Source organism: Sciurus vulgaris (genome assembly GCF_902686455.1).
Source record: "Sciurus vulgaris genome assembly, chromosome: 7".
Taxonomy (NCBI): domain Eukaryota; kingdom Metazoa; phylum Chordata; class Mammalia; order Rodentia; family Sciuridae; genus Sciurus; species Sciurus vulgaris.
This window is the reverse complement of record NC_136467.1, coordinates 105,068,970-105,299,125: the sequence shown is the minus strand read 5'-3', so window position 1 is coordinate 105,299,125 and position 230,156 is coordinate 105,068,970. Positions and strand designations below refer to the sequence as shown.

Genomic DNA, 230,156 nt, shown 5'->3' with positions numbered 1-230,156 from the left:
ATAAGTAGCAATTCAATTTAAATGAATGAATAGTAACTTCATTTCATCTGGGAAACCTGAACTTTTTCTTGATTTCTTTCCACCATGGCAAGAGTTTTGTCTTTTTTTTTTTCTTTACATAATGGACTAATATTTAAGGAGGTTAAATGACCTTTGTGTGAGAGTCCAGAAATTTTCCTTATATCTGTCAATTCCATTTGCCCACAAGTAGAAAGCACTTTCTTTAAGAGGATCTTGTCTGCAATGTCAAGGACAAGAGCAATAGAAATCTCAAAATTCAATTTTTGGAAGCTTCAAGACTATCTATTTGTCCTTGGGGGGAATGTCTAAAACTACAAATATTTTCAGAAGTCAATACAATGAAACAAGAAAACAGAAATGGTATCCTCATTTGGCTGAAAAGTTTTAACATGAAAATTATTTGTAATGAGAGGCTCTGTCTTGGATGCAATGACTGTTCACTCCATAATGCTGGATAGTTAATCACAATCCATAAAAGGAAAATTGATAAATTGAATGTGTCAAAACGTAAAACTTTTGCTCTGCAAGACTTTCTGAGAGCATGCAAATAAAAGTTACAGACTGGGAGAAAACATTTGCACATCACAGATATTCCAAAAGACTAGCATCTAGCATAAAGAACTCTCAGAACTCAAGGATAAGAAAATAAATAATCCAGTTAGGAAAATGATCAAAAGATTAAATAATTCCATGAAAATATGTTCAACACCATTAACCATTACAAAAATGCATATTAAAAGCATGATGCAATATCACTACATACCTATCAGAAGAACCAAGGTATAAAACAGTAACAACATCAAACACTGGTAAGGACGCAGAGCAACTGAATCACTTGTGTTGCTGGTCAGTATGTAAAACAGTATATCTACTCAGGAAAATAGTTTCTCAGTTTCTAAACAAAGCAAAACAAAAACAACCCCCTGAAAAAAAAAACAATGAAATATGCTCTTACCATACAACCCAATTTTTCTACTTCAGAGTATTTATTCTAGAAAAATGAAAATGCATGTTTATACAAAAATATATACTCAAATATTTATAGAAGGCTTATTCCTAATAGTCAAACCTTGAAGCAATACAAATGGTTAAACTAACTGTGATACATTTAAACCATGGAAAAGTAACAACAAAAAGGAGCTAACGATATAGCACCCATCTGGATGATTCTCCAGAGAATTAGATTGAGGGAAAAGTTGATCCTCAAAGGTCACATGCGGCATTACATTTATGTAATGTTCTTAAATGTCCAATTATAGAAATGGAGAATAGATTAGTGGTTGCTGGAGGTTAAGGAGGGATGGAGTGGGTGGGGAAGTGGGTGCGGTTATAAAAGGACCACAGGAAATGTTTTGTGTCAAGAATGCATCAGTGTCAAAAGGACTTAAAATCAGCATACTACAGAGATACAGTCACATCAATGTTCATTGCTGTTCAATTCACCATAGCCAGATTGTGGAACCAACCTAGATGTCCTTCAATTGATGAATGGATAAAGAAACTGTGGTATATATATACAATGGAATATTACTCCACCATAAAGAATGATAAAATTATGGCATTTGCAGGCAAATGGATGAAATTGGAGAATATCATGCTAAGTGAGATAAGCCAATCTCAAAAAAACTAAAGGACGAATGATCTCTCTGATAAGTGGATGATGACATATAATGGGGTGTGGGAGGGGTTAGAGTTAGGGTTAGGGTTAGGTTTGGGGTTAGGGTTAAGGAGGGGGGCAAGAATGGAGGAAGGAAGGACTGTATAGAGGGAAAAGAGGGGTGGGAGGGGTGGAGGGGAAGGGAAAAAAATAACAGAATGAATCAAACAACATTACCCTATGTAAATTTATGATTACACAAATGGTATGCCTTGACTCCATGTACAAACAGAGAAACAACATGTATCCCATTTGTTTACAATAAAAAAAAAGTAAAAAAAAAAAAAAAGCATCAGTGTCAATACCCTGTCTGTGATATTGTATTATAGTTTTAGACCATGTTACCATCGGGGGAAACTGGATAAAGAGTACAAGAAATCTCTGTGTAATTTCTTACAACTACATGTGAGTCTGCAATTATCTCAATATAAAAAGAGTAATTTAATAAAAATCACACCTCATGACTGTGTTGCAGCCCATGCTCATTAAATTACCATGTGTATGGGTGGAGAACCAGGCACCAGTATTTTTCCTAGGTATGTCAATTGTGAGCAAATTTGGGAACCACTGAATTAGGCATCTCCGAAGCCTCCATTGGAGATTGTTAGAGTGAGAATGTGTGTGTGTGTGTGTGTGTGTGTGTGTGTGTGTGTGTGTGTGAGAGAGAGAGAGAGAGAGAGAGAGAGAGAGAGAGAGAGAGAGAGAGATTCTCTAAATTCTATCTATGAAGATATTTTTGTAAATGAGAGCAACAAAGAAGCACTCTAAGGCACCCTATCATGTTCTGACTATAACCCCAGTCAATATGAGGGAGAGACCTTGGGCACTTCTTATTTATCCAAGAGGCTCCTAACCTTAAAAAGCTTCACTAGCTGAAAACTTGAGCCTAAAAGCTCATTAGTAATCACTTCATTACTGGAATTAATTACCAAAGATATTTTTAAAAGTCATTTCATATATACTGCACTTTCTCTCTCTTTGTCTCTATTCTGATACTTTTTTTGTTTTGTTTTTTGGTATTGGGGATTGAACTCACAGGTACTTAACCACTGAAACTACATCCCCAGCCCTTTTTATTTTATATTTTGAGACAGGGTCTCACCAAGTTGCTTGGGGACTTGTTAAATTTTTAAGGCTGGTCTTGAACTTGCCATCCTCAGCCTCCCGAGTTGCTGGAATTACTGACCTATGCCACCACACCCAGCTCTAATACTCTTTATTAAATCTAGTCTGAGCTGAGTTATTTAACTGCTATTAGGTGTTCCTTAGTCTGCCTAACGCATCACAGGTATGTTGCTCTGTTTTAAAAGTAACATTCCATTTGCACCTGGTGGTGTTTAAGATTTACTCTCCTTCCTTCCAAGAAATTTCTTAGAGATCCCACTTAAACTTGTTACAACAAGCGGCCTCTAAGACCAAGCTGTAAAAATAAAGAAGAGAAAAAGGGATTGAATCTTTCCTCTCATTAAACTTGTACCCAATTTGACCTTTACAGTGAATCCTATTGCATCATTGAAAGGATTTTTAGAATGTTGCCTAATTGGATGTTTTCAAGTACTATCATGCTCTATTTTTTGGCACAAGCCATCTCTTGGAATTTTCTTTTAAATTATAAGCATTGTTAAATGTATTGGTAGAATAACACTAATGAAATGAGAAGAGGTAGCCTTCTCAGATGAGATAATCTGCTTTTCTGTTTTTATTGCCTTAAAGTTTCTTTGCTCAAAGAGAAATGAGGAAGGCACCTGGATTAACCCTGGACATCAAGTCTGCTTTCTCACCAAGCCCATTTTCTGTTGGATTTTTACACCCCAAGAGTCACAAGTACTAATGGAATAGGAAAGAGTGAACTATCTTTCCTATTTCCAAGAACTCTCTTTTGGGTAAGATGAAGTTGTGTTGTTCATGGATGCCAGTGAATGCAGGAAGTACATCTGCCATAGAGAAGAGCAAAATTGTTTTATTGTTAAGCAAAACAGAAGTGAAGAGTCATTTCATTCAAGACTGAGGCTCTTCTGAACTTAAATACACAGAGACACATAGCATTAAATTTAGTTAATGACAACCAATGAAAAATAGGCTGCATACTTTCACCCCATGATGTAAAGTTTCCACTCAGCAACATCTGGAGGTCGCATAGTCCAGATGATTTAAATAGGCGACTCTGAGGCAGGAAACCATACTTAGCCCTGGTTCTTTGTGAACGCAGCTTGTTGCTGAACCCATTTACTCTTCCTCTAATTCACAATTTTCCAGCCCCAAGTACCCTCATTTTGTTCTCACAAGTCACAGAGCCCTTTCCCCACCGAGGGCCTTTGCTCAAGCCATTCCTGTTGCCCAAAATGTGGTTCCCCTGGCTCTATGCCCATTGGCTGACTCTCAAACTTCAGGTTTCAATTAAAATAATATCCCTGCCCATCCCCCTTGCTCCAGAGTTAGTCTTTTGAGTTGGCACCCTGTTTAATTTCCAAGTCCTTTTCCAGACTTGATGTCTAATAGAAAAATCTGTGAAATTAATGCTTCCTCCAAAAACTTAATAAATCAATAAATGCTCTCCTTAACTAAAAATAAAACACTACCCCACCAGATATCACACCATTCCTTAACTGAATTTTAGTGACAATATAGTTAGTTAAACACACACATGTATATGATGATAAAAACAAAGAATATAGTGATTATCTCAGTCATTTGGGATCAGAGGCTGCCTTCCAATCTTGGCTTAGAGGTGGCTCATGCAGAATTTTAAGCAGGTGCCACATTGAGCAACCTGTGAGCCAGATTTGACCCTTCCACTTCACATCTGGTCCCTCTTCAGAATGCTTATGTGCATCTGTTACGAATCCTATTCATCCATTCAGTAGGCTTCTCTAATGCTTATGAATTTTGTTGGCCTCTTCCACAAGATATTAATCTCTTGGAGAACAGACAGCAGTCTTTTAAGAGTAATGGCAAATGCTATTGTGTATCTCCTAGGAGACAGTCATAATGCTATGTGCTTTCCAGGAATAATAATCTATACACTTAAGCCATAGCTCAAACCCAGGCCAAATGACCCAGAATGACCACATGACCTGCATACATGCTTTTCTTAATCCTTGGGCCTGTTACTTTGCATGGCCTCAGAAAAGTTGCCTCAGTTTTCTCCTCTCTAATATGGGAGGACGGTAGTGTCTACCTCAGAGGGTGGTTATAAAGCTTATTGGGGCTGATCTATGTCAAATGCTTAGAATGGTGCCTGGCACAGAGTAGATACTAATGGTAGGAGATGTTGTTGTTGTTGTTTATAGGAAAGACCAGTGTCCCAGGAAACCCCTCAGTCTCGTTTTAGCATGCAACATCCTTGGCAAAAGTTTATCCTGGATCCAGATGACTGGTCTAGAACTGGGAGTCTGCCAGTGTTCTGGTGGGCACTCTCCTCTGCCCTGCATCTCCTTCAGAGCCCACCTCAAAAAATAGCCCAGATATCTCCTGTGATTGCCTTTTTTTTTTCTTGACACAGTATTTCAGTAAGTTGTACTCCTTAGTCCGCAAAATGTAGTGCAGAAATAGTGTACCATTTTCGCACATTCTTCCACATAGGTCAGCGCCCTGTTTTCAGAATTTACTAAGAGCAAACTACTAGACACCTGACAGTAACTCTGGCAGGGCTAAAGCGCCTTGCCCGAATGCAGCCCTAGCATCTAGTGCCCCCTGCTGCCTTTCCACAGGAAAGGCAAGCGAACGACAGAAGCTTCACTTACTCCTTGTTTACTTACTGAAGCCGAAAAGAAAGCTGTATAAATGTGCTAAATTTGAAGTTGGAATCATGCTTATCTTTCCTAGGCTCACCCCTTGACTTTTAGATTTTTTTTTTTTTTGCCTTTTCGAAAAATTGATTTTGATTTATTATTTTTTTCTCATTTATATTTGATTTCCTTGATTTGGGGGCTCTTTTGCTATTTTTCACTTGGGCAAGGCCCTGAGTCCAGTGCGCGGCGGAGAGAAGCTGCAGCCTCAGGGGGCGGAAGGCGCGTCCTGGGCTTCTAGACCTCGGGCGAGGACAGGTAGTCCTCCTGTGCATCTCGGGGATCCTCCTTAGGGTCCGGGCTTGGCTGCGTATTAGGTAACAGGCTGACAAACCCACACGAATTTAGAGGGCGCGTTGTTGCAGCCAATGAGACACTGGTGCACGGCTGATTGTCAGACAGAATTAACCAGTGAGAATGCGCTTTGGGTGACGTGCACCCGCCCCCCGAATTGGGTTTTAAAACTTCGGTCCCGGGCTCCCCAGAACCTAACTGGTCCGGGCCAGGCGTGGTGTCTGTTGATACTGGAAGACTCCGACGAGGAGGGCTGCCCCCGCCACCCACTATGTCAGAGGCAGATGAAAGCGAGCAGCAGGTGGAGAGGACAAGCGCCAGCGAGCACCCACACCAAGCCACCCACGAAGGCGAGTCTCCGGTTAGGACCAGGGCGCTCCCGACACGGGTCAGAACGGCGCCCAGGCTGACCAGGCGAAGGGCGGCAGAGGCCAGAAGGACACCGGGCAGGTGCTGTGGCGGTGTGACAGTTGTCGATGGACTTCGGCGCAATCCCAGAGTCAACCGGGGGAGAGGATGCGCGTCCCGAGGAGCGTGTGCGCTCGCCCCGGGCCCAGCAAGGACTCCATCCCTCCTCCGGTCCCTTCCCCTAGCGCCTTCCCTCCGTCCTCCCCTCCTTCACTCCTGCTGGGTACCGAGTTAATGTCAGATCGCGTCTCCGCCCCTGGAAGGCAGACCTCTGGGTACCAAGGAAAAAAGGGATAGACAGATGACGAGATGAACGTTTTATAAGAGGGATTTTAGACAAATTAATTTCCAGTGTGCACAGTGCCCAGGGATGATGCCAAGGCGGGGTAACTTTGCTTTCCCTCTCCCCAGCCTGGGGACGCTGTGATCTTGTTCAGCTTTGTTTCTGTCAAGGAGTTGAGATCTCAGAAAGAAGGTTAGTGCAGATCTGTGAACATATTTAAGGTAGAATGTGCCAGACTTGGGGTAGACCTTTGCTTTGGATAGTGGCTCTGCTTGTTATCCTTCCTGTGAGAATTTTGGGAGCTGCGTCTCTTCCTAAACTCCATCTAATTTCTAAGCTCACTTCTTCCTTGTAAAACTTGTCCCCATGATTCTCACAAGACTTTTTCAGAAAATTGGTCATTGGTGACCTAAACTGGGATACAGGCAGAAAGTACCCCAAAAGACTCTTTTACCAAATTTGGAGAGATTGTTTACTATGTTGTAGAAATGGATTCCAACACTAGAAATCAAGAGGGTTGGGGCTAAAGAGGAAGCCAGTGTGGAGAAGGTAAGCTGTGTACTCTATCAGGGGCCCCTGTGTATGGGATGTGATTCTAATGGAACATTTCTGGATCATGTTTAGCTTGTCTGAACTACATATAGCCAAGTACACTGGGGAAAGCAGAATTTAGGGACTTGCTCCTGTACAAATTAAATGAGGGAGTGAGAGGTATACAAACTGCAGTGGTCCAGGAAGGGGACACTTGACATTTAATACCTATTTATGTCTCTGTTTGGAGGGACTGTGCTAAATGCTTCACATATGAGGATTAGAAAAGCATCCAGGTATGCTATGAAATAGATATTGACATGCTATTTAAAGAGGAAGAAACAAAGACTCAGAGAAGAGTGTAAGGAACTAGAAGAGATCACACAGAGGGTATGGGGGGGGTGGAACAACCAGAATGCCAACCCCAGCAGCCCAGCTCCAGGCAGTGCTCTTAATCCCTGCCACCTCACTCATGGAGGAAACAAGCCTTAGATGGGACTTCCATGACAGGAAGAAGGCTCACAGATAACAGATTTATATGTGTTTGGGTAAACTGATTTCAGGTTTAGAGAAAATTGGGAGGACAGACTTGGATAGAATATGGTGTGTTTGGAGGGGATGGAATATTTATGTACCTATGGTAGAATCTTGTGACTCAAAGTGAAGGTAGAACTCCTGGGCAATACTATTAAGAAATACCAATGTGAATTAGAATGAGAGTCTGCTGGTTAGAACTTTAGAAATGCCAATGAGAATGAGAACCAGTTTCTTCTTTCTCCAAAATAACTGAGCTGACTTTAGCACTGAAAATCCCAAATCCCAGGAAACCCCATTGTCCCAGTTTTAGTGCCACAAGTCTCTTGTCCTGGGAAATCTTTTATTTGTGGTTTTAGCACTGAAAGCCCCCTTAATCCTGAACAAATCTCCCTTTCTGTTGGAAGACACACAGGCTGAGTGGCCATAGATTGATCTAAGAAAGGACATAGCCATGACAAAGAAACCTTCCTATTAAGAAAATCTTGGTGGGGTAGTCTGAACCCTAAAGCCACTAAAGAGAAGACAAAGGAGTACTTTGGCAAGTTTGGGGAGGTCTCTCCCCAGGGCGTGGTTTATGCTCTACACCAGTCACCCAGAGACTGCTTTTTTCCTCCCTTCCTTCCTTGGCTGGTTGGCTGGCATTCTCCTCAGTGGGCTTCTTTTCTCCCCCTTCTGATCTTTAGGGGGACTGTCCTTCCTATGAGTTCTTTTTAGGATCTCTACCAGGAGGGGCATTGACCTTGAGCTCTACCTGTGTTTCTGGATCAAGGATATTGAACTTTAAATGACTCCAAAGCCAAATAAAAGATGAGATTCTGTTTTCATTGTCTTCTTTAAAGAGGGGGAAACTACAATATTCTGGAGGAGTGAAATAGCATCCGTGGAAGCAAGGTGAGGTGTCCCCATCTCTCACCTTTAGAGAATCAGCCCTTGGGTTAATGGGGCTCCTGCAGGGTAACCAATCATCCCAAGTTTAGCACTGAAAATACAGTGACCTGGGAAGCCCTTTCCTGGGATTGAAAGGTCCTGGTTTTGGCAATGAATATGCAAGGTTGGAGGAAGAGTGAAAAAACCAACCATTATAGAGGGGCTGACAGCAACACTGTTTTTGATGTTCAGTGAATATGGCATAGATTATACACCTTCTGGGATAGCTATTGCCTAATTTTTCCTTGACCATAGATATTGACAACAGTGGTTTGCAGTTCATAATGGTTTTTCATCCATTATTGAATCACTCAGAATAATGGGCTTAAATATATTGTAATCATTAAAGTTGACAGTACATCTTTGACTTTACTTGTGGATTAACTATTGTGTTCTGATGTTTTTATCATTAGGGAACAGTTGACCATGTTTTCTAAGAAATCAGATAATGAAAATGAAAACAATTATAGTATCAACAAAAGTATGATCCCATCACAGAAACAGAAGACTAAAAAACTGTGACATTTTAATAATATATGAAAGGACACATTTGGCTGTATTAGGGAAGTCTAACCAAAACAGAGCGTGCTGCATGGTAGGCAGAAACAAATTTGAAATCAGGCATGGGGGAGAAGTGAGTGTGACAGCACATATGGAGACTGAATCTCACAAGCCAAGGATGAGAAAGGCAATTTTCTCATTTCTAACCCAATCAAAAATACTTTTGGTTCCAGAAAGACACCAATGTTCAAAATTAACAGCTGCTGAATTAGCATGGGTGTACCACACAAACGGACATGCATAATTGTATTGCTCCTTGATTGGTCTAAAAAACTGAATAAAGTTACATTTCCTTATTCAGGAGGGGTTGCAACAAAAATGTCCTGTGAGTGAACAACAGGGCAAATTGATAATAGATGTATTGGCTCCTTATTGTGTAGAGCTGATTTTGTCACACCTCACCATCGATCATGCTTTATACAGTATATCCATTTCAAGTGCTACATGCATTATGGTAATTTAAAATGTTCCTTCTAACTTTTGGTATTTTGATTAGAAAAGTGAAATTTCAGATTGTCTTCTTGATTTCTATGAGGATTTTAATGAAACCACTGAAGTCATAAAATAAAATACTATTGATATTTTTAATACATACTATGCTTAGCTCATCTATTTGCATGTTTATCAGAGAGTGCTGGCATCAATTTTGGGAAATTGCATTCAAATCTGTAAAGTTCTTACCAAAGGAAATGGAAAGATCTTACCTGTTTAATGTCCTATAAATCTCGTATACAGCACTGTTAAAAAGGTGTGAAATTTCACTTACATGTGATATTGACTTTTTAATGAAAATTTTTGATTAATTTTCAATTTCCTCAAAAATGTATGGAAGTGCTTGATGAGATTTCTGACCTTATAGAAATAGATGTACCTACATGATGGCTATCATTGCTGCCCATCATGGAAAAGATGCTACAATGTTGGCCTAACATAAAGACCAAAGTATGGGAAAAGATGAATGTCCTTTGATTTGGAAACATATTGAGAATGAGAATTGAGGGAAGAATGATAGTAAAACATAAATTTACATGTTGTTTCTGCAAAACATTTTGGTGATCTTTGAAGAAGTCAGAAGGAGCCTAGAAAAGGATGGACTAACCTGAGTTGCTCATTGTCACAGATGGGTTGAGACAGACGCTCATACAATAGAAAATGATTCCTCCTTTAAGACTGCTTTGGAACTAAACAGCCCAGACAAAACAGGACTTTCTCAATTTCCTCACTAAGGCTATAATTTATTTGGAATACAACTCTGATTTTACCAGTTCAAATTACCTCTGGGCTTTGAAACCACTCTCCCTAAAAAAAAAAAATGTTTAATTTATGATGACATTCACTGTGCTTTAGAGTGTTTAAAAATAATGGGAATGATAAAGACATGGATGGGTTTGTAATTGCAAAGGACCTGATTGACAGACAGCTGTCTGTTGAAGCAAGCCTGTGGATACAAAGTGGGTGGACATATTTACAGAAATGGAAACTTAATCCCAGTGTAAAACTTGCTGATGCTAGTAAGTAAAATCATAGGTCTTCCATGCTCGAACACTTTTGTTGAGGAAATATTTAGTCTTCCATAATGTCATGTTGAACCGACACTAGGAATCAGTGAAATGTGGTCTTGAGAAGAGCTGTAGGTCAGAGTGAACTTCACATTTGACTGTATTCAGTTTTACCACAACATGAGAAAAGACAGACATTTTAAGGGCTGTGATCAGTTCAGAGAAATTTTATTGGAAAAGGGGAAAGGCTAAAAATATTCTTCTGTATCATGGGACAGAAAAAATATTGTTATTTGTATTAAATATAGAAAATATCTGTTTAACTAGTCCTATTATATTTATGTTCTTAGATGTTACTTTGATGTGTATATTTGTATTCATAATATCCATAGATATTAGTATACCAATTATGTATCAAAACTAGAAATAAATTGTACATACAATGTGTATATGTATGTATATATATTATATATATATGCATAATACAGGAGATTTTAGGAGGACACTCATATCCAAACTACAACAGATAGAGCTCAGACTAGATGTATGTGTGTGTGTGTGTGTGTGTATATATATATATATATATATATATATATATATATATATATATATATATATATTCAGACCTCTGAAACTGAGCCAAAATAAACTTTTCCTCCTCTAAGTTGTTCTTGTTGGATATTTTTGTCACAATGATGCAACATCTGACTAAAACACCATCTTGGTACTGAGATCCAGGGAAGTTATTTATCTAGATTACATTGTTGGAATAATGAGAGATTTCAAGAGGGTTTTATTTATTTTTAAAAAAATTATGTATTTATAGATCAACCAGGGGTGATCTATTACCTTTTTAAGTTTTCATTTTGAGACAGGGTCTTGCTAAGTCACCAGGTTGGGCTCCCACTTGTGATCTTCCTGCCCAGCCTCCTGAGTAGCTGGGATTGTAGGTAAGGGCCAATGGGCTTGGGGAGGATTTTATTTTTATTCTGAAAAGAGAAAGGGAGTCTGAGGAGAGGGGGTAGGGGAATGAGATAAGGATGGGCATAAAGGCAACGGCAAGGACATTGGGACAACTCAGAACCAAACTTGAGAATACCACTTCCTCCACACTCTAGGGTCTTGCCATCAACTCTCCCATGAATCTCCGGGGATCCCATTAGTTCCCTAGGACCAATAGACTTCTCATGAGTTAGATACAGTCACATTACTTTCCTGAAATACTTTGATGTGCAAGGACAGATTCAGTAAATTTTGCAAGATTTAATATGTATCTTAGCCTCTCTTCTTTCCTTCCTCAAATTCTGCTGTTATTCCAGCCCCACATAATCCTAGAGCTGCTTGGGCTCCTAAAGGAAAAACCTTCTTCAAATCCCTGAAGGGCTGTGGATAAGGAAGAGGGTAGGAGTTACTGCATTCATTCTAGAAGGCTAAATGGTGGAGTGAGATGAGTATTTACTGAGAGGCACAATTTCAAATCAATTTAAGGTTTTTTCCTGGGAACGGATTATTCTGAACTAGAAAAGTTTTAAAGTGCTTTCTGGTTCTGGGATTCTTACTATTCCTCCTACATATTTAAACCCAGCAATTCCCGATCTGAAGTGTAAAACCAGACTCTTGATCTCCCAAACACATTTTATGACCCAATAGATGATGTAATGAAATCAAATTTGGGTTCTTATTTTAGACATCTTAATCACTTCATCTCTTGAGCTTTAGCTTCTTCCACTGAAAAATGGGGGCGATCTGCTAGACAGTGTGTAAAATGCTTGGGTTTCATAAAGGTCCCTCGAATGACCCTCGAAAGATGAATGACCTTCTCTGTTAATCGTTTCGCCCTCCGGGATCCTTGGGGCACCCAGGCAGGTTTCCTGCGAGTGCCTGCCAGTCCGGCAGGAGACAGCGGACTTCAACTGGAGACTCCAGGCGGGGGATTTAAGCCTGGAAGACGTAGCAAATGACCGGGACCGGCCGCCGTCTGGGGTGTTACCGGAGCTCCGGGGCTGGGCTGCAACGGGCTCAGGCCAGAGAGGGAGGGGCGCAGCGCGTGCGCGCGGCAGGGAAGGCGGCGCCCGGAAGGAGCAGCTTTGGCTCGGAGTGAAGGCAGCTCGGAGGGTAGGAAGGTGCTGGCGAAGAGGCTGCTTCCGGATCCCAGGTATGGCTCTTGCCAGCGTCTGGTCTTCTGCTTCTCTCTTTTCATCTACCGGGAGGGTTCAGGGCTGCAGCTCCACTGTGCATCCCACAGTGGAGATTTACCTGCCCTGGATTTTCTTGCAAAGGCACAGAAATAAAAGGGCCTTTGCTGATCGCTGCCCACATTTCCAATCCCTGCAGCAAACAAGGATGCGGAGGAGGTGGGGCGGGGCGGGGAGACTGGGAGGATTGTGTGGAGGGCGGAGTCTGCCCTCTTTGCGATGTTTTCTTTTCTCCTGGGAATTTCCTGAATTTCTGTTTTCTGGAGGCATTAAATCTCCTACCCATTCTGCCTTCTACCCTTCTGGAGCTGGCCTATTGGTTAGGGTGGTGGGATGAATTCATTGTCTCTTTCTGAATCGCTTGATAGGTCTTAACCTTCCCAGCACCACCCAGATTTCACTGGAAAATGTCATGTCCAAAGAGCCTAAGGAAAGGTCATTGTTATATTATTAGCATGTGAAAATGCTTTGTATATAATAGTTTACAGAAAACCTCTTAGTTTTCCAAATTTTGGAGGACTTGGCGCCGGGAGGAAGGCATGGCCTTGTTACCTGGTTCTGTACGGCAGTGCAGTAAACCGTTTTGCTGCATTGCAGCATCCAAGATGCTTTCTGGCCTTTTACAAGTATTGAGGATGTCCTTTAAAACGGGAGCATGGGAGCATGTGATGGGCTGCCCCGGGCCATGCCTCGTCCTTTCTATGTTAACACAGCCTCTGGCTTTAATGTATGCTTGGCTCTGCCATGGAAAAGGAGCAAGAGGGGGTGCTTATTGTTTGTCCAATTTTTTTCCTTAAGAACAAACTTTTTGCAAGGATTAGGAATTGATTTATTTTGCCTCTTTAGAATAACACTGAGTTCACTAAGGAGATTAAGGAGCAGTTTGATTCCTGGCAATGTAGCTAAATGTGAGGGTAGGGGGCAGATCAATTACAGGTTATCAGACAGAAGCTGATCATTTGACCCATTCATTCATTCTTTACTTAGCACCTACCTTATGCAGGGCGGTGTGCTTGGTGCTGTAAAAACAAAGAAGTGAACCTGGGTTTGCCCTCAAGGAAAGAACAGAATAGTGGCTTCCAGTGCTTGGAGAGGGTATGCGGGCAGGGAAGAGGGGGGACATGGAAAGAGGAAGAGGATCCCAACCTAAGGAACTCTACACCAGGTAAATATGAATGTGTCCCCAAGAGAGGGTCACAGGAGCAGCTAGGGGATGAAGCCTTTTACATTGCTGCTTGGCTTTAGGAGAAAATTAAATCCTCAAATTACTTCTACCTGATGATGAATGATCTCTCTCATGAGCTTCTGATCTGAAGTAGGAATATTTTCCTGACTCAGAATATAAAAACAGGTTCCATTATTCCTGGCTACCTCCCTCCTTCCCCTCCCCACCAGCTGCTACTCTAGCGTTCTTTGTCTCAGGGAAGAGCATCAAGGCCTATCACCCCTACTTCTCCCAGTAGTTTAAGCCAGAGACCTAGGGGCTGAGTCATTCTGACTCATCCCTGCCTCTCCCACCCCACATCCAGGCCTGTTGATTCTACCTCCTTCACCTCTCAAGTTCTTCTGGCTTACTCCATCTAAGCCACTTTTTTAGGCCAGGTTACCATCATCAACTAAGTTCTTGCTTAGTTTACTGCGGCCATGTCTCAGCCTTACTTTATCTTCCATTGCCATTGCTGGAGTTTAAATCTGATTGTGAGACTCACTTCATTAATCACTCACTGCCCTTAGGACAGAAGGCAGACTCCCTTTGAGAGTTCCGTATTTCTTGTCAGGCCCTCTCTTTTCACAGATCATATTCATTTCTTTTTATTTTGAGATCTTGTCATGCTGTTCTCACACCAGGAAACTTTTTTAAAAATTATTTATTTTTAAACTTTTTACAGACTGCATTTTGATTCATTGTACACAAATGAGGTACATCATTTAGTCTCTATGGTTGTACACGATGTAGATTCATACCATTCGTGTAATCATACATGTACACAGGGTAATGATGTCTGTCTCATTCCACCATTTTTCATACCCCCCTCTCTCTCATTTCCCTCTCTGTAATCTAAAATTCCTCCATTCTTCTCTCATCCTCCAACTCCCCACCCCCATTATATATCATCATCCACTTCTCAGAGAAAACATTTGGCCTTTGGTTTTTTGGAATTGGCTTATTTCACTTAGCATGATAATCTTCAATTCCATCCATTTATCTGAAAATACCATAATATTATTCTTTATGACTGAATAATATTCCATTGTGTGTATATGCCATGGTTTCTTTATCCATTTTTCTGTTGAAGGGCATCTAGGTTGGTTCCACAATCTAGCTATTGTGAATTGAGCTTCTGTAAACATTGATGTGACTACATTACTGTAGTATGCTAATTTCAAGTCCTTTGTGTATAAACCGAGGCGTGGGATAACAGAGTCAAAAGGTGGTTCCATTCCAGGTTTTCTGAGGATTCTCCACACTGCTTATCAGAGTGGCTACACCAATTTGCAGCTCCACCAGCAATGTAAAAGTGTGCCTTTTCCCCCACATCCACGCTAACATCTATTATTGTTTGTGTTCTTGATAATAGCCATTCTAATTAGAGTAATAATTAGTAATAATTAGTAATAGTAATAGTAAGATGAAATCTTAGAGTTGTTTTAATTTGCATTTCTCTAATTAGTAGAGATGTTGAACACTTTTTCATTTATTTATTAATTGCCTGTGTGTCTTCTGTAAAATGTCTGTCCAGTTCCTTGGCCCATTTATTGATTGGATTCTTTGTATTTTTGGTGTAAAGTTTTGTAAGTTTGTTATAAATTTTGGAGATTAGTGCTCTACCTGAAGTGCATGTAGAAAAGATTTCTCCCACTCTCTAGGCTCTCTCTTTACATTCTTGATTGTGTCCCTTTGCTGAGAAAAAGCTTTTTAGTTTGAGTTCATTTCATTTATTGATTCTTGCTTTGATTTCTTGTGCTTTGGGAGTCTTGTTGAGGAAGTGTGGTCCTAAGCCAACATGATGAAGAGTCAGGCCTACTTTGTATTCTATTTGGTACAGGGTCTGTGGTCTGATTCCTGTGTCCTTGATCCATTTTGAGTTGAGTTTTGTGCAGGGTGAGAGATAGAGGTTTAATTTCACTTTACTGCATGGATTTCCAGTTTTCTCAGCACCATTTGTTGAACAGGCTATCTTTTCCCCATTGTATGTTTTTGTCTCCTTTGCCTAGTATCAGGTGACTGTATTTATGTGGTTTTGTCTCTATTTCTTCTATTCTGTACCATTGGTCTGCCTGTGTATTTTGGTGCCAATACCATGCCATTTTTGTTACTGTTGCTCTGTAGTATAGTTTTAATGTCTCATGTTGTGATACCTCCTGTTTCACTTTTTCTACTCAGGATTGTTTTGGCTATTCGAGGTCTCATGTTCTTCCAGATGAAGTTCATGATTGCTTTCTCAGTTTCTATGAGGAATGTCATTGAGATTTTAATTGGATTTGCATTGAATCTGTATAGTGCCTTTAGTAGAATGACCATTTTGACAATGTTAATTCTTCCTATCCAAGAACATGGGAGATCTTTCCATCTTCTAAGGTTTTCTTCAATTTCTTTCTTTAATGTTCTGCAGTTTTCATTGTAGAGGTCTTTCACCTCTTTTGTCAGATTAATTCCCAAGTATTTTATTTATTTATTTATTTTTTGAGGCTATTGTGAATGGAGTAGTTTTCCTAATTTCTCTTTCAGAGGATTCATCACTTATGAATAGAAATGCATTAGATTTACATGTATTGATTTTATACCTGCTACTTTGCTGAATTCATTTGTTCTAGAAGTTTTCTAGTGGAGTTTCTTTGATCTTCTAAATATAGGATCATGTCATCAGCAAATAGAGACAACTTATGTTCTTCTTTTCCTATTTGTATCCCTTTAATTTCTTTGATCTGTCTAATTGCTCTGGCAAGTGTTTCAAGGACGATGTTGAATAGAAGTGGTGAAAGAGGGCATCCCTATCTTTTTCCAGTTTTTAGAGGGAATGCTTTCAGTTTTTCTCCATTAAGAATGGTGTTGGCTGTGGGTTTAGCATAGGTAGCCTTTACAATATTGAGGTATGTTCCTATTATTCCTATTTTTTCTAGTGTTTTAAGCATGAAGGGGTGTGTATTTTATACACCAGGAAACTTTTGCACATGTTCCTTCTTCTGCCTGGAGCACCTCTTCATCCTACTCTCCCCAAGGTACCATGTGGTACCTTGCATCCTCTGGGCATCTTTCTCTAGGCCCCCTAGCCATGTCAGATGCCTGCCCTCTTAAGGTTCATTTAGCATCTCCTTCTTTTTGCTGTGCTATACTCTGGGTCCTGGAGGACTAAGACCCTGCCTGTGGGCTTCTTATTGCTCCCAACTGCTTTGCACAAAGAAGATACTCAATAGATAGTTGTCAACTGGAAATGAGTTAAGATAGTAGTTGTGATATGGCATAAGTCATATGAAAAATGCACCCTACCTCAGTTTTCTTAGCATGCTGAAGTAGTAATGGACTTACGTACATCAAACGGAAAATAGGTGTAAGAGTGAAAGAGAAGAATAATTATTATTAGAGCAGCTAATATTTGTTTTTAGATGTATTTTTAATTTTAATCAACACATAGTAATTGTGCATATTTATGGGTCACAATGGAATTTCAATACATGTATAAACATAATAATTGTATATATTATGGGTGTGGCCTTTCAGTACATGTATGAATTAATCAGGATATTTGTCAATCCATCACCTCAGATTATTTATTACTTTGTGCTTTGAATATTCAGAATCCTTTCTTGTAGCTATTTTGAAATATTCAAACTATGGTTGCCAACCATAGCTGTCCTAGTCTGCTACAGAATGTAAGGAGTTGTTCTTCACATCCAGCTGTCCTCCTACCCATCCTCCTTCCACCCCCTGCCCACACACCCTCTCCAGGTTCTAGGAGCCACTATCCTCTATTTCTATGAGATCAACTCTGTAGCTCCTCATATAAGGGAGAAGATGCAGTCTTGTCTTTCTGAGCCTTGAGCTGCTAATATTCGTTGAGTGCTCAATATGTGCTAGGCACCGTTCTGTGTTTTCAAATGAATTTGTTTAATTCTCACAGTAACCCTGTGAGTTAGGTATTTTTATTATCCTTATTTTAAAGATGGAGAAACTGAGTCACAGAGCGATTAAGGAACATATCCAGTTTTACACAGCTAACATGTAATGGTATAAATTTAAAGCCAGATGTGCATTGTAATATGTAATATGATTGGCTCCTATCACCGTAGTAAATAGGATTGGTTGTGAGATGCTCATAGGGATGAAACTGAGTCACTAGAGGGAAGACAGTGTACTCTGGTCATGACTTTAAGATAGTAGGCCAAGCACGAGATTGATCCATAATCAAAAATTCTGAAGAGCATCAGCTTTGCTTGCACACTCATCCAGCTAACTTAGTACTCAAAGGTATTGTTGCATAGTGGTTAGAAGTGAGACTTTCTTGAATCTGAAATCTTGGCTCTGCTCTGTGACCTTCAGGCATTGCTTGCCTTTTCTGTGCTTCAGTTTCCTCATCTGGAAAATGGGATAATAGTGTACCATTCAACCATAGGGTTGTGGTGTTAATTACATGACATGATATATGTGAGACCTTAGGTGCAATCACATGTTAATTGCTCACAACATTATTGTTATTATTGCTAGTTTATCCATCATTCAGTCAGCAAAGGTTTTTGAACCCAGGGCCTTCCTACCTGTCACATCCCAGTGTGCCACCTCCTGGGCACTTCTTGTAGGTGCTGAGGGCTTTTCATTGCCATCTTCTGCTCTCACGTCCCTCCGCAGACCCTCCCTCGCAGTAAGTTCTGAATGACTCTTTGAGATAAGCTCAACACTTCTTTTCTGTTCTTCGAAGTCAGTTTATTGTCAGTTAGTATAGGGAATAAAAGACTCGCAGTGAGAAACTTTGAAAAAACACATAAGAAATCCCGCATATCATTCCTCCTGTTTACAGAGATAATTATTTTCCCCATGGAAGAAATGTAGATGTAAGAAAGTTAAGATATAAAAGCACCACCAGGATTCTTAGAATTTAAAAAAGCGCAAGAACTTCAGAGCTCCTCTCGTTTGTTTCTCACACTTGGAGGACTTGGGGGAAGGAAAGAGCGTGGTCTCAGGACCAACAGCCAGCAAGCGACCAGACCCACATCTCCACCCTGTGACCAGTGCACTTTCTACAGCATCTTAAAGAATGGAGAAACCAGGCACCAGCGTTCATGCCTGTATTCCCAGTGACTCAGGAGACTGAGGCAGGAGGATAACAAGTTTGAGCCAGCCTCAGCAACTTAGCAAGACCCTGTCTCAAAATAAAACATAGAAAGGTGCTGGGAAGGGACTCAGTAGGTTAAGCACTCCTGGGGTTCAATTCCCAGTACCAAGAAAAAGGGTGTGGAGGGTCTCCAGGGGACTTCTCACCCCTGGATATGCTTGATGCTGCTGTGATGCATGGTAGGATGTCATTGTCATTCAGTTAACTTTGTGCCCAGCCTTCACTTTCATTTATTGTTTAGTGATTTGTTATCACTGAAGTGTGGATGTCTTTGCCACCACAGAACTGTCTAGTGACACAGCACATGTTTAAAGTGAATCTCTGGTTCAGTCACTAAGCAAACACCCATGTGCTATGCATGGGTGTCCCCCTTTTCTGTTCTGCAGTGTGGGAAGCATGGAAGGATGAATGTCTGCACAAAAATATGAAAGAATTGTATGATGGAGTTTCAGAAGCATTTAGAGGAAGAAGAAGCTAGAATGGTTAAGGAGTTCCAGGGTAGTTAAGGGCAGAGGTCAGGGAGAAGGTTCAGAGTGTGTTTGAGGTCCTGTAGGTGGAGGAGAGAGAGGACATTGTAGACATGGAGGTAGAAAGTGTAGATTATAGTGTTTCCCTGCAGTCAGGAGACCCATCTTGCAGAGTAGAAGCCTTATAACAAGTAGAAAGACCAAAATAGCTGAGGGTATAACTTGAAGACAGGCAGAGGAGAGTCAACCTCTGGTGTCCCCCAAGTATGCCAGAGAGAGAGGATAGCAGGACAGTGGTGAGTGTTGGTAATAGGCTTGACCCTTTAGGGACCATAGAAATTAATTTCTATGATTCTGTGGGATGCCTTCCATTTTACTATGTATTTGTTCCCCAGAACTCTTTATTTTGCATCATTTGTCCCTTCTTCCTTGCTTTAGAATCACAGCCTCACCAATGGACCTGATTGGTTTTGGTTACGCAGCCCTTGTGACATTTGGAAGCATTTTAGGATATAAGCGGAGAGGTAAGACTAAAACAAATTTTTCATCAAAGGTTCTTACTGGGGAAATGCTGATTTTGCTAGGCTCATCTGATGGTCTGCTAGCAGGACAAGAAATTCATGATATCTGAGAAGGAGCTGAGGACCAGGATGTCATGGAAGGGATTCACAGAGGGAAGGGGTTACGTGGGACTGAGCATGCAGAGCATGCCAACATGGGGCTCTCACCTGCCCTTATGAATTGCATAGTTAATTGATTTTAACCTTCAGAGCTTACTTATAAAATAAAGAAAATAAAGTTTCTTGTGTTTTACATAATTGTGTCAAAAACTGAGTTATATTGCTATAAGTTGCAAAGGAAAAGATTTGTTCAGAACTAAGATATAATATCCAAAGTCACCTCTTCATCTGTATCTAAAAGAGGAAGAAGAGCCCAGTTGATTACATAAAGGGTTTTCATGAAAAGTGAAAGGTCAAGATTTTATATTTTACTTTGTTCTAAGTAGATGCATGTACAGTCATGGTGTCTCGTGTTTCTGTTTTTTATATTTTAGTGAATTTTTAAGAATAAAGTTGTATTTCAAAGGGTGTTACACTTGTGACATTGGTATATTTGAATTTGAGTGAAAAAGCTAGATCTACACAGTTGGAAGTTAGGAACTTCCTCCCTTAGAGGTGTCTCAGAAACCATAGTCGGAAGAACAATTCTGTTTCATAGCAGAGCAGCTAGCAGATTAGAATAGATTCCCTTCTAAGATTCCTTACAGATTGTAATTCACCTTACATTTTTGTTTGTTTTTTTTCTCTCTGAATATGTGTATTGTAGATATTTTTGGAAGGACAAACAATAATGCTACTAAAGTGATACCTGCCAATAACTACTCGAGAGTTGATGTTTTATTAATTACTTCAGAGGAGTCAGTGTGAAACCCTGATAGTATTGTTATTGAAGAAACATTTTTTTTTTTTTTTTTTGGTCAAAGACATATCTGAAGAACTTCTATTATAGAACAGAAAAGAACATCTAAACATTTTAAATTATTTATTTATTTTTGCTATCAGGAATTGAACCCAGGGGTACTTAACCACTGAACTACATCTCAGCCCTTTTTTTATTTTGAGATAGGGTCTTCTAAGTTGCTTAAGGCCTCACTAAGTTACTGAGGCTGGCATTGAACTTGCAATCCTCCTGCTTCAGCCTCCCAAGTTGCTGGGATTACAGGTGTGCACCACTGTGCCAGGCTTAAATATTTTTGCTTGCCTTTTTTAGGGATGTGAAGAATTATTTGTGTGTGTGTGTGTGTGTGTGTGTGTGTGTGTGTGTGTATGCAAGCACGTGTGCACAAATGTGCATTTCCTGCAGTGGTTCTTATGCCTGGCTAAACATCTGAATTCCCTATGAATATTTAAAAAATAAAAATACCTCAGCTCTACCCCCATGGATTCTAATCCAATAGATTCTAAATGAAAGCAAGTTCTGTGAAGCAAGGATTGTGTGTGCCTTGATCACAGTGTCACCAGCATATACCTCCCTGTCCAATGCACAGGAATTGTTTAGTATTTATCATGGTGTCCTGGGCTGGAGACTAGCTGGCTGGGTCAGTGCCCTGCATCTTCCCCTTTCTTGGTGTAGTCTCCTCTAATCTGAATTCTGACATCTTAGGGCTTAATGATTTGTTAATTATTCAGGACAAAACCATTGCCTGGTTTGCATAGCACTTCTCTCTTTACCTCTGTGAGCTAAAAATATCTTTGGACCTCATTTTCCATCATCACAACTTCATAGTAAAAATGTGGATCCAAGAGGAAAAAAGCAGGGGTAGGGAGAAGAGGACATCAAAGTGAAGTGACTGCCCAAGATCATGCAATCAGGTCAACACCAGTACTACAGTGCAGGCTTTCTTTATTCCTTCCAGGGAACCCTGACCCCTGCATTACCCTGTGTGCAGAGTTCCTCTGCCTTGTGTTTTGGGGTTCAGCATCACTGTCTCTGAAGAGGCCCATACTTAATTTGACTCTGCTCAGTTAAGATGCTCAAGTAGGAACACGTTTGAAGGTACCTGTGTTGCACCTGAGCTGACAAATGAATTCCTTTCACTTTGAGATTCTCTTTGTGAGCCCATACTTTTCTTCCTAGGTGGTGTTCCATCTTTGATTGCTGGTCTTTTTGTTGGATTTTTGGCGGGCTATGGAGCTTACCGTGTCTCCATGGACAAACGAGATGTTAAACTATCGCTGTGTAAGTATGGCACTTTCCCCCCATTCACAGAGCATCAAACCTTGGAGTGGCCTGCTTGATACCCTGTGCTAGGTTTACTAGAAAATATATTGTCAGATGTTGAGTGGCCCCACGCTGTGTCGAGACTGAACATAACCCTTGTTCCCTTCTAGACAGACCTGATCAAAAATAATGGTACTGTACCTTGCCTTCTGACTCAGTTTTCTGTAAAACTTGTTACTAGAAATACTAGAAAAATTAAATTAGAAAAAGAAAGGAAGTGTTCCTAGGTTTTCTGCTAATTCTCCTAAATACATATTAAGAATGGTTTTTTATGTTGCTGTGAAAATGTCTAAAAAGAGACAGCCTTGTATTATTTTATTTAATTCACAAACAGTTTTGATCCTGTTCTTCCTTAGGAAAGTAAGACTGACCCCTTCTTAGCTTCTTTGTTTATTGGCCTTAGTGAAAGAATGTCCACAGAAAAAATGGAAACCTGAATGTTTAAGCCCCTGGGATACTTGACTTTCTTTTGTCTAGCTGGAAAGAGAAATACAGCAAAGGTCTAGAAAACTTCACCAAGAAAATTGTCTTTATTTGATTTATTCATATTGCCATGGCGAGTATGGAGGAAAATATAAATAAAAACAAAATTTTATTTTGTTTATATTTGAAAAAGAAAAAAGACATTAATTGGGTTTTTCTTCCCTTATTTTATTTCCTTTATTTTTTTCTTCCATTATTTTAAATACAGAGTGGGGATATTTCTAATAATGAAGATTGTGTCAGAAGCTGACTCTGTATTAGCAGGGTATAGATATATTGGGCCTTTTTTTCATATACACTTAAGTAATTTTCATGTTTACTCTCAATCATATTTTATATGAATATGTGATTTTTCTTTGAAAGCTGTTCTTAAGTTGTTTTATTGACATCCTGAAGTCTCACACAGAAACATCCTTCCCTCCCATTGGTTCAGCTCCTGACCCGATGCTTCTGCACATAATTTTGTAACTTAGTCTCCAGGCATTTAATGTCTCAAATGGAATGCTACAAAGAAAACAGTCCACCTTCTAGTATTAATTTACAATCAGATCTTTTAAAAGAAACACTGGTTATTTTCCTTACGTTTAATTAACCAGCATTTATTCAGTAGCTCCTGTGGGTTCAAGTATGTCTGTTGCCTTGTGTTTTTGAGGAAAGTTGAATAAGACATAGTCCTAGCCTTTGAGGAGTGTTCTTGAATGGAAATTTAGGTTATAAAAAAAATTTGAAGATATTTCAGGAATGGATCTTAACATGTTTATTTACTCAAATTTTTGATGGACTGTTTTATAAAGCATTTTAATAGAGGCCTTTATTTTTTCAAGAAATAGTAACTCAGTGCTTATACATAATAGTTGTTATATTGAAAACTTTGAAACAATATTGTTTTCCTTTTTTTTTTTTTATTTTTTTAATTTTTTGTCCACAAGCAAGTACCGATAATATGTTTGAAACTAGTTCATGGATTGGTTTGATTTTCAGTTACAGCTTTCTTCCTGGCCACCATAATGGGTGTGAGATTTAAGCGTTCTAAGAAAGTAATGCCTGCTGGACTGGTTGCAGGTTTAAGGTAAGAAGAACTATTTTGAACTATACTTTCCTCTGCCATCATTTTGAAGGGCTGATTTTTGTTCAAAATCAATTTTAATTTGAAAAGTCAAAGTAGTTTCTATTACAGTGAGCAAGACTGGAAAAACCTTAAACCATGGTGAAATCAGTTACTTTTTGGCACTGATGTTCACATGGTCATTCTTCCCAGCAGCACTTAGTGTCACTGTGATTTGATCACAACATACACAGTTACCTTTTCTGTAATTCAGAGCTAAATTCAGCCTTATTTCCCCACAAGATTCACCTACCTAAAGCAGTAAGTTTTTTCATTCTCTTTTAAAGAATCGGACAGTGATAGTGTGATGCAGTTTATTTTGAATTTTTAAAGGGTGATTAATTTTAGTATTTTTTAAAAAGACAGGTTGAGGAGTCCCAAATTTTTTATTTGATCTGGTAATTCTGTCCATGAGTTGAAGCATATTACCAAATAAAAATTTAGAGGTAATATTTTTTCATTCCTCCTAGAAGCTGCCTAGGAGTGTGAAAAGCCATAAACATGTCCATTCCCTTCAATATGCATTTTCGCTGTTGAGAATTTATTTCAAAGAAGTGAGATGTACACAAAGATTGATTGTTCATTGAAACTTTATTTCTAATGAAAAATATGTTAAACTCAGAAATTAGAAACAGCCTAAAAATTCATAGGTAAGGAAATATTTTAATAAATATTTTGTGCATTTAATGGAGTATTGAGTAGGCATTTGTACATCATGTTTTCAAAACCTATTTATTGGCATTAAAAAATCTTGATGACATAATAAGATTTAAAAATAGGATCAAAATCCACGGAGCATAATGTGACCTATTCTTTAAAATGCCTGTGTGTAAAAAAAAACAAGATAAGAAGGAAACACCTCTGACTATTAGTAGTGTTTTTCTCTGGGTCATAGCATAGTGAATAACTTCCATATTATTCTTTCCACTTTTCTGTAGAATTTTCTAGTGTAGCAATGTGTTATGTTTCTAGGGAGGGGAAAATTTGATTACAAAGGACTGCTTTCCAGTTATAAAAATGATGCTTGGTGTTAGAAAGAGTCAGTAGTAGGGCTTACTAACAAGAGGACAAGACCCAGAGAGTGGAAAGTAGCTGAAATTGTCACAGTTGCCCCCCTCCAGTTGCTCCTTGATTATTTTTCCAAGTTGCTTTACTTGACTAGCTGTTGAAGGTTTTTGTTTCTTCCCAGATCTTTCTTTCATAAACCCTCATGACAGACTTTTGGAACAGCAAGTTCTTATTTTTCTCATTCATTCAGTGAACATTTTTATATCCTGTCTGGGAAGTTAGAACCCAGGATGATGTGTTCACCCTGTTCCAAGGAGAGGAGCTGGGAGAAAGCCCTAGAAGCCAAGGCTTAGTAATGTGTCTGCACATAGCATATGACCTTTCTATCTTTGCCAGGTAAAAATGACCTCCCTTTGTCTCTATTTTATTTTAATTCAGCCTCATGATGATCCTGAGACTTGTCTTACTGTTGCTGTGAGCATCCAGAAGACTGAAAACTAAATTCCTATCATTCTACTGTAATGGGCAGAGTCTATACTTTATACTTAAAAGAAAAATTTCAATATAGAATGTCAAGTATCTTATTTTATGTCAGAAGCAAAAGTAATACTGTCTCCTCTAAGGTGAACAACAGTTTGACATTTTTTTTTTTTTTAACAGCAAAAGCTTAAACTGTTTCTAATTATCAAGCAATGTTTTCATTAAAGTTGTTCAATGAATCCTGATATACTCTTTTCATATGCTGTGGCTATTTTTATATATGTGGTATTGTTTTTGACAGTTCCAAATACTGATGACTCAAGTAAGTTTAAATTAAACTATAACTTATCCAATAAAGGAATTCCTTATGTAGACTTCACAGAATACTAACATAGCTCTTTGTTACTTGTGTTATATCAGAAATTTTATTTTTTTCCATTTTAATTGCTTTGCTGCCAATGTTATTTTTCCTTTAAAAGAATTCCTTTTTCAACATTCTCAAACAGAATGTATCAGTATTCAAATGAAAAAATAAAAATGTCTTAAATGAGTTTCTTTCGTTTTGGTGTCTTGATAGATTCAAATCATCTTTGACATTTAAATGTTCATTTATTAGTGAAAGGGATTGGGAAAGGGGGTTATTTAAGCCAACATTCTGTACTTCCTTAGGAACAGAGCTGCTTTCTCCCTCAAACAATAATAACACTGAAAAAAAAAGTGGTATTTATTTCCCCCTCAAATCACCACCTCAAATTTGGACATAGTTATAACTTTTAATGTCCAAGGCACTTTAGGGAGACCTAAATCCCAGCCCAGACCTACTGCCGGATAATGTGCTCTGTGGGAGGTCACTCCCTGTCTCTGGGAATCAATACCTCATTCTCAAAGAGGACTTTTGTTTAATAGTCAACAAGACCCCTCAGAGGCCTAAAAGCCTGCAATTTTAGTCCTATAGGTTTCCATACCCTTTTTTTAAGTGAGGGTGTGCAGAGTCCACAGTCCATAGCAGCAGAATAGATCTGGTTGTGTTAGGTTGGTTTCCTTTGACAGTTGACTTTCATGTAGGTTGTTAAACTTTCAGTGACAAGGAATTCAATTAAGGGGGAAAAAACAAACCCTATTGGTTGAACCAAAAAGAAAACCTAAACAAAAGTCCTTGATATACTTTAAAAAAGACCCCCCCCCAAAATAAAATCTCATCCATTCTTATGGTGCTGAGGAGATGATTAAACACAAGCAAGGCTGGAACTCACTGTCATAACTGAGCTACTTCTCTTTACTTCTACCTGTCAAAGATGAAGGAAAGAGCCTGCAGGTTCAGATTGAAAACAGCTTCTACTCAGACTTTGATTATGACACTGATATAGAAACTAGCGTGAAATTGATCAGAGAAATGTGTACGATAGCCATGAGGTACTCAAGTGATTCAAAGTTTTAGGAACTAGTTGAAACTATGCAGAGTCCGGGATTGTTCCCAAAAGATGGTAGAAGTGAATGATGTTGTTATATGTGCTTCTTGTATTCTGGGTTTTTTTTGTTTGTTTGTTTGTTTGTTTTTGTTTTTAAAAGAAATCCTTGACATCCATTTTCTTCCTTGTGATTTTACGTGTTTGCACATGGAGAATCCAGGAGAATTCTTTTTTTTTTTTTTTTTTTTTTTTTTTTTTTTTTTTTAAGAATTCTTATTTGGATCATTCTAAGTGGTGCCAGAATATTTTAGGAAAAATAGAAAAGGAGTTTTCTAATTTTCAGGCAAGTCTTAGGGAGTTTATTTCTTTATGCATTTCTTTATTAACATATCTTTTTAGAATATTTTACTGGGCCTTGCTATAAATGTACTGTACAGTACTTATTGCATTGCTTAGACCTCTTTAATTATTAATACTCAGCTACTATAGTGCTCATGTTTTTGAGAAACATGCCACGTTCAAATTTGAATATGTTCTTCACCTTTCTAATGGATTCTTCATCCAGCGGAGGCTTCCTCTGGCTTCCAGGCTGGAGAAATTTGTTAATTGTGGGGATGCAGCTGATTCTGACCTTGAATTCCTAAAATGTAAAATGTCAAAATTCATGAGAGAAGAGTACAATAAAATAAACAAAGTAAAATACTGCTGATCTGTAAGGAGAAGTCCTCATTTTTCCTATGCCATAAACATTTCTCATGTTCTTACATAATCTTTGAAAACATTTTAAGTGGTTGCATAAAATTCTATGCAGCAGATGTATCCTCATTTATGTAGACATTTTTTCAGGTATTAGACATTTGGGTTTTGATTTTCATTAAGCACAATAAATGGAATATTATGCATTGGAAATTTCAAAAAGCATTCAACAGATAACATTGTGTAAAAATGAGGTAGACTAAATAGCAAAACATAGTGTAATATGAAGTGGAAAATTGAGGCTGCAGAATTGTCATAATTCATGTTACAAATATTTTAATTGTTTTGCATGATTTGGTGCTAGGAATTGAACCCAGGGCCTTGCATATGCTAGAAAAGTACTCCACCAACTGAGCTACACCCCCAGCCTTCATGTTACCTGTTTTAAATATTTTAAAGTTTATCAAGGAAGCCACTAATGTAGCAAATTTAGAACTTGGGCAACTTGGGAACTTCCTCTGTCTGTGGAATCAGACAGAGGTTTGAGTCAGGGTCCTGTCTCACACTAAATGTATGAAAATGAGTCTCATTTTCTGTCTACCTTGAGGATGGAATAAAATAAGGTAAAGTACATTTGATTCTTAATTCATTGCGTGACATAAACAAGCTTAACCAATGGTTGTGGTTATTGTTGAGTAATGGCCATGCTGGAATGATATTAAATTTTTCCCCCTACTTCTTCTAGAAAATGAAACAACTTTTTTTGAGATTCTACTACATCCCAGGCAAATCCTCTGAGGTTCAATTCTGCAAGAAGCCTGCGTCAGATTCTCTATGCTGGTGCAGGTGACCCTCATCTGCTTTCCCATGTTTTGTTTTTAAATTTATCACACTGTATTGAAGGTACCCATGTTTTTGTCTCCCTGACTAGGTATATTTCTGGAGGGCATCTTTATATTTCTAGTACAGGTCTTGGCATAAAGAAGTTAGAAGGTTCTTAAGTGAATGACTGAATGAAAGAAAAAAGGAGTGATACATATTCTTTCTCTGCAATTCTTGGGGACTGTGGATAGCATTACCTGTAGCAGAGGGAAGCCCAAGAGGACACTGGGTTTGCACTCTTCAGCCATTAAGATGACTTCAAGGAGCTGTATGTCAGCCCAGCTCAGCTGACTGCCCACAAGAAAGTCTTGTCCATGGTCTCTTAGTGCCTGCATGATAGTTGAGAAGGAGAAGGTAAAGGACTAAGGGCATACCTCACACATAAAGTAGTGATCTTGATTTGGTGAAAAGTCTTCTAGAAGTTGAGACCTGGTTTCTAATCTATTCTCTGCCCCTAGGTAGCTCTATGAGCTTGAGCCAACCCCATCTGTCTTGGTGCTTCAGTTCACCTGAAAGAGGTCAGCAGCTCAAATCCTCCTGACCTGACCTTAGGAAACGGCTTGCTTCCACGCTCTTTGTCTTCTTTCATCTTATTTCCCTGCATCTGCCCTGTGAACCTATATATAAGGATTTTAGCACAGCACCCTGGCCTGGTGGCTCTTCCAGAACTATCTTTGCAGGACCTCTGGGCAGTTTCCTTAGTTAGGCTGTTTTTGAAGGGAACTTTGTTTGCAGGGAGTTTTTACAAGCCTCATTTTTATAAGCGGGTTTCCTTGTAATAAGGCTGTCATTTATTAGCCACTTTGAGTTAAAATTGATCGAATACAAAATGAAAGATTAGATAGTCACCAAAGTATATTCTAGCCCCCAAACTTTATGATCTTCTGGTACTTGGACATGCGCTCAGAAGTCAGAGAGACTCGAGTACAAAGGTCAGCTTTGTTGTATGACATTGGGCAAGTCACTTCCAGCTGTTGTGGCCTCAGCTGTAAATGGGACAATCATTGTACCTCTTTTCATGGACATATAAAGATGAAACGGGTAAAGTATGTCAAATACACAGCACAGTACTTGTCTCAGTGGAGGTGAGCCATCATCATGATTAGTGATATTGTCATTGTCACTATTTTGAGCCATGAGAAAAGTATCTATGCTTTATGACACTGTATGACAAAAACTTCAGTCATGAGGAAGAATGGTGTCAGACATCCCTTCCATTGCCAATATTTATAAAATTGTAAGATAAAAATCTCTTAAATTATGTGCTGATTACAAATTAATATATTGTCTTTATATATTTCTGAAGGAAATGATACAGAGAAAGTATAGGGTATAGAATATTTAGTTTGATCCAACTTGGAGCAAAGAGACTGAGAATTCACTAAATGTGATTAAGAGAAAAGTATGGTTTGGGAAGTTAGGGTACTTGTAATCTATGCTGAATTCTTCAGTATTAATTAAATAATCCAATCACATGATTTGATTGTGATAAATACATTTAAATATATGTATTAAATCATTCTTTTAAAACTATTATTATTGAACCCAGAAAGGGTGGACTAAACCAGCATTGCCAGCAGGTTTGGAAAACTCTTTTTTTCTTTCTTTTTTTTTGTTTTTGTTTTTGTTTTTATCCAAACCCTGACATTTTTAATCTTTCTCTCCTGCACTTACAAATATAATGAGTGTGCCTAGAGGTGAAGAGTGTGGATAGCTAAAGAAGGTGTTAGAGATGCAGTCCAAATGTTTGCTTAAGGTATAAACTTTTCAGGCATTATTTTACAGATGCTAAAAGTAGAGACACAAGAAACAGTGTTATCTGAAAACAATTTTTTAAAGTTTTGGACTGTTACATAGAATTCTGCTAACCTGATAAATTGCCTTGAGCCCTACTATTAGCCGATGCATATTAGAAATAATATTATCCTCCCTCACAACTCTTTAAGTAGTGTGAGACCACAAATCCTGTTTTAAAGTTTTATTTTACTCTAGAATTAAATCAGGTAACTGAAATTCTGTCAGCATCAGAACCATAAATAGTGCTGGAGTTATGTGTGAAATCCTTAAAAAATAAAATTTAGAAAACCCAAGTGAGAGGAAAGCAGATTTGTTTAATGACTGCAAGTAAGGGAAGAATTTTGAGTTTTCACAAAGGATTTGGCCACCCTTCATCCAACAATAAATTTTTAGTTTAGTTAATTTTTCCTCTCCTGAACCGTCATAAAGCAAGACAGAAGTCTGTCATTTACCTTCTCATAGACAGGGAAGAATCTCATGGTGGCTCGCTGGAGAATGTACTCAAGATTCATCTCTTTCTCTTCAGGCAGAGAGAGTGGAAAGTACATAATCATGTCACTCAGGTCCCTCAAGCCTTCTACATACATGTCAATCCTAGAGGAGGATGATAGTTCAAAAAATGATTTAATACACACATTTAAATATATTTATCACAGTTGAATCATGTAATATATATTATTTAATCAATATTTAGGTATTTAGCATAGATTACAGATACCCTAACTTGCCAGGTCATATTTTTCCAGAAAAAGGGAATATCATGTTATGGACCAAAAAAATATTTCAAGTAGTGCCTCAGTTTCATCTGCCTGACTCCCAGGGATCCTCCTGGAATATCATTCCATGAGCTAATGCCAACTGTGATACTGGAATGCTGTTCCTTTGGGATATTAAGAAAGACCAATCTTGGAGATAGGAATAACTATAGAAACAAAATGTGTAGGTAGTTTGTGTGTGTGTGTGTGTGTGTGTGTGTGTGTGTGTGTGTGTGTGTGATGTCAATTATATAACACTAATATTTATCACACACACACACACATACATACACAAAATATTAAAATGATACCATAGTAGTAAATTGGGCAAAGATTATATTTGGTATTTGAATGTAATAATAGTGTGATCAGCATGTTAGTACACGTGATGCATGTGGAGGAAGAGGTACCTACAGACCTCTATCCTGCCCCAAACCTCTCCATCTGGATCAGAGGTTCTCAAACATAGACAGTAGGGCAATTTAATAGAGCACAAAACTTGCCCGGCAAGTTCCCACTTTCCTCCACTTTCATCTTCATGCCTGAATGAATGGAAAGCTGGCCTTTCCATTGGAAAAGGAACCAAGGCATAGTGAGAAGACTCCTGGTATGGGTAAAATCTCTGTCTCGGTCCAAGGAGACACTCTCTCTCTCTCTCTCTCTCCTCTCTCTCTCTCTCTCTCTGGTACCTTTGTGCAACTATGATTTTAATATTATTTTTAAAAATTTTTAAATGCTTAAAATTTGTTTTAATTAGTTACACCTGATAGTAAAATGCACTTTGATATATATATTGGAGTATAATTTCTCATTCTTCTGGTTATACATGATGTAGAATCCCACTGGTCATATATATGTACACAGGGTAATAATGTCTGATTCACTTTACTACCCTTCCTAGCCCCATACCTCCTCCCCTTCCTTCAATTCCCTTTACCTAGTCTAAAGTAACTGTATTCTTCCCTAGCCCCCCACCACACCACTGGTAATTAGCATCCACATATCAGAGAAAACATTTGGCTTTTGTTTTTTTGGGATTGGTTTATTTCGCTTAGTATGATATTCTCCAGCTCCATCTATTTACTGGCAAATACCATAGTTTCATTCTTCTTTTAAGACTGAGTAATATTCCATCATATATACATATACATTTTTTTATCCTTTCATCTGTTGAAGGTTGGTTCCATAGTTTAGCTATTGTGAATTGAGCTGCTATAAACATTGATGTGGCTGCATCTCTGTAATATGCTGATTTGTCTCTTAATCTTTGTGAAACATAGGCCTTTAGCTTTAACCTAGAATAGTAATGGGTGTCTTGAAGATGGTCTCAAATTCTTTGCTCCTCCTTCCATTGGTTTAAGTCTCATTCTCCCCTTGGATACGACTGGCCCTTGGGCACATTCTGGACCAGTGTAGAGAAGTAATGTTCTTGGATTTCCATGGGTAGGTCATAAGAATCCTTCTGAATCCTATCTGGTTCTCTTTTATCATTTGCACTAAGGACATCCAGTTCTCTATTTAAGAAGTCCAACCACACTGAGGACCTCCTTCTGTACATGTGAGCTAGCCACAAGGGGGAGGCATGTGGGGGGAGAGAGAGACTTCAACCTGCTCTCCCAACCCAGGTGCTAGACAGGAGTGAAGTGCTGCATGAGAGACTCAGAGGACCAATCTGCTGAGCCCTGTCTACTCAGAACTGTGAGAGAGTATGCTGCAGCCATGGATTACCAGTAGGATTCCATTCTAAGCATTAGGGTTGTTGTGGGACTATGCAGTTGATTAAAGGAGTTTTAAAATGTAAACACAAGGCTTTATCATACTGATATACCAATGAAAGCGTGTATAAGTAAATTATTAATTCATTTTCAATTTACAAACATTAGTTCTCTAAAATAACTACTTTGAAACTATTTTACATTAAAAAGAACCATAGCTCCTTAGAGAAATGACTGAGTCTAGCCCTGAAGCAAGAGATATATAGGATTGATCTGAATCAACACATTTCACCAGAGAATAAAGAAGTTACCAGAGCCACTAGGGTAGGGTAAAAAATTCCTAGGAGCCACTTGGCTCCCATTGACCAAGGGTAAAAACCACTTGAGCATGAATAAGAATAACAACTGAAATCCATTGAAACACATTAAAGATGTGTAAATTGATGAGTTCATATGCATAAAAGAATAACCACAAACAATAGGTCACTTTTGGAGGATGCATGTAAACCAGTTCATTATTTGGAAATCTGGTCAGTAAGGAGAAAGAACCAAGCATGAACTCTGTCTTCTCTATGGGAAACAGTACCTCCAAGCAACCAGGTAGTAGGTGAAGGGAGGTTTTTCTTTATGAAAGTATTCCAGATAATAAATGCAGAAGGAATACTAGCACTGAATGCTCAGAGCTATTAATATCATAAAAGATAAGTAGACATTTTGTTTGTTAGTAGAGGAACACAACAAAAACCCATGAAGTAGTCTTGCAAAACCCACTGGAACCTGCATCTAAATAACCTGAGTCTGATAAACCCTCTAAATCCGACTAGCATTTTATAATAATAGAGACAGAGGAACATGTTTAACTACACTGCAGCAATGCAGCCAGCAGAAATTTAGCAGGAACTACTAGAAAGCAAGAGACTGCTTATGGTTAAGACTTAACACAAGGTCGATCTAAACATTTGTATTGCATTAACATTTTAAACTAAGTTTCTAAAAATATATTTTTGAAATGAAATAATGGCTTAATAGATGAGAAAACACATCTTAGTAAAAATGAACTCTTTGTTATTTATGAAACAATGGTTTTCTAATTCTGTGCAATACTTTACAATTTAGGGTTGTTTTAAATTCCAGGTAAGATAAGACTATTTTGCTAGTTCGTAGATTGGTCTGCCATCACCAACTGACTGGTTTGTGCATGTGAAAATTATCTAGAGTCTGGGGGGATATCTGGTGTATTCAGAGACTGACAAGGTAGCTTCCAGGACTGTGTCCAGATTCAGTTTCACAGGGTTAGATGGCTCCCCCACAAAATTTTCAGTATTCTTTGGATTTACTCTTGAGTGCTACTCCCACATAGTGGAGGCAAACAAATTCATGAGAAATGACTGATTACCTCCAGTAATGACAGCTAAATATGGCATCTGAACGTTAAAGAAACTGTGTAGGGTTTGGCCATGAATTAGTAACTATGAAGGTAAATGTTATGTAATAGGGGCTTTTATATTCTCTCTTCTGATATGTTAGATTTTTCCATGATAAAGTATTAAAAAACAAGAAGAAGAGTTTTCTATCAAGAATTACACTAAACGTGGAAGCTAATAAGCCTCAATGTTAGCTTTTCATTCTATTTTAGAGTCAGAAGTGATTTCTGGGGGCTGGGATTGTGGATTGGTGGCAGAGCACTTGCCTTGTGCATGTGAGGCGCTGGGTTTGATCCTCAGCACCACACATAAATAAATAAATAAAACAAAAGTATTGTGTTCATCTACAACTAGAAATGTTAAAAAAAAAAAAAAAAAAAAAAAGAAGAAGAAGAAGAAGAAAAAGTGACTTCTGTACCAGGCTTGTTCCTTCAGGTTCCTTCCATACAAGCCATATTTTGCAGCGATGTATCTTAGAATGGCCCTGGTTTCCACCAAATTCATTCCATCAATTTCCACCATGGGGACTTGTTCATACATCAGGGCTCCACCTTGAAAAACACAAGAGAAAGCTGAATTATGTATTGTTCTTGATAGTGGTAACTATGTTTTTCTTCTCTAAAGATGCTGCAAAATGGGATTATTATAATCAAATAATATTTATCAAAATATCTTTAGAGACTAAGTAAAAAGAAAAATATTTATGCTGTCACTTATACAAAAAAAAATATGTGGAGGGCCAGACACAATGTTTAATATCCTGGAAGACATTACACACACACACACACACACACACACACACACACACACACACACATATAAGCATGCTTTCTTTCCAAAGACTCCTCTTTCTAATTCCTTCGTCTCCTCTTTATGGCCACTCCACTCTTTTTACCTTTGAACTGCCACAATAATACTCTGAGTGTTAACTCAGCCTCCACATGGGCCATTCTTGTCTACCCCTCCTTCTCTGCCTGGTTGTTTTCCTGAAGTCATGAGACTGTTGAACATATTTCCATCACTCCCTATCACTTATCAGTGAATAAGCACAGCACAACAATTTAACCCCTGTATTGCTCTCCGTAATAAAACAAACTAACAAACTAATAATAACTAGGGAGGGCAATGGTTTGATTAAAAATGGATATTCTCTCTCTCTCTCTCTCTCTCTCTCTCTCTCTCTCTCTCTCTCTCTCTCTCTCTCTCTCTCTCTCTCTCAACTCTGTGTGTCCATCTATCTGCCCCTGTTCCTCAGATGGGCAACAGTAAGTCTTTCCCTGCACTCTCCCCATTTAACACCTGAAGCTGGGCCAGTTCTCCTCACCATTGTCTCAGGGTGTAACTGGGAGACTGAGCCACACCAGTTACTGTTGCAGAGAGAATTTAATATAAAGAAGTTAACTAGGTCCTGGAAAACTGAAAAGAAACAAAGGAGCAGTGTAGTATGGTGAAGCTGGAAACTGCAAAAAGTAGATATCCTCCCAAGAACAGGGGCATCAAAGGGAGAGAGCTGGAACATACAGTTTTCACTCCTCTTATTCAGCATAGTAAACAGAGGGGTGTGAGGTGGGGAGAAAGAGGGAGAAAGAGAGAGAGATAGATTCATAGTAATGGAGATACCATCTCATCCCTTTGATCTAATGTGACATCAGAAGTAATAAGATTTTCATCTCACCTTGGATTAATTTTTCAAATTCTTCATGCGTTTCAAAAAGTTTTTCTTCAAACTAAAGAACAAAAGGAAGAATGTAAGAATACATTGTTATTAACACTTTTATTATTATTGCTGTTGATACCATGGAAAAGAGTTACATGGAAGTCAGAGGACTGAGTATGAAGCGACCCCAAAGACTCATGTGTTGAAGCCTTTTCCCAGTGGGCAACATTCAGAGGTAGGGCTTTTGGGAAGTGACAAGCCCTTTCTCTCTCTCTCTCTCTCTCTCTCTCTCTCTCTCTCTCTCTCTCTCACCTTTCCAGCTGCCACAACCCCTGCCATGCCCTTTTGCCGTGAGGTTTCTGCCTTGGATTCAGTTGACTATAGACTGAAACTTCTGAAACCTTGAGCCTAAATAAATCTTTCCACCTTTACATTGTTTATGCAGATGTTTTGATCACAGGGATGAAAAGCTAACTAACACAAGGCCTAATTACTGAGTAAAGCAATGTTTTGAGTATACCAATATATAGTTATTTTGTTGTCATTCCCAAATCCTTAAACCATAGGTAATTGAAGTGTCAGTTTACCTCATTCCTACATCTCAAATACCAGCATTAACTTGAACTCAAATTCAAAAGCAGGAAACACTGCACTCTCCAGGGAATTCTACCGTTTTTGTAAGACAACAAAGACTATAATCCCGTAGATGGGGAGGCTGAGGCAGTAGGATCTCAAGTTCAAAGCCAGCCTCAGCAACTTAGAGAGGCCCTGTCTCAGAATAAAAAATCTAAAGGATTAAGGATGCGGCTCCATGGTTAGTGCCCCTGGGTTCAATCTCTAGTGCCAAAAAAGATACAAAAAGTCCTTATTTACTTAAAATATTATCAATATTATTATACAAATTACAGAACCCTTCCTAGAAGAATTAAAAAATATAGGTATGCTAAAATATTGTAAGTCATCCTTATTAGTCTTTCCTCTGGAAATGAGTAGACATGTTCTTCAGTAGACATGTTCTTTTCCTATGACTATGTCAGCACAAATAAGGCATTCAGAAGGTAGAATTCGGACACTTGCTACATTTAAAAAGAATCTTTGTGCAAGGGTAGAATGTGTACATATGTATGTGTGGGGGGGTCTCTGTTCTCGTAGTTCTTTGATTTTACAAAATAAATTCTCTCTGGTTCTGCTTGATGATCCCTAGCACTAAGTACTAAGTACCTACTCTCTCTATCAGCTTCTATTCTTGGTTCAGATAGAGTTTGTGGTGTTCTCTCTTTTGTATTTTCATCAGTAAAAAGAACCAAGAACCAAAATCCAAAAGAAACACAAAACAAAAATAAACAAAAAACAAGAAAGTAAACACTGCTGACAGCTGATATAATATTGGAACTCTTCTCCAAGTTTTCATTTGATGCTCACGAAGCCCTGAGAGGACAAGTGACTTGCGTGAAGTCCCGTGGCTAAAGAATGGAAGAACCAGGGCTAGCTTCCCTTCTTTCTAAGCCTACTGCATTTCAGATATTGCCAGCTTGGTGACTCTGTAATTTTTATTTAAATAATCATTTCAATTTGAAGCCATATTCCACACTTGATACCAACTCTGAGCATACAGAGAAGGACAGTCAAGGTATAAAGCAAAACTCTCTTCCTTTTATTTATGTATTTATTTATGATTTATATTGGGGGAATGTTTACTGGGAATTGAACCCAGGGGTGCTTTACCACTGTGCTACATCCCTGTTCCTTTTTATTTTTTGTTTTTCCACCTGAACTTTTTTTTTTAAATGATGTATTTTCCATTTTGTGTTTTGCATAAAGTCTCTCTGGGTGGAGTGAGGGTCTGTGTTAGGTACTGTGGGGTTTCCAAAGATAAGCAAGGCACAGTCATTTTAGCAAACTGGTGTATCCAAGAGTATACTTATTAAGCTTTTGAAAGTTTGCTATGACTCATATTGCAAGGAAAAGTTGGGCACAGAAGATTGATACTGACTGTAGAATTGTCTTCTAATTCTGACAAATTGCGATGGTGTCAACATGAATCTAAAAATCTGTGAGGAATCAGAAGGCCAAAGATAGAGATTCTTATGGTTCAGAGAGAAGGACTGAACCATTACTGTTTTATAAAAATTGATCTTTAGAAGGAAAAATGACAAGTTCAAGTTTTTTTAAAAACTTTACTAAAAGTACTAAAAAATATTTAGTATCCCCAAAGAAGTCAGAGTGTTTTTTATAGGTAACCCTTGGCTTCACCTTGTTTCCTGTGCATGTTTTATCACGTCATATCCTTTCTTCTTGAATGTTAAAAAGCTTTATTGACTGTATCCTTTGCTATTAAAAATATCATGTAGTATTATAAAGCAACAATATGTAAAATTGAAATTAAAAAAAGTTATAAAAGAATGACCTCATCTTTCTTTTTCATCTTCATTATCCATCTGTCATCTATCCAACTGAGTTTAAAGAGAAAAATAAAGAATGATACACAAATGGAGCTGCTTAGGTAAACTTTTCCCAAAGTACACAAGTCAAAGTTTGGCAAAAACAGATATAAATGCAAAAACTTAAAAGCTAGACTTACTAGATAGAGGTTGTTCAAGCAGAATTGAAGATGATGGTCCAACTGAATTTTAGCTTTATCTGTTAATGTTTTATTTTTAACAAAAGACTACCTGAATATATTACTTGTATTTTTTTAAAGACCGAAGGCCAATTATGACTAAATATTAACAATTGTTCATCCCAGGTAGCAGGGTCATGTTCATTTATAATATTCTTTGTATTTTGCTTAATCTTCTAAATCTTGATTTAAAATACAAAAAAAAATTCCAGACAATACTTTTAGGGCTGGTGATATAGCCCAGTTGGTAGAGTGCTTGCCTTGCATGCACAAGGCCCTGGTTCAATCCCCAGCACCAAATAAAATAAATAAATAAACAAACAAACAAACAAACAAATAAATAAATGTATTATCTATTTAAAAAAAAGACTTCTAGAAAAAAATTAAACTTCTACAGATTTTTTTTTGCTTTATTCAAACACTACTGGATTACATGAAGTGGTACATTTCACAAAATATTCCAATTTAAACCATGTTCTGAGATGCATTCATATAAGGTGTTTTCATTTCTGGAGAACAGATGAACTCGAAACCTCTGTTAGGTCTCAGACAGAATATAGAATATCCTAATGAAGGTGAAGTCACCAGTATTGCTTGCTAATTTTCCACTAAGTCACTGTGGGACAGGCCATAAGTTCAAAGAAAACTTGTGCCATAGTTCAAAGAAAATTTGTTCCTTCATCTGAGACCATTTAAGAGTAAATGAAAAATACTTTTTGTATGGATTCCAGAAAGGCTAATTGCTTTATATACACAATGTGCATTCAGACACAAAGATATATTTTGAAAGGGCTTTGTAAACTTTAGTAAGCTACTTTTAAATCTGTTGAGAAATTTTTAATAATTGAAAAATTCATTGAAGTGTAGGACAGTTATAATTTTAGTAGTAAATGATAATGTTATGTCAGTACTGTTCTGTGCTTTTAAGAAAAGTACCATTTTCTTAAAATTCTTGATACAAATGTAGTTAAATGAATGCTACACTTGGCAGGTAATAATGGAATAAAAAGCTGTGAAGTAAAATGAGTCTCTTCCCTTTCTCCCTTTGTGCCTCCCTCCTTCATTCCTTCCTCTCACATCCTTCCTTCTTTTCTTTGTTAATTATTATAGAACACTGTAACATGTGTTTAGTATCAATAATCAATTACTACAGTATTTAGGCACTTAAAAGACTAATTAATTTTTTCACAGCTCAACATTTAAAAAGGATGTGACAAAAACTGCTTTTTGTTTTCTAGGTGGGTGCAGTGGCTCAGGCCTGTAATCCTGGCAACTCAGGAGGCTGAGACAGGAGGATTGAAATTTTGAGGCCAGTTTCAGTCATTATTTAGGACCCAAGTAACTTAGCAAGACTGTCTCAAAATAAAAAATGCTGGGGATGTACTCAGTGGTGAAGCACTTCTGAGTTCAATCACGAGTACAAAAAATATATAAAATAGTTTTCTATAACTTTCCCCTAAGTAAGTGCTCAATGACCGAGAGACAAAAACAATAGCAATCAACCCAGTTATCTTACCTCCACTCCAGCTGCAGCCAACAGCCATCGGATGGACTCCATTCTACCCCTTCCATTGAAATAGTGAAGCATAGGCTTCCCCGACATGCTGAAGGATTCCTGAAAATCAAGAGGGAGAGACTGAGATTCGTGTGCAAAGAGAAACAGGAACATGCACAGCAGCACAAAGTTCATCAGCAAGACGTGGGTTTTACAATTTATGTTCCAGATCCAAGCTGCTCCTTAGCTCCAAGACTGCCTGTAATCTCGGTTCTTTCCTCACAAATGGAGTTTACTTTCTCAAACTGGTGTTCTAGAGTTTTTATTGGGGGGGGGAAAAAAAAAAAACCTAATTAAATAATTGATTTAAAAAATAGAAAGAAGAAGATAAGTGTAATCAAGTCAGATGGATCAAAGCCATTCAGGACTAGACTGACCAGTTTTTCTTCTTGTGCATTCTAATCTTTTCTCACTCTATTTTATACAGAGCCTCCTCCCTCCTCCTGCCCCGACAAGCCTAGGCTGGAGAAACTGAGTGAAAATGGAGGCCTGAGGAGGAAGCTGGCATTTTTCATTTTCTAAATTCATTTTATCATTTTAGTCACAGCACACTCGGAAGCCCAGAGCAGCATGCAAGAGGATTTTTGGTAATTGGGATTTTAAGTAAAAGAGCAGTTAGGCAAAGGATGTTTTTTCACAACTTTGCATCTTTTTCCTTTGGAAAAATATTTTTAAGCAACACATTCATTCTCATTTGAAGAAATTTGACTAATGCAGAAGTATAGAAATTAAATGACCATCGCTACCACCCCAAGAAAACCTATGTGATTTGAGGGATGTGAGGGTTTGGCTTGATGGGGTGACAGGTTATTGACATTCAAAGGTTGCTGGAGGTATCTTTGCAAAGGGGGTTCTGTGGGGAGGAAGAGAGTGGCTTTAGGAGTAGCAGGGTCTTCGTGGTATAAGGGGTAGCTGATTTATTTTGCAGCATATCAACTGGCTCACATTCAAGACTGGCCCTTCTCCACTTGAAGAACTCAGCCAAATAAATGAGGAAAGTTTAGATGATAACTATTTTCAAATGCAGAATGAAAAAAGTTGATCTACCAAATTACATTGCTATATTATGTGCATGTACAGACATGCAACAACAAATCCCACCATCATGTACAACTAAAATGCACTAATAAAAATATGGGAAAAAGCAAAATTCTGTATTCTATTTATTAAAAAGAAAGTTGGTCTAGACCAATGGATTTTCAGTCCTACCAGCTGTCTTAGAGGCCTAAAACATGCCACAATTTCCTTCTCCAGTCTTGCTGGTTTAATTTTGAGTCTCTCCTTCCTTAAAGAGAAGGTTCTTCACGATGAGAGGTTTTGGGGTGCATCTCTCTCCTCTGTATAGTTGGTAGTCTGAGTGGTGAAGAGATGACTGACAGTGTCAAACCTTTTCTCTGGACCTTGGCAGGGGAATCAAAGGCTCCATCTGGCTTATTTGTACCATCTCAATGCTAGATGCTTGAATTCAGAAAAAGAGAGAGGAGCAGTGTTGAAGAAGGGAGAGCAGTGTTCTGGGACAGAGGATAGAGTGGAACCAGAGTGAGCCATGATTGTTAGTAGAATTTTCCAGTGCTGTGCTCAGAATGGTAGAGAATCCTGTTTCAGTCTCCTTTTGTTTTATCAAGTGTTTGTCCCTGTGCTTGTCAGTAGTAGCCTGGATTATTGGTGAGCCATTACTACATGGAGATGTTTGGTCACAGCTGCAGTTCATCCTCACGTCAGTTCCAAGTGCTCTTGTGATGAGTTGACATATTTAACTCCATGGAAATGTTATAGGCCAGACTATATGGGCAATGACTAAATAGACTCCATTGTACCTTGAGATTCCATGTTATGTAGGAAAGGCTTCTCCCATGGGAGCGTCCCACCTCTGTACCTATCAACAGTTGCTTAGCATGACTCGTTTGCAATACAAAATGACAAAATGACAATTCTTGTATAATGAAAAATTGTTCTCTTTTTGATTCCTAATTTCCTAAACAATGTACCATGTTAATGGTGATGTCAACAGTGTTTGTTTAGATGTTAGTTCCCATTCTATAGTTTGTACCTAAGTAAGGTCATTTTGATCCACTTCCCCCTCTGCTAATGATTTCAGATCCCATGATGTTAGTTTGTAATTTTGAATCGTAGCAACAGACACTTATGATTGATGTACTGATTTATGGTATAAAAACCCCTGCAACCCTATGGTCAGGGCTGTTCTCCCAGTAGCCATTCTTGGGGCATTGTGCGAGACAGTCAGTCGGCCAGCTTAATAAAGACTATCAAATTTGGACTTCTCAGTGGTGATCGATCTGTTCTTAAGTTGCACCCCATAACAATCTTTGGGTGTTGCCCTGTTCATGCTTGGCCAAGTCATTAATGCCATTTGGCTTCAAGACAGAGCTGGCCTACCATTTGTGCTATCAGGGAAGATGCCTCAACCATTCCCATGTGTCAGCAAAATAATTGCTGACATGCTCTTTTCAACCTTTTGCTGCAGGCTCTTTGCCTTATCTAGGGAATATTTGTAAGTTTCTTTCCCATGCCTCATGTTGGTTAGCTGGTTAGTTTGCTGCATAAGTCCCTTTTCTGCTTACCATACTGATTTGAGTACTGTTGGTTTAGTAAAGGAACTTAAATGCACCAGCGATTTTCAACATAAAAGAATTAGCCTTTCTACTTTGCAACTGCCTTGGCCTGGGCTTTTCTCAGCAAAGCAAACTTTTCCAGTTGCCACCTCTTCTCCTTGGTGATCGTCTTAAGCAATAAACTCTTCCACAAGACAGTTCACCTACAGTCTGCCCTGAGAAGTTCAACCTCTACAGAGAGGACCCCTTCATGTCATCCATCTTCTGCACATCTTAAGGCTATGCAGGTCACTGAGCCACCTGCCATGCAAAGGGGAAGGTGAACTGGACGGAAACAGAAGCAACTCTTTTCTCTGACCTCCCAGGCTAGGGAAGGCAGGATTCACTCTGCCAAGGGTCCTCTCGATACTCCCTTTCTTTTGAGGAATTGAAATTTTTGTCTCTGGTACACATAAAGCAGAACCTTCCTCACACCAGTATATGAATTTTTAACACAACCATTAGTCTGAAAGGACTTTTTCTGCAGTTATTTTCTAGACTTTCCCTGCCCTGTGCCTGGACTGATTTGAATACTTCATTTTTCTCCCTGTGCTATTCAGTGTCCCACCTTCCTGCCCCCCAGCATCTTTGGATGAATGGATCTTGTGATTCTAGCTGTCATAGTTTATTGGATTGTTGGTTTTGTTGTTTTTCTGTGGAGCACATACATTGGCTGTGGGAGGTGCAGAGTGTCTCAGGTGCTCCTGGCCATAACCTTTACAGTCATACTGTCTTTAGGTTTTGGTCTCATTTGCTCTTCCACAGAGAGAGAGGGAAGGAAGGAAGGAAGGTAGCAAGGAAGGAAGGAAGAGAGGGAGGGAGGGAGGGAGGAAGGCAGGCATATACTGGCTGCTCTGCAAAGCCATCTTTGCATTGTCCCAGGTCCAGCTTCCCCACCACAGACTCTAACAGCTTTATCACCAGAGTCCCTGAATTCTAGTTTTCTTTTTAACTGGCTGCACGGGATCACCGACATGCCCCACCATGTCAGACATGGTGGACACCAGCTCGGAGATCACCACATAGGGCTTAAAGGAGGAGGCAGAGAATGGAAGAGACACCCCCCCCCCCAGTGGAAATGCTAATGAAAAAATGGGGAACAACAGGCTGACAGTGAGGTGGAGCAAGAGGGTGGTGAGGGAGAGAAGGAGTGGGAGGGTGATGAAGATGAGGAGGCAGCGACGGGCAAACGGGCAGCTGAAGATGATGATATTGGTTGGTACCAAGAAGGAGAAGACACACAAGGGTGACTAGACAGTGAGAGAATGAAGCAGGAATGTCGACCTCCCGTAGGCAGAGAGGGTAATGGCCTCAGAGAAGGGAAAGAGGGAGTGAGACCATGCCGTCCTGGAAGGAGACTTCAGGCCTGGAGAATGTCCCGTCCCATAACTGCGGCTGACAGCTTCAACCACAGTGGCTCTTCCTTGGCTACCACTACTCCTCCCTAGCAATGGACTACCAATCTAACCTTGTCTGAAGCACTCCCTCTCCAGACTTGGACCCTCCTCTTAATTATGCACTTCTGATTGGCTTATTAAGCTGGGAGCTTAAGGAGCTTGATTGGTCCATGCCAGAATCCTCACCCCACCAATCACCTGTGCTGGGCCATCAGATATGCCTTTAAAAACCTCTAGACAACAGATGCCTGTTGGCATCCCTCTCTTGGAACTCATCCCTCTTCAGGATCTCTGCTTTCCTTTTCTGCCTCTAATAAATCATGTTACTTTGCTTTCACTCTTATGTTCAGGGATTTCATCTTCGAATTCCTGAGACAAACAACCCACCCATCCATGCTCTGTGTTAAAACAGCAAAAAAAAAAAAAAAAAAAAAAAAGGACTGTCATGACCTATTTACCCTCCACTTCTGGTCTCAGAATGAGTGGTCACCTTGGAGTACAGAGGTCCACCTGCCTACCCTCCAGGTGCCACCCACAAATGACATGTGCTGTTCACTGCCCCACCAAAACTGCAGCAGGAATTTGCAACAGGGGAGGAAAAAAAGACCAAAACTTCCAGGGCCCTGCTCTTTTTCCTCAAAAGTTCTTTAAAAAGGAAAATGTTCACAGTTTAATTTACATTTTATATTTTTGTACCTATTGTGAGGGGTCTGCCATTTTTAATGATCTCAGATGACCAAACCAGCCTTCAGAGCATTCTTTGTCCTACTTTTGATTTTACTTGTAACATGTCCATGTTGATTACAATCTCAAAAGAAAAGAAATAATCTTATAACAAAAAACAATAACAACAACAAAAAACTTACTCCAAACATTCCACTAACTTTTTTGTGTATATGTACTTTAGCTGTACTATAAGTAGTTGGTTTGTATGAGGTCATTAAAAAGGCCAAAGATGAAAGGTTTCTCTTTTTTCTCCTTTTTGACTATGAAGTTGTTGTTTGTTTTATTTTATTTTATTTTGGGCCTGTTTGACATATGTGGAAAATAAAGTTGTCCAACAATAAACCGAAATTTTATTTTGCTGAGTTGTTCTTTTTTATTTTTTATTTTTATTTTTTTATTATTTTTAAATTTTTCTAATTAGTTGTACACGACAGTAGAATGCATTTATGTATTTTGATAGATTCATAAATGGAATGTAATTTCTCATTTTTCTGATTGTACATGTAAGGTCAGATATGGGTGACCAGATAGGAATCGACTGAACAAGGTTTTATTGGGTTTGGCTCTCGGCAAGATTCACCAGTCCTCCATGGTGAAGGCCAGGGTAGAGCGCCAGGGAATCCGCTCTGTGGCCTGATGGGGCGGTGTTTTGTAGTCCGGAATTGGTGGGGGAAGGCTTGAGGGTTCAGTGTCTCCCTGGGGTTGGCTGGGGACTCCATTGATTGATGGGTGGTTGAAAGACCCCACTAGCATTTATCTGCTGGTGTCTGATTGGTTGTTCTTTGGCATGTTCAAGCTGCCTGATCCCCACCCCAATCCAGTTGCTCAGATCTCCCTAATAGTACATATTGTAGGATCACATTGGTCATATGGAAAGCCCTATGGAGATTCCTCAGAAAACGTGGAATGGACCCACCATTTAACTCAGCTATCCCACTCCTCATTTTATACCCAAAGAACTTAAAATCAGCATAATATAGTGATGCAGCCACACTAATGTTTACAGCAACTCCACTCACAATAGTTAAACTATGGAATCAACCCAGGTACTGAGTTGTTCTAAAAAAAAAAAAGAAAGAAAGAAAGGAAGAAAGGAAGGAAGGAAGGAAAGAAAGGAGAGAGAGAGAAAAGAACTCAAAAGGAAAAATCTTCAAAATCACCTGGGTTTTGTGGAGTAGTTTTCTTCTTCCCCTTGAAGATGAAATAGGTTTTTCCACTGGTACATTTAAAGCTCCCAGCTCTGAGAGGTACCAACTCAAACCTGAACTTTTTGACTCTGGAGGGTGGGAATTTACTGTCTGCCTCTGCTGTGTCTGACTGGTATTCGAAAGAATATTGGGTTATACAAAGAGGAACTAAAGGGGTCAACTTATTAACTCCATTAAACCTGTGATTGGTGATGTTTTCCTGTCATTTTATGAGACAAATATGAGTTGGGAGAGGATGTTGAAACACTTGTACAATTTTAAAATGTCACAAATGCAAGCTGATTTCCCACAAATAAAACATATGCCACCGTTTATTCATCTGTTAAATGGGAATGGTAGTACCAATCTTGTAACTACTGAGATTTTATAATGAGATAAAGCATATAATGTGTTTGGCCCTCAGTGAATGATGAGCATTGGTAAATGGTTCATATCTATGGGTGGAGGGGAGGGAAGGAGACCCTGGGAGAGGGAGAAAGCTGAAAACAGCAGGCACCATCATCTTAGCAGTGGAATAGCTAGAGACTGGGAAGGACTCAATAAAAAAGAGATGAGAATTCTTCGGGATCTCCAGGGATCCAAGGAATATGCAGGTGATTCACTGCCAGGCTAGGGAAGAAAGATGCCTGAAGATGGTCTTGATAGAGAAGAACTAGATGCCTGAGTTTGGTACCTGTCTTTTCTGGTTGAGGTTAGGCAAAGCAGCCAAGTCATGGCAGCTAATCTTATGTATCCACTTGACTGGGCTAAGGGATGCCCAGTAGCTGGTAAGAAAACATTTTTGGGGTTCAGAAGATAGTGGATTAGAGGAAGGATGAAATTCCCAGCATGTCCTTAGCAACAGGCTTATAAAGCAGGAACATTGCTCCTCAGCAAGGTGGGTAATTAAGGGAACTCATGAAATTTGATTTTTAACTGAATGGTAAAAGAAACCACAGAGACATAGAAAGTCAGAAACTTTGATCATAATAGAAGAAATAACACATTAGAGATGCACCGTCTTGGCTGGTGGCAGTAGTGTCAGCAGTGGCTGCTGAGGGGAGAGAGAAGTGCAAGCAGATAGAGAGGACAGTATGGTGGATAAAAACAAAAAAATTAAATTGGCTTGAGAGAACCTGTGAAATAGAGAGGGAGACTGCGGACCCACAGTCAGTGGGGGAAGTGGTTCAGAGAAATCCAAACAAAAATTGCTCAGTCCCCCAGGGCAGATAGTTCAGCTGGAACCGAGATTACTGGCGTATGAAACAACCATGGATGCAGCCCGGGAACTATCGGTAAACACAGGACAGCTGCAAGCAGTGAAAGATCAGGAACACATAAGCAAAGATGGAGCAGTTACACATCATGACCCCCAGATTCTGCCTGAAACACAGAGACGGAATAGGAAAAAAAAAAAAATTATACCTGGCCTAAACAGGCTCCAAACCAAGTGGGGAGAGCTCCCTTTGTTGCAGGTGCCCCATAATAGCTGTTGGGAAGACACCTATATCAGTCACACAGGATGGTCCGCACTCTAGGGTGGATACCTGGTCATTCACATTCATGGTGGTGAAGGTGAAATATGTGGAGGGCTAGAACCTATGCCCTACACTGGATTCTACCACAGGACCCGGAGCTCCAAATGTTCAGCAGAATCCTGCATCTCCCCAGCAACAGGGCGCAACATGGTTCAAATCTTAAACACCTACCGATAGAGTTCCAAAAGTCAGTCAAGGCTAAACTCCAACTACTGTAACTTCAAATTCAGAACTCTGTGTCACCCGCAATTCAGGGTTTTGTCAGCATTTCTCAGTCTATCCCATTCTATACTGGAAGACTGGGAGCTGAGGCTTACTATACACAGCTTCAGCTCCTACCTACAACAGCGGGCAGGTAGGTGAGGAATTTGAAGACTTTGGACTTAAAAACCCCCAGTCCATGACCCAAGAGTTACAGAGCTACAGATAAATATAAAGAAAGAAAATCCAGCCCTGCCAACAGTTTTGACCATCACAGCAGAAACATGTCCTTCATTTCTCATTAAGATTTTTTGCTCTCTTTTCTCTTTTTTCCTTCTTTTTTCCTCTCCATTTATAAAAAATTCTTAATTCTTTTTAAATTTTAACTTAAATTTTTTTTTAATCAAACATCATTTCATTTTTTTTTTTTTACATTTTTCCATTCTGCAAGATTTCGTGGGTGTGTATGTAGGTGTGTGTGTGTGATTGTGTGTGTTCTCATTGTGTGGATAGTTTATATATATACATATATAATTTTTGTATAAATTATTCATATAATTTTACTTTCATATTAATTGCTTTCTTCTGCCATTATTATTGGGTCTAGATTTACTTAGGTGAGGTATTATATGAGAGTTTGAGTTGTTTTATCTTACATTTGCTGGTTTGTCTGTGCCTTGCTTTTTGTCCCTCTTATGGCCCCCTCTTCATTCTCTTCTCCCACTAACAGCCAATTTTTCATATTCCCTCTTCCTCTCTTATTTATTACTTTCAGTTAATTTTTTGTTTTTTCTTCTTTATAGCCAACATCAGCTACTTATCTCCTGCCCTTCCTCTGTTTGCTTTTTAATATATTTCAGACCTTCTCTCAAGTACCTTACCCTATTTTCTCTTCAGTTAAGATAATGTAACCCATTAAACAATAGAATTATGTACTTTATGAAGTTCCTACCCCATTCATGTTGTGATTATTAATACAGTGGATAATGTAGTAGATACCTGCTGTCTACTGCCTGATCTAGTTCATAGTTTTTTATTTATTATTGGTACTGATGTTAAATGCTGACTCCACCATTCCTATATAGATTTCAATTAGTGACATAAATGTCAATGTAGACACTCTGTGTTTATCTTATGGATGTAAATCTGTTGCTCACATCAGAGTTATTCCTGGCTCCCGCTTCCTTTAGAAGAGGCTGGAAAGTGATTGGGACCCTTCAAGTTCACAGAGTAGAGCTCCTGCTGCCAAGCAATACTCACAACTCAGGCAAGTAACAGCGAATCTCACCCCACACATAGATCTAGCTCCTCCTAAACCTAAACTAAAATTTAGGCTAAAATTCTACTCCAACTCATAGAATTGGGGAGAGAAAACCCCCAAACCAACAATCAGGTCTCAAGGATGAACAACGAGAGGGGGACCTCAGATTCTAGCCCTGGACATCTACTCATATATATATATATATATATAAAGGAGTCCCAGAACAAAAAGAAAGTTTACACATGAAAGGACATATATATATAAAAGAGGAAGGGTAATCCATCTCAATTGATGAGCAAGTCCAAAAATCTCAGAAAATATGAGGAAACGGGCATATAAATTCCCCCCATAATTCAAAATCCTCCAATAAAGAATCCCACAGATATGGAAGTAGATAAAATTCAGAGAAAGATTATGAAAAAATGAATTATTAAAATGTTCAATGAACTAAAAGATCTAAGTAATGAATTAAGAGAATAGATTCAATTACCTCAATAAAGAAGTAATGACACTGAAAAAAAAAAAAAACAATCAGAACTCCTGGAAATGAGACACAATGAATCAAATTAAAAACTCTCTTGAAAGAATCACCAACAGATTAGATTATATAGAAAACAGAACTTCAGTCTTTGAAGATATCATTTCAGATCTTGAAGACAGGATACATAAACTTGACTACTCAGTATGCAATAAAGGGGAACAAATAGAAGAACATTACCAGTATATATAAGAACTCTGGGACAACATCAGTCATTGGGATAGAAGAGAACATGGAGATATAAGGTAAAATCATTAAGAACATTTTTCAATGAGATAGTAACAGAAAACTTTCCCCATATCAGAAATGAGATAGAGATCCATATATAGAAGGTATACAAGACACCAAATAGACCATATCAGAAGATAAGCAGTTCAAGACATGTCATAATCAAAATGCTTAACATAGAATATAAGGAAAGAATACTCAAAGCTGCAAGAGAGAAACATTATGTCACATTTAGAGGCAAACTGACCTCATCTTAAAATCAAGGAGAACCTGGAATAAGATATTCCAAGTTCTAAAAGAAAACAATTGCCAGCCAAGATTGCTATGTCCAGCAATGTCTATTTCCATGACAAGGATAAACTAAAAGAATTCATGTACACCAGGCTGGCACTACAACAACTATTCAAAGATAAACTGCACAAGAGGAAAACAGACCCAAATGCTCCCAGATAGATGAAGATCACTAGAAGAACAACTAACTAAGTGAGAATCAAGACAGATCATATAGCAAGCAAAAAAACCAAAATGGCAGGAAACAAAATACACATATCCGTAATAAGGCTGAATGTAAATAGTTTCAACATTCCAATGAAAAGCATAGATTAGCAGAATGGATCAAAAAATAAGCTCCAACCCTATGCTGTTTGCAAGTTATGCATTTCATATGCAAAAGTGCCCACAGGCTGAAGGCACAAGGATGGGGAGAAAACATTCCTTGTAAATGGAGTCTGAAAATAAGCATGTATAGCTAGCTATTCTCATACCTGACAAAGCAGATTTCAAACAAAAATTAATCAGATGAGACAAAGAAGGACACTATATCCTGCTAAAGGAAATAATCCAATGAGAAGATACAATGGTAGTAAATATATATGCCCCAAATGTCAGAATACCTAATTACATAAAAAATACTTCTTCACATTAAATCTAAGATAGGTCCCAATACAACAATAATGGGTGATTTCAATACACCCAAATCACCAATAGACATGTTGTCCAAACATAAAATCAATGAAAATATTTCTGACTTAAATAATACTATAAATCAAATGTAACAAATAGACATCTACAGAATATTTTACCCCAAAACAACTTAATTCATCTACTTCTCAGCAGCTTATGGAACGTTTTCCATAAGGAAAAGGCTATCATTTATAAAATGGACTATAGTCTAGTTCACAATGTAAGTCTTAGCAAGTATAAAAAGTCAATATAATCCTGTGAATCCTATCAGATCACAATAGAACAAAATTAGAAATCAACAGTAAGAAAAATGGTAGAAACCACATAAACATATGGAGATTGAAAAAATACTTTCAAATAAAGAATGAATTGGAAAATATGAGAGAAAAAAATCAAGAAATTCTTAGAAAAAATGAGAACAGAGGCACAACATCAAAATTTCTGTGACAGTATAAAAATAGTTCTAAAAGGAAAATTTCTTTTTTTTAAGTTAATGTGTTTTTATTTTTATTTGTCCTTTTACATATACATTACAGAAGAATGTATTTTGACATATACAAATGGATTTAACTTCCCATTCTTGTGGTTGTACAAGATGTGGAGTTACACTGGTTGTGCATTCATATATAAATTTAGGAAAATTATGTCTGTTTTCATTCTACTGCCTTTCTTATTTCCATCCCCCTCCATTTCCTTCATTCCCCTTTGTCTAATCCCATGAACTTCTATTCCCCCCTCCTTATTATGTGATAGCATCCACATATCAGACAGAACATTTGGCCTTTGGATTTTTGGGATTGGTTTATTTCAGTTAACATGATAGTCTCCAGTTCTATCCATTTACCAGCCAATGCCATAATTTCCTTCTTCTTTATGGATGAGTAATATTCCATTGTATATACACACAATATTTTCTTCATCCATTTTTCTGTTGAAGGTAACCTAGGTTGGTGCCTTAGTTTAGCCATTGTGAATTGAGCTGCTAAAAACTTTGATGTGGTTGCATCACTGTAGGGTCCTTTGAGTATACAATGAGGAGTGAGATAAGGGGGTAGAATGGTGGTTCCATTCCAAATTTTCTGAGGAATCTCCATACTGCTTTCCATAGTGGTACATCAATTGCAGTCCCACCAGCAATGTATGAGCATACATTTTTCCCCACATCCTCACCAACAATTATTGTTGCTTGTATTCTTTTTAAAAATATTTTTAGTTGTCAACGGACCTTTAATTTTATTTATATGTGGTGGTGAGGATTGAACCAAGTGCCTCACACTTGCTAGGCAAGTGCTCTTCCACTGAGCCACAACCTCAGCCCTACTGCTTGTATTCTTGATAAATGCCATTCTGACTGGAGTGAGATGAAATCTCAGTGTAGTTTTAATTTGCATTTCTCTAATCACTAGAGATGTTGAACATTTTTACATTTATTTGTTGATCAATCATATTTCTTCTGTGAAGTGTCTTTTCAATTCCTTTGCCCATTTATTGATTGTTGTTGGTTTTTTTTAGTGGTTTTTTGAGTTCTTTATATATTCTGGGGATTAATGCTTTATCTGAGGTGCATGTGGTAAAGATTCTCCAATTCTGGAGGTTCTCTCTTCACATCCTTGATTGTTTCCTTTGCTGTGAAGAAGCTTTTTAGTTTGATATCATCCCATTTATTGATTTTTTATTTTACTTCTTTCACTTTAGAAAGTTGAGAAAGTTGATTCCTAAGCTAACATGATGGAGAGTTGAGACTACTTTTTCTCCTAGTTGGTCAATGCTCTCTGGTACAATGCCTAGGTCCTTTATCCACTATGAGTTGAGCTTTGTGCAGGTTGAGGGATAGGGATTTAATTTCATTCTGCTACATATGGATTTTCAGTTTTTCTATCACCTTTGTTGAAGCAGATATATTTTCTCCAATGTATGTTTATGGTGCCTTTTTAAAATGAGATAACTGTATTTATGTGGGTTTGTCTCTGTGTCTTCTATTCTGTTTCATTGGTCTTCATGTCTGTTTTAGTGCCAATAAAATATATGCCATTTTTGTTACTATAGATCTGTAGTATAATTTAAGGTCTGGTATTGTGATGCCTCCTGCATTACTTTTCTCGCTAAGGATTGCTTTGGCTATTCTCTGTCTCTTATTTTTCCAAATAATGAATTTCATCACTGACTTTTCTACTTCTCTGAAGAATATAATAGGAATTGCATTGATCCGTTTAGTGCTTTTGGTAGTATGGTCATTTTGACAATATTAATTCTGCCTATCCAAGAACACGGAGATCTTTCCATCTTCTAAGGTCTTCTTCAGTTTATTTCTTTAGTGTTCAGTAGTTTTCATTGAAGAGGTCCTTCACCTCGTTTGTTAGATTGATTCCCAAATATTTTATTTTTTTCAAGGCTATTGTGAATGGAATAGTTTTTCTAATTTCTCTTTCAACTGATTCATCATTGATGTATAGGAATGCAGTTGATTTATGGGTGTTAATTGGTCCTTTACAGTTGGTCCTGTAAGCAGCAGGATGGTGGGGAGGAGCAGAGCCAGGTGCGTTTCCACAACCAATATTCCCTTGCATAAACCTCTCTCCAGATTTGATTTTCTCCAGGTCACTTAGGCACACTCTATGTCATGCAGTGTTGGTTTGCCAGGTCTATATTTCAGGCCAAATTCGGGTTTGCCAGGAAGTGGCTTCCCCAGCTGCTGACCTCTGCACCATGGCTGCACAATGGTTCCTTCCTCTGTCCTCCACAGCCAGGAGAGAAGGGGCTTCTTTCCTGCACTAGGATATTGTGCAGCATGTCTCTCAGTTTAGTGGGCAGTGTCTTTATTACTAAACTCTCCATACGCAGACATACCTCAGACCTCCTAAAAATTTGGGTTCCTTTAATTCCCTCCACTTTGCTCACGGAGGGACCGCTCTGGCTGGTGCCTCTTGCCTTGGAAGCAGCTATGGCACTTGAGATTTCTACCTTATTTTATTATACCCCAAAAGAGTCCTTGATCTGCTTTGAATGTCTAGTATTAAATTTGAGTATACACCCCTCACAGTGTTTTTTTGTTGTTGTTCACTCACCTTGCTGAGAAACAGCCTATCTGCTTTCTTGGTTTCACGCTGTGGAGCAGCCAAGAAAGCAAACTTCTCTGTTCCACCATCTTCCTAAAAGGAAAATTTTTATAACTGAGTTCTTACATTAAAAAGAGAGAGAGAGATCTCAAATAAGAAGTGCTAATGAATTACCTCAAGGCCTTAGAAAAGGAAAAGCAAATTAATTAAAAAATCAATGGAAGACCAGAAATACTAAAAATTGGGGTAAAATTAAAGAAATTGAGAATAAAAAATACAAGACGCAGGTTCAACACAACAAAGGGTTGGTTCTTTAAAAAGATAAATTAGATTGATAAGCCCTTAGCCAAGTTAACCAAAAGAAAGAGAGTGAGGACTGAAGTAAGCAAAATTAGTGCTGAGAAAGAGATATCACCTCAGTCACTTCTGAAATCCAGACGATTATTAGAAACTATTTTGAACAGTTATACTCCAACAAACTAGAAAATCTGCAAGACAGTCACAAATTTCAAGACACATAGGACATGCCCAAATTGAACCAGAAGATATAGAAAACTTAAACAGACCAATATCAAATAATGAATTTGAAACAGCAATTAAAAGCCTTCCAAGTAAGAAAAGTCCAAGATCTGATGGATTCTGAGCTGAGTTCTACTATGCCTTCAAAGAATATCTAGCATCTTAAATTATTTTATGAAACTTAAAGGAAGGGAAAACTCCCAAATACATTCTATGAAGCTAGTATAACTCTGATAGCAAAACCAAAGACACATCTAAGAAAAAAACTACAATCTCCCTGATAAACACAGATGCAAAAATATTTAATAAAATATTAGCAAACTGCATTTAAAAAGTATGTCAGCAAGATGATACACTATGATCAAGTTTCATCCCAGGGATGCAAGGTTGGTTCAACATACAGAAATCAATAAATGTGACTCACCACTTAAGAAGAATTAAGGACAAGAATCACATGATCATCTCAATAGTTGCAGAAAAGGTTTTTGATAAAATCCAATACCAATACATGTCTAAAATGATAGAGAAGCCAGGGATAGAAGGAACCTACCTCAACATTATAAAAGCTATTTGTGACAAATCCAAAGGCAACATCATACTGAAAGGAGAAAAACTGAAAGCATTTTCTCTAAAATGAGAAACAAGATGAAGATTGCCGCTCTCACCGCTTCTATTTAATATAGTTCTTGAAATACTAACCAGAGCAATTAGGCAAGAGAAGAAAATTAAAGGGATAGAAAGAGGAAAAGAAGAAGTCAAACTATCTCTATTTGCTGATGACATGATCCTCTATCTGAAAGATCCCAAAAACTCCACCAGAAGACTTGTAGATCTGATAAATGAATTCAGCAAAGTAGCAGGATACAAGATCAACACTCATAAGAATCAATAGATTCACTACATTCTAATAGTGATTGAGCTGATAAAGATCAGGAAAGCCATTTCATTCACATTAAAACTAAACAAAGAAAACCTGGGAATTAATCTAAACAAGGAAGTGAAAGATTTCTACATTAAAAAAATGTAAAACATTGAAGAAAGAAATTGAAAAAGACCTTGAAGATGGAAAAACCTCCTATGTCCTTGGATATTAATATTTTCAAAATGTCCATACTACCAAAAGCAATATACAGATTCAATGCAGCATCCACAAAATACCAACAACATTCTTCACAGAATTAGATAAAACAGTCCTTAAATTCATTTGGAAGAATAAGAGACCCAGAATAACTAAAGCAATCTTGAACAGGAAGAGCAATGCAGGAGGCATCACAACACCTGATTTCAGATCACACTACAGAGCTATACTATCAAAAACAGCATGATACTAGTCATTCTTACTGGATCGAAATGATATCTTCATTTTGATTTACAGTTCCCTGCTGATTAATGACATTGAAGCATTTTTTTTTCATATATCTATTGACCATTTGTAGGTCCTCTTTTCAAAAGACAGAATTCTCAGATGCATATGTATGCCTAGTCACATATATTTAGGGTGTCAACTATATTATTTAGGTTATTGCTATAACCTAAATAATAGTTATTTATTTAACCAGTTACAAAGTAATAATTTAAGACTTTAAAACAGATACAAACCCTAATTCCTTTAAGACTTAGTTTCCCTAAGTAATAAAACCAAAAAATGCGAGAAAATTATCTCAATAGATAAGAGCAGATCAGTCTCAGACTTTGCTTCATATCAGTACCTTAAAGTTCAAATAACTTTGTGCTAATTATAGCTGATTTAATTACAAACATAAACTTCTTGAGATTTACCTTCCACAAATCTGTGACTTAACTAAACATTCACAACTTTACATCCTTAGTTTTATCCTCTTTCATCTTGGACTTTAGACCAAGAATATTACTTTACCAGACAAAATGCTTTCTCATTCAGAAACATTTTTTTACCTTCTGATTTTCCATACTAAAATATATTTGCATACCTATAACTTTTTTTTAACCTTTTCTAGTTTTGGACCCTTTCTTTTCTTTTCTTTTTTTCTTTCTTTTTTTTTTTTTTTTTTGTGGTACTGGGGATCGAACTCAGGGCCTTGTGCTTGTGAGGCAAGCACTCTACCAGCTGAGCTATCTCCCCAGCCCTGGACCCTTTCTTAAATTCATATTCTGAAATATTCCTTATGAATATTTTCTGTGCATTTAATTTACACAAAAACCTTCACCCCAGGAGAGGGTTGGACAATCCAACATATATAAAATCTGTGCCATAATCTTTTTTCTCCCAGGTGGAATTCAAGGGGTTGGAGCATAGGATATTTTTGAACCTGACTTGTCTTCATTATCATTATCACAATGCCAATCAACTTGAAGTGAGTTCCCCACTGTCAATTGTACACAGAAGCTCCTTTTGGGCCCTTTTCTTAAACTAAGTTTATTGATGAAGGAGACCCTTTCTAGCCTTTTCTTTAAGCTTCCTTAAGATCCCTTTGCAGAGGCTGCCAATAAAACACAGGTTTGCATTCGTTTCTGTCTTTTCTTTTCTGGGTGCAGTTATTTATTCTGCCAGTCTCCCCAAGCATTTAGATGGATGGAATTCTATATATTATAGCAAGAATTGCTTTGCCCCAGTGATGAATAGTCCCTGGCCTAATGGGGTTCCCTGTTAGATCATAAAAGGAGAGACCATTCCTGCCCCTAGGTCTTGAACTGACAGTGCTGAAAAGTACTACCACATCATTTGAGGCCAGCAGCCTCCACCTCCCAGGGGTGAAAGGGGCTGAAAGGCAGGGGAGAGACCAGGTTCTCTTTGCCCATTTTTCTACACCTCAGGCAGCTTTTCTGGGATTATTTTCCCCTTGGTTTAGGTCTAATGTCCTTGACCACAGTGAAATGATCTGTAGCTGCCTGGGGCCAGGTTAAGAAACCCTGCGGGGAATACCAGCTCTGGGTTTAAAAGATTGAAATCCTTTTTTTTTTTTTTTAACCCTTTATTCTGGTGTCCTGCTGTCCTTGCACACCAGAGGCAGTGCCTTTTGGCACCTTCAACTTAGTTCCTGACAGTTCAGACCCCTTATCATGCAACTGCATAAATGCCTATGTACAGAATCTCTTTCATGTACTTTACCCCTGACAGAACAACATCAATGTCAAGGTTGTATAATAATGCAGGAAAACCTTTTAAGGTGCAGATTGTGTTACAGCAAATACTCTTTCTCTTAGACAGGTTTATCCCTATAAGTAGGCCATGCAGCCAAGATCTCTCTGCTCAAGAGAATACTAGTAAGACCAATGCAGCATGGCCCATGCCTTTTTTAAAATTAAGTTTAAAAAAATTTTTTTAGTTGTTAATGGACTTTTATTTTATTTATTTATATGCCATGCTGAGAATTGAACCCAGTGCCTCACACATGCTGGGCAATTGCTCTACCACTGAGCCACAGCCCCAGCCCTTGGCCCATGTCTTAAAAAGCCAGTAACAGATTAAAAGTAAAATTTAAAAAAGCACAAAGGAGAGAGTGTTAGCACAAAAAGACCAGGCAGGATGCAAACCTCACGAATCATTTCAGCTGTTTATTCAGAAATGAAGCTTCACACAGGAACAGGGGATGTAGGGATGAAATGGCATCTGTGGGCCCAATTCCTAGTGGAAAATGAGCCACTGAACAAAGAAAGGGACTGGATTTATATAGGTTATTTTGAGGGGTGGTCTAGTGAGCACATCAGTTTTCTTTGGCAATCAGAAGTTTGGGGTCAGGGAACGTGTCAGTATGAGGATTTAGGATTTCAACCCTTTGGGTTGAGAGTCTGTGGGTCTATCTTTGAAGTGAGTTAATGCCCTCTAGGGATTGTCACCTTGGGGGGTGACAGAACACATATTCACTGTCTATAGTTGGCATCTGAACATCCTTTGTCTTGGGAGATGAAATCCATAGGCATATGGTCTTCGTTTTCACTCCCTTTTCCCAAGCCATATTATCTTGGGGATTTTTCATTTTCCATATCTAATAGAGAGGATCACTAAAATCAGGACTGACAGATGGGAACTTTTAAAACAGACAGACCTGCATGTACAAATTTCTTCCATTTACTTTACCTTTGACATACCAACTCCAACTGCAAGATTGTACAGTAATCTAGAAAGCGATTTGAAAAAGAGATCATTACAGTAAAACATTATCTTAGACAGACTTATAGTGGTCTTTTCTTCAATTCACTTTACCCCTTACAAACCAACTCCAATTGCAAGATTGTACAAAAAAGAAACACAGAGAGAGACAACCAAAGAGGAGACCCAAAACCATGACTGACAGATGGAAACCTTTAAATTGACCAGCCAAGATCTTTCCCAAGAGAAAGATCTACCTATAGAATAAAGGAAGTACTGGCCATTTCTTAAAAGGGGCAGTAGCAGATACAAACAAAACAACCAGAGGGAATTCCCAGGCCCAAGGCCTAGGGATATGTACTCCCTAAGTTTTCAAGTCCTGTTTAACTGTGACTCCTACATCAGTAGCACCGCAGATGTCCTGAGAAATAGGGACCAGATGTTCCCACAAAGAGGAACCAAGTGTGTGGAATCAAGGGTATCAGTGTGCACACCGGAGAACTTACCAAATGACCAAATTTGTTGCAACTTTCCTGAATTCAGTTTCCTTTTTCTCAAAGTAGATCATAATGGAGAATCTTTATCATTTAGGGAGGAAAAGTAGGAGTTTCCTGAAGCAAAAGGAGCTTCAGCATCTGCTGGGATGCTCCCTCAGTCCTTCCCTTTACTCATAGAAATAGCTCCTCTAGTTCGGCCTGAAGCAAACTCACCATCTCCAAATTCTCCTGCAGTTGATTCTCAACAATTTCAACAGCACCATGAATCCTCAGCATGGAAGTGGGGTTCTGTGGGAAGCCATTCTTATTTAGCAGAATTAGACTAGGTTGAGCCATGTGATGCACTGTCCTGACTTGTAGGAACTGCTGGGAGGCAAGTACCACTGCGAGGGAGTGGTTCTCTGTCTCCTTCTAGAATTATCCCTTAAGAGAATGGCTCCCCTAACTCCACCTTACCCTGTCCATCACAGAAGATGCTCCTCCCAGTCCTTGCCCCCTTTACCTGCATGTCTATAAATAAAAGAGAGTTGGGTTACTCTGGGTAGAATGTTGTAAAGAGGCCAGAACTGATATGGTCAGATCCGTCAAACCCCTTCTCTCATAAAAAAGAGTATTGGCTCTCATGTGTTTACTGAGTAGGTAAGTTTCTTGGGTAATACATAGAAAAACTGCCAACATCCTCCTCCAGCAGTCAATCCTTTCCTCCTCCAAGGGGTTCATGGCAGAGAGGACCCCTAGAGGGTTCCTTGAAGAACCAGGCCTGCCTATTGCCAAAAGCTTGGTCCTCTTCCCCAATGCCAATCCAATAATGAGGATTTGAGAAAAAGAAAAAAGGTTTATTGCTTTGCTAGCAAATGAGAAACAGAGGACTCCTGTTCTAAAAGCTATAATTCTGCCCATCAGCAGGAACAGGGGGCTTTAAAAGAGATGACTTAAAGGTTACATTCCTAGGGTTCTCTGTAGGAGTTGTACCTCACTTGTTAATTTGGGAGATAGTCATTTCCAAGATCTACTGGTATCATCCCCAAATCTGGATTACTTCATTCCTATGATAGGTGTGTACTCAGGGATAGATAACTCTGCCTGGGATGGGGAAAAAAGGTAATACTGTTTCCCCTGAGATTAGGTTCCCTTAAGCAGTATGAAATGTCCTTCTTTATTCCTTCTGACTAACTTTGACTTGAAGTTCACTTTATCTGATATAAGGACGGAAACCCCCGCTTTTTTCCTGAGTCCATGTGCGTGGTAGGGTTTTTCCCATCCTTTCATAGTCTGTGGATGTCTTTTTCTATGAGATGAGTCTCTTGCAGGCAGCATATTGTTGGGTCTTTCTTTTTAATCCATTCTGCCAGTCTATGTCTTTTGATTGATGAGTTTAGGCCATTAACATTGAGGGTTATTATTGAGATATGATTTGTATTCCCAGCCATTTGGCTTATTTTTGGTTTTTAAGTTGGCTTGGTTTCTCCTTTGAGTGGTTTTTCTCTAAGGTAGTTCCTCCCTTTGCTGACCTACATTGTTGTTTTTTATTTCCTCCTTATGGAATATTTTGTTGAGAACATTCTGTAGTGCAGGCTTTCTATTTGTAAATTCTTTTAACTTTTGTTTATCATGGAAGGATTTTATTTCATCTTCAGAACTGAAGGTTAGTTTTGCTGGGTATAGGATTCTTGGTTGGGAACCATGTTCTTTCAGAACTTGAAATATGTTGGTCCAGGCCCTTCTAGCTTTTAGAGTCTGGGTTGAGAAGTCGGCTACTATCCGTATTGCTCTCCCCCTATATGTAATCTGATGCTTTTCTCTCATGGCCTTCAAAATCCTATCTTTATTTTGAATGTTAGGCATTTTCATTATAATGTGCCTTGGTGTGGATCTGTTGTGATTCTGTGCATTTGGTGTTCTGTAAGCCTCTTGTATTTGATTTTCCATTTCATTCTTCAGATTTGGGAAATTTTCTGATATTATTTCATTGAATAGGTTGTTCATTCCTTTGGTTTGTATCTCTGTGCCTTCCTCAATCCCAATAATTCTTAAATTTGGTCTTTTCATGATGTCCCATAGTTCTTGGAGATTCTGTTCATGATTTCTTACCATCTTCTCTGTTTGGGCAACTTTATTTTCAATATTAAATATTTTGTCTTTATTGTCTGAGGTTCTGTCTTCCAAGTGGTCTAGTCTGCGGGTGATGCTTTCCACTGAGCTTTTTATTTGGTTTATTGTTTCCTTCATTTCAGGGATTTCCATTTGGTTTTTTTTTTTTTTTTTTTTTAGAATCTCTATCTCTTTGTTGAAATGATCTTTTGCTTCCTGCAGTTGTTCTGTCAGCTTATTGGTATTATCATTCATTACCTGCATTTGCTCTCTTATCTCATCCTTTGCTTCATGAATCATCTTAATCATGTATAATCTGAAATCCTTTTCTGACATTTCTTCCAACTTTCTATCATTGGATTCTATTAATATAGAATCTAGATTTGTTTGGATCATTTCCTTCCCTTGTTTTTTCATGTTGTTCATGTATCTTCCCCTCTAGCAGTGCAGATCTGGGATATTGCAGATTTCCCCCTATAGGCTTATAGTGGCTCTATAGGTTTCCAAAACCCTTTCTTTGAGGGGAGATCAATATTAGCAGTGCCCAATTCAGACACTATACAATCCTAGACCAAATAGCCCCTATGAGGACAATAACAAAATTGTCATAATAAACAGAATGAGTTCACATATTATCTTCGGTAAAACAAACAGATTTGCAATAAGGTCTGCAGTTTCAAATGGAGGACAAAGAGGATGCAGAGGGATGTAGGATGTAGCTGTTAATGGGATAAGAAAAGAATATACAGAAGTTCTAGATAATAGAAAGGGTGAGAGTGTAATCAAAAGAAATTGGATTTTAGCATGCAAAAAAGGGAGAAAGAGACTGAGGGAACAGGTAAACAAAAGGAAAAGAGAGCAAGAAAAGTAAAGAAATAAAAACTTAATTTTTTTCTATAAGGAGAAAAAAGAAAATCTATAGTATAACAGTCATATAGTAATGAAACCTCCCAGTGTTCAGTAGCCTGATGCATGAGAGGTACCTGACAATGAGCTTCAAGCCTCCAGCAGGCGTCTCAGGATGGGTTTTGCCCCATCTAAAGATCAGAGCTGCGGCTTCCAGGATTATCCAAGATGGGCACTCTGGATTTGAAATGTGTTGGCAAATGGGGAGCTGCAGCTCAGGGTGTGGACGAGGTCAGCTGGAGGTCCTGGAGGTGGGATGCGGTTGGTCCGGCAGGGGTCCTGGAGGTCGGGTGTGTTTGGTGTGGTTGTGGGATCCTGGAGGCCGGGTGCAATCAGTCGGTCTGGGGTCCCGGTGATAGAGCGCAGTCAGTTGGTCTGGGGGTCCTGGCGGCAGGGAGTAGTCAGTCGATGTGAGAGCCCCAGAGGCAGGGAGTGATCGGTCAGGCTGAGGGAACCTGGAGACGGGGCTCAGTCGTCCGGCCAGGGGTCCTACAGGACCTGGCTGTTGTCTCAAAATGGCGGCACTCAAAAAAAAGGTGTCGATATGCTGGCAGACTGCAGGTAGTCACAGCAGACAAATGGGGTAAACAGCAGGGGATCGATAAGCAGCAAAAACTGCCTCACCAAGAAACAGATATCCTCTGCTTGAAACCAGAGTTATGGAGCGACAAGGAACGCAGCCTCCCTCTAGTCCGCCATCTTGGATCCCCCCGAAAACATGGTTTTGAGAAGAAGGAAAAAGTTGTTTTATTGCTTTGCTAGCAAAGGAAAAACAGGGAACTCCTGTTCCTTGATTCTGCCCATCAGGGGAAACAGGGGATTTTTTAATGAGGTGACTCAAAGGCTACATTCCACGTGTTCTTCCCCTGAGATTAGGGATGGGGAGAGATTAAGGAGAAGCAGGGAGAGAGGAAGAGAAAGAAACATGTCCATTTTAAAAATAAGTTACAGTGGCAGAGCAGAAAGGGCTATATTCAAAGCATAAAGTGAACCACAGTTACATTTTCCATTGTTACAGGAGGAGAAGAGGAAGAGTTATGCAGAGAAGCCAAGACGGCAGGAGGCTGAAGTGAGGGAGATCAGATGGAAAGAGACCTGATGGACTGACAGGCTCTGATGGACTCACTGTGCAAAGACAAGGGCACACCTGGGATAAAGGGACTCCCAGAGGAATCATAAACAGAGCCCACGTGGAATAGGAGCTGAGGGGAGAGATGCAGGCACTGTGTCCTTCTTATTATGAATGGTGATTTACCCTTCTTAGAATGCCATCCACCTCTAAGTTCTATGGCATAAGAGATTCTTCTCATGCTTCAGAACCAGGAAATCAGCTTGGAGAAGGTCAGAGGTCAGACATCATCAGACCAAGAGTCAAAATATTAGATTCATAATGGGAGATGTAGGACCTCTCTGAGGGCTGGCGGTAGATCGTCTTCAGCAGAGGGAATTTGACCATAATGCTGGAGTCGAGCTGTTCAGCATAGTAGAGAAATTCAGTGAGCTGAATGTCAGCTCTACTCAGCCTGTCTCCCACAAGGTAGTCTTGGCTGTGGCTCTTCAATACCTGCGTAATTTGAGAGATGAGATTGTGAACATACACACAGCCAGGCTGGGTCCTCAGGTTCTACCCTATTCTCTCATTCCAACTCTCCCCCTCTGCTGCCTCCTGGACAGGTGTGGAGCTGCAGACCTTTCTCCAGGGTCCTGACTCATGAGAGACAGTGAGAGGTGGGCTCTGCTCCCTCTTCTCTAAAACCCAGGGGACCTGATTCTCATTCCCACATTCCTGTGTTGTCCACACCACCCAGCCTGACAAGGTTCATGCCAAAGGCTGAACCTCTGGGGTGCCATGTTTCCATCTCCCCCACACTCTGAAGGGTGCAGTGGGAAAATCTGAGGAAGTGCTTCTCTCCTCGGCCTTCTCTCCCTAATCTCCAATGGGCAGTGGCTCCACCTTCATGGCAACCCCTTTCACCTAGGACTGGAAGATCTCAGTGTCTACATTTCTCTTCTTGTTTGTTTTCCTATTTTCCTACTCTCTCTCTTTGGGATTTGAAGTGAACTTGAATTCATCATCTCCTTTGCTGCACTGGCTCTGGCTCCCTACTAATAGTATGCCATAATCTGCTACTGAAATGTCTGTGGGTGAACTGCATCAATGCTTGAAACTTTTAAATGCATAAAATAATAGTTTGATTCAATCTGGGCATGTAGCTCAGTGGTAGAGTGCTTGCCTACCAAGCATGAGGCCCTGGGTTCAATTCCCAGTAACACACACATATGAAAAAGAAATTGTGACTGATAGAAAGAAGGATGGCTTAGACCACCACATAATAAGACATTAATTATGGTATCTATGTGGTGGGTATCTATAAATTTGTTAAGCATTTATTTCAACTTCTTTGGATGTATGAATTTTGTTTGTTTGTTTGTTTGGTGGGGGGAGGTACCTGGGATTGAACTCTGAAGAATATGGAAATTAGTGCCCAGGATATTTTCCCTATCTACAGCTCTTCTCCCACCCACTTTGTCCCTGGTAAATTGGAACTTCTGTCATTTAAAGGCCTAGGCCTCAGCCAGAAGGAAGACAGGAAGGGAAAACAGGACACAAAAGAACTGGCACCTGACTGGCACTTGACTCCCCACCCTAATGGATCTGCTGACCGCATAGAGTAAACCCCAGGAACTTTCCTCCTACCCCACCCTAATGAATCAGCTGACCCTAATAAACCCCAGGAACTACCTTCCTGCACCACCCAAAATGATACCTATAAAACTCAGACCCTTGACTTAGCCCTAGATCATTTTCTGTCCAGAAGATGAGCTTCTCCGGTGTTTGATGAACTCCTCCGCTGAATAAAGAAGAGCCTTCTGATCGCAGGTCACTTCCTGCCCTCTTTCTTTGTGCTTGCATTTTTGGTTCTCTGACTGGGAACCCACTTAAAGCTCCTTTGTGCTTAGAATCTCAGGGGCACTCAACCACCGAGCCATATCCCCAGTACTATTTTGTATTTTATTTAGAGACAGAGTCTCACTGAGTTGCTTAGACCTCCCGGTTGCTGAGGTTGGCTTTGAACTCGAGATTCTTCTATCACAGCCTCCCCAGCTGCTGGGATTACAGGAATGAACCACTGTGCCCAGAGAGCTTTTTAAGTAAAGTATTACTAGTTACTAGTATTATTTAGTAAAATATCCCAGTGATATTGAAACAAAGAATAAGAAAAGTCACACATGGATACAATATCTTTTATTGAACTGATTAAAAATAATATTTTTTGGATAATACCCTTTCAGATGTAGACAGATAAAAGTATGGATGACTACTTGGTACAATAACAAAATGAGGCATCAAATACTATATTGTAATACACGCTGTTCATTTAAGTATGGGGCATTTTGATTTCTCAGTACTGATGAGTTGAACTGTAATGGCTGGAGAGCTTATCATCAGTGATGTGCCTTAAACTGTCAGCACCACGAGTGCCAGAGCGTGAACTTGAGGATCTTATTACTCTTAAAATCTTCATTCTTTACATTGGACCTCATGCACAAGCAATGATTAACATTTGTTCATAGACGAATGAAAAAATGATACATTGCTCTGTAAGACAGGACTTTAGCAATTAGTCTTTTATTTTTAAGTCTTTGGTCTTGAAATCTTTGCTTTGTTCTGTGATTTTCATTCAGCATGACTTCATATGGTTTTGATTTTGAAATATTCTTTTATCCTCAATGAGAAACCTTAGTTAAGTACTGTGTTTTTGACTTTGGAAATTATTTCTTTATTTTTGAATAATTTTCCTGAAATATCTGAGAACAACATCCCTAAATTCTATAGATTATTTTCTCTTATGGTCCCTTCATCTCCTCTTCCTCTCCATTGCTCTGCCACCTTCTCAGTGTGGATACTTCTCATCCATCCCTGAAACACTACAGTACCCTCCTGATGGGCGGCTGGTCTCATGTCTCCTTTATACATGGCAACAGAAGATTTCCTGATGTGTTGTTTTCATCATATTGCTATTGAGTCAGAATACTGTGGTGCTCTACATGACCTATTTCAGCTTCCAATATGCTCAGAACTTCCCATAGCCCAAGTGCTGACTATGACCATGAAATTCTGTCACTTAGAGAATTTTAATTTGAGTTTCAGTAAACTAAGATTTTATTAAACTAAAATTTTTAACTTTGGTATAACTAGTACAATCTTCTTCATAGTCTATATTTACACAATGCCTTGAGTGCCAGGGAGCTAAATTAATATGGAAGATCTTTTGGAAGTGAAGGTCAATGCCTCAGGATTGCTAGGCATGTTTTTCTGTTCCTGCACTTTATAGACTGAATGTTTGTGTTGACAAAGTTGACATGTTGAGATACCAGTCCTCCCTGTGTTGGTATTAGGAGAGGGGCCTTTGGGTGGTTATTAAGTCCTGTGGGGGGAGCTCTCATGAACAGCACAAAGTTTCTCATGAAGGGGGCTTCAGTGAACTCTCTTGGCCCTCCACCTTTGTTCTTTTGTTGTTAAGTCTTTTGAGTTCTTATAAATTCTGGATTTGAATCCTCTGTCAGAATAGCTGGTAAAACTTTTCACCCATTCTGTAGTTTGTTTCATCACTCTGTTGTTTCCTTTGCTGTGCAGAAGCTTTTTAATTTGATATAATCCCACTTTTCAATTATCATTTTTGTTTCCTGGGCTATTAGAGTCCTATTCAGGGAATCCTTGCCTGTGCCAATATCATAAATCTGCTGTTATTCTCATGGATTTGCCTTTAAATGTGACTTGGTCCTTCTCTCTTGCAGGCTTTAAGGTTCTTTATTTGTTCTGTTTTTGGCAGTTTAACTATTGTACATCTTAAAGAGGTTCTTTCCTAGTCATGTCCATTTGTCTAAATGTCTCCCGTACCTGGATACCTTTGTCTTTCCCAAGATTTGGGAAATGTTCTGCTATTATTTTGCTGAATTGGTTTTCTAGGCCTTCTACCTGTAGCTCCTGTCTTCTTATTTCTGATTATGCATACATTAGCTATTTTAATGATGTTCCAAAGATCTTATATATTTTGTTCATTTTTTCTTCTTCTTTTTTCCATCTGACCTTGTCTATTGATAAGGATTTCAACTGAGTTTTCCATTTCCATTTTTAGTTTCTTGAGCTTCCCATTCCTAAGATATCTGTTTAGTTCTCTTTCAAAATTTCTCTTTATCAAATTGATGCCCTACATTGCTTTCTTTAATTCATTCAACTCTTCCTTTGTGTTCTCTTGGAATTCATTGAGCTGTTTAAAAATCATTCCTGTTCAGCATCAGAGGGCAGAGTCAGTAAATTGCTGATTTTAGAGAGAAGTGCACTGGGCTCTACTCCATGTCTCAGTCTATATTTCCCACTGAACAGATATCTTAGTGGATTTGTATCAAAGTTGTCCCCCTCAATTCAAGACTCTCACAAGCTGGCCACCTCCAGTGGCAGAGCAGCGGAATGGCTGTGGAGTCCCATAAATGGGAAAGTGCATATATTTTTAACTCCCTGAGCAGTACAAACTCAAACAAAAGGAATCTTCTCGAGTGCTCCCAATATAGCATCCTGAGAATTCACTGGAAAACTCAGCAAACTCTTGTTAAGCTAGCTCACTGTACAGATTCCAGATGTCTTATCTGTTTAGATTGTGCCTGAAAGATGCCAGATTTTGGGCTGATGGAGCTTCCTCAATTCTCTCTGTTTTAGTTATCCCCTTGCTGAGAGGATACTTCCCGTCTCTTGACAATATTGTCATGTGGTAGATGCTCAGACACTGTTTCTCTTGCTATTCTCTTATCCAGATTCTCTGGAATTGACCAAAGCTGTCTCTTTGCTATCAGGTTATAGCTCCCTCTCACAGTCCACCACCTCAACACACAGCTATACATCTGCTGTTGGGTTCTATCTTGTGGAGAAGCAGTTGTGTGCCCTGCGACACCATCCTATCTCTCTGAAATTTTAATGTATCAGAGTTTATCTTTCAACACAGAGATTCCCAGGAAGAAAATTGTTTTTATTATATTGAGAAGGATGCTTGGGTTACTTAAAGGAATTTTAAAAATGTGATTTTATATATTTTGTCATTCTAACAAGGTAAAGTGTGTGGTTGTACTTTATGACTTTCTGTTTTCCTCAAGACAAAATCTAAACTTGTTTCCAAGGACTTTAAAGCCTTTACTCCAAACCCTGAGCCCTGTTCCCTGATCTCCCCTCAGGGTCACTCTTCCCTGTCTCAAGCTTTAATGCTCCACTGAGAGCAGCTGTGTTCTCTTTCCTCAAATACTCGATGCTTGGCTTCTCTCCTTGACCATCAATTGACCTCTGTCTGGATCCACCCTGCTGCCCAGTGGTGGTGCCACCCCCTCACTAATTGTCCCCCCTGCACATCTCACCTCAGATATGATTCCTCTCCTTGAGAAACCGTGTCTCACCCACAGATCCCAGAAGAGGTCTCCTGATGGTGCACTCCCAGCATTTACTCATGGTGAGCAGGTGAAGTTCTGTCCACACAGAAGACTGCTTTTAAGTCCTAACTCTGACTACCTTTCAATGTGACCTTAACTGGAAAAAGGGTTCCTGCAGAAATAATACACGTGAGGTCATACTGTATTAGGGTGGTCCCTAATCCAACTGCTGGTGTGCTCATAAGATGGGGGTGATTTGGACAGGCAACACACAGAGGGAGAATGTCCTGTGACTGTGGAGACAGAGATTAGAGGGTTGCAACAAAAAATCAAAAACTCTAAGAATGGCCAGTACCTATCAGATACTAGGAAGAGGCTAACAAGGATCCTTTCCTAAAGCCTTCAGAGAGACCATAGAATAGCCCATACCTTAAATTCAGACTTAGCTCCAGAACTGTGAGGGAATTAATTTTCATTATTTTAAACCTACAAGTTTGAAGGATTTCCCTGTAGCAGATTTAGGAATGTGATACACATGGTATGTATGAGTTCATATTAGAATTCTCTTTTTTGTTTCTCTCACTTGAGTAACCTCCATGGGGACAGTGTATCTGGCTTATTCATCATTATTTACTAGCTCCCAGAGCACAGAATGTTCCATATTAGATATAAATACGTAGACTGCATAATTGAACAAAAGATTGATAACTTGAAGGAAAATGATTATTTACAAAAATTTATTGATTTTGTTGAGAAAGGAAGCAAAACACAAAAGAGAAAGACCATTTTTGCATAGATCAGAATATGAGATGAAAATTTCTACTTAATTTTCTTTGACATAGTATATGACAGATGTTATATGACAATTTTTTAATATATCCTCTTTTTTATTTAAATTCAAGGAGATGTCCTAGGAAGTCATCATGATTTTGGACTTGACCAAAACCAAATAGACTACATTGCAAAGAAGTCTGCATAGCTCATTTCTAACTGAATTAGTACATAAACTTTGGAAAATCTTTTTAGATTCACAATAATCTGTATCAACATTTTGGCAAAACATTTCATTTTTGCAAAAATATAGACTATTTGTCTTGAATGTCCAGCCTTATTTAACCAAAACTCTTCTTTAATTCTTCAACAAATTTCTCATCTTCAAAAGGCTTTCTCTGACTGCCAGGCTGCAGAAACTTCTTCACTGTGGGCAGGTTGCTGATTCTGGTTTTCAGGGCCTGCAATGCACAAGAACACAGCCTCAGGGTGGAGCCCAAACCAACTCCCATTAATTCAACCAGGAAATCTGCACCCCTCCTTGATAAAGACCAACTGAATCCCTTCATCAGCACAGTATGCTGTCTGGGAAATAGACAACCAATGAGAATAAAGATAAGAGTTAGAAAATAAAGCTCTATAGCAATTTCCTCAACTTCTCTTTAAAAACTGTATTCAGTTCCAGCCATCCTCTCTTCTGCCTTACACTTTAACTCTGTAGATTCGTTGCTATTGTATGATATAAAGAAAAACATCATGCCTGTCACATGTGGGTACAAAGAAGCACTCAAACAGGGGAGCTGAAGATACAGGGAAACTGAGTTAGAAATGATGATAGAAATAGACTGGTAAATGCAGGTGGCAGTCACTACAAATGGTCACACTGAGAGATAAAGATGGGACTTGGGGAGTGGGTGGGGTGTGAGGGAGGGAGGTGTGCAGAGAGAAATATGATGTCTGTGGGTAGGAACCCAAACTGAGGGAAGGAGATCAGATAGAAAGAGATTTGTATAGATAGACTCAGTGTGCAAAGACAAGGGCATACATGGGATACAGGGGATTCCAGAGAAACCATGATCAGAACCCAAAAGGAATAGGGGCCTGTGAGAAAGCTGGGCCCTGGGTTTTTCTCATTAGACAAAGAAAAATTTACTTCTTGGGATAGCATCCACCTCACATTTCCTTGTATAAGATCCTTTTCATTATTCAGAAGCAGAGCTTAGAAAATCTTTTTTAGAGATCAGGTGAGAGAGGGTAAAGTCTGGGATGACAGGAAGTCAGAACACCACCAGTCCTGGTGTTCAAATATTAGATTCAAGATGGGAGGTGTAGGCCTCTCTGATGGCTTGAGAGAGATCACCTTCAGCAGAGGGAAGTTGGCCAGAACGCTGGGGTCAAGCTCTTCTGTGTGGTAGAGAAGTTCAGTGAGGTGAATGTCAGCCTTGCTCAGCCTGTTCCCAACAAGGTAGTCTTGTCCGTGGCTCTTTAGCACCTGCAGAGTGGGAGGAGTCAGATCATGACCACATATAGCCAGGCCAGGGCCCCAGGTTGTCCCTGAGCCTCTCAGCCCAACTATCCCTATGTACTGCCCTCGGGGAAGGCATGGAGCTGCCCAGATGATCTTTCTCAAGGTCCCTGACTCATGAGGGAGGGTAAAAAGTGGGGCTCTGTTCCTTCTTCTGCTCAAGCCCAGGGACCTTCCCACCCTGACCTGCATCTTCCTCACGCACCAAGGACTGTACCATGTTTCTCTCTGCCCCACACCCTACAAGGGAAGAGCCCTGAAATTTGAGGATGTTCCTCTCTGCTTTGTTCTATCTGTAACCTCCCAGGGGTAACTCTTCTATCTACAGGACAACACTTTCACACAGAAGCGCATGATCTCCGTTTCTCCTTTCGTCTACTTTTCTGATGTTCTTCTGGTTCTATCTCTGGGATTTAATTACACTTCAATTTGTCACCTATCTTCTGACATTGGATCTGATCCTTAACATTATGGTATAACCTGTGTGTGGAATTATCTAAGGATGAACTGAACTGATGTCCAGAACTTATTTTGAAATACACGAAAAATGATATTTTATTTGTAGAGAAAGAAATAGAGAAATGGATACATACGATAAAGCCAGCATCCGAGGGTATAAATTCTTCTCTGTGGAGTTTAATGAATCTTTGTCTTTTTTACCTATCAGTGTTTATGGATATATAAGAGTTTGATAGAAATTTTCTGGGTAATATATGATTTGTTAAAATATCCCAGTAATACTGAGATCATGATGAATTAAGAGAAAATAACATAGGGCACTTACTAATAAAAGATAGTATTTTGCCAAACATGCTATCAGACTATGGGCACAAAAAGTACAAATCATTGATTGGTTCAACAACAAAACAATAACAAAAAAATAAGATCAAATTCATAATGTCATTTGCACAATTCATTTATGTTCAAGGGACTCTTGGGTTTCATGGTATGGATGACTTTAAGTTATAATGGCTGGAAAGCTTGTCATGAGGTGATGTGCCCTAAACCATCAGCTCCACAAGAACCAGGAGGGTAAATTTGGAGGGTTTTATCACACTTAAATTCTTACCTCCTTGCCTGGGATCTACATGCAAGAAATGATTTAACATTTATTGAATGAATGAATGACAGAATGATATAGTACTCTGAAAGTGGGAATTAAGCAGTTAGTCTTTGTTTATAAGTTTACTGTATCAACTATGATCAATTTTGTTCATAATTTTTGTTCAATATTTGTTCATAATTTGTTATAATTTTTGTTCAGCATGATTTCAGGTAATTTTTATCTTGAAATAGTATTTTTTCTTTTTTATAATAACTTTATTTTATTTATTCTGTGGTACTGAGGAATGAAACCAATGCCTCACACTTATTAGGCAAGTATTCTACCACTGAACCAGAACCCCAGCCCACTAGGTTATTTTTATTCTCCTTACCACATATTGCATCTGGATTTTATTATTTTGCATTCTCATGAGCAAGATACAAGAATGGGTATTACTGAAAGCCTTGCCAAAACAATATACTGTCATAGTTTTAAATGTTTGCCCATTAATAGGTGAATGGTAGCATATAAGTTAGTGATAATTGGTGTATCTCTTATTCTGAGTGAGGTTAAAAATCTTTTGTTATATTTAATTATCAATTTTTAAAAATTATTTATTTTTACAGAGAGAATTTTGATTCATTCTACTCAAGTGGGGTATAACTTTTCATTTCTATGATTGCATGCGATATAGATTCATACCATTTGTGTAATCATATGTTTACATAGGGTAATGATGTTTCATTCCACCATTTTTCATACCCTCCTCCCTCTCATTTCCCTCTATGTAATCTAAAATTCCTCCATTCTTCCCTCATCCTCCAGCCCCCCACCCCCATTATATATCATCATCCACTTATCAGGGAAAACATTTGGCCTTTGTTTTTTTGGAATTGGCTTATTTCACTTAGCATGATACTCTCCAATTCCATCCATTTATCTGAAAATGCCATAATATTATTCTTCTTTATGACTGAATAATATCCCATTGTGTATATATACCATGGTTTCTTTATTCCATTTATCTGTTGAGGGGCATCTAGGTTGGTTCCACAATCTAGCTATTGTGATTTGAGCTGCTATAAACATTGATGTGACTACATTACTGTAGTACGCTAATTTTAAGTCTGTGTATAAACCGAGGAGTGAGATAACAGGGTCAAAAGGTGGTTCCATTCCAGGTTTTCTGAGGATTCTCCACACTGCTTACCAGAGTGGCTACACCAATTTGCAACTCCACCAGCAATGTAAAAGTGTGCCTTTTCCCCCACATCCACGCCAACATCTATTATTGTTTGTGTTCTTGATAATAGCCATTCTAATTGGAGTAAGATGAAATCTTAGAATTGTTTTAATTTGCATTTCTCTAATTACTGGAGATGTTGAACACTTTTTCATTTATTTATTAATCGCCTGTATATCTTCTTCTGTAAAGTGTCTGCCCAGTTCCTTGGTCCATTTATTGATTGGGTTCTTTGTATTTTTTGGTATAAAGTTTGTAAGTTCTTTATAAATTTTGGAGATGAGTGCTCTATCTGAAGTACATGTGGAAAAGATTTTCTCCCACTCTGTAGGCTCTCTTTTCAAATTCTTGATTGAATCCATTGCTGAGAAAAGGCTTTTAGTTTGAATCCATCCCATTTATTGATTCTTGCTTTAATTTATTGTGCTTTGGGAGTCGTGTTAAGGAAGTCTGGTCCTAAGCCAACATGATGAAGATTTGGACCTACTTTGTCTTCTATTTGGTGCAGGATCTCTGGTCTAATTCTTAAGTCCTTGATCCATTTTGTTATTTTCACAATCCCAGAGGGCTGGGGACTCGAACCCGGGCCTCCAGCATGAGAGTCAGGCACTCGACGAGACGGGCTATATAGCCCGCACCTTGATCCATTTTGAATTGACTTTTGTGCAGGGTGAGAGATAGAGATTTAATTTCATTTTACTGTGTATGGATTTCTAGTTTTTCCAGCACCATTTGTTGAAGAGGCTCTTTACTCCATTGTATGTTTTTGGCTCCTTTGCCTAGTATGAGGTAAGTGTATTTATGTGGTTTTGTCTCTTTGTCTTCTATTCTGTACCATTGGTCTGCCTGTCTATTTTGGTGCCAATACCACGCCATTTTTGTTACTATTGCTCTGTAGTATAGTAGAAGGCCTGGTATTGAGATACCTCCTGCTTCACTTTTTCTGCTCAGGATTGTTTTGCTTATTCGAGGTCTCTTGTTCTTCCAGATGAAGTTCATGATTGCTTTTTCTAGTTCTATGAGGAATGTCATTGAGATTTTAATTGGAATTGCATTGAATCTGTATAGTGCCTTTGATAGAATGGCCATTTTGACAATATTATTTTTGCTTATCCAAAAATACGGGAGATCTTTTCATCTTTGAAGGTTTTCTTCAATTTCTTTCTTTAGCATTCTATAGTTTTCATTATAGAGGTCTTTCACTTCTTTTGTTAGATTGATTCCCAAGGTTTTTTTTTTTTTTTTTGAGGCTACTGTGAATGGAGTGGTTTTCCTAATTTCTCTTTCAGTGTATTCATCACTTATGAATAGAAATACATTAGATTTATGTATATTGATTTTATATCCTGTTACTTTGCTGACTTCATTTATTAGTTTTAGAAGTTTTCTAGTGGAGTTTTTTGGATCCTCTAAATATAGAATCATGTTATTGGCAAATAGTGATAACTTGAGTTCTTCTTTTCTCATTCATATCCCTTTAATTATTTGGTCTGTCTAATTGCTCTGGCTAGTGTTTCAAGGGCTATGTTGAATAGAAATGGTGAAAGAGGGCATCCCTGTCTTGTTCCAGTTTTTAGGGGAATGCTTTTAGTTTTTCTCCATTTAGAATGATGTTGGCCATGGGCTTAGCATAGCTAGCCTTTAGAGTGTTGAGGTATGTTCTTACTATTCCTTTTTTTTTTTTTTTTTTAGTGTTTTAAGCATGAAGGGGTGCTGTATTTTATCAAATGCTTCCTCAGCATCTATTGAAATAATCATATAGACTTTAAGTCTATTGATGTGATTAATTACATTTATTGATTTCCAGATATTGAACCAAACTTGCATCCCTGGGATGAACCCCACTTCACTTAATCATGGTGCACTACTTTTTAATGTTTTTGTATGCAATTTGCCAGAATTTTGTTAAGTATTTTTGCATCTATGTTCATCAGGGATATTAGTCTAAAGTTTTCTTTCCTTGATGTATCTTTATCTGGGTTTGGTATCAGAGTGATATTAGCTTCATAGAATGAGTTTGAAAGAGTTCCCTTCTTTTCTATTTCCTGGAATACTGGAATACTTTGTGGAGTATTGGTATTAGTTCTTCTTTAAAGGTCTTGTCAAATTCGGCTGAGAACCCATCTGGTCCTGGACTTTTCTTGGTTGGTAGGCTTTTGATAGCTTCTTCTATTTCGGTGCTTGAAATTGATTTGTTGAAATTGTGTATGTCTTTCTGGTTCAGTTTGGGAGGATCATATGTCTAAAAATTTGTCAATGTCTTTGAAATTTTCTATTTTGTTGGAGTATAGATTTTCAAAGTAGCTTCTCATTACATTGTGTAGTCAATGGTGTCTGTTGTGATCTTTCCCTTTTCATCACGAATTCTATTCTGTACTATTAGTTTACCTGTCTATTTTGGTGCCAATACCCATGCTGTTTTCATTAGAATGGCTCTGTACTATAGTTTAAGTCTGGTATTGTGATGCCTCCTATTTCACTCTTCTTGATAGAGATGGCTTTGGCTATTGGGTCTGTTATTTTTCCAAATGAATTTCATGATTGATTTCTGTAGTTTTCATTGTAGAAGTCAGTCCTTCACCTCTTTTATTAGGTTGATTCTCAAGTTTATTTATTTATTTTTTGAGGCTATTGTGAATGGGGTAGGTTTCTTAATTTCTCAGAGGATTCATCACTGATGTATTGAAATGCATTAAATTTATGGGTGTTGATTTTATTTTCTGCTATTTTGCTGAAATCATTTATTAGTTTTAGAAATTTTCTAGTGGAATTTTTTGGATCCTCTAAATATAGAATCATGTTGTTGGTAAATAGTTTGAGTTCTTCTTTTCCATTTTCCTTTGTTTAATTGCTCTGGCTAGAGTTTCAAGGACTATGTTGAATAGAAGTGGTGAAAGAGGGCATCTCTGTCTTATTCCAGTTTTTCAAGGGAATGCTTTCAATTTTTCTCCTTTTAGAATGATGTTGGCCTTGGTTTAGCATATATGGCTTTTATGATGTTGAGGTATGTTCCTACTATCCCTAGTTTTTCTAGTGTTTTGAACATGAAGGGGACTATATTTTGTCACATTCTTTTTCTGCTTATATTGAGAAAATCATGTGATTATTGACTTTAAGTCTACTGATGTGATGGATTATGTTTATTAATTTTTGTATGGTGAACCAACCCTTCACCCTGAGATGAACCCTACTTGATCATGGTGCACTATCTTTTTAACATGTTTTTGTATTTGATTTTCCAGTATTTTATTAAGAATTTTTTGTCTATGTTCATAAGGGATATTGGTCTGAAGTTTTCTTTGTATCTTTGTTTTCTTTGTATGATGTATCTTTGTCTGGTTTTGGTATCAGGGTAATAGTAGCCTCATATAATGAGTTTGGAGGGGTTCCTTCCTTTTCTATTTCATGGAATACTTTGAGGAGTATTGGTTTTAGTTCTTCTTTGAAGGTCTTGTAGAACTCAGTTGAAAATCTGTCTGGTCCTAGGCTTTTCTTGGTTGGTAGACTTTTGATGGTGTCTTCTATTTCATTACTGGAAATTGATTTGTTTAAATTGTGTATGTCCTTTTGATTCAGTTTGGATAGATCATATGTCTCTAGAAATTTCTTTGAGATTTTCTATTTTGTTGGATTACAAATTTACAAAATAGTTTCTGATTATCTTCTGTATTTTAATAGTGTCTGTTGTGATATTTCCTTTTTCAGCACGAATTTTAGTTATTTGAGTTTTCTCTCTCCTCTTCATTAGTGTGGCTAAGGGTTTATCAATTTTATTTCTTTTTCAAAGAAGCAACTTTTTGTTTTGACAATTTTTCAATTGTTTCTTTTGTTTCAGTTTCATTGATTTCGGCTCTGATTTTAATTATTTCCTGTCTTCTACTACTTTTAGTACTGATTTATTCTTCTTTTTCTAGAGCTTTAAGATGTAATGTTAGGACATTTATTTGTTGAGTTTTTATTTTCTTAAAAAATGAGCTCAATGCAATGAACTTTCCATTTAGCACTGCCTTCATAATGTCCCGGAGATTTTGATATGTTGTAATGGTATTCTCATTTATCTCTAAGAATTTTTTTATCTCCTCCCTGATGTCTTCTGCTATCTGTTCATCATTTTACAGCATATTATTTAGTTTTCAGGTGTTGGAGTAGTTCCTATTTTTTATTTTATTGTTGACTTCTAATTTCATTCCATTAAGATCTGTTAGAATGCAGGGTAGTATCTCTATTTTTTTGTATTTGCTAAGAGTTGCTTTGTGGCATAACATATGGTCTATTTTAGAGAAGGATCCATGTGCTGCTGAGAAAAAAGTGTATTTGCTCATTGATGGATGGAATATTCTATATATGTCTGTTAAGCTGAAGTTATTGATTGTGTTATTGGGTTCTATAGTTTCTTTATTTAGTTTTTGTTTGGAAGATCTTCAGTGGTGATAGCAGTGTGTTAAAGTCACTCAGTATTATTGTGTTGTTGTCTATTTGATTCCTAAAATTGAGAAGGGTTTGTTTGATGTACACAGATGCTCCATTGTTTGGGGCATAAATATTTATGATAGTTATATATTGTCGATGTATTTTTGCCTTAAGCAGTATGAAATATCCTTCTTCATCCCTTATAACTCTGGCTTGAAGTCCACTTTATCTGATATAAGGATGGAAACCCCTGCTTTTTTATGCAGTCCATGAGAGTGATATTTTTTTTCCCATCCTTTCACTTTTAGTCTGTGGATGTCTTTTCCTATGAGATGGGTCTCTTGAAGGCAGCATATTGTTGGGTCTTTTTTATAAATCCAATCTTCCATTCTTTGTCTTTTGATTAATGAGTGTAGATCATTAACATTCAGGGTTATTACTGAGATATTATTTGTATTCCAGGTCATTTTGTTTTATTTTTGGTTTTTAAATTGACTTAGTTTCTCCTTTGATTGGCTTTTCCCTTAGTGTAGATCCTCCCTTTTCTCTCTTTCATTGTTGTTTTTCATTTTCTCCTCATGGGACATTTTGCTGAGAATGTTTGTTAGTGCAGACTTTCTAGTTGTAAATTCTTTTAACTTTATTTTTCATGGAAGGTTTTTATTTCATCATTAGATCTGATGCTTAATTTTGCTGGATATAAGATTCTTGGTTGGCATCCATTTTCTTTCAGAGCTTGGTATATGTTGTTCCAGGACCTTCTTAGCTTTGAGGGGCTGGGATAAGAAATCTGCTGATATCCAAACTAGTTTCTCTGCGGCCTTTAAAATTCCATCCTTATTTTGTATGCTAGGCATTTTCGTTATAATGTGCCTTGGTATGGATCTGTTGTAGTTTTGTACATTTGGTGTCCCATAAACGTCTTGTATTTGATTTTCCATTTCATTCTTCAGGTTAGGGAAATTTTCTGGTATTATTTCATTGAAAAGATTGTGCATTCCTTTGGTTTGTATCTCTGTGCCTTCCTCTATCCTGATAATTCTTAAATTTGGTCTTTTCATGTTATCCCATAATTCTTGGAGATTCTGTTCATGGTTTCTTACCTTTGTCACTGTGTGGCCTGCTTTATTTTCAAGATTATATATTTTGTCTTCATTGCCTGAGGTTCTATCTTCCAAGTGATCTAGTCTGTTGGTGATGCTTTCCATTGATTTTTTTTAATTTGGTTTATTGTTTCCTTCATTTCAAGGATTTCTGGTTTTTTTTTTTTTTCAGATTCTCTCATATCTCTTTATTAAAGTGATCTTTTGTTGCCTGTATTTGCTCTCTTATATCATCCTTTACTTTGGAGATCATTTTAACTATGTATATCTGAACTCTTTCTCTGACATTTCTTCTGTGCTATCAATGGATTCTATTATTGTGGCATCTTGATTTGTTTGAGGAGCTTTCTTCCCTTATTTTTTCATGTTGTTTGCATGTCTTCCCCTCTAGCACTGAAGATCTGAGATATTACAGCTTCTACACTAAAGATTTAGAGTGTCCCTGCAGGTTTCCATTATCTTGCCTTTAAGGGGGAGATCAATATTAAAAGCACCCAATGCAAACAATATGCAGCCTTAAACCAAATAGCCCCTATTAAGACATTTAGAGTTTGTCACAATAAACAGAAATTATGTGTTTGATGATTATCTATAATATAAACAGTAGGTTTGCAATAGGGTCTTCAGTTTCTAAAGGACAAAGAGAGAGGCTGGAGGGGGAAGTGTAGGATGTGATGGTTATGAGGTAGGAGGTGAGAATATAGAGGTATTAGATTATAGGAAGTGTGAAAGAAGAATCAACAGAAGTTGGCTGTTAGTAGGAAAAAAGAGAAAAAGAGACTCTCAGGTGTAGTTAAGCCTGCAGGGACCTGGTGATGTTCTTCCAGGTCCTGGCTGTTGTCCCCAGAAGGAAGTGGCCATCTCTAGTTAGTGGCAGTGGCAGCATCAAACCTGTAGGTATCTTGATGTTGGGCTTCCAGGCCCTGGGCAGTGGTCCATGACAGAAGCTGCCCCAGTTAATGATGGTGGTGGTGGCAGCTGAAGTAACCCAAGATGGCAGCAGAGATGTCCCAGGATAGAGGCAAACTCTTTCAGAGATGGGGCTGCGAGGGCGAGCTGTGTGGAGGCATTGGGCAGCCTGTTTGGAGATGCAGCACTGCGGCAGGTGTTGTGGCAGGTAGTTGCCTCCAGGCCCTGTTCCATGTCTAATGTGGGGGCTACCATGTGGAGGGGTCTGCTGAGTCCCAAGATGGAGGCGAGCCTAGGGAGCCATGAGTTGGTAGATGGGGAGCTGCTGCAGCATGTCCCTTCCTGTTGGCATGGTTGGTTCCTCTGTGCAGCATGGTGGGGTGGGACCAAAAAGAATTCTTAGATAGGTATATACGATGGAACTCAATTTCCCCCTTTTGTGCAACTTTCCTCAAAAATTTGAGAGTCACAGTCCTAAATTTTGTAGATTATTTTCTGTTACAGTCCCTTCATCTCCTCTTCCTCTCCATCCCTCTGCCACCATGCCTATGTGAATACCTCCCATCCATCCCTGAAACACTACAGTACCCTCCTGATGGGCAGCTGGTCTCATGTCTCCTTACACATGGCAACAGATTTTCTGATGTGTTGCTCTCATCATGTTGCTATTGAGTCAGAAGACTTTAGTGCTTTGCACTACGTAGTCCAACCTCCAATGTGCTAAGATCTTCCCATAGCCCAAGCACTAACTCTGACCATGAAATTCTGTCACATAAAAAATTCTAGATTGGATTATAAACAAACAAAACTTTCTGAAAAATTTAACCTTAGTATAACTAGTGCAATGTCTGTTCAGAGTCTATGTTTGCACAATGTCTTGAGTGGCAAAGTGCTAAAGCAGCATGAAAGCAGGATTTTTGGAAGTTAAGGTCAATGACCAAGGAATCCCAGGCACTGTTTTTCTCCTGCTTCTGTTATGGAATGAACGTCTGTGTCCCCAAATTCATACATTGAGATCCCAACACTCAATATGATACTTTTAGTAACTGAGGATTTCGAAATGTAATAAAGTCGTATACGAAGAGTTCTCAGGAATGGCATTGGTGCTTTTATAATGGGACCTTGAGAGCTCCCTTGATCCATCTTCCATGTGAGGACGTAGCCAGGAGTCAGTCAGTCATGAACTAAGAGGCAGAGCTTGCCAGGTACCAATCATCCAGGGCCTTGATCTGGTACTTCTCAACCTCCAGAACTATGAGAAATAAACATTTTTTTTTTTCCTTTTGGGGGTTTTATTGTATATTTGTTTGTTTTGAGACAAGGTCTCATTATGTTGGTCAAACTGAACTCTAACTTGAGATGCTCCAGTTTCAGCCTCCCAAGGAGATGGGACTACAGTCATGAACCTTCACACCTAGCAAAGATCTGTTGCATAAACCACCATTCACCTTATGTGCCACATTCACACAGCAGCTCTAAGTGATAAGACATCCTGTTAGGATTAAGACGCCCGCTAAACTCTTAGTGCCCTCCGAAGGAAAACAGCTTCCATTTACCTTTTCAAAGGCAGGAAAATAACGGTTTCTTGATTTCTCTTTGATCTGAGTAAGGCTTCCATCTTTGTCCCCAGGTGGAAGGAACGGGTAATGAAGAATTATTTCATTCAAATCTGCCACACCTTCTGAATACATATCAATTCTGAAAACAAAACACAATAAAGCACTTTGTCAAGTACCTCTTGCCCCATATTTTATACTTTAAAAATCTAAGAGAATATAGCATCAGGTGGAAGCAAAATAATTCACCTCCAGTGGATACCTTCCATCAGCCAGTTACTTAAAGAACAAACTAAGGGTGAACATTTGTCTAAAATATGTTATACACATGATCAAATGTAGTTAGAAATATCACTATTGACTTCTCAGACACAGTCTTGAGAGGACTTAGTGACTGTAACCACTGGTACTATAAACAAGGGTTCTTCCTCTGCTGTGGTATGTTCTGCAAAACTTAGTGTGATTCCAGTAGCTAAACCCCTGCCTCCTGTGTAAGCTAAAGACAGTCCCTGGCCCAGCCTCTCAAAAAAGTCCCTCCCTCTCTCTCATCCTATTATATAGTTCAGACTCACTTTTGTGTTCAATGTCATAAGTCTCTCAATTATTTCCCATATGTCATGTTCCCTATCCCTTTCCATGTACTGTTGCCTAATGCTAATCATGTTTGCATTTCTTGGGACCCCACCCAAGATATACCCTGGCTTGGTGCAATTCTTTATATGGTTATAGTAAGTGCACATAATAAGAGAGTTTTATTTCTTTTGCTTCAAACAGGCTTGCCAAAATTATTTTTTAAATAGCAGCTTTATTGACAAATGTTCACACCATAATTGTCATCCAATTAAAGTCTACTATTCTGTGATTTTTTTTAAGTACATTCACAGAATTCCACAAATATCAACACTCTCCAGTTCCAGAACATTTTTACCAGGCTGAGTGAATTACAAAAACATGCATTCCACCTCTCCCTCCAGCTCCAGAAAACCACTAATCTACTTTCTGTCCCTCTGCACATGAGTGTTCTGCACATTCATACTAAAGAAACCACACAATATGTGGCCTCCTGCATCTGGTTTCTTTTATGTGACATGATGCTGTCAAGGTTCATCCACATTGCCACATGCATCAGTACTTCATCTCCTTGCCCAGCAAAAGTATTCCGTTGTATGACTGGAGAACCTTCCTTCATTCCTTCATTGTTGCATGTTTAGTTTATTTCCACTTGTTGGGTATTATGAATAATGCAGCTATGAACATTTGTGCACAAATACTACTCAGGATGCATTTGTATTCCTCTTGGGTATAGCTCTAGTACTAGAATTGCTGGGTTATTGGTAACTCTTTTTAACTCTTTGAGGAACTTTCCAGAGTCCATACAAGATTTTATTTTCAATAAAGCAGTTCCAGTTCAGGAGGGAGGAGACCTAACCCCAGTGCTGAATCAGTTGTGCTTCTTCAAGTCTACATGAAATGTTTTGGGTCACCCTCATGTCTCGACACCAGACTCTGCTAACCCTCATCAAGTTGACCCTTGTGTAGAAGAAGAGGGGAGCTTCGGTTCCTGGCCATCAGTCTTATACTTTCTGGAACTGGAAAATCAGGTGCTTCAGATCCTTCTTTTACCAGGCCTTCGAGTCTCGCCACTCAAACCCTTCCCTGTCCCAAGCTACTGCATAGAATTTACCCTCTAAAGCCTAAGCAAATGGAATCAGGATTCCACCATGTTCCTGATTTCATAGTTCCTCAGGATCTGCAAGCCTCCATGAACTGCATCCTGTTCTACATGACACTGCCCTGAATCCAGGCCAAGCTAGTACTCTTCTGCATCTCCACAATTCTCGCCCATTTTGACTCAGTGTTAATGCCCAGGTTCAGCCTGGTGCTTGTCCTAATTTGCCTGCCATAGTTTATCTCACTCAAGGAAGGACATCAATCCTTCCTGTGTTATCTGTTGATGTAAGGATAGAAAATATACCGTACAGGGCTCTCTCCTTTACATCCTTCCCGTAGAGGTTGTATTTGGTGGCAATGTAGTTGAGAATGGCTCTGGTCTGCACCAGCTTCATGCCGTCAATCTCCACCATGGGCACCTGCTGGAACATCAAACTTCCATCTTGTGGAAGGAGACAATGAACAGAATGAAACCTCTATGGATCACATGTGTTCACAGTGTAAAAGAGTTGTGAAAATGACTGAAGATACAAAAGGAAAAAAATTATCCGTTGGTAAATTTTCCAGTAAGATACCACTTTATTTTTAGTTTTTTGTTTCTTTTTTATCCATCTTCTCTTCTTTTAATCTATTATTTCACTGATGTTTTAATTTCCCATTCATCTAGGTACACTGTGTTTCCCTGAATATTTGTGTGGTTAGCTCATGTATGTGGATATTTTAGGAAAAAATGGGACCCTGTGATAGGGCAGAAGCCATTTCCATTCAAAATAGGAATTTCCCAGAGTCTCATGGTGTTCATGACATCAAGGCCAGTTCAGAGAGATTTCTAAGTAGGCCCCTCTGTGTGCTTTCCAATGATGCATTGGACAGTGTGTGCAGGCTATCCCTGTGTTCTTCACCCCACAGCCGGCAGCCCTTCCTGTTCTTCTCCCTCCTCATTGTCTCACCTGGACTTCCACATGATTCAGCACAGTCACATTATCAACCCTACAAAAAAGCTGAAGGAATTGCCTTATCAAACCCCTTAAAAGAAAGATCTGAAGTTAATCGCTGGAATATTTTCTGCTCCTGTCATCTAGTGAATGCCCCCGAGTATTCTTGGATGGGGAGGGAGTGTGGACTCCTGAGCTGATTGAAGCTCAATCATGGTGCAGAAAGCAGGAGAAAACACGGAGAGGAATTTACAGGACCCTGGGAGTCATTCCTTAGCAAATACTCACACAATGGGTCTCACCCTTTTTAACACTGAGAGTTGCCAGCTCTTACATTTTTACCACTTTCTGCCCCTGCACCATCAGCACTACCATCCTTACAAACACATAGAAATGGTCTAGTATTTAAATCATCTTCTTGAAACCCTCTTAAGAGGCATTCACACATTTGTTCTTACCTTTTATTAACTTTTTCATGTCTTTTTGGGTTTTCACTAAGTTTTCTTCAAACTGGAAAGCAGAAACAGTAAATGAGTCTTTATTAGCATTCCACAGTATTGTATGCTTTGCAAATAGGATGGCTTCTTTCTCTACATAATATGAAGGGGGTAAGAGTTTTTAGCTTAGCAGCTGTACCAACCACCTGACGATTGCTATTTGTAATTTGTTTTAGATCCATAAAAAAGGCATAGAAAAGAAAAAAGTAAAAAAGAAATGGAATCAGTCACAAAAACAGCTATTCTTTCTTGTAGCTCACTTCACTTCCATTCTATGTCCATGAATAGGTCATAATTTGGAAGGAATCTCACTGGAAAAAAAGACACTGAAAATCTTTTCATGTTATAGAGTTGTAAAATCTCAAGAAACCTGTCTCCAAGATCAGAACAGGGTCTTGTGCTTCTGCAGCATTAGATATGCCATAGACCAATAACCACCTGACATCCTGCCTCTGTCAAGTCTCTGCTATAATTAACATCACCACAGTCCCAGGAACCCTGTCATTGGTGAAATGGGTTCTAGTGTTTATATAGCTTCAAAATTGCCTCTTCTGGAAAATGTGGGGCACATTAGGATAAAAATCCCAATTTTAGGAAACAATTAGAATCCCCAAACTAATTTTTTTTTCTCTAAAAATTTTGGTTTCTCAACATTTATCCCATTTGTTTACAAAAAAAAAAATAATAAAATAAAATAAAAATTTTGGTTTCTGATATGACTGTGTATGTTGAATATCGCTTCGTTAATGTCCCGCCATCTTGATCTTGGATGATCTTGGACACTTTACTGACTCCTTGTGCTTCAGTATCCTAGTTTATAAAATGGGCTTACTATTTTTTTTTTGTTTGTTTTGGTTTTTAATAAACTGGGTTTACTTATGATGCCTATGTTTTGGTTGATTTGTGGAGTAAGTCACTAAGGACTACAAAGGACTTAAAAAAGTACCAAGTGTCTATTAAATGCTTAATAAATCTAAGTCATCATTTGGATTTTGAAAGAGCTGCTATTTTACCATATGATCCTTTTAAAAAACTTTTAGTTATTCTAATATAGATGAAAATGTACTTTATTTGTGATCCGCACCCTGTAATTTAAACCTTATCTTGAGATAAGTCACTTAGGCTTGATACTTTTATTTTATCAGAAGCTCTGAGTGGTAGCTAATATGTAATACAAATATGACAATGAGTTTTTTTAATACAGTGAAATTAGCTTAATAGGCAGAATCTGTCAACTTACAGTCCATGGAAGCAGTCATCATGATATCTGGATTTTGATGTTAACATGACTTGGTTCCAATAGTGGCTCCATCTTATATTAGCTGTGTGATCTGGGGATAATCACTTAACATTTTTAGGCCTCATTTAGCTCATCTGTAAAATGATGTTGGAGTACTGTCTTAAACAGAATATTGTAGTGTTTTCAAAACACATAATATAGACCTAACCCATATAAACCAAATAATAAAGAGTACTGGTGTTTGCAGTGGCTAATGTACTTTAATAGACTTTTCGATGGTGAAAGTCCAAATTTGGGGGTTTTCTAAAATGCTTTGTGGCATACTTTCATGTGGATCTATATAATCATATAGGATCATATTACAGAGACAGTGAGGAGGTGTGGGACAGCAATTTATCATCCAGTTCAAGGAAAACATAGAGGTGATGGGTAGTCATGGCAGGTGAACAAGGTGGACTGGGGTGGGGAGTGTGATGTTGACTATGAGGCTGATAGGAATGGATGGGGCTGCAATGAACAGCTTCTGGGTACAGAGAGCCCAGAAGGCCTGAAAGGATCTCCAGCCAGCCCTGGCCCACTACTCTCTTCAGTCAGCTGGGACAGAGAAAAGGAAGCTGTGCACTGTTGGCATCACCCCTTCCTCCCCTCCTGTACTGCCTCCTCCCCAGAGGATTGGAACACATCTCTGGGACCAAAAGGTGGTACCTGGAAGATGGTGAAACCAGAGGGCTCCTTTACAGGAAGATATAACCTAGGATGGCATTCAGTTTTTATTTCTTGTATCCTTGTTTCTTCAAGAAATTGAGAAAGGATAAGGTTAAAGTCCATGTGCTCTTAGAAGAATGGAGAAAGTGTCATCCCAAGACTTTGGTAACATATTGCTATGAAGTTGAAGGAATGCACTAGAAATTCCTCTAAAGGGACATGACTGCACCCTGAAACCCTTGCTATCTGCTGCCACTTAAAGACAAGATTTCCTGATTTTATCCAGGACTTTCTTCCCAGGAAATCCCTGGTGCAGTTAGTTTCCTCTACTCTGGACTACATATTCTCAGTGTTGCCTCTAGAGGTCAGCACTTAGCTGAGTCACAGAGAAACCTACCAGGGTTCTGCTTAAAAACTAGGAAAAATGGTCTTTTAATCCTTCAAGATGCTTGATCTTGTCCCTTATGGATACACAGGTTGCCAGAAGGCAGGGCCTTGTCTTCTGTATTCATTGTGTATCCCTGGAACCTAACGCAGGACCTGGTTCTTAATAAGTACTCCACAAAATTATTGCTGAGTGAATGTGTTCCATGGTTAACTGGCAGTTTGTTACTGTCTCCTGTCCATCCTTCATTTGTGGTATGTATTTTCACTTTAAATGCATTCCTTTTTCTTATATTGTACATTTAAATTCTATTATTATAGAAATTTCTGACATGCATAAAATAAACAGAAAATTTTAACATTGCTCCTTATATCTTTCAACATTTACCAGTTCAAGCCAACAAGTTTTCATCTATTCACCCACCTACTGTCCTTCTATTAAATAATTTGGGAAAAAATTCAAGCTATCATACACAGTCAAGTACCACATAACAGTGTTTTGTTCAACCATGGACTGCTTATAGAAAGTAGTGTGATAGGATTATAACAGAACTGAACATTTCCTGTAATTTAGTGAATGCACAGTGAAATAATAAAAAATTATGGAAGAAAAAGAAATTAACAGGGAAGGGTTTAGTAGAAGTTTTGAGGCCTCAACAAACTCCTTTAAAAATTGAAAAGATGAACTCCCAATATGGGAAAGTTTTCATTAATAGAGAATAATTTTCTTGGTGCATCTGTTTCAAGCAAAATTGTATGATGGAAAAAAAGAAGGTAACCAAGCAAGGCACCATGAATATATTTCTGCACAGTGATACCTCCTTAGGAAGAGCATCAGGCAGGTCCTTAATGGCTAGTCACTGTGATTATAGGAGGTAAGATCTCTGCACCTGCATGTTACTGCCCCTGAAACCTTCCAATGGGACAAGATGTGGAGGTGGAAGACACTGATATTGATGATCCTGAACCTGGGTATATCTTGGCTAATGTGTGCATCTGTCTTAGTTTTTAACAACAACAACAAAAAAATTTTAAGTTAAAATAAAAATATTAAAATTTAAAAGGGAAAAAGCTTATAAAGATATAAAAAAAATTAGAGCTGTACAATGTGTTTTAAACTTATTACAAGACTCAAAAGTTTGAAAAATTAAAATTTATAAGTAAAAATTACAGTACACTAAAGTTAATTTATTATTGAGGAAGGAAAAAATTAATACATATTATGCACTCTGTATGTACAGCAGTGATAAAGTCTATAGTAGTGTACATTATGGGGAAGCTCTGGGTGGAAATGGGAACTGTGGCAGTCTTCAAGCCAAAATTAATCAGAAGAGATAAAGTTACTTCATAATGGTAAAGGGAAAAATCAAACAAGAAGATATAACAACAGTAAATATTTATGCCCCAAACATGGGTGCACCTAGTTACATAAAACAAACACTACTCAACAAAAAGGCTGATAGGCCCCAATGCGATAATAGCGGGTGACCTCAAAAAGCCTTTCCCACTAGTAGATAGGTCATTCAGATATAATTTTTTTTAAATGCTACAGACTTAAACTCTACTATTAATCAAATGAACTTGAGACATCCACAGAATATTTCATCCAATAATGGATGAATACATTTTCTTTTCAGTTAGTCATGGAACTTTCTCCAAAATAAATCATATTTTAGACTACAAAGCAAGTATAAAAGTGCTGAATTAATTTCTTGCATTTTATCAAAACATAATGAATTGAAATTAGAAATCAACAACGAGAAGAACTACAGAGTACAAACAGATTGAACAGTACACTTTTGAATGATGAGTGGGTCATTTAAGATATCAGAAGAGAAATTTTAAAGTTCTTAGAATTGAGCATAATAAAATACAACATATCAAAGTCTCTGGACACACTGAAGGCAGATCTAAGAGAAAAATTTACAACTATGAGTGCCTACAAAAAAATCAGAAAGATCCCAAATAAATAACTTAATGACATCTCTCAAGGTCTTAAAAAATAAGACCAAACCATTCTCAAAACCAGTAGAAGGAAAGAAATAATAAAGATCAGATCTGAAATTCCTGTAAGAGAGAATAAAACAATAGAAGGATCAATGAAGCAAATAGTTGGTTCTTTGAGAAGATAAACTAGATTGATAAACCCTTAGCCAAACTAACCAAAAGAAAGACTCAAATTAATTCAATTAGATATAAAAAGGAGATATTAAAGTGGACACCACTGAAATCCAGAGGATCTTTAGATACTAATTTATTGGAATATGTTTTCATCTAAAGATTAAATAAATTAGAAAATCTAGAAGAAATGGATAAATTTCTAGACAAATATGATTTACCAAAATTGAACTAAGAGTATATAGAAAACCTAAACATACCAAATAACAAGCAATGAAATTGAAACCATAATAAAAAAAATCCTTCCAACAAATGAAAGTCCATAGCTGAATTTTAAAAAGAAACTTTCAAAAAGAACTAACACCAATGCTCCTAATAATACTACATAAAATGAAAGTAAGGGAATACATCCAAACTCTCATCTACAAAGCCAGTATAGCCCTCATACCAAATCCAGATAGACACTCCAAAGAAAAAAAACAACACACCAATAACCTTGATGAACACAGATGCAAAAATACTTGATATTATCAAATCATATTCAACAATACATTAAAAAGATTTTACATCATAAGCAAGTTGGTTCCATTCCAATGATTCAAGGATGGCTCAGTATAATCAAATTAATAAACATAATACAGCACATAAATAGAATCAAGGACAAAAACCACATGATAATCTCAATAGATACAGAAAAAACTTCCAACAAAATTAAATATCCACTCCTTATAAAAGTCCTGAAGTAATTAGGGACAGAGGGAATATACCTTAACATCATAAAGGCTACATAAAATGAAAACAAAGCCAACATCATACTGAATGGGAAAAAGTTGAAAGTATTTCCTCTTTAAAGCAGGGACAAGACAAGGATGTCCACTCTGACCATTCCTATTCAACATAATACTGGAAACTTTAGACACAGCAAATAATAAAGAGAAAAAAATTAAAGGGATACAAATGGGAAAGGAGGAAGTCAAATTATCTCTTTTGCAGATGCTACAATTCCATACTTAGAAAATTCTAAAAGCTTCACCAAAAGACTTCTATACCTGATAAATAAATTAAGTAAAGATGGCAGATACAAAATCAATAGCTTTTTGTACACCAATAATGAATCTGCTTAGAAAGAAATCAGGAAGACAATTACATAAACAGTAGCTCAAAAAATATAAAATTTTTAGAAATAAATCCAACCAAAAAGGTGAAACACCTCTATAAGGAAAATTATAGAACACTGACAAAAGAAATGAAAGAAGACAAAAGAAGATGGAAAGACATCCCATATTTATGGATAGGCAGAATTACTATTGTTAAAATGGCCATGCCACCAAAAGCAATGTAATCTACAGGTTCAAGACTATCCCTATCAAGATGCCAATGATATTCTTCTCAGAACTAGGAAAAGCAATACTAAAATTGGATGGAAGAACAAAAGGCCCAGAATAGCCAAAGCAATTCTGAGCAAAAAAAGTAAGGCTGGGATATCACAATACCCAACTTCAAATTATACTAGGGTCATAGTAATAAAAGTATTTTGGTATTGATATGAAATAGACACATAGACCGATGGAACAGATAGAAGACACAGACAAAGTTACAGTCATCAGGTTATTGACAAAGGTGCCAAAAATTTACATGGGAAAAAACAACCTTTTAAACAAATAGAGCTGGGAAAACTGAATATCCATATGTAAAAATGAATAACAATATCTTGTACCTTTCAAAAAAGTCAATCACAAATGAATCAAAGACCTAGGAATAAGAAAATTTGCCTAGAAGTGAACATAAGGACAACACTTCAACATATAGGCATAGGCAGCTACTTCCTCATTAGCAATCCTATAGCTCAAAAAATAATACCAATAATCAATAAATGGGATAACATCAAACTAAAAATTTTCTGTGCAGAAAATTAACAGTGTAAAGAAAGAATCTATAGAACAGGAGAGAATCTTTGCCAGCTACTCTTCTGATAGAGGATTAATATCTGGAATACATAAAGAACTACAACAACAAAGACCTCAGCGCGCGCACACACACACACACACACACACACGCTATATGTGTGTGTGTATACATATATATATATACATACATACATATGTAATACATAGTACATATTTAATAAATAGGCAAATGAATTAAATAGACACTTCTTAAGAGAAGAACAAATGACCAACAATTATGTGAAAAAAATGTTCAACATTTCTAGCCATGGGGAAAAACGCAAATCAAAATTACACTGGTATTTCATCTCACACCAGTTAGAATGGCAATCATCAAGAGTACAAATAATAAATGTTGGCAAGTTTCCAGAGAAAAAGACTCCTATACACTCTTGGTGGGAATGTAAATTAGTGAAGTCACTATAGAAATCAGAATGGGACCAGAACCAGCTCCAAGTCCCGGAGCCAGCAGCGAGCTCCGGCCCGCAGGCAGCCTCTGGGACCAGGGCAGGGCAGCCAGAGACCTCTCCAGGCAGACCTTCTCCCTCCAGCAGCTGGCTCTTTCCACCGGGCGATACAAGATGGCAGACTAGAGGGTGACTGCATCTCCCCACGCTCCAGAACCCAGGATTCAGGAAGGGGAGGCATTGAGAGACTCGGACTAAAATAGAGCCACGGGGTGAGTCTCCCCCACCCGGTGAAGCTCGGCCTGGGCGGCAGGCCCAGATAGGGGCGGCTTCTCAGAGCAGGGCAGGGCAGCTAGAGTCTTCCCCAGGTAGCCCTGCTCCCTCTGGCAGTGGGCTTCTCCCACACGGCCAGCTTCTCGGAGCAGGCCCCCCAGTGAGAGCCTTTCCACATAGAACCAGCTCCAAGCCCTGGAACCAGTAGCAGGCTAGGGGCAGCTTTCTTCTGAAGCACTGCATTACCAAGTTCCTCCAAGACTTCAGACTACTGAAGGCTGGGAGGTGATATCCTGGAAATCTACAGGGACACTATAAGCCAATAGAGGAAATCTGCAATATCTCAGAATCCCACTGATATCTGACCAATATGAGAAAACAAGGGAAGAAAATGTCCCAAACAAACCTAGATACTATATCAATAAAACCCAATGACAGCACAGCAGAAGAAATGTCAGAAAGGGGAGTTCAGAATGTACATATTTAAAATAATCAGGGAAGCAAACGAGGAGATGAAAGAGCAAATGCAGGCATTGAAGGAGGAGATGAAAGAGCAAATGCAGGCATTAAATGATCATACCAATCAACAGTTAAAAGAGCAAATACGGGAAGCAAGAGATAATTTCACTAAAGAGTTAGAGATACTGAAAAACAAACAAACAAACAGAAATCCTTGAAATGAAGGAAACAATAAACCAAGTTAAAAACTCCATAGAAAGCATAACCAATAGGATAGAACACCTGGAAGACAGAACCTCAGACATTGAAGACAAAATATTTAACCTTGAAAACAAAGTTGAACAAACAGAGAAGATGGTAAGAAATCATGAACAGAATCTACAAGAATTATGGGATATCATGAAAAGGCCAAATTTGAGAATTATTGGGATTGAGGAAGGTTTAGAGAAACAAACCAAAGGAATGAACAATCTATTCAATGAAATAATATCAGAAAATTTCCCAAATCTGAAGAATGAAATGGAAAACCAAGTACAAGAGGCTTATAGGACTCCAAATATACAAAATTACAACAGACCCACACCAAGGCACATTATTATGAAAATACCTAACATATAAAATAAAGACAGAATTTTAATGGCTGTGAGAGAAAAGAATCAAATTACATTCAGGGGGAAACCAATAAGAATATCAGCAGATTTTTCAATCCAGACCCTAAAAGCTAGAAGGGCCTGGAACAACATTTACCAAGCCCTGAAAGAAAACAGATGCCAACCAAGAATCTTATACCCAGCAAAACTTACTTTCAGATTTGACAATGAAATAAGATCCTTCCATGATAAACAAAAGCTAAAGGAATTTACAAAAAGAAAGCCGGCATTACAGAACATTCTCAGCAAAATATTCCATGAGGAAGAGATGAAAAACAATGATGCAAATCAGCAACGGGAGGAACTAGCCTAAAGGAATAGCCAAATAAAGGAGAAACCAAATCATGTCAAAAAACAAAAATGAGTCAAATGACTGGGAATACAAATCATATCACGATAATAACCCTGAATGTTAATGGCCTGAACTCATCAATCAAAAGACATAGACTGGCAGATTGGATTAAAAAGAAAAATCCAACAATATACTGCCTGCAAGAGACTCATCTCATAGAAAGAGATACCCATAGACTAAAGGTGAAAGGATGGGAAAAAACATACCATGCACATGGACACAGCAAAAAAGCTGCAGTATCCATCCTCATTTCAGATAATGTGTACTTCAAGCCAAAACTAGTCAGAAGGGATAAAGAAGGACATTACATACTGCTTAAGCATAAATCAGCAAGACATAACAGTCATAAATATCTATGCCCCGAACATTGGCTCATCCATGTACGTCAAACAGATCCTTCTTAATTCCAGAAATCAAATAGACCACAACACAATAATACTAGGTGATTTTAACACGCCTCTCTCACCATTGGATAGATCCTCCAAACAAAAATTGAACAAAGAAACCATAGATCTCAATAACACAATCAACAATTTAGACTTAACTGACTTATATAGAATATACCATCCAACAAAGAATGAATACACTTTCTTCTCAGCAGCACATGGATCCTTCTCTAAAATAGACCATATTTTATGCCACAAAGCTACTGTTAGCAAATACAAGAAGATAGACATATTACCTTGTATTCTATCAGATCATAATGCACTGAAATTAGAAATAAATGACAGAATAAAAAACAGAAACTTCTCCAATACCTGGAGATTAAATAATATGCTATTATATGATGAATGGATAACAGAAGACATCAGGAGGGAAATAAAAAAATTCTTAGAAGTAAACGAGAACAAAGACACATCATATCAAAATCTCTGGAACACTATGAAAGCAGTACTTAGAGGAAGATTTATTTCATGGGGTGCATTCAACAAAAGAAGTAAATATCAACAAACAAACAACTTAACACTACAGCTCAAAGTCCTAGAAAAAGAAGAGCAGACCATCACCAAAAGAAGTAGAAGACAGGAAACAGTTAAAATCAGAGCCGAAATCAACGAAATTGAAACAAAAGAAACAATCGGAAAAATTAACAAAATAAATAGTTGGTTCTTTGAAAAAATAAACAAAATTGATAAACCCTTAGCCACACTAACAAAGAGAAAGAGGGAGAAAACTCAAATTACTAAAATTCGGAATGAACAAAGAAATATCACAACAGACACGAGTGAAATACAAAACATAATTAGAAGCTATTTTGAAAATCTATACTCCAACAAAACAGAAAACCTTGAAGACATCAACAAGTTTCTAGGGACATATGAATTACCTAAACTGAACGAGGAGGACATACACAACTTAAATAAATCAATTTCAAGCAATGAAATAGAAGAGGTCATCAAAAGCCTACCAACAAAGAAATGTCTGGGACCAGATGGGTTCTCAGCCGAGTTCTACAAAACCTTTAAAGAAGAGCTCATTCCAATACTCCTCAAAGTATTCCATGAAATAGAAGAGGAGGGAACCCTCCCAAACTCATTCTATGAAGCCAATATCACCCTGATACCTAAACCAGACAGAGACACATAGAGGAAAGAAAATTTCAGACCAATATCCTTAATGAACATCAACACAAAAATTCTCAACAAAATTTTAGCAAATCACATACAAAAATATATTAAAAAGATAGTGCACCATGATCAAGTGGGTTTTATCCCAGGGATGCAAGGTTGGTTCAACATCCGGAAATCAATAAATGTCATTCACCATATCAACAGACTTAAAGTTAAGAATCACATGATTATTTCAATAGATGCAGAAAAAGCATTCGATAAAATACAGCACCCCTTCATGCTCAAAACACTAGAAAAAATTGGGGTAGTGGGAACATTCCTTAACATTGTAAAGGCCATCTATGCTAAGCCCATGGCCAATATCATTCTAAATGGTGAAAAACTGAAAGCATTCCCCCTAAAAACTGGAACAAGGCAGGGATGCCCTCTTTCACCACTTCTATTCAACATCGTCCTTGAAACTCTAGCCAGAGCAATTAGACAAACCAAAGAAATTAAGGAGATACAAATTGGAAAAGAAGAACTCAAACTCCCTGCTCACTGATGACATGATTATATATTTAGAGGAACCTGGAAATTCCACCAGAAAACTATTAGAACTCATAAGTGAATTCAGTAAAGTAGCAGGTTACAAGATCAATGCTTAAAAATAAATGCATAAATCCAATGCATTTTTATACATAAGTGATGAATCTTCAGAAAGAGAAATTAGGAAAACTACCCCATTCACAATAGCCTCAAAAAAAATAAAATACTTGGGAATCAATCTCACAAAAGACGTGAAAGACCTCTCAATGAGAACTACAGAACACTAAAGAAAGAAATTAAAGAAAACCTTAGAAGATGGAAAGATCTCCCATGTTCTTGGATAGGCAGAATTAATATTGTCAAAATGGCCATATTACCTAAAGTGCTATACAGATTCAATGCAATTCCAATTAAAAACCCAATGATGTACCTTACAGAAATAGAGCAAGCAATTATGAAATTCATCTGGAAGAATAAAAAATCCAGAATAGCTAAAGCAATCCTCAGTAGAAAGAGCAAAGCAGGGGGTATCTCAATACCAGATCTTCAACTCTATTACAAAGCAATAGTAACAAAAACGGCATGGTATTGGTACCAAAATAGACAGGTAAATCAATGGTACAGAATAGAGGACGTGGACACAAACCCAAATAAATACAATTTTCTCATACTAGACAAAGGTGCCAAAACTATGCAATGGAGAAAAGATAGCCTCTTCAACAAATGGTGCTGGGAAAACTGGAAAACCATATGCACCAGAATGAAATTAAATCCCTATCTCTCACCCTGCACAAAACTCAACTGAAAATGGATCAAGGACCTTGGAATCAGACCAGAGTCCCTGCATCTTATAGAAGAAAAAGTAGGTCCAAATCTTCAACTTGTTGGCTTAGGATCAGACTTCTTTAACAGGACTCTCATAGCACAAGAAATAAAAGCAAGAATCAACAACTAGGATAGATTCAAACTAAAAAGCTTTCTCTCAGCAAAGGAAACTATCAGTAATGTAAAGAGAGAGCCTACAGAGTGGGAGAATATCTTTGCCACTCATACTTCAGATACAGTGCTAATTTCCAGAATCTAATAAAGAACTCAAAAAACTCTACACCAAGAATACAAATAATCCAATCAACAAATGGGCTAAGGAAATGAACAGACACTTCACAGAAGAAGGTGTACAAGCAATCAACAGATATATGAAAAAATGTTCAACATCTCTAGTAATAAGAGAAATGCAAATCAAAACTACATTAAGATTTCATCTCACCCCAATTAGAATGGCGATTATCAAGAATACGAGCAACAACAGGTGTTGGCGAGGATGTGGGGAAAAAAGTACACTCATACATTGCTGGTGGGGCTGCAAATTAGTGCAGCCACTCTGGAAAGCAGTGTGGAGATTCCTTAGAAAACTTGGAATGGACCCTCCATTTGACCCAGCTATCCCACTCCTTGGCCTATACCCAAAGGACTTAAAATCAGCATACTACAGAGATACAGCCACAACAATGTTCATTGCTGCTCAATTCACAATAGCCAGATTATGGAACCAACCTAATGTCCTTCAATTGATGAATGGATAAAGAAACTGGCATATATATGCAATGGAATATTACTCAGCCATAAAGAATGATAAAATTATGGCATTTGCAGGCAAATGGATGAAATTGGAGAATATCATGCTAAATGAGATAAGCCAATCTCAAAAAACTAAAGGACAAATGATCTTGCTGATAAGTGGACGATGACAGATAATGGGGGGTGGGGGGAGTTAGTGTTAGGGTTAGGTTTAGGATAGGGTTAAGGAGGGTGGCAAGAATGGAGGAAGGAATCACTGTATATAGGGAAAAGAGGGGTGGGAGGAGTGGGGGGGGAAGGGAAAAAAATAACAGAATGAATCAAACAGTATTACCCTATGTAAATTTATGATTACACAAATGGTATGCCTTGACTCCATGTACAAATAGAGAAACAACATGTATCGGATTTGTTTACAATAAAAAAAAAAGAAATCAGAATGGAGGTTCCTCAAAACACTAACAATGGAAGCACCATATGACCCAACTATACAATTTCTTTGTATTTAATCACAAGATCTTTATTGTTTCTGTCATTAGATCTTTTGATGCTTCATTCCAACAACCCCCTTCATGGGCACACCCTCAGTGACATAACTCCTCCCACTAGGCCCCACCTCTAAACAATTCCATTACCTCCCAATAGCACCATGGGTTAGAGACCAACCTTTAAAAAATGGGCCTCTGGGAACATTACACATACAAATTATAGCAGTAGGTAGTGTCCTGGGCCTTCACTTTCACTCACCACTCACTCACTGACTCACTCAGGGCAATTACCAGACTTGCAAATTCTAGGCCCAGTAGAGTGCTACATATAGATGTCTCATAGTTCATCTTTTGTACCATGTTTACTGTGCCTCTTTTATGTTTAGATACACAGATGCTTATCATTGTGTTACAATCGCCTACAGTATTCAGTACAGTATCAAGCCACACAGGCATGTGGCTGAGCAACAACACAATATAGATGAGGGATGTAGTAGGCTACAGCCCCTGGTTCTGTGTTGGTATACTCTATAATGTTTGTACAACAAAACTGCCTAAAGACACGTTTCTCAGTCTGTGTCCCCCTTGTTAAGGACACATGACTATGTTTCCTTCTTAAACAGTTTGATTAGTTTCTCTAAAATATAGGAACAATGTTTAAAATAACTACATTATCCCACCAAAAACATTAATAATAATTTAATGCCATCAAATAATCAATATTTATGGTTCTAATTGTGAATATATACATAATTGTTTTACAGTTTTTTAAACCCAAGTCAAAAAAACCATCACAAATTGTGATGTTTCTTAAATTATTTTTAATGTTTATGCTTTTTGATGAGAGGAAATATTAACAACTAGATCAAGTCTGTGAAGCTCTTAATAATTGGCAATTTTTATTTAAGGCACAATTCTGGATAGTTCATTCAGTAAGAAACATATGTAGCTTATATGAGAAAACTTTCTGATTCAGAAAATTTTCGGTCCAAATTAATATGTCCTAATTGAGAACCTACCTCTACTCCAGCTGCAGCCAAGAGCCACCGGATAGACTCCATTCTGCCCCGTGAATTGAAGTAGTAAAGCACAGGTTTGGCCATCACAATGGCTGTGTCTTGATTTCTCTAAACATGAATGAAATCATAATATCTTAGAGTACTCTAAGATGTATGATAGAATAGTACCAGTTATCCTGAAGAAGTGTCTGCTTTCTTTACGGCAGGACTGGAGAAGTTCCTGGAATGTATTCCTTGATCCAGTGTGTTACCCCTCAGATTGCACCAAACCAGGCTGTGACTGTTCTTGGCAGGTTCAAAGATCACAGTGGATAGCAGTAATTCCAGAATCTTAGTGGGTGAGGAAGAGCTAGAGAACTAAAACCGAATGAAGAATGAAATCTATCAAATTATGCTATGTCTAGATATGAATATACCTCAATGAATTTCTTATAAAAATATACAACTATAATGCACTAATTAAAATGATAATAATAATAATAATAATAGAGGGGAGAGTAGAGTGGGGCAGGAGGAGCATAGGGAAAGGGGAGTTAATGGAGAATGAGATTGATCAAATTATGTAATGCACATGTATAATTATGGCACAATGAATCTGTTAGATATAACTATAATGCACCAATAAATATTATTGAAAATCTAATTATCTCACCACAATACTAATCTCTTTTGATACATTGTATTGCGAATATTCACAATAGCTTTAGGCACCAGTTGGTTTTATTCTCATTTTTCAGTTAATGAAACTAAACATTATGGAATTGAAATGCAATGTCACAGTCACACCAAAGTCACCAGGGGCCACGGAAAATCACAACGTGAAACAAAAACAAGGAGGGACTAGAACCGCACAGGTCAAGGCCTTGAGAACTTGTCAGGGCTCTGAAATCAGAGGACGCCACCAACAGCTAGGACCAGGAGGAGCAAAGTCACTGTTCAGTCCTTGGGCAGTTAGGCTGCATTGCATCAAAAGTAGAAATCGGGCCTCAGGATTTGTGCACTGGGAGCTCACAAGGTTCAGGTTCCTCCCACGGACACAGGTTGCTGATTCCTTACTTCTTTGGAACTCCATGCTCTACTCTACAGCTTGTATTTTGCTGTGTGGTCTAGCAGAAGGGATGGCACTACATTCACTTGACAGTAAATGGAGCGGAGCTGACATTCCTTCAATGCCAGCCATACACTGGGCACTCCATACATTATCTTCAGTTTAACCTAAAAAGAGTAAATACTCAGAGAGCTTACTGTGCATATTTTGAAAATCACTAACAGAAAATCAAACCTAGACTTTGGATTTGAACAGAGATGAGTTTGACCTCCTGGTCCATCACTTCAACTGGACAAGTTCCTCTAGAAACCACACTATCCCCAACTGTAAAATGATCATATTCTATGAAGTCCCCTGAGGATGTACTAAAGTTATTTTTAGGCTGTTAGCATAAACATTTTTAATTTCAGGCCCTACAGCAGAGTCAGAACTGGGGAAAAATAATATACTTTAGGAGCCAACTAGAGTTGAGGGAGTCATGCTTAAATGCATATTGTAAAACAGGAAAAGCCAAAGTTCAGAAGATGGTTGAAAAGTTTTCAAAAAGCAGATTTTAGAATTAAAAACCAAACCTCTTGCAAGTTCTTACTAAGAACAGATCACTATTTCAAGAAAACCCTATTGCTTTAGACATAGAGAACTTAATTTTATTTTCAGGGTAGTATATGAATGCCTAACTTTTAGACAAACCTATAAAAATTTCCTTTTAATTATAGCCAACTTCATCTCATACAACTTTTCTTTAATAAGATTTGTCCTTTACAAACCTCCCACGACTTGCTTAAATCTTTAGTTTTATATTTTATGTATATTTTTCATCCTGGAGTACTCCAGCCATTCCATTTTCAGAAAAAATTTTACTCTATCACAAAGTTCTTTCACGGACAAAAACAACAAAAAATTCTTTCTCTATTTTGAAGTTTCTATACCAGAAATATATCCTCATATTTTTAACATTCTTTGCATCTTTCCCCACTACTTTCTAGTTTCTGTTTTTTATTCCTTTTATTAAATTTACTTAAAATCTCTGAATTTAGACAAACTTTGCTTTTCAATGAAAGAAAGTATTCTATGCCTTTTTATCACACAACTTATTTTTTATTCTTTGCACAGAGAATTGCATATTTATTAGACTTTTTAATTTTTAGTAACCTTAAATTTTAGTGAAAACGAGTAAGCATTGAGAGTTGTCCTATATCAGCATTTACCATTTTTATAACTTCTAGAAAGACATGTTTTCTCAATTTCTTATGATTATTAATAGATTTATATATTTAACTTTTCTACACCATGTAGAAACCAGATGTCAAAATAAATGAACTGAGCTTTATAATTAGTTATCAATGTTTCTGTATTTTAACTTATTTAGAGTGACTCAGACATTCTATAAATATCTGTAAAATAGTATAAGATTTTAACTCACTAAAAGATTTTGATACATATTATATAATTATTATTTTGAAATAGTTGGTTTTTAAACTTCTATTCCTTTTATATCATATTTAATTTACTTAATTTTAATAATAGTTTGAATTGTTTATAAAGAACAAGGCTAGTTATTGTCTTAGATCTTAGTCGTTATTTTATTTATTTATTGTTTTAAAGCAAAACTGAGTTAAATTTGACTCAGTCAGTCTTGTCTTTTTTTTTCGGGGGGGGGGGGGGGGGCGGGTACAGGGAGTAAAACCCAGGGCTGCTTAACCACTGAGACACAACTTCAGCCCTTTTTATTTTGAGACAGAGTCTCGATAAGTTGCTTAGGGCTGTGCTAAGTTGCTGAGACTGGTCTCAAACTTTTAATCCTCTTGCCTCAGCCTCCTGAGTCACGAGGATTATAGGTATACACCACCTTACCTGGCTTTAGCCAACCTTGTCCTAACCAAGGCCTCTGAGACATCAGACATAGTATCTTTCCCAATCCCTCCTTCCTCAAAGTCATGCTGTGTCCCAAGCACCCATATGGCTCTCAGGACAGCAATGTAACAGGGCCCACCCAATCTGGTTCTTCAATTTATACACTGGGTACAGAAGCTAGGACAGAAAACAGGCAGCTGAGAATACCCCTCTGACCCCTTCCACAATGGCCAGCAGGTAGAACCAGAACTTTGCCTTGTAACTGGTGGCCCAGGAGTTTTAGACACACACACACATTTTTACCATGGCCACCTGCCTAGACCTTAGAATCCAGAGGCTTAAAACTGAAGACACAGTTCACAATAAGAAATGGACAAGACTTTGGGGAGCCAGTAGCTGGCCCTTATAGCTTTAACTCACAAGTCAAGCAAGCATCAGAAATGCCAAAGAAGCAACTGTTTTAAGGTCTTACCTAGCAGAGACAATGTAACCTGTCTTACTGGTAGATTCAAGCAAAAATATCCATTATATTTAAATGCTGACAATTTTGAACATATTTTTATTTTATTTTATTAAATATTTAAAAGCTAGCTTTATTTACCAAAGATTATTAACTCTTACGACCAAAAGTTATTTGGATTAATTGCTACATATGAATTTTAAGAGGATAATTTTTTGTATTATAAGTGCTGAATTAATTTTCTTAGATTAATTAAAATACAGCTTTTATAACTCAGTGGTTGAAAAAAGTCATTTATAAAATATGCATATATAGACACAAATACATGGACAGAAATGGATTTTATAGTTTTTGTCTGTGAAGCTTATGGTCATGTCTAGGTCCCACAATTTAAAATGTGTAAATTGGGTTTGGCAAATGAAACACATTAAGGTTAAGAAAGGACTTTTAAGACTTTATTTGCTCAAATTTTAAATAGTGAAAGGAGTGTCAAGGGATCTTTTAGAAGCATGTTTTAGTTTCTCTTTTGTTTTGTTTTTGAGCACCCAGAATGTTTTAGCTCAGTTGAGAAAGCAGGAAGCAAAACAACCAGAACAAGTTTCTTACCTTCCTTTCTTGAGCCAAAGGAATCTTCTGAGAAAGGGAATTTAGAGAATGTCTGGCTAAATTTTCTGGTGTTTATATGTGAAGGACAGGAGAGGAAGGCAGCTGCCAGAAGTAGAAGCGAGAAAGCAAGAAGGAGAGAGTGTCCTGGTGTGGGTGAGAGCGCCCCAGTGTGGCGAGAGAGCTGTCACAGAAATTTTTTTTTTTACTTGAGATGTTTGCTAGGCAACCTGAGAATTACTTCCCCTAAGGGAAGCCATAGCTGATTTGCTATTTCATTTTCTTTTTTTAAATACCAGTTTATTTTATTTGGTTTTACTTTGCTTTACCAATGGAAAGCACACGTAGATCAATTCGGAGGTGTCAAAAGATCCCCAAGTTGTTTCAAATCATGCAGTCCGTAGTCATCTGTGATAGGAGCCACATGAAACTGATACACTTCCCCACCTACTCCCCCGCTAGCATGGGATTATTTCAAAACAAATGACAGACACCACATCACTTTGCATATGCTAGCATTCATGTCTAACTCGACAGGATTCTTTCTAAACATAATCACACTATTCTCCTACCATGCCAAAATTTTATAATTCCTTAAGTTCCTTAAGCAACTATTTAGCATTCAAAATTTTCCAGTTGTTCCATAAGGATTTCTTTACAATTGGATTATTTGCATTAGGATCCAAGCAAGGTCCACATAAGGCATTTGGGTGACAAGAATAAATATATTTAGTAGATGTGACCAAATGAACACAGAGAGTCAGGCAGAAGGTGTGGGGATGTGTGAGGAGTTCTCCAAGCCCAGCATGAGGAGGCACCAGGTGTGCAGGCACTGGAAGGAACAAAGGTGACCTAGAACAGAGGATGGCTCTGTTCTGTTCTTCATTATTTCCCCATCTCTTAAAAATAACTCTGAAGAATCCATAGTAGACCTATAGCTCTTCAAAAACACAGAATAAAAAACATTTTTATTATCATGAGTAAAATGGTTCTAAATGAAAAAAATTTCATTATCCCATTACTCAGTAAAGTATCAAAAACCATGAAGAACTATTTTTTCCTGTGCGTACCTGAAACTATCACACTTGACTCTGTGACAGACTAAATCACAGATAAAATAGGACAGTTGCTAGACAAGATCAAACAGGCCACATAATCCACTTTCTTCTCTTGTATTTAATTTTTTGGGGGTACTAGGGATTTACCCCAGGGACAGTTTACCACTGAGCCACATCCCCAGTCCTTTTTTAATTTTTTTATTTTGAAACAGGATCTCACTAACTTGCTTTGGGCTGCACCATGTCTCCATCTGCCCCACACTTTTAAAAGGAGCACTCTGGAAATTTCAGAATGTTCTTCTGTCTTCTTCTTCTTCTTCTCCCCCTCCTCCTCCCCTCCACCCTCCTCTTTCTTCTTCCTCACCCTGTCTGGTCTCCTTTGGGCAGTGACTACCTTCATGGCAGCACACTTCTCCCATGAGTATACATTTCAGTGTCTGTTTCTCTTCTTTTCTGCTCTCCTCATTTTCTAGGATATCTTTGTGGGGTCTGAAGTAAATCTGACTGAACTTGAACTCATCATCCGATTTATAACGTTGGCTTTGGCTCCAAACCTAAATGGTGGTATATTCTTCATATTGAAGTACCCAGGGAGAATCTGCACTGTTGTCTACAATTTATTTTGGAAAGTATAAAAAAATATTTGATTGAGGGAGAAAGTGGTAGAAAGATGGACACATAAGGTAAAACTGACATAATTAGTGATCAATTTTGCCACCTCTGTTTTGGATAGCTATAGGTTAAACATTTCTTTCAATTTTTATGAATGTGTGAAATTTGCATAATGAAATTTTGGGAAAATGTGTAATATTTATTACAACTTTTACCTTTTAATATATTATGGAAATCATAAAGAGTAAAAGGAAAAACTCACGTGGAATCACCTCCTAAAGATAAACTACTGTTACAACATTTTGGCAAACACCCTTTCATGCTATACATAGGAAACCATGGAGAGCCATTTGGCACAAAGATAGAATACCATATCGAATGCTACTTTTAATTTGCACTGTTCATTTATGTTATCATGAGGCTCTGACTGTCTAGAGAGCTTGTTATCATGTGACATGACCTAACACTCAGCACAAGGAGAGTGAATCTAAGGATCTGGTTAGCCTCACACTCTTCAGTCCTTTCATAGGGCAGAGTAAGCAGTGAATTAGCAGTTGCTTAATGAATGAAGGAAAAATCTAATGTTTCATAAAGATGGGTGTAGAGGTGTTAATCCTTTAATTTGTTAGTTTCCAATAAATCTTAAAATAATTTTTGGGTCATGATTTTTATAAGCATAAGTTCAGGAAGCTTTGATCTTGAAATGTTCTTCTTTCCCACAAAGCAAATCTGTTTAGAAAGTCCTAAGTATGTAATGAAAGAACTTTATATCCTTATTTTTCATGGCTTTTCTCCAAAGTCTGGGAGCCATGTCCCCAATACTTGTAGATTATTTTTTCTTAGCATCTCTTCATCCATCTCTCCCTCTGTCTCCCACTAGCACCATCCCTGATGAGACACTTCCCATCCATCCCTGACACTCTGCAATCCCTGATGGTCCACTGCTCTCTTATCTCTACACAGATGGTGTTAGAACATTTCGTGATGTATTGATTTCATCACTTCCCACTAGAATCAAAATGGTGCTTTGAAATATCTGGTTTAATGTCTAGTGTAGCTCTCAAAGATTTCCATATCCCATGTTCTTATTGTGACCATGAAATTCAGTCAAACACAGAATTCTAGATTGGAGTCTGGTTTCTGATTTAACTTCTTTGATATGTTTGCAGTGATGTTGTCTATGCTACTGGGTTGCTGTGAGGATTAAATAAGATGAAATAAATAATCGAAATAATTCGAATGAATTAGTTTGTTTTCTTCTCATTTTTTATGTCTCCTTTTACAGTTCCCTCCTCAGAGGGGTCGGCTCACCATCCATGTCGAGCTCTCACTTGCCTTTTGCCCTCCGCTACTCTGTCATAGTCCTTGTTTAAATTCCTTCACATGCTGATCAAAGCTGTAATTATTGTGATATTTAATCACCCTTTCTTTCCTTCTTCCTTCTTTTTCTGTCTCTTCTTACTAAAACGTGTATCCCATGAGGTTAAAGGAATATACATAGTCCATCTTTTTGATCATTGTACCCTGCACCAATGCACCTACACATAGATTAAGATTCAAATACGAAATAGTCAATGCATCAATGAATAAATAGAAAGGTCTTGGCCTCCAATTCAGAGGAACTGACTCTACACTGACTAAACCCTTGATCACCTATGTGACCCCAGAATAAATCTTCACCTCTCTGGACCCCAGTGCATTGATCTGTAAAGTGAGATCACTGGATATATTGAGGTGAAGATGGCCCCCAAATTTTGATGCTTGCTTCTTCAATTTTTTGTTTCCTTACAATAATGCTGGAACAACCACCATTAAGGGCAACCTCAGAAGGAAGTTTGGATGGGTCATGAGAAAGAACAGCAGAATAGTGCAGAACAGAGCATGTGCATCCCAGATGCATGGGGCCTGGCCTCCTCCTATAATTCATAATAGCCTCCCTCCTGTGGTGTGGGGGTTTCTCCATGAAATTTTCCCACTCTGTTCAACAGCTTCCAGTATTAGACTGGCAAAAGGATCACTGGGCGACAGGAAAACAGAATGGGAAGAAGCACCATGTCTGGAAGGGACCCTTGCTGGAATGTGCAGGGTTGGTAGAGTTGACCAGTGAAGGTGTCATGAGGGAAGAGACTGACAGACCACCAGAGGTCTATAGGGAATTTAACTCAAGAAAAGAAGGAAAGGAATGTCACAAGTGTGGAATACTGGTGGTGCCATCCTGGAGGATGATCCAAGCTCCCTGCCAGATGGTGCCTTTGCTTCTCAGTGTCAGATTCTGGAAACTTTTCACAGCTTTTGTCACAAGGCTGCGCCCTGGAGAGGGGAGGACCATTGTTGGTAACTTGTTATTTATTTTGTGAAAGTTCTGACTTTTTGAAATGAAGCAGGATTGAGTGGATTAGTGTGGCATCATGTTGACAAAGAAGGTAGATGAATCACTAAATTAAGAAGGAAGTCACAAGAAGATAGGAGCCCTGAAATGACAGAGGGTGGGAGGCTCTGTGAGAAAGTTGCTAATGGAAAGGGAGATTGGCTGGAATTCACAGGGAAGAGGTCAGAGAATTTAGACTTAGAAAGTTCTAGAACTAACACAGCAATTAGTTTCTTGTGGTTTGGATCTGGAATACCCTCCAAAGTCTCATGTGTTCAGAGGTGGGGCTTTGAGAAATTATTCAGTCATGAAGGCTGTAACCTCATCAGGGGATTAATCCATCCATGGCTGCCTGGACTGCTGACTGGGAAGTGGTACCTAGTTGGAGGGAGCAGGTTACCAACAGTGTGCCTGGAAAGTTATATCTTCTCTTTAGTTCCATTCACTTTCTCTGCTTCTCAGCTGCTATGGGCTGAGCAGCTTTCCTCCACCATTCCCTTCCACTGGCAATGAAGCCAGCTGAACATGAACTGAATCCTCTGAAACCATGAGCCAAAATAAATCTTTCCTTCTCTAAGTTGTTTTTGTCAGATATCTTGGTCATAGCCATGAAAAGCTGACTAACACGTAGTTCGTTGGTTAAGAAATAAAAGTTCAAAACTTAAGACAGAGAAAGTAGAGCTAGAGTGTAGACTACTTGAATTTTGGAACTAAAATTAGAGAAAAAAAATAGCCAAAGGAAAAACCAACCCAACCAGAGATAGAGATTTTTTTCCCCCCTGATTGGTTTTATAGCGGTTGTTAGTTTATTCTGAGGCAAGGGGATGAATGTGGCCAAAAGGGTTAGGACAGTACAGACCTAACCCTATCTGTAAATAAAAGTAAGCATGTCAGAGAAGACAGAGGCAGTCAAAGCAGGATGGAGAACAGAGGAATGCACTGAAGAATAACTGTATACTTTTAAAATCTGCAGTTAAATTTGCCTCTATTAGTTTTATTACAAGATTTGGGAATATAATTGACTTACAATAAAGTACACATAATTTAAGAGTAAAATTGGATCATACCTATGAATTCATCACCACAATCAAGATGGTGAACATATCCAAGTCCTTATGCCCTTTTGGAATCAATTCCTCCTGCACTGCCCTATACCACTGATCTGATTTTTGTCACAAAAGACTAGTTTGCATTTTCTAGAATTTTAAATAAGTTTTAAGTACTGCTAGCACGTACTCTTTTTTTGTCTGATTCAAACAAGGATTTGAGTTTTAGTCACAGCAGTTGAGCTTCAACCAATTACAGTCAAAAATTAAGACCATGAACCTATAAGGCAAACTTATCATTATGTGGTGCCTTATAAGGCAAAGGCCAACTGCAGCCAATCAGGTTATGTCTATATGTCACTTTTCTGTTTATATGGGGGAGGGCATTCTACTCATCTTTGTTATGGGATGCTGCCAGGTTCTAGATCCCTTCTGTTGCTCAAACTAACTAACTGTTTAATGTAACAGGTCTCAGGTTTTCTGTTAACAGCTTCCTGTGGATACTGTAACGGATTGTCACAAACTGGGTGGCCTAAACTATAGAAAAAATTTTCTCTCATGTTCTGGAGGTCAGAAGTCTGAAACAAAGGTGTCGGCAATTTTACTCCCCTCTGCAGACTCTGAGGGAGAAGCCACTCTGTGCCTCTCTCCCACCTTCTCATGGCAGTCCTTGGTGTTCCCGGGCTTGTGGCTGCATCAGACAGTGGAAAAGGAAGCAAAGAGGAATCAAAGGGATGAGGGGAAGAGAATGAGGAATAAGAAAAGGAGGTGGGATAAACCAGAAAGTGTTATGGCAAGTGAGGAGGATTTTCCACCTCAGCCTCTACTGATGCAATTTTTAGTTGCTTTTTGGCAGTTTATTCCAACACAAATTTAAGTTTGATAAGAAAAATGGTCTCTGTTGCAGAAAACTGCCCAGGCTACTCCAAGTCCGGGTAACTGTCACTCCACCTCTGAGCACCAGAGGACGCACTATCCAGTACAGAGTGACCTCCCTGGGGCTGGAAGGACTGCAGTTCTAGGTACACCGCCTCCGCAGTCCTCAGGAGACTTTCCCCAGATGAAACTGAGCCCAGCCTTCTTAACCTTCCTCCTGGCCACATCACAGGTAGAGCCCAATGTCCCATACCTCTGCCCTCTTTGGGAGCAGAACTTCTGGAAAAGGTGCTCAGTAGCTTCGGTCTTCATTTCCTCACTTCTCATTTCTCCTCAACCCACTCTAGTCAGGCTTCTGTCCCTGCAACTCCACTGCTGCTGACCTGTCCCAGTCACCAGCGGCCTCCAAGTTCCCAATTTAGTCTTCCCTCTTCAGTGCTCACACTCGTCTATTGAATTCATGAGGCCGTGCTGTCCTGAGTACCGTGGACTCCACTGTGGCCGCCTCCTCAGTCTCCTTGGCTGGCCCGGCTCAGCTTCCCCTCCCCCACTGCCCTCCCCGCTCCCCCAGGTCATCGCCGCAGTCTGTCGCCATCTTTGGGAGTTTGGCCTCCAATGTTAGGTTTCAGAAGACCTTTTAGTTTCTGTCTTGCTCTTAATTATTCTGGGGGAAATTAGCTGATGTGTCTGTCACAAGGACACTCCGGAGCCCTAAAGAAGAGCAGCCTTGGCAAGGAACTGAGATCTGCTGCCACCTTCCAGAAGGAACTGAGGACTCAGTCAACAGCTGAGTGAGTGGGCCATGTCTGAACTGGATCCCCCCACCCCAACAGTTAGCCCTTCAGATGAGGACTGCCCCTGTCCATAACTATAACCTGACTGCAACCTCCTGAGACATCCTGATTCCCCCATTAAGTTGCTCCCAGATTCCTGCTTTCCATTCACAAATTGTGAGCATAATAAATGTTTGTAGCTTTAAGCCACTAAACTTGGTGGTAATCTGTGCAACAATAGATAGCTCGCACACCCTTGCCCGCCTCTCTGATCTCATCTTTAAGTGCTTCTTCTCCATGCTCCCACAACACTGACCTACCTTCCTCCTGTGCCTGAAACACACCAGACTTGTTCCTGACCAAGTGCCCTGCCTTCATCTTCCTTCTGGCTGAGGTTGTCTTACCCTGGATCTTCACATGTTAGCTTCTTCCTCTCATTCAGGACTTGTTTTTATATGGCAGCCTCTAGGCCTAAAGCAATTTAAGGAACAAAATGGGTGATCAGTAAACATTGATTAAGTAAAATAATGAATGAAATCAGGTAGATAACATTTAATAGAAACATAATCTTTGAGAAAGTTCTACCAATTTCTGTGGTTAAAGTCTGAACATTTTTCTATGAGGTATCCTTTGTTGGCTTGTTGACTTAGAATGTTGCAACTGGATTGAAAGTTCCCAAGGACAGATATAGTCAAACATAGTTATGGAATTCAGACGAAAGGTGAACAAAGACTGTGAGCTAGTTTAAAGGTCCAATGGATCAAAGTCAACACAAATTAAAATTGTGCCAATTCTTCCTGACCCATCTAAGTTGCTCTAGTTGGCAGAACATTGCTAGGCAGAACATTGCTAATACCCAGTTGTTCTTCAAGAGTATTTTGGAAAACTGACAGGTTAACATATATAATTCCTCAAATCTTGAACTAAACCCCTAGTTTAGTTAGATAAGTTAATATCCACTTTCACCTCAAATAATCATACATATAGTCTCTCCTTGAAAATGGTAGATGGGGGCTGAGATTGTGGCTCAGTGGCAGAGGACTTGCCTAGCATGTGTGAGGTGCTGGTTTGATTCTTGGCACCACATATGAATGAGTAAAATAAAGGTCTATCAATATCTAAAAAAGTATTACAAACAAAGGAAAATGGTGGATGATATAAAGACGAAAAACCAAATGTTAATTTCTTAATATTTCTATATCACAGACTATCAGGAGAAAATTAAAAATATTTAACATTTGTTATGATAAATACAATATATAAATCTGCATATGTACCATACATTAAAAATATATTTCTTCTTATTTTCTAATTAATGTAAATGATGTGTCAGATAAAGATGGATAAAGATGTGGAGCAAATCAGTCATAAATCATTGTCAAATTTCCAGTCAATTTGTGATTTTATAAACTGTCCCTGTGATCTGGGCTGTTTGGGTTGATAGTGGTACCTTCCTCTCCCAAGGCCATCAGGCCCTGTGGGTGTGGCCCTCCCTGAAGGTGTGATTCTCAGTGTGTTCCTGGATTCCTCTACTGATTTCTGCACTTGGCATTGAGGAATGAGGAGGTAGAGTCTTCTCACTGTTGCCAGCTTCCGAGTTCTGCAGTCCCCTCTGGATGTGTCTTAATCCTACCCCTATTTTTATAAACAGGCATTTCATTCAACTTTCTTCAGCACCAACCCCTTCTATTCTTTTTTTTTTTAAATTTACTTATTTATTTTTATTTTTTGTTACTGAGCATTGAACACAGTTTTGCCCTATCACAAGGCTATACCCACCCCGTCACTTTTAACTTTTTATTTTGAGACAGGGTCTCACTACGTTGCCCAGTCTGAACTCACACTTGTGATCCTCCTGCTTCAACCTCCCAAGTAGCTGGGATTACAATTGTGTACCACCATATCTGATGTCAGCCACTCTTTTTGATTGTTTCTTTGACTTTTTGCAGGGATGCTCCTTGGCCCCATCTGACATGCTGATTTGTAATTCCTTTTATGCAAATTTTTTCCCTGGTGATTTATTATGTACCCATCAATCAAAACTCAAATAAGAGCAATTAGGTAAATCTTAGGAAATTCATTCCAAGGTAAAAAGAAATTCTAAATATATGGTATAAGCTAGGAAGTGCTGGATCTGATGAGTTTAAAAATCATTGTTCTAGAGCGAGTTAGTCAGTTTCCTTTTCTATAACAAAAGTACCTGAGATTATCAACTTAAAAGAGGAAAGGTTTATTTTGGCTCATAGCTTTAGGTGTTTCAGTCAATATTCATTTGACCTTGTTGCTTTTGATCCTGTGGTGGCTAAGTATATCATGGCTGGCTGGAACATGTGTCAGAGGAAAACTGCTCACCTTATATTGGCCAGGGAGAAGAGAGCTAAGGTAGGTAGTGGGAGGGGGATGAGACTAGCTTCCCACAATCCCCTTCAAAGTCACACCTCCAGGGAAGTCAAATCTTCCTCTTAAAGATTTCCACTACCTTTTAGTAGTGCTGATCTGAGGAATAGACCTTAAGACACAGTTTTGAGGGACATTTCAGACTTAAAATGTAGAATTTTGCCTCAGACCTCCAAAAGCTCATGTACGTCACAAATGCAAAATACATTTGTTCTATCCCAAGGCAGATTGAGAAGCATTTAAAAAAGGCCTCCCTTAATTCCCTGAGGAGTCTCCAGGTGAGAGGAAGCAGGTAAATGTGCAGAGGGAACTGGGAACCCTTTAGGAAGCTGTCTTGGAACAGCTTGGTTGGTCTCAGTTGACCTAACATTGAATAGACATTAAAAAAGGAGTTCCAGGTCACTCTCTGCCCTACCACAACCATCTGTGGGGAAGCTCACACTATGAAAATGGCTAGCTGGAACTAAGCCCCAAATTCAATTCCCTAGATCCTATGGGCTTGCCAGAGGACAAATAATTATATATCTCAGTCTATAGTTTGAAATTCTAGACCTGAAAAGGAAATCTCCTCTTCCTTCCCCTTGTGGAGGGCATGTGAATGCTTCTGCTTAGGTGGACAAATGGTGGCCAGCATTTTGACCAAAACTCAGGTCACGGAGTCTGTGAGACAACAGGGACAGTGTGTGTGGATGGCAGCAGAAGACCATTGAGATTTTCAGATATTAATCTCTGAATGGAGTAAGCCCCTAGGCTATTGCATTTAATGTGGTATTTAAAATAGTTAATTGGGAGGTCACTAGGTTGAGAGAACTCCAAGGGTCTGAGTCTTATGTAGGTAAACTGAAACCCAACTTACCAGGAAGCCCATGTGCCAGGGAAATATTAACTTGAAATTATCTGATAAGAAACTGCCTTCTGACATCTAATATGTGATTTCCACTTTAACCAACCAAATGTTTTCCTTCTTTTGCTTCCATAATTGCCTTAAAAAGATTTTCTCTCACATCTCCTGGGTGGTGGTCTAATCATTTCTGGTTTGTTAATGCCAAATTCATGAATTTCTGTCTACTGAAATAAACCTGTTAAAATTTTAATGGGCCTAAACTTATCTTTAAACATGAGTAAGAGACTCCCAGTGGGGGAAGAATGTCTTTGTTCTGAGTTACTTTAAAGAACATTTTTTTAAATGTGATTTTATGTCACTTTGGCAAGATAAGGCATGTGGTTGTACTCTATGACTTTCTATTTTTCTCAAGACAAAATCTAAACTTGTTTCTATGGTCTTCAAAGTCTTTACTCCAAACCCTGAGCCCTGTTCCCTGATCTCCCCTCAGGGTCAATCTTCCCTGTCTTATGTTTTAATGCTCCACTGAGAGCAGCTATGTTCTCTTTCCTTAAATACTTGATGTTTGGCCTCTCTTCTTTGCTATTGATTGTACTGATCTCGGTCTGGATCCACCCTGCTGCCCAGTGGTGGTGCCACCCCCTCACTAATTGTCCCTCCTGCACATCTCACCTCAGATATGACTCCTCTCCTTGAGAAACCTTGTCTCACCCACAGACCCCAGCAGAGGTCTCCTGATGGTGCACTCCCAGCACTAAATCATGGTGAGCAGGTGACGTTCTGTCCACATAGAAGGCTGTGTTTAAGTCCTAACCCTGACTACCTTTCAGTGTGACCTTATCTGGAAAAAGGGTTTCTGCAGAAATAATCCAGGTGAGGTCATACCGGATTAGGGTGGCTCCTAATTTAATTGCTGGTGTGCTCATCAGATGGGGGTGATTTGGACAGGCAACACACACTGGGAGAATGTCCTGTGACCATGCAGGCAGACATAAGAGTGTTGTGACAAAAAAAAGGAGAAACTCCAAGAATGTCCGGCACCTGTCAGATACTAGGAAGAGGCTAAGAAAGATCCGTCCCTGACTTAGCTACAGAATTGTGAAAGAATGAATTTCCATTATTTAAAAACCACCAAGCTTGTAGGAATTTATTTTTTTAATAACACTACACTCCTTCACTTGTAATGGAAGTACCTTAAAACAAAAGTATTCCCAATTCCTCCTTCCTATAACATTAACCCCATTCTTTTCACTTATTAGTAAGCTATAATGAAATACATTGGTGCTCTTATTATTTTGAACAGTTATCATTTAGACCAAATAAGAAACATTTTTATTGTATCTTTTTTTAAATTTACTTTTATTGTAAACAAATGGGATACATGTTGTTTCTGTTTGTACATGGAGTAACAGCATACCATTTGTGTAATCATGTATTCACACAAGGTAATGATGTTTGATTCATTCTCTTATTTTTTTTGTGTGATGCATTTTAAACTTTTTATTTTTTTATTTATTTTTTTAATTTATTTTTATTGTAAACATATGGGATACATGTTGTTTCAGTTTGTACATGGAGTAACAGCATACCATTTGCATATTCATGTATTTACATAGAGTAATGATGTTTGATTCATTCTGTTATTTTTTCCTTCCCCCCCACCCCTCCCACCTCTCTTTTCCCTCTATACAGTCCCTCCTTCCTCCATTCTTGTCCTGCTCCTACACGCCATTAAGTGTCATCATCCACTTATCAATGAGATCATTCCTCTTTTGGATTTTTGAGATTGGCTTATCTCACTTAACATGATATTCTCCAATTTCATCCATTTGCCTGCAAATGCCATAATTTTATCATTCTTTATGGCTGAGTAATATTCCATTGTATATATATACCACAGTTTCTTTATCCATTCACCAATTGAAGGGCATCTAGGTTGGTTCCATAGTCTGGCTATTGTGAATTGAGCAGCTATGAACATTGATGTGGCTGTATCTCTGTAGTGTGCTGATTTTAAGTCCTTTGGGTATAGGCCGAGAAATGGGATAGCTGGGTCAAATGGTGGGTCCATTCCAAGTTTTCTAAGGAATCTCCACACTGCTTTCCAGAGTGGCTGCACTAATTTGCAGTCCCACCAGCAATATATGAGTATACCTTTTTCCCCACATCCTCTCCAACACCTATTGTTGCTTGTATTCTTGATAATCGCCATTCAAATTGGGGTGAGATGAAACCTTAATGTAGTTTTGATTTGCATTTCTCTTATTACTAAAGATGTTGAACATTTTTTCATATATCTGTTGATGTTGTACATCTTCTTCTGTGAAGTGTCTGTTCATTTCCTTAGCCCATTTGTTGATTGGATTATTTGTATTCTTGGAGTAGAGTTTTTTGAGTTCTTTATAGATTCTGGAAATTAGTGCTCTATCTGAAGTATGAGTGGCAAAGATATTCTCCCACATTGTAGGCTCTCTCTTCGCATTGCTGATAGTTTCCTTTGCTGAAAGAAAGCTTTTTAGTTTGAATCTATCCCAGTTATTGATTCTTGCTTTTATTTCTTGTGCTATGGGAGTCTTGTTAAGGAAGTCTGATCCTAAGCCAACAAGGTGAAGATTTGGACCTACTTTTTCTTCTATAAGATGCAGGGTCTCTGGTCTGATTCCAAGGTCCTTGATCCATTGTGAGTTGAGTTTTGTGCAGGGTGAGAGATATGGGTTTAGTTTCATCCTGTTGCATATGGATTTCCAGTTTTCCCAGCACCATTTGTTGAAGAGGCTATCTTTTCTCCATTGCATAGTTTTGGCACCTTTGTCTAGTATGAGAAAATTGTATTTATTTGGGTTTGTGTCCATGTCCTCTATTCTGTACCATTGATCTACCTGTCTATTTTGGTGCCAATACCATGCTGTTTTTGTTACTATTGCTTTGTAGTATAGTTGAAGTTCTGATATTGCGATACCCCCTGTTTCATTCTTCCTGCTAAGGATTGCTTTAGCTATTCTGGGTTTCTCATCCTTCCAAATGAATTTAATGATTGCTTGCTCTATTTCTGTAAGGTACGTCATTGGGATTTTAATTGGAATTGCATTGAATCTGTATAGCACTTTTGGTAGTATGGCCATTTTGACAATATTAATTCTGCCTATCCAAGAACATGGGAGATCTTTCCATCTTCTAAGGTCTTCCTTAATTTCTTTCTTCAGTGTTTTGTATTTTTCATTGTAGAGATCTTTTACCTCGTTAGTTAGATTAATACCCAAGTATTTAATTTTTTTTGAGGCTATTGCAAACAGAGTTGTTTTCCTCATTTCCCTTTCAGCTGTTTCATCGCTTGCGTATAAAAATGCTGTAGATTTATGCGTGTTGATTTTATAGCCTGCTATTTTGCTGAATTCATTGATGAGGTCTAGAAGTTTTCTGGAGGAGATTTTTGGATCCTCTAAATATAGAATCATGTCATCAGCAAATAGTGACAGCTTAAGTTCCTCTTTTCCTATTCGTATCCCTTTATTGTAAACAAATGGGATACATGTTGTTTCTCTGTTTGTACATGGCGTAAAGGCATGCCATTTGTGTAATCATAAATTTACATAAAGTAATGTAATGTTGTTTGATTCATTCTGCTATTTTTTCCCTTCCCCCACCCCTCCCACCCCTCTTTTCCCTCTATACAGTGCTTCCTTCCTCCATACTTGCCCCCCTCCCTAACCCTAACTCTAACCCTAACACTAACCATTTTGTGTCATTGTCCACTTATTAGCGATATCATTAGTCCTTTGGCTTTTTGAGATTGGCTTATCTCACTTAGCATGATGTTCTCTAATTTCATCCATTTGCCTGCAAATGCCATAATTTCATCATTCTTTATGGCTGAGTAATATTCCATAGTGTTTATATACCACAGTTTCTTTATCCATTCATCAATTGAACGACATCTAGGTTGGTTCCACAGTCTGGCTAATGTGAATTGAGCAGCTATGAACATTGATGTGGCTGTATCTCTGTAGTGTACTGATTTTAAGTCCTTTGGGTATAGGCCAAGGAGTGGGATAGCTGGGTCAAATGGTGGATCCATACCAAGCTTTCTGAGGAATCTCCATACTGCTTTCCAGAGTGGCTGCACTAATCTGCAGCCCCACCAGCAATGTATGAGTGTACCTTTCTCCCCACGTCCACGCCAACACCTGTTGTTGCTTGTATTCTTGATAATCACCATTCTAACTGGGGTGAGATGGAATCTTAGGGTGGTTTTGATTTGCATTTCTCTTATTACTAGAGATGTTGAACATTTTTCCATATGTTTGTTGATTGCTTGTAGATCTTCTTCTGTGAAGTGTCTGTTCATTTCCTTAGCCCATTTGTCGACTGGATTATTTGTATTCTTGGAGTAGAGTTTTTTGAGTTCTTTATAGATTCTGGAGATTAGTGCTCTATCTGAAGTATGATTGGCAAAGATATTCTCCCACTCTGTAGGCTCTTTCTTCGCATTGCTGATAGTTTCCTTTGCTGAGAGAAAGCTTTTTAGTTTGCATCTATCCCAGTTATTGATTCTTGCTTTTATTTCTTGTGCTATGAGAGTCCTGTTGAGGAAGTCTGGTACTAAGCCGACATGTTGAAGATTTGGACCTACTTTTTCTTCTATAAGATGCAAGGTCTCTGGTCTGATTCCGAGGTCCTTGATCCATTGTGAGTTGAGTTTTGTGCATGGTGAGAGATATGGGTTTAGTTTCATTCTGTTGCATATGGATTTCCAATTCTCCCAGCACCATTTGTTGAAGAGGCTATCTTTTCTCCATTGCATATTTTTGGCCCCTTTGTCTAGTATGAGAAAATTGTATTTATTTGGGTTTGTGTCCGTGTCCTCTATTCTGTACCATTGATCGACCTTTCTATTTTGGTACCAATACCATGCCGTTTTTGTTACTATTGCTTTGTAGTAGAGTTGAAGATCTGGTATTGCAATACCCCTGTTTCACTCTCCCTGCTAAGGATTGCTTTAGCTATTCTGGGTTTCTTATTCTTCCAGATGAATTTCATAATTGCTTGCTCTATTTCTGTAAGGTACATCATTGGGATTTTAATTGGAATTGCATTGAATTTGTATAGCACTTTAGGTAGTATGGCCATTTTGACAATATTAATTCTTCCTATCCAAGAACATGGAAGATCTTTCCATCTTCTAAGGTGTTCTTTAATTTCTTTCTTTAGTGTTCTGTAGTTCTCATTGTAGAGCTCTTTCACCTCTTTTGTGAGATTGATCCCCAAGTATTTTATTTTTTTCGAGGCTATTGTGAATGGGGTAGTTTTCCTAATTTCTCTTTCTGAAGATTCATCACTTATGTATAAAAATGCGTTGGATTTATGAGCATTGATCTTGTAACCTGCTACTTTACTGAATTCACTTATGAGTTCTAAGAGTTTTCTGGTGGAATTTCCAGGTTCCTCTAAATATATAATCATGTCATCAGCGAACAGGGATAGTTTGAGTTCTTCTTTTCCAATTCGTATCCCTTTAATTTCTTTGGTTTGTCCAATTGCTCTGGCTAGAGTCTCAAGAAAGATGTTGAATAGAAGTAGTGAAAGAGGGCATCCCTGCCTTGTTCCAGTTTTTAGGGGGAAAGCTTTCAGTTTTTCACCATTTAGAATGATATTAGCCATGGGCTTAGCATAAATAGCTTTTACAATTTTAAGGAATGTTCCCACTATCCCTATTTTTTCTAGTGTTTTGAGCATGAAGGGGTGCTGTATTTTATCAAATGCTTTTTCTGCATCTATTGAAATAATCATGTGATTCTTGACTTTAAGTCTATTGATATGGGGAATTACGTTTATTGAATTCCTGATGTTGAACCAACCTTGCATCGCTGGGATGAAACCCACTTGATCATGGTACACTATCTTTTTAATATGTTTTTGTATGCGATTTGCTAAAATTTTGTTGAGAATTTTTGCATCGATGTTCATTAAGGATATTGGTCTGAAATTTTCTTTCCTCGATGTGTCTCTGTCTGGTTTAGGTATCAGTGTGATATTGGCTTCATAGAATGAGATTGGGAGGGTTCCCTCCTCTTCTATTTTATGGAATACTTTGAGAAGTATTGGAATGAGCTCTTCTTTAAAGGTTTTGTAGAACTCAGCTGAGAACCCATCTGGTCCCGGACTTTTCTTTGTTGGTAGCCTTTTGATGACTTCTTCTATTTCAGTACTTGAAATTGGTTTATTTACATTGTGTATGTCCTCCTCGTTCAGTTTAGGCAATTCATATGTCTCTAGAAACCTGTTGATGTCTTCAAGGTTTTCTATTTTGATGGAGTATAGATTTTCAAAATAGCTTCTAATTATGTTTTGTATTTCAATCCTGTCTGTTGTGATATTTCCTTGTTCATTCCGAATTTTAGTGATTTGGGTTTTCTCTCGTCTTCTCTTTGTTAGTGTGGCTAAAAGTTTATCAATTTTGTTTATTTTTTCGAAGAACCAACTACTTATTTTGTCAATTTTTTGTATTGTTTCTTTTGTTTCAATTTCATTGATTTCAGCTCTGGGTTTAACTATTTCCTGTCTTCTACTACTTTTGGTGCTGGTCTGTTCTTCTTTTTCTAGGGCTTTGAGCTGTAATGTTAGGTCGTTTATTTGTTGAGTTTTACTTCTTTTTAAAATGCACTTCATGAAATAAATTTCCCTCTAAGTACTGCCTTCATAGTGTCCCAGAGATTTTGATATGATGTTTCTTTGTTCTCATTTACCTCTAAGAATTTTTTAATTTCCTTCCTAATATCTTCTGTTATCCATTCATCATATAATAGCATATTGTTTAATCTCCAGGTGTTGGAGTAGTTTCTGTGTTTTACTCTTTCATTTATTTCTAACTTCAATCCATTATGATCTGAATACAAGGTAGGGTCTCTATCTTCTTGTATTTGCTAACATTAGCTTTGTGGCATAATATATGGTCTATTTTAGAGAAGGATCCATGTGCTGCTGAGAAGAAAGTGTATTCACTCTTGGTTGGATGGTATATTCTATAAATGTCTGTTAAGTCTAAATTATTGATTGTGTTATTGAGATCTATGGTTTCTTTGTTCAATTTTTGTCTGGAGGTTCTGTCCAGTGGAGAGAGAGGCGTGTTAAAATCACCTAGTATTATTGTGTTATGGTCTATTTGGTTTCTGAAATTGAGAAGGATTTGTTTGACATACATGGATGAGCCACTGTTTGGGGCATAGATGTTTATGATTGTTATATCTTGCTGATTTATGCTTCCCTTAAGCAGTATGAAATGACCTTCTTTATCCCTTCTGACTAACTTTGGTTTGAAGTCCATATTATCTGAAATGAGGATGGATACTCCAGCTTTTTTGCTGAGTCCATATGCATGGTATGTTTTTTCCCCATCCTTTCACCTTTAGTCTATGGGTATCTTTTTCTATGAGGTGAGTCTCTTGTAGGCAACATATTGTTGGATCTTTCTTTTTAATCCAATCTGCCAGTCTATGTCTTTTGATTGATGAGTTCAGGCCATTAACATTCAGGGTTATTATTGAGATATGATTTGGTTTCCCGGTCATTTTGTTCATTGTTTAAATTTTATTTATTTATTTGTTTGACACAACTTGTTTCCTCCTTTATTTGACAATTCCTTTAGGATAATTCCTCCCTTTGCTGAATTGTTTCTTTGTTTTTCATCTCTTCCTCATGGAATATTTTGCTGAGAATGTTCTGTAATGCTGGCTTTCTTCTTGTAAATTCTTTAGCTTTTGATTTCATGGAAGGATTTCATTTCATCGTCAAATTTGAAGGTAAGTTTTGCTGGGTATAAGATTCTTGGTTGGCATCCATTGTCTTTCAGGGCTTGAAAAATGTTGTTCCAGGCCCTTCTAGCTTTTAGGGTCTGGATTGAAAAATCTGCTGATATGCGTATTGGTTTCCCCCTGAATGTAATTTGGTTCTTTTCTCTCACAGCCTTTAAAATTCTGTCTTTATTTTGTATGTTAGGTATTTTCATTATAATGTGCCTTGGTGTGGGTCTGTTGTAATTTTGTGTATTTGGAGTCCTATAAGCCTCTTGAACTTGATTTTCCATTTCATTCTTCAGATTTGGGAAATTTTCTGATATTAGTTCATTGAATAGATTGTTCATTCCTTTGGTTTGTTTCTCTAGGCCTTCCTCAATCCCAATAATTCTTAAATTTGGCCTTTTCATGATATCCCATAGTTCTTGTAGATTCTGTTCATGATTTCTTACCATCTTCTCTGTTTGTTCAACTTTGTTTTCAAGGTTAAATATTTTGTCTTCAATGTCTGAGGTTCTGTCTTCCAGGTGTTCTATCCTACTGGATATTCTTTCTATGGAGTTCTTAATTTGGTTTATTGTTTCCTTCATGTCAAGGATTTCTGTTTGTTTTTTTTCAATATCTCTAACTCTTTATTGAAATGGTCTTTTGCTTCCTGTATTTGCTCTTTTAACTGTCAATTGGTGCGATCATTCAATGCTTGCATTTGCTCTTTCATCTCATCATTTGCTTCTCTGATCATTTTAATTATGTACATTCTGAACTCCTTTTCTGTCATTTCTTCTGCCATGCTGTCATTGGGTTTTATTGATGTAACATCTAGATTTGTTTGCAGCATTTTCTTTCCTTCTTTTCTCATATTGTTCAGGTATCATTGGACCGCTGAGATATTGCAGATATCCTCTATTGACTTGCAATGTCCCTGAAGATTTCTATATATATCCCCTCTTAGCCTTCAGTAGGCTGAAGTGTTGGAGGAAGTCGATAATGCGGTGCTCCACAAGGAAGCTGCCTCTCTAGGAGTGGTGGCCTTCAGGTGGGGTATATTCCCTGCTAGTGAGCAGAGGTGCCTCCACTTGTTGACCAATGGTCATCGAAAGGGGAACTAGGCTGTGGGCTGAGGCAAGGCCTGTTTGGGCCTGTGTCTCTGGTTTTACCGTCCTTGTGGGGAAACCTCACCCAGCAGGGAAGACTCACCCGGTGGGGAGGTCTCGCTGGTCAGTTTCCTCCTAGAGGTTCCCCTCAATTTACAGCTACCGCCAGGGCTGGGCTGCCTTCCTCTGCAAAGTTCCCAGGGGCCTGGCTCTACCTCCTGGGGCTGGGAGCCTCACCCTTCGCAGATGAATCTCCTTAGGCTGCCCCTCCTCAGAGAATCTGCCCGCAGTCCTGGAACCTTCGCTCCGCCCCTAAGCATGTCTGTATGTGGCTCTTCCACCAAGAAGCCTCCTAGATCCTGGGACCCTGCTCTGCACCTAATCGCCTGGCTATGCGGCCCTTCCTCTGAACAGCCACCTGGGGCCCCCTACAATCACTCTGAGTCCCAGAGACCCGCCACAGGCCTCTTCCTCCAGACAGCCGCCCAGTATTCCGGTGTGGTCACTAGGAGTCCAAGAAAGTCACTGCGTGCCTCCTCCTCCCACCAACCACCCCTAGCCCTGGGCAATCAATCACTCCGAGTCGACGTGACCCGCCCCTTTCCTCCTCCTCCTCCAGGTAACCCCCCGGGTGTTCAGGAGCAGTCGCTCTGAGGGGCTCTGAATCCATGTGACCCGCTGCATGCTTCCTCTGGGCAACCGCCCAGAGCTCTGGTGCGGCCACTCGAGACCAAGCAACCCACCGTGCTCCTCCTCCAGGCAGCCCTCCTGTGTTCAGGAGCTGTCACTTTAAGTCCAAACAACTCACCAATCGCCTTCTCCTCTGAGCAGCCACCTGGAGCTCTAATGCAGTCACTGAGAGTCCACACGACCCGCAGCACTCCTCCTCCTCCTCCTCCTACTCCTCTGGGAAGGCCCCGGTATTCAGAAGCAGTTGCTCTTAGTCCAAACAGCTCACCGCAGCCACTCCTCCTCTGGCAACCGCATGTTGCTCTGGTGCAGTCACTCCGAATCCAAAAGGCCACGCTCCTCCTCCTCCTCCTCCTCAGGGCAGGCCCCGGTGTTCTGAGTCCACACAGCTCTCCTCGCCGCTCCCCCCTGGGCAGCCACCGGAGCCCCAGTGGTTACTCCGAGTCCCAGCGCTGTGCTGAGCGGCCTCCTCTACGACGCTCCCAGTTGTCCACGTTCACTGCTCCAGCGGGGGGAGGGGTGTCTCGCCAGCATCTCTACTTCACAAAGTTCCCTGTGTTCCAGGACTACTGCCCCATCCGGGATGCCTCCGCAACGGGAGAGAGTCACCCAGCTGCTTTGAGTTGGTCCCAAGTCTCTCAGTTTCTCCTCTTTTGAATCCTGAGTCCTGGAGCAACATGAAATGCAGCCACCCTCTAGGCTGCCATCTTGAAACCTCCAGGGTTATTATTGAGAAATGATTTGTATTCCCAGTCATTTGGCTTATTTTTGGTTTTTAAGTTGGCTTGGTTTCTCCTTTGAGTGGTTTTTCTCTAAGGTAGTTCCTCCCTTTGCTGACCTACATTGTTGTTTTTCATTTCCTACTCATGGAATATTTTGTTAAGAACATTCTGTAGTGCAGGCTTTCTATTTGTAAATTCTTTTAACTTTTGTTTTTCATGGAAGGATTTTATTTCATCTTCAAATCTGAAGGTTAGTTTTGCTGGGTATAGGATTCTTGGTTGGCAGCCATGTTCTTTCAGAGCTTGAAATATGTTGGTCCAGGCCCTTCTAGCTTTTAGAGTCTGGGTTGAGAAGTCTGCTGCTATCCGTATTGGTCTCCCCCTATATGTAATCTGATGCTTTTCTCTCACGGCCTTCAAAATCCTATCTTTATTTTGAATGTTAGGTATTTTCATTATAATGTGCCTTGGTGTGGATCAGTTGTGATTTTGTGCATTTGGTGTTCTGTAAGCCTCTTGCATTTGATTTTCCATTTCATTTTTCAGGTTTGGGAAATTTTCTGATATTTTTTCATTGAATAGGTTGTCCATTCCTTTGGTTTTTATCTCTGTGCCTTCCTCAATCCCAATAATTCTTAAATTTGGTCTTTTCATGATGTCCCATAGTTCTTGGAGATTCTGTTCATGATTTCTTACCATCTTCTCTGTTTGGACAACTTTATTTTCAATATTAAATATTTTGTCTTCATTGTCTGAGGTTCTGTCTTCCAAGTGGTCTAGTCTGTGGGTGATGCTTTCCACTGAGCTTTTTATTTGGTTTATTGTTTCCTTCATTTCAGGGATTTCCATTTGGTTTTTTTTTTTAGAATCTCTATCTCTTTGTTGAAATGATCTTTTGCTTCCTGCAGTTGTTCTGTCAGCTTATTGGTATTATCATTCATTGCCTGCATTTGCTCTCTTATCTCATCCTTTGCTTCGCGAATCATCTTAATCATGTATAATCTGAAGTCCTCTTCTGACATTTCTTCTAACATTCTATCATTGGATTCTATTAATATAGAATCTAGATTTGTTTGGATCATTTTCTTCCCTTGTTTTTTCATGTTGTTCATGTATCTTCCCCTCTAGCGGTGCAAATCTGGGGTATTGCAGATTTCCCCCTATAGGCTTATAGTGGCCCTATAGGTTTCCAAAACCCTTTAAGGAGAGATCAATATTAGCAGTGCCCTATTCAGACACTATGCAATCCTAGACCAAATAGCCCCTGACAATGAGCTTCAATCCTCCAGCAGGTGTCTCAGGATGGGATTTGCCCCACCCGAAGATGGGAGCTACAGCTTCCAGGATTATCCAAGATGGCTGCTCTGTCTTCCAAAGGTGTTGGCAAATGGGGAGCTGCAGCTCAGGGGTGGACGTGGTCAGCTGGAGTCCTGGAGACAGGATGCAGTTGGTCTGGCAGGGGTCCTGGAGGTCAGGTGTGTTTGGTGTGGTTGTAGGATCCAGGAGGCCGGGTGCAATCAGTGGGTCTGGGGTCCCGGTGATAGGCGCAGTCAGTTGGTCTGGGGTCCTGGTGGCAGGGAGCAGTCAGTTGATGTGAGGGCTCCAGAAGCAGGGAGTGATCGGTCGGGCTGAGGGATCCTGGAGACGGGACTCAGTCAGTCCGGCTTGGGGTCCTACAGGGCCTGGCTGTTGTCTCAAAATGGCGGCAGCCACGTGTAATCAAACCTGCAGGTACTGTAACATTGAACTTCCAGGCAGCAGCAGGCAGCTGGTTCTCCACTGGAGGTCTGGGGTCAGTCTGCTGGCAGCTGTCGGATGATCGGGAGGTGAACCTGGAGCGTTGGGTGATGGATAGGGGTAAGGCAGGCGATGGACAGGTGAGAGGCAGGCAAATGGCGGATGATAGACGCCTGACAGTGAGCCCTGTTATTTTTTCCTTCCCCCCACCCCTCCCACCCCTCTTTCCCCTCTATACAGTCCCTCCTTCCTCCATTCTTGCCCCCCTCCCACCCCCCATTATGTGTCATCATCTGCTTATCAGTGAGATCATTCGTCCTTTGGTTTTTTGAGATTGGCTTATCTCACTTAGCATGAAATTCTCCAATTTCATCCATTTGCCTGCAAATGCCATAATTTTATTATTCTTTATAGCTGAGTAATATTCCATTGTACATATATACCACAGTTTTGTAGGAATTTCTTGTAGCAGCCTTAGGAATGTGATACACTTGGTATGTATGATTTTAGATTAGGTTTATCTATTTTTTGTTTGTTTCTCTCACTAAAACCATTGTCATGAGTGTAGAGAATGTATCAGATTTTTTCATCATTGATTATCCAGCTCCAAGAACATGGAATATTTCATACTAGACATAAATATATAGGTTGAATAACTGAACAGGGGAGAAGTCAAAAGAAAATGATTCATTATAGGTTTGTTTTTGTGTGTTTTGGTGAGAAAGGTAGCAATACATAAAAGGAAAAAATATTTTTGCACAAGCCTGATCATCAGATGAAAATTTCAACTTTTCTTTGAGATAGTATATAACAGATGTTATAAGGCAATTTTTTTTTATAGTTCAGAGACTAAGAAACTTTCTCTGTTCTGCTTAAATTTAAAGAGATATCTCAGGAGATGATCATGATTATAAAGTTGATCAATACCAAATAGACTACATTGCAAAGAAATTTGCATAGCTCATTTCTAACTGAATAATGCATACATTTTGGAAAACTATGTTAGCCTCATATTAATCACAATCAACATTTGGATAAAGCATAATATTGTATGTGCTCTATCTCCAGGTCTGCCTTATTTAACTGAAAATCTTCTTTACTGATTCCAAGCATTTTTTATCCTCTAAAGGCTTCCTCTGGCTGCCAGGCTGCAGAAACTTCTTCACTGTGGGCAGGTTGCTGACTCTGGTTCTCAGGGCCTGCAATGAACAAGAACACAACCTCAGAGTGGAGCCCAAACCAACTCCCTTTAACACAACCAGGAAGTCTGCACCCCTCCTTAATGAAGAACAACTGAATCCCTCCATCAGCACAGCATGCTGTGTGGGAAGCAGACAACCAATGAGAATAAAGATAAGAGCTAGAGAAAAAAGCTCAATAACAATTTCCCCAACTTCTCTTTAAAACTGTATTCAGATCCAGCCATCCTCTCTTCTGCCTTACACTTTAATCCTGTAGCTGTGTTGCTATTGTATGATATAAGGAAAAACACCGTGCCTGTCACATGTGGGTACAGAGAAGCACTCAAACAGGTGAGCTGAAGATATGGGGAAACTGAGTTAGAAACGATGAAAGAAATAAAACTGCAAATGCAGGTGGCAGTCACTACAAATGGTCACACTGAGAGATTAAGATGGGACCTGTGGAGTGGGGAGGGGGTAAGGAAGGGAGGTTTGCAGAGAGAAATGTAATATCTGAAGCGGGGAACCTGAGGAAATCATGATCAGAACCCAAATGGGAGAGGGGGCTGTGAAGAGAAAGCTGGGCCCTGGGTTTTACTTATTATACAAAGCCATATATACTTCTTAGAGTAGCATCCACCTCACATTTCCTTGCATAACAAGATTCTTTTCATTCCTCAGAACCAGGGCCTTAGAAATCTTTTTGGAGGCCAGGGGTAGGGGTAAAGCCTGGAGATGGCAAGAAGTCAGAACACCATCAGCCCCATGTTTAAATAGGAGATTCATGATGTGAGGTGTAGGTCTCTGACAGCTTGAGAGAGATCACCTTCAGCAGAGGGAAGTTGGCCAGAACGCTGGGGTCAAGCTCTTCTGTGCGGTAGAGAAGTTCAGTGAGGTGAATGTCGGCCTTGCTCAGCCTGTTCCCAACAAGGTAGTCTTGTCCGTGGCTCTTTAGCACCTGCAGAGTGGGAGGAGTCAGATCATGACCACACATAGCCAGGCCAGGGCCCCAGGTTGTCCCTGAGCCTCTCAGCCCAACTCTGTTGGTCTGCTGCCTCCTGGGCAGTGTGGAGCTGCAGACCTTTCTCCAGGCCCCTGACTCATGAATGAGAGTGAGAAGTGGGGCTCTGCTCCCTCCTCTGTTAAATCCTGGGTGACTCTTTCATTCTCACCCTCACAATCCTGCATCACTCACACCACCCACCATAACCAGCATTTTCTGCCTGTGCCAAGGGCATAACATTTGCTGTGCCATGTTTCCACCTGCCCTACACTCTAAATGGCACAGCAGGTAATTTCAGGAGGTTCCTCTCTTGTCTGCTCTCTCTTTCTCTGCAATCTCTTGTAGACAGTGTCTCATTTAATAAGCACCGCTTTCTCTGTGAATGTATCATTTTAGTGCCTCTGTTTTTCCTCAAGTCTGATTTCTTACTTTCCTGGTTATGTGTCTAGGATCTAAAGTGAACTTGAATCATTACAGCTTTTGTGACATTGGCTTTAACCATGATGGTCTAATTGGCATACTGAACTGCACTCATGTTTGAATCTTACTACGAAATGGGAAAAGTAAAATGTTTTGTGGAGACAGGAGTGGAAAGATGAATGCATGATAAAGTGACATCATAAGATGTAAATTCTGTTAACTCAGAGATGGGTATCTATGGGTTCTTCACACTTTCTTTCAATTTATATGCATGTATGAGAGTTTTCACAAAAGAATTTTGGGGTAATATGTGATATTTGTTTAAATATCTCAACAATATTGAAATAATGAAGAAAATAGAAAAAAATCATGGCACTACCAATTAAAGAAAATATTTTGTCAACCACTTTATCAGATTAAGTATAGATAGAGAAGTATGAATGATTGCCTGGTATAAGAACAAAACACAGCATCAAATTTATGCTACAATTTACAGCATTCTTTTATCTTTACCTCCAATGTGCTTAGAACTTCCCACAGCCCAAGTGCTACTTCTGCACCATGAAATTCTGTACATAAAGAATTCTGGTTTGAGTCCCAGCAAATTTACACTTTTAACTTTGGTATCACTAGTCTAAGCCTTCATCACAGTCTATCTTCACACAATGCCTCGAGTGCCAGAGTACTAAATGAGCATGAAAGAAGGCCCTCTGGAAGTGAAAGTCAATGTCCAAGAATACCAGGCACTGATTTTCTCCTGTTTCTGTTATAGGAAAACTGTCTTTGTCCCCCCAGACTCATATGTGGTGATCCCAACACTCAATATGATGCTGTTAGGTGGGGCTTTTGGGTCATAATTAGGTCCTGTGGGAAGAGCTCTCAAGAATGGCACTAGTGCTGTTATAATGAGACCTTAGACCCATTTGCCATAGGAAGACATAGTCAAAAGTCAGCCATTCATGAATCAAGAAGCGAGGCTTGCCAGATACCAATCCACCAGGTCCTTGATCTGGTACTTCTCAGTCTCCAGAACTATGAGATATGCATGTCTGTTGTTTAAACCTTCCAGACAATGGCATTATTCATATAGCAGTCCTAAGTGCTAAGATAACCTGTTGGGACTAAGATGTCCTCTAAACTCCAAGACACCCTCTAAACTCTGTCACTGTGCTGTATTCATGAACTGCATCCTGTTCTATGACTCTTCCCTCATTTCCATGGGACTTTCCCATCAATAGGTAAGCCTTACCCAGATAAAGAGAAAGTCAATGTTTGTGCCAGGCCAGGCTGATGCTGGTCATGATCCCCTTGCCATGGTCCATCTTACTCAAGGTATAACCTGAACTCTTCCCATGTTAATATAAGAATAGAAACACACTATACAGTGTTCTTTCCTTTATGTCCTTCCCATAGAGGTTGTATCTGGTGGCAGTACAGATGAGAATGGCTCTGGGCTGCCCCAGCTTCATCCCATCAATCTTCAGTTTAGAGGGCACCCTAAAGGTGAAATAGCTTCCACTTACCTTCTCAAAGGCAGGAAAATAACGGTTTCTCGATTTATCTTTGATCTGGGTAAGGCTTCCATCTTTGTCCCCACGTGGAAGGTACGGGTAATAAAGAACTATTTCATTCAAATCTGCCACACCTTCTGAATACATATCAATTCTGAAAGCAAAATACAAATGCTCTGTCAAATGCCTTCTGTCCCAGATTTTATAGTCTTGAAACCCACGAAAATAGAGCACCAGATAGTAGTCAACGTAATTCGCCTTCAGTAGGGACCCTTCAAAATCCAGTTACAATTTTCTGAGTTTTATTTATAGATTAACAATTATTTCTTAGAGCAACCTACAGGGAAGACAGGTCTAAATTTTTGTTATACACATGACCACATACAGTTCCAAAGAGTATCACTGGGCCATCACAAGTTATTGTCTTTAGAGAACTTGATGTCTGTAAACACTGAGAGTACAATAGGGTTTGCTGTCTCTGCTGTGCTTTGTTCTGGACACAAACACATAATGATTTCTATTGCTAAACTCCTGTTTCCTAGGTAAAATCAAAACAGAGTCCCTGCTCCAGCTTCTCAGACAAGTCCCTCTCTCTTGCTCTTCTTATTATACAGCTCAGGATAGTTTTCATGTTCAATTTTAGAAATAGAGTTCTCCTAATTATTTCCCATAAATCATGTTCCTTAACCCTTTCCATGTACTGTTGCCCAATGCTAATCATGATGGCATTTCTTGGGGTCCTCACCCAAGACTCGGAAATTCCTTGTATGGTTATAGTAAGTGCACAATATAAGAGAACTTCATTTCTTTTGTTTCAAACAGGCTTGCCAAAGTTATTTTTTTAAATAGCAACTTTATTGACAAATGTTCACACCATAATTGTCATCCAATTAAAGTCTACTATTCTGTGATTTTTTTAGTACATTCACAGAATTCTGCAAATATCAACACTCTCCAGTTCCAGAACATTTTTACCAGGCTGAGTGAATTACAAAAACATGTATACCACCCCTCCCTCCAGCTCCAGAAAACCACTAATCTACTTTCTGTCCCTCTGCACATGAGTGTTCTGCACATTCATACTAAAGAAACCACACAATATGTGGCCTCCTGCATCTGGTTTCTTTTATGTGACAAGATGCTGTCAAGGTTCATCCACATTGCCACATGCATCAATACTTCATCTCCTTGCCCAGCAAAAGTATTCCGTTGTATGACTGGAGAACCTTCCTTCATTCCTTCATTGTTGCATGTTTAGTTTATTTCCACTTGTTGGGTATTATGAATAATGCAGCTGTGAACATTTGTGCACAAATACTACTCAGGATACATTTGTATTCCTCTTGGGTATAGCTCTAGTACTAGAATTGCTGGGTTATTGGTAATTCTTTTTAACTTTTTGAGGAACTTTCCAGAGTCCATACAAGATTTTATTTTCAATAAAGCAGTTTCAGTTCAGGAGGGAGGAGACCTAACCCCAGTGCTGAATCAGTTGTGCTTCTTCAAGTCTACATGAAATGTTTTGGGTCACCCTCGTGTCTCGACCAGACTCTGCTAACCCTCATCAAGCTGACCCATGTGTAGAAGAAGAGGGGAGCTTTGGTTCCTGGCCATCAGTCTTATACTTTCTGGAACTGGAAAATCAGGTGCTTCAGATCCTTCTTTTACCAGGCTTTCGAGTCTCGCCACTCAAACCTTTCCCTGTCCCAAGCTACTGCATAGATTTACCCTCTAAAGCCTAAGCAAATGGAATCAGGATTCCACCATGTTCCTGATTTCATAGTTCCTCAGGATCTGCAAGCCTCCATGAACTGCATCCTGTTCTACATGACACTGCCCTGAATCCAGGCCAAGCTTACTCTTCTGCATCTCCACAATACTCGCCCATTTTGACTCAGTGTTAATGCCCAGGTTCAGCCTGGTGCTCGTCATAATTTGCCTGCCATAGTTTATCTCACTCAAGGAAGGACATCAATCCTTCCCGTGTTATCTGTTGATGTAAGGATAGAAAATATACCATACAGGGCTCTCTCCTTTACATCCTTCCCGTAGAGGTTGTATTTGGTGGCAATGTAGTTGAGAATGGCTCTGGTCTGCACCAGCTTCATGCCGTCAATCTCCACCATGGGCACCTGCTGGAACATCAGACTTCCATCTTGTGGAAGGAGACAATGAACAGAATGAAACCTCTATGGATCACATGTGTTCACAGTGTAAAAGAGTTGTGAAAATGACTGAAAATACAAAAGGAAAAAAATTATCCGTTGGTAAATTTTCCAGTAAGATACCACTTTATTTTTAGTTTTTTTGTTTCTTCTTTTTCTTATCAACTTCTTTACTTTCAGCCTACTGTTTCACAGGTGTTTTAATTTCCCATCCATCCATATACATTGTGTGTCCCTGAATATTTGTGTGTTTCATAGATATTTTAGGAAGAAGGTAGAGAGCCTGCAATAGGGCAGGAGCCGATTGCATTCAACATCTGAAGAAGGCAAGAAGAGGGCCCTGGAGATTGTTCCTTAGCAAGTACTCACAAAGATCTCACCCTTTTTAGCCCCCAGAGTTGACAGATCTTACATTTTAACCACTCTCTACCTCTCTTCCATCAGCACTACCATCCTTACAAATACACAAGTATTATCTGATGTTCAGTCTTCTCCTAGGAACACCTTAAGAGGTATTAAGATATTTCTTACCTTTTCTTAACTTTTCCAAGTCTTCTCGTGTTTTCAGAAATTTCTCTTCAAACTGGAGAGAAGAAACAGTAAATGAGTCCTGATTAGTTCACTCAATAGTCTTGCATGCTTTTCAGTTTGAATCACTCCTATCTATGTTTAATATAAAGCAGGTCAGATTTTTGAGATTGAACATAGACACCAAAGAATCTGGTCATGGCTATCTGGAAATTTATATTACATCTATCATGAAAAATGCATGGGTCACAAGCCTGAAAAGTGCTTGATCCCATCCATCATAGATATCATAGATGTGTTGGCTGCTTGAGGAGAGGGACCTCATCTGTCTAGTTCACGTGTATCTCCACGTGTACAAAACCTGGCTCTTTATAGGTGCCCCACAACATTATTGCTGAATGAATATGTTCCATGGTTAACAGGCTGTTACTATCTCCTCCAGTCTACGTCACAATCATGGTGTGTATTTTCAGTATAATTGCATTTATTTTCTTTTAGGATAGAATTTAGATCTTTTTTAATGGAAATTTCTGACATGCATAAAAATAAACTGAGTATTTTGTTGCTCCTTTAGCCCTACCAATTTCAGCAATTGTCTACTGATGCCAACAGGCTTTCATCTATGTACCACCCACTCTTCTTCTCTGGTAATAATTTAAAGGAAATCCCATCCGATTTCATGCACAGTCATGTGCTGCATAACAATGTTTCAGTCAATCACTGACTATGTACACAAAGGTGGCGCCATAAGACAAGAAAAGAACTGACAATTTCCTATTGATTAGTGAATATGTAGCTCAAGAAAAGGCAAGGAAATAGAAAACTACAGAAGAAGAAAAGGAAGAATCCCTAAGAAAATTCACAGTGAAGCAGTTAGTAGAAGCCTTTGTAGACTTCCATAAGCTCCTTCAAAATGTCAAAAACATGAAGGCTGCAGATGTAGCTTGGGATCAAGAGCATTTGCCTATCACACTCATGGCCCTGGGTTCAATACCCAGCACTGTAAAAACAATGTTATGACCACTGAGAAGAGCTTGTATTAAAAATAATTATTTTTAAAAAGTTGAAAATATAAACTCCAAATAACAAGGTTTTCATTAATAGAGAGGAATTTTCATGGTACATTATCTACTTCCAAGCAAATCTATCTATATATATATATAATGAGAAAAAGCAAACCAAGCAAGTCGCCATGCACTTATTTCTGCACAGTGATGTCTCCTCAGGACAATTACCAGGTAGGTCCTTAGTAGTTAGTCCAGAAGAAGGCACTGTGATCATAGGAGGTGACAGATCCATGCATGTTACTGCCTCTAAAACTCTCCAGTGGGACATGATGGGGAGGTAAAAGACAGTGATATTGATGATTCTGAACCTGTGTTTGCTTCTTAACTTGTTAACAAAAGAATTTTAAAAATAAAATTAAATAAAAATAAAAAATGGAAAAAGCTTAGAGGACAAGGAATAAAAATATTTTACACAGCTGTATAATATGTTTGCATTTTAAGTATTATTAGGAAATAGTCAAAAAGTTGAAAAATTAGAAGTTTGTAAAGTAAAAACTTTACCGTAAACTGAAATTAATTTATTTTTGAGAAAGGGAAACATTTCAATAAATGAGTGCCGCCTATGTGTACAGATTTCTCAAGTCTACAGTAGTGTGCACTGTGCTAAATCAGCTTTTCATTATTCTAAGAAATACCTAAGAGAATCAACATATAAAGAGGGACAGGTTAATTTGGGTTGTCACAATTTCAGAGGTTTGGGTCTATGGTTGTTTGGCACTGTGACAAGGAAGAACATCATGGTAGGCAGCATGTGGTGGAGCAAACTGCTGGCTTCACGGCTGTCAGGAAGTGAAAAGACACAGGGGCTGCGTTCCACAATCCCCTTCAAAAGCGCACCCTCAGCAACATAACTCCTCCCACTAGGCCCCACCTCGAAATAATTCCACTATATTCTAAGGGTGCCTCAGCCTAGGGATACACTTTTAAAACATGGGCATTTGTCAACTTTTCACATACAAATTATAGCATTCAGTAGTGCACTCGGCCTTCACTTTCACTCACCACTCACTTACTGACTCACTCGGAGAAATTACCAGACTTGCAAACTCTAGGCCTGGTAGAGTGCTACATATAGATGTCTCATAGTTCATCTTCTGTACCATGTTTACTGTACCTCTTTTATGTTTAGATACACAGATGCTTATCATTGTGTTACAATCACCTACAGTATTCAGTACAGTATCATGTGACACAGGTGTGTAGCTGAGCAACAACAGGTCACACAATATTGCCGAGGGATGTAGTAGGCTACAGCCCCTGGTTTTGTTGGAACACTCTACAATGTTTGCACAACAAAACTGCCTAAAGACACGTTTCTCAGACTGTGTCCCCATTGTTAAGGACACATGATTGTGTTTCATTCTTAAATAGTTCAATTAGTTTTTCTAAAATACAGGAACTATGTTTAAAAATAACTATGTTATCCCACCAAAAACATTAATAATAATTTACTATCACCAATATTCAATCAATAATCATGTTTCTAATTCTTATAAATTTCATAAATTATGTTCTATAGTTTGTTTAAACCCAAATCCAAATAAGGTCCACAAATTGTGATATATTTCTTACATTAATGTCTATTCTCTTTGATGAAAATACTGACAATTTATTTGCTTAAGTCTGTGAGTCTCTTAATAACTGGTAGTTTTGTTTAAGGCAAAACTCTTGACTTGGTATCCAGTCAGAAACATCACCTAGCCTATGTGAGAAAAGTATCTATTACAGTAAATATTAGATCCAACTTAAAATGATCTAACTCAGAACATACCTCTACTCCAGCTGCAGCCAAGAGCCACCGGATGGACTCCATTCTTCCCCGTCCATCAAAGTAGTGAAGAATAGGTGTCCTGGCCATGACAGCAGTGTCTGGGCTTTCCTAAATGTGAGTGAGTGGATGAAACCGTTACTATGGCAAACCTTAAACAAACCCTAGCTTCAATTGTTCTTAGTTGGCTTAAAAAAAAATCACTAATTTTGGAATTCACACAGGCTGTACATTATTAGTCTCATATTATTTTTGCTAGTAGAAGACACCTCTGACTGAGGCCATCTAAGGGGTTTGAAAACTGTTCTCCAGAGAATGTTATCACCCCCTGTCCTCCAGGGGAAAGATGCTTTTCTCTATCTCCCCCATTCTCTAGGGGAAAGTAGCTGTGTGTAGCCTAGTAATGAATTGCAGAATTACCTATTCCTGGGAAAAGTAACTAAAAAGATAAGAAATAAGACTTTCTAATCAGCAAATTTTCTTTAGATTTATAGAACCCAGAACATCCTGCGACCTATGCTAACAGCAACCCTGCATCAGAAAAACAGGCCACCGCAAGTCTGTAACTACCCTGGCACTCACCTCTGGGCTACACTCCCCACAATTCCCAGTACAAGCCTCACACTTGTAATCCTATGCAAGATGGTCTTTGTTGGCGGTAGCCTCTGCCTTCTTTGATTTGCTGCCTTTCCAATAAATCTTTTTCTTTTCCCCAGCAACTTTTCCTTGAGTCGTTGGCCTTTTCCCGTGGATTCAAGGTTTTAAGACCATCATATCAAAAAGAGGTACTTTAAGATGTTTGGTAGAAAAGCACCAGTTATACTCAAGAAGGATCTGCCCTCTTTGTGGCAGGGTCAGAGAAGTTCTTGGACTGTATTCCTCAGTCCAACGTATTACCCATCAGCAGCCAACCTCAGACTGCACTAAACCTGTCTCAGGTCCCCATTGGTTAAAATATAACTGTTCTTGGCAGGCTCATTGGTCACAATGCATGGTAGTGAATGGTAATGGGAAGAGAAAGAACTAGAAAACTAAAATTTATTGAAAACTGCCTATGTCTCACCCCACTACAAATCTCTTTTGATACATTATGTTTTGAATATTCAAATAGCTTTGGGCGCCAATTGTTTTTAATCTCTACTTTTCAGTTAGTGAAACTGAACATCATGGAAGTGAAATATAATGTCCACGGTCACACCAGAGTCACCAGGGGCCATGGAAAATCATAATGTGAAACAAAAACAAGGAGGGTCTAGAACCACACAGATAAAGGCCTTGAGAACTTGTCAGGGCTCTGAAATCAGAGGACGCCACCAACAGCTAGGACCAGGAGTGAAGCCACTGTTCAGTCCTTGGGCAGTTAGGCTGCATTGCATCAAAAGTAGAAGTCAGGCCTCAGGATTTGTACACTGGTAGCTCACAAGGCCCAGGTTCCTCCCATGGACATGTAGGACCCCCCTAAAGGAAGACCCTTACTCGAGTCTCAGGTTGGCGCGCTCCAGGAAACACGAGAGACCGGCTTGATGCAAAAGCACGAGGCACTTTAATAACGGAGCTCCGGGCCAACACGTATCTCACGCAGGAGATAGAGGAGTTGACCCCGAGGCTCAGAAATCAGGGGTTTATATAGGAAAAGTTAGGGAGTTTGGCGCGGGTACACATAATTGGCTGATTCAAACATAAGCGGGCACATGACTACATTGATTACATCAGCAAGTAGTACGTGCAAATTGACATTCCAGCAATGTGGTAGGGCAGTTTATTTTGGTTAGCAGGGGTCAAGTTAACCTTAAAGAAAAGGGAAGAAGGGGGAAAGTGGGTGACATCAGATGGTCCACGGCCCTGTGGAGATTGTTTATCCTCCATGGCCAGTTAGTTTTTGATGATTTGGCAGTCTTATTTTAGGCTTGTTTAGGTATGTTCAGGCCTCAGGCCTGTCCCTCTTTGTTTCTTTTCCTAAGTTCATTTGCTAGACTACAGATTCTGTGCTTTAATTATGGGCACTTAAATTTTAACTCCTTCAGACACAGGTTGCTGATTCCTTAATTCTCTGGAACTCCATGCTCTACTCTACAGCTTGTATTTTGCTGTGTGGTCTAGCAGGAGGGATGGTGCCGCATTCACTTGACAGTAAATGGAGTGGAGCTGACATTCCTTCAGTGCCAGCCATACACTGGGTACTCCATACATTATTTTCAGTTTAAACTAAAAGTAACAAATCCTCAGGGAACTTCATAGAATATGATCATTTTACAGTTGGGGATAGTGTGAACTTGCCCAAATGAAGAGATGAACCAGGAGGTCAAACTCATCTCTGTTTAAAACCAAAATCTAGGTTTGATTTTCTGTTAATGATTTTCAAAATATGCATAGTAATCCCTCTATAGATTGTAAAGTCTACTAATTTTATAAACGAGATAGAAAGGAACAGCAAATATCAGAGTACAGAAGTGTTTGGAAAGTGTTTCACTTCAGTTATGTGGGTGCAGTGTGCAGAGGAGCGTGCACACATGAGTGCTCAGGTGGCCATTGCAAGTGGTACGATACACACCAATGGCATCCAATGAAGGACCTCTGATGGCCCTTGTTATATCTCAGGCTGCCTTGAAGGTAGAGGGCACAGTGAAAAATCAGAGAATGAAAATCAGTGGCTCCTGGGACTGAGGTGACATCAGTATTATGAGTGTGAATACAATCACACAATACTCACTAAGCACAGGAGTCCCAATGAGAGGGGAAAATGGTTACATTTAATCTGAAGTTCTACTACAAAACATTCTGTCTTCTTGCAAAGTTTTGTCTTTGAGTTTAATGCAAAAATGTCTTTGTCTTTGCCATTAGATGTATTTCTGAAAAATTATGTGTGATTGAATTTTAGGCATCAAAATGTTTTAAAAATCCACATTTTAAAATGAGTCATGCGTGCGCACACACACGTGCACATCTCTCACTCAATCTGTTAGGAAGTCCACTGTACTTTCTTATGAGGGAAATGAAGGAGGCATGTTCAGCAGATGGGAAGGGAGAGTGAAACTCACACCAGGTGCCAGGTGTGTTCAGGTGCTCAGGATGAGAGTTCAGAGTCACAATTCAAATCCTCACATTGGGCTTTCCTCAGCTCTTGACTAAGGATCCTGTTACACAGGGAAATGAGTTTTACCTTACATAAGGCTCTATCATGATGCTCTTTGTTGTAAGTGACTTTCTCCAGCTTCTGAATGTGAGGCTTCCAAAGACCAGGGCAAGGCTGGGACAAAGGTTACCATGAGGCTTTGCTAGGATCACAGAAAGTGGGACCAAGAAACACTGGATGACTTGCTGGGTTCACATCCAATTTCATCACTCATGATCAATGCTGAGTTGTGAGTGTCCCCTCTACAACCACTCCCGGACAGATCCTGGTGTCCTACTGCAGAGGAGCATGCTGAAGCCACTCTCCTGCTCACACACTAAGTGTTGGGTTGTTTGAACTCCTCTGGTTCCTGATCAGGGTTTCTCCACTCTAACATGGAACCCTCCCCTCTCTCTATGCTTCTATCTGAGGGCCTTTCCATATCTTTCCAACCAGAATCCTATAGCCACCTGAAAGTGAGCAGGGGAGGAATCTAGAGGACACAGAATTCATGCGCAACTTTTCAGAGGCTTTGTGGCAACAACAACAACAACAACAACAACAACAAAGATAAAAGTATCCCTTGCTTTCTCTTAACAATCCAAAACTGAGTGAATTGAATACTGAAATAAGTATATTTGCCCCATGAAGAAAATGGGTTTTGAAAGAAATATAATCTACACCAATTCCAGTAGTAAGTTAAAGGAGTTATATCTGTGAGGTGGTTCTAGAATCATGGGGACACAAGTAATATTAGCTATTTCTCTAGAAGCTAAAGGAAAGGCTTGCAGAGAAATTACAACTCCTTCCATTTAGAAGTATGTGGACTTGGTGGACTGGTTAGTCTTTAATTCTCAAGTTTCTCTACTGAAAACAGAGATGGTTATATCTACCTTTGAGGGCTATTGAGAAATTGCAATGAAATAGCATATACACACTCAAAATAAGGATTCAGTAAATGGATGTTCACCATTGCTCCAGTTCCTGAGAGATGAGTGTGCACCGAACACATGGGGTAGCCCGTGAATCTTTTGTCTTTCCATCCATCCAACCACTCATCATCCATCATGTATTATCCATCTTCTATCCATCTCTCTATCTCTGTTTTGTCCATAGAACTCTAGAGCAGTTTCCACATATCAAGAGATGATGATGGCTATAGGGAGCAAGTTACCAGTCTGACTTGGTCTCTGTCCTGAAGGGTTTTAAATTAGTCAGGCACACAGCATTGTAAACACCTGACAGATTGGAATGAGTCTACTTAACGAGTTTCTGGTAATTCCAACCTAAGAATCGTGACTTCTGCTAGCCCAGCAAGTCAGAACAAGGGGAAAATCTTACCAGTCTCTGAGAACTGAATACCCTGCCCTTTCTACTTATGCAGGTGGTTGGGTACAGGTTAGCATCTCTACCTCCCTACTGAATGGATTTTGCATCCCAAATGTCTGCTTCCTACCCTTTAAACTAGGGTCACATCTTGTTTTCCTCCAGTCCTTCTCTCTGCAGCCCATGCAACATGTTTTTCTTCATTGTCATTTCAGTATCTTCTCCCAGAGGTGCTGCACTATGTCCTGTGAATTCTAGTAGACCCTGGTTTCTCTGACACCAGATTTCTAGAGACTTTCCCTGAAACTCAGTCTCTCCTTTATAGAAACTTTCCTTCTTCTCAATATTAACATTATTGCAGGGCATAGCTGAATTTTAAATTCCAATTCTAAAGACTCATACATTCCAGCTAAGTGTTCATGTGCTTTTAAAAACTAGTTACACGCTCCAGTGATTGTCTGGGTTTTGCATGGACACTTCTGAGTGTTAGCACTTGGGAAGTCATGTCTCCCAGTGATCCTCAGCTGGGGGGGTGCTGCTTCCCCCGTACTGAGGATGGTGGGCAATGTCTGGAGAGGTTTTATTTTTTTGTTTGGTTTGTTTGGCTGTCACAACCTGGGAGTTTGGAAAGTGCTACAGCATCAGTTGGGGTGTGGCCAGGAGGCCTCTAAATATTCTATAATGAAAAGGACAGTCCCACACAGAAAGATTGACATGGGCCTAACAGGAAGTCCTGCCAAAGATGAGAAAACCTGCCTTAGCCATTCTCCTTTTTTGTCATGAGATGGCGAACCCCAGAGAAAAACTGAGACTTTCCATCTGGTTAATTAATAGCAAGTCCAAAATGGCATCTCATTTTCCCAACCATACAAACTTTTTTTAAATTTTAGATGTGAATAGACCTTTATTTTATTCATTTATTTTTATTTGGTGCTGGGAATCAAACCCAGTGCCTCACACATGCTAGGCAAGTACTCTACCACTGAATCACAACCCCAGCCCCCAAACTATTTTTATGATAGAATATCTCAATGCTGAATTTTCAGTCTACATAGTATTACAGTATCACAATTCCAATAATTGTGTGTTAACTATCTCTAGAGAAAAAAAACTTTAGCATAAATTCCACAGTCCCTCCTCTTCACTGGTCATAGCCTCAGTTTGTCTAAACTACTGCCTTTTCTCTTTTCTCCTCCTCATGAATTTTTCTCATACCAGGAAACTCTCCTGCTCTGGTTTCCCAAATTCTAGCTTTACATTTCTGTAAAGATGTATCCAACAAAAGCTGAATTAATAATTCTTGAACTATCATCTAAGCACATCAAGGATACATAATGTGAGTGTAAAACAGGATTTTGTTTGTATTAAGGACACATTTTGAAGTATTTTTTTGTGGTATCTAAAGGGGAGGATGTGAGGAAATGTAGGAAAATTGATTAGATCATAACTTAACCTTGTTAAAGGCTGCTCCCTCTCAGCTCCACTACAGAGTTCCTGATATATTTATTTATTTATTTATTTCATTTGAATAACTCCTTCTTATTGAAGGGAGAAGAGACCGATGGCAAAAGTCACTCCCACTATGTTCAAGAGCCATGGGAGATTGGGGGAAAAAAATGCCCAGTCATTCTGATATCACAAAACAACTGGTTAATATGTTCCTTTTCAAGGCTGCAGGCAGAAATGTGAAGAAAACATTTCAGACAGATATTTTTTTCTCACTCTCTCTCCCTCCCTACCTCCCTGCCTGCTTCCCTTACTCCCCGGGACTGGCTTTTTCAAGAAACTTTGTGCAGGGCTTTCTTGAATGGAATGCGTGTATTAAGGCAGATGAAAAACCTCTATTTTGAGCTTTGCTAGGATGTGGCTGTGTGGGTTGAATGGCACCTTTTAAAAATGTGCATTCATTTTCTAATATTTTACATTTTAATCTCTTTATTATGAAAATTTCTGACATGCATGAAAATAAAGAGCAGAATATCATATTGTTCTTTGTACCCTTCACTTAGCTTCAAGAATCTTTGATACATATGCCCATCCACTCTCCTCTTGTAATAATTTAAAGGAAATTCCACATGTCATATATATTTCATTCTTAACTACTTTAATGTGTTTCTCTAAAGCACAGAAACTATTTTTTTTAATTACAAAACATTGTCATATCATTACAACCTAAAATACTAATAGTAAGTCTTTAATGTCATCAATTATTCAATATTCATTTTATTTTCTCCTTTTCTTCTTTTTTAATGTTACCAGAGATTGAACCCAGAGGTGCTCTAACTGATCTACATCTCTAGCCCCACCTTCCCATTTTTTTTTTTTTTTTTTAAATCTTTGAGACAGGGTCTTGCTGAATTGCCAGACTGGGCTCAAACTTGCGATCCTCCTGCCTCAGGCTCTGGAGTCTCTGGAATTACAGAAGTGTACTACCATACCCAGCTTCATATTTCTAATTATTATATGAATGCTACAAATTTGTTTTTACAGTTTGTTTAAATCAAAATCCAAATGAAGTCCACAAATTGTGATTAGTTTTTTAAATTTATTTTAATGTTTATGCTATTTCATGAGACGAAATCTTAATTTTTAGATCTGATCTGTTAATCTCTTTCTTCAAACAGGCAATTTTTTTAAGGTAACAAATTTTAAGAGGTCACTCAGTAAGAAACATCTTCTGACTGATGCAAGAACAGCATTTAATACAGGTTCATTGTAAGATTGCCTAACTCAAAACTTGACCTCTACTCCAATTGCTTCCTAGAGAGCCACCAGATGGATTCCATTCTGCCCACTGGATTGCAGTAGTGAAACTTGGGCTTCCCTGTTGTAATGTACAAAGCTGCTCCCCCAGCCCTTTCTGTTGCAGCCATTTCCCCGCCTCCCAACTACTGTCAGTCTGTGAACATCCTAGCTTGCTATTGGTTCATCAGTCAGCTTGCAAGTATCCTTCTCCGTTATTGGTCCCCTGTTAGCCTGGTGGAATTCAACTGCTTAAGGGTAGATACCTGCCATCTTTTCTCATGCTTCTCTCTCTCCTACTCACTTTCTCTATCCTCTTCCCTTTCCCACTCTCTCTAGTGTGCACCCTTTCTCGTTCCCTTTCTTTCCCTCTCACTTTCTCTCTTATCCTGCAGGGAGACACTTTGTTTGTTTAATAAACTCCCTTATGTGATTTCCCATGCCAGCGTGGTTTTTGTGGGATTCCTTACACCTGTCATGATAGCAGTCACTGTAAGCGTGAATGAACAAATGAAGCCATGATAGCAAAAATGGACTTTATAACGTTGACCAGCACCATCTGCCTTCTGCACCTGTTGTGACTAATGACACATTAACCAACTCAGGCTGGCTCCTTACTCCCTGGCGAGTGAGCAAGATCAAGGCCTCAAAGGTGGTTTCAAAAGTTAATGATGATAAATTGGACCACCGTCAGGACTGGTTAACAACAGTTCCTAGAACATGATCAGCTCGTGCTTGCCATGTAGTCCTATGGGACTCTCGCCTGCGTGAACTAACCCCCCCTTACTGACCTTTAAGCTAATTGGTTCCCGCCTAGCCCCCACCCTACATAAAAGCTGTGTGACTTCCTCAATAAACGAGTTCCTGCTGTGACTGGTCTCCCAGACACGTCTGATTGTCCTCCACCTGGAGGCTGGGTGTGGGGGTCAGTCGGCCCTACCTTTCCTGGTCTGGCCTTGTTGGGGAGTGCTCCCTTCCCTTGTCGCTGGTTGAGAAGAGCAAGGGGGCTTAAAACCCCGGTATGCATCTACTGAAGAGCCATCTACCTTCTTCACGGCAGTGTTGGAGGACTTCCTGGACTGTCTCTCTTTGTCCAAATTGTTACTCATTAGTAGCACCCTCACACTGCAGCAATCCCGTCTCATTGTTAGGGGCTGACTTCAAATATCCTGATCAAACTTAGGCCATTTTGTTCAGATACCCCACCTTATGTGAAGTTGGCCCCCTCCCGAATGGTGCCCACATCTGCCCCCCTTGCCTCCTAGCCACAGTGCCTGCTTTAACAGTACCAGTGTATAAAGACATGTCTCTTCTTCCTCCCTTTTGAAAATGTAATTTCTGAAAACATAACTGTTTTTGATATACAACCTGGTAATTTTCCACTTTTATGAAATGCATCTTGTGATTATGATTATGATTCTTCTGTGCCCACCTTTTTGTGGTTTTGAGCTTTATAAGACTGTCCTTACCTTCATTTGGGGTCAAGATGTGACAAAAGATTTAGATCTCTGTGTCTTGGCTGCTGGCGATAAAGATTCCACGTTCTGTTTTTACATTGACCTGGTGAAGTATTTAGAACACGCCACAACATCATCTCCCCAAGCGTGACTGTTTTGAGCTAGTTAATAGTTGAGAAACTGTGGGAGTTAGTGGGAAAAGGAAGAATTAGAAAAATAATATTTGTTTAAAATGATCCTACTGCAATACTATCCCTTTTTATTTATTTATTTTTTCCTTTTTTTTAAATCGGTCTAAATAATTTGTACATAATGGTACATTTTATTGTGATATATTCATATATATGTAAAAATGTAATCTGATCCATTTCACTCCTCAATGCCTCCCCCTCCTCATTCTCCCCCCACCCTCCACCCGCCACTGGTTCCCTTCCTGTACCCAAAATGCTTCCCTTCTATTTTCGATCCTTGTACTGATGCCAATTCAATAAGGAGGACATAGTTTTGAAAAAAAGGAAAAAGAAGTTTTATTGCTTTGCTAACAAAGGAGAAACACAGGAAACTCCTGTCCCAAAGGCTGTGATTCTCTCCATCAGGAGGAACAGGGGGCTTTTAAAGGAGCTCTTCAAAGGCTATAATCCAGGGGTGCCCCAGATGGTGTGTTAACTTTCACTTGTTAATTTGGGAGATACTTCCTAGATCCTCAGGCAGATATCTCCTTGCTGTGGAGAACAGATAACTCAGGTAATCTTGTTTTTTACTTCCAGGTTAGGGAGGTGGGGAGGGAGAAGAGGAAAAGGAAACATGTCCCTTTAAAAAATAAGCCTCAGAGCTATATTCAAAAGGTGAAGTGGGCCACAGTTACAGCAAGCCTTTTTCCTCTCTAGCTTCTACATATCAGAGAAAATATGGTACTCTTCTCTTTGAATCTGACTTACTTCACCCAAAATTATGGTGTCTGGTTCCACCAATTTTCCTGCAGATGGCACAATTTCATTCTTTCTTATGGATGAATGAAACTCCATTGTGTGTGTGTGTGTGTGTGTATTTTTTTCTTTATTCATCTGTTGATGTACACCTAGGCTGATTCCATAACTTGGCTATTGTCAATTATGCTGCAATAAACATGGGTATGCATGTATCTCTAAAGTATGCTGACTTTTTGGATAATTCTTTTGTATAAATATCTAGGAGTGGTATAACTGGATCATATAGACGTTCTACCTTTAACTTTTTAAAAAAAAGATTTATTTATTTATTTATTTTTAGGAAACTCCTTACTAATTTCCATAGTGGCTGTACCAATTTATATTCTCACCAACAATGTCAACAGTGTGTAAGAATTCTTTTTGCCCACATAGTTGCCAGCATTTATTACTATTTGCATTCTTGATGGTCATCAAGTTTAGATTTCAGTCAGTCTGAGCTTTGTCCACTAGTCTTAATGCCATTCTCCCCACCAGGGAAAAATCATTCAGGGACAACATAAAGTATCTCTAAGACTTGGAGGTACCAACAAAGTAGTCAATGTGGCATAAGGGCAAAGTCAAGAAGCTATTGAAACCACGATGTATAATTGCAATGGATTGGTTCATTTTGTAGATTGGTATTCTGAGCTTCCTGAGGATCCCTTACTAAAATGAATTCTGAGAGTAACTAATTTAGGAGCAGTATCTTGAATTTAAATACCATCATGTCCAAGAGTATGTCTCAGCCAATGCAGGACCAACAGCTCACAGGGAGCAATCACAGAAGGCTGTTATTCCTCAAAGAACAGTCAGCCTAGTGTTAGACATAAGCTACTATGAAGTCTTTTCACCCTGGGAACAGGGACTCTCTCTACAATGCCAAGTAAAACATTCTAAGTGAGGCAGCTGAGATGTTTTGTGTGCAAGCCTGTGGGTTGCATTTCTCCAGGGAGTTTAGTGAAAGGGTCACTGGTAAAGACAGTCAGCAGAGTTTAAACAATAGTGACTCAGGAGACTGCAGGTTGGCCCAAGTCCCAAATCGATACTACTCCATTTTTATTTTTTTCACCTTGACACTAACAGTCGCTTAGAGCAATAATCATTTGATCCATCAAGAAAAGAGCAAAGGTGTCCTTACTCAACCTCTTGCTGGAATGTGAAAAAAGTTTACAGGTGACTTTATTATGACAAGAATATTAACCTAATAAATATACCTGTTACAATACAGAGCACTGTAAAAGTTGTTTTTACATTAGCACCCTATATGACTTTATTGCTACAAATTCCAGCTAGTCAACAAAACTTCTAGAATTTTCTGTCTCAGCTTTGGGTCTTGCAGACACTAATAAAAGCCTTAAGTTAATTAACAAAATAAGGAAAATGGAAAGACAAAGGACAACCCAGGAAGGTAAAAAAAAAAAAATCATTATTAAAAAATAAGGTCAATGGAAATTAGGAAAACTATCCCATTCAAAATAACCTCAAAAACAAAAACAAAAAACCTTGGGAATCAATCTAACAAAAGAGGTGAAAGATCTCTACAATAAAAACTACAGAATACTAAAAAAAGATATCAAAGAAGACCTTAGAAGATGGAAAGTTCTCCTATGCTCTTAGATAGGCAAAATTAATTTTGTCAAAATGGTCATACTATCAAAAGTATTATACATATTTAATGCAATTCCTATTAAATCTCATTGACTTTCATAGAACTAGAAAAAGCAATCATGAAATTCATTTGGAAAAATAAGAGACCCAGAATAGCCAATACAATCCTTAGCAACAAGAGTGAAGCAGGAGGCATCACAATACCAGATCTTAAACTATACTACAGAGCAATAATAACAAAATGGCATGGTATTGGCACCAAAATAGACATGTAGACCAATGGTACAAAATAGAAGACACAGAGACAAACCCTCATAAATATGGTTATCTCATTCTCGACAAAGGCAACAAAAGCATACATTGGAGAAAAGATAGCCTATTCAACAAGTGGTGCTGGGAAAACGGGAAATTCATATGTATCAAAATGAAACTAAACATCTTTCTCTCACCCTGCACAAAAATCAACTCAAAGTGGCTCCAAGACTTAGGCACTAGAAGAGAGACATAATAGAAGAAAAAGTAGACCTGAATCTTCATCATGATGTCTTAGAACCTGACGTCCTTAACAAGACTCCTAAACCACAGAGGTAAAATTAAGAATCAATAAATGAAATGGATTCAAACTAAAAAAGCTTCTTCTCAGCAAAGGAAACAATCAATAACATGAAGAGAGAATCTACAGAATGGGAGAAAATTTTCACCACACACACCTCAGATAGAGCACTAATCTCTAGGACACATAAAGGACTCAAAAAACACCAAAAAACAAAATGAAAACAAAAACAAATAAATGGGCTAAAAAACCTAACAGACACTTTACAGAAGAAACACAATCAACAAACATATGAAAAAATGTTCGTCATCTCTAGCATTTATAGAAATACAAATCAAAACTAAGATTTCATCTCACTCCTTTCAGAATAGCAATTTATCATGAATACAAGCAATAAGAAGTGTTGGTAAGGATGTGGAGGAAAAGGTACACTCATACATTGCTGGTGGGACTCCAAATCAGTGCAACCACTTTGGAAAGTAGTATGAAGATTCCTTAGAAAATCTGGAATGGAACCACCATTTGATCCAGCTATCTTACTCCTCAGCATATACCCAAAGGACTTAAAATCAGCATATTACAGTGACACAGTCACATCAATGTTTATAGCAGCTGAAGTCACAATTGCTAAACTATGAAACCAACCTAGATGTCCTTCAACAGATGAATGGATAAAGAAAATGTGGTCCATATACACAATGGACTATTATTCAGCCTTAAAGAAGAATGAAATTATGGCATTTGCAGGTAAATGGATGGAATTAGAGAATATCATGCTAAGTGAAATAAGCCAATCCCCAAAATCCAAAGGCTGAATGCTTTCTCTGATAAACAGATGCTGATCCATAGTGGGGGGAGTAGGAAAAAATGAAGGAACTTTGGATTGGGCAGAGAGGAGTGAGGCAAGGGGTGGGGCACTGGGGATGGGAAGGAAAGTAGAATGAGATAGACATTTTTACCCTTTACACATGTATGATTACACTACTGGTGTGACTCAGCACCGTGTACAGCCAGAGGAATGAGAAGTTATGTTTCATTTGTGTACAAAGCATCAAAATGCATTCTACTCTCATGTGTAACCAATTAGAACAAATAAAAAATTAATAAAAGAAAGAAGGCAAATTAAGAAGACATTGATGGACTTGAAACATAGGTCTTAATATAATGCTATCAAAGAGAGCGTCAGCTGACCTCCAACATTAAAGGCTTTCACCCAAGTTTGTTCTATTTATTCCAGTTCAGATAAATTTTAAGTCAGGAAGCAGAAATTGTAAGGAAGTAACCTAGAGTGGACTGAGAATAAAATCCACCTAGTCTAGAACAGAGAGATGACATTTATGTGGGGCTAATTAGGATTGCAAGCCAGGAAGATACAGACCGAGTCTTGAAAATATGCTCTGAGTTTTACAAAATGGTGTCTGTATTTACTTGTTCATGAAGAATTGTGACTGGGGCTGGCAAAATTAAACTGTTTTGTAAGGAAGGGATTAGTTGCATTCTCCATCTCTGAGTAGTTTAGGGGAAGAGGTCACTTGTGCAGAAGGTCAGCAGAGTTTAACAACAATTACTGGGGAAACTGTGAGTTGGCCCAGTCCAAAGATCAGATTGTATCAAGAGGGCGGCACAGTTCCAAGTTCCAGCAGGGGACATGTCTGAGAGGTGATTAACAATGGCCTCTCAACTCCATGGAGAGCCCAAACCAGACTACTTTTTTTGTTTTTTCACCTTGACAATAACAATTGCTTAGAGCAATAATCAGTCAGGTCCATCAAGAAAAGAGCAAGGGTGTCTTTACTCAATCTCTTGCTGGAAAGTGATAAAAGTTTGTAGGTAACCTTGTCACAGTTACAAAATTTCTTTTCAATAACTTAAAATCTTAAACTCATATTTATAATTAAGTAAAAGATACTTATTAAATGTTTGAGTCATTTCTAAGTAAATTAAAAGTATGGAACATTTACTTGGTTTATTATCTGGCAGGGGTGGGGGTTGTGGCTACTGCAGGATTGAACCCAGGAGCAGTTTTACCACTGAGCTATATCCTTAGGTATATCCTCACTTATTTTTTTATTTTTTATTTTGAGACAGGATCTCTCTATGTTGCAGAGGCCGGGCACAAATTTGTGATATTCTTGCCTCAGCCTCCCAAGTGGCTGGAATGCACTCTGGTGCCCCAGGGTTGGGGGAGGGCATTTTGTTTTTATACAGAATACAGAAAACTGAATGTACTTAGGTGTGTTGATAAACATGAAATAAATCTTGTTAGGAGGAAGCACATATTTCTAGAAATTATAAAATGCTGCTAGTCTTCAGAATGCTGCTTCACAACTGCAAAGGATTAAAATTCAAATTAATATATGTAATTATAGCTAGAGAGAATAAGAGAAATAAGGAAAATAAGATGAATTTTTGGTAAGGAAAGGTTTGGGGACGGCACAAGGATGTGGGTTGTTGTTAGGATAAAGAGCAATTCCGTCTTGTTTGAAAGTTGTTTCAGAATGAATGAAGCAAAGAAGGACTGATTGGATAGTACTGGAATTGTTAAGACATGCATTGTGAATGAACTCCATAAGGGCTACCCGAGTCAGACTGCCTACGACAACTTATTTCATAAACAATTTTTGCAACTTCACTGTAGAAACAAAATTCATGCAAAAGTGAAGGTAGATCCAGTGTTAAGCAGGGGCATGTGGAGAGCCTGCGTGGCTACCTGGTCTTTCCTGAGTTTTTAAATCTTCCATTATAGAAAGTTCTGCACTTCCCAGTACATTATGGAGTAGACATAATGATACAAACTATGGAAAAATATCATCGTGGCAACTCTTCTAAAATTGCTGTGTAGAGAATGATTTTGGTCAATTGCCATATTCAATGCATGTTCTGTGGTTATATGAAAACTTACCTATGAAGGAAGGGAAATGTTATCATAGCAGCACAAGATTATTAGAAAAATGTTCTCTTCTTGAGGCATTCCTGGAGAAACCTCCAGTGATAGAGGAGTTCCTGTCACTGGACAAGTTATAAAACAGTTGAGTAAGGTATTCCAAACACAACAGCATTGGGCAATACTAAGTGAATCAACTGGATTGCTTTGGTCAAAGGTAATGCGGACTGTTGGCCATCAGATTCCTTTCCAGTGGAAGACATACATTGTCCCTTAATGAAAGAATCACTAGGAGACCTGTACCCCTAATAACAGAACTTCATATATCTTCTCCTTTCCTAAACTCTTGATTTGACTAAATGCTGCAAGTTTTTGACGCATTACACCAAAGTATATTTACAGCAAGTAAAATAAATTTTCCTGATCAAAAACCAAGAACAATAAAACCATTCACACTCTCGAACCTGGAGCCTGGGTCTTTTTTTCTTTTCAATGTTTTTACTTGTTATTTTTAGATATACAGGACTGTAGAGTGTATTTTGACATATAATATATACATGGAATATAACATTCTAATGAGGATCTCATTCTTGTGGTCATATACAATGTGGAATTTCATTGGTGGTTTATTCATATATGAATGAAGGAAAGTTATGTCTGACTCATTCTACTGTCTTTCCTTTATTCATCCTCTCTCCCTTCCCTTCCTTGCCCTTTGTCTAATTCACTGAACTTCTATTCTTCCTTCCTCCCCCTTATTGTGTGTTAACATCTGCTATATTGGAGAGAACATTCTACTTTTGTTTTTTTGAAATTGTCTTGTTTCACTTAGCATGGTAGTCTCTAGATTCATTCATTTACTGGCAAAAGTCATAAAGTTGGTTCCATAACTTAGCTATTGTGAACTGAGCTGCTATAAATACTGATGTGACTGCCTCACTGACGTATGCTGATTTTAAGTCCTTTGGGTACATATCAGAGGCTGGGTCTTCTGAAGATGACTTCAGAGAAAGATAACCCATGAACCCATTAGGAAGGACCTGACTAAGTTCTCACCACCCATATTGCAGTAAAGCTTCAAGGTTTGGAACGGAGGTGCCATATCTCACAACTCAAAGGCTCCTTGCCAACCTCTTAATCTGTACACTTGTTGAAGATTATAAGATAAAGCCAACTAGGGAAGTTTCACTTCAGGAGCAGAGAGCATCCTAGATGTGGACAACTCTCCCGAGATCAAGGATCAAAGATTTCACTGCCACCATGAAACTCTTTCCTCTCTTACTTGCTTATGACTACCTCTTAACCCCATAGGATAATGTTGTAATTAGAATTTCACTATTAATAGCTTCTGTGGGTAACTTGATGAAATACTGGTTCTGTCATGCCAAACCTAGACCTTTATGTGACCTAAGGGCTCCTTTAGTTCACTCAGTGGTTAACTTAACAATATCCCCAGTGCAACTCTTCTTCCAGTTACGCTAGAGGTGCAGTTTCTAGAACCACTTGTTCTCACTTCCTGTTTTAATCTAACTCGCTCACAGGATGTAAGAACCTGAACCAGTGAGTACTTACTCAACACAGGTTGACAGCAGAAACCTAAGTGCGGTTTCTTGCAAACTGACTTTGGTGTCGGGCTACTATAGCTCTTTTAACCTGTCATGACTTATTTGTGGAGGATTTTGTGACCGACCTTATGTATGGGCAAATTTCTGCCTCGATGAAGAGAAAATGAAGGGCCAATGAAGACTAGAAATTTTAAAGATAACTTGTTTCATAATTGGTCAAAAATAGAATATTGGTCCGTGCTTCTTAATCCACATCATAAGTTAGAGAGAACATGGCCAGGAAGTGTTAGCCCTTTTGGAGGTGCACCATTGGTTAGGTTCTTTTGAAACATGGGTTGGAATAAATAAAATGAGGCAATTATTAGAAATTTATCACTCATTCTAAACTCTGTAGCACATCTTAGCAGACTACCTCGAAGACAATGGTTACACATAGACATCTTTAAATTTTCTTGCTAGGTTGTACTAGATAATTGCTCTAGATTACATACTGGCTAAATAGCAAGAAATCTGTATAGTTGCTAAGACTTTTTGTAGCATAAGGAGATATATATATCAGGTATTATAGGGACTCAATTGTAAAAATTAGTAACAGGCTGCTTGGTGAAAGTGAGTGGATTCCTTATTGGATCACTCTCTGTTCTATTCACTTTAGTTGGTTTGCTTAGTAGGGAGTCTGGCTAGGGGGATTCTCCTAACTCTCAGCATTACCCTGTGGTAGTTGTGATAACAATCTCCCTGGTGAACTGTGTTCTCTCAAAAGTTTTAAATGTTTCCATACAGTCACTCAAAGAATGTCAAATGGTCTCTCTTGAACTAAAATAATGAAAATTCAAAGAAATGTGAGATTATGAGGAGCTTATAACCTGTGAAAGACATGTTAAGACTTAGTTACCAAAATGATGGTAACTAAGAGTAACACTAATGCCCTAAATCTTAACTAGGTGATAGCCTGACCCAAAAGGGGGTACTATTAAATAAAATTATGGGAAGCCATTGATTTGGACTAAACTCTTTCCCTGGTCCCAACAGAACAGACCAAACCAAAATTGAGTCCATCATGCTAAAGTTCATATATTTTAAAAAACAAAACTTTAAGAAAGCAAATATATCTCAGATAGTTTTTCCAGAAAACAGGATATTCTAGTTTGACTGAGTCTGCATAATAATGAAGTGTCCTCTGCTTTAACCTTATTATAACCTAAAGACACTCAGTTTTTTAGTGTCGGCCTCCTTGTTCTCATCTGTTATTGACCAGGGGGCGCTAAGACTAAACAAGACTTGTGAATTCCATACTTAGACCAAGTAAGTTCATTTACTGTGGTGATAGAGAATGACATACAACTCCAAAGTTACTAAGAGATATATTGGTAAGAGTCCAGTCCTTGATAAACACTGCTTCATCTACCAACATAGCAAAGAACCACAGAATGAAAATTAACTCTAATACTGAATGTGACTAATTGTAGCTTGAGTGTAATTAAAACCACATAGGACCTGTTACCAATAACTTCCCCAAATCTTGGGTTCTCTTTCCCCACAGCAGAGCCAAAAATGACACTGGAGACCAATCAGACAAAGTGACTAGCCTTAATTCAAAGGACAATGAATGGTACAGGCAGGAGTGGGGCAAAACTGGGAGTCTCTACTTTCAAAGCAAGTCTCCTCCTTCTTCAGAGCAAACAAAAGGAGTAAGATTATATAGATCCATAGGTTGGGGAGGTATGTTGGCTAATTTTTAATCACTGTGACTAAAATGCCTGAAAAGAACAACTTAGAGGAAGAAGTTTGTTTTGTGCTCATGGTTTCAAAGGTCTCAGTTCATGGTTGACTGACTCCATTGCTCTGGGACTGAGGTGAGATCAAACATCATAGTGAATCTCTCTCACAGAGGGAAATGCTCAGCTTGTGGAAACCTTGAAGAGGAAGGAAAATGAAGGAACTTTGGATGGTGTAGAGGAAAATGGGGAGAGACGGGGTGGAGGAAGGAAAGACAGTGGACTGAGACAGACATCATTACTCAGTGTACATGTATGATTACACGCATGGTGTGAATCTACATCATGCGCAACCATAGAGATGAAAAGTTGTACCCCATTTGTGTACAATGAATCAAAACGCAGTCTGTAAAAATAAAAATTTAAATAAAAAAAGAAGGAAAAAGAGGAGGAGAAGAAGAGAGAAGTCAGAAATAAGGTACAGTTTCCAGGGGCACACTTCTAGTGACCTACCTCCTTCAGCCACACCTTCCTGCTTACAATTCCCACCTAGTGGGCCATTCAAATTAATTTTTTTAATTTGTTCTAATTACTTATACATGACAGCAGCATACATTTTGACACACTGTACACAAATGGAGCACAACTTCTCATTCCTTTGGTTGTACACAATGTACCGTCACACCAGTTGTGCCATCGTACCTGTACATAGGGTAATAATAATGTTCATCTCATTTCACCATCCTGCCCCCCTCCCCCCTCACTCCCCTCTGCCCAACCCAAAGCTCCTCCATTCTTCCATAGCAACCCCATTCAAATTATTAATCCATAAAATGGATTAATCCACTAATGGTGTTATAGCTCCTATGATATAAGCACTACCTAAAACACCACATCTGAACCCCACTTCTGCATTGGGGTCCTGCTTTGATAACATGGGATTTTTGAGAAAACATTCCAGACCCAAACTATCACAGGGGAGACCAGAAGGCAGACAAGTAGGTAGAATACTCATGACTTCTCCAGGAAGATGCCACTTTTGTCTCCGAGTCTCTTTCTTCCCTCCTTCCTTGACCAGATGTGTTTCTTCATGGGGTTGTCATAGAAATTGTGAACTGTCATGGCATTAGCCCGTAGGAGTTTACGGTGGAGGTGCATCAACATGAAGGTTTGAGAGCAAACATCAGTCAGGGTGGAGTCAAACAAGCTTAGCCTGGTTTATCTTCCCAAAGCCCAACCTCCTACTTGTAGACTCCCTGTTCATATTTCTTGCTTTTCTCTAATATCCAGATGAGTCCCATATCTCCTACACAGATTAGTCATCCTCAGTACATGTGATGATCACTCAGGAGTGCTTGAGGTAGGAATAAGGGAAACAGATGTCAAGGCCAGAAGAAGGGAAACTGGAGGGATGTGGAAGTGGCTGGTAACATACTCCCTGGTTTATTTCCACTCCTCATTCTTGAGGATTGCTGAAAGATGATGACCAGTCTCATGAGTCTGCTTCAATCTGATCACAGTAGCAACAGAATCAAGGGACCCTACAGAGGAGGCTTTGCAAGCCCAAAGTCAGGTCAGCAACCTAGCAAGGCACTAAGCAACTCAATGAGACCCTGTCTCTAAATAAAATATAAAAAGGGCTGGGAATGTGGCTCAGTGGTTAAGTGCTCCTGGGTTCAATCCCTGGTACCAAAAAAAAAAAAAAAAAAAAAAAAAAAAAAAGATTACCAATTATCCAACTATTGTACATGTAAAATTCTCCAATTTATTCATGATTCTAATACTAATATATTCTCCTATGGAATTTCACAAGAGTTGATCCTCGGGACCAAACTGTAACTGGTCTCCCTAACACATGGCTTACATAAAGTCATTCAAACTTAATCCACTTTTATATCTAAACCATCCCCAAAAGATCTATTCTGCCAAAGAGAACACAAAGGAGGAATGCGAGCATTTGGAGTTGGCTACTACTACTTACCAAGTTCTTTTATGCCTTATTTCTGTTTTTCCTCAAGATTTTATTTAACACCCAAATGACTAGAACTCCTGTCTTTTCAGATATCAACTGGGTTATTTTGTGCAAAAGGAAGTTTTTAACAAATCTTCCCAATATGAAGCCATTTTAGAGCCTCAGTCGGTCTTCAGTTGATTAAAGAGAAACGAGCAATTCTATCTTATTATTAAACATCACAAAAGACAAGCCCTAGCTAAGAAAGTATCTTATTTTGGTTAAGTTTTAACAATCAGAGTTCAGGTGACTCTCATAAGTGGTTAATTATTGAAATTACTTCTACAAATGAGAAAGCCTTTTTTTCCCCCTTAGTGGAAGGGAAACGAGAAGGAAGAGACAATGGAAAGAAGTCACAAGCTGGTGGACAGGGCACGTAAAGCTATGCATTCAGGAAATGATTTCGGTCACTTTTTCACAACATGGTTTTTATTTTCTTGTGTATTTTACTAAGCCTATATATCAAAACAAATTTGATTAAACATTCATCTTCAAGTCTCATAAATACATGCAGTTATAATTATAAAGTCTTTAAATTTGCACATGTTCATAAACTAACATAATACACAAACTCATGGAAGTCTCTTGTTATACAGCTAATTGTGCCTAAATCTGCCATTATCTACCTAAACATTCCATGAAGCCACAAAGGTACTGTAACTTTTGAAATTTTTCTAAGTTTTAAAGGGGAGGAAAAAAGATCAGCAACAATTTCATAAAACAGAAGGAGAATCAGTCCCTTACTTTCTTTTACTTTTTGTGTCAGTTGTTTCAAAAACATAAAAGCAGACATTGTAAACTCATGGCCCACAAACAATGGAAGCAAACCTCTGATCAGGGAGCTTTCCTTTATTCTATAGCAAAGTCAATCAATCAGGCACAGGAGAGCCCATTTTCTGGGTATGGAGATGGCCCCCGGATTACAGAAGGAGTGTGAGTTTTGTAGTTTCATTGGAGACTGTAAACGTGCAGTTTGACAAGTAGGGGCTAGTTGTACAGGCTAAAACTTTAACTTAAGAAGGTAGTTGTAAAAAGGTTGAAACTCATCGTTATCTGGAGAGATAAGAGTCCAGATCCCAAGGAATGAGTACTCGAATCTTGCCCATTGCTTTTCTTTCTCTGGAATCCATTGTTTCCCAGAGTTTGAATATTTGCTGTGCCTCCATTTAGGACTAATTTGCAGTGGGGGAAAGTCAAAGTCCAGGGCCCAGCATTCAGTATCTGCCCCTTTCCTTCAGGGCCTATTGTTATTAGGGAAGGATTTACTAGGAGGTTTAATGTTTGGCTAATTTCCCTTCCTCCTCCCAGGCCACACTGTCCCTCCGTTTTTTGGGGGGAACTGTCTTGTAGCAATATTATTTTCCATAACCCTTCAGACATGAGGTTTTCTATGTATTGCCCAAGAACTTGGTTTTCTAATTTTAACCTCAGATTTTCTTCTTTAACTGTGTCTACTCTTGCAGAGAGATCTCCAAGTGTGTGTTGGAATTCCAACACATGGTTAATAATACCCCATGATTTTTCCTCCAGTCCCACCTGATTTGCAACATCAGCTCTATGCAGGACAGCACTCATCATAATGGGCAATAAACTTTTTAGGTTTTAGGTGCAAAATTCTTGGTGAATGATCTTCTATGTGAGGCACCAGGAGCAGGTGGAATTGGCAGGACGCCTCAGGTTGGAAAACCTGGACCAAAGGACCCAGTTTTGTCTTTTCTTTTTCCATTTTTTTTTTTAATTATATTAAAAAAAAAAATACCAATTCTACATGGGAAAAGTTCATTTCGACTTACAGTTTCAAAGGTTTTAGTTGATGTCTGGCCCCATTGCTTTGTGGCCTGTGGCAAGGCAATACATCATGGTGTGTGTGTGTGTGACAGAGACAACTCATTCACCTTATGACTAGGATGCAAAGAGAGAAGAGAAGACCAGAGTCCTGCAATTCCCTTTAAGTGCACACTCCCGGATGACCTAAGACCTTTCACCTCTTAATGATTCTTTCAACTCCTAATCACATCACAGGCTGGGGACCAAACTTTTAACACATGAACCTTTGGAGGACATTCCAAATCCAAAGCACAGCATTATTCTAGTGGGTGCAAAATGGTACCTCATTGTGGTTTTGCTTTGTATTTCTTTTTCCATTTTGAAAAAAACAATCAATCATTTAAATATCGAACAAGAATCTCATTTTACCCCACAAAATTACTTTTATCCAAAAACATTCTCCAACATATATCTTCAACTTTTTATATCTCTTTTTCCTACTAGCTGGTTCTTTTTCTTTTTTTTTTTTTTTTTTTTTTTCCTCACTTTTTAAAAGTTTTTGAAACAATTCTTACAAAACTTTTGAGTTTAGACAAATAACTTCTTCTTAAACTAAGACACAGTACTTGGTTTTGTATAGTCTTCTTCATCAAAGCATTACTTAACTCTATATGCATTCTTTGCATATAGAATTACAAGTTAGTTAGAATGTTAGCTTTTAGTAAACCTGTATTTTAATTAAGACCAAGGAAGAACACAATCATCCATCAACTGTTTTGTTATATACCAACAATTTATGAAAAAAATATTTACTAGGCATTTCATCAAGAATTAGAAAACTGTGTTTGTCATCTAATTTATGTGGATTTGTCTCTGTGTTTTCTATTCTGTGTGGGGTTTTCTCTGTGTTTTCTATTTTATTCCATTCGTCTATGTGTTTGTTTTTATGCCAGTACCATGAACAGCTATTGTTGGCATGAAAGTTAACATATCAGACAAGCGTAATTAACATTTTAAGGTCTTTCTTTGTTGTTGTTAAAAAATTCCTAAAAGTTATTGTACTTACTATCAAAAAGACAGCAAGATGCAAACCTCACCACATCTCAGCTCTGTATTCAGGGGTTACCCGTGGACCCACTCTCCTGGTGGAAAATGAACCACTGAACAAAGAAAGGGACTGAGTTTATATAGATTATTTGGAGGGGTGGTCTAGTGAACATTCAGGAATGTGAGCTTTTTTGGTCAAGGTCTGTGGGAAGGTTCTGAAGAGGATTTACTTTGGAGGCGATAATGCCTCCTAGAGACTGTTTCTTTTGAGGATGATAAAACCTAGTAACAGAAATTGTAACATAAACATTTAACAGAGATAAATATAATCTCGATTGGCTAGCAACCTATGCAAAAACATATTAATGATTTTAAAGACATCTTTACTTTTATCTTACCAAACTTAACTGATTTGTCAAAGTTATATGAACTAAAGACATTCAGGCTAATGTAACAGCTTAAATTTATGTGAATGTTCACCAATTCTTAGGTTTCTTAAGTCTATTTAAATAGCATTTCTTGGATTTTATCATGTAAACACATGTACCTAAAGGTAGCACATGTAAACATACACACATATAACCTTTATACTAAAAAGTTTACTCCTAACGCAGAATATTATAACAAAACAAATTCAGTTTATAAAAAGAAATTTGAATCCAATTACATTTATGACAAATGAAGCAATTTAAGAACTCCTAAATTTTAAGATTCTTATTAACAAGTCTTATGTAAGCCTTAGAACCAAATTTTTAGTCAAAGCCATTTGGATTTTTAAGGCTATGTTGTTGTTCTAAAAAGGGTCCTTGTTTTGGTGAATTGCCATAAAATTGAACATAGGAGATACCTTCCCATCTTTTCAACCTTAGGGTCTAGCCATCATATGGTTCTATAACTTGTAGAATCATATTCTGGCCACTAAAGAGGTGCTAAGTAATTTGCACAGAGACAATAGGAATAACGACTTGAGGACATCTTAGGGATTTGCAGAACCACACCTTTGCAGACTCAAGGATATAGAAGAGAAAATCCCTTTGAGAAAGATCCTGGAGGCCCCTTGCTTGCAAGGGAGAACTAGGAAGTTGTTTCACTGTGTTCAGCTGCCCAGGCATTTAGAAGCTGCTGCAGCCTTGATCCAAGGAGCCCGGCTAATGCACTGACTGTAGCAGACCTTGGCATTATCCCCACAGTGCTGAATCAGCTGGAATTCAGGATGCAGAAGTTAAGAGGTCATGGAGGCTTCCACAAAGATTTCAAAGGAAGGCTTAGGAGGCCAGTATAGCAGAGTTAGAGTCCCTGTGGGCTGCTCCTGAGAGAGTGATGTGTGAAGGTGAAGTCATAGTTAGAATGGAGACCCCAGGAATTCAGAGATGTCCATAACATGGACTGTCTGCTGAGGAAAGCTGCTGGCTTCAAAGAAAACCAGGAAAAGAGAGAGGCCATGAAGGCTGCAACTGACAAGGCCAAAGGAGTAGGGCTGTTCAAGCCCTTTGGAGAGCCCATCTCATCACCATGTGTTCTAAATGCTGTTTGTGGAGTTACCATTTGCCTGACTGCATTTTCATCATGTTTTGATTCCATTTCTTCTTTCTGTGCCCCTTTTCCTCCATCTGGGAATGGGAATGTTTACTCTGTGCCATTGTATATTGAATATATACAACTTGCTTTTGGCCCTCACAGGGACTTAGAGCCATGAATTTGCCTAGAGTCTAAGATGAAATACTAGGCTTGAACTTTTGAGCAATGCTGAAATTGGTAAGACTACAGAGATTCTTGGAAACGAACTGAGTGCATTTTGTATTGTGAGATGGACAAGAGCTTTGGGGAGCCAGGAGCAAAGTATTTTGGTTTGGACATGAAGTGTCTCCCAAAACTACTCAAAGGTAAAATGATTGAACTGTGAAAAGTGTAATCTAATCAGTCCATCCTAGTTTACAGGTACCGACTCAGTGGTAACTGTAGGCAGGTGGGGCATGTTTGGAGAATGTAGGTCACTAGGGGCATGTCATAGAAGGGTTCAGCTTCCTTGTGGCCCCTTTTCCCACCCCCTCTGTTTTCTCACCACATTGAATGAATTAATACTCCTTCATTCCACCATGATATTCTACCTCATTTTGGACCCAGAGCAATGGAGTTGGCCCACCATGAACTAAATCTGTAAAACTCTGAACTCTAATAAACTTCCTCCTCTCAGTTGTACTTGTCAGATATTTTGGTCACAGCAATGAAAGGCTGACTAACACAATGGCATTCCACACACTTATCTTCAGTTTATCCTACAATAATGGCCTAAGGTAAATTTTATTATTATTTTACAGCTGAGGATATTGAAGTTTTTAGAGTAACTTTAAGGGGTGGGCCAGTCATTCAAATTCACGTTTATTCCAAACAAAAGTCTTTATTTTATTTTCCATGTTATTGGTTTTCAAAATATATGTAGCAATTTTTCAGTGAATCATAAAATACAATAATTTTTAAAGGAAGAGAACAAAGATATCAGAGTGCATTATATGTGGAAGTGTAGGTACATGTTCTGTGCATGAATATGTGTATATGTGTACACTCATTTAGGCATTGAAGATTAAAAGAAATTTATTCTCTGGTCCAGGTAAGAAAATTTGATAACCTTGTTCTGTTCCAAGAGACATGGGATGCGGATCATAGCATTGCACCAAAAAATGTAGCCCAGTGGCTCTATCAAAGACCTAACTAGTTTAGCCACGGGTGCAAATAGAAAGACACAAGACTCATTGAAAGTAGGAGTCCCAAAGCTAGGACTCAGGGAGGCCTGGTTAGATTTCTTCCCCAAATTGTATGCTATTTAGACAACATTCAATTTTTTCTTGCAAATGTTTGATCATGTGAACAAAAACATATTTCTACTCAGTTAATGAAGTTACTTCTGAAAAAAATATGTATGATTGAATTTTAGACATAAAAATGTTTTAAATACACACATTTTAAAATGTGGAACTCAAAATCTAACTTAAAAGTTAAGATTTTTAACTTAAAGTTCATTCAAAAGTTAGATTTTTGGGAAATCCTTTGAAAGATACTGAACCAACTCTCATTCTGTTAGGAAGTCCACTGTACTTTCTTATGAGGAAAATGGAGGAGGCATGTTCAGCAGATGGGAAGAGAGAGTGAAACTCACACCAGATGCCAAGTGTGTTCAGGTGCTCAGGATGAGAGTTCAGAGTCACAATTCAAATCCTCACATTGGGCTTTCCTCAGCTGTTGACTAAGGATCCTGTTACATAGGGAAATGAGTTTTACCTTACATAAGGCTCTATCATGATGCTCTTTGTTGTAAGTGGCTTTCTCCAGCTTCTGAATGTGAGGCTTCCATAGACCAGGCCAAGGCTGGGACAAAGGTCACCATGAGGCTTTGCTAGGATCACAGAAAGTGAGACCAAGAAACACTGGATGACTTGCTGGAGTCACACCCAGGTTCCTCATTCATAATCAGTGCCGAGTTGTGAGTGTCCCCTGTGCAAGCACCTGGGGACAGCGCCTGGTGTCCTACTGCAGAGGAGCACCCTGAAGTTGAAGCAGGATGTCCACTTTCCTGCTCACACACTGTGAGTGTTGTGTTGTTTGAACTCCGTGGTGCCTGGTCAGGGCTTCTCCACTCCAGCGTGAAACCCTCCCCATCCTCTATGCTTCTTTCTGAGGATGTGTTTCATATTTCCCCAGAGTCCTATAACCACCTAAAGGACCACCTAGGAGGGGAAGGAGACAGGAAACATCAGGTTCATGAGTTCCTTTCTGTGAGCAGCTTTTCATGTTTTCATAGGAAGAAAAAATTAATAAAAGTGTCCCTGACTTTACATTGACAATAAAAAAACTGAGTGCATTTAGGACTAGGAAAAAATACATATATACAAGATACACAGGTGTGTATGTGTGTGTGTGTGTGTGTGTGTGTGTTTACCTCTGTGAGAAAATGGACTGGGGGCTGGTGTTGTGGCTCAGTGGTAGAGTGCTCGCCTAGCAGGTGTGAGGCACTGGGTTTGATCCTCAGCACCATGTAAAAATAAATAAATAAATAAATAAATAAATAAATGTACTGTGTCCATCAACAACTAAATCTATATCTAAAAAAGAATAGAAAATAAAATGGGCTGGTCTTGAAAGGAATTTAATCTGTGATAATTCCAGTGTAAATTAAAGCAGTAATGAGTCCAAGCTTGTTTCATCAGGAGAAAGAAGACTTAGACATAATCTTCAACTCCTTCTGTTAGGAAAGATGCAAATTTGAGAAGGTTGTTCAAATTCTGAGCTCAAACCCTCTTCTGAAAATAAAGAGAAACAGATAGCCCTTCTTTGAAGGGCTATCTATTGAGAAAAGATTTAAATAAGATAATGGACTTAAAATTCCTAAAAGTGTTTCAGCAAATGGGAGTTCCCTCCTATCCCAAGGTCTGAGCATGGATTAGAGGCCACACACTTGGGTAACACATGAGTCCTCTCTCTTCCATATGTGTCTCTGTCCAACTTTCTATCTGTAAATACATCTCTAATCTCATCTAGCTCTGGTAGGAATGAGATTCATATGTATTTGGACTTTTCTCCAATAGGCCAAATAATGCCTCTTTTTAAAATAAGCTCCTGTGCAGATAGGCCAATGACATTCACTAATCATTCAACCTGTATTAAGAGAAAATCATCAGTGAAGGTACAGGAAGGCCTGTCTCATCACGAACACTGCCTTGGTTGGCACCAGAACTGCATCAGATTCCTGGTTCCCAACCCTTACACTGTGCTCCCAAAGGGCCTTCACCTTCAGTCAAGATCTCCATTGCTGCTCACCCCTGCGTCAGGTGCTCTGAACCATTCCCACTCCAAGTCCTGTTGTATGGGTTGCATCCCTGAGTTGGGAGACCCACTGTCTCTCTCTAATTAAAGTCTAGGTCATGGTCTCCTTGAACACTCAATGAAAGTGATCACTTGTCTCCATTGTTCCTTACCTGGAAACACAGACATTTTGCTGGTCCTTCTATAAGTCCTTATTTATGATTTATGTGTAAATATGTTTCATTTTTTAGAGAGTTTCATTAAACTTCCTAACATTCATTGAGCAGTTTCTACCTGTCAACCAATAATGAAGGCTGGTAGGGACATTAGCCTGATTTGGGGACCTAAAAGGGGCTTAAAACTAATCATAGCCACAGGTTGATGGACACCTGGCACAGCAGAATGTGCTCTGCAATGATTTTCCTTTATGGGTTCCTAGGATTTCTGACCAAGGGTCATGATTCTCCTAACCAAGCTAGTCAGAGCCTGAAAAAGGCTGCCAGGCTTAGAGAACCAAGGACCTGTCCCCTTCTGCCCACAGGTGGATCCTACCTGCTAAGATAGCATCTCAATTTCCAGACACAGTGGATATTGTACCCCTCAAACATCTGCCCCTTCCCCTTCAAATTAGGATTACATCTTATCCTCATTCTCAGTATCATCTTGCAATGTGATTTTTTGACAGCTCCAAAATCTGGATCCAGAAAAGAGCATCTCACTGAAACTGTTGGTCTCTTATTTTTAATAACTTTTCCACCAATATTAACTTTATTCCAGGGCACTGTTAATGCTTATATTCTAATTTACAATGATGAGTGATTTTAGATTTTTTTTTTAAACTGCGTATATGCTCCAGTGATTATCTAGTTTTCTGATCCAGACTTCTGAGTTTTAGTGCTCAAGAAGTCCTATCATCCATTGAGTCTTGACCAAGGCTGATTTTGGCCTCTACCCCAGATGTCATGCAGCAATGACACTGACACAATGGTGACAGTTTGGGTTGTCACCACTTGGGGATCACGAAGTACTACAGCATCAGGGTGGGTAGAGGTTTGGGTTGGATCTAAATATACTGCAATGAACAGGACAGACCCACAAAGAATTACCCAGTCCATAAGGATAGTTTTGTCAAGGCTGAGAATCCCTGCCTTAGTCATTTTCTAAGTTTGCCATAAATGATTGAACACCAGAGAGAAAATGTAACTTGTCACCTACCTAATTAGTGGCAAAGAATGAACCAGAATCTACCTTTCCTGACATTCAGACTACTTCATTCTTATTCAAATAAATATTAATTTTGAATGCATATGTATATGCATATTTGTGTCCTTAATGAATTGTGAAGTCCCAGATGCAGAAAATACCAGTTGTCTGGTATTTGTAGCAAGCATTTTCACATAGTTGCATTATAGTGTCACTGGATTTTGAATGCTTCAATAGGGGTGCAAGATATTTTTAAAAATGTTTGTAAGCCCAGATTTCTGTAATTTCTCCCTTAGATCTTTCTTCATGAAAAGGAGTACTACAGAGGCATTAAATAATAGAATTGTGATATGGAATCAACGAGTTTGGATTATCAGACACAATTTTCTGCAGATTAAACAGATTTAATGAAGAAGTGAGCTGTCCCACTGAGGGTACACAGGACTGAGGAAGAGAACTTTGAACAAACAGGCCTCTGTTGAACTTGGCCAAGGGCAGGGATTAACAAATACTTGTTAACCTGAGACTATGACAATTCACAAGGAGATAATTACTGTGCTTCATTTTGTGAAGTCATAAATCCAGGTCATTCTTCAGTATAAATCCAAATGTCCTACAGATTTAGATTCACCTGCAAGTTCAGAGCTATTGCATGTCATATCATGCAGTGGTTAGATTGTGTTTAGTAGGCCTAGGCAGCTTCTTTCTCAACAGGAGGCATAGGTTTGTGAAGCAATTGAGTTCCTGGAACTATGCAGATGTATGTCACTTTCACGGGTCCACTGAGGATTCCAAGTCTGTGATCTTGACAAATTTCAATTCACAGCAATGTTGTCACTACTTCTACAGAGAGCAACTTAGGCATGAGCTCCTCTACTCCCTTTGGCACTGGTCATATGCTCAGAATGCCTCAGTGCAAGTCATTGGGAACTGCCCTTTGAAGAAACTTCCTGTGGGGTTTCCATGAATTAGATGAAGGTCTATGGCAGATGAAAAACTTTTGTGAACCCAGCAGGTAAGGACATCAGGGTACAGCAAGCAGATGGCTTGCTGGAAAACTTTTCATACCATGTTGCTGAGTAAAATAGAGGACACCTAGTTAAAAGTGAATCTGGGGCAAATAACTAATTAGAAACTAAACATTTTATTATTAGAAATAAAATTGCTTTCCAAAAGAAGAAGAAAAATTTGTTATGCTATTACCCAAAATGATAGCCATATTCCTGTTTATACTTGAGAATGTCAAATGTAAATTTCTAAACTTGACTCCGATAGACTATATGACAGATGTTATGGAACAATTCTTAAAAAAGTATAACAATCCACATAATCTGTATTTTTCTTTTTTATTAAGATTTTAACTCCAAGAAAGAGATACGTTAGAAGAAGATTAGAAATCTGATTTCCTGAGCCCCGGTGTGGGGATCCGTGCGCCGACGTCCCGGCGAGGCGAGTCCCGGGCTGAAGGAGGCGGCTCTGGGCCGCGCGGAGTGCTGTGGCGGGTCCGGGCTGCGGCGTGTGCACGCCCGCCAGCTGCGCTAGAGATACGATCCTATCAAAAATTTCAGCTATAGCCCTTGGACAAGAAACTGAAATAATAGAAGCTGTGTACGATGCATTAGGGTATCGAAGAAAATTAATTTTTAATTAAATATTTGGAATATAAGAAAAGGTGTCTGAAAATGGGGCGGAAGAAAATACAAATCACACGTATAATGGATGAAAGGAACCGACAGGTCACTTTTACAAAGAGAAAGTTTGGGTTGATGAAGAAAGCCTATGAACTTAGTGTGCTCTGTGACTGTGAAATAGCACTCATCATTTTCAACAGCTCTAACAAACTGTTTCAGTATGCCAGCACTGATAAGGACAAAGTTCTTCTCAAGTATACAGAATATAACGAGCCTCATGAAAGCAGAACCAACTCGGATATTGTTGAGGCTCTGAACAAGAAGGAACACAGAGGGTGCGACAGCCCAGACCCTGATACTTCATATGTGCTAACTCCACATACAGAAGAAAAATATAAAAAAATTAATGAGGAATTTGATAATATGATGCGGAATCATAAAATCGCACCTGGTTTGCCACCTCAGAACTTCTCAATGTCTGTCACAGTCCCTGTGACCAGTCCTAATGCTTTATCGTACACTAACCCAGGGAGTTCATTTGTGTCGCCATCTTTGGCAGCCAGCTCATCATTAGCAGATTCAAGCATGCTTTCTCCACCTCCAGCTACATTACATAGAAATGTATCCCCAGGAGCTCCTCAGAGACCACCAAGTACTGGCAATGCAAGTGGGATGTTGAGCACTACAGACCTCACAGTGCCAAATGGAGCTGGGAGCAGCCCAGTGGGGAATGGATTTGTAAACTCAAGAGCTTCTCCAAATATGATTGGAAATACTGGTGCAAATAGTTTAGGCAAAGTCATGCCTACAAAGTCTCCCCCTCCACCAGGTGGTGGCAATCTTGGAATGAACAGTCGGAAACCAGATCTTCGAGTTGTCATCCCCCCTTCAAGCAAGGGCATGATGCCTCCACTTAATACCCAGAGGATAAGCAGTTCTCAAGCCACTCAACCTCTTGCTACCCCAGTAGTGTCTGTGACAACCCCAAGCTTGCCTCCACAGGGACTTGTGTACTCAGCAATGCCGACAGCCTACAACACTGGGTCTGTCAGCATAAAAAGACATAAGGCAAGCAGCTGTAAGAAAGATCTATTCCAGTTGTGTCAGGGGCCACCTTTCAGCTAGAACCTGAAAATGTGTGCAGGACTCAGCCATGCAGCTCAGGGAGAATGATCTGAGGAGAGGGAGCACAGAGTTGGCTGACAGAATGGAGACTGGAGAGATTACTCACTGACCAGCGCAGACCTGTCAGCCCTGCAAGGCTTCAACTCCCCAGGAATGCTGTCTCTGGGGCAGGTGTCAGCCTGGCAGCAGCACCATCTAGGACAAGCAGCCCTCAGCTCTCTTGTCGCTGGAGGGCAGTTATCTCAGGGTTCAATTTATCCATTAACACCAACCAAAACATCAACATTAAATCAGAACCGATTTCACCTCCCCCGGACCGAATGACTCCATCAGGCTTCCAGCAGCAGCAGCCACCACAGCAGCAGCCGCCACAACCCCCACAGCCCCAGCCCCGGCAGGAAATGGGGCGCTCCCCTGTGGACAATCTGAGCAGTTCCAGCAGCTCCTATGATGGCAGTGACCGGGAGGATCCACGGGGTGACTTCCATTCTCCAATTGTGCTTGGCCGACCTCCAAACACTGAGGACAGAGAAAGCCCTTCTGTAAAGCGCATGAGAATGGATGCTTGGGTGACCTAAGGTTTCCAGGCTCATGCTTATACTTTATGTTACTGCAGTGAACTGCCCTACATATCTAAATCGGTAAATAAGGACATGAGTTAAATATATTTATATGTACATACATACATATATATTCCTTTGCATATATATGTATGTGGGTGTGAGTGTGTGTATGTGTGGGTGTGTGTTGCATACACAAAATCAGGCACTTAACCTGCAAACTCCTTGTAGGTCTGCAGATGTGTGTCCCATGGCAGACAAAGCACCCTATATAGGCACAGACCAGTCTGGCACTTCCTTGGACTACTTGTTTCATAAGATAACCAGTTTTTGCAAAGAAACGTGTACCCATATATAATTCTCCCACACTAGCTTGCAGAAACCTAGAGGGCCCCCTACTTGTTTTATTTAACTGTGTGGTGACTGTAGTTATTTCAGAAAAAAATTGCTTTGTAGAACAGAGCAGTAGAAAAGCAGGAACCAAGAAAGCAATACTGTACATAAAATGTCATTTATATTAATTACCCAACCTGGCATGGGTCTCTATTGCAAAGGGGTGCATGGGAAAGGGCTGTTGATATTAAAAAACAAACAAAAAACAAAAAAGCCCCACACATAACTGTTTTGCACGTGCAAAAATGTATCGGGTCAAAGAAGTGATCTTTAGCTAATAAAAAAGAGAAGGTAGAAAATACGCATGAGATATTCAGAAAATACTAGCCTAGAAATATAGAACATTAACAAAATAAAATTAATATATTAAGTTATAATTGGAATACATCAGAAGTTTCTTTTTACATTCATATCTTAAACTGATTTTAGCTCATGTATATTTTATATGAAAGAAACACCCTTATGAATTGATGACTATATATAAAATTATATTCACTACTTTTGAACACATTCTGCTATGAATTATTTATATAAGCCAAAGCTGTATGTTGTAACTTTAATTTTTGTTTCTTGTTTTTGTTTTTAGAAAATAGCTTTATCTTGTTTTAACTTTTTAGTTTTATTTTAAGGGGAAAAAAAAACAAATATCTTGCAAGCAGAACCTTGGAAAAAAAAAGCCATGAACACTTATTATCTATATGTAAATTAAAAGTTGAGCCAAACTCTTTGTGTATATAGCATCTTAAATATATTATCACATTTGATGTAAGTACCTATGTATTGTATGGTCACCAGATTAAAAAGTATATTTTTGTGGATTGCCGCCGATTTGGGGGGGAAAGGCGAAGTCCTTATTAAGTAGAGTATTCACTGTTTAATATTTACTATTTTGTTAAATATACTGTACTTTGGATTTAAAAAAAAAAAAAAAGAAATCTGATTTCCTATCAGATCCTAATGAAAGGGAATAAGCTTAAATTAGGTGTCTCCTCAGAGGAATTTTATTTTTTTATTTCATTAGTGTACATAATTTGAAAAGATTATATTTTTAATAATAGCCAAGATCAATATTTAGGTGAAGTACTTCATTATTGCAAAACTAAAAATTTGGTATGCTGGCCTTGGTCAGTTCCAGCTTTCTTAAAACTTGAACATCTTCCTCACTTCTTCTATCTTTTTCGGATCAGGGGGAGGCTTCCTCTGGCTGCCAGGCTGCAGAAATTTCTTCACGTTGGGGAGGTTACTGATCTTGGTTTTCAGGGCCTGCAACACAAAAATCATAGCCTCAGGGGAGCTCAAAATCCAAACCAACTATTAGCACAACCTGGGGAATCTGGACCCCTTCTAGACAAAGACTGACCGAGTCCCTCCATCAGCAACATTCGAAACAGTTACACAGTGATAAAGATTAGAGAGAGGAAACAGCTCAAAGCTTTTTTTTTTTTTTTTTTTTTTTTCAGTATTGGGGATTGAACCCAGGGCCTTGTGCTTGCAAGGCAAGCACTCTACCAACTGAGCTATATCCCCAGCCCTCAACAGCATATTTCTGAAACATAATATTTAAAAACCTTAGTTTACAGTCTCTTAGACTTGAATCCTGTAAATTCACTTTCTGTGCAGTACAAAGAACAGCAACATGTCTGACAAATATCAATGGAGACAAGTATCCAAAGAAATGAAGACATGGGGAAATAGAGTTGGAAATGAAGAGAAAATATGAAGTCTAACCTTAGGCCAGTCACAACCAATCTTCACATTGAGAGACAACAGTTGGGATTGTTAAGGGATGGGAAACTAGATGTAGGGGGAAACTGGAGTCAAGAACACAGTGTCTAAGAATGTGAATCAGAACCAAAAGAAGGAGATCAGATCAAAGAGACCTGCTCAGATGGACTCGGTGTGCAAAGACAAGGGCATACCTGGAATAAAAGGAACCCCAGGGGAATCAGGAACAGGGACCACATGGAGTAGGAGGAGAGAGAGAGAGAGAGAGAGAGAGAGAGAGAGAGAGAGAGAGAGAGAGAGAGAGAGAGAGAGAGAGAGAGAGAGAAACACTGGGCTCTGGTTTTTTTTTTAAGATAAAAGGTAAAATATTTTTCTTGAATAGCATCCACCTCTTGAATTTCCTTGTATACTAAATCTTTCTTTCTTTTTTTTTTTTTTTCCTTTGAGGAACTGGAGATTGAACCCAGGGACACTACCACTGAGCTACACCCCTATTCCTTTTTATTTTTATTTTTATTTTGAGACAGGCAAGATCTCCATAAGTTGTACAGGCTGGCCTAGAACTTGAGATCCTCCTGCCTCACACTCCTGAGTAGCTGAAATTACAATTAGGTACCACCAAACCCAACTAACAAGATGCTTTTCATACTTCAAATCCAAGGTTGAGAAGTTCACTCTGAAGGCCAGAAGGAGGGGTTGAAGGCCTTGAGAAGGCTGGAGGTTGGACCCTCACCAACTCAAGGGTTCAAATATTAGATTCATAAAAGAAGATACAGGGCTGCCTCTCAAGGAATTGAGGTAGATCACCTTCAGCAGAGGGAAGTTGGCCAGAAGGCTAGAGTCAACCTCTTCCACATAGTAGAGAAGTTCAGTGAGGTGAATGTCAACCCTGCTCAGCTTGTTGCCAACAAGATAGTCTTGTCCATGGCTCTTCAATACCTGCAGAATATAAGGGGTGAGATTGTGAACACACACACAACTAGCTGGTGCCCCAGGTTGTCCCTGAACTTCTCAACTCAACTCTCCCCCTCCGACCCCCTGGATAGGTATGGAGCTGCAGACTTTTCTTTAGGCCCCCTGACTCATGAGGGACAGTGAGAAGCGGGGCTGCTCCCTCCTCTGTTATAGCCAAGGAGACCGTCATTCTCCTCCCCACATCCCTGTGTCGTTCATACCTCCCACCAGGACCTGCATCTTCTGCATGTGCCAAGGGCTGCACCCTGTTCCTGTCTGCCCCAAAACTTACAAGGGTGAAGCTCTGAAATCTGAGCATGTTCCTCTCCCCTACCTGGATCTTCCACACATGCCAAGGGCTTAACATCTGCTGTACCATATTTCCATTTGCTCCACACTCTGAAAGGATGCAGCCCTGACCCTCAACTCTATTTTCTCTGATGTCTTACGGGCAGTGGCTCCACCTTCATGGAAACACCCTTCCCCCAGGGGTAGACCATTTCAGGGTTTGTGTTTCTCCTTTCATCTGCTCTCATCACTTCCTTATTATCTCTCTAGGATCTGAATGAACTTGAATTGCAAAATTAGTTCTAACTCCTAACATACACTATGGTATAATCAACATGTGGAATTCTCTAGGTAGTGAACAGAACTGATACCTGCAAATTCCTTTGTAATGTATGAAAAATAATATGTTTAACTGACGAAGAGTGTTGTAGCGAGATGAACGCATATGACAAAGCCAACATCATAGGAGGTTTTCTTATCCACATGGTAACTGTGCATTCATTAAACACTTATTTCAACTTTTCTGGATATATGAAATTGGCATAATAAAATGTATCAGAAATATGTGATATTTATTTAAACATTCAATCAATATGAAAATTGTAGCATATAAAAGGGAAACACACATTTTGCCTTCATTTCTTAAAGAAGAACAACTGTTAAATGTTTTGATAAATGTCCTCCAGACTATGTGGGTATATGTATGTGTATGTGTGTATGTGTGGTGTGTGGTGTGTGTGTGGGTGCGTATGAAAATGCTAGTTCTATAATTTGTTAGATTACTCTATCATTTGTAATCATTTTTTGCTCTTACTTGTTACTTAGCATAAGTTACAATAGTTTTGATCTTGAAAAGTCCTCAGTTTACCTTCAGAGGGAAATCTTAACTAAGATAGGTACTATGCAATGATGGACCTTCCTTTTCTTACTTTGCATGGCTTTCCTCTTAAGCCTGAAAAGCCAGGTCTCCAAATCCTATAAAATTATTTTTTATAACATCTCCTTATCTAGCGCCTCCTGTCCATCCTCTGTGACTATCCTTGTTTAGAGACTTCTCATCCATTCTTGAAACACAACCGAACTCTCCTGATGGCAGCCAGTCTCATGTCTCCCTAAACGATGTGCCAGAGTAATCTGTGATGTGTTGTTTTCATCAGGTTGCTCTGGAATTAAAGCCCAAGGTGTTCCAACCTCTAGCGTGGCTCAGCCTTCTACAGGCCAAGTGCTAACTATCACCATGACATTCCATCAAATACTGAATTCTAGATTGGGGTAATAAATTGAACTTTTGCTGAAAATTATAACTTTGATAAATAAGTTATCTTCACAGTCCATTTTTATAAAATGCCTTGCAAGTTAGGGTGTTGCTCTGGTGTTCAAGAAGTCTCTCTGGAAGTGAAGGTCAATGTTCTATAAATGCAGCATTTATAGTTTTTTCCTTGCCCACTGACTCAGTGCCCAAACTGATCAGCCTCACTTACTTTTTCAAAGGCAGGGAGGTAACGGTTTGTTGATCTGTCTTTGATCAAGGCTAACTTAGCATCTTTTTGATCTGCAGGACATAGTGGCAGAATCATGATCATTTCAAGCAAATCTGCTATACCCTCTGCATACATATCAATCCTGAAAGACAAAGACAGCCAACAGTCAATGTTTCCTGCCTTAGACATTATAGTTTAAAAACATCGGAACATAGAGCTTCAGATGGTTGCCAAAAAGCTCCTGTTTAGTGGGTGCTTTTTATATGCTAGTCATTATTTTATGATTTTACTTATGTGTTAACATTTATTTCTTAGAACAATCATATATATCTAAATTTTTTGTTCTACTCTTCAAAGCATCAGTGGCTTGACCAGGGTCACTAATCAGAGAGAACATGGTAGAATCCTACATTTAACTGCAGATGATACACATAGGATTTACTTTCTCTGCTATGAATTGTTCTACCAAAAAACATGGTATAACTCCTATGGCTAACGTCCCACCTTCTATTAAGTTCGAGGTAGAGTCCTGGCTTAGCCTCTCAAACACACCCCTGCTCCTCTCTCATCCTGTTACACAGCCCAAGCTCATTCCATGTTCAAGGTTAGACATTCTCCCAATTATCTCTCATTGAACACTTTTCCACAACTTTCTCCACATGCTGTTTTCCCACCCTGGGCTTGTTCCCATTTCCCAGGAGTCCACTTAAAATGCCCCCTTATTTGGTGCAATATTTTATTCAGCTACAACTAGTACATATTTTAGGAGATCTTTTTTTTTCTGCCATTTCAAACTGGACTTTCTACAATTCTTTTGAAGTAATGACCTTCATGTTATATTCACATACCATAATTGTTGCCCCTTTAAAGCATAATATTAAGTGTGTATCAGTATATTCATAGAATTCTGGAAACATTAACATTCTCTAATTTCAGAACATTTTAATCACTCCAACTCCCTTTCCCCCCAGTCATGGGCTTTGGCAATCAGTCCCCTTTTCCCCTCCTTGCAGCCCCAGGCAATTGCCAGTCTATTTTCTACCTCTATGGATTTTAATGTAGTGAATATTTCACACAAATAAATCACAGAGTATGTGGCCTCTTTTGTGTCTGGTTTCTTTTATATAATGTTTTCAGAATTTACCCATATTGTAGATGCAACAGTAATTCATTTCTTCTCATGGTCAAATACTATTCCATTGTATAGTTATAGCACATTTTATTGCTCCATTTATCCATTATTAGACAGCTGGGCTGTTACCACTTTTTTTTTTTGAGTTATTAATAATGCTGCTTAGAACATTTTTATATGAGTATTAGTAAAAATAAATTTTCATTTCTTTTGGATATATACCTAGTGCTAGAATTGCTGGGTCACTGATAATTCTATAGCTCTTTGGAGGATCCCATAGTTTCATATAAAATTTTGTTTTGTTTTTAATCGAGCAGCTGCATCACAACAGGGAGGAAATCCCAGATTTGATGGGCCAAATCAAAACTACATTAGTCCTTCAAGAAATGCTTCAGGTGACCCTGTTATCTTGGGTACCAGTCTCTACTCACTTCCCATCAAGTTGACCCATCCATAGTATAAGTTGGTAACTTAGGTTTCTGGTCATCATTATCATATATCAGTCATTTGGATCCTTCCCTGCCCAGGACGCCTCCTGGACACCATCATACATGATATCCTTTGTCCTAAGCTGTTAGCTGGAGTCTAGCCTCCAAAGGACTGAGCACCTAGAATCACGATTCTACTATCCTCATGACTTCATGGCTTATCAGTGTTTGAAAACTCTGTCCCTGTGCTGAATCTGAGAACATCATCCTCTGCTATAATGCCACTCACTGAACATATTCCAAGATTCCTCTTCCCTCATCTCCACAAGACTCTGCCTCGTTGACCTCAGTGTATTTGCCCAGGCCCAGCCTGATACTGGTCATGATCCCCCTGCCAAGCTCCTATTCACTCAAGGAAGGGCCTAAATCTTTTCCATGTTATCTCTTGGTGTGAGAACAGAAAATAAACCGTACAGGACTCTCTCCTTCATGTCCTTCCCGTAGAGGTTGTATTTGGTGGCAATGTAGTTAAGAATGGCTCTGGACTGCACCAGCTTCATCCCATCGATCTCCACCATGGGCACCTGCTGGAACATCAGACTCCCATCTTGTGAAAGGAGAGAAGGAAAAAGAGAATGAAATGTCTATGGGTCCCATTCATTCATGATGAGAAAATGTTCATTGAAATGACTGAAGATACAAAAGGAAAAAAATTAATGCCTGGTAATCTTTCAAGTAAAATAGCATTTTATTTTTAGCTTCCTATAGTCCTTTTTCTCATCTATCCTTTTACTCTTTAGCCTATTTTATTTGTCTTTTGTTCCCAACCAAATTCATACTAAGTCTTTTGTGTGTGTATGTGTCTGTGTGTGTATGTTTAATTCATGATTATGAATATTTTACTAAGGTTAGGAGGGGCTGTGGCAGGTCTGCCAGCCACGTGTCATTTTAAGTGGGGAGCTTCCGAATTAAATTTTGTGGCGTTCATGATATTTCAAGTAGGTTCTTAGAGTTTTCTATGCTGAGGTCCCTTTCTGTGTTCTTTCAAGTCTGCTGTTTTACTGAGATACTAACTTGTGACTCGTCATAAATGAAAAAACTCTAGGTAATTGCCCCATCTATTTCTCCTCCTGCCATCTAATGCATGTCCCTGTGTGTGCTTTGGTGGGAGGACAGAGTAGGATCCTGAGCTGATGACAGCTCATTCTGGTGTAGAAAGCATGAGAAAGTAAGAAGAGGGTACCCACAGGCCTGGGAATGGTTCCTCAGCAATACCCAGAGAGGCCCAGACCTTTTTATCCCTGAGAGAATTGCCAGATCTGTTCAAGGAGTCCCTTCTTTACATTTCACCCCGACTCTACCACTCTACCATCCTACCAACACCATGCCATTGCCTGGTATTTCAACCTCATGCTGGATACCTTCATCAGGAACATTGAGATTGTTAGTCTTACCATTTTTTAACTTATCCAGATCATCTGGAGATTCTATAAACTTCTCTTCAAACTGGAAACAGAAAAAGTAAATAAGTTCTTATTGTTCACCTCATAGCCTCATAGCCTTTAAAACTTAAATACTTCCTTTCCAGTATTTAATATGGAGAGGTTAAAATTTCTGAGTTTGGCAGTATACACAGAGGAGTCTGATCATGACCACTTGGAACTTCAGATTAGATCTATCAAGGCAGGGGGCATGGGTCACACAAACTGCTCATTCTTATAATTTACACCCAACCTGACCCCACCAATGTCCATGGTTTATGAGTGATATCATGATTTATGATGGATGTCACTGGAGGATAGAGACTGGTAAATTCTTCTAGTTATGAAATTTAAGAATCTCAGGAAAACTTTTAATCTCCAGTCATATAGTACATGACCTTCTGTTATCTCCATTATGGGGCATGCAATGGGCCAACGATCATCTGAGAGTCTTCCACCATGAGACCGATAGTGTAATTTATATCACACCTTTCCTTTTTATAGTTTAAAAGAAATTTTTAATGATGAGAGGGTTGGAAAATAGATTTATAACTTGCTTGGTGCAAATGTTTGCATTGATTTCCATAATCCCACAGGGTTAGGCTATACAGATTGCAAAATGCATGGGTCATCAATTTACACAGTATGGGTAAAAACATAAGGGACTGTGGGTGGTCACCACAGGTGGGTAACCCAGATGGGTTGGGGTGGGCAAGTGTGAGGTTGATGGTGAGGCTGATGATGATGGATGGGGCTGTAATGATCAGCCTTTAGGCAGAGAAAGCTCAAAAGTTGTGAACAAGAGTCTCCAGTCAGCTCTTGCCCACCATCCTCAGTCAGCTGGAATGGAGAAGAGGAAGTCCCAGGCTATTGGCATCACACCTGCTTCGCCCTCTGCACTAAGCTCCTTCTCCCCAGAGGCTTGAATCAAATCCCTGAACCACAAAGCTGACAGCAGATGATGAAGAAATCAGATTATTCATTTATAGAAAGAAAATAAACTGACTGGGCCCAGTGACCCACTTCTGTGACTCTAGTAACTCAGGAGGCTGAGGCAGGAGGATTGAAATTTTAAGACCAGTCTCAGCAACTTAGTGAGGACCTGTCTCAAAATTCTTAAAAAGGATTAGGGATGTAGCTCAGTGCTAAAGCACTACTGAATTCAATCCCTAGTACCTTACAGATATCCAGTATCTATAGATAGATATGGACTAAGGAGATACAAGATATACACACCTGGAATGGTACTACAGTATTTTGAAGTTTTGTGCAATTGCTTCTTTATGAAAGGAAGAAAGAATCAAGCTACAAAGCTCCATGCATTTATGAAAGAATTGAGAAGGTGTATAATCCCATATGAGGTGAAGGGAGCACACTAAAATTCCCGTCACAGAATGTGACCACATCCTTTAACTTTCCTCTTCTACTCCCACTCACAGGACAAAATCCCGAGAGTGTCCATGATTTCCTCCCCAGAAAACCCCTTAGGCAGTTGCTGGGTTCCTCTGGTCTGACGGAAAAGTGATTTTCCTAGTGACGCGTCTAGAGGGCAGCACTCAGCACAGAACCTTACCCGCTTTTCCTATTCAAAAGCTAGAAGGAATGACCTTTTTCTTTTTTCTTTTATTTGTTCTTTTTAGATATACAGGACAGTAGAGTCTACTTGACATATTATACATACATAGAGTATGACTTCCTATTCTTGTGGCTGTACACTGGTAATGTATTCATATATGAACATAGGAGAGTTATGTCTGATTCATGCTTTCTTATTCTCATCCCCCCCTTCCCTTCATTCCCCTTTGTCTAATCCAATGAACTTCTATTCTTCCCTCCCTCCCCCCACTTTATTGTGTGTTAGCATCCACATATCAGAGAACATTTAGCTTTTGGTTTTGGGGGCCTGGTTTATTTCCCTTAGCATGATATTCTCCAGCTTCATCCATTTACCAGCAAATGCCATAATTTCATTCTTCCTTAAGGCTGAGTAAATTATGGCATTTACCAGCAAATGCCATAATTTCATTCTTCCTTAAGGCTAAGGCTGAATATTCCATTGTGTATATATATTCCACAATTTCTATATCCATTCATCTGTTGAATGGTACCTAGTTGGTTCCATAGCTTAGCTATTGTGAATTGAGCTGCTATAAACATTGATGTGGCTGCAGTACCTTGGTATGCTGATTTTAAGTCCTTTTGGTATATGCTGAGAAGTGGGATAACTGGATCAAATAGTAGTTCCATCCCAGGAATGGACTTTTAACCCTGTAAACTATTTATTCCCTCCCTTTATTTAAGTCACCAATTTGTCTGCACCCTCAGATATACGCAGACTGCCTGAGGGCAGGCACTGTCTGCCTTGTTCACCATGTGTCCTTAGGACTTAGCAGAGAACCTGGCATTTAATAGGTGCTTGACAAAATAATTACCAAACAAGTGCATTTTATTGTTAACAGGCAGGTTGTTACTCTCCACTCCCTCCCACCTCTCATTTGTGGTTTTTATTTTTAATTTAATTACATTTAGTTTCTTACACATTTTACCTTTTTATTGTGTAAGTTTCTGGTATCTACAAAAACATACATAAAACACAAGGATCTTCCTTTGCATCAGTCACCCAGTTCCAGTAATTACCAACTCACACTGATCTTATTTCCTCTCTGTGCCCATCTTCCCTCTCTCACTTGTGTCATAACATCAAACAAGTCTGAGGTCTCATATGATCTCATCCTAAACACTTCAGCGTGCCTCTAAAACTAACACCTATTTAAAAAATAATAATATCACACCTAAAATCACAAAAAAATCTCACTAAAAATTAACATTTTTTACATTTCACCTAGTATCTAGTCAATATTCATATTTCTTATTGCATGTTATAAACTATATTTTAAAGTTCATTTAAATACAAATAAATTTCACAGATTATGATTATTTGATGTCTCTGATTTCTTTAAAAAATATCTTTTAATATGATCAATGTGCATTATTTACATTACTCTGTATAATTAAAATACACTTATAAAATATAATTTAATTATTTAGGTGGCCTTTTTGCCAGGCAGATGTGATTTTCATTTGGTCAAGTCAATCTATTTCTTTCATAATAACTGGGAATATGTTTTATTTAAGGCACAACTATTCACAGGTTATCTAGTATAGAAGTCTCCTAGCTTAGAAAAGTATGTTATTGTCAGTTTCAGATCCAACAGAAGATATCCTAACTCAGAACCTACCTCCACTCCAGCTGCCGCCAAGAGCCACCGGATGGACTCCATTCTGCCCCGGGCATTGAAGTAGTGAAGCACTGGCTTTCCTGCCATATTATAGTCTCTTGTCTCACTAAATATGAATGAATGAGTGAGTGAATAAGTGAGTACACAAAAGAAAGATGCGTTTTAATTTATGGCTCATAATTCAATAGCACAGAGAGAGTATCTGCCTTCTTCATTGAAAGGTTGCAGGAGGACCCAGAAGATTTTCCTCGGCCCACATTCTCACCCGTCAGGGACCACCATCCTAAAATCTCACCAAACCAGTCTCATACTGCTATTTGCCCTCATTGTGTGGATGTAAACAGAACAGGCTGGATCCTACACTGGTGAAGGACCTGGCAGCTTGGAAGGAGGCCTGGAAAACCAGATGACGACAGAGGACGTAGTGGCTGACAGAAAGAAGGGGGCAGGAGCAAAGTCGCTCTCCAGCTCTTTGACTCCTATGCTGCATTTATTCAAAAGCATTAAATGAGGCTTAGTCTTCCCTGACTGTGGCCCACATCTAAATTCTCCCCACAGGAAAAGTGCTTATTTCTTTTTTATACTAAAATTCTATTTTTCCACTACTGAATTGTATTTTATAATCCAAGGAAGGGGTATTAACTTTATATTGTGAGGAATTTTATATCTACCATATAACAGGCAATTTCTCACTTTTATGTTCATTTAATCCTCATAAAATTATTTGATATAGAAACTTCATTATTCTAAGTTTGCAGAAGAGGATATTTATATCTATATATGTTATATGATACGATAAACCTGCCATTCAAATACACTTTTATGGCAGGCGTGATGGTGCACATCTCCCAGCAACCTGAGAGGCTGAGGAAGGAGGACTGCAAGTTTGAGGCCAGCCTCAGCAACTTAGTGGGACTCTGCCTCAAAATAAGAAATAAAAATGACTGGGGATGTGGCTCAGTGGTAAAGTGCCTCTGGGTTCAATCCCCAAATCCCCAGTACCAAAAAAAAACCCAAATATATACATATATATATATATATATATATATACACATATGCATATATATGTATATATGCAAAATAGGTATATGTACGTATGTGTATATATATTTACTTTTATTTATCAAGTACACTTTTATCTGTCCCCAAACTTTGGAACTTCTCTAGATCAGCATTTTGCAAACTTTGGATTAAGACTTATTAGTGGGCTGTAAAATCAATACCATAGTTTTTCAGACAGTATTTTAAAGTTTCATTATCATAGAAAATATCAGAGTGTGTCATATATAGCAAAGGTCAATATTTTATTTATTTTATTTTATTTCCAATTATGAGTATGCATATGTGACTGTGCTCTGGGTTGGTGCCAAATGTAAGAGTTACACTTGACTGGGCCTAGTACGAAGACATTTGTCACCTACTCCCAGTTTTTCTGCACTGTCGACCTTTTAGGTTGGATAATTCTTTGTTGTGGGAAGCTGTCCTGTGCATTGGAGTTTATTTACTACGTAGTATCCAACAGCATAGTACCTCCCTTTACCATCCACTCATAACAACCCAAAACATCTCTAGAATTTGTCAATGTCCTCTGGGGCTGCAGAATTGCTCCTGACTGAGAATCACTGCTGTATCCCAAGCTGTTTGGGAGAATAGCTCAGAGAAGGGAGTCAAAAAGAGCAGGTCACACAGTGGTCAAGCAAGTTCAGCAATGGGGTTAAGCAAGTTTTATCAGGGCTTCAAATACAAAAGCATAAGGTTCATTAAAAAGCAAGGATTCAATTGCCTGGACTTAACCGGAGACAATTTCAGACCTATTTTCAATTGCTAGATCTCTGGTCAGAAAACACTTTAAAATGTGTTTTGCAAGTTATAGTTGTTCAATATTTAGCACATTTGTATTTCTCTTTGCACAGTAGTTATATTTTAAAAAATCTGTGTGAAACTCAATTTTTCTGTATCAAAATAATTTAAATGTGCCAGAGGAAACTTTAACCTTTAATCTTTTTCTTCTTCTTTTTTAATGCCTTCTTTCTGCTTTACATGTAAATATATTGCTCTTTTTAAAAAATTTCATTCAAACTTCCTAACTAACATTAACAGAACAGTTTCCACAAATCAAGCAATGATAATAGCTGGAGGGAACAAGTCTACTTTGGTCCCTGCCCAATAGAGTCAGGACCACAGGTTGAAGAAACCTGACACAGCAGAATGTGCACCACAGAATGTGTGGCTGTCCTTTATGGGTTCCTGAGAATTCTACCTAAGACTCATCATTCCAGCAAGTCAGAGCCAGGGTGGACGGTTGCCAGACTGAGAATGAGGTACCTCCCCTTTCTGCCCAGGTGGGCTCCTACCTGCCAGGTTGGCATTATCCAGACTTAGCAGTTTTCTTGCTCCTGGCATGTCTGCCTTCCTACCCTTAGATTAGGGTTGTTCCTCATAGGTATCTAAAAAAGTTGCTATTAGCAATACTATAAAGTGCCTCCTCTCTATTGCATTTTAATCTCTTCTTCTACAGAAGATATAGGTTTTTTGTTTTTCATTTTGGGGTTTTTTTTCTCCATGAATTCTGGTTTGCCCTGCACAGGTGCCAACACTGGTATGACTTTTCACAAAAGGTCTGAGATTCTGAAGCTTTCCTACATAAGACATTGGTTTTATTCTTTTTATGTTGACAATTATTTGGGGGCATTACAGCCTCTCACTTGTTACTTGGTAACTGTGTGCCTCATGAAAGCTAATTAAAGCTCCACAGATAGATCACACTCTGCCTTCAAGAATTTCCAAATTGTAGATCTGGATGGGATCTGAGAAGTCAGCTAGCCCTTCCTCCAAATTGGTGATGAGTACTTTGAACTGTAGAGAGAGTGTGTGATTTTCTGATTAACTACTTAAGACAATGTCTGGATTTTAACCTAGTTCTTCTGATATTCGGAGTAGTTTCCTTCTGTTATATCTTACTGTTGAATTTTCCCAGCCTACAAGGTTACCATTTTCTTCCTTCCCTGCACACACATTAAAATGTGAACCCAGGAAGCAGAGAAGTAGTCACAGTCTTTTAGCACAGTACATTGGGCAACATTCAGTCCAAAATCTGTAGCTATTATACTGCTTTATAGCATTTCCTTAAAGGACTCATTATTTAAGAATACACTTAGTATACAGCAAAAAGATAATGAGCTAGGATCATAGTAATAAAATAGCCAATTTGGTTATAAAAACTGCTGTTTAAACAGAATAATTAAAGCGATGGAAGTTTCTAGAAACAAGTAGGATCAGTTCTTTGTCAGCCTAGCTGAGCGGCACATTTAACTTGGCAAATAAAAGGTAATTACAGATTCTCTTTTGAACTGGGTACAGGACAGTTCAAAAGAAGGGCATGGTTCTTCAGTTCAACTAAGAAATAAATCCAGGTCCACTTGCCCTACGGCCCCCACAGTTGGGTACATTTAGATTCACATGTGATTTTGAGAATTTAAGCTTTGCCCATTCTTGGGTCTCAGTAGCATTGAAGGAGAGGAAGAGGAGGAAGGAGGAAAACAAAGAGAAGGAGAGGAAGAAGGAAGAGGAGAAGGATCAGGAGATGGTGATGAAGGAAGAAGAACTTGCTACTTAGTGCCCAGTTACAAAGCAATATATGAACAAGCATGTGAAGTCAATTAGGGAAGTGTAACTTAGATTCTGATTGACAAGCACTGATTACAGGTTTCCAAACTGGATATTCTGCTTCAAGAAGCACACAACCATCCAGATACATGTTCTTTTCATTGCTCAAGTGGAACTTCCAAATTGGTGACCCTACCAAATTAAAATCCATTGTAATTGTGTTATCAACTCCTGTATGAATCACACTAACACATTCTTTAAATGGATAACACAACTTTCATGTTAGCTCCTACACACCTGCGTGCCTGTATTTTCAAATAATCGATAATGACACCATTTGTACTTTTCTTATACCATCAAATTCTCTGCCCTCTTCTAAATTCTTGGGTATTATTTTTCCTTAAAAACTAATAGACAACTCGTGATTTTCCCCCTGAGCATACAAGGAAAGCGATACAAGAACATAAAATGCTCACGCAAAGTACCACATTTAAAAACGTTTTCCTAGTGAAGCAAGCATGAGAACATTTACAAAGATTTTAAAAGGCAGTACTAACCTAATTCAAGTTCCACAGCCTGGCTGCTGAGCTTCTCAAGGCCAGCTCTGAGTAGATGTGTTAGCAGCTTTAATATGCTAACAACCCTTGCCCTCTGAACAGGGGTGGGGTCTAAATGGGGAACAGCCACTCCCATGAATTTCCAGAGTTTTATGCTAGATTAGAAAGAAAATGACAAATTTTACCTTTTAGAATTATCAGTGAATATTTAACAAGGGATTTCAAGTCTGTCCCAGAAGGTCATGGTCACTGAGGATCAGTTTTCTTAGGACACTGTTTTCAAAAGATTTCATTAAATAGACCATAAGGTTTATGGAAGATTAAAAACAAAAAACATGGGGGAAGAAAGAACTCATCATAAGAGAGCACTATCAGGAAAGGGACTTGATAGGAGTGGGAGGGAGCAACCTACATTATAAAAGGCTAAACTGTGAATACTGTTGCATAATTCCATAGACCCAAGGAATCTGGCTGACTTGTCTTAGCCCAGATGGGAAGACCCTGGCTTCCTGGTCAGGGTAATTGGCAAATCCTTATCTTATTGCCTGCACTCTTGCCCCTATTACCCGAGCCTTTGTGTACACTGTTGTCTCTGCTAGGAACACTCCTCTCCCCTGCTCTGAGGGGTCCTGTGCCTCTTCTGTCACATCACTCTTTGGACATGCTATGTTTAATACCTGTTTCCCCTGTCAACTGTGAGCTCCTGAGGGCATGACTGCCAATCATGGCTGACCACAGTGCCTAGCACAGAGAGGGAGCTTAATGAATATTATTAACTTTTGTAAAGAAAATTTGCTAACTTGTATAAATGTAGCTAGAGCAAGATGATAGGCTTAGATGTACCCCTCACTTTGCTTCAACGATTTTCAACCAAATTTAAAGAAAATCCCAGATTTCATCAACAAATAATTTAAGGTATGTCTTTTAATTTTTTTTAATTATTTAGATGATGAAAAAATTACAAAACTGGTACAGAGTTTGAAAATACCCCTTTAACTCCTGGGGTCTTTAATATAAACATTTTACAATACCATAGTACAATGATCAAAATCAGGAATTCAACACTAGGTAATGCTATTTATTTATTAAACTGCAGAGTGGCTTGGATTTCACCAGTTTTTCAACAGAGATCTTTTTGCTAGTCAAGGATGCCACCTCATACCCCACACTATATTTAGTTGTCATATCTACTTAGCCACCTCTGTGACAGGCTAACTTTGTCCTTTATCATCTTGGCATTTTTGAAGAGAAATGGTCAGTTGCTTTGTGGGCTGTGGCTCAATTTGCATCTGCCTGATGTTTTCACGCGGTTTGGTTGAGATAATGAATTTTTTACAAAATATCATATGCCATTACCTTCTCAGTGCTTGCTTTCTAGACATCTTTTTCCAGACATAATTTGTCTCGTTCATGACAAGGTTAACCATGATCCCTTGATTAAAGTCATGTCTTCCAGGGTTGACCCAGTGTACTTACTATCTATCCCTTTGGAATTAATAAATATCGTGTGGGAGATACTTTGTTACTAGACAAATATTCTGCTTCTGAATAAGCTTTTACCCACTAGCTATAACATTCATTATGGATCTTGCTTAATGCAGATATTACTAGAATGTTTAACTAATGATGATTTTTATTTTTCTCATTTATTCTATAATTAATAACTGGGATTCTTCTGTAAAGCAGAGCCCGATCCCTTCTCTTTTGCTCAGTTATTTGTAAAACCAAATATGTTATTTGGTTATTTGCATGACCACCATATAGGATGTTGCTCAAAGCATTGCAGATTTGGCCTTCAGGAGCTCCTTCATCTTGGCTTCTGGATCCTTTATGACAAGCTTTCTCTTTTGGTGAGCTTCTTCAGATACTTTTTGTAGCAAAAATGTTCCAGGCTTATCTTTATGTCTTTTGCCCCAGCCCTGAACTCAGTCATTTCTCAAAAATTTCTCATTTCTTTTTACTGGGGAAGGTGTTCCCAACCAGGAGCTGGGCCCTGTGTGCAACTCATTGCTTGGAAGGGTTTCAATGTTCCTTTTCTTTCCTACATGGAGACCAGCATGCCACAGATATATTTTTGCACTTTGTGCTTTGTTATGTTCACTTAATGACAGGTCATAGAACTCACCTCCATCTTAGCTCACAAAGAGCTTTCTTATTTATTTCTTTATTTATTTCATACCTTCAAAACATCTCATTGTTTGTATGCATCATATTTTATGCCATCACTTACCTGTGTGGGGGCATTTAGGATCTTTCCAGTGTTTAGGACTTACAAATAATGCTTTAATGAATATCATTGCACATATGTATTTTTGTATTGTTGGAGGTACATTTTACTAAAATATATGCTCCTTCAAAATATAAGTACTTTTTTTGTAGACATGACCATACCATTCCAGTATAACATTAAAAATGTGTGACACTATCTAAAAAGGCACCATTTTGCATCACAAGTGTTGTCTATGTCTAATTCTCTGGCGCCACTATAAAAGGAGGGTATGGGCCCAAGGACAACAGGGTTTTGCCTGCCAGGGTGTCCAAGGACCTAGTTATCAAGGGTCATCCAGCAAAGTTGAGCAAGCAGATAAAATATGTGCCAGGTACTATCTATGTTATGTCAAGAGAGCTAATGTTTTTATTTTACAGATAAAATGTCAGAACCTGAGAAAGATAAGGACTTGCTTAGTCACCCTGCTGTTGGCAGCCAGATCCCAGGTTATCATGTGGCTAAAGTCCATGCTTTCTTCACACACCTCTTGCTCAAAGTGGAAGAAGCAAATGATGATCTAGCACTTGAGACTATGAATAAAAACACCACCTCTGGAAGCAAGTGAGGATCTTAAACCAAAGTGGGCAGAGATGGGGGAAGGCCTCCTATAGAGACAATGGCAAGTGGGAATGGAAGGTGACAGAATGTTTACACATCTAGAGATGGAGGCATTCTATTTGGGGAGCTGAGTTCACCTGAAGCATAATACAAGCACTGTTGCAAACTTGAAGGGACCCACAAATAACTTGGATGTCTTGTTAAAATGCAGGTTCTGATCAGTAGGGATAGATTGGGTCCTGATACTACATTTCTAATAAGTTCCCAGGTGCAGCCCATGGTGTGGTCCAGGGCTGCACTGTGAATCATGGTTGTAAGCCATGGAAGCTGAATCTGCCGGTGCAACACCAGAGTGGGTGCTCCAGATGAAGCTGCCCACTCCTGGGGTCAGGGACAGAGGTGCTGGTGGACAACAACTGAAGGGTCACAAGTATCAGCACCTCAGAAGCCACAGCCTGCAGAATGTCTTGTCATCTGCTCCTGCTGTGACAGTCCAACTATGGGTCTCAATTATATACTTTTGACAAAAAAACACAGGTACGGTTTGGCCAGAGCTGTTGACCTGGGAATGTCTTTTTGCTTAGCAGAAATGTTTCTTAATTTCCAGAGTAGTTGGACTGACCACGGGGCAGCAGAGCATTTCTTCTCTTACAGACATTTGTGTTTAAGGATGGGGAGGATCTCACTCTGCCTTTTCTTCTCCACAGAAAAAAAACTCTTTTCCCACAATTCCACTTTTCAAAGCATAATTCTTTTAAATGACAGTGAGCAGGTCTCAAAGGCAGGATAAGATCAGGGAGGGCTATAAGGAGCAAACCCCAAGTGTCTGAGAGGCATTCCAGAGGAGCGAGGCCTTCCTGCCCAGGACCAGCCGTGAGGCTTCTATTGAACACATATCTCTTCCCAATTTCAAGGCCTCTGACACCCCATTTAACCAACTCAGAAAACAGATGTTATCTTCAAGATCACCCACAAAAATCTCTGTTCTTCCTTTCTAGGTTTGAGAAAGAAGAAAACCGAGTGCTCTTGAAGGTCCACTAGGTGCCAGACATCACACCTAAATCTATCATGTGGTTCATGTGTGTACATGCACACATCCTTCTTGACACTCGGTTCAGAGAGCAGCCTCAGATTGTTAAAAACGTTTGAACTCATTTCACTTGGAGATGAATGTCTACCTTTACTACCTATGTGTAAGCTAGACCTTTTGAGAGTATCTTTCTCTCTCTCTCTCTCTCTCTCTCTCTCTCTCTCTCTCTCTCTCTCTCTCTCTCTCTCTCTCTCTCTTTTCTCAAAGTGGATGCCCTAATTAAACAGAAGATTGAAATTTTAGAAATTGTTCAGGGAGGACATAATTTTGGTCTCATCCACAACCCAGTTGTGCCATGGCAGTGGGGTAGATTGGGGCCAGAACAAAGGAAGTGCTCAGAGAAAGCATTGGAGACATGTGGTTTTCTGGTGGAAACTTACAAGAGATCTCTGACTACTTCAAGAGGAATTTAGTGGTGACAGAATGAAGCCCCTCTGCCCCGCAGGGTACTTTGCCAAGCAGCACCTCCTCTGCCTCATGGTGTTTTGGCCAATGGCAGCAGACTGCATGGGTGGCACAGACCCTTTTCACAGTGTGCCCAGCTCTGAGCCCATCTTCACTCATAGGGGTTTTATATGCTAGGCTGCAGCAGCCGTGACATGATCAGCATTAGTGGGCTTAGTTTGCTAGTCTGACCAGCATTCCAAGGAGCAATTCTCCCAGCATACAGGTAAGAAAGTAACTTTCGAGAGATAACACAGACTTTCCCTAGTTCCCAGTGTGCATGAGTCAGTGTTCTTCAAGATAATATGTATCTGGACCTTCTGTCCAGGCTTGTTCTCATTGTTCCCTTAACTTGGCTAGGTTTTTGGGAAGCAAAAGGAAGCCTCCAGTACATGGTGTTTTACTGTTCCCCTTTGCTTTAGGGATGAAATAGTCTTAAATGGTGAAAAGCCTTTGCAATCCCATTCCCTAGAAGAGACGGGGGCTGGCCTTTCCCTAAAGTGGAAGCGTCACTGGAAAGCCACGTTATTCTAACTCTGGGATCTCTTCCAGTCCTGTGATCCTTCTGTCTGTTGTTTCTCACTTGGCAGTGTGCTCTCTCTCTACATAAAGCTGTTCTCTATGATGCCTTCTGGGAATAATAAGTGTAACTATAGTTTTAGATTTGATCACAAAGACCTAAAAAGAAAAATGATCGAATTAACAAGATTACTGGATTCTTCTGCAGTTGTGCAGGGAATATGGGGGCTTATAGGATAGTGGGAAATAACAGCTACTTCTACCTATCTGTTACAGTCCTATGAATAGGTGACGCAGCTTAAAGAAGAACTTGAGAGTTCTCCACACTCCCCTTTCCACCCCATTTGTTATGCATAATTTAATCATAATGCAGGTCCTTCTGCCCCCTTCACCTTCCTCTGCTATTGTGTTTGTAACACTGCTATTGTGTTTTGTAAGGGGCACAGTAAGACCAGGCCAGACCTGTGCTCAAATCTCCTGTCAACAATTTACTTGCCCTAATTAAGCAAAAGAAAGGAATTAAAGGGATATTAATAGGAAAAGAAGAGCTCAAACTCTGTTTGCCAACAACATGATCCTATATTTACAATACCCCAAAACTCCACCAGAAAACTTCTAGAACTAATAAATGAATTCAGGAAAATAGCAGGATACAAAATTAACACCCATAAATCAGTCGTATTCCTGTACTTTAACAATGAATCAGATGAAAGAGAAATTAGGAAAACTATCCCATTCACAAACACCTAAAAAAAAACAAAGTGGGAATTGATCTAACAAAAGAGGTGAGAAACCTCTACAATGAAAACTACAGAACACTAAAAAAAGAAATTAAAGAAGACCTTAGAAGATGGAAAGATCGCTCATGCTCTTAGACAGGCAGAATTGATGTTGTCAAATGACCATTCTAACAAAAGGGCCATATACGTTCAGTGCAATTCCCTCCAAAATTCCAATGATGGTCTTCGTAGAAATAGAAAAAGCAGTCAGGCAATTTATCTGGAAAATATAAGAGACTCAGAATAGCAAAGCAATTCTTGGCAAGAGAAGTGAAGCAGCAGGCATCACAATACCAGACCTTAAATTATACTACAGAACTATAGTAACAAAAACAGCAAGGTATTGGCACAAAAACAGACATGAAGACCAACAGAACAGAATAGAAGACACAGAGACAAACCCACAAAATACAATTACCTCATACTTGATAAAGGCACCAAAAACATGCATTGGAGAAGAGATAGCATCTTCAACAAATGGTGCTGGGAAAACTGGAAATCTAAATGTAGTGGGATGAAACCGAACCTCTATCTCTCACCCTGCACAAAATTCAACTCAAAATGGATCAAAGACCTAGACATTAGACCAGAGAATCTGCACCTACTAGAAAATGTAGACCCAACACTCCAACATACTGGCTCAGGAACTGACTTCCTTAACAAGGCTCCTAAAATACAAGAAGTAAAATCAAGAATCAACAAATGGGCTGGCATCAAACTAAAAAGCTTCTTCAGAGCAAAGGAAGCAATCAAGAACATGAAGAGACAGCCTGAAGAATAGAAGGAAATCTTTGCCACTTGCACCTCAGATAAAGCATTAATCTCCAGAGAACACAAAGAACTCAAAAAACTTAACACCAAAAAATTCAAATAACCCAATAAATAAATGGGCAAAGAACTGAACAGATACTTCACAGAAGACAAAATATAAATGGTCAACCAATATATGAAAAAATGTTCAACATCTCTAACATTTAGAGAAATGCAAATTAAAACTACACTGAGATTTCATCTCACTCCAGTCAGAATGGCAATTAACAAGAATACAAGTATCAATAATATTGGTAAGGATGTAGGAGAAAGTGTACACTCATACATTGTTGGTGGGACTGCAAACTGGGGCAACTACTTGAAAAGCAGTATGGAGATTCCTCAAAAAACTAGAAATGGAACCACCATTTGATCTCACTCCTCAGTTTGTATCCAAAATATTTTAAATCAGCATACTACAGTGACACAAGCACATCAATGTTTACAGCAGCTCAATATACAATAGCTAAGCTATGGGACCAAACTAGATGCCCTTCAACAAACAAATGGATGAAGAAATTGTGCTATGTATTCTCTGTTTGTAGATGCTGATCCATAATGGTGGGGGTTGGAATGAATGAGGGAACTTTAGATTGGGGAGAGGGGACTGAGGGGAGGGAAGAGGGCAGAGGTGGGAAAGATGGTGGAATGAGATTGACATCATTAAGCTAGATACTTGTATGATAACACTAATGGAAATGAATAGTTGTGCTCCATTCATGTACAATGAATCAAAATGCATTCTGCTGTCATGTATAACTAGATTAAAACAAATAAAAATTTAAAAATAAATAAAATTTAAAAAAAAGAAATTGTGGTATATATACACAATGGAGTATTACTCAGCTATAAAGAAGAATGACTTTATGACATTTGCAAATAAATGGATGGAACTGGAGACTATCATTCTAAGTGAAATAGGCCAGTCTCCCAAAAAACAAAGGTTGAACATTTTTGTTGATATGTGGAAGCTAACCCACAATAAAGGGGTAGAAGGAAAGAACAGACATTTGGTAGATTAGACAAATGGTAATGAAGGGAAGGGAGGGGAATGAGAAAAGGAAAGACAGTGGAATGAATCCAAAATCATTTTCCTATGTACATATATGAATACACCATATCAAATCCCACCATCATGTACATCCATAAGAATGGAGTCCTAACTACAATAAGATAAATTCTATGCATGTACAATTATATCAAAATGAATTCTAATGTCATGTGTAACTAAAAGGAACCAATAAAATTTTTTAAAAAATCTGCATAGACTGGTTTTACAATCCTATGTGGAATGAAGTTACTCTGATATTTATAGTGATTTATCTTTTGAAAAATATTGACTTTTACTGATAACTTACAGTTTTATGATTTTTTTATAACTGGAAAAAATTAAGTTTGTTCACCATCAAAAAAAAACAAAAACAAAAAAAGAATTTACTAACTCTATGAGTGTGGAAAGTTCCTTAACTTCTTTTCCTAGAACTGGGACTTTATAAGGTGACTGTGAAGTTTAAGTAAGGTATAAGTTACAGCACAAATCTATGTACAGAGCACCTACTCAAAAATAGTAGCTATTGGGCCATTATTTCATTCACTATAGAAGAGGGGATGGATTCAAGATGGCGGACTAGAGGGTGGCTGCGTTTCGTGTTGCTCCAGGACTCAGGACTCAAGAAGAGGAGATATAGAGAGCCTTGGGACCAACTCAAAGCAGCCGGGCGAGAGTCTCCCACTGGGCAGGCGTCCCGGAAGGGGCAGGAGTCCTGGACGGGGCGGTAGCCCCCAAAACAGGGATCTTTGCAAAGTAGAACGGCCGGCGAGGCGCCCCTCCCCCTGCCGGAGCAGTGATCGCAGACAGCTGGGAGCATTGAAGAGGGGGCTGCCCAGAGGAGAAGGAGAAATACGGGCTCGGCACGTCGCTTGGAATTGGATCAGCTGCGCCAGGGCTCCCGGCGGCTATCCGGAGGAGCAGCGTGGACTCAGGACTCAAGAAAAGGAGATATTGAGAGACTTGGGACCAACTCAAAGCAGCCAGGTGAGTGTTTCCCACTGGGCGGGCATCCCGGACGGGGCGGTAGCCCCCGGACAGGGCGGTAGCCCCGAAAGCAGGGATCTTCGCAAAGTAGAACTGCTGGCGAGGCGCCCCTCCCCCCGCCGGAGCAGTGATCGCACACAGCTGGGAGCATTGGAGAGGTGGCTGTTCACCACAGCGCTTGGACTCGGCGCAACCCACCCGCGCTCTGGGAGGCTGCCCAAAGGAGAAGGTGCTTGGTGAGCTGTTTGGACTGAACGTGACCACCCCTGAACACAGGGGGCTGCCCAGAGGAGAAGGAGAAATACGGGCTCGGCACGTCGCTTGGAATTGGAGCAGCTGTGCCAGGGCTCTGGGCGGCTATCCGGTGGAACAGCGTGGTGAGTGGTTTGGTCCCAGAGCATCCGGTCCTGAACATAGGGGGGTTGTCTGGAGAAGGAGGAGGAGCGCGGCGGGGTGCTTGGGCTCGAAGTGACTGCACCAGGGCTACGGGAGGCAGTCGGGACAAGAAGGTGCACAGTGAGTTCTTGGGACTCGTGACGCACCAGATCTCTGGGTGACTGCCTGGTGGAGAAAGTGGTGCGTGGTGGGTCACTTGGTCTTAGAGCGACCGCACGGAACAACAGGTGGCTGCCGGAGGAAAAGGCGTGTGGCGGATCACTGGGACTCGGAGCGATTGTAAGGGGCTCCAGGTGGCTGCTCAGAGGAGGGGCCGCATAGCCAGGCGAAAAGTGCAGAGCAGGGTCCTAGACGGCTTCTTGGTGGAAGGGCCCCACAGACAAACTGAGGGGCGGAGCGAAGGCTCCAGGACTGCAGGCAGCTTCTCTGAGGAAAGGCAGCCGAAGGAGATTCGTTTGCGAAGGGTGAGGCTTCCAGGCCCAGGAGGTAGGTCCGGGTCCCTGGGAACATTGCAGAAGAAGGCTGCCCAGCCCAGGCGGTAGTTGTGAATTGAATGGAACCTCTGGGAGGAAAACCGACCAGCGAGACCTCCCCACCGGGTGACTCCTCCCTGTTGGGTGAGGTTCTCCCAAAAGGACCGTAAAATCAGAGACACAGACCCAAACTGGTCTTGCATCAGCCCACAACCTACTTCCCTTCTGGATGACCATTCATCAGCAAGTGAAGGTACCTCTGCCCACTAGCAGGGAATATACCCCACCAGAAGGCCACCACCCCTAGGGAGTCAGCTCCCTTGTGGAGCACTGCATTATCAACTTCCTCCAAGATTTCAGGCTACTGAAGACTAAGAGGGGATATAATAGAAATCTTCAGGGATATTATAAGACAATAGAGGAAATCTGCAATATCACAGCGGTCAACTGATACCTGAACAATATGAGAAAAGAAGGAAAGAAAATGCTGCAAACAAATCTAGATGTTACATCAATGAAACCCAACGACAGCATGGCAGAAGAAATGACAGAAAGGGAGTTCAGAATGTACATAATTAAAATGCTCAGGGAAGCAAATGACGAGATACAAGAGCAAATGCAGGCACTGAATGATCGCACCAATCGACAGTTAAAAGAGCAAATACAGGAAGCAAAAGATCACTTCAATAAAGAGTTAGAGATATTGAAAAAAAACCAAACAGAAATCCTTGAAATGAAGGAAACAATAAACCAAATTAAGAACTCCATAGAAAGCATAACCAATAGAATAGAACACCTGGAAGACAGAACATCAGACATTGAAGATAAAATATTTAACCTTGAAAACAAAGTTGAACAAACAGAGAAGATGGTAAGAAATCATGAACAGAATCTCCAAGAACTATGGGATATCATGAAGAGACCAAATTTGAGAATTATTGGAATTGAGGAAGGCTTAGAGAAACAGACCAAAGGAATGAACAATCTATTCAATGAAATACTATCAGAAAATTTCCCAAATCTGAAGAATGAAATGGAAGATCAAGTACAAGAGGCTTATAGGACTCCAAATATACAAAATTACAACAGACCCACACCAAGGCACATTATAATGAAAATGCCCAACATACAAAATAAAGACAGAATTTTAAAGGCCGCAAGAGAGAGGAATCAAATTACATTCAGGGGGAAACCAATACGGATATCAGCAGATTTTTCAATCCAGACCCTAAAAGCTAGAAGGGCCTGGAACAACATTTTTGAAGCCCTGAAAGAAAATGGATGCCAACCAAGAATCTTATACCCAGCAAAACTTACCTTCAAATTTGATGATGAAATAAAATCCTTCCATGATAAACAAAAGCTAAAAGAATTTACAAAAAGAAAGCCAGCATTACAGAACATTCTCAGCAAAATATTCCATGAGGAAGAGATGAAAAACAAAGAAACAAATCAGCAATGGGAGGAACCATCCTAAAGGAATTGTCAAATAAAGGAAGAACCAAGTCGTCTCAAAATAAATAAATAAATAAATAAAATGAACCAAATGACCGGGAATACTAATCATATCTCAATAATAACCCTGAATATTAATGGCCTGAACTCATCAATCAAAAGACATAGACTGGCAGATTGGATCAAAAAGAAAGATCCAACAATATGTTGCCTGCAAGAGACTCACCTCGTAGAAAGAGATACACATAGACTAAAGGTGAAAGGATGGGGGAAAACATATCATGCACATGGACTCAGCAAAAAAGCTGGGGTATCCATCCTCATTTCAGATAAGGTGGACTTCAAGTCAAAACTAGTCAAAAGGGATAAAGAAGGACATTACATACTGCTTAAGGGAACCATAAATCAGCAAGACATAACAATCATAAACATCTATGCCCCAAACAGTGGCTCATCCATGTATGTCAAACAAATCCTTCTCAATTTCAGAAACCAAATAGACCATAACACAATAATACTAGGTGATTTTAACACGCCTCTCTCACCACTGGACAGATCTTCCAAACAAAAATTGAACAAAGAAACCATAGATCTCAATAACACAATCAATAATTTAGACTTAACGGACATTTATAGAATATACCATCCAACCAAGAGCGAATACACTTTCTTCTCAGCAGCACATGGATCCTTCTCTAAAATAGACCATATATTATGCCACAAAGCTAATGTAAGCAAATACAAGAAGATAGAGACACTACCTTGTATTCTATCAGATCATAATGGTTTGAAGTTAGAAATAAATGAAAGAGTAAAAAACAGAAGCTACTCCAACACCTGGAGATTAAACAATATGCTATTACATGATGAATGGATAACAGAAGATATTAGGAAGGAAATTAAAAAATTCCTAGAGGTAAATGAGAACAAAGAAACATCATATCAAAATCTTTGGGACACTATGAAAGCAGTACTTAGAGGAAAATTTATTTCATGGAGCGCATTCAATAAAAGAAGTAAAAATCAACAAATAAACAACCTAACACTTCAGCTCAAAGCCCTAGAAAAAGAAGAACAGACCAACACCAAAAGTAGTAGAAGATAGGAAATAGTTAAACTCAGAGCTGAAATCAACGAAATTGAAACAAAAGAAACAATACAAAAAATTGACAAAATAAATAGTTGGTTCTTTGAAAAAATAAACAAAATTGATAAACCCTTAGCCACTCTAACAAAGAGAAGACGAGAGAAAACCCAAATCACCAAAATTCGGAATGAACAAGGAAATATCACAACAGACACGATTGAAATACAAAACATAATTAGAAGCTATTTTGAAAATCTATATTCTAACCAAATAGAAAATTTCGAAGACATCAACAGGTTTCTAGAGACATATGAATTGCCTAAATTGAACGAGGAGGACATACAAAATTTAAATAGATCAATTTCAAGTAATGAAGTAGAAGAGGTCATCAAAAGCCTACCAACAAAAAAAAGTCCAGGACCAGATGGGTTCTCAGCCGAGTTCTACAAAATCTTTAAAGAAGAGCTCATTCCAATACTTCTCAAAGTATTCCATGAAATAGAAGAGGAGGGTACCCTCCCAAACTCATTCTATGAAACCAATATTACCCTGATACCCAAGCCAGACAGAGATAAATCGAGGAAAGAAAATTTCAGACCGATATCATTAATGAACATTGACGCAAAAATTCTCAATAAAATTTTAGCAAATCGCATACAAAAATATATTAAAAAGGTAGTGCACCACGATCAAGTGGGTTTTATCCCAGGGATGCAAGGTTGGTTCAACATCTGGAAATCAATAAATGTCATTCACCATATCAATAGACTTAAAGTCAAGAACCACATGATTATTTCAATAGATGCAGAAAAAGCATTTCATAAAATACAACACCCCTTCATGCTCAAAACACTAGAAAAAATAGGGATAGTGGGAACATTCCTTAACATTGTAAAGGCCATCTATGCTAAGCCCATGGCTAATATCATTCTAAACGGTGAAAAACTGAAAGCATTCCCCCTAAAAACTGGAACAAGACAGGGATGCCCTCTTTCACCACTCCTATTCAATATCGTTCTTGAGACTCTAGCCAGAGCAATTAGACAGACCAAGGAAATTAAAGGAATACGAATAGGAAAAGAAGAACTCAAACTATCCCTATTTGCGGATGATATGATTATATACTTAGAGGAACCAGGAAATTCCACCAGAAAACTGTTAGAACTCATAAGTGAATTCAGTAAAGTGGCAGGTTACAAGATCAATGCTCATAAATCCAATGCATCTTTATACATAAGTGAGGAATCCTCAGAAAGAGAAATTATGAAAACTACCCCATTCACCATAGCATCGAAAAAAATAAAATACTTGGGAATCAATCTCACAAAAGAGGTAAAAGACCTCTACAATGAGAACTACATAACACTAAAGAAAGAAATCGAAGAAAACCTTAGAAGATGGAAAGATCTCCCATGTTCTTGGATAGGCAGAATTAATATTGTCAAAATGGCCATACTACCAAAAGTGCTATACAGATTCAATGCAATCCCAATTAAAATCCCAATGACGTACCTTACAGAAATAGAGCAAGCAATCATGAAATTCATCTGGAAGAATAAGAAACCCAGAATAGCTAAAGCAATCCTTTGCAGGAAAAATGAAGCAGGGGGTATCGCAATACCCGAACTTCAACTTTATTACAAAGCAATAGTAACAAAGACGGCATGGTACTGGTACCAAAATAGACAGGTAGATCAATGGTACAGAATAGAGGACACGGACACAAACCCAAATAAATACAACTTTCTAATACTAGACAAAGGTGCCAAAAATATGCAATGGAGAAAAGATAGCCTCTTCAACAAATGGTGCTGGGAGAATTGGAAATCCATATGCAACAGAATGAAACTAAACCCATATCTCTCACCCTGCACAAAACTCAACTCAAAATGGATTAAGGACCTTGGAATCAGACCAGAGACTCTGCAGATTATAGAAGAAAAAGTAGGTCCCGATCTTCAACATGTCGGCCTAGGACCAGACTTCCTCAACAGAACTCCCACAGCACAATAAATAAAAGCAAGAATCAATAACTGGGATAGATTCAAACTAAAAAGCTTTCTCTCAGCAAAGGAAACTATCAGTAATGTGAAGAAAGAGCCTACAGAGTGGGAGAATATCTTTGCCAATCATACTTCAGATAGAGCACTAATCTCCAGAATCTATAAAGAACTCAAAAAACTCTACACCAAGAATACAAATAATCCAATCGACAAATGGGCTAAGGAAATGAACAGACACTTCACAGAAGAAGATCTACAAGCAATCAATAAACATATGAAAAAATGTTCAACATCTCTAGTAATAAGAGAAATGCAAATCAAAACCACCCTAAGATTCCATCTCACCCCAATTAGAATGGCGATTATCAAAAATACAAGCAACAGGTGTTGGCGAGGATGTGGGGAGAAAGGTACACTCATACATTGCTGGTGGGGCTGCAAATTAGTGCAGCCACTCTGGAAAGCAGTTTGGAGATTCCTTAGAAAACTTGGAATGGACCCTCCATTTGACCCAGCTATCCCACTCCTTGGCCTATACCCAAAGGATCTAAAATCAGCATACTACAGAGATACAGCCACATCAATGTTCATAGCTGCTCAATTCACAATAGCCAGACTATGGAACCAACCTAGATGCCCTTCAATTGACGAGTGGATAAAGAAACTGTGGTATATATACACAATGGAATATTACTCAGCCATAAAGAATGACAAAATTATGGCATTTGCAGGCAAATGGATGAAATTGGAGAATATCATGCTAAGTGAGATAAGCCAATCTCAAAAAGACAAGGGACGAATGATATCGCTAATAAGTGGAGGATGACACATAATGGGGGGAGGGAAGGGTTAGTGTTAGGGTTAGAGTTAGGGTTAGGGAGGGGGGCAAGTATGGAGGAAGAAAGTACTGTATAGAGGGTAAAGAGGGGTGGGAGGGGTGGGGGGAAGGGGAAAAAATAACAGAATGAATCAAACAACATTACTGTATGTGGATTTATGATTACACAAATGGTATGCCTTTGCGCCATGTACAAACAGAGAGGCAACATGTATCCCATTTGTTTACAATAAAATTAAAAAAAAAAATACTGAACTATCAAAAAAAAAAAAAAAAAGAAGAGGGGATGAAAAGAGAACTTAAGAGTACTGAAGAGTGAAAATAGAAGGTTTCGATGAAAGCAGTATGTCAGTGGCCTACATACCCCCTGGAATGGCTACTGGCTCAGGTGGTTAGAAGTCTGGACTAACTCAAGCCCAATAGGCAGGTCCTGAGGGATGCTGTGAGGAAGAAGGAAGCCACACAAATCCACTACCTGAGAACTCTTGCAATTATCTACTACTACTTCCAGCATGGCAAACTGCCCCCGGCCCCTTTCTGGGCTGCTAGCCTGGTGAACCTGGGTTGGTAGAATGCTCTCACCCAGAGGCCGGGCCAAGCAGAGGGTCCCTGCAGTCCTGAATTCCTCATGTTATCACAGGACACACTGGGAAACAAGATGAAATGTTATCAGTCAGCAACTAGATCTTTCTAACATCTCATATTTTATAAATATTTGCTCTTGAGTCTGGCAGAAGAAGGTGGCCAAGGCCTGACATGAGTAGACCTGGCTTCTTGCCCTGGTCCTGGTCTTATTTCTGGGAACCTAGGTACCTCAGTTTCTCAGGGCCTCGATTTCTTACTTGTACAAACTTAAATGATCATATGTCTCTTAGAGGGTGGCTGAAAGGATTAAATCATATAATGGATGTTGAATACCTGGACAAGAGCCTGGCCCATAGACAGTGCCCAATAACTATTATTTTGCTCTCATGACCTTTATTTAAACCAATATCATGCGGTGCAATTTCAGTATGAAATAGCCATACGTATTTCCTGATAGCTGAAATTCCTTCCCTTCTAGAAGGGACAAAGCCCTTTACCACAATCAGATATGAGGTATAAAGTAGAAATTGCACAGAGAGGTTATATAAATCTGAGAACTAATTGTGGAGGGGAAGAGGGTTGTGGTTGGCTTCTCAGACAAAGATGGCAGTATCTTGTGAGGTCACGGAGCCCGAGGTCATGCATCATGATGAGTCCTTCAGGTCCTGAAACATGATGGGTAAGGTGCCTCTCCAAGGAACACAAGAGGAAACTTAATGTGAACACGAACACAGAAGACAGACTTAAAACCAAAATAAAGTCTGACTTGCTACAACATGGGTGATTCTTGAAAGCACTATGGTAAAATAAGCCAGACAGAAAGGAAAAGTATTGTATGAGTCCACTTATATGAGGTATCTAGATTAGGCAAATTTGAAGGAAGTAGAATGGTGGTCTTCAGGGACTGGGGGAGGAAGAATGGGGAGTTGTTTAATGGGTACAGAGTTTCAGTTTGGGATGATGAAAAAGTGCTGGAAAAGGATCATGGTTGTGTTTGCACAGTGATATAAATATTCCTAATGCCCCTGAAGTGCATATTCAAAAATGGTTAAAATAAATTTTATTTCCATCACACACACACACACACACACACACACACACACACACACATACATACACACACGAGAGAAATATATAAACCAGAGATGTATGTTGTTTTACAAAAAAGAACAATTACCAGGAGATTCAGAATGTACCTTGGGACTGGCCAACACACTCAAAGTGGAAGGAAAATCTACAAGAGGCTGCGGTGAGCACAGACTCTGAACTCAGGAAGTGGGGTGATGATGAGAGTTGGCCTATCTCAAGAAACCATAAACTCAGTGCCATCACTGGCCTTCCCAAAGCAATTTCCCAACACTTCACAAACAGGTAGAAAGAAGAAATGGCAATAGTTGTAAGCCCTGGGGGGAAACCGGGAGTCTTCTCCAGTTTTCTAAAAGGCTTTGATAATCAGTATCCTGTCCTCCTGGAACCCATCTGGGACACACAGGTTGGGAAACGCTGTGCCAGGAGCCCAGGATATTCCCGTTCAAGTGCTAGAATGGTCTGCAAATTCCTTCCCCTTAGACTCTTCGCACACTGCCATATGAAGCTGCAAATTGGATTACTTTAACATGAAATCCTATTTTCTGGAGATTAATCTCAAAGCCCTTGACTGATGAAGGACTTCAGAAATCTCCCCACAACCTGGACAACTGTTGGTATCTGTGATGTTTTGTCTCATTCTCTGGTGAGAGATGGAGCCACAGGCTTAGAACAGCTCTCCCTGGGGAGGAACATTCTACTGGACCTTCCTTCAGGAAGAGAAAACCACAATAAGGTGAGTCAGGATTACTCAGGTATGGTGGGTTTGAGCCAGAGCTATTTTGGAGCAGTCATCAGACTGTGACAGAAGGCAGCCAGTGACAGCCAAGTGCTGGGCTGGGCACAACAATCAACTGGAATGAGGAAACTTGTAGTGGTGAAGGGGTGGGGGGCTGCTCACCCCTGGAGTGAGATGATGGTTGCACATCTGTAAATGCTTACTAAAAACCACTAAACATTTTATTTAATTTATTCTTAAAGTATGCTAAGGCTGACTTTATTCTGGACTCTCGTGATAGGTACAGGGATTTTGCAAACTGGGAGAGAGATGGTGCTCAACTCACAATACCACATGGGCAAATAGGAATTTATGGCTAAGGTCAGGGTAGGGGTCAGTGGATGGAAAAAATTACCAAGAGGGAACATCAGTCTAAAGTGGGAATTCTGGCTACATTGACCTAACAAGATTCTTGCTGAAGACAGGCCAGATTGATTAGACAGACAACTTGGAGATGATGGTGGGTAAGGGACCAGAAGAGAATACAGGATGACCAGATATTAATGGAGAGGGATTCTTGCCAAACTGAGTTTGGAGGATTCTTTGTTAAAACTCGATTTTATTAGGAAATGCCAAGATGGGTCTAGAAAAAGTTTCCTGAAACAGATTAAAGTTTGGCTAAGCAAAGAACCTTTATCAAAAGTAGTAAGAAATGCTTCCGTGGATCTCCTGGGTGTAAAAGTTACTGTTTCTTGTCCCAGTTATGAAAAATAAATGCTCTTTCCTCCTGATAAGTAAGTTCAATTACTCTTTATTATGCTGATTCTTTTGTTCTCTACTACTCTTTTTAACAAAAGGAGGGCTAAGTAACTGGACAACATCTAAGTAGCTGGACACTTAATAGGACTGATAATAATCCTTCTAAGGGAAGCTTTAAGTCTCCTTTAAGAGCCAAAACCTCCAGACACACAGGCTATCACTGTGGGGGAACATGGGTCTCTGATGGTAAAGGCAGGGACCACAGTCCCACTGAGGTTCATTGTCTTATGGTCATAAATTTAGGGTGCATACTGTGTCCTGGAAGGTGAAGTCTCCTCTTCATAGAATATCATGTGCAAGCTTACATGTAGCTGCCCCTTCTAAAGGTCACTTTATTATTCTCTTGGGCCAGCAACTTTTGGATGGTATGGCTTATGAGAGGTCCAGTGAACTTGTCTTTTGTTCTGAAGGAATGCACAAATTCTAGGTTGGTCATAAGGGACTCAGATACAGGTGCTGGTTGAGGCCCTGTGATGAGAAAGTAGTTATGTGCCAGAAATAGATTCAATTCCATGACAGATAGATAAATCAACTTGCTGAGTGTCTGATTGGTGTTCTTGAAGGATAATGCTGTAGGGGATGCACCTTGGGTTTCTCTGGCTGGTACCTTAGACTGGCCTTGGTAAGTAGAAACCATGGTGTGGGGCCCATGTGTAGTTTCCTTTGTTGTTATCATAGTCACTCAGTTCCTGAAGGCAACATGCCGCCCCTGGGCTGGGTGGCGGGTTGATGGGCTGTCTGACATTGATTGACCAGATCATTTTGTCTACTTGGTCATCTTGTGCCACCCCCATAATGGATGCTTTCTGGGATATAAGCAGCTAATTCCCCTTCTTGCAAAGTTTCCGTGTCTTTCTGAGCTCTTGTCCCCAGGGAGGAATATGTATCTGTTTGGAGGGGCTCACACACCATTCCAGTTGCTTCTCACCGATTAGTGAAATCCAGGACCTCTTCTCCGTCCTGGGAAGTGATCTGCTCAAGGTTTATAGATTGTATACTATACAACTTTATAGTCTAAAATTCCTAATTACCAGAATGGCCTTGAACAAAGAGAAAAACTTTGTCAGTTCCCCCTGCTGTTCAGTGTATTTTGTTTTTCAGGCTTGAGGCAAGAGTAGAAGTTGAGTCTCAGTGTTATTTTTCATATGAGGAAGGTTATCACATCTAACTGGATGCCCATAACCCTTCAGAGCACTGAGAATTCATCCTTAGCAACCTCTGATATGAAGAAGATACTAATTATAACCTGAACAATGTTTCCCTTTCACTCATTTGTTTGTTAAATACTTTGTACCAGAAGCTTCCAGACATAAAATCTACAACCAGTATCTAAGTTCTCTAACTCTTAATGAGCTACTTGCCGATCTCCCAGGAACCCCCTTCCCAGGGGTCTTGTTGCCCAGTGCTGAGGGTAGCTGGCCATTTCACCCCCAGGATCCAGCCACCCTAAACATTTAGTAATATGTAAATTATACCTTTATGAAACTGTTTAAAAATAAAAATGTGCCATTTGTTAAAACAACTCTGAGTTATAAATTTAAGATGTATGTATGCTCTTTGCTATATGTCTGTTTCACTCTGTTAAAAAGGTTTATGCAGATGCACACACGCACATGCACACACACACACACACACAACAACAACAACCAAAAAAAATAAATAAATAAAAAAAATAAACACCACACACCCAGTCCCATATAATTTAAAAGGAAAAAAGTCCCATTCCTTGCAAGGTTTTTGGAAGGCTCCAATAGACATTGAATGGAAATGAGCTGGTGGGGGAAGGATTAATAAACTTAAAACATCAACATTTCTGCTAAGAACTTCTGCTAAGAACATCATGTCCAAATTCTCTACCCGTTAGCAAATGGAAAAGACCTATTTTCTGGATATCTTCAATTTCCCATTAAATACCAGGTTACTGCCAAATATATTTAAAAGACCATGGGTCTTGATTTCTGGACCCAGGTTCTGGTTCTGTCACTCATTAACGTGTTATCTTTGTCTTCACTCTCTGTGTCTAATTTTTCCCATCCCTAAAAACCGGGATGTAATTCCTCTGTCAACACACACAGTAGGAGCTGGCTTTGCCGGGAGGAATGCTGAGCCTCACTTTTCTTATCTGAAAAATGAGGAGAGAGTAGACCTTTCTGGTTCTGTCCACTCAGCCTCTATTTCCCCCATCTCCTGGTAATGACATCCCCATTCGCTGGAGAAGTGTCTCCTGTCTCCTCCAGGTGGTTCCTTTCTGGAAGTATCATTAACAGAGTGGCTATGGCAGGAACACCCAGTCAAGGGCAAACCCATGACAGAATCATGGAAGGACCTAAAGCCATCACCCAGACATCAAAATAAGATGTGAATCAACGCCACATACAATCCTGACAGTCTGGAAGTCCTGGTTCTTTCAAGTATGCATGTGAAAAAATCCCTTTTTTTTTTTTTCCCCCTTAAAAACATCAATTACAACCCTAAACCACTCAAAAACAAAATCAAAGACCAAAATTATAAACAAAACCTTTCTATCAATTTCACTTAGGTCTGGTGTTTCAGTGGGAGTAAACCATCTCTGACTTGGTCTTAACCTCTCCTCCCCTAACCCTGTGCTAAAAAACCCATTCTAAAATCACATTTTAAAGTTTAGAGAGGAGTCCAAAGGAAAACTTAACTACCAAGGTCAAGTTAGGAGGGGTCATTATGGGGGCCATTGTCCAGGTTTTAATTCTTGGTTCTCTAAGGTTCAAATGATAATTTTAAAAAAACTGACTTTAACTGAAGCAAGGACAGATTTACAGTCACCAAGAAAGAGATTGTCACTTGCCAGAGTGCCAAGTGGTAGACCAAGGCTAGTAACAGTGTCTCCATGCCAGTATCTTCTGAGATAGAGGACTAAGCCCCTCAGACCCGCCCCTTCATTCCTAAGGGTGTGTTGAGCTGAACACCTCAACTTGGCCTTCTTTCTGTCCAAAACCAAGACTGTCTGTGACAGGAGAGTGGAAATGGAGTCTTGAGTACTGCTTCATGCCAGTGGTCATCCTGAGGTTCACTTTTACTTGGGCAACCGTAGTTACCTCTCCTAGAACCAAAGAGGAAGAGCGGGGATGTGCAGACCCTCCCTGCCTGACAAAGGTTTGACTTACACATCTTTGACTTTATGATGGTGTGAAAGTGATACAAATTCAGTAAAAACCATACTTCAAACTTTGAATTTTAATCTTTTCCCAAGCCAGCAGTACGGAGCAAGATGACTCTCTTATGATGCTGGGCGGCGGCAGCAGGGAGCTGCAGCTCCAGTCAGCCACAGGATCATGAGGGAAAACCTCAACACTCTGCAGTGTGCTGTGCTAAGCTAGGACCTTTGGTGGATTGTGAGTATTAAATGCACGTTCACCTTAAAAGATTTCCAACTAACGATGGGTTCATCAGAGCATACCTCCATTGTTAGTCGAGGAGCAACTGTGAAGACATCAAGTTGTGTCTGTGAGATTATGGGACAATGAAACAAGCTCTGGCATTGGCTGACTGGCTGGCTGTGTCTGTGGTCAGGTGCTTTTGGGGTGTTCTTCGGGAACATGCCAGTGTGCCAGATTGACGTCAGGCCTAAGGGCTGACAAAGCAGAATCCTGGAAAATTGCCTGGCAGTTTTGGGAGCTCAACCACATGGACTTGGCTACTTAAAGGAGGCACCCACCCCAAGAGTAAGGGCCCAGGAAGGGTTTTGTAAAAAACAATTCAGAGAAGGGAGGATTTTATTTTTCTCTGCATAGCCTTATAAACTATTTGGATTATTTAACAAGACCATTATAATAAAAGAAAATTCAAGAAATTGCCAAGAAAAATGTGTACCATTTTGAATCATTTCTTCTTCTTTTCCTACTTAATTTCTGTAAGGTTAGACACTTGACTTTGGGGGAGGTCAGAGGAAAGTTGATTCACAGAGAGGGAGTCTTCTGGGAAGCCTTGTCTCACTCTGTCTTGCTCAGTATCTTTTTCATTATGCAGCAGCTGATCAGCAATGACTTTCTCTGATTGGAGCATGAGGTTGGGCCATTAGCTAAATAGCAATTCCCAGTTTGAGATTCACCTGCTACTGTGGATTGGATGAGAATTCTTCAAAGGTTCCTATGTTAAAGGCTTCATCCCCAAGGTGCTGTTGTGGACCCTTAGGAGGTGGGACCTGGTGAGAAGCCCTCAGGTCATTGAGGATGTGCTTCCAGAGCATCCCGCCCCTTCCTCTCTTTGTTCTGCCACATATTCCCACCATGATGCACCGCCCTCATCAAAGGCCCAAAGCGATGAGGCCACTTGGTCTTGGACTAGAACGTCCAGAACTGTGAGCCAAAATTAACATTTTTCTCTTTATAAGTTAATTGTCTCAGGTACTTCATTATAGTGACACAAAGTTGACTAATACAGAAAACCAGACTGGAAGCAGGAGCTTAATCTCAGTGCACCTGGGATTGTTTCATCAAAGCAAAACCCAATCTTTGGTGGAAAAGGTCATCTAGCTAGGCCAAAGTTTCAAAATGGGGTTCCCTGGACATTCCCATTCCCCCATGATTCCCATAGGACTTAGTAAGTAGCAACAGCTACTCACACATCACCCTTTGCCACTTTTTTTCCTATTTAAAGTACTAAAAAATCAGTGTGTTGGAGAAAGATGCTGTTCACCCGAATCTGTGGTCCCTTTCCCCCTAGTGGTCATGATTTTGATGCACACAGCAAGAATGGTGCTGCATGTAGTTCACTGCCCTGAATATATCTGCCTCCTATTTATTTATGCAGAACATTGACTTCATAAAAATTATAGACTTCCATTCATAATTGACGAACTTAAGAAAAACCTCACATACCAGAATGGTTTTACACTGCATTTAATCAGCATTTGTTGTTGATGGCAGCATGGTTGGTTCTTTTCAGATGTTTCACTCCTAGAATCTAGAGTTTGTTTCAGGTATGCCCATAGCTGGTGTGCACCGATGCTACCAGTGGACCTGAAGCCACTCGAGACCTCCTGCCATTAGAACTGCAGAACGGTCCTGACGACTTCAACATAGCGGCTGTCTGGGGGTGGCTTCCTCTGACTCCCAGGCTGTAGGAACTTCTTAATTGTAGGAATATTGCTGATTCTTGTTTTAAATGCCTGAATGAGAAATAGTAAAATCAGGGCCTCAAAAGATCTCATGACCTTTAAGAAAAATCAGAACTTTGTCACAAGAGGATGGTGCTTAGACTTTAGTATGCAGAGGCTGGTCCAGACTGAGTCAATCCCTCAAGCATTTCTGGATGTCCCTGGAAGAGCAATGCCATTGCCAGTGTACAGAGCATGAGTTGTCTTATTTAAAAGACATTGTCACACTCAGGCAGTACATATCAAAAACTCTAACTTGGACTTACTTTTGAACTATCAATTCTTGTTCTAGGGATTTATTATAAGGGACTAAGTAGGGGTGTGAGCAAGGAAAATAGTTATCAGAATTCTAACACAGTGGAAATTTGAAAAGAATCTCTCTTTCCAGGAAGGGATATTGGTTACATAAACAAATTGTGATATGTATATAAATTGTATTTCTACAAGGAATATAAGAAGCTACCAATTTAAAGTGATATTCTGTAAGAAGAAAGAGGAACAGAAGTTCCTTTTGTTGATCGGGAAAATATCTAGAATGCATTGTTTTAGTTACAAAAAAAAATGGAGCAGAATATATAGTACTTTATGTGGTATATACGAAAGTGAAGGGTGAAACAAGAATATATTTTCATATCTGCTGCTATCTGCATAAATAGGAGCACTGAAAAGATATGCAGAACCCAGTAAAAGTGGTTACGGAGACAGGAAAGTGGGAGGCCAGTGGTGGAAATGAGACTTCTCAACTTATGTCCTTTTTATATAGCTTCCATTCTATAAAAAAAATATGATTCTATTGCCCAGTGAAAATAAACATATTGCAGAAGAAGATTCATTGACATATAAATATAATCATGGTAATTGAAAATATTTTTAAAAGCAAGCCACAATATAATATTTGGCATAATCCTATTTTAAGAAAAATAAAGACGACAGGTCAGGAGTCTCATGCCAGTAACATTTGGCTGGAGGGATTATAAATCTTCCCCGCTGCCTTGTCTTCTTTTGGTTCAGGCAAATGTCTAACATAGCTACATGGACTTGCATTTCTTTTATAATGAGAAAAAAAATTCTATTCTTAAATTATAAAACCCACAGTCACCTATGAGACAAGATGCTTCTAAGGAATCACACAGAGTCTGAGTCAGGGCTGCAGTGGCAGAAATCTGTCTGAGCATCAGGCAATGTAACCGGGACAGCAGTGCCACCTGTGCACTTCGTTCTGAGCAATGGAGGGACTGTGGGGGGCCCAGTCTTGGGGAGACTAAAAGTGGGCAACTGTCTGATAGGAGCTGGACAGGGGAGCTATAAAGGCAGGCTTGTTAGCTTTGTTTCATCAGGAAACAAAAATGCTCAAAGCACTAAAAGAAAAAAAGAAGAAGAAAGTACTGATTTTTCATGTTAGAAACCAAAACATCTATTTTTTTCCCTTCATAAGGTTTTATTTCCTAACAGATCCTATAGAGTAAGTAAGAGTGACCAGACTGAATAACATAATTATTTTTGAAACAGTATTGAGTTTCTCTTGAGATTGACCTGGGGACACACTTTGTCGTCATTCTTTCTGTTCATGTTTTCCTGGGCTTCGTGTGGATGTTAATGTAGTACCTTTAGCAGTGGGAAGTCAGACAGGACAGGAGCATCCAGTTCTTCCACCATTAAAATAGCTTCTAGCAGCTGCACATCTGCCCAGCTGAATTTGTTACCAACGAGAAAATCTTCTCCATGGTCTTTCAGAATCTACAGAAAGAAAGGGGGCAAAAAGCCTACCAAATGGAATTAAAAGGCTATTTTGCCTGGCTAAACATCTTCAAAAGCATAAAATCTTCACACTGATCAGATTTTCTGATAATCTCCAGTGCTGGCAAGAATAGGATGTAACCAACTCTCTTTTATAAGTCGAAAATTGGCATGATCTTTTTGGAAATTGGTCAGTGATTGTCAAGGTCCCTTAGGTGGTAAAGTGCTGGCACTGGGCTCTTGTTACAAGCTTGGATGGTTATGTAAAACTGTACGCACCAGTAGAGGGAGTCACAAAAACTACATAGCTTGCCCCTGACTGCTATACCACAGTTAGAAATGAGTCCCCAGTGGGATAGCAGAAGCCCAAACCTCAGCCACACACAGAGAAAAAAAAAATCTATTTTTTTACTAGAAAAATGAATATATATAATCTTCATGGGGAATCTTTGAATGGTAGATGCCTGAAATATGTGTTACTCCACAAATAAGAAACAAAGATAAATTCAGGCATCATGTGCATCCTGTGATACATACAAGAATAAAAAATAAATTTCAATGTGGATGGAAAAAAAAAAAAAGTTAAAATCAGTGAGTTCTAGAGTTTACCAACCAGAGCAAAGACACACAAAAAATTCTTGTTGGAATATATTGAATATACCAAATATATGGAATGTAGCTCTTTTTTAAAATGTAAGTCTTGCTGAAGACAAGCTCAGCTAAAAATTATACAGCACATAAAGAAATCCAACTCATCCAAAAGACAGAGACAATACACTCATGAAAAAGGAGAACTTTGAGCCACAAAGCCAAATATTAGAGTGAATAAGGGCTTAAAAATGCTTAAAATGTTCAGAGATAATGAAAAGAATGGCATGTGGAAAAAAAAAGATATGGATTTGAAAAAATACACAGCAAATTTTTGAACTCAAAGACAAACATTGATTAAAAAACTCACTAGAGAAAATTTTTTTAAAAAGTATCAGCAATTTGGCGTCTCTATTTGAGGACATGCACAGAAATAAGAGACTGAAATATGGAAAAAAAGTTAAGAGACCTAGAACATAAAAAGAAGCTTCAACAAGTATCTAATAGGAGTGCAGAAAGAATAGAGAGAATAGGAGGACTTCAATCTGGCATAGAATTTTCCAGAATGAAAAGGTTATGAGGGGAAGACTCTTCAGTCTGAAATGAAACATCAAATTGATAAATAAAAGCAAATCTATACTTTGGATTAGGCAGAGGGGAGTGAAGGGAGGGGAGGGGGTATAGGGGTAGGAAGGATAGTAAAAAGAGTCAGACATTATGACCCTATGTGCACACATGATTGCATGACCTGCGTGATTCTACATCATGTACCACCTGAATGAGAAGTTATACCCCATTATGTATGATGTGTCGGAATGCACTCTACTGTCATGTATAACTAATTAGAACAAGTAGAAAAAGAAAAATGAAACAAAAGCAAATCTAGAGGTAAACATAGTATTAAAAGTATATTAAAAAGTTATACTCCATGTATGTATGATATGTCCAAATACATTCTACGGTCCTGTATAACTAAAAAGAACAAATTAAAAAATTTTAAAGCATATTAAATAAAAGAAAAATCTAAAATGAGAAAAAGAATATAGTACCATCAAAGAAATAATAACCTCACCAACAGCAAAATTGCAACAATCAAGGTCACTTTAATTATATTTTCATAATGTTGAGGGAAAATAATTATTAATCTAGAATTCTATAGCCGTAGATAAGTGAAGGTAAAATCAAGATATTTTCTGACTGAAAGACTGAATGAAAGAGCCAACCAGTCTCAGACCCTGCCTGAAAGAACTCCTCCCTGCCTCCCTGCCCCCCCAAAAAATATTCTTCATGTAGAAGGAATATGTAGCTGGCAAGGAGGTGCACACCTGTAATCACAGCCACTCTGGAGGCTGAAGCAGGAGGATTGAAAGTTAGAGGCCAACCTGGGCAATTTAGGGAGGCCCTTAGCAAGTTAATAGGACACCTTCTTAAAATAAAAAATAAAAAGGACTGGAAATGTACTTAGTGGTAAAGTGCCCTCAATCTCCAGTACAAAATAAAAAAATAAGTTCATTAATTTAAAAGGTTTTTAAAAGGAAGGAAAATGCACTTAGAAGGAAGGTAGAAGAATCAAGGAGCAACAGTGATAGAGAAAATCAGTTTCTTATATTGGTGAGTCTACATGATTATTTTTTAAAGAACAGATTAGGAGGAGTTTAAAAACGAGTTGAATCTAAAATATTATTTAATAAAACCATAAAAAGGGGAAGAAGAGATATTTGGAGGGAAGCTGAAGCTTTCTTTCATGAAGAGAGGTCAGTGAATGATAGTTCATGGAAGAAACATCCATCTAAATAAGTCCTGATTGACCTAACCAGATTTAGGAAAGAAAGGGGGAAGCCGAAGAAAAGTTTAGTTCTCCCAAGGAGAAAACAAAATATAATGAAAGAAGTTAACACAAATTTACTAGTAATGACATTTGTCTAAATGACTCAAAACTCAGTATTGATTGAAAAAAAAAAGCAACTTGTAGAACAAACTTATACTCTTGTTCTGTATACATAAAAATATTTTGAAATCCATATTCATAAAAATTTTTTCAATAATTCAAAGCCAGGTCTCTAATTTTTTAAGTGGACAGAAAGAATTTGCATGACATTCTTGACAGTGGTTACCTCTGAGGGAGAGAGGAAGGAATACAATATTGAATGTAGTCCAAAGGAGGCTTCATCTCTATAGATTTGTTTTTAAGGAGAAAAAAGCTCTTAAGCAAGAAAATGCAAGTAAGGACTAACATTCATTAGTGCCTAGTACATACCTAGAAGTTCTGCTTTTGAAAGTCTTCTAAATAAAGGGGAAGAAAGAACACAAGTTCAGTGGAACAGACAATGGAGATTCAAGGAAGGAAGGGAAGCTGGGGAAGGGAAAAGTCGATGGAATGGATCTGACATGACTTCTCTATGTACATACATGAGGACACCACAGTGAATCTCACCATCAAGTATATCCACAAGAAATTAGTTTAAAAAATAACTGGGTAGATGGCAAAAAGATCAATAGAGAGAAGGAAGCAAGGAGATGAGGAAGGAAAGGGGAAGGAGAGGTACTGGGGTCTGAACTGGAACATGACAAATCCCATGCTTTTATTATTCTGTCAAAATGGACTGTATGGTCATGTGTCAACTAAAAAGAACCAATGAAAATGTCAAAAAAGAAAGTCCTCTAAATAAAAGACTACAGATGAAATTTTCTTCAGTACAATTAACCAGAAATCTATTAAAAAAATCAAAACTTGTTTATGGTGAAAACCTGGAAGGAGATACATAAAAATAATACTGATATTTTGGTGATGAGAAGTAGTAGTGATTTATTTCTTTCTACAGTCTTCATTTCCAAATATGACAAACATGGAAATGCAGAGAGAATGTAGAAATTGCTCTTTGTAATTAGCATCTCCTTAGAAAATTATTTTTTAAATTCTCTATGTTTTCAGAAACAAAATTTAGTCTCTGAATGTAAAAGCTGGGACTCGCATATTCTAAAATATAGTAGTCTACATTAAATTGAAGTAGAAAGCATTATTATTATTATTATTATTATTACTACTACTATTATTACAGTGCTGGGATTAAACCCAGTGCCTTGTGCATGGTGGGTAAGTGCTCGACCACTGAGCTACCTCCCCATCCCTATTTTTTTTTTTTTTTTTTAATTTTAAGAAGGGTCTAACTAAGTTGTCCAGGCTGGACTCTCAAGCTTGCAATCGTCTTGCCTCAGTCTCCCAAGTAGCTGGGATTACAGCCTTGCACTGCCATGCCCAACTTATAGACAATATTTTTTAGATTTGGCCAAAGGTATTTTGGTTATCCTGGTGAATCAGATAGGCAGGGTTTGTTTTCCGCTCAGCACCATTATCTTCACAGGAAGAAAGGTCGCTCCAAAGCCCCAGAAAGAATAACTTTCATGACCAGCAGTCTCTAGAATATGTACTCTTGATCAATAAAGGTGGCTTGGTAATTAAAAATAACACACACCCAAGTCCCAAAATTTCAGGGTTGTAAACATCTTTTAAAAATAATTTCTAGTTCTTTAACTCAATGCAAGGAAATTACTAGCCTTGCCTTTCAATTCAAAACACAATAAAAATTATTTGGTACATCCTCTTTGCAGAGCAGAAGTGAACAGTCCTGTTCAAAGACTAGACTCAAGAAGTATTTAGTGTCCACTTATTTCAGAAAGAACAACTAAGAGATGAATGAACCATAAATTCCATTTTACTAAAGATTTCTTGGGAACAAACTAGACACTATAGAACATTTTTAAAAACTGCCGTGCAACTCCAAGTCAAATAAAATAGTTTGTGAGTGTTCTGAATAATTCAACATCTGATTAAAGAGGTTTGGGCAGGCCAGATACATCAACAGTGTTACCTATGCTTCAATGTTGTAGGTTAAGAGCTGAGAAGTTGGAACTCCATCAGGTGATGTCATCAAGCAGGGCTTGGAGTGAATGAGCCCCAAAAGCAGTTTCCTCTAGCTGTCAGCTGCTTTGTCTGTTTGCCCCAAAGCCATTAAAATATCATCATTCTCTATGAATACTATGGCACAAAAAGGTTAGAAAATGCAAGAGTAACCAGAGCTCCTTGGAAAAATAGCTGATTTCAAGCATAGAGAAGGACATATCTAAGATAAGCCCAGAGCATCCTTTTATACCAGAGAGCAAAGAAGTTCCTTGGGCTCTGTCAAAAAGATCAGCAGCAAACTTGAAGGATCTACCTCTGGCCAAAATACAGGATACCGGAGCCTCATTAAAAATAAGAGATTAGAAAAAAAATTAAAATACAGTATGTTTAAATCTATGATGATAAATAGTATCATAATGGTATTTACCAGACAAAAGTAAGAACAAACTAATAATAAACTCTTCGTTGTGTTTTGAAAATGCTAGGTAGTTATTTTTTTAAGTGGTGAATAAAATCAATCAAGCATTTATCCTCCTTACCTACATAAACCACATCCCAGAGTAAATAAATGTATTATGAGGCAAGGATTCTTTTTATACAAAAGATTCCAGCTAAAGCATGATGAGAAACTAACAGGATCGAAGTGTCAACATTTTTTTGCATCTGCTAATAAATCGATGTATCTAGGTACTGATTATTAATCATGTTAGCATCATAAGAGCAGCAACCAGGCAGTCTGTGCTTTTTGATGACTTACATAACACCACCTATTAAGTATTTAGCCAAAATAATTGAACCTGAATCTGATCAACCTTCTAATCCTAACTTCCAACTTACAAGATATTTAGGAATAAAGGCATATGTTGCAATGACTAAAATCCCCAGCCTGAGAGAAACTACTGAACAAATGTGATAGGGAGAAAAAAAAAAAAAAAGAAGGACTAAAGGCAGGCAAGGAAGGGATCCTTACAGGTTAAAAGAAACCTAAGAAATGTACTAATTGCAAGTAATGGAGTTGAGTTCAATCCTGATTTAAATGAACAATTTTTAAATGTTTTGGGAAGTGTTAAAGTAAGCCACACCACACATGCTGATTTCAAAATCTGTAGTGGGGTAAGGCCCACTGAATACTACAACTCAAATAATCATATGACTCATTTCAAATGGAAGGCATTTAACAGTGCTATACATAGTTCCTAAATTACCAGAATTTGCTTACCTAGAACTCTGAGGTGCTGACAAAATTCTTCACTATAGTTTACTCATTGATAAGTCAGTTTCTCCAAAGGCTAAGGCTGAGAATATATGCTGCAAAACTCTGTTGTCCAGCAAAACCTTTATTTATGGAAGCTATGCTGACAAGTTTTCCTTACTCGCAGGCTGCCCTGGAGGTTTGGACCTTTACCAGGTGCACATTCATCATTGGTATTCCATGACAGAGTGACTTCAGAAAAGTTGTAAGTTTAATAGATTTTGTCTTTTGATTGAAGCACAATTACTGTCCATTATTAGGTCTAAAAATACGCCTTGACAGTGAATTCAAGCAGTGACTCTCTGGGCTGATGGCATATTTTTAAAATCGGAAGAGAAATTGCACTTGGCTTATTCCAATTCTGTTTGGTTGGGGCTTTATAATTTTACCTGTTATTTGTTCTGGAATCCTTATTAAAGTTTCGATCGTCTTGTCTTTTCAGATACTGACTCTTTATGTATTCTTTCTGACGGGAAAAATGAAAGCTCTGGGTTCCTGCAGCTTACCTTTTCAAAGACGGGGAAGTACCGGGCTTGAGCTTTCTTCACAATCGCAGCATCTTTCTCCTCTTTCTCCCCGGGGGGTTGGAATGCAGCAAGCGCGATCATTAACATAAGGTCCAGGATGCCATCCGTGTACATGTCGATCCTGATAAAACAGAATCACGGTTTCCTGGTCTAACACTCCATGGTATATTAGTCATCGGAGCAAATGAGTTTTGATTCTCCCCCTCAAGCTTCCACTCTCATAAATAATCTTAGGTACCAGATGTAAACAAAAATAACCCACATGATTTTGGCACTATTATGAAAACACAAGTAACCAGGATGGAAGCAGACCTCAAACCAACCAGCAAGTTTTCCTTTATTCTGCAGTGGAACCAATCAATCAGGCACTGGGTGAGGGGTGGCTGGGGACTCATTTTCTGGGTAGGAAAAAGGCTGCCAGTTACAGAAGGAGTCTGAGTTTTATAGGTGACAGTGAGAGTGAATTAATCATTGGAGACTGAGGCAGAATATGTCAGTTTGCGCAATCAGGAAAAAACTTGAAACTCATTGTCACTGGGAAAAGCTCAGAACTCCATGTTCACTGCTTCTCTTCTTCCTCTGGGACACATTGTTACCAAGAGATTCACTCTTTGCTTTTTTCTTTCCAGGACTCACAGGCAATGGGAAAGGGTAAAAGTCCAGGGCCCAGTGCTCAGTATCCACCTCCTCTCTTCAGGACCCCTTGTGGTTGGGAAGGGATGAATATTTGCTTTTGGTGAAGATGCTGGGGAGGAACCCAGGAAGGGAAGAAAGTTCACTTTTTTTCCCTCAGGGCCCATTGTTACTAGGAAAGAATTTACTGGGAGAGGATTAATGATAGCCTTCCTCCTCCCTCTTCCTCAGGTCAGACAGTTTTTTGGGGTTGTCATTTCCCTGTCCTGGTGGTTCTCGTTTTCCATATCCTTCACCAAATCCAGTCAAGTAATATAGTAGGGTCTCTGGAAATGTTTATTGAACACAAGGATGTATGAAAGAGGGAAATTGATTAAATCACATTTTTATGTACATGTAAATATTGCCTTTCTGATTTTAAAAACTCATAAGATTATCAAAAGTACAAAACTTTTAATACCAGAACTTTCTCATCAATTTAGAGCAGATAGGTTATTTAACAGGTCTTCCACTGACCTGGCAACTGAGAAACCTAGTTGAGTCACACAAACAGCTCGATTTTCATTCCCTTTAAAGTTGTCTTTTCATTGAAAAGTGCTTTTTTAAAATATATATTTAAAAAAACTAATTAAGGTAGATGTATCACAATTATTTACTGGCCAACTGGTGCTTTTGGTTGTTGTGGTAATTTGCTCTACTGATGGTCTTTGTGTCCCCCATTATGTGGTAAGTGTTCAAAAAATTTAGTTTAATGATTTTCTGTAGTCTGTGTTTGTTTTTCTAACAACACACACACAAAAAAAATAATGAATTTTTACTGCCCTATCTGAATTACGAATCATTTTTCTTCCATGTTAGATTGTCACCAGACCCACTTGTCTGTCTATTATGGTCTATGCCTAATCTAAAGAAATAGTATCAATGATGCTGTCTGTAGCTAAGGACACACTTCTTATGGGAAAGAAAACAACAAAATAATATAATCATAACAGTGAGAAGCAGACTACATATTAATGCTTATTTCCATGGTTACAAAAGGCTTCATTCACACACTGTTTGGCATTGCTCCCTGGGTCTTGTACCTTTGGGATTACAGGCTGCAGTGACAAACCTGTCTTAAAGACAGAGATGTGGGAAAGCTGGGTGGGCTTTTCCTTTTTATGGACTTTACTCATTTCTATGTTATGCACTTGCTCTCCTTTTTCTAAACAAGTGAACATAGCTTTGTTCTAGCTTGCCTTCTATGTGTATTGATCATCCTCCCATGTCCACATTTATGGTGATGAGATTTTAGAGACCAAAGAAAAGGTCACTTGACCCCAAATCCAGATAAAGTTTCATAGTTACAAGTCTTTCTTTTGTCTTAAGTCCACTTATTCACCATGAAACTATCCTTTGGGGTGATAATCCAATCATTGTCAGTCAGGGCTAGCACAATGGAGTAGATGCTTATGTTATATAGATGGGGGTGGGAATGGAGGCAGTCCAACCACTAAGATGACCCATAAACAAATGAGCAATAATAAATGCTTGTTGCTTTAAGTTGCTGTGTTTCACCTTTTTTCTTTACATTGAAGCATCAGGAGTTGAACACAGAACCTCATGCATGCTAGGCAAAACACTACCACTAAGTTAAACCCCCAGCCCTAAATCACTGCATTTCAAGATGATATGTTACGCAGTATTGTTCATGATAAATAGATCACTGACACAATGCTCAATATTTATTTGCCAAATCACCACCTTCATGTAGAATCATTTACCAGGTCATCTTCTGAGCACATATTTTGCTAGAAGAGAATATGAGAATGCTACATGCAGACCACTATGAAGTACATACACAAAAAAAGGCAGACAAGGGGTAATTGTTTAGAATTCTGCACAGGGCCTGCCAGGTCTTGCAGAGCATCTCCCCTTTGTCCCCTTTGCTTTCTTCCTTCAGTCCAGGCTGAAAGGTATACTTGAACTAGGTCTCAGTTTGTGCAGAACTACAGAGGCTTAAACAAAAATCAAGTACAGGACTGGAGTTGTGGCTCAGTGGTAGAGTACTCGTCTTGCATGTGTGAGGCACTGAGTTTGACCCTCAGCACCATATTAAAAAAAAAAAAAAAAAAAAAACAACATAAATGACATACAGGTACTGTGCTCATCTACAACTAAAATAAATAAATAAGTACAGTAGTGAACAGTGTGGTACCTGACTCTCTCCTTCAGGTCCTTTCCGTACAAGTTGTACTTGGCAGCAAGATAGCTGAGGATAGCTCTAGTCTGTGTCAGCATCATTCCATCAATTTCAACCAAAGGCACTTGGCCAAAAAGCAGGCATCCGTCTGAAGTTTGAGCAAAGAAAGAGTAAGATATTCTTTGATACAGGAGAGTCCACTGAGTGATTGTTGATTTTCAGCCAGAGTGATGAATCATAGATACCAGTAATTGAGGAAATGCCTACTGGTTGCTTCAGGAGCAATACTGACTATCTAGCAGGCTATTTATTGAAAAGATAAAATGAGATATGGAAAAGATTTAAAATTTGTTTTGTCTTAAAATTCGTTTGATCATATTTTCGTGTGTTGGTCAATCTTGATTTTTAAAGACTTTCCACATTAACTATGTTAGAGTATGAGTGTTTCTGGTTCTCAACATTTGGGCTGAATAAATCTGTGATGAGGTTTGTTAAAAATGCCCTCCCCACTCCTCAGATATTCTGACTCAGGGATGGAGTCTGCGATTCTGCATTCTTTCAAAGTACATCAGGTCTCACGCTAGGCAACCACAGCTGCATAATGGACATGACAGCAAGAACCCAGGCACACCTGGGTTCAATGTCAGCTTTAGCCTCCTTCAGCCATGTGACTTTGGACAAACTACTTATCTAACCTTGAGATTCCTGTCTCTCAAATAGTAACAGTGTCTATCTAGAAGGATTTTGAAAAAAATAAAATGACATATGTAAAAGACAAATACTGCCAATAGTGTTCGGTGAAATAAAAATTAAATTCTCTTTTTTTGCAGGTAACTGCCTACATACGTAAGCCAAGCACTGCTATCACCGGATAGGAATATAGTCTGAGAACTGCACCGTGAGGCAGGTTTATCATGGTTTGAACATCATAGAGCGTACGTGCACAAACTAAGATGGCTATGATCTCACTAGGTAATATAATCTCATGGACCCACCAACATATATGTGGTCCATTGCCGACCAAAACATCATTGTGCAGCACATGACTACAATGCATTTAGGATATATTCTAAATGGTGCTTTTTTCATAGAGTCTTGAAGAAATGAATAGCTTTTGAATTTCTACAATATCTGCACAGCATTGTTAGAAATGTTATCTAAATAGGAACCAGACTTCACTAGAGACAAAGGCCACAGTTGAATCTCCCAGTTTCTGATGATGTTCCTACTAGATTCAATGGGAGGCAATAGAAGACCTCCCCAAGAATCAGTGACAGCTTCTGAGAGCCAGCATCTTTCTACTTCAATAAGTTGGGCAAGTCTTTGACTTCTCTGAGACTATTTTCGAGTCTGCAACTATCTTTCCTGCCCTCTCACCCAGTTTCTTTGAGTAGGAATAAGATAAAGCTTTTGAAATATCAGTACTATTGTTAATGGGGAGGATACAAAACCTCCATTCTCTGAAGGTATTTCCATATTTGTTCAATACTGAATGAGCCCTATATAGCTGGGTATGTGCTACTGCTTGTGAGTGATACAAACATTAATTACTAAGGATGCCTGCCTATAGGAATCAATGATCTGAGACTGATTTAAAAATCTCAGATTAAGAGAGCAGGAAAGGGTCTTTGATATCGCTTGGTTTAATTCCCTCATTTTTTAGAAGACTACAGATACCAAGGGATGTGAATGTGATTTGCCCAAATTCATACAGTCCAGGGATGGTGAGGCCAACAGAAGTGTACCTTCTGACTCTTGTCTGGTGCTCTCTGCTGTGCCTCTGCTTCCTGTTCACAAACAACAGGAATGCCGGGGAGGATGTTCCCAGTGCAATAGCATCACCACAGACTCAGGAAGGACTGGAGTATTTCAGAGGCTGAGCTCTTCCTGCCGGAATGTTCATGAAGGGGTATATAGAGCTAGTCACTTATTACATATGTATTTAGCCTATACTTATATCAGGAACTGTCCTTGCTTGGAGTGGAATAAGGCAGAAATAAAGAGGAATAACAGATAATAAGGTTCCTGAACAAAAATCAGGAAAAGAATAACCAGACCTTCCCCCACTTCACTAAGATCTGCTGGTACGCGGTAATCAATCACCACAGAGATTATTTTTGTTTTATAATGAAGAGACAGAGAGGTAGAGAAGTTAAAAGTCTTGCCCAGAGTCATACAGCTTATCAGTGACAGTCTGCTAATGACGAGTTCAATGACCTTCTTAAAAATAATTTGTATAAATGTCATGATCGTTCACCAGCAACAGTGGGAACGCTCGCTTGTGTTTCCTTTGATAAGAACAATAACGTTGTGTCTGTTAGAAACTTAAGAAATACTATTAAAATGCTAGACTTTTCTCCCAGCGTGGGAAATCTTCCTGGGGAATTGTAATAATTAAGGCCTTTTTCTTTGGTCAATATTTAGTGACAAAAAATTGAATGTTTTCCACAGTCTGAGTTCTATGTTGTGGATTATCTATTATGATCCGATAAAAACCATTTCTATTAATGTATTAGAACCACTGAGAAAAAATTAAGTGAACCATGAGAAGTAGAGAATACTCCTCTCAAAGCCTCCTCCCCTCCTCCCCTTGGATCCACTGGATCAGCATTTAAGAATTTTCAAAGCATTCTTCAGTGGGAGGGGATTACTGGGCATTCAGCACTGGTGAGTCCATGCTTAATTGAGGTTCCCACCATAACCTCCCTGATGAGTATTTGTGAAGGCTAAGGAGCTGAGGTAGATAAGGCATCTAGCAGTGCACCAGGGACACAGGAAGCAGTCAATCAATGTTAGCGGGCATGAAATGTGCTAGTCTTTTCTCATGGCTGTCTTTCTCCAGCTCTGTGTTCTATATCAGAATGAATGTTTCCAGAAACAAGTTTCCATTTCTTCTAATAATACTGAATAAACCTAGGCTCACCTTTCTTCAACTTCTCATAATGTTCTCTTGTTTCAATAAATTCTTCTTCAAACTAGACAAAGAACAAAGAGACATTATTATAACTTTAAGGTCCAAGAGAGTAAGAGAGGGAAATTATGATAACAGAAAATGCCCAACTGCTTTCTTTGAATTAAATTTCAAAAGGAACCACAAAGCTGTCAGCTACCAGAGCTGAAAAGTGCAACATTCTGCGGATGTAAATGAGCTTAAATCAGATGGGACTGGTGGCCCTTTTGGGTTTCTGCCTACTTCAAGGGTATCCCAAGCCCCTGTGGTCCTGACTCCTCTTTTATTTCACCTAGTTCTTCCCTTTCTCCAAACTTTTGTCCTGTTTCCAGTCCCCCCAATGATTTCTCCTCTTCCCTTTCCTCTCTCTCTTTTTTCTCTCTTCTCCTCTTCTGTTATTCTCCCTCCACATTAAGATGAATTAAATTAAATTTCTCTTTGATGATCACATATTCACAGAAAGAGATCCAAAGATTCTCAGGTGAGGTTATCATAATTTATCAATAGAGTTTCTAAAGCCTATTTTTTTTGGTCTGCCACATCTCATCTTGAATAGGGTTGGGGTCAGGTGAGTAGTGCAGGTGAGAAGTTCCTAAAATGAAAAGATGATAACAAGAGAGGAATGAGCCTGTTTCAGAGGAGTTGCTGTTAGAAGAGGGAAATGTATACTTGCATGACACAAAACAATTCCCAGACACTTAAGAAAAGTCAGTTGGGAGGGAATTCAGTGTAAAGGAATGGTCCCACGGGGTAGACCTTAGCTGGACCTGAGGTTCCAGCTGTGAGTATTACATGACCGAGGTGCTGTGGTCAGACAGAAATGACTCCCCAAAATCAGTTGGTCCCAATGGAGAAGATGAGTCAGATGTGGGTCTCCTCTCCTTAATCTTGAGCTCCACCAAGATCCCTTCATCCCTATGAAGCTTCCAGAACACTCCCAGACCCCCAATTCTTTTCTTATTCCCTACTCCTCCCTCATCACTTAAAAAAAAGAAAAAAAAAAAAAAAAAAAAGGAAAGGGAAAGAGTAGATACAGTCTAAAGGCACCATCCTGAATTTTGAAGGGGAAAGGGGGACTATGCAATCCTACCCAGTTATCCTCCTTCCTCTTCCCAATCAGAAACCAACCTCCACTCCAGCTGCAGCCAGCAGCCAGCGGATTGACTCCATCCTGCCCCGGCCACAAAAGTACCAGAGCTTGGGTTTGGCTGCCATGACTCCTGGCTCAGAGTTTCCTAAAGGACAAAATTTAAGAAAGAAAAATACATTTAAAGAGCTAACTCACACACATCATATGTTATGTCTCCATTTACAGCAATGTTAAAAGCAGGTAAAGCAAAATTACTCCTTAGAGACTCATACCTAGGAAGCAAAACTATGAGGAAAAGCAAGAAAATAAAGATCACAGAAGCAGGATAGTAGTTACCTTCTCTGAGGAGAAGGGGGTTGCAACAGGGGAGGAACATTTGAGATACGATGATGCCAATGATGTTCTACTTCCTGAGATGAATTAGTAGCTTTTATAATTAGTCATTAAATCAGACATAAGATACTCTATAAGTGTTCTAGGACAAAATTTTAGAAAGAACAAACTATACATATCAAGGCATCAAGGTATTTCTGTATATTTAAAAGATGGTTTCTGATATTTGTTAAGAAGTACTAGGAGTTAATATAATGGTTTCATGAATGACTGTAAAAGAAAACCTTTCCTAACAGCAGCAAAGAGGCAGGCTGTTTGGATTGAAGCATTCTGTGGGATCTAGGGACTGTTTGGCTGCTGTCACAGGCTTCCGGGAGCACAGGGACAAGCAGAGATGCAGGCCTCAACAGGACCTGGATTCAGGTTCTTACCTGGTAACCAACAAGCTGAGTGGCCTTAGATCTTATTCACTTAACCTCTGTCTACCTCCATGTCCTCACCTGTCATTGGGAAAAAATCCTGTGGCTTGATCTGCAGCCTTCAAAAAGAGTCAGGAATGCCCACATATTTCTACCTCACAGTTACAAGAGTCACAGTTGCTGTTGTTAGTGACGGTGCCTATCTCACGGGACTTTTGCAATGATCATATGAGATAAAATAAGGAGCTTTGAAAGTACTAAAGCTCTGGATACACATGGAGGATTGTTTTTTGGGTCTCCTTTTCTCACCTTTGACCCTCCTACCCTATATACAACAATGCACGGTTCATTTAAAGGAATAGCAAAAGATACCAACTTCTGGCACAGCGCCTGTGGTACTTGGCTCAGAGGCTGCTCAGGAGGCATTGGGGAGCATATACATGGAGAGGCTGTGCTACCATGGCTTCCAAGAGAGCTCTTCCCATGGTCCCCAGCCCAGAAAGCAGCCAAACTGCAAATAGTACGCCCTGCCTGGTATTCAGTTTGAGGGAGGTACCTGCACAAATGACTTAAGAAAGTAAAACTCTGGAATATCAGTAACTTCATTAATGATAAGAAAGCTAAATATTAAACACATAATCCTAGGACACCAAAGTCTGTGAGGTTCACAAAATCTTGCAGGCGTTTGGAAGCTAATCTTCCCCAAGGCCATCCTGTTTCTTTTGTGTTAGATTTACTTACAGCTCAACTCTTGAGAACTTTAATTCCTTTCTCATCTCAGGGTACTATCTACATTGGGTTGCTGTCCCGATTCAGTCCTTTTAAATTGTCTCTTTAGCTACAGCACGTTGAATATTTCAGGTGCTTCTTAAAAATCTACCATTCGAATATCTTTGGAGATGCTAAGAATAAAAAGACACTTTGTTAACTAGAATTCCCTGATTAGAGAAACCATGTTTAGATTCAGTAACTTGCTAACAAACCATGAAATGAACTTTACAATACAGTGAATGTGGAGAGCAGATGAGAAGGGGAAAGAAAGGAAATGGTGCCCCATCCTGAACCTCTTCTCAACCAGAGAATATCTGAATCCTCTGATCTCCTCCAATGTCAACATGGAACGGTGAAGGAGCAACCACCATCTTAATAAATAATATATTGTGTGCTTCAAAATTGCTAGAATAGATTTTCAATCTCACCACAAAAATGTGATAAATTGGTGAGATGGTGGGGTGGGTTAATGTTAAGATTTAATCTTTCTATAATGAATACATAGTTCGAAACATCATATTGTATTCAATTAATATGCACATTACTATTTGCCAATTAAAAATAAATTTTAAAAAATTTTTGAATAAAAACAAGGAGGAGGGCACAGGAATTCACAAACATGCTAAGGACACTCAGGACAAACACACGCAGGGCTTCCAATGCTGGAGAAGGTAGCCTTGGAAACAGATCATGCCAGGCACTGCCCAGGGAAGTGAAGTCAGCAACACAAAGGAAATGGGGCAATTAACAAGTGACTCAAGTCTCACTCAGAGGCACTCTGCAGGTCTCCATCCTGCTGCCTTCAGACAAAAATAAAGCAATCCTGGCAAAGTTAACATTGGGGTTTTCCCTTGGGAAGCACCATTGGTCTACTGTCCTTTCAGTGCATAGAGCTCCAACTATTTTGACTATTCTGCACCAACTCAGAGAAATGGAGCTAGAAGTGTAAATCTGACTGTGGTGGATCTCGTTATTTCTGTGGCTCTATCTCCCCTAAACACTTACCTAGACCAAATTGTGTTGGAAACAAATTCTAGGCTTAAAAAAAAAAAAAAAAAGTGAGAGGTACAGGAAAGACTGCATTCTGTTCTACTCTCCCAGTTATCCAAGCTGAATGTTATCCTTTGGTTTACCCTGCGGATCCAGACAATGTCATTTCTGATGGCCTCCAGAAAGCTGTTTTTAAGCAGTGATCACTTAAAAGGTAGAGTAGCTGGTCATCCTCCTGTCTGATCATTTTCTTAGTGATTTGAAACCTAGAGAGATTAAACCCTCTGCTCTTGCTTGCCCAGGAAGATTGGTACCTGGTGTACCACTGGGTGCCATGCCTTGCAGGCTCCAGATGTCATATTTGTCCCAGAGACCTGGTCAAGCATGAGACTGTAATGAACATGTAGGGTGCCAATGACAGAGAAATCTAGACAAAAAGAGAGGCAGCAAAAGGCATTCTGAAGTGACCCATAAAGAAGCCGACTTCTTGGTGGCATTCCAGAATCAACACTCAAAGGGATACAGAAATATCCACCCTCAGAGGTGCAGGAATAAACCAGCAGGGAGTTGACTGATGAGTGGACGTGGGTCTGGGTACCAGGCACAGATCTACTGTGTTTTTTTTTTTTGTTTGTTTTTTTTTGGGGGGGGGGGGGAGGTGGAGTCACCAGACAAGAAGGGAAACCTCTGTTTGTTGAGATAAAACCTCCTGGGGTATGGATTAATAGCCATCTCTCTGGCCTGCCAAGGGAAGGCAGAGCGAGAAACAGAGGGCTCAGGTGTGGATCTTCTCCCTTCACTGGCTCTCATAGCAACAGCACCCATGTTATATCCAAAGAACATAAGTGGGTGTTAATAGCCCATCCTTTCTTTTTTTTCCAAATTTTTATTGGTTCCTTATAGTCGTATATAATGGTGGGATTTGTTATTACATATTTGTACATGCACACACAATAACGATATAATTTGGTCAGTATCATTCTATACTCCCTTTCAAAGACAGGAATCTCTGGGCTCTTGAGTCATGCATCTTCACTGTTGCTAGGCAAACTTATCCCACCTCTCCAAACCTCAATCTCCTAATCTTTAATATGAGTGTGGTGGTCGTACTGCTCTCCTTGGAAGGTTATCATGAGGACTGGGGATTAAATAAAGTAAGATAAAATACATACCCAATATCTTATCAGGTATAGTCCCTATGCTTCTTTGAAAGAATTACAAACCAATTTAGTGTTTTTTAAAGTTTCTTTTGCAAAGATCAGATGGTCTGTTTTATATGTCCTTTATAAAGGTTTGTTGTGAATGCAATGGGTATGTCGTAAAGGGAAAAAACTAACAAATTTGACTCAGTCTTACAATATAAAATATTTAAAAAGTAAAATCCAGTGTGGCTTTTGCTTTCATGTTGTGATGTTTTAGCCTAATTGGAGCATTTTTGTGGTCTGCTGGTCTATGAGAACGTGGTTTGGAATTTCATGCGATGACTTTGTGCCAGCATGGTTTCTCCCACTTCGTTTCTGCCTGCTCTTTCCATTTTTCAGGCACATAGGAGGTTCAGGGATGAAGCATTAGAGGACAGGCTCTTAATAACCAGCAACTCAAATGATAACTATTACCCTTACTGTAAAAGTCCCAGCAAATGTTTGTTGCTCCATAATTAGCTGGCTCTGGCCTGTCGCCATTACTGGCCTCTCAGCCTGGGTCTATTAGTGTTTGTTCTACATTAGTCTCTGGGAATAGAGGATGGATGGATGAGGTATTAAAAAAGCTTTATCAGGACATTAGTCTTCATCTGAACCCTTCCCAGGAGAAGTCGTTTCTTCTAAAACAATGCTAAGCCCAGAGAAGGGCCCTTACCTCTTATATTCTCACACCCAACCAAGATCCAACTGTTCTCCCTGGAGTCTACATTGTGTAATTATAAGGAAGTGGCAAGCTCCTAGGAGGCAGGGGTCATGTCGTATTTCATCCCCTATAGAACAAGCCCAGCATTATCCCAGACACAGTGAATGAATAACATATATTGTTGGTACTATCAATGTGCCATTTGGAGTTACCAGTTTCTAAACCTGAGGAGACTCCTCTGTTCAATATTTCATTTTTTTCTTTTAACTTCAAATACTTATTGAACTCCTACTATGGTTCCTTACTAGTGTCCCCCAAAAGCTCATGTGTGAGATAATGCAAGAAGGTTTAGAAGAGAAATAATTGGGTTATGAGGCCCTTAACCTGATCTGTGAATTAATCCTGATGAAGATTAACTGAGTGGTAACTGAAGGCGGGTAGTGTGTGGCAGAAGGAGGTAGGTATTGGAGATGTAGCTTTCGGGTATTTTGTATTAGGGGAGTGGAGACTTTCTCTGCTATCTGATCAACATGTGAGCTGCTTCCCTCTGCCACACTCTTCCACCATGATGGTCAGCCTCACCTCAAACTGGCTATCTGTGGACTGAGACCTCTGAGACCAGGAGCCCCCAAATAAACTTTTCCTCCTCTAAAATTGTTCTGGTCATAGAATAATTAGTCACAGCAGTGAAAAACACTAGGTAAGGAACTCTAGGTACACAAAGATTAATAAAGTGTACTTCCTGACATCAAAAACATCCATCCTTCTATGAAACAAGTCAAAACGAAAAGTGCTTAGTAAAAACACAACATGGGGCAGGAGGTGTAGCTCAGTGGTAGAGCACTAGCCTAACATGAGAAGGCTTTGTGCTCAATCTCCAGCCAAAGGGGAGAAAAAAAGTGCAGTATGGTATTACAGGAACTGAACAGAGTGAGTATAAGTATCAATTTTTCTGGCCCCCACCCCTTCCTGTTTTAAAGTATAGATCCTCTAATCCTTTTTTCTTGACTGAACAAAGATTAAGAAAAATCACAGGTTGGTAATTATTGGTAATGCAGAAGACCAAGTTTGCTTATGCTTCCAAAAAAGAGACCCAATTATCTCATTATTTAAGTCCACAGTCTGAATGTTAAAAAAAAAAAAAAAAAAAAACAACAAAAAAAAAACAACTCAGGTGCAATGGAAATGTTAATTCCATCTCTGAGAAATGAAGGAAACAAAGGTGCAGTACTTTCTGGATTTCACCCAAATGCCAATAGCCTGAGAATTCTGCTGCTGGAGAAAGCGGAACCTGAACAGTCAAGCTAGGCTTAAACTCATGCCCGTTTCTTCAACTCTGACTTTCTTTGCCTCTGTTCTTGGTTAACAGGTGTGTCCTAAATTAAACAAAACTGGATTACCAAGTAGGCTTCTTACCTGGGTCTTATGACACTGGAAGTCAGCCCCATCCTTCAGGGCTCAAAACTCCACCTACCAGTCACTTCACCTGAGGGGCAATGGGAAGCATTCCCCCACCCCTAGAGCCCCAGGTACACATCTCAGAAGTGTACCTGAAGTACACAGAAGTGTACACAGAAGTGTGGGCTGAAAAGAAAGCAGTGATGGCGACATGGCAACCTTTGGCTGGGTAGAGTAAGATCCTTCAATTAAAAAAAAAAAAAATAGGACCAAAAACTTTTAGAAAATGTGAAAGAACGAATTTCTCCTAGCATATTACTCTGATGAGGCCCTGGGTACTCTTTCAAATCTCAGCTCTACCTCTGTGTTGAGCAAGTTTCTCAACCTCTATGAGCCTCAGTTTTTCTCATTTGCGCAGCAAGGGTCATTTATTTCGTTAGGTATGAGACTGAAATGTGATAATGTATACAAACTGCAGAACATAATAAGGACCTAAAATGTGATTCCTCATCCACAGATTAGAGTAACATTCCAAGTGAGAAAAGAAGTCCAATTTGCTTTTCTTAGAAATGTACAACTTTCTCTAGAAGAATCATTTTGGACCAGTAGTAGCAGATTCTGGGAGTCTGTTAGAAGTGCAGAATTTCAGTCCCAGGTCCAGGTCAGAGTCTACCTGTTGAAGATCCCCAGGTCACTCACAGACATGTGAAAGCAAAGTTCAAGAAACCGAACCTAAAGTGAAAAGTCCACCAATCATTGGGGCTTGGTGTGTGACCCTAGACTGTTCTTCAGGAACCCTGGGCAGGTGTGTGTGGAAGGACCTGATGTTTTAAAAGTATTATGAAAAAAATGTAGAAGTGCTGGAGTTGTGGGTGACTGAGGATTAGGAGAAGGAATTCTGGAAAATTATAAGTAAAATTACCATTTCAATTTGTTGACCTTCTTTCAAGAATGGAATTCCTGGAATTCAAAGTTCCCACTCAATTCCCAAATTCAACAAAGTATCAGATGTGTGGGTTCCAGACCTGGCGCAAGGTCAGAAAGAGATATCAGTTCCCTCAACTATGAAATGAGGTGTTGATCTGGAATCAGATCATCTTCTTAGTTTAAAAAGCTTTCTAATCTTGTTTCTCTTTCTGTGCCCTTATTATTTGTTTGATGCTCCTATCTGCAGAACAAACATTTTGAGAAGGCAGATGATCTCTTTGGGGTGAAATTTTATTGACAATGTTAACAGTCATTCTAGATAATTTAGACAAAACATGTTTTCCTCAATTACATGAATAGGTAAAAGCAGGCTAGATAATAAAATTTATAAGGGGTCAACTTGAGATAGTGTAGTTCTAAGTGAATAATGCATTGGAAAAAAGATATTTTAAAATTGAAAGATAGCAATATTAAAAATACCACCAGAGCTTTTGGTATAGCTTGAATATAGCTTCATTATAACTTCCATTAAGTTTTAGGTATTATGAACAATTTTATTCTTCTAACATATGACTTATTTTAAAAGATTTAGCTAGTTGGATTTGACATGTCACCAGTCAATATGCAAGTATCAATATGACATCTTCACCATACAACCAACTATGCAATATTACTGTGAAGAGAGGGTATTAACTTATGTAATATGAGAATCGAGGAGGTACATTTATCCCAAGCTCATCTACTAAGTGTCTTCTCTTGATATTTAATTTTCAGAAACAAAATTTCCTATTAATTAGGGTCTAATGGATTGAGTTACATTCTCTAAATTCCCGAGGGATTGACTTATTCCTCCAAGACTTACAAATTTGCTTAGATAGTCAAGCAAGAGACTTTTTTCTACCCAGTTTCTTAATACTGCCTAAATGAAGTGTGCCACCATATGACCCATTACTGTTTAAAAGATTGGGACAAGTCTGAGAAAATTTGTAAATGTCAGAGTGTGACTCAAAGAACTCCTGCTTCTCAACTCAGCATATCTCCCTGGGTATTCAGGACACTGGAAGAAGACCCCATTGTCAGCTCATCTGGATTAAATCTTCTACCATATGTGGAATAGACATGGAGATGCAGGAAGGCTTAGTTTACCCATTAGACCCTATGACACAAGGTGGCTGGCACCTATTCTTTTCCACTGGGTATAAATATATCTGAGATTTTGTTAGGGAGGATAAAAAAAACATGATGGCTCACAAATTAATACGTTTTCAAATACTACTAAGCATGTTATGTCAACCAATAACCTGAAATACCACTTAACTCATATATACTTGCTACTGGAGTCCCAGGCCAGAGGCCCAACTCTGGGGCTCTCAACGAATTCGGTCCAGTTGCTGGTCCCAAAAACCAGATGGTGAAAAGCAGGAAAGGAACATTAATCAAATATAGCCATATTGGGAAGGCAAAGTGAGATCTAGGTCTTAGTCCTGTCTTTGGGGTGCTGACATAAGCTTGAAGTCTAAACAGAGGAAGAATTGAGGCAGCGGGGAGAGGTGTGCATATTTAAGAGAGTCATGGTCTAACTGGTCTGGTTGATCACCATCTCCGTTCTGGTTCTGCAGGGCGATTGCAGAGAGGTTCTGAGCTGAAGGAACAAAGTCCATTTGCTGCTCAGGATGTTTATCAATTAGACCTATGTTCCTGGATGGGGGAAATTCAGTTCTTATGAGATGATTGTTCCTGCTTAGGGAGGCAGTCTCATGGAATGGACTGTCTGGAAGACCTGTCCCCCATTCCTAGAAGCTTTAGGACAATGACTGGTGACATCTCAGTGCCATTCCAGGGGTCTAGAACAGGACATTGTAAAAGCTGGCAGTTGAATGTCCCTGAAAGTATCTTTTTTATTCTTATCTTGGTGTCCTCAGTCTTGAAGGGGAATGAAATAGATTAGGTAAATTTATGGCTGAAAGATCCTGTATTAGCATGCCTACATTCAAAGCTGACTTGAAGTTTGAAGTAATAAAGGAGACAGATACAAATGGAAGGCAGAGATGCCAGTCTTTAACCTGCTTTTATTTACCCACGTGCAGGCTCAAGCAAAGAGTCAGTGCTTTTAGCAGAGCAACTTCTAATTCTCTATTGTATACTTATTTTTGAAATTATATTTAATATAAGATAGGGTTTTGGGGACATTTTAATGTGTCTGATGATATATATATATATAACGCACAGGCAATGAAATACTTCAAAAGGGCCTTGTTTATATATACATTTACTAGCTCCTTTTCATTTATGTATCTACTCTGCAGAAAAAATAAATCTGTTCCTTTGATTTGATGTAGCCAAGCTTTGAATAATAAGTAATAAATTGAACACAAAGTAAAACACTTGCTGACTATAAACTGCATACTTGGCAATAAAATGTAATTATCCAACCAAGTTCAAAAAGATCATATACGAATTCATCACTAACCTTAGCTCTTCTAGCTCCTGTTCCTGGGTGCTGCAGGAGAGATTAAATGAGGGTTTATAACACTCTCCTTTCCTATTGAGAGGTCCACCACTCCAAGGATTAGCCAATAAGCATTCCAGTTTGTACACATACCTCTGAAGTTTTGCTTTACATTCATTGTTTGTGTATTTAATAACCTATCAAGTTACACAAAAAGGAAAATCCTACTCATTCAGCATATATTCCTCCTGCTCATTAAACAAATATTTATTGAGTACCCTTTTGTGCCAGGCACTGTTACAGGTGTTGGTAGAACAAAGGTGTACATGACAAATCCAATTCCTGCACACCTATGGGGCTCACATTACAGTCAGGGAAGACAGACAATATAAGTGTATATATATATATATATATATATATATACATATACATATATATATGCTATTTTTTCAAATTAATAATAACAGCAACACCGCATTGAATGATTGTGGCTTGTGCATAAGTGAGTTGTCAACAATAGTTATACAGTCTGGGAGGGAGGAATAGGAGTTACTGTGTTTTAGTCTGTTTTGTGATGCTATAACAGAATACTTGAGACTGGGAAATTTATAAAAAACAGAGACTTGTATTTTATTTTTCACAGTCCTGGAGGCTGGCAAATCCAAGATCAAACGGCCAGCATCTGGTGAGGAATTTCTTGTTGCCTTTATCCAATGGTAGAAAGCAGAAGGAAGAGAATCACCTATCCTTGAGAGTGAGAAAGAGAGAAAGTGGGGAAGGGTGCCAACTTCATTCATTTTTTTTTTTTTTTAGTACCAGGGGTACTTAACCACTGAGCCACATCCTCAGCCTTTTTTTGTTCGTTTGTTTTAAAATTTTGAGACAGGGTCTCCTTAAGTTGCTCAGGGCCTCACTAAGTTACTGAGGCTGGCTTTGATCTTTTGATCCTCCTGTCTCAGTCTCCTGAGCGGATGGGATTACAGGCATTCGCAACCACCCTGGCTTTATTCTCTTATCAGGCATCCACTGCCAAAAAAAAACTAACCCACTCCTCAAATAATGGCAGTAGTCCACTCATAAGGGCAGAGCCTTCATGATCTAGTCACCTCTTAAAGGTCCCACCTCGAAAGGGTTGCACTGGGGATTAGGTTTCCAACACACAGACTCTGATTCACATTCGTACCACAGCAGCTGTCATGAAGTACCTGTGGAATGGTGTAGTGTTCTTCAAAAATGGCCTAAAATTATTTGTAACTATATATTGCAAACTATGAGGCAACTGCTAATATATGTTTATTTATATGTATGTGTATATGATACATAATATGGATATATGAATGTGTGTATAAATAATTAACATGTTAATTGTAGAGTTGAGCAGAAATCTGACCCAAAGCTCAAGATAGCAAAGGAGATAGATGAACTATGAAGGCACAGAGTTTTTCTATGCTGCTCTTAGTCACCTGTCAGAAAAATGCAGGCCCAAGTGAAGAGTCAGTGTTTTCAGCCAAAGCATCCATTAAGTCCCTGACATCCAACCTCGGCTATCTTTATCATAATGGCCAACATGTCAGAGGTATCATCTATAGCAAAACTAGTGGGAGACTAGTAATATATTGCTCAGATGTGTGACTTCCAAAATTAGTGATTATTAAAGTCAACTGAAAGCAAGAGAAGCTGGAGTATTTTCCCTGTGAGGAGTGCTGTAGATCTCAGGGTTAGAGGACTCCCTCATGTGGGATGTTTGTGCTGATAGAAAGAGGAACCCATGGTACAGTGTTCTGAGGCAGGATTTGTGCTGAAGTAATAAAAAGCACATTCAAGCATGCTGTAGCACCAGCAAAAACAAAGGCCCATGTGCAGACACTGCCCTCTGGTGTTCACTTTCTGCCTGTACTGTTCTCCAGAAGTTTGGTCCCCAACAACTAGCCGTGCAGAGACAAGAAAGAATCAGGTTTCTAAAGGTGCACCTGCCAAAGCCTCTCAGAGTGTGGCTTTATATGGTGTCACTTGACTCATTACATGCTGCACCTAGTTCTGCCTAAATACCAGTGCCCCATGGAGTTCATCATTCCTCATTGTCCTAGATTCCAGAGACTCTGTGATGATACCAATTATACATGGTTTGTGCACTAATTTAACCCCCCGGTTCACCTGCCATGCGTTGGTCCTTGTCCCTGTTCTGTCCTGTGCCATCTCATATAGAAGTGTGCCGTAGAGCTGTATTTGGGTTCATCCATGAACACTCTAGCATGCTATATTTGAGAATAGATGATCCTGTCTCTGAAATTTTATTGTATTATCAGTCTGGTGACTTATGACAATGAGAGGGTGGTGGTGGTAAAGGGAGGTTTGAGACTAACCGGTGGGATTCTACACCAAAAAGGATGTGTGTGTCCTGAGGTAGGACACGGAAGGAGGAGACTGGTTTCCAATACAGAAAGTGAATGACATTTTAAGTTCCTGCAGTCAGGGCCAGGAGAGACATGGGAACCTCTCTTCACTGGAGACACTCTTGCCTCTAGTTTTCATTTTCTCTAATCCTCTCATTTGGTGTAGAAACCAACCTTACCCTCTGGTTGTTTCCTCAAAAAGCTGGTGTTTAGAACCCCTATGTGTCTAAATGAATTAAAATCCCAAAGC

At 39.1% G+C, this 230,156-nt stretch overlaps 6 protein-coding genes across 15 annotated transcripts; 2 read left to right on the top strand and 4 right to left on the bottom strand.

The window, feature by feature from the left end:
- Nucleotides 1-5,980: 5,980 nt before the first annotated feature.
- TMEM14A (transmembrane protein 14A) lies at nt 5,981-25,601 on the top strand. Of its 2 annotated transcripts, none has more exons than XM_079147674.1 (5): nt 5,981-6,210; nt 19,936-20,021; nt 22,135-22,236; nt 23,743-23,830; nt 25,313-25,601. In XM_079147674.1, the coding sequence occupies exons 1-5, from the start codon at nt 6,032-6,034 to the stop codon at nt 25,350-25,352; spliced, it is 495 nt and encodes a 164-aa protein (XP_079003800.1). In that variant the 5' UTR covers nt 5,981-6,031; the 3' UTR covers nt 25,353-25,601. The 2 variants fall into 2 exon arrangements, with proteins under 2 accessions (XP_079003800.1, XP_079003801.1); XM_079147675.1 differs by lacking the exon at nt 5,981-6,210 and adding an exon at nt 12,523-12,661.
- LOC306665966 (glutathione S-transferase-like) lies at nt 25,509-40,243 on the bottom strand. 4 transcript variants are annotated; one of them, XM_079147659.1, is made up of 7 exons: nt 40,020-40,243; nt 39,826-39,924; nt 35,708-35,759; nt 34,451-34,583; nt 30,591-30,732; nt 28,539-28,670; nt 25,509-27,403 (listed from the first exon to the last, which is right to left on the bottom strand). In XM_079147659.1, exons 2-7 carry the CDS (start codon nt 39,910-39,912, stop codon nt 27,233-27,235), a joined length of 717 nt encoding a protein of 238 aa, XP_079003785.1. In that variant the 5' UTR covers nt 39,913-39,924; nt 40,020-40,243; the 3' UTR covers nt 25,509-27,232. The 4 variants fall into 4 exon arrangements, with proteins under 4 accessions (XP_079003785.1, XP_079003786.1, XP_079003784.1 ...); XM_079147660.1 differs by lacking the exon at nt 35,708-35,759; XM_079147658.1 differs by lacking the exon at nt 40,020-40,243 and having other exon boundaries at nt 39,826-40,013.
- Nucleotides 40,244-68,619: 28,376 nt separating this feature from the next.
- On the bottom strand, nt 68,620-133,997 carry LOC306665967 (glutathione S-transferase alpha-3). 6 transcript variants are annotated; one of them, XM_079147665.1, is made up of 7 exons: nt 133,651-133,997; nt 133,072-133,179; nt 130,237-130,288; nt 82,613-82,745; nt 80,633-80,774; nt 70,202-70,333; nt 68,620-69,302 (listed from the first exon to the last, which is right to left on the bottom strand). In XM_079147665.1, exons 2-7 carry the CDS (start codon nt 133,156-133,158, stop codon nt 69,183-69,185), a joined length of 666 nt encoding a protein of 221 aa, XP_079003791.1. In that variant the 5' UTR covers nt 133,159-133,179; nt 133,651-133,997; the 3' UTR covers nt 68,620-69,182. The 6 variants fall into 6 exon arrangements, with proteins under 6 accessions (XP_079003791.1, XP_079003792.1, XP_079003788.1 ...); XM_079147666.1 differs by lacking the exons at nt 130,237-130,288; nt 133,072-133,179; nt 133,651-133,997 and adding exons at nt 83,697-83,748; nt 97,454-97,561; nt 101,422-101,574; XM_079147664.1 differs by lacking the exons at nt 68,620-69,302; nt 70,202-70,333; nt 80,633-80,774; nt 82,613-82,745 and adding exons at nt 123,885-124,624; nt 125,433-125,564; nt 127,553-127,694; nt 129,563-129,695 and having other exon boundaries at nt 133,651-133,974.
- Nucleotides 133,998-163,277: 29,280 nt separating this feature from the next.
- On the top strand, nt 163,278-165,748 carry LOC306665973 (myocyte-specific enhancer factor 2A-like). Its single transcript, XM_079147677.1, is given in 3 exon segments — nt 163,278-164,500; nt 164,678-164,829; nt 164,832-165,748. Coding segments are annotated over 3 exon segments (1,473 nt in total). The 5' UTR covers nt 163,278-163,508; the 3' UTR covers nt 165,161-165,748.
- An 808-nt stretch (nt 165,749-166,556) lies between these two features.
- LOC306665969 (glutathione S-transferase A1) lies at nt 166,557-180,575 on the bottom strand. Its single transcript, XM_079147672.1, has 7 exons — nt 180,427-180,575; nt 176,264-176,369; nt 172,998-173,049; nt 172,018-172,150; nt 169,984-170,125; nt 168,068-168,199; nt 166,557-166,798 (listed from the first exon to the last, which is right to left on the bottom strand). The coding sequence occupies exons 2-7, from the start codon at nt 176,348-176,350 to the stop codon at nt 166,676-166,678; spliced, it is 669 nt and encodes a 222-aa protein (XP_079003798.1). The 5' UTR covers nt 176,351-176,369; nt 180,427-180,575; the 3' UTR covers nt 166,557-166,675.
- Nucleotides 180,576-203,264: 22,689 nt separating this feature from the next.
- LOC306665970 (glutathione S-transferase A4-like) lies at nt 203,265-219,614 on the bottom strand. The gene is made up of 7 exons (XM_079147673.1): nt 219,510-219,614; nt 218,420-218,526; nt 217,265-217,316; nt 214,357-214,489; nt 211,506-211,647; nt 205,127-205,258; nt 203,265-203,533 (listed from the first exon to the last, which is right to left on the bottom strand). Exons 2-7 carry the CDS (start codon nt 218,504-218,506, stop codon nt 203,411-203,413), a joined length of 669 nt encoding a protein of 222 aa, XP_079003799.1. The 5' UTR covers nt 218,507-218,526; nt 219,510-219,614; the 3' UTR covers nt 203,265-203,410.
- Between the last annotated feature and the right edge of the window lie 10,542 nt (nt 219,615-230,156).

What these genes read in the sequence shown, in the direction of transcription:
- TMEM14A (XM_079147674.1), top strand. Translation starts at nt 6,032, where the DNA reads ATGTCAGAGGCAGATGAAAGCGAGCAGCAGGTGGAGAGGACAAGCGCC. An exon ending in GCCAGAAGGACACCGGGCAG is followed by an intron (nt 6,211 to 19,935) that starts GTGCTGTGGCGG and finishes TCCTTGCTTTAG; the next exon opens with AATCACAGCCTCACCAATGG. An exon ending in TTTAGGATATAAGCGGAGAG is followed by an intron (nt 20,022 to 22,134) that starts GTAAGACTAAAA and finishes TTTTCTTCCTAG; the next exon opens with GTGGTGTTCCATCTTTGATT.
- LOC306665966 (XM_079147658.1), bottom strand. Translation starts at nt 39,999, where the DNA reads ATGAACTTTGTGCTGCTGTGCATGTTCCTGTTTCTCTTTGCACACGAA. An exon ending in AACCTGAAGGAACAAGCCTG is followed by an intron (nt 30,733 to 34,450) that starts GTACAGAAGTCA and finishes ATCCTCCTCTAG; the next exon opens with GATTGACATGTATGTAGAAG. An exon ending in TCTTCCCTGTCTATGAGAAG is followed by an intron (nt 28,671 to 30,590) that starts GTAAATGACAGA and finishes ACTATCATGCAG; the next exon opens with GCACTAAGAGACCATGGACA.
- LOC306665967 (XM_079147662.1), bottom strand. Translation starts at nt 97,537, where the DNA reads ATGGCCAAACCTGTGCTTTACTACTTCAATTCACGGGGCAGAATGGAG. An exon ending in CATGAAAAAGTTAATAAAAG is followed by an intron (nt 82,746 to 83,696) that starts GTAAGAACAAAT and finishes TCCTTCCACAAG; the next exon opens with ATGGAAGTTTGATGTTCCAG. An exon ending in GATGTAAAGGAGAGAGCCCT is followed by an intron (nt 80,775 to 82,612) that starts GTACGGTATATT and finishes TTTTGTTTTCAG; the next exon opens with AATTGATATGTATTCAGAAG.
- LOC306665969 (XM_079147672.1), bottom strand. Translation starts at nt 176,350, where the DNA reads ATGGCAGGAAAGCCAGTGCTTCACTACTTCAATGCCCGGGGCAGAATG. An exon ending in ACCTCCCTGCCTTTGAAAAA is followed by an intron (nt 168,200 to 169,983) that starts GTAAGTGAGGCT and finishes TATATTCTGCAG; the next exon opens with GTATTGAAGAGCCATGGACA. An exon ending in CCAACTTCCCTCTGCTGAAG is followed by an intron (nt 166,799 to 168,067) that starts GTGATCTACCTC and finishes TTTGTGTTGCAG; the next exon opens with GCCCTGAAAACCAAGATCAG.
- LOC306665970 (XM_079147673.1), bottom strand. Translation starts at nt 218,506, where the DNA reads ATGGCAGCCAAACCCAAGCTCTGGTACTTTTGTGGCCGGGGCAGGATG. An exon ending in TGGCTGCAGCTGGAGTGGAG is followed by an intron (nt 217,317 to 218,419) that starts GTTGGTTTCTGA and finishes TTCTTTGTCTAG; the next exon opens with TTTGAAGAAGAATTTATTGA. An exon ending in CTGACTTCCCACTGCTAAAG is followed by an intron (nt 203,534 to 205,126) that starts GTACTACATTAA and finishes TTTCTCATTCAG; the next exon opens with GCATTTAAAACAAGAATCAG.